The sequence below is a fragment of the Anabrus simplex genome, chromosome 1 (genome assembly GCF_040414725.1).
Source record: "Anabrus simplex isolate iqAnaSimp1 chromosome 1, ASM4041472v1, whole genome shotgun sequence".
Lineage (NCBI taxonomy): Eukaryota > Metazoa > Arthropoda > Insecta > Orthoptera > Tettigoniidae > Anabrus > Anabrus simplex.
Window position 1 is genome coordinate 808,940,315 of NC_090265.1, and position 288,358 is coordinate 809,228,672.

Genomic DNA, 288,358 nt, shown 5'->3' on the forward strand with positions numbered 1-288,358 from the left:
ATTTACCGCCACCACATTTCAAACTAAAGAGGGCAGCACTGTGCTCAAAGATGGCAGATGACAGCTGTCAAAAAAAGCACGTGAGTTTGTTTTCAAACAAGAGCACGTGGAATTTTTCAATTTGCCGCCACCACTTAGAGGGCAGCACGGTTCTCTCTGGATTAAAGATGGCTGCTTGTCGAAAAGCATTTTTCAAATTATCCGCCACCACATTTCAAAGGTAAGTAGCTAAAGAGGGCAGCACTGTGCTCTATAGATTAAAGATGGCGGATGACAGCTATCAAAAAAGCACGTGGTTGTCAAAAAGCACGTGGATTTGTTTATCTCGAGCTAGTGAGGTTAAGTTGGTAGCACTAAGGTTTAGGCCCGTCAAGATGGCAGCACTGCTGATGACAGGTGACGAAAGAGGGCAGCACGGTGCTCTGTAGTTTAAAGATGGCGGATGACAGCTGTCAAAAAAGCACGTGGCTGTCAAAAAGCACGTGGCTTTGTTTATCTCGCGCTAGTTAGGTTAAGTTGGTACTACTGAGGTTTAGGCCCGTCAAGATGGCAGTACTGGGGTTAGCGATGCGTTGTTGTCGATGACAGCTGTCAAAAAGCACGTGGCTTTGTTTACAAATCTGTCGAAAAGCACGTGGCTGTCAAAAAAACACGTGGCTTTGTTTACCTCATGCTAGTTAGGTTAAGTTGGTACCACTAAGGTTTAGGCCCGTCAAGATGGTAGTACTGAGGTTTGCGATGCGTTGTTGTTGATGAGAGCTGTCAAAAAGCACGTGGCTTTGTTTACAAATCTGTCAAAAAGCACGTGGCTGTCAAAAAAAACACGTGGCTTTGTTTACCTCATGCTAGTTAGGTTAAGTTGGCACCACTAAGGTTTAGGCCCGTCAAGATGGTAGTACTGAGGTTTGCGATGCGTTGTTGTTGATGAGAGCTGTCAAAAAGCACGTGGCTTTGTTTACAAATCTGTCAAAAAGCACGTGGCTGTCAAAAAGCACGTGGCTTTGTTTACCACGCGCTAGTTAGGTTAAGTTGGCACTACTGAGGTTTAGGCCCGTCAAGATGGCAGTACTGAGGTTAGCGATGCGTTGTTGTCGATGACAGCTGTCAAAAAGCACGTGGCTTTGTTTACAAATTCAAATTTCCCGCGGGAGGTGGAGGAGACCTCTGGGAGGCCTCTGGCTGAGGTGGAGGTGGAGGAGGCATCTGGGAGGCCTCTGGCTGAGGTGGAGGTGGAGGTGGCCACTGGGAGGCCTCTGGCTGAGGTGGAGGTGGAGGTGGCCTCTGGGAGCCCGAGGTGGAGGTGGCCGCCGAACTGTCCAATTATACTACTGCTGAGTCCTGGGATTGCTTCCACTTAATTTTTCCAGGCTCCTCACTTTCTTCTATCCTACCCGACCTTCCTTGTGCACCGTATCGTGTCACAAATTCGGCTAAGCTCAGGGTATAAGCGCGCGGTATGTCCGGATGTGGACAACAACAAACATCTCTAATTACTAACTTATAATAAAAAGTATATGGACAGGAAATACGGACACATATCTACTGAATGAGAACTCAGGTATACGGATAAGATGGATTTATTAATCTTAAAACATAAATTTGGCTCATACTAATCAAAATAGCGAAACAAACTCAACGTAGAATCGACCTCAAATCGGTCAGAAAAGTGATACGCACATAGACATGTTAGCAAAAGTCATACAAAGAAAAGCAGGCGACGACCTGAAATCGGAACGCGTTACATAAGTTTTGGATGGTGTGACTGCTTCGTTAAATCCCTAAGTCCGTTGCCCGTAGGCTCGATCTAAAACCGTCCATTAGATTCGTCGGTAATAATCGATACACTAGTAAATGGTCTGATTAATACATATACACTCCAAAATACTCGGACACAAAGAAATGGAACACTTGTTCAAGGCTGTCCCTAATCAACCCTTCCAAAATGACACTGGCGCTAATAATATGGGTCCGTAACCATTAGCAAATGAATCAGGACAGAAATGAAATGGCGTATGGCTTTTAGTGCCGGGAGTGTCCGAAGACATGTTCGGCTCGCCAGGTGCAGGTCTTTTGATTTGACTCCCGTGGGCGACCTGCGCGTCATGATGAGGATGAAATGATGATGAAGACAACACACAAACCCAGTCCCCATTTCAGCGAAGTTAACCACTGATTGTTTACATTCCCGACCCTGCCTGGAATCGAACCCAGGACTCTTGTGACCAAAGGCCAGCACGCTAACCATTTAGCCATGGAGCCGAACATCAGGACAGAACCTGCTTCCCTTAAATTAGAGGGCGAGCTATTATATCCCATTACACAACACAGGACAACGTCACAAAACAAACAGTAAAACACAAGACAAAAATAAACAAAACTAGGTCCACATACATAATCACCTGCAAATAAAACACATACAAATATGCACTGAAGTTGATAGAGTCATCGGGATTCGATTCCGACATGTTCAGGCTCCGAAGATTTATGTCTTAACAAGACACAACATCGCAGTCTCTTCCCACATGGCCTGGGCGATCAACTGTACGACAAAAATATGTAAATAACTGGGGCAGTAATGCAGGAGTTCGTGGAAATAATGGACACGCTCGTAAAATACTTTCACTCGTAGAGGGCTCACAGCTTAACAGCTGACAAGGGCTACATACCTGGGAACAGGGCAACACTTTATCTGTGCAGCAAGGCACGAATTCTCTCTGACAACATTTTACGCACAGTCAATGCATTCTCGAGCATAATCACAGGCTGGCTGATTAACACATACAAATCAGAGCTCCGAGTAAACATTACGGCTTTCTCGCCTATCTCGCATTAATTCAGTCCCATCAACATCTCACAACATTTCCAGCCTCTCACATAATATATCCTCGGTTCGATTCCCTTACATTCCTGAGCTCGCCTGCCTTGAATATTAAATATCCTGCTCTATTTTCAACGGTAAATACAACTCTACCGCACAACTGAAAAATTCATGCTTAATGCATATAAATACACCCTAATCTACTGCTGTATCTAATCTCTTCTGTAAATCACGCAACGCTGACGGCGTGCAGCCTATTTAATATTGTAAAGATTCTACCCAACATCTCTATCAAAATGAACTCACAAATGAATAGAACACACTAAGTAAAACAAAATAAATACACCTATAACTAACCTATCTTACCCTTTGTTCCCATCTGATTAAAATATATACAGTTACCTCGGGCTTAAACATGCATTGGAGCCCTGAACGTATTTACTCTTACAAAAACTGAATAAAACAAGTGCCACCCTAGCAAAACATTCAATTAATAATTAATTTACTTGAAAATCCCTATGCTAGTGTTCGACTCACACTCTGCATGTTTAATAGAACTTAGGAACTTAACTTTGCAGCCATCCCTCCACCAGCGAAGAATCACATGACCGCTATGTCATGGTCGCCTAGCCCATCACAACTGTAAACATTACGGGCTGAATGGTCATCCTCTCGAATCCTGGTGACGCCATGGTCGTCGTCTAATGGATCCTGGAATCGTCTGCAATGGTGTTAAATTTCAGTGCATCTGCTTCATCGCTTGGCATGACCGTATACAAGATTTCTCCCTTGGCGATAGACTGTCATTTACTACAGCCTGCGCACAAATAATTACTCCCGATTTGTGCGTCACGAATTTGTGGGAACTAGCCCGGTAGAAATCAGTCTTTCTCAGCGGTAATATCTGTACGGAACGCACACGTTACCATCGCGATCCGCGAACGTGTTTTAAATGATTTTGCTAGTTGATAGCGTTATTAACTCTTGTGAGTTCACTCACAGTTATCGAGTATTAGTCTTACGAAACTCACAATTAAATGTATCTAGCAACATTTTAAATTTCGCCAGGCGGCACTTAGCGTTGCATTATGGTTAACAAAGTCAAGTTAGAAATAACTGTCCCCGAATACTGAGAGTCACAAAGCAATGATAGGTAATTAACAAATTTCTGTAACACGCACACACAATGTGCAGCTGAATTCGAATAACAGAATGAGCATCAATGCGAGAACGAGTAAACTGAGCTTCAATACGAGAATGAGTAAACTCCAGGCAAGCTTATATAGCCTTATAGTGATGCCGCTGCCGAGGTGAATCCCCGGCTAACATTGGCTCTAGCTTCGTAACGGCCGAGTGAGTGTCAACGGCCTCGCCTTTAAATGCGCATTTCTCTCAATAGAGCACAAGTAATCATTATTACCGATTCCTGGTATTTGATAATTCTATTCTTGATTTCCTATCAAGTCGGACCTGTGGAATCTAGCTCATTGGTGGGTATATTGGCTTAAATTCAGATGATTCCAGCCCTGGGAAAGCGAGGTTTGTCAACATGGTACAACTGTTACGTGGATCCCCACGTTCAAATTACCTCCCCTCCAGCTTGTAGCGGATGGATTTGATGCTATAGTAGGGGTCTACATGACTGAATTTACGGCTAACAGCTCAATTCTAACTTGAAGAGTCCGTTCCTGCCGGATCGATACAGGGTTCACATAGCCTAATGGCACGGCCCTCCAGGGTTCCTGCCTTCATTCCCTGCGACTCAATGAGGCTTTAAATAGAATTATGCCATAGTGTTCTGATTAATAAATTGAGGAATATCATGATATGGCTCACTTGGTCAACTCTTGTTCTTTTCCGATCCCGACGCTATTACGTTCTGTGGACTAGGGAGTCTTTCATTTTCATGCCCTTCGTGGCCCTTTCTCGACCGATAACTTCATTTTTGGAAGTGTGGGATCCCTTCTATTTGTTCTCTTTGAATAATGTTACGTAGAGGATGGTCTCCTGGTTGTTCTTACTCAAAATAATAATCATCATCATCACCGGTAGTTTGCTTGGTGAAAACAAGAAGAAAATCTCCATAGAGGCCATGAAGGACCTTGAAGTGGTGAAAAGTAAAAGCTTCTATTGCTTATCTTCGGTACTAAAGACAACCTACGCTACTCTCACTCTCCGATTTTGGTGAAACTTTGCATATCGATTAAACTATTAAAAATGTTCGACATGTATTTTGATACTTCTGAAGGGCCGGAAACTACCCGCTATACGTACGTAGTGTTTGTCGAGCATTACGTATATTATTAGGTAGGTCTACTTGTGATCTACTACTCTACCTTCTCGCCCAACTCAGTTCTGCAATATCTAGAAATAATAATAATTAATGGCGTGTGGCCTCCGGAGAGGTCTGATGCAGGTCTTTTGATTTGACGCGCGTAGGTGACCTGAGCGTTTTGATGAAGATGAAATTATGATGAAGACGGCACATACACCCAGTCCCCGTGGCAGAGGAATTAACCAATTATGATTAAAATTCCCGACCCTGCCGGAAATCGAACCCTGAACTCCTACGATCAAAAGCCAGTACGCTAACCACTTAGCCACGGAGCCGAGCGTCTACAAACGAATGCGGCTGTATGGGAGAGAATATAACATTTCAGATTATGCGGCACCAGGGTGTAGTTTGATGTATGCTGCCACAGGAAAGTCATTAACTAATATTATATATTTGTTTTTAATGTCTCTTCTTAAGCCTGTTGTACACGATACTTTTTTGTCAAATTGAAGACTTCACAAGAATTGTCAATACTTCACAAGTTTACTTGTCAAATTATTTGCAGTACTTGACAAGTCTTGAGGAAAAGTCTTCGCATTAGTGAATTAAAACAGCTATTCGATCAAAGATTTGCCGAATCCTTGACAGAATTGACCAATGGAATTCGAGTATTAACCGTGCACGCTACACCGCTAGGCATGTTGGGAATGCCGGGAATCAAAGCAACGATAATGTCGTCTTCATGACTGAGGGATGTTGTGTGTGTATTAATTGCTACATATGAGACACATCCCTGCCTGTATTCAGTGGACTCTGTAGAGTACCACAATAACATGAATAAAACGGCAGTGTACGAGGAGACTGCAAGGGAAATATCTCAAGGAAGTGGGCAACTTTTATGTTTATTACCTACGGTAATCTATAAATCTGTCAGCAATGACCGATTTATGACGATTTTCGCATGTTATTATCATAACATGTTAGTAAATACAATATAACGTAGGCCTAACCTCTGCAAATCATGTTATGGCAGTAAATACATTGCAAACATTACGTTGAAGGTACATTAATATTTTCCCCATTAGAATGAGTTCTTAGTGCAGGGTACTTACAGGTGTTAGACAAGGCTGATATCTTTCACATTTGTTGCTCATAGTTTACATGGATCATCTGCTGACAGGTATAAAGTGGCAGGGAGGGATTCGGTTAGGTGGAAATGTAGCAAGCAGTCTGGCCTATGCTGACGACTTGGTCTTAATACCTTGGAACTTGATAATAGGTGCAATGAGTATGCTATGAAAATTAGCCTTTCGAAGACTAAATTTATGTCAGTAGGTAAGAAATTCAACAGAAATGAATGTCAGATTGGTGATACAAAGCTGGAACAGGTAGATAATTTCAAGTATTTAGGTTGTGTGTTCTCCTAGGATGGTAATATAGTAAGTGAGATCGAATCAAGGTGCAGTAAAGCTAATGCAGTGAGTTCAGGATTGCGATCAACAGTATTCTGTAAGAAAGAAGTCAGCTCCGGGACGAAACTCTTTACATAGGTCTGTTATCAGACCAACTTGCCTTTACGGGAGTGAAAGCTGGGTGGACTCAGGATATCTTATTCAAAAATTAGAAGTAAGAGACCTGAAAGTAGCGAGAATGATTGCTGGCACAAACAGGTGGGAACAATGGCAGGAGGGTGCATAGGAATAAGGAGACAAAATGCTAAGTTATGCGTGAACACCATGGATGAAGCTGTACGCACAAACCGGCTTCGGTAGTGGGACCATGTGAAGCGAATGGAGGAGGACAGGCTACCTAGGAGACTAATGGACTTAGTTACGTAGGGTAAGAGAAGTAGAGGGAGACCAAGACGACGATGGTTAGACTTTCTTACGATTTAAGGATAAGAAGTATAGAATTAAATAACGCCACAACACTAGTGCAAATAAAGGATTGTGGCTTCAAAACTGAACGCTGAAAGGCGTAACTATCTATAATAATAATGATGTGTGCATGTATGTATATGGTATGTTGCGCGTTTCTTTTCTTTTTCAAGAATGTGCAAGTCCAAGAACCACAACTGTCCGTTTCCCTTTCCTCCATGTTAACACCAAATGCTATCCAACCTTGCCAAATCTTGTCAAACGTTCAGCAATGTTGAACAGTTTTGACAACTTTTTTTAGCGAAGTACAGTCGAACTTTGATACCTCGAACCTCCATTACTCGAATTTTCAGCATCTCGAAGTAACTTAAATCTCCCGGCCATTTGTCCTACCGAGCTCCATAGCTGCAGTTGCTTAAGTGCGGCTAGTATCCAGTAATCGGGAGATAGTGGGTTCGAACCCCACTGTCGGCATCCCTGAAGATGGTTTTCCGTGGTTTCCCACTTTCACACCAGGCAAATGCTGGGGCTGCACCTTAATTAAGGCCACGGCCGCTTCCTTGCCATTTTTAGGCCTTTTCTATCCTATCGTCGCCATAAGACCTATTTGTGTCGGTGCGACATAAAGCAAATAGCAAAAACAATAGCGTTTGTCCTATACCGGGCGAGTTGGCAGTGCGGTTAGAGGCGCGCGGCTATGAGCTTACGTCCCGGAGATAGTGGGTTCGAATCTTAGTGTCGGCAGCCCTGAAGATGGTTTTCCGTGGTTTCCCATTTTCGCACCAGGAAAATGCTGGGACTGTACCTTAAGTAAGGCCACGGCCGCTTCCTTCCAACTCCTAGGCCTTTCGTATCCTATCGTCGCCATAAGACCTATCTGTGTCGGTGCGACGTAAAGTCATTAGCGTTTGACCTAACTTCACGTGTATTTATTTCACTATTACTCAAAATTCGGTTACACGAATTTCTCGATTTCTCGAAGCAAACATTCCCTCCCTTGAAGAAACAAGTAGTCTGTAAGTCGAATTTTGTGCAACATTAACTGTGCAATACGCCATCTGTGGTTTGTGAGGTACAGTTAACAAGTAAAGAAAGGTTTACAGTGATGCTGGGAGCTAATATGACTGGAACCGAAAAACAAACTTCTAATGATCGGAAAATCGGCGAAGCCTCCTCGCTGTTTCTCAGATGTGAATTAATTACCGGTCACGTACGAAAGCAACCCCCGAAAGCGAGGTGGGCAAGCTCCATTTACGAATCTTCAACGTGAAGGGAAGAATTGTTAACCGTAACAAACAGAAGAGACTAACGGATTTTTTTCCAAAGGTGTTAACGGAGTTATGTTTCTTGTTTCACTACTGTATGTGCTGTATCCTGTCTTCTAAAGTTTCTATGATAATTGTTATAATTAAAGTGATGTCGTAAAATATAGTTTGCTTGTAGATATATTTTTAAGTACTGTTAAAAGTAACGTACTCAGTATAAGCCCGTAGATACGTATGATTCAATTATGTGCTATACATGCTCAAAAACGGTACTGTTTATATCTCGAAATAAAATTTAGCTATCGAAGTGATTCGAGATATCGAGGTTCCACTGTATTAAATTGAAAGAAAAATCTGATGATGTAAAACAGGCATTATACAATTTATGTATAGATAGAGTGTAACAGTGAGATGCGGAGAGATTTTCGGGACACATTCCTAGAAGAACAAGAAAATATGTTACATGAACTTGGGCCTGGGAACGCTTTATTTCCGTGTTAGGTCTCATTTTCCACCACTCTACGTAGTATAGTAATCATGAGAAACATACAGGAATAGAACGTACCAGCATACCATATGAATCGCTTTCTTATATGAAATGTTCGGATACTAAGTGACTCTCAGGCTGCGTCGAACACAATCAACAACAAGCACAATATCAGGCCAATAGCTGCTACTTCTTCTTCTTCTTCTTCTTCTTCTTCTTCTCTTTCTACCGCTTTTCCCACACCTGTGGGGTCGCGGGTGCGAACTGTGTCGTACATGGGGATTAGGGCCTGTTTTACGGGCGGATGCCCTTCCTGACGCCAACCCTATATGGAGGGATGTAACCACTATTGCGTGTTTCTGTGCTGGTTGGTAGTGTAGTGTGAATGTGAAGAGGAAAATGTTATGACAAACACAAACACCCAATCCCCGAGCCAGAAGAATTAATCAGAGGCGATTAAAATCCCCGACCCAGCCGGGAATCGAACCCGGGACCCTCTGAACCGAAGGCGTCAACGCTGATCATTCAGCCAATGAGTCGGACACTCCAATAGGTGCTACTATAAGATGTAAAGCACAGCAGTGCCCCCACGTCTGTCTTTCCTGAACACCGGTTCTCCTGGAAATGAAAAGGCAGACACCCTCGCAAAAGCAGCCTCATCATCCAATATAGAAATCACCCACAACAAATTACCCCTAAGCTATGCAAAAGCCAAAATCAAAACACATCTAATAAGACAGTGGAACAACCTTTGGACATCAAGTACAAAAGGGTCTGTCATCAGATATTATTTTTTCCCCACATATATAGCTGACTCCACACCAAAACATTAGGGCCCGAATTCATTCTCCTTCAGTTTCTCTGTGGCCATGGAGAGTTTAAGTGCTGCATTGAACGTTTCAAAATTAACATTGCAGGTGATTACTTGCGCTTGTATAGATCTTCACAAACGGTGGACCATTTGCTGTTCGACTGAGCCATGTTTGGAAGGACAAGACTCGAACTTGAGCGTCACCTAAACAATTGTAATGTAGTCCGGCTCCATGGATAAATGGTTAGCGTGCTGGCCTTTGGCCACAGGGGCCCCCGGTTCGATTCCCGGTAGGATTGGGAATTTTAATCATCATTGGATAATTTCGCTGGCCCGAAGGGCTGGATGTATGTGTCATCTTCATCACAACGCCCAGGTCGCCTACGGGCGTCAAATCAAAAGACCTGCACCTGGCGAGCCGAACATGTCCTCGGACACTCCCGCCACTAAAAGCCATACGCCATTTCATTTCAATTGTAATGTGGAACTTTCAAAGCCATCTGTTCAGGAAATCCTGCTGCTACAAACAGTTCCTTAAGTTCATTCACCACATTTTCAAAAAATGTAGTTTCCTAATTTTGTGTCAAGGACCAATAATTTTCAAAAAAACCTGATCAAAACTATAACCCTAATATACTCACGTTCAGTAGGGTTCAAACTGTCAGGATATTTAAGAAATAAACATATAAAATGTTCAAAATGCCCTCCGTTAGCATTGATACGCGCATCAACCCGCCATCGTCGCACTGAATCCCGAATACGCTGGTGTATCCCTCAATGAAGAGATCTGGCCCAGTGTGCAAAGCAATGGCAAACTACCTCACTCCTCACCTTGCCTTGTATACCTCATACGGCACCGCCTTCGATTTTAGCGGTTTGGCTACTACCGCATAACCTTGGTGTTGTCCGCAGCGTAACTGTTAGCGCTATTAGCTGCCTTCTTCGGAGGCCCGGATTCGATTCCCGGTACTGCAAAAAATGTAAGAATATCAGGAGGCCTGTAGTTAAAATGGTACATACAGTTCACCTCAATTGGGGGTGTGCCTGGAAAAAGCTGCACCACCTCGGAATGATGCCACGAGTTTACTTTTTCGACTTCCCGATGGGGAAGGGATCCCAACTCTACCTCTTCAAGGGCAGTGTCCTGGAGCGTGAGACTTTGGGTCGGGGGATACAACTGGGGAAGACTACCAGTATATCACCCAGGCGTGGCTAAACTTAAGTGGCTATGTAAATAGTGAAAACAATCGCTACTGGTGTGCAGAAAATCCCCATCAGCAACATGTCCGTCCACTTCATGATGTAAAGATAGGAGTTTGGTGCGCAGTAAGTGCTCGCAGAATTACAGGGCCTATATTTTTCCGTGAAACAATAAATGCTGATCGAAATATAGACCTCATTCTCAGACCATTCTTTCAAGAGCTGACGGAAGAAGAAAGGAGTAATGGTTACTTCATGCAAGATACTGCGACGGCACACACTGCTAATCGGTCTATGGAGGTAATAGGGAAGTTTTCGAAGATCGTGGGTTAATTATCCCCCTAAATATCCTAATTTAACAAATATAGTCTTCATTCATAGATAAAATAAATAGCTTTATCACTTTTTATAACCTCACTTTTAAAAACCTCACAAGGTATAGTCATTGAGAAATGTACTAGGATAGGCACCATCACAGAGTTTTGGCCTCATCCGAAAAAAAATAGCTCATCAAGTACATGGAAAACATCCCCTAAATTCATAAATTTATCCCACAATGATTTAATGCTCCCTATATACCTACGAAATCATCACGATGCATTAAGTACACTTGATCTGAATGTGAGTGCATCTGGTGTAATATGAATTACATCCAGGCACATAATACGATCAACACTTCCTAATATATCAAAATAGTTTTAAAACCGAATTTCAATAAGTACATCACTGCACTGACGTTTCTGAATGAAACCAAACCGACAGAAAGGACTAAACTGATGCTTCGCACATGCTCATATTTATATTTGAACAAACCGATCACGGCGCCATTTTAGCTAATATCGATAGCTGCATTAAGGTCTGATCACTGCCTGCTCGATATGCACCCGATGGGTCCGATCCAGACCAAGACCAACTCCAATCCTCAGACCTTAATGCTAATCTCGATCGTTCAGAGATGGCGAATCAAGTAGCCGGATACGTTGGAAAAGTGGGTTTGTTTTGGTTTGTTGTTATCGTATGTAGTTGGTGTAATTTCATGAAAGTTGACGATAAATGTTAGTTTATTTCTTGAATATAAGTGTGTGAGTATATTTATATGAGTCAGTGGACACTGTAATTATACGCACTAATGTGAGAATGTGTTAGTTTTGATCGTGTTGTGAACCAGGTTTAAGTCTAACTACGGCAATGCCTCTCTTACAACTATTCTTAAGTTTTCTACGGAATAAAATATTTAGAGAGAAATGGATTAGGAATATTATTTTGAAGTCGATGACAAAACTGTGGTGTGCATACATTATTTTGAGAATAAATCTGAGGTTAGAGAAGACTTTTTTCTAATTCTAAACGGGGAACCTATTCGTATTTCTAAAAAAAATATGAATTTAGATAGAATATAATCGATATTGTGTTATTCCGCCAGTGTGAATGTGCTTTAAAGTGTCGAGTGATTTAGAAGCAAATGTATGTTACAATAATCTGTGCTTGCCTGTGGAAATGTTTGGCTGGATCTTGGAGTATAAAAAAACTTATGTAAGTGTGACAGATGGAGTGATCTGTATACTGTTACACAGCAGAAATAGTGACTTGGAGGGATTAGCTGGGTTTGTAACGCAAGGGTTTTACACTACCGACACCTTTCGATTCATGCTGTAGTTATCTGTTATCAAGCGGACTACAATGAACTGAAGCTCGTCCATGTGGTTAAATGTGGTTAAATATCAATGTTTAGAGTCAATAGAGATTTTGCCCTCATGTTCTTTAATGTGTTAAAATCTATTATATCTTTAGTGTCTGAACGTTTCATTACTAAGGTTACAATCATTGTGTGAAGTGCTGCTATGCCATATGTTAACATTAATGTTAACATTACCAGGGCCGTCATTGGGTTAAAATAATCATTTCGGGAGTACTTGGGCTGAGTGGCTCAGACGGTTAAGGCGCTGGCCTTCTGACCCCAAGTAGGCAGGTTTGATCTTGGCTCACTTCGGTGATTTTTTTTTTTTTTGCTAATGGTTTTACGTCGCACCGACACAGATAGGTCTTCTGGCGGCGATGGGATAGGAAAGGCCTGGGAGTGGGAAGGAAGCAGCCGTGGCCCTTATTAATGTACAGCCCCAGGATTTGCCTGGTGTGAAAATGGGAAACTACGGAAAACCATCTTCAGAGCTCCTGACAGTGGGATTCGAACCCACTATCTCCCGGATGCAACCGGTGGTATTGAAGGTGCTCATGTACATCAGCCTCGTGTCGTAGATTTACTGGCACGTAAAAGAACTACTGCAGGACTAAATTCCGGCACTTCAGTGTCTCCGAAAACCGTAAAATAGTAGTTAGTGGGACGTAAAGCAAAGAATATTTCGGGCGTACTTCCCTTTCATTGGGCGCTGAATATAAGAAATTGTCCACTTCAAAAGTAAGACAACAAATTAGGTTTCATAGTTCTCATGAGAGCGAATAACTTGAGAAATTTAGCACTTTAAATTCGCTGGGGGTAGCTCTCTATCGCACCGACAAGAAAACCCAGCCCGATGGAGAAGCTGAACTGCGGTAGTGCGAGCGGATTGTGGAGACAGCTGTACTTGGCTTGGCTTAGATGTTCGCAATTTTTTAAACATTCTAAAAAGCGTTCTAAGGATTAATTAGAAAATGTTAATACAAAGTTCTTTGCCCCAGTAGCGCTGGGGTAAATGGGGTTCAGTGTTACATTGTAATCTGAAATTACCAGCCGCCCCAAAATTTTGATCATATTGTTCTTGTTCTGTATTTTAATATAAGATTTTGTAATGTACCGGTACTGCAATCTGAATATCAACAAAATTTACTTTTATCAGTGGCCTTACGACACTCCTGCATGCGCACACCCAACACGCAAAAGCACCTTCATTATTTTCTATCATCATTTTTTAACCATTCCCCCTCCCACCCATCGTCCGATCCTGCCTACACTACTATTTTTAGATAAACATTTCTTGTTGTAAAAAATCTTAATGATGCCATACGCTCTTTCCATCGTGTACCTTTCTCTTGTTATTATTAGTTTGATGTGGGGTAATTTCAAAAAATAATTTCTCTGCCTTCTGGACATCTACAGTTGATTACTGGAAAATGTGTAAGATAAATGTTTTCTTTGGGACCTATACCAAAAGAAACGAGCATTATCGACAAGCTAGTGCTGCCTTCACCACCAAACCACGAGAAGAACAGGGTACGTGTAAACAATATGGCGACTGGGGCAGCCGCAGGCCTGCGTCAAGCTGGGGAGATGAAATCCAAACAGTCTAGCAGATAAAAATATACCACAGTCTCCACAATGTGTTCCATACATGTCAGAGGCATCTTCTTTTAAAAACATCTAAATATTATGGTTCGTGAAAACAAAATATTAGAAAATGGCAAATAGACACAAAGCTCCTGTGTTCATCTGATTTACATAAACGATTTCAACTATTAGCGAGAAATATTTAAATACCTTAAGGCAGACTCCATAATAACAGGAAATAGTCTGCGTTATTTTAAAAGACATCGCGTAGAAGGAACAAACACACTTGTAATTTTTATCACGGCGCCTTATTCACAGAAGAGACACATGACATAGCAGCCCATTAGAGCCTTGGCCTGCCAAGACGACTGCTGCCCAGTCACATGGCCTGCAGGTGCTGGAGTGCCACTTGGTCGCCGTGACGACATCCTCAGCCGTACTACTTGGCTTTGTTGACCGGGTTCGCTCTGCCTCTTATAGGAAACATTTGTTCAGTTGGTCTGACGTGGCTGGGTGAGCCCGTTTAAGATCTCACTCTAGAATTTAAATTAGATTGGCTGGAAGTCGAACCCGAGGCCTTTTAGTTTGAAATGACCTTGGTAACCATGATTTAGTGACACATAAAAGTCATACCTTTATCAAACGTTACCTTTGTTCCTATGACGTTACGCTTCCCTTACACCACGGGACTGGCTTACCTACAGAAGAAGGGCTGTATGTGTTTCCTTAATAATTCACGCATACAGCTGCAACATAAAGCAGAACGTTTGGGTTTTCTGTCTAAGAATAACGTACATTTATTAGTTCTATGCGACCACTCGTCGATGAAATTTGGGATTAGCTATTTAGTAAGGAATTTGTAAGTGGAGAGGTGTAACATTTCAATAGGTGAGGTGTGTTCAATTTTCTATCCATGATCTTCTTTCTCGAATAAAGTTAATAACTTTGTAGGTGCGTAAATTGAAAAACAAGTCTTAAATTAAATGCACATATTTTCACTTTTGTATATGAAAAGGAGGATAATATGACTCTTTTATTTGTTAAGTGATAACCGTCAATACGGAATGAGATTTATAACATGCAAAAGCACATATACTTGAATGTTATGGTGCTATATCAATCAATCAATCAATCAATCAATCAATCAATCAATCAATCAATACTGATCTGCATATAGGGCAGTCGCCCAGGTGGCAGATTCCCTATCTGTTGCTTGCCTAGCCTTTTCCTAAATGATTTCAAAGAAATTGGAAATTTATTGAACGTCTCCCTTGGTAAGTTATTCCAATCCCTAACTCCCCTTCCTATAAATGAATATTTGCCCCAATTTGTCCTCTTCAATTCAAACTTTATCTTCATATTGTGATCTTTCCTACTTTTATAAACGCCATTCAAACTTATTCGTCTAATGTCATTCCACGCCATCTCTCCGCTGACAGCTCGGAACATACCACTTAGTCGAGCAGCTCTTCTTCTTTCTCTCAATTCTTCCCAACCCAAACTTTGCAACATTTTTGTAACGCTGCTCTTTTGTCGGAAATCACTCAGAACAAATCGAGCTGCTTTTCTTTGGATTTTTTCCAGTTCTTGAATCAGGTAATCCTGGTGAGGGTCCCATACACTGGAACCATACTCTAGTTGGGGTCTTACCAGAGACTTATATGCCCTCTCCTTTACATCCTTACTACAACCCCTAAACACACTCATAACCATGTGCAGAGATCTGTACCCTTTATTTACAATCCCATTTATGTGATTATCCCCATGAAGATCTTTCCTTATATTAACACCTAAATACTTACAATGATCCCCAAAAGGAACTTTCACCCCATCAACGCAGTATTTAAAACTGAGAGGACTTTTCCTATTTGTGAAACTCACAACCTGACTTTTAACCCCGTTTATCAACATACCATTGCCTGCTGTCCATCTCACAACATTTTTGAGGTCACGTTGCAGTTGCTCACAATCTTGTACAAGATCATAATTTTAGGCAACAGTTTAAAGCTGGACGTAACGAAAGATTTTAAATATATTAATTCAAAATCCAATTCTGTTGTCTAGGATTACAACTGAGACGCTTTTAAAACCGATTGTAAAGGAAGGTGATAACATTAATGTTTGCCTACCACGAGCAAATACATAGAGTGTAAGTATAATCTCGTAGTTTATTTTTCTTGAACCAGACATAAACTGCTTTATCAATAATATTATCTAGTTCTTGTCTCCTTGCTGTCACCAGGTTCTCTTCCTTGACACATACAGTATGAAATGTGTCAATGGAAAGCTTTATCAAACAATAACCACTGATCTCCATTCAGGGCAGTCGCCCAGGTGGCAGATTCCTTATCAGTTGTTTACCTACCTAGTCTTTTGTTAAATAATTTCAAAGAAGTTGGAACAGTTCAATGCTCTGTGGCGATCCTGCAGCCATCTCGACTTAAAATCCGGTTCACAGTTGAAAATGATTTTTCGATATCATCATTCTAAAATTTGTAATATTTCCTTACAAGCGGTGAAGCACGATGGATTTGCAACATTGTCTAAGACGCATAATACAGACATGAGCGTTAGCAATTCGTCTAGCCGTTTGCCTGTATTGTTTGTACGAGTATCGTATCACTTTGTTTGGGATTTCTTATCAGCCAAGTTATCATGTTCCTGCTTAGTGCTAATATTAAGTCAGCATGAGGCTACGGGACTTAGTGTGTTGTTCAAGAATATTTTTCATTTGATTCAGAAAGTATAGCAATACTTGAATAAGGATGCAATCAACAATTTAGTAATTTTTCAGGAGAGTGGAACATTATTTTTGGGGTTTATTTCATGGTATACACTACTTGAACGAACTGCATATGCAAATGTCCAAATGAATTCACCTACTAAAACCAATATTTTATTGTTATAACTTATGCCTATTGCTCACGGTAAAATGTTTCGTAAAATTTGTTGTACAATTAATTATATAAAAATTTGGTGAAAACAAGTTGTGTTGCTCACGGTAAAATTATTTTATAAAATCCGTGGAAGCATCATGATGGCCATCTCTAAACTCACGTCTGAACTAAGATGTATATGTGCTGCCATCTATCGATAAACTTTAAAACAAAGAATCAGCTGTTCAACTTACAGTGTGTTTCAGAGTATGGTTCCAACAAACAAAGCAAGACTTGCTGCTTTAGCTGAAATTATGTGTTGTACAGTGGTAAAAAGGAAGAAAAGAAAGGCCAGGAAATGCTGGCTTCGGGATTGGATCAAAGGAAGAGAAGAAGGTAGAGGATTGCTGTCCTTGGTCGAAAATTAGTTGAGGTTAGAAGACCAGCATTCATATAGGAATTCGGCGATTGTGTTTTCTGCCTCTCTTCTTGCATTTCTGTTGTGGTAAAGTGGCGTTTTAACTTCGTACAAACAAGGATATTTCTGGTATTCATCCAGTAAAACACTAACAGCTTCCTTAGTCTACCCGGATCCTGCCATTTTAGAAAGAAGTGTTTGTTTACAAGCGAGATTCACAATCTTCTCACGACGTAGCGTCAGCATCATCGTGATGTCAGCTTCGCTGATTGGTTCGTTTCGTAAAATTAATTTTACGGAATAGAACATGTCCTATTTTATGTAAAGTTTTATCAAAGGTTTTATAAAATTTAAATTTGACCGTGAGCAACAGAAATTTTATAAAATTAAATTATTGTACAATAAATTTGACAGAAAATTTTATCGTGAGCAACAGGCATTAGGGTTTTGAAATAATGTATGAATTGGAAATATAATAATAATTTTGTGTGGCTATTTCTAGCTGAGTGCAGCCCTTGTAAGGCAGATCCTCCGATGAGGGTGGGCGGCATCTGCCACGTGTAGGTAACTACGTGTTATCGTGGTGGAGGATAGTGTTATGTGTGGTGTGTGAGTTGCAGGGATATTGCGGACAGCACAAACACCCAGCTCCCGAGCTGAAGGTTAAAATCTCCGACCCGGCTGGGAATAGAACCCGGGACTCTCTGGACCGAAGGCCATTACACTGACCATTCAGCCAACGAGTCGGACAATGGAAAATAATGTGCGAGTCAAAGTCAAAGTCATCTCCGTACAGGCCATGAAGGCCCTGGGAGTGGTGGAAGGTAAGGGCTTCCACCATTGTTAACCGCGGCACGTGATGGGGTAGAGTGGTTAGCTCTACGCCCGGCCGCCTTTGCCCCCAGGAATTAACCTGGTACTCATTTTTGGTGTAGGCTGAGTAAAGGCCATGTGCACCTCCGGAAGTGGAAATCTCATTTCTTAAATTTTACGACTTCCTGACGGGGATTCGAACCCACATCCTTCCGGGCGAACCGAGTACGCCTTTACCGCCTCGGCCAGGCAGCGAATATGTCTTACATTTGTATCTAACAGAAGAGAAATCCTGTACATGCACTTGGAACAAATTATATTTGTGTAATAATAAAAATTACAACAATAACACCGAGCGAGTTTGCCGTGCGGTTAGGCTCGCACAGTTGTGAGATAGTGGGAGATAGTGGGTTCGAACCCCACTGACGTCAGCCCTGAAGATGGATTTCCATGGTTTCCCATTTCCACACCAGGAAAGCACTGGGGCTGTAGCTTAAAAATTTTTTTTTGCTAGGGGCTTTACGTCGCACCGACACAGTTAGGTCTTATGGCGACGATGGGATAGGAAAGGCCTAGGAGTTGGAAGGAAGCGGCCGTGGCCTTAATTAAGGTACAGCCCCAGCATTTGCCTGGTGTGAAAATGGGAAACCACGGAAAACCATTTTCAGGGCTGCCGATAGTGGGATTCGAACCTACTATCTCCCGGATGCAAGCTCACAGCCGCGCGCCTCTACATGCACGGCCAACTCGCCCGGTGTACCTTAAAATTAAGGCCATGGCCGCTTCCTTCCAACTCCTAGCCCTTTCCTATCCCATCGTCGCCGTAAGACCTATGTGCGACGGTGTGAAGTAAAACAACTTGTAAAAAAGTCAAGAAAATATTTCAAAATATACATCTGATTCCGTCTATGGCCTTTATTTAAATGATCTATTACACCAACACAAGCACTGTTCACCATCTTCACTGATGTTCCATCCTTACACCACGGAGGACAAAGTTCTGCTGGCTGTAAACCAGCTTCAAGTTCAAATGTAAGAGATAAGATGGCACCACAGCACAGATGCGTGATGGTACACCCAATTTCTACCGAAATCTCACCTTTCAAAAAATTTGTTGCTTGCGTCTTTATTCCTGGGAGGTCTTCAGTTACTGATATGAAAAGTTTTACTTTCATCTCTTCCGTCTTAATCGGCTTTGCCGTTCATACCTTCCTGTTTTGTTTTGTTTTGTTCTATTTTGAAATGACCTTCGTAAACATGATTTTGTGCCACATGAAAGTCATTCGTTTATCAAATGTTATCTTTGATCCTATGCCATTACCTGTATTTCTTCTTGTTTTCCATTCTCCTTTCTCCACGATGTGTGTGTACTGAGTTACTTCTTCCGTGCTAGGGGAAGACCTGTTCCTAGAGGCATGGCATTTTTGCGTTAATTTATGTGGGAATTCACAAAAGGAAACATTTTTCCACGTTATTTCGCGATTCAGGACTTCCCCATCACTTGAATTTCGCTTTAATAATTTTCTAAAATTATTCATAAAAAGTTTCATTCTTTGATTTGTGAGTTATTTATCTGAAAGCAAAAAAAGCAAAGTCATCTCCGTAGAGTACAGGCCATGAAGACCTTTGGAGGAGTATTAGTATCTATTTATCACAATTTCTGTGCAGATATATGGAAGTGTTCTAGTAGCTCACTTCAGACATTGTGGAGAATATAGTAGTTATATGTACAAGTGAATTAAACTTTGCTAATGGAAAATAATAATAACAATAATAATAAGTGCTTCGTGTAGAATGCTGTATGCAGTAGAATGCCATTTCCAAGTTAATCGTAAATTCGGAATAGATATTTCATGTCACAAGTGCAGTCGTAGAATGCATTATTACTAGTGATATTTCCATTTGAACTGCGATGTGCTAATTGACACTTTATCTCACAAGTGCTTTTGGTAGGTCGCTGCAGACATTCAATTTCGTTACAAATTATAGAGCATTTAGGAATCATTCTAAGTTAAAGTTATTCCATCAGGCAATATATTTTCTGATGTGAATAGGAATAAACTGTGCAGTTATTAGTGCAAACGAACAGTGTTAATTTCCAGTTTGATGGGAATACACCACGCAAGTGAAAAGATTCAAACTTTTTTGTGTGTGTGTGGGGCGGGGGAAACAACCACAATTCTTTCACACAAGTGCAACTTATTGTACCAATGTAACATTCTGGTTCTAAGTCAATAATTAAATATTACCTTACGATTACGAAGTGCTGTGGTTTGCGTTAAATCATTCCAATACTCGGGGGACAGTTAAATGTGGACACTAGCGTAGCATAATCAGTGAGTGTTTACCCCGCGCTGAGACCTTCTAGAACCAACGACGACCATTGCTGCTTAAAACGGATCGTGCTTCCATGTTTCGGCTGCTGCCTATAAGGGATCGTGCTTCCATGTTTCGGCTGCTGCCTATAAGGGATCGTGGTTCCATGGTTCGGTTGCTGAACACGAAGGATCGTGTCTCCATGGTTTTATTGCTGCCTTTAAGGGATCGTGTTTCCATGTTTGGGCTGCTGTTCAACGAGGAGGATCTATGGAGAAATTCACTGTAACCAGCACAATTGTAAGGTGAACCTCACGTGAATAAATTCAGTATCATAAAAATATAGAACTCATTGTAATTAGGACCTCTCTCTGTACCCACCTCCAGGTCTACACCGAGTGTGCCCTGTGATTGAGATATCTTAAACTCTCCGAAATAACTAGTCGTGGCTTATCATTAAATCATTTCCCGGTACAATATATATATACACAATTCTGACATCTTGATTAGGAATACAATATAGCTCTAATCAAGGTTACATAATAAATTACTCTTTCACCCTTCACGCCCATCGCTTTCACCCTATAAGGCAGTACCATAAAGGGATTTTCTAGAATTAAAAAACCATCAGTTATATCTCGAATCGAGAAATCCTTATTCCATCTTCCGTTTTCCTCCATACACATACTGTTGGAATACAATTTGAAACTCGTTATTTTCCATGAATTTCGATGCAGTTTCGTACTTATCGCAAAATAAACAAAATTCGCTAACACTGGCGTTATCGCTTTAATTCGCAAAATCACGCGTCTACCTATCCGTCTTCCTATTAGTGGAAGGAGGGAAGATGTCTGGACCAGGCGGTGAACGAGTGAGCTTGCTATAGTCCTAATAAGCTCACAAGACAAAAAATTAGCCACCCCTGGAGAAATCATTCCAAGCAACATTTAATACCGCGTAACTCCGCCTTTGGACTTGACAACCGCCTGGATTCGGTTAGGAAGTGAGTCCACAAGGTTGTGCAGGAACGTCGCATCCAGGTTACACCATTTGCTGAGGACTTGATCGCGCAGTTCCACCAAATTGCGGGAATGCTGATTTCGGCGTTTTACCCACTGTTCCAACATACCCCACAGATTTTCAATGGGGCTCAAGTCAGTGATTTGCAGGCCAATTAAGATGTAATGCATGTATGCATCCAGCCCGATGAACATTGTTGTTGAAAAATCAGGATAGCAATGGCATACTCATCATGCAGATGTTGACAGAAAGGTGACACCTGATCATCAGAATATTTAAATATACATGCTGGTTGATGTTAGTGCTCACCTCAGTGAGCGGGTCCAATCCATGATACAAAAACACCCCCAAAACATCACAGACCCACCTCCGGCTTGAACCTCACCTTGCGCACGTCCAGGACTGGGATAAAGTGCAAAAAAAAATCTTAAGGGCTGCCAACAGTGTGGTTCGAACCCATTATCTCCAGAATGGAAGCTGGTAGTGTATCTTATACAACAGAACAGAAATGCAATACATACAAGTTAATGTACGTGCAATAAAACGAAAATTTGAGGCTTCATGGTTGCTGTCCATATTCGTTTGTCACTGTGACAAGGAATTCAGTGTTCTCTTAAAAATCGCTTCCTGTGACCACGGAGTATGCACAGCGCATTTCGCCTCCTGTTTCCCATCGTAGTATAGACACGTCGTAATGACCTGTGTTGCCAATCCGTCAATAGTACATGTCATCAATTTTCGTTTTATTGCACGTACATTAACTTGTATGTATTGCATTTCTGTTCTGTTGTATAAGATACACTACCAGCTTCCATTCTGGAGATAATGGGTTCGAACCACACTGTTGGCAGCCCTTAAGATTTTTTTTTTTGCACTTTATCCCAGTCCTGGACGTGCGCAAGGTGAGGTTCAAGCCGGAGGTGGGTCTGTGATGTTTTGGGGGTGTTTTTGTATCATGGATTGGACCCGCTCACTGAGGTGAGCACTAACATCAACCAGCATGTATATTTAAATATTCTGATGATCAGGTGTCACCTTTCTGTCAACATCTGCATGATGAGTATGCCATTGCTATCCTGATTTTTCAACAACAATGTTCATCGGGCTGGATGCATACATGCATTACATCTTAATTGGCCTGCAAATCACTGACTTGAGCCCCATTGAAAATCTGTGGGGTATGTTGGAACAGTGGGTAAAACGCCGAAATCAGCATTCCCGCAATTTGGTGGAACTGCGCGATCAAATCCTCAGCAAATGGTGTAACCTGGATGCGACGTTCCTGCACAACCTTGTGGACTCACTTCCTAACCGAATCCAGGCGGTTGTCAAGTCCAAAGGCGGAGTTACGCGGTATTAAATGTTGCTTGGAATGATTTCTCCAGGGGTGGCTAATTTTTTGTCTTGTGAGCTTATTAGGACTATAGCAAGCTCACTCGTTCACCGCCTGGTCCAGACATCTTCCCTCCTTCCACTAATAGGAAGACGGATAGGTAGACGCGTGATTTTGCAAATTAAAGCGATAACGCCAGTGTTAGCGAATTTTGTTTATTTTGCGATAAGTACGAAACTGCATCGAAATTCATGGAAAATAACGAGTTTCAAATTGTATTCCAACAGTATGTGTATGGAGGAAAACGGAAGATGGAATAAGGATTCCTCGATTCGAGATATAACTGATGGTTTTTTTAATTCTAGAAAATCCCTTTATGGTACTGCCTTATGGGGTGAAAGCGATGGGCGTGAAGGGTGAAAGAGTAATTTATTATGTAACCTTGATTAGAGCTATATTGTATTCCTAATCAAGATGTCAGAATTGTGTATATATATTGTACCGGGAAATGAATTAATGATAAGCCACGACTAGTTATTTCGGAGAGTTTAAGATATCTCAATCACAGGGCACACTCGGTGTAGACCTGGAGCTGGGTACAGAGAGAGGTCCTAACTACACATGCTTCATTTGGCCTTCGGTACACTCGACAGCGTGCGTATGTATTTTTTTAAATATTGAAATTCATTCTACAACCTCCATTACAGCAGTAATATCACATGGAAAGGTATGTCTTTAATCAATGTTTTATAAATAAATGAAATGAAATGAAAATCTACAGCCTGTTTCCAGCCATTTGATCGGGTCAGGAATGAAATGAATGAACCCCCATCTTGCGGCCAGGATAGGAATTGTGCCGGCTGCCGAAGCCTGACGCACTGTTCAGGGCAATTATTAATGACTGACAGATTAAAGCTAATGATATTGGAGAGTGTTGCTGGTATAAAAGATGACAGGGAAAACAGGAGCACCCTGATAAAATCCTGTACCGCCTCCATTTTGTCCATGGAATGATCGGAATTTGAACCATTGAACCCAGAATTGAGAGGCCGCTGCACTGCGCCTAGCCATGGAGGCTCTAATGTTCTATAGATATTGTACTTGTATTTCTTTACATAATTATAATATGGGATATATACTAATAATGCAAAGCTATTATTTAGTTCGATATAATTTTGTGTCCCTTACACTAGCAATGAATTTTTTTTAAATATTTTTATTTAGTTAGAAGTCTATTTTGATTTACTGGCCAGTTTTCTTCCTTCAGTATTACTCCGATTAACATTCCTATTTCTTCATCTATTATTTTACATTCGAAATAAATAAGCTGTATACCGTTCTATAGTTTGCTCACTTGTAGTACAAGTACACATTGGATTGTCTATAATTTTGAACCTGTATAAATACGACTTCATATTACCATGTCCTGTTTGCATAGTATACTAATGTTCTTGAAAAGCAGAACACCTCGAAAGACTAGAAATAGGAACTTCATATTCACAGGATATGTTCATTAGTATGTTCTGCAGAAAGATTAGCATTTCAGTCACCTAGGTTCAGCGTGTGTCCTGTTGCCTAGTAGGCACTGGGTACTCCATGGGCACTGATAAACTTGTTCAATGGGTGATGGTATCGACGCGTATAAGGCGCGAATGGCATCGTGGGTTATTGCCATCCATGCTACATTCGCCTGGTTCCACAGTTCATCTTTGGTGATTGGCACTGGGTTACAGCGCCGCACCCGTCGTTTCAGCATATCAAACACATTTCCGATTGCCGACAAGTCCGGTGATCGGGCAGGCCAGGACAACAGTCTGACATCCTGTGACAAAAAGAAGGCACGTGTTCGTGCAACAACATGTAGTCGCGCATTGTCCTGCTGAAATATGGCGTCTGGGGTGTCGTGCAGGAAGGGTATGGCTACGGGTCGCAGGATGCCATTTACGTAGGTCAAACTGGTCACAGTGCCCTGGACACGCACCAACTGTGATTTGTGGTTGTACCCAATAGCACCCCACACCATAAGGCCTTCAGTTGGCGCTGTATGTCTTGTGCGAATGCAGTCAATGTGATGCCTCTCCGCCTGTGTGCAGCGAAATAAAATGCGGCCATCATTTTTAAACAAACAGAACCTGGATTCGACCGAAATCACTATATGCCGCCATTCCTGTCCCCAGTGACGTCGTTCCATACACCATTCCAGTCTAGCATGTTTATGCGCAGTAATGAAAGGTAGGCGGAGAAGTGGACGACGCTCTGGTAACCCAGACTGTAATAAACGGCGATGGACTGTCACTCCTGATAGTGTACGATATGGTATACTGTTCCACTGTTGCACCAGAGCCGAAGAGAACGCAGATCTGTCCTACAATGCCATTCGGATGAGGTGTCGATCTTCCCGGGGGGTGGTCTGGGTGGTGCGACCAGACTCATCTCGTCGTGATCCACGGCCTTCTGTGAACGATTCTGCACACATCCGTTGCACTGTCGACACACTTCGTCCCATACGAGCAGCAATTTCCCGGGTGGATTCATCAGGTTTTCTCATGCCAATAATGCTCCCGTTTTCAAACTCACTCATTTGATGGCACGGTTCTCGCATACGTCTGCGAGGCATCCTGCACGTCTGCTCAAGTCACACTGATCCATTACCTTCGGTTTTCAGTGACAACGACAGCCGCAGGCATATTTTACCAGTCGGTGGTTGTGCGCCGAGATATCGATGTGGACCTTGAACCCGAGTGCCGACATGGTTCAAATTCTAATAATTTCTTCAGAACATACCAATGCACAGGTCCTGTGAATATGAACTTCCTATCTCTAGTCTTTCAAGGGATCTGGCTTTTATGAACATGAGTGTATGTATGTATTTGTTTACTGTATATTTACAGCATGTCCCATTACATGACAGTAATACTACATGTTTGAGTAATCATATTACAAATGAAAATGTTCTAATTACGTATGATATACATTCTTAATGCGATGGCTTTTTTATGCGCGTAAGTAAAAAATGATATTGTAAACAAAACTATCCTTTTTTTCACAGTTTTTCAAGTACAATTGAGTTCGTGAAAAGTGAGAACTGTTTAAAATAATTTTTCACTAAGCTACTTTTGTTCCCTGGCCATGACTCTGTACCTAAAATATCTTTAATTAAAATGCTTCTTTGTCGCTCAAGTAATTCACAATGAAATAATAAAAGGTCAACAGTTTGATCACTGGCATTACGTGGACATATGGGACTATGTATGTATGTACACGGTCTAGCCTAAGTAAGCAATGGATGCGGACGTGTTGAGTGGCGAGTGCCGAGCAGTATGGTGGGAGTTGAGCAATATCGGGTGGCGATTGGGAGATGGCAGTGGAGAATGAAGAAGAATACTAATAAACGGACGGAGTGCAAGGAAGATTTAGGAAAGATGGGGGAGGCGTTATTGGTGGCTGCGGTGATAACTATGCTACTGGTTATCACGGGCGTGGAATTAAACCCCGCCCCGAATACTAGTGGCAACCTCAGCTGGGGAAATACCGAGAAGATTAGGGAGATGGTGAAGGAAGTTGATAAAAGAATAAATAGAGATGACACAAGAACAAGCCAAGGAATACGGAAACTCGATGAAATGGATACAAGAAAAAACGGAAAAATCAATGACTAAGGTGGGAAGTAATGAGAAATTATGATGTTAAAATAAAAAAAATAAAAATCTGGAAGAGGAGGTGTGTAAACTGAAAAAGGAGGCAGAAACCAACAGTCAGGAACGGATGAAGAAATGTATATTTGTATGCGGTGTGCAGGAAGAAGGGAGAGAGGACAATGTTGATATAATATACAAAGTAGTAGACGTGATCCAAAATAAAATGAAGTGGACATAGGTGACGCGGAAAGGATAGGTAATTGGATAGGACATAGACCAATTAGAGTTAAGATGTTATCTACCTTGATTGCGGAAATAGTGCTAATATGTGCGGATAGTTTACAAGGGGGAAAAATCTGGGTCAGAAGAAACATGGTAAGAGAAGGGAGTGAGAATTTGAGCATTTTAAAGAGACATTTAGTGAGAGCTAGACATCAAGAGCTGAGGGCACACATAAATGCGGAGCGCAATTGACAAGTGAATAACAAAGGTGAAGGTTCTAGGGACGAAATGAAAGGAAGAGAAGCCATGATCAAAGGGAGAAGTCTGAGTTTAAGAGACCAGTGGGGCAAAAAGGTACGGAAGACAAAGATGACAAAGAACACCACAAAATACCAAGAAAAGAGGTAACTGAGGTAGAAGGAGAGAGGGACATAGTAAAAAGAAGCAAAAATAAGGGAGGAAATGGAGACGGGCGGAAGGGCAAGTTATAAGTAGATTAGAAGATACGGTTTGTAAATATTGAAGGATGTTAAGTAAATTAGGTAATAAGAAGGGCAAGGAAGTAAGGGAAAGCTTCGACATCGTGGCACTCATAGAGACATGGTTGGAAATAGGAAAAGAGATAACGTGGGAGGGGTTTGAGATCAAGTTTAAGTCCTAGAAAAAGAGCGCAGTAAGGGGAGAACGCCAGGGGGATAGTGGTGTCAATTAAGGTAGAGATTAGTGAACTAATGGAGAAGATCGAGAACGAGCTGGAAGAAATGGTTTGGCTTAGGTTTAATATGTGAAAGGGAAATGGCAGAGTAAAGAAGGTATGATTGGCTTTTATATATCAATATCAATCAGGACAGTCGCCCACGTGGCAGATTCCCAATCTGTTCTTTACCTAGCCTTTTCTTAAATGATTGCACAGACATTAGATATTTATTGAACATCTCCCTTGGTAAGTTGTTCCAATGCCTAACTCACCTTCCTATAAACGAATATTTGCCCCAATTTGTCCTCTTGAATTCCGGCTTTATAATCATATTGTGATCTTTCCTACTTTTGAAGACACCACTCAAACTTATTCGTCTACTAATGTCATTCTACGCTATCTCTCCACTGACAGCTCGGAACATTTCACTTAGAGGAGCAGCTCGCCTTCTTTCTCTCAAGTTTTCAAAGCCGAAATTTTGCAACATTTTTGTAACGCTACTCTTTTTTCGGAAATCAACCAGAACAAATCGAGCTACTTTTCTTTGAATTTTTCCAGTTCTTGAATCAAGTAATATTGGTGAGAGTCCCATACACTGGAACCATACTTTAGTTGGGGTCTTACCAGAGACTTATATGCCCTCTCCTTTACATCTTCACTACAACCCCTAAATACCCTAATAGCCATGTGCAGAGATCTGTATCCTTTATTTACAATCCCATTTATGTGATTACCCCAATGAAGATCTTTCCTTATATTAACACCTAGATACTTACAGTGATCCCCAAAAGGATTTTTCGTCCCATTAACGCAGTAATTAAAACTGAGAGGAATTATCCTATTTGTGAAACTCACAACCTGACTTTTAACCCCGTTTATCATCTAACCATTGCCTTCTGTCCATTTTACAACATTATACAAGTCATTTTGCAGTTGCTCACAACCTTGTAACTTAAATATTACTCTGTACAGGATAACAACATCTGCGAAGAGCCTAATCTCTGATTCCACTTCTTTACTCACATCATATATATATATATATATATATATAAGAAAATATAAAGGTCCAATAATACTGCCTTGAGGAATTCCTCACTTAATTATGACAGGGTCAGGTAAAGCTTCGCCTACTCTAAGTCTCTGAGATCTATTTTCTATAAATATAGCAACCCATTCAGTCACTCTTTTTTCTAGTCCAATTGCACTAATTTTTGCCAATGGTCTCCCATGATCCACCCTATCAAATGCTTTAGACAGGTCAATCACGATACAGTCCATTTGACCTCCTGAATCCAAGATATATGCTATATCTTGCTGGAATACTACAAGTAGAGCTTCGGTGGAATAACATTTCCTAAACCCGAACTGCCTTCTATCGAATCAGTCATTAATTTCACATACGTCTAATATAATCAGAAAGATGCTTTCCCAAAGCTTATATGCAATGCATGTCAAACTTACTGGCCTGTAATTTTCCGCTGTATGTCTATCACTCTTTCCTTTATACACAGGGGCTACTATAGCAACTCTCCATTCAGCAATAGACAATGTTACGAACTTGTACATATTGTGTATAATATTGTATTCATCATACGCTAAATAAATAAATAAGCATTAGTTACCTCCTCTATCTGGACATTATCCTTGTAACCAACTATCTTTACATACTGCTGACTGAATACTTCTGCCTTTTGAAGAACCTCACATACAGACTCCCCTTGTTCATTAATGATTCCTGGAATTTGTATGACTGCCAATTATGCTTGCCATCATGTTATCCTTAGCTGACTTCGTTGCTAGATTCAGTTTCGTAGCAATTTCCTTCAATTTCCTTACTTCCACAGCCATTTCTAACAATATTTCTTTCCAGTCTGCACCTCCTTCCTAGGCTCTTTATTTCTCTATTAAAATAAGGTGGGCCTTTACCATTCTTTACCACCTTTAAAAGTACAAACCTGTTTTCACATTCCTCAACAACTGCTTTAAACCCATCCTAGAGTCTGTTTACATTTTTATTTACCGTTTTCCACTGACCATACTTACTTTTAAAAAACTCCCTCATGCCTGATTTATCAGCCATATGGTACTGCCTAATAGTTCTACTTTTAAGACCGTCCTTTCTATCACATTTATTTTTAACTACGACATAACAGCTTCATGATCAGTAATACCATCTATTACTTCGGTTTCTCTATAGAGCTCATCTGGTTTTATCAGCACCACGTCCAGGATATTCTTCCCCCTAGTTGGTTCCATCACTTTCGGAATCAGATGCCCTACCCACATTAACTTATTTGCTATTTGTTGGTCATATTCCTGTCATTCGCATTACCTTCCCAATTGATATTTGGTAAATTCAGATCTCCCGCTACAGTCACATTCCTTTCCATGTCGTTTCCCACATAGCTGATTATCTTATCAAATAATTCTGAATCAGCGTCAGCGCTACCCTTTCCCGGTCTGTAGACTCCAAAGACATCAAGTTGAAATGAGCCTTACACCAAGAATTTCATGTTTGTCATCTTTAACTTTTTCGTAGTTTACAAATTCTTCTTGCACCAGAATGAATACTCCCCCTCCTACCATTCCTGTCCTATCTCCACGATATACACTTCAGTTGCACGAGAATATTTCTGCATCCATTATATCATTTCTCAGCCATGATTCAACTCCTCTTGCAATATCTGGCAAGTATTTACCCATTAAATTACTTAGTTCTATTCCTTTCTTTACAGTACTTCTACAGATCAACACTAACATTTTTATGTCATCCCTACTTGACTTCCAGATCCCTGTACCCTTATCACCGCCCTCTAGACCACCACATACTGTCACCTCAAGAGCTCCGTATAGGCGAATATCAAATTCTTAGAGGATTCATTATTGGAAATTATAATAATAAGGGGGAAATTTGAAGAAGATGGAATGTTACTATTCGGTGACTGGAATGCTAGGATTGGGGAGCAGTGCCCGATGTTTAGTAAAGAGGATGAGATAAAAATAAGGGTAGAAAGACGAAATGAAGATAAAGAAGGAAATAGTTACGGAGCAAAACTTTTGAAATTGTGTGAAGCAGGTAAATTCTACATTCTGAACTGTTGTTGGGAGGGGGAAATGGAAGGAAAACTAACATATATTACAGCCCAGGGAGGAAGCGTTATTGATTTAGTAACTACTTTGTATTCCTTCTACCACTTTATATACTGTTTCCACCTTGCTATCGTTGTCTCCTTCCGGCACACCACAAATAAAAAGGTTTATCCTCCTGAGCTCTTGGTTAGTCCTGTTTTCAGACCACTTTACTTTACTCAGTTCCTCCTCTAAATCCCTGACTTTGGTCTTCAGTCGTTCTACTTCCTCCGTGTTATGGGCCACTCTCTCTTTTATCACATTCACCTCCTCTTTAACACACTATTTTAACTCTTGTATTTCCTTATTTATTTACTTAGCTTGTTCTCTAATTGGGTCTCTTGTTTGCTCATCCTGACATGCTTCTTTGATCAGTTCCTTAAACATTTCGAATTCTTCCCATCCGATTACACCAACTGGTCCAGGCCCCGGGTTTAGCTCAACTCCACCAATTTCCAATAAGATTGCTATCACTGTGGCTACCATCGAGGTTGCCAATACACCCATTTGCTGCCCATTTTTCATCTCTCCTATCACTCTTTCACATTTCACTCCTCTATTCCACCTTGCTATAGCTGCCCTGTACTGCACTAATGAATCGCCCATATTCAGCACTCTACTCAGCACATACGTTCACTCCACTGTCTCAATCACGACTGATTTAGTAATTAGCTTGGAAGATATGTTAGTTCAAATTAAAAGGATGGAGGTAGATGATTGGGTTGAATTCCATCATTCACCGGAGTGGGTACTGATAGAAGAAAGTACGGAAGAGGTAAGGAAATGAGAGATGAAGAGGGGAATCGAGGAGGGAAGAAGTTACATTAAATACAAGTGGACAGATAATGCAAAACGAGTATTGGGTGCCATTATAGAAAAACTCATTAGGGGTGGTTGGGAAGTTGCTTTGAGGGAAGACAATATTTAGAGAGCGTTGAATTAATTGAATACCCAATTAAAAGGGTAGCTCAGATAGTCAGAGTCAGGAGAAATAAGAAGAAAAGGGAGGTAGGGTGGTATACCAAGGAGTGTGAGGAATTAAGAAAAATGTTATGAAATCGCTAAAATAATTTAAGAAAAACGGGGGAGTGTGGAAAGAGAAGTTTTTGTAAATTAAGGAAATAATATAAACATAAAATTGTGGTGAGGAAGAAACTATCGATGAAGGAACAAACAGAGTTCATAAATAGGGAGTGTAGGATGAACCAACCCGAGAGAGTATGGCATAGAGTAAATAGGATTAATAAGGGAGAAAAGAGGTTTGATAAACCGAGCATTGAATATGGCCAGTGGGTGACCTACGTCCGCGAATTATTATGAGGGAAGGATAATTGGAATTATAGAAAGGGGAGAGGGTTTTATGGAGAGATATAGAGGTAACGCTATATGAACTCGATAAAGAAATTGCCAAAAGAGGAAGTACTTGAAGTGATAGGTAAACTAAAGGGTAGATAGGTGCGGGGGGAAGGAGCGGTAAAACAACCAGTTTTGGAAAGAGATAGGTATATACGGACAGATGGAAATTTCCAAAAGAGTGGGAAACAAGAATTATATGCCCGATTTACAAGAAGAAAGAATAAAAATCTCCCAAGTAATTATAAGGGATAACTCTATTGGACTCATTAAGCAAGATTTACACAGGTGTATTAGCAAATAGATTAAGGGATTAGGCAGAAGAGAATTCGGTATCGTCAAATTTTCAGGGCGGTTTTAGGAAGAGCAGAAGGAAGTCAAACATAATGACAGTGAAGATGATACTAGAAAAATACCTGAACAGGGAAAGAGACAAATTATACTTAGCTCCCATAGACTTTGAAAACCCGTTTGATACTCTAAGTAGAAAGGCCTGAATAGAAAACGCTCTTTTTTGCTAAAGACTTTACGTCGCATCGACACAGGTAGGTCTTATGGCGACGATGGGATAGGAAAAGCCTAGGAGTTGGAAGGAAGCGGCCGTGGCCTTAATTAAGGTACAGCCCCAGCATTTGCCTGGTGTGAAAATGGGAAACCACGGAGAACCATCATCAGGGCTGCCGATAGTGGGATTCGAACCCACTATCTCCCGGATGCAAGTTCACAGCCGCGCGCCCATAACCGCATGATCAACTCGCCCAGTTATAGAAAAACTATGGGGGTATCAAGGAATATCATCCGGGCAGTTGAAGCGATATATTAAAATGTTTATTGTAGAGGAAAATATAATAATTAGTCCTATAGATTGTATGATGGGATTAAAACAGGGATGTAAATTATTGTCGATTCTACTTCTATTATTCATGAATGATATAGGGCACGGAGGAATTAACTGGGCGGTGCCGGTGGTGGACGGATTACAGATCCCAGGACTGATTTTTGTCGACGACGTGATTCTAATGACTTTAACGGGAGGGGGCTGCAGAGAAGATTGAATAAGATCTCGTAATACTCTAGGAAGTGGTCACTGTAAATTAATGGACAGAAATGTGATAGTAATACAAAAAATAAAGGAAGGAAAAAAGAAAGTAAATGGAGAGTTCAGGAGGAGGGGATTGAACAAATAGATACATTAGAATATTTAGGAGTGATTATAAACATAAGAGGCGGATGGGAAGATCAAATAAAAAGAGTAAAATGGAAGTGGATGCCAGCCCTCTCAGAGTCATAGTTCCCTGGGATAAATGACAAAATACGAATGTTAGTGTTCAGGACATTAGTGTTAAGTAGAGTATTATATGGGGTCGAATTATGGGGTCTTGAGGGAAAGAGAGATATGCTAAACGAAATTATTCGTAAATTTAGTAAGGTGGTAATGGGGCTCCCGCTGTGCACAGCGAATGCCGGAGCGGTATTAATGTGCGGGTAATTTATGGAAATAGAATGTGTTAAGAGAGTAGTCAACTATTGGATGCGTTTGAAAAGTGGGAAGGGGTGAAGTGCTGCAAACGGCTTACCAAAAACAACGGAAAATTATGTAAGCTGAGATCTGGCTTTCAAAAATTAAAAGGTATGTGGAGACGATTGGGATGGGATATATTTGGAAAGAGGTCTGGAACAGGAAGGGCAGTAGAAGACAGAGAGCGATTATAACGAGGATTAAGGTTATACAGAAAGAGAGACAGATAGAAGGAAGCAGAAATAGAGCTTTCCTCAGTGTATTCAATAAGGTAATAACATCGCAGAGATAAATATTAGGAACGGGGATAGAATTATGAGAGGAGGTCTATTGCTTATGGGATTATACAAAATAAAGGGTGGATCAAGAACAAAGATAATGCATTATGTATATTATGAAGGGAAGATTATTAATTACCTACACTTGGTAGGTCAATGCAAAGCAACGGAAAAGCTAAGAGGGATGCTTTTGAGTGCTAGTAATCAAGAGATATTAAAACAAGGAGATGAACAAAAAATTCTAGGGTGGGTGATTAAAGAATTGTACAAGGGTGCAAATTAAATCGGTACTTACGTGCGGTCAAAAGTTTATATGTAAACAAATTAAAAGAAGGAGGAACATAAATTTATAAAGGAACTAATAAAAGTAGAAGAAAAAGCTGTGTGGTCTCATATGTGGATAGAAACTGCTAAGACAGTAATTTGCATTGAGAGAAGAATGAGGTCTTGAATGGTATGCACTCAGTGGCTGATGAAATGTTGTGATTGTTTCAGCAAGTAGTGGTATAATGTAATACTAGATATGCTGACACAATCAGGTCAGAGAAGGCAGGTTTGTTAGCCTCCTTAGGGATGCTGTGTTGACAGTTTTATTCGTGAGCAACCTCACGTCCCCCTGGCTAACGCCAAGAATCTGGTTAACACCAGGCAGCGTCTACATCTCGCAGTTATCACTGCTTGGAGTAACCACTACTCCTATTACTCTTAAATCTATATAATTCTGCTAAGTGCAGCCGAGTTGCTTTGGCTCCTCTTTTCCATGTAGTTGTAGTTTTGATTACTTTTACAAGTCTCATATCGTTTTGTTTTGAGTTGTCTTGGTTACTCTTTTCTTGGTAGATGTAGTTGTGTCAGTTTTTCCTAGTTTTATTTGGTTTTATTCATTCATTTACAGATAACATAAGGTCTATCATGTGGAGGAAAACTCTGTATAGACTTATGACAATAAATAAATTGTATGTATATCACCAAGGCCCCTGTTCAGCATAGCAGGTGAGGCCGCCTGGGCGAGGTACTAGTCATTCTCCCCACTTGTATCCCCGACCTAATGTCTCATGCTCCGGGACACTGCCCTTTGAGGCGGTAGAGGTGGGATCCCTCGCTGAGTCCGAGGGTACCCTGGAGGGTAAGCAGATTGAGAAAGAAAGAGAATGCTAGTTGCTTTACGTCGCACCGACACAGATAGGTCTTATGGCGACGATGGGACAGGGAAGGGCTAGGAGTGGGAAGGAAGCGGCCGTGGCCTTAATTAAGGTACAGCCCCAGCATTTGCCTGGTGTGAAAATGGGAAACCACGGAAAACCATTTTCAGGGCTGCCGACAGTGGGATTCGAACCTACTATCTCCCGAATACTGGATACTGGCCACACTTAAGCGACTGCAGCTATCGAGCTCGTTGAGAAAGAGAATGTATGTATGATATTGTGATCATAGGTAAAGGGGGATGTGTCTGCCCCGAAGGCAGATCCGAACCACCGCAGAGGTGTGCCTGAGCCGGAGTTTACGTACGGTAGGGTGGCCAGTTCACTTTTCGCTCCTCCATTCCCTCCACACCAACAGCGCGTGGAAACCCATCCAAATCTTGACCACGCCCGATGTTGCTTAACTTCGGAGATCTCACGGGATCCGGTGTTTCAACACGGCTACGGCCGTTGGCATCATAGCCAAACAACATCCAGTTTTACGTACAGTACGAACCACGGGAACGTGACTTTTCACTTCAAAAATCCCACATACACTGGCTGGAATTCGAACCGTGCCCTGCATAGTGAGAAGCCCGTGGCGATGCCACTCTTTCAGCATCCAACCAGGCTGCGGGATGATGAATTAACAATTAACTAACCATTTATCTATTTCGTGTTGTATAAAGAGAATTCTAACGGTGTAATAAAATGATTCTTGATGTTGAGCTCAATATTCTTCATTCTTTAGAAAGTAGAAGAGATAGATAAGTCGATATTTTGACAAGCTGGACGAGCTGTCGCTCGAGGCACGATGTGCTAACAAGGCGTAACGGGATCTTCGAAGGAAACATGGCCTTGAGGTTTAATTCTCACCAACACAAAAAAAAACTGTAGGAGAGGAAATTTTCAATTAAGATGATATCCATGTTCCAAGAAAAAGTAAATACGACATAGAAAACCAGTTTATACGATTATTAAATGTAATTAATATGTGGAACATTCTTGTTAGAATCTCGTTAAGTTTTTCAGCGCCTTGGTAACGAGTGGTCAAAAAAGGAACATGCTAAGTTATGTTGTGGCATGAGTCATCAGACCACTCAGAGTTTCCTTGCTGCACACAATTAAAGTACAATGGCTAATTATTATTATTTCGTATATTCTTTTAAACCTTCTGTTATTTTTAATGCATGGCTTACGAACACAGTTGAATCGTTTGTTGCATAAACAACATTAGTCCAAAAAAGATACATTTAACAGGAGAAGTATAAAACAACTTAGCATCAAATTGGTGAGCGTAGGATTATCTTCAGCTAGTTGAATACTAAGCCTCAGTATTCGTTTAGTTTCTGCAAAAATAGATGATACTTTTTTCTGTTGCTGCTCAACAATTTTTAAATTTTATGGACTTCTTCAATTTGCTTTAAGTCGCACCGACACAGATATGTCTTATGGCGACGATGGGATAGGAGAGGCCTAGGAGTGGGAAGGAAGCGACCGTGACCTTAATTAAGGTACAGCCCCAGCATTTGCCTGGTGTAAAAATGGTAAACCACGGAAAACCGTCTTCAGGGCTACCGACAGTGGTGTTCAAACCCACTATCTCCCGGATGCAAGCTAACAGCTGCGCGCCCCTAACCGCACGGCCAACTCGCCTGGTGATTTTGGGGGCTCATGTCTTTATTGCGAGATAGAAATTTCGGTGTTACAGTACTGAACTTTTTTTCTGACGGATGTTCCGCTCAATAAGAATGACACAATTGTCAGGGTAATGAACTGTCTCGTAAGTACCGGACCGAGCTCGATAGCTGCAGTCACTTAAGTGCGGCCAGTATCCAGTATTCGGGAGATAGTAGGTTCGAGTCCCACTGTCGGCAGCCCTGAAGATTATTTTCCGTGGTTTCCCATTTTCACACCAGGCAAATGCTGATGCTGTACATTAATTAAGGCCACGGCTGCTTCCTTCCCACTCCTAGCCCTCTCCTGTCCCATCGTCGCCATAAGACCTATCTGTGTCCGTGCGACGTAAGGCAAATGCGTAAGTGCCGGCTGGTTCAGAGTTGTTTCCAAAACTAGCCTATGCTTTTCTACCAAGTATCTGTACATTTGCTGGTGTCAAAATATTAATGCGATGGAATGATGGAACATACAGTGCGGGTATATCCATTTTAAATAAAAGAACTCGAGTAATCTTTGTGTTAAAACATGCATATGCTATTTAAGAATGCTGCAGTTCCCTTAATTCCGTTTTGACAAAAACTGTACTCGCGTTGCTCATGCCTTTATCGGTTCAGTTATTATCTGTCATGCGGAGATTCTCCTCCTAGCTCTGACATGTAGATGTCGATCACTCATCGTTGCACATTACGTTCGAATCTCGCTTACTGTACTGGACAAATAGGAGTCGGTACGGTATTCTTTTTACAAGTTGCTTTATGTCGCACTGACACAATAGGTCTTACAGGCCCAGCATTTGCCTGGTGTGAAAATGGGAAAACACGGAAAACTATCTCAGGACTGCCAACTATCCCCTGAATGCAAGCTGCCAACTACGTGACGCAAACCACGCAGCACTCGGTAGTTTCTTGTTTATTCAACATTATGCACAGATGAGACGTCCACTTGTCCGCCTCTGTGGTGCAGAGGTTAGTGTGATTAGCTGCCCCCTCCGGAGGCCCGGGTTCGATTCCCGGCTCTGTCACGAAATTTGAAAAGTGATACGAGGGCTGGAACGGGGTCCACTCAGCCTCGGGAGGTCAACTGAGTAGAGGTGGGTTCGATTCTCACCTCAGCCATCCTCGAAGTGGTTTCCCACTTCTCCTCCAGGCAAATGCCGGAATGATACCTAACTTCAGGCCACGGCCGCTTCCTTCCCTCTTCCTTGTCTATCCGTTCCAAACTTCCCATCCCCCCGCAAGGCCCCTGTTCAGCATAGCAGGTGAGGCCACCTGGGCGAGGTACTGGTCATCCTCCCCAATTGTATCCCCGACCCAGAGTCTGAAGTTCCAGGACACTGCCCTTGAGGCGGTGGAGTTGGGATCCCTTGCTGAGTCCAAGGGAAAAATCAACCCCAAAGGGAAAACAGATTAAGGAGAAGTGAACTGAACGTTATAAATGTTTGAACACATACAGTACTACATAATGTCACTGTTTTAATTTCGTGGCAATGGACAATGTTTCTGGCACGAGTATCTATCTGAACTGTGATGACTGATCTTCAGCAGTTGCAATCCCAATCTAAAAACATAAACCGTCTTCAAATACCGCTAGTAAGAGGCGTTCATTAAATTATTATTATTATTATTATTATTATTATTATTATTATTATTATTATTATTATTATTATTATTATTATTATTATTATTATTTACTCAGTGGACCGTCCAGACTTACTTTTTCCCTCGGATTCAGCGAGGGATCCCACCTCTACCGCCTCAAGGGCAGTGTTCTGGAGCGTGAGACTTTTGGTCTGGGATACAACTGGGAAGGAGGGACAGTTCCAGTCCTGGTACCACCTTTAGAATTTTGGTGGTAGAACCGAGAATCGAACCCGGGCCTCTGGGGGTGGCAGCTGATCACACTAACCACTACAACACAGAAACGGACTGATAAATTATTATTATTATTATTATTATTATTGTTATTTCGTGTGACTCTTGCTGGGCTAGTGCAGCCCATATAAGGCTGAGTTTCTATCGGAGGCGGACCACGTCTGTCGTGTATCGAAAACTGGATTTTCCTGTAATATAGTGTGCGGATTGCAGGAATCGCACTCAGGGCTCCGAGAACCATAGGCGAAAACGCTGACCACTCAACCATAACAACAGCAGTAAGTTTAATCTCCATCTAAATACAATTCATCTTGAGAGGCGCCGAGGAGTGAGGAATTTAATCTGATGATTAGTAAGCTGTCAGTAAATGTGCCAACACAGGTCTCACATATTTAAATGTCAATAGCTTGAGGCGAGTTTCGATCCCACACTCTTGAGCATAGAAGGTGCGCTCCAAGCCAACTGAATTAAGCAGCCAACGGGCAAGAGTAACTGGTATTTCCGTCGTCTTGTTAATGAAGTTGAAGGTGGAGTTTAAAGGATAAGGGAAATTGGCATTCGTTAACTTTTCTTCAGAAACTTCAGAGTATCGTGACTTTGTCCTGCAGAAGTTATTTATGGGCGACAGATGTAAAAAAGAAAGTCAAATGCCATCTCCGAACAGGCCATGAAGGCCCTTGGAGGAGTGGAAGGTAACTTCGGCACTTGATGGTGTAGAGTGGTTTGCTTTTCGCCCGGCCACATTTACCCCCAGGAATTAACCTGGTACTAACTTTTTGTGTAGGCTGAGTGAACCTCAGGGCCATATTTATCGACTTCCTGACGGAGAATCGAACCCACGTCCTTCCGGGTGAATCGAGCACGCCTTTACCGTCTCGGCCCGGCAACCCGTATGGCGTCAAAGGAATCGTAAATGCAAAACAGTCCGCCTCAGTGGAGTAGTGATTAGTGTGATTTGCTGCCAGCCCCGGAGGCCTGGGTTCGATTCGCGGCTCTGCCACGAAATTTGGAAAGTGGTACAAGGCCTGGAACGGGATTTACTCAGCATCGGGGGGTCAACTGAATAGAGGGGTGTTCGATTCCCCCCTCAGCCACCCTCGAAATAGTTTTCCGTGGTTTCCCACTTCTCCTCCAGGCAAATGCTGAGTGTTTTTGAAGAGGAAGATCTCATTTGCTTTAAGTATGAACCCTTGACATCTGCTGATGTGGAGAGAAGTTTCTCGATGTTTCTCAACGTGCTGTCTGAAAACCGACGCTTCTTTACACCTAAGAACCTGGAGATGAATATTGTGATATACTGTAAAGCCAAGTGAGGTAAGGTTTCCGAACTCGAATTTCTGTAACCCTAGTGTGGTTAAGCCAAGTGTGATTCCGGTTATACTAATTTCAGTTTCTTTCTCCAGGATGTCCATTGCGGGTTCGTTGAATTCATTCTAGGTGGAAAAAAAAATTCATTCTAAATTCTGCAAGTGCTTACTTTAACACATATTGAATTCCTGTTTAAAAAAATTATGTTAATCTAAAATATATCCTATTGATTGAAAGAAGAAGTAATTCACTCCCGTAATTTTGCACTGTATCTTGCGTTTTAAAATATTATATTCTTTAATTAAATTTGGAGTTAAAACTAAAATTATAAATGAATTTGAATCGCCTTTTTATGTCAATTTTGCCCGTCTTTTTTTTGTCTTTTTGGATATTTTTAAGTCCTTATATAGGTCGTTTTTAAGCAATTATAGGTTTCCAACTTCCAGGCTCTAGTAATAACATATGCGCCTCAGCAGCTTCTTTCTGCTCTCCTGTAAAGTTAGTGAAATGTCACTACTCCTGACGTCCAGAGTGAACGTGTCCGAATAAAACATGTCATTTTCTTTCTTTCTTTCTTTCTTTCTTTCTTTCTTTCTTTCTTTCTTAATCCGCTTACCGTTCAGGGTTGGCCTATTTCTCGGACTCGGCGAGGGATCCCACCTCTACCGCCTCGAGGGCAGTATCCTGGAGCGTCAGACTTTGGGTCGCGGTACACAACTGGGAAGAAAGACCAGTACCTCGCCCAGGCTGCCTCACCTGCTATACTTAACAGGGGCCTTGTGGAAGGTGAGAAGATTGGAAGGGACAGGGAAGAAAGAGGGAAGGAAGCGGCCGTGACCTTCAGTTAGATACTATCCCGGCATTTGCCTAGAGGAGAAGTGGGAAACCACGGAGAAACCCTTCGAGGATGGCTGAGGTGGGAATCGAACCACCATTCCACTCAACTTACCCTCCCGAGGCTGAGTGGATGCCGTTCCAGTTCTCTTACCACTTTTCATATTTCGTGACAGAGCCGGGAATCGAACCCGGGCCTCCAGGGATGGCAGCTAATCACACTAACCACCACGCAACAGAGGTGGACCCTCTTCTTTTCTTCCCATCCAAGCATTATCAGTTTTGTGCGCCTACAGTCTTTCAGTTCATTCTTCAGTGACCGTTCTCTTTTTCCTTCACTCGTTTTTGGAATCCTGGAATCACTGTTCTGCCGGGCTCAGACGGTAGAATGCTGACCTTCTGAGCCGAAGTTCGCGGGTTCGATCCCGTTTCAGTTCACAAGTGGTTCCCGCTGTTGGTAGGGGCAATTATAGTTATATTTCTTTTCTTTGCTACCTTTTGGTTTTTTTCAGATGTTAAATGTTAACAAAACTTCGAAAGCTTAGGTACAAAGTTGAAAAAATCAGAATAATCAACAAATTGCCAATTAACAATCTGAGCTTAGAGCTCCCAAATTACAATTGTGACTTGAGCACTACTGCTCCATTCACTCCATAATCAAGGAGACGGATCTCCCAATTTCTTTTACCCCATAGTAAGAGCCTCCTTGCTCTACAAGTTTGTCTAAGTGACTACTCTCCAAACCTTCTCCAAGCCTTCCAAAGGCACTTTTCAACTTTTACCTTAATAAACAGAGCATTTCTGCTCTATGAAATTTATATTTTGAGAAATGTCCAGGCCTATCAAAGGCACAACTTACATTTTACAATTCAAACAGCATCCACTGTCAGATGCTCAACAGTCTAACATCTTATCATAAAAATAATTAAAAGATTTGACAGGGGTATCGAGTACCCATCCTACCAGGCCTTTGTGAAAAACAACAGGTTCAAGTTATTGGCCAAAAAACAAAATGTTGAGGAGATGGGACACTTGCGCTCCTTGAAATTGGAAATGAATAGCTTAAAACCCTACTTGGGCTTCTGGCCCGAAGTTAGAGAGGCTAAGCCTCTACTGAGGTGACTAGGAGAAAATATTTACGTTGCAGAGGTTACAAACAAAAGACGGATACAAAATCATAGTCACCTCAAAACCAAAATGATAGGGAACACGAAGGGGTATCTCACTCTCTATTCACGGATTTCGGCTGAGTTCTTTTGGCTTGATTGAAATTTACATTTAAGGTCTGAAAGTTATATTTTAGAAAATTAAAGTTACTTTATTAAAAATTGCAAACCTTCTCCTCGAGCTAGCTTTCAAAGACTATCACTTAGCTAAACCAGGACTGCCATTACCTTGAGCTGATGGACTTCTCGACGATGGATAAGGCACCCCCGCCTCCTTTATTAATATGCTCTGTCGACTGGAACGATCAATAAGACAACCTGGTCCGAACCTGTGCCAGCTTTTATACCCGAGAGGAAGATTCCAGGAAACTCTGGGCTAAGGCCCGACACACCCTCAATTTATATCGGGTAATTAAATAGATACAAGACAATGCTCATTGGCTGAAAAATAAATATACAAATTTTTTTACTGGCCAACATCTTAATTTGGCGGGAAAAGGTAGAGGTATTGTAAGCTTTAACATGCCAAAAACAAAGAATTATCACTTCACTTTAGGAAACCTTAGAATACAAAATTACTTTAAAATTTTACTAGTTAATCTTCATACCAGAGGGCATAACATACGTTACAGTAGAGATATCTGTAGAGAAATGTAGAAACTGCTTGAATTAGTTGTTGCAAGTTTTAGATTTATGATGGCATTCTTCAAGGCGCTTCATTTGAATTAACGGGGCGGGTGTACCTACCGGTACACACGTACACCCCCCCACCAAAGAAAAGGACCTTCCTCGCGGTGACAGTTTGAAATTTAGCTTGTTAGAAAATTTTAAGTTGGATTTTACAGATAGAAAATTTCTTGGTGAAAGTTCATTACGTCGAAAACAAGTCTTGAAGTATTCCTGAAGCCGTAGAAATCCGGGATGTTCAGTTCAAGTTTGACGGCAAGAGCGGCCGCCGCAGCCGATACCCGGGTGGGGTCCCTCGGGTACCCCAAGTACCCTTAGATACCCCTCTCCCGCTACCTTGAGAGGGGTAGCCATGATGATGGTCACCACAGATCAGATATCGAGACACTGCTCCCAGATGTGTAGGCGGTTGTGTTACCGCACCTCAGCCCTTGCCGGAAAGATTGTTGCTCCAGCAAGCCGTTATGAAGGAGACTGGGCCAGAGCAGGGTGGGCCCTTACCCCACGCCAGCATTACTCGCCAGATGTTGAGACACGGCCGCAGATGAAAATAGCGGGCACTGAAACAGTCATTTACTTGGTGACAGAGATTGTTTTTATGGAGAGCAAGAGTTTGCTTATTTTTCTGCAGGTTGATATGATGCGGACGGCATTGAGGACTAAGTGTGTGAATTGTAGGCTCGGTTTTGGAGATGGGGAAAAGGTAATGGCAGCCGGGCAACGGATTAAAGGTAAACCTTATTAGAGGGGAGGGTTTGTACACAGGTGGAGCAATAAAAGGTAATACTAGATGTATCAGTGAGGCATAAAGCCTCCATATTTCAATTTACCTAATTAACTTTAAGATTCTAGGCTGTTCAAGAAATAAATATAACCCATTCTTACTGCCAAGACTTAGTGGCCTATACTGCAAAATACAAGATTTCATACCGATTTGACTTGAGATAAATGGACTCTAAAAATCTTCTCATTGGCTGAGTTGCTCACCAAAAGTGTAACCGGTGTTAAGAAATCCAAAATTACACGGCCCGTAAAATCTGGGGGGCAAGCTTGCCTGCAGGTACGAAATTCTCAACCATAACCTGATCTCCGACCTTTAAATTGGTGGGGCTCCGTCCACGATCATATCTCTCTCTAACCTTCTCATGAGAAGCCTTAAGGTTATTTTTAGCCTTCTTCCACAGGCCCCTAATATTATAGGATCCTATTGTCTCTGGCAACATCTCATTGAGGGACCAAAGATTAAAGAATAAACTTGAACATGAGAGAGGCAGGAGTGAACTTGTGGGACTCATGAACGTCTGAATTTAGAGCAAGTAGTATCCCACCTGGAATGATCTTCATGATGAAAAGCTACTAAAGCAGATCGAAGATTACGATTGACCTGCTCAGCCACAGATGGTTGAGAGTAATAAACGGAAGTAGTTACATGGGATACGGACAGATCAAAACAGAATTTTCGGGGTAAGTTAGATGTGAAAGCCTTTGCATTATCGGAAATTATATATATTACAAAGACCAAAAGAAGCAAAGATAGTATTGAAACAAGAAATGGTAGACTGAGCGGTAGCCAGCTTAGTCAGAAATAACCATGAAAATCTAGTGAAGCCATCTACACCTACAAGAATGAACTTATTCCCGTTCCCCTTCGACTGAGGGAAAGGTCCGACGTAGTATATGTACAAACGCTCCATGGGGCGAGATGCTTGATGAGATGACAATAGCCCTAGCCTAGTAGACAAGATGAGCTCACTAAGCAAGCATGATTTATATGCTTTAACCATTTCTCTGACTTCGCTGTCCATACTCTTCCAGATGAACATTTCTGTGATTTTCTCTCTTGTTTTGAAGATGCCTAAGTGCCCCCTAATGGGGTCTCGTGGTAATAATGTATTTGAATATCATGGGCACAAGAACAGCTGGAACAACTACTTTCATCTTCTGATCGTGGATCGAAGGGCAACACAGAACCCCGTTCCTCAACACATAAGGGACAACATCTTCCCCAGAAAAAAGGGTTTCCATTATAGTAACCAGCACTGGATCTTCTCACTGATATTTCTCCATATCATGAAATACCGCAGAGAGAATGTTACCACGCGCGTAAACCACCGTACGGGGAGACCACAGGTGTTTAACTAACATATATCACGTTGCTTCCGCAGAACCATACTGGGCGCTCGACGGTTTACTGTGAGTCAGATCACCGCCCGCTTGAGTGCTAGTAGTCAGGAACCCATTTCTGCGAGGACTGTTAGGAGGCAACTACACCGCATAGGCTTCACCAGCCGACGACCAACTCGTGTCCCTTTGCTGACACCTCGACACAGAGCTCAACGACGTGCATGGACCCGTAAACATCGGCAATGTTCCAGTTGTATCGAGCTGATGGGTGCGTGAGAATGTGGCTTATGCCCCTTGAAGCCATGAATCTTACGTGTCAACAAGGTTGTGTCCAGGCGGGAGGTGGCTCAGTTCTGGTCTGGGCGGCGTTCTCATGGTCGCAATTAGGCCCCATTGTCTGCCTGCAGGGAACGCTGATAGGTGCTCGTGTTGTGGGCATTCTTTCAGACTGTCTGCAGCTCTTTCTGGCCCTTGAGTACCCTGATGGAGATGCCATATTTAACAGGACATTGCGCCATGTCACCGATCTGTAGTGGCACGCAAGTGTTTGGGGGAGCACTCCAGTGAAGTTACGACCATGGATTGGCCCTTCAGATCCCCCGATTTTAGTCCAATCGAGAATTTATGGAATGCTGTGGATGCTGGTGTACGCTCCATAAACCCTGCACCAACTACACAAGACCAGTGCAAGATGCTTGGGTTCAGATTCCTGCAGACAGATTCTAACAACTTGTAGAGGCGATGCCTTGCCGTATTGCTGCCGTTTTGAGGGCTCGCGCAGGAGCAACTCGTTATTAACATTCAGTGTCTTTCCATGACTTTTGGCCATTCAGTATGAACTTCCTCAAAAAATAAGGCAATATTCCTTAGGTCATTAAAAATCATCCAGTTGTTCAGCACACAAGATATACGCTGTAATCGATAATTCATCTTAGGTCTACCTATGTGTTTGGAATTCCAGGTTATGTCCGATCATGGATAAACTGACAGTATCGAAGCTTTAGATAACCTCAAATGTGTTTCAAAATCAGTGTCATCGTAGCCCACAAAGTATGTAGCGCGATCTTTTTATCTGGCTAGGACGTTCTAAAACAAAATCTTGATCATATTCCTCGTAGCTATGATTTTCTCTTTCAGTTATATTCCAGCCGTCCACGAGAAGGCTTCTTGATAGGCTATTATCTTAGATTTCCTATTTTACCGGCCAACCGGTAACATTTTAAACCGAGGTAATACCCATTATCTGAGATTTTATTGTTCGTGAATACAAATTGAACTGTTATCTCGGTGTTCTTAGCTTTAAACCAAGATAAAAGCTTTTAATCGCGTTGGTGAATACGGGCCTTGGCGAGGAACAACAGCTGATCAACTAGGTCCAGAGGAGGAGGAGGTCGTCATGGGTGGGGCACGGACTGCGACATGGCGTCCTGTTGGTCGATGCACTAGAGGAGAAAACCCTCGTTTAAGGTCATGAAACTTACTTATGGCACATGCTCAAAGAACCATGAATATTCTGAAAGGACAAATCGACTTGGAGGGCACTCACCTTACGACTAAACCAGCCGCAATATCTTATTTTCTAAATTACAATCGGCTTTGGGTCGCACTGACGCAGATAGGTCTTATGGCGACGATGGGATTGGAAAGGACTAGGAGTGGGAAGGAAGGGATCGTGGCCTTAATCAAGGTATAGCCCCAGCATTTGCCTGGTGTAAAAACGGGGCCACGGACAACCATCTTCAGAGCTGCCGACACTGGGGATCGAATCCACTGTCTCCCGAATGCAAGCTTAAGCTGTGCGCTCCTAACTACACAATTACTCGCTCGGTAGTCACAAGAACAATTTCATAATTAAGCACAATAATAATGCTTAATGACAGAAATAGATAGAAATTATAAGTACTCTGCATCAGATCTAATGAGAGACAAACGACTCAGAGACCTTTTGAATTCATTCTAGTGAACCTTGCTAAAGGTCATTTAGCGTAAATTTTTCCTGTGAAATTCATTTCTAGCAATCTATCTTAATTTAATATTTCGCGTTTGACGTTACAGTTGACAATCGACTCTATGTACACGTTCTTAACGATGTATTACTATGATATTTTTTCACGAGAGTAGTATAATAGGACAGTTCTGCCGCCACCACCCCCACCGGCTCCCAGAGGCCTCCTCCACCACCACCACAGCCAGAGGCCTCCCAGATGCCTCCTCCACCACCACCACAGCCAGAGGCCTCCCAGAGGCCTCCTCCACCACCACCACAGCCAGAGGCCTCCCAGAGTTCTCCTCCACCACCCGCGGGAAATTTGAATTTGTAAACAAAGCCACGTGCTTTTTGACAGCTATCATCGACAACAACGCATCGCTAACCTCAGTACTGCCATCTTGACGGGCCTAAACCTCAGTAGTACCAACTTAACCTAACTAGCGCGAGGTAAACAAAGCCACGTGTTTTTTGACAGCCACGTGCTTTTTGACAGACAACAACGCATCGCTAACCTCAGTACTGCTATCTTGACGGGCCTAAACCTCAGTAGTACCAACTTAACCTAACTAGCGCGAGATTTGAATAGGTAAACAAATCCACGTGCTTTAATAACAGCTGTCATCCGCCATCTTTAAACCACAGAGCACTGTGCTGCCCTCTTTATCGCAGTAGCTGCAAATTCGTCTCCTGTCATCCGCAGTGCTGCCATCTTAACGGGCCTAAACTTTAGTGCTACCAACTTAACCTCACTAGCGCGAGATTTGAATCGGTAAACAAATCCACGTGCTTTTTTGACAGCTGTCATCCGCCATCTATAATCTATAGAGCACAGTGCTGCCCTCTTTAGCTACTTACCTTTGAAATGTGGTGGCGGATAATTTGAAAAATGCTTTTTGACAGCAGCCATCTTTAATCTAGAGAGCGGGCAATTTCGTCAGCTGTCATCCGCCATCTTTAATCCACAGAACACCGTGCTGCCCTCTGTAGTAGCGGGCAATTTGAAAAGTTCTGTTAGCTATCATCCGCCATCTTTAATCAAGAGAGCACCGTGCTGCCACCTTTAGCTAGATACCTTCGAAATGTGGTGGCGGCAAATTGAAAAATTTCACGTGCTCTTGTTTGGAAACAAACTCACGTGCTTTTTTGACAGCTACCATCCGGCATCTTTAATCAAGAGAGCATCGTACTGCACTCTCTAGCTGAAATGTGGTGGCGGCAATTTGAAAAATTCCACGTGCTCGTGTTTGGAAACAATGCTACATGCTTATTTGACAGCTACCATCCGCCATGTTTAATCAAGAGAGCACCGTGCTGTACTCTCTAATTGAAATGTGGTGGCGGCAATTTGAAAAATTCCACGTGCTCTTGTTTGGAAACAATGCCACATGCTGATTTGACAGCTGTCATCCGCCATCTTTAATGTATAGAGCACAGTGCTGCCCTCTTTAGCTACTTACCTTTGAAATGTGGTGGCGGATAATTTGAAAAATGCTTTTTGACAGCAGCCATCTTTAATCTAGAGAGCACCGTGCTGCCCTCTTTAGCTAGATACCTTTGAATTCCACGTGACAGCAGCCATATTTAATCAAGAGAGCACCGTGCGGCCCTCTTTGTGGCGGTGGCAAATTCCACGTGCTCTTGTTTGGAAACAAACTCACCTGCGTTTTTCTGACAGCTGTCATCCGCCATCTTGCATCACAAACCTCAGTGCTGCACTCTTTAGCTAGATACCTTTGAAATGTGGTGGCGGCAATTTGAAAAATTCTATGTGCTCTTGTTTGTAAACAAAGCCACGTGCTTTTTGACAGCTGTCATCCACCATCTTTAATCAATAGAGCACTGTGCTGCTATCATGCGGGCAATTTCGTCAGCTGTCATCCGCCATATTTAATCCACAGAGCACCGTGCTGCCCTCTTTATGACATGTAGTAGCGGGCAATTTGAAAAGTTCTGTTAGCTGTCATCCGCCATCTTTAATCAAGAGAGCACCGTGCTGCCAATCTTAGCTAGATACCTTTGAAATGTGGTGGCGCCAATTTGAAAAATTCTATGTGCTCTTGTTTAGTAAACAAAGCCACGCGCTTTTTTGACAGCTGTCATCCACCATCTATAATCAAAAGAGCACTGTGCTGCTATCATGCGGGCAATTTCGTCAGCTGCCATCCGCCATCTTTAATCTACAGAGCACCGTGCTGCTCTCTGTAGTAGCGGGCAATTTGAAAAGTTCTGTTAGCTGTCATCCGCCATCTTGAATCAAGAGAGCACCGTGCTGCCATCTTTAGCTAGATACCTTTGAAATGTGGTGGCGGCAAATTGAAAAATTCCACGTGCTCTTGTTTAGTAAACAAACTCACGCGCTTTTTGTCAGCTGTCATCCGCCATCTTACATCGCAAACCTCAGTGCTACACTCTTTAGTTGAAACATGGTGGCGGATAATTTAAAAAGAAAAATTCTACAGCAGCCATCTCTCGACGCTAATTGCACAAGATGGTGGCTATACATGACTCCTTAAAGGTGCTTATGCAAGATGATCGCTATACATAGGTTCTTATGAGACGCCCTTGGGATGCTTGCGCTAGATGGCGGTTATACAAGGCTCCTTATGAGACGCCCTAGAGATGCTTGCGCAAGATGGCGGTTGCTCTTATGAGGCGGCTTAAGGGTCCTTGCACAAGATGACTAGAGACGCCCTAAGGATGCCTGCGCAAGATGGCGGACGCAAGATGGCATCTATACACGACGCCTTAAGGGTGCTTGCGCAAGATGGCTGCTGCTCTTATGAAGAAAGCTAGCTTAGAAGCTAACGTGTCATGCTAGTTCGATTCATTAAATTTGGGGCTTAAATGTTAAATATCTCCAAAACGGTGCATCGTAGAGCGAAACGGACAAAATTTTTCTGCCCAATACCTCGGTTTGCAGAATAAGGAACAAGAAAAACATAGTCTAATTATGAGATCAACGGTTCGGTTCCTACTTAGGCCCTTTGGCATTCGCTCTGTTTTCGCTTGTATTGAAGCAAGTTTTCGTAACATGATCAGATCTAGCTATGGTAGAGAATATAACGTGCCGTGAAGGTTCGATTCATTAAATTTGGGGCTTAAATGCAAAATGTTAAATATTTCGAAAACGGACAAAACATTTTCCACCGAATACCTAGGTTTGCAGTATCAGGAACATGATAGCATAAGAAAAACATAGTCTAATGATGAGATCGACGGTTCGATTCCTACTTGGGCCCTTTGGCATTGGCAGCTATCTAATTCTACAAGATGGCGGCTATACATAGCTTCTTATGAGACAGCTTAAGAGCGCTTGCACAAGATGGCTGCTGCTCTTATGAGACGCCCTAGGGGTGCTTGCGCAAGGTAGCAGCGACAAGACGGTGACTATACACAGCTCCTTATGATACGGCCTAGAGGTGCTCACACAAGATGGTGGCTGCTCTGATGAAGAAAGCTAGCTTTGCATCGTGCAGGTATCTTTACAGCACTAAACCTCATACCTTTGAAATGTGGTGGCGGGTAATTTGAAAAATTCTACATGCTTTTTCTTAACAGCAGCTATCTTTAAACAATAGCGGCTATACATAAGCTGTTAAGGCCTCCTCTTATGTCAAGGCATAGCTCTAACGGGATAGCTAGAGTAAGCACGTGCTGCAGTGATGACGTCATTATGCATGTTTAGACTTGCAAATCACAAAAGAAACGTAACAAGACTAGAATCGAACACTGCACTCTATGCCGTTAACTCTATCGTGTGATCGTAATATTGATTAAAGTGTTTAGAACACTAAATAAGTGATCAAGACTAAAATAGAACACTGTACTCGATACAACATTTGTTTAGAACATGTCAGGGGATACCTTTGTTCTAAGAATATTAGATTACCACACATTCCTTGTAGGGCTAATAGGCTAAAGGGCTAATGGGCAAAAGGGCATAAGGGCCAAAGGGCTAATGTGCTAAAGGGCTAATGGGCTAAAGGGCTAAAGGAGCAACAACCTCATCGACCGCTATAAGCAAGAACGCTTGTACTTTGTTAAGTGTAGAAAATTATTCTTTATTGGTAAATGGTTTTATATTCAGAACAAGGAATGGAACCTTGGGGTTACGTCTTACCTAATAAAATCCCCGAGGTGCGATGAGTTGCGTTTTTCTAACTAGTGTTTGGAACACTGAACTTTTCAAGATGATAGCAGAGAGGTTAGCAATGTTCTGTTGTTGGATTTTAAATCCCGCGCTACAACATGCATAAGGTGGCAGCCTTGAGGTTTACCGCCGTAAAGATGGCAAGAGTGAGGTTAGCAATGTTCTGTTGTTGGATTTAAAATTCCGCGTTATAACATGTATTAGGTGGCAGCCTTGAGGTTTACCGCCGTAAAGAAGGCAGCAGTTAGGTTAGCGACGCTCTATTGTCCTTCAAAGTGAGGTTAGGGTCCGTCAAGAAGACAGCTGTCAAAAAAACACGTGGCTATGTTTACCAAACAAGAGCACGTGGCAGTGACGTCACGGTCACGTAATCAATCCTTAGCTCTACGTCGTTAAGAGCAGCATTAGGATTAGCTATGTTTAAAAATCTTGGGAACAGAGCAGCAGTAGGAATAGCCATGTTTCAAAGCGTGTACACATCACCCATCGATTTTACATGCATCGACCTCGTACTAAACTTCTTCCGCTAGATCGTGCCGCTATCTTAGCATAACTTATACGTATGAACTTACAGTACAAAGAATAGCCATGTTTCAAAGCGTGTACACATCACGTATCGATTTTACATGCATCGACCCTCGTACTAAACTTCTTCCGCTAGATCGTGCTGCTATCTTAGCATAACCTATAAGCATGACCTTAAAGTACAAAGAGTAGCCATGTTTCAAAGCGTGTACACATTACCTATCGATTTTGCATGCATCGAATCTCGTACTAAACTTTTCCCGCTAGATTGTGCTGCTATCTTAGCATAATTTTATACACATGAACTTACAGTACAAAGAATATCCATGTTTCAAAGCGTACACACATTACCTATCGATTTCACATGCATCAAATATCGCACTAAACTTCATCCGCTAGATTCTGCTGCAATCTTAGCATAACTTATACGCATGAACTTAAAGTACAAAGAATAGCCATGTTTCAAAGCGTGTACACATTACTTATTGATTTTGCATGCATCGAATCTCGTACTAAACTTCTTCCGCTAGATTGTGCTGCTATCTTAGCATAACCTATACCCATAAATTTAAAGTGCAAAGAATAGCCATGTTTCAAAGCGTGTACACATCACCTATCGATTTCGCATGCATCGACTCTCGTACTAAAACTTCTTCCGCTAGATTATGCTGCTATCTTAGCATAACCTATGTGCATGAACTTAAAATGCAAAGAATAGCCATGTTTCAAAGCGTGTACACATCACCCTGAACTTCTCCCGCTAGATTGCACTGCTATCTTAGCATAACCTATACGCGCGAACTTGGAGCACAACAAATAACGATGTTTAACAGCGTGTACACATCACCTATTGATTTTGCATGCATCGACTATTTTTTACCGCCAGAGTGTACAACGATCGCATATGTGTATTGCTAACGTATGTGTATAAAGCTAAAGCACAAAGAATAGCTATATTACAAAGCGCGTACACATCACCTATCGATTTTGCATACATCGACTATCGTACTAAACTTCTCCCGCTAGAGTGTACAACGATCGCAATTGTGTGCTGCTACCTATGTGCGTGAATTTAAAGCATAAAGAATAGCGTGTACACATCACGTATTGATGATGCATGCGTCGACTATCGTACTTCCGCTAGAGCATGTAGCAATCACTTTTGTGTATCCCTAACCCATGTGCACGAACTTAGAGCACAAGGAAGAGCTATGTTCCAAAGCGTGTACACATCACCTACCGATGATGTATGCATCGACTATCATACTAAACTTCTTCCACAATAGCGTGCGATCATCGCTTGTGTGTGCTGCAATCTTAACATAACCTATGTGCACGAAGTTAAAGCACAAAGAATACCCAAGTTCAAAGCGTGTACACATCCCTATCGATTTTGCATGCATCGACTTTCCTATTAAACTTCTTCCACTAGAGTGTGCGACAACCTTATAAGTATGCTGCTAACTTAGTATAACTTATACACATGAACTTAAAGCATAAATAATAGTGATGTATAAAAATCTTGTGAACATAGCAGCAGTAGTAAGAATAGCAATGTTTTAAAAGCGTGTACTGCATTGCCTATCGATTGTACATGCATCAACTAGAGTACAAAACTATTCCCGCTAGAGTGTGCTGCTATCTTAGCATAACCTATGTGCACGGATTTAAAGCACGAAGAGCAGTTAAGTTTCAAAGTGTGTACACAACACCTATCGATTTTACATGCATCAACTATCGTACTAAACACATCCCGCTAGAATGTACAACGTTCACATGTGTTTGCGCTGCTACTTTAGCATGACCTAAGCGAACGAACTTAAAGCACAAAGAATAGCGATGTTTAAAAATCTTGCGAACATAGTAGCAGTAAGAATAGCAAGGTTTAAAAGCGTGTACATATTACCTTTTGATAATGCATACATCAACTATCGTACTAAACAACCTCTACGCGAGCGTGCGACCATCGCTTGTACTTGTGCTGCTATCATAACATAAGCAATGTGCAGGAACTTAAAGCATAAAGAATAGTTATGTGTAAAAATCTTGTGAACATAGCAGTGTTAACTACGTAGGTGTAGACATTGAACTTTGCATGCTGAAGCAGCATACTACGTGACCGTGACGTCAGGACCACGTGCTCTTGTTTGGTAAACATAGCCACGTGCTTTTTTGACAGCTGTCTTCTTGACGGACCCTAACCTCACTTTGAAGGACAATAGAGCGTCGCTAACCTAACTGCTGCCATCTTTACGGCGGTAAACCTCAAGGCTGCCACCTTATGCATGTTATAGCGCGGAATTTAGAATCCAACAACAGAACATTGCTAACCTCACTCTTGCCATCTTTACGGCGGTAAACCTCAAGGCTGCCACCTTATGCATGTTGTAGCGCGGGATTTAAAATCCAACAACAGAACATTGCTAACCTCTCTGCTATCATCTTGAAAAGTTCAGTGTTCCAAACACTAGTTAGAAAAACGTAACTCATCGCACCTCGGGGATTTTATTAGGTAAGACGTAACCCCAAGGTTCCATTCCTTGTTCTGAATATAAAACCATTTACCAATAAAGAATAATTTTCTACACTTAACAAAGTACAAGCGTTCTTGCTTATAGCGGTCGATGAGGTTGTTGCTCCTTTAGCCCTTTAGCCCTTATGCCCTTTTGCCCATTAGCCCTTTAGCCTATTAGCCCTACAAGGAATGTGTGGTAATCTAATATTCTTAGAACAAAGGTATCCCCTGACATGTTCTAAACAAATGTTGTATCGAGTACAGTGTTCTATTTTAGTCTTGATCACTTATTTAGTGTTCTAAACACTTCAATCAATGTTCCGATCACATGATAGAGTTAACGGCATAGAGTGCAGTGTTCGATTCTAGTCTTGATACGTTTCTTTTGTGATTTGCAAGTCTAAACATGCATAATGACGGCATCACTGCAGCACGTGCTTACTTTAGCTATCCCGTTAGAGCTATGCCTTGACATAAGAGGAGGCCTTAACAGCTTATGTATAGCCGCTATTGTTTAAAGATAGCTGCTGTTAAGAAAAAGCATGTAGAATTTTTCAAATTACCCGCCACCACATTTCAAAGGTATGAGGTTTAGTGCTGTAAAGATACCTGCACGATGCAAAGCTAGCTTTCTTCATCAGAGCAGCCACCATCTTGTGTGAGCACCTCTAGGCCGTATCATAAGGAGCTGTGTATAGTCACCGTCTTGTCGCTGCTACCTTGCGCAAGCACCCCTAGGGCGTCTCATAAGAGCAGCAGCCATCTTGTGCAAGCGCTCTTAAGCTGTCTCATAAGAAGCTATGTATAGCCGCCATCTTGTAGAATTAGATAGCTGCCAATGCCAAAGGGCCTAAGTAGGAATCGAACCGTCGATCTCATCATTAGACTATGTTTTTCTTATGCTATCATGTTCCTGATACTGCAAACCTAGGTATTCGGTGGAAATTTTTTTGTCCGTTTTCGAAATATTTAACATTTTGCATTTAAGCCCCAAATTTAATGAATCGAACCTTCACGGCACGTTATATTCTCTACCATAGCTAGACCTGATCATGTTACGAAGACTTGCTTCAATACAAGCGAAAACAGAGCGAATGCCAAAGGGCCTAAGTAGGAACCGAACCGTTGATCTCATCATTAGACTATGTTTTTCTTGTTCCTCATTCTGCGAACCGAGGTATTAGGCAGAAAAATTTTGTCCGTTTTGCTCTACGATGCACCGTTTTGGAGATATTTAACATTTAAGCCCCAAATTTAATGAATCGAACTAGCATGACACGTTAGCTTCTAAGCTAGCTTTCTTCATAAGAGCAGCAGCCATCTTGCGCAAGCACCCTTAAGGCGTCGTGTATAGATGCCATCTTGCGTCCGCCATCTTGCGCAGGCATCCTTAGGGCGTCTCTAGCCATCTTGTGCAAGGACCCTTAAGCCGCCTCATAAGAGCAACCGCCATCTTGCGCAAGCATCTCTAGGGCGTCTCATAAGGAGCCTTGTATAACCGCCATCTTGCGCAAGCATCCCAAGGGCGTCTCATAAGAACCTATGTATAGCGATCATCTTGCATAAGCACCTTTAAGGAGTCATGTATAGCCACCATCTTGTGCAATTAGCGTCGAGAGATGGCTGCTGTAGAATTTTTCTTTTTAAATTATCCGCCACCATGTTTCAACTAAAGAGTGTAGCACTGAGGTTTGCGATGTAAGATGGCGGATGACAGCTGACCTTTAAAATGTCCAAACAAGCGTATTTGTCTGTTAATGTAATTCCACACCATCTCTCCACTACCGGCTCAGGCGAGCAAATCGTCTCCTTACTCCCAAGTCTTCCCAGCCCATAGTTTGCAACATTTCCGTAACACTACTCTTTGTCGGAAATCACCAAGAACAAATCGACCGGCAGCGCTGAGTAACATGCTGCGAGTGTGGCACTGTTTCTTATCTCTTCATATTCGGACGTAACCTGCCCGCTGGCAGTAGTTCCCCTGTTAAAATCAGTTGGTAGACACCCCACACATCACTTGTGCATGCGGGACATTTATAAGTAGAAATTACGGCGTCCGTGAGCCACCTGGTATATATTTTCACCCATTTGTTCTCTTGTATTGTAAATTTACCTTCGTATTATGATCTTTCTTACCTTTAAAATGTCCAAACAAGCGTATTCGTCTGTTAATGTAATTCCACACCATCTCTCCACTACCGGCTCAGGCGAGCAAATCGTCTCCTTACTCCCAAGTCTTCCCAGCCCAAAGTTTGCAACATTTCCGTAACACTACTCTTTGTCGGAAATCACCAAGAACAAATCGTGCTGAATTACTTTGGTTCCATTTCTCACATCGTGTAATCGTGGTGTGAGTCCCATACATGGAACCGTACTCACCTCTTACAAGGGAACTGTTCGGGCTGTACCAGCTATATTTCAATAAAATTTTGGTGAATGAATGATTAATTAACATATCCTATATTTAGTAATAATAGTCATGTTGCTGAAAATTCTTCGGCATGTTATAATATTAATTGCTGAAGAATAGCTGGCGGCTCGTAGCTTTTAGCTGTTGACGTAGAATGAGCTTGTGTATGCACAGCAGAAATATACCATTAATTCTATTTTAAAGTTACATAAAATACAGGGGCAGTGCGTGGTATTGTTGCAGTGTTGCACAACTCCCAATAATTTTACACTTCCTTTGTCGTCTTTACTTATAATTTTTCAGTTTAATAAACCTAGCATATATTCTAAAATATGTTAAAATCAATCATCTTTGGTCGTTCGATGTACTCTTGCTTCGTAATGAACCAATAAACGCTGCCGGCTTCGAATCAACTTAGGGGTTTGCTTTCATACAGCTACTTCCAAGCGATAAGTCCAAGCCTGTACGTAGCATCAGGTAGAACGCGCGCCAGTATCCGTCCTTGGGTGTTGCACGAGACCTACAAACCCTCTACCGAGAAACAACTCCAAATGTCCCCGTTAGATTGCACCACTCTGCGGAGAAGGCTTCATACCTGCATCTTTTTTCCTCTCATAACGGTAAGTTCTTTTCCACGCTACTAGGGTACGCCATATCCGTCTACCCACAATATTATCAACATTTTGCATCATTTAAAAACAGGAGGGCAAATTTTCAATTCAAGTTAAGGAAGAATAACGCTGTAGTAATACTGTATAGTTAGTCTCGTATTTCCTATGTTTTAATTGCCGGATGTATTTCAGTACATGGATGCAGAGTGGATCTCGGGCCACAAGTGACCACGGCTGGTCCGTGGTCCGAGAGTTATGCACTCCGACCGACCAACCGAGCAGAGGAAGGGTGGCCACGGCTCTACGCCTCTGTATTTGGGATACGGAAAGAGGCTAGACCCCACCGTTGGCTGTCCTGAGAATGATTTTCTATTCTCCTGCACTAAGGCGAATTCCGGGACAGTTCCAAGTATAGACCACGGCCGCAAACCCCATCACCTTCTCCGGATCACATTTCCCTGGTCTGAGAGACGGCGTTAGCGTCTAGGAGGCCCGCCGTCCCTTCAGGGACGGAATGAAAACGTTTTAGTAGCAGTAGTACTATTTCAGTTTTAATAGGAATGTAACTTAGTTCATTACTTAAGGATAAATAAATAATAATCGTATGGCCTCAGCTACCGTGTGCAGACATTTCGATTTGACGCCATCTGGCTGTCTGCTCGTCAATTTTGACGTTCCGTTTTATTCTAGGTCCGCTAGATGGCAGACAGAGTAAACCGGATCTTTCTTGGGCGTCTATGGCTAGATTTAATTAATTTTGTCGGGTAAATACCAAATGTATCACCAGAGATCTTTTACATGCCGACATCGTACGACATGGAGTGTCGAATGCAATTTCTTCCGCCCTTCAAAAATCCGACTAACTCTGCCGGGTTTGAACCCGCTATCTTGGGACCGGAGGCCGACACTCTACCACGGATCCACAGAGGCAGCTATTACTTAACGATAATAGAGTTTCTTGTTATTTACGCAGCCTTCTCATATAAAAACGTGACATTGAAAATTTTGATGCAACACCCAGCTGCTGATACCACCAGCTGCCAATGATAAAATATGTTATACCGAAAATGAGATTTGACAAGACGAACAAAATTTCGCTCTCCAAACTTTTCTAACAGTTATTAGAATGCGAATATTACGGTTTTAATATTATTCTGAATCGTTTACAATGGAAGCTAAAATATTATGTAGCATGAAATCTTTTGTCATTTATATGGGGGTGCATCATAATTAATAGCGCAAACTGAAACAGCTGTAAATACACGATACTAGAAGCAAAACAGACTTAGTAAACAATGGTCTGCAAACCAGTCGTTTGCGAGATAATTGAGAACTTGTGGTAACCAGCCACCACTGACTTGATTGTGAGGAAACGTTGTCCTGGTTAGGAAAAGGTACCAATACAACAATCAGAAAAGTTATTACTTTGGCAGAAGTGCAGTTGTTTTTAATGAACAAGGAAGCCGTCTTACTTAGTATGTTATATTGCCTGTACAGCGTACTTACTCGCAGTTAAATGCAGTAACTGTAATACAACCTGTGACAATAAAGTTCGGCGAATGAAGTCAGAAGGGTCGATCCGTCAATACTGGCGACACGCAACGCTGCACCTGCGTAGCAGCAGGTTTTGACCACCTGCTCCAAACGTTGTTCAGTTGAGCATTGTGTGTGTGTGCCGTGTAAGACCTGTTTGACACAGTGCGTTTTTAGTGCGTTGGTTCTGAACTGCGAACAGGAACATGAACGACCAAAAGATCAATCTACAGTTTTGTTTTAAGCTTGGCAAGACACCGAAAGAAACGCATGTGATGCTGGTAGCGGTACGTGTTTATGAAGATCAAGCACTGTCCTTGAAGTGTGTGTACTTGTGGTTCGCCCGTTTCCGAGGAGGGCGGGAAAGTGTTTCTGACAACCCCCGCAGCGGAAGACCGGCGACCGCCGTCAGTGACGAAAACATTGAGAAGGTGAGGCCATTAATCACGAACGATCGGCGATTAACTGTGCGCATGATAGCGGATGAACTGCAGATTAACCGTGAATCCGTGCGACAAATCGTTACCCAGAATTTAGAGAAGAGGAAAACGTGTTCTCGTCTTGTGCCACATCACTTGACTGACGATCAGAAGCAGGCACGTTTAGAGGCTTCACAGGTTTTGTCGAAATGGCGGATGCGACACCAAATTTATTGAACTGTCGTCACTGAGGATGAAACGTGGTGTCTCAGGGGGTGGTGCAACTTGAACACCCCCCATACTCGCCAGACCTCAATCCTCCAGACTTTTTCCTATTACCACGACTCAAACTCGCTTTGAAAGGGAAGAGATTTGACGATATTCCTGACATCCAACGAAAAGTGATGAGGCTTTTGAACACCATCCCAAATGAACCCTTCTTGCAAAGTTTCCAGGACATGTATCGCCGATCTCAGCAGTTCATAGTTATGGAAGGGGACTATTTCGAAGGACAGTAAGGTCACTGTCGTGTATTGTTCATCTATGTTGATAGTAAAGGGCTATTCACCGAATTTTTATTGTCACAGGTTGTAAGTACGAGGGCTGATCAACAAAGACTAATTTTTTCCCGTAGCTTCCATGATAGTTTCCTATCTGTAACATAAATATTTGAAAAGAGCGGGTTTTTATGTACCAATGTCCGTTGACGGCAGCACTCTCGTATCGGTAAGTTGGTAGTAATGCTCTATTTTGTAGACGCTACGCGCATTTCGCATACTATACAATGGAGGTGACGCGAAAGGAGCAGTACAGCGCAATCAAATTCTGTTTTCGTTTAAACCACACAGCCACTGAAACTTACGAAAGGCTGAAGCATCATTGTGATCCTGAAGGAAAACAAGCCAGCACAGTGTGGAAATCGCCAAAAATGACAAACGTTGTTCCATTTGCAGGGAAAGTGATGGCGATCACATTTTATTACTGAAATGGAATGATTCATGCTGGCAGTTCCCACTCACACTATCGTTACTACACGTCAGTATTGGCTACACTGAGGAAGCACATTGCAAAGAAACGACCAGAGCTTCTCGGACTGGGTGGCGACTTCATCATGACAATGCACGGCCTCACGTCGCAAATCAAGTCATGCAGTTTCTGGCTCGATTGAATATTACCTGTGTACCGCATCCACCTTATATATCCCTGATCTTGCACCCTGTTAATTTTTTATTCCCATCACTACAGGCAAAGCTTAGGGGAATTCGATCTGAGAACTCTGAAGCAGTGCTCAAGAAAACTGAGGCGATTCTCAAGGATCTGACAAAAAACGGTCTGCAGCATGTGTTCAAGGACTGGCAGAGACGCTATAAAAAGTGTTTCATGTAAACACTGAAATGGAGTTAATAAACATCTGTAAAAAAAATCAGTCTCAGTCTTTGTTGATCAGCCTTCGTACTAAATAAGACTGTTTTCTTGTTCATTAAAAAACACCTGCACTGCTACCAGAGAATCTAATAACTTTTCTTATTGTTGTATTGGTACGGTTTCCTAATTAGGATGATGTTTACACACATTCAAGTCAGTGGTGGTTGGTAACCACAAATTCTAAATTATCTCGCAAACAGTTCGTTTGCGGACCCATGTTTAACTTAAAGCTGTTTCAGTTTGTGCTATTAATTTTTTTTTGCTATGGGCTTTACGTCGCACCGACACAGATAGGTCTTATGGCGACGATGGGATAGGAAACGCCTAGGAGTTGAAAGGAAGCGGCCGTGGCCTTAATTAAGGTACAGCCTCAGCATTTGCCTGGTGTGAAAATGGGAAACCACGGAAAACCATTTTCAGGGCTGCCGATAGTGGGATTCGAACCTACTCTCTCCCGGATGCAAGCTCACAGCCGCACGCCTCTACGCCCGGTGCGCTATTAATCATGATACACCCTGTATACTGGTACAGGCAGGGTCTCCCACCTAACTCTACGGCCTCAAATATTTTCGAAGTGAAACAAAGTGCGGAAAATCTAGTTGCACAGGAATGTACCCATATCAGGGGCTCGAATGAGAAGCTATGCACAATGAATGTACTCATATCAGGGGCTCAGAGGATGAATGATAAGCTATGCACAATTAATGTACCCATATCAGGGGCTCAGAGGATGAATGAGAAGCTATGCACAATGAATGTACCCATATCAGGGGCTCGAATGAGAAGCTATGCACAATGAATGTACCCATATCAGGGGCTCAGAGGATGAATGAGGAGCTATGCACAATGAATGTACCCATATCAGGGGCTCAGAGGATGAATGAGAAGCTATGCATAATGAATGTACCCATATCAGGGGCTCAGAGGATGAATAAGAAGCTATGCACAATAAATGTACCCATATCAGGGGCTCAGAGGATGAATGAGAAGCTATGCACAATTAATGTACCCATATCACGGGCTCAGAGGATGAATGAGAAGCTATGCACAATGAATGTACCCATATCAGGGGCTCAGAGGATGAATGAGAAGCTATGCACAATGAATGTACCCATATCAGGGGCTCGAGTGAGAAGCTATGCACAATGAATGTACCCATATCAGGGGCTCAGAGGATGAATGAGAAGCTATGCACAATTAATGTACCCACATCAGGGGCTCAGAGGATGAATGAGAAGCTATGCACAATGAATGTACCCATATCAGGGGCTCGAATGAGAAGCTATGCACAATGAATGTACCCATATCAGGGGCTCAGAGGATGAATGAGAAGCTATGCACAATGAATGTACCCATATCAGGGGCTCGAATGAGAAGCTATGCACAATGAATGTACCCATATCAGGGGCTCAGAGGATGAATGAGAAGCTATGCACAATAAATGTACCCATATCAGGGGCTCAGAGGATGAATGAGAAGCTATGCACAATTAATGTACCCATATCAGGGGCTCAGAGGATGAATGAGAAGCTATGCACAATGAATGTACCCATATCAGGGGCTCGAATGAGAAGCTATGCACAATGAATGTACCCATATCAGGGGCTCTGAGGATGAATGAGAAGCTATGCACAATGAATGTACCCATATCAGGGGCTCGAATGAGAAGCTATGCACAATGAATGTACCCATATCAGGGGCTCAGAGGATGAATGAGAAGCTATGCACAATAAATGTACCCATATCAGGGGCTCGAATGAGAAGCTATGCACAATGAATGTACCCATATCAGGGGCTCGAATGAGAAGCTATGCACAATGAATGTACCCATATCAGGGGCTCAGAGGATAAATGAGAAGCTATGCACAATGAATGTACCCATATCAGGGGCTCAGAGGATGAATGAGAGGCTATGCACAATGAATGTACTCATATCAGGGGCTCAGAGGATGAATGAGAAGCTATGCACAATTAATGTACCCATATCAGGGGCTCAGAGGATGAATGAGAAGCTATGCACAATGAATGTACCCATATCAGGGGCAGAGGATAAATGAGAAGCTATGCACAATGAATGTACCCATATCAGGGGCTCAGAGGATGAATGAGAAGCTATGCACAATTAATGTACCCATATCAGGGGCTCAGAGGATGAATGAGAAGCTATGCACAATGAATGTACCCATATCAGGGGCTCGAATGAGAAGCTATGCACAATGAATGTACCCATATCAGGGGCTCTGAGGATGAATGAGAAGCTATGCACAATGAATGTACCCATATCAGGGGCTCGAATGAGAAGCTATGCACAATGAATGTACCCATATCAGGGGCTCAGAGGATGAATGAGAAGCTATGCACAATAAATGTACCCATATCAGGGGCTCGAATGAGAAGCTATGCACAATGAATGTACCCATATCAGGGGCTCGAATGAGAAGCTATGCACAATGAATGTACCCATATCAGGGGCTCAGAGGATAAATGAGAAGCTATGCACAATGAATGTACCCATATCAGGGGCTCAGAGGATGAATGAGAGGCTATGCACAATGAATGTACTCATATCAGGGGCTCAGAGGATGAATGAGAAGCTATGCACAATTAATGTACCCATATCAGGGGCTCAGAGGATGAATGAGAAGCTATGCACAATGAATGTACCCATATCAGGGGCAGAGGATAAATGAGAAGTTATGCACAATGAATGTACCCATATCAGGGGCTCAGAGGATGAATGAGAAGCTATGCACAATTAATGTACCCATATCAGGGGCTCAGAGGATGAATGAGAAGCTATGCACAATGAATGTACCCATATCAGGGGCTCAGAGGATGAATGAGAAACTATGCACAATGAATGTACCCATATCAGGGTCTCAGAGGATGAATGAGAGGCTATGCACAATGAATGTACCCATATCAGGGGCTCAGAGGATGAATGAGAGGCTATGCACAATGAATGTACCCATATCAGGGGCTCAGAGGATGAATGAGAAGCTATGTACAATGAATGTACCCATATCAGGGGCTCGAATGAGAAGCTACGAACAATCCATAACGTAAATTTTACGATGCCTTAATCATTCTAGCCAACGGCCGGAGCCGTGTTGAAACACCGGATCTCGTGAGATCTCCGAAGTTAAGGAACATTGGGCGTGGTCAGGAGTTGGATGGGTTGCCACGCGCTGTTGGTGAGGGGTAAGGGAATGGAGGAGCGGAAAGGAACTGGCCACCCTACCGCACGTTAACTCCGGCTCAGGAACACGTCTGTGGCGGTTCGGACCTGCCTTCGGGCAGAATAACCCTTACCTTAACTTTAATCATTCTATCAAGTTTCATTATAATAGGTGTGGTCTAGCCCACACAGTTCTATTGTGAGTTGAACATTCAATCTTATGTCAAGTTCACAGGGTCTGAACAAAATAAACAAACACCTTAATAAACAAGTTCTTTATTGTATATAATTCTGGTGACATAAAACAGCACCTCACTGGCAACGAGTTTCCACAAAAGAAGGCAAACATTTCAGTATTGGGGCATTAACTATGAAAATGATTTTAAATACATTTTTATACATTAAAAATGTAAGCGTAAGTAATAAATGTATATGTACTATTCACTCATGAAAACAAGAATGCAACTTAGATCACTCATGCAATTAAAACCACCACTATGAAAAGGCACTTAATACAATTAATACGCAACTGAAATATTGGCATTATTTTGCAGAAACATTTTTTATAAATTTAAATATATACAAAATATATTACTATATAACATACATTAAAAATACCATAAAAAGAAACGGGGACATGTCGGCATGTGTGCGTTTCTTGCAGTACTTCTCAGGCACGCTGTAGTGCTGCGTCATAAAAGTAACCTTGCACCCAAGATGACACTGTTGACATTATAATAGGGTACATCAGCTGGGTCATCACAAACCTAGCTCACTTATGAACAACGGTTATTGCTGCATACGCACTTAGATGGGCATCATTTTAACGCTGTGAGTCTTTCTTTATTGTCCTCTTAAGACATAATATGTACAAGATAAGAATGTTATTAACATCTCAACAAAGTTACGCTGTTTTAGCAAATGCTGAATATGGCAACTTTAAAACTATCAAACAAGATAATAAAGAATAACAGTCAGCACACAGAGATGAAAGACATACGGCGAATAAAGGCACTCATATTTGGTACATACAGCGCAATATCAGGTGCAGCTGTCAGACATAAGGGCAGATGATTAAGCAAGAGAAACCTATCTCGGATCATGTTTACGGAACGGTCCTCCGGTAAGATTTGGCTGTAAACTCGACTGAGAGAGAATCGACGGCTATTATTAGAAATTATACAAATATTTTATGATTTGATAATTATTTATAGAAATAGGTTACACATTACTTTGCAACAACGCCCTCGTCAATTACTTAAAAGAAAACAGGAGCACTCAAAGCATTCGTCAATAGATACTAAAACATACACACTGAAGCAAAACCAAACGAAGGAGAAGCAAAGAATTTACAAACGGCAAACATATTCTAGTGTAAAAATTCATGGAGCATTTAAGTTAGAAATACAGTACTCTGGAAAGATACCTAACATTCGTACTAGGGTTAAAAATGGGCAATTCCAACGAGTTTCAAACTATTCAACTTGTTCTTCAGACGAAGATAACTTCAAAATACGTGTTGTGAGTGAAGCAGTGTCATACTACCCAAAGCTTTTTACTAGCGTTGGTGAATACGCGCCGTATTGTATCTTTTCGGATGATGTTACCGGCGACTTTGATCCCAAACAATCTGCATCATTGCATCATTACTAGGAATGAACATCATTCCGCAAATGCCAATCCTGAAATTGTAGCCTTCAATGTTCTTAGTTCACTATCCAATTCGCTTGGTGGGTACTATACTAAGGCACGTATTCAATAACGCGAGCAAAAGCTTTGGGCAGTATGACACCACTTCACTCACAACACGGATTTTGGAGTTATCTTCGTCTGAAAATGAAGATAAAATCTGTAAAAAAATATTCTTGCAACTATTCGATGAACTAACGTTATCACTAAGACTGCCTAGCTTAGAAAAAAATTCATATTTAGAAGAGATGAAGTCTTACGTGTACATTAGAAACATAATTTTCTAAAAAATATCAGCGTTCACATTTTCAATTGCTTTTGGTTACACTGTGTAGTTGATACATTAAAGAAATGAAGTACAAAAGTTAGTACTTAGAAGGCAACTTTCTTCGTAAATTACTTCCATTACTACAGGTACAATTTCAATATATGATAATAATGCATCTTCGATATAAGTTCCTGCTAGCCTGTGTAATTGATGTTATTTTAATTAATAAATAAAGCCATAAGCTCTGCATGCCATGGTGCGTCTTTCATTGAACCGAAGAGGTCTGACGGAGAACTGGAACTCAGAAAGAGGGGAGAATTCTCAGGAAGATTTTAGGTCCGGTAAAGGAAGGTGAGGAATTCCGAGCTCTACGAACATAAAGAGAGGCTCTCTGGCTGTGCTAGGAAAAGGAAAGTAGCTTTCTACGGCCATATAGTAAGACTGACCAATCGCCTGTTCATCTTCTGGCAAAACAAGACGATTCGTACCACTTGGCTGACAGAAATTGAGAAGGACATTGAAGAACAAGGAATATAACATCTTCAAGATAGACGGCCTATATGACATGCACTGAAATAAGTCAATGGATTTCAGGAAAATCCCTGGAAGAAAGATAGCCCCTGGACAGATGAGAGAAAGGAGTTACACCGGAAGAAAATGCGAGAATACTGGGCGAAGATCAAAGCCCACCAGTTGAACAAGCGTGGTCCAAGGTAGGCCCATTGGAACCAAGAAGAAGAAGAAGAAGAAATACCAAGCTACTGTGTCTGGCTCCTTGCCTGAATGTCCAGCGTACTGACCTTTGGTTCAGAGGATCTCGGGTTCGATTCCCGGCCTGCGTGTGTTTAGTTCCTCTGGCTTGGGGACCGGCTGCTTGTATTCGTTTTCATATGTACACTCTCTTTATTTACATACAACAAACTACACTGCTAACCACCACAGAAACATTCATCAATGAATACGTCCCTGCACATAGGTTTAGTATCAGGAAGGGCATCATGGCGTAAAACTTGGCTGAATCCACATCAAGTGTCAATACCAAAAACGGAGAAAAGACCAGGAAGAAGAAGACTAATAAGAAATTCCGAACTCCCGCGAGAGTTCATGTGTGTCATTCACGAAATGATACTAGGCACCTGGGACTCGAACAACTCCAAGTCCACTCACTGTCTGGGCATCGCCAAGAGCTACGCTAAAATCATGGCGAACCTCTGTGTCTCGGACACTATTAGATGGTCACGTGACCTCTACGTGGAACACACCTCCGGACACCTCCAATACACCTAGGCGCGAGATTTCTTGAAAATTTGAACATTCTAAATCATTAAATAGAACTGATCGACAAGGAAAGAATGCTTATAAATTTCTAGATCTTTTCTTTCCTTGTAATTACAAAGTAGACTCACTTTTCACGTTTACTAGTTAATTCACGTAGCTTCTGAATGCAACCGAAGTCTTACAGAGATACAATATCAGAATTTCCGTTAAACGACATAGAGAGGGTTCACGTTCACTTACTTAACTGTACTTAAATGGCACATTTAACAAAAACTGAACAGCACTAATCGTTGTAGAACAACGAAATTGATTTCTAGAAATATATCAGTAGGGTCTAGATAACTATTTTATATACGAGCTAATTTGTACTACTATACAAGATGATCAGTCGACTCTTCGGATGATCTTACCAGCGACTTTGATCCCAAACAAACTGCATCATTATTAGGAATGAACATCATTCCGTAAATGCTCAAACCTAAAACTCTACCCTTCAGAGTTCTTAGTTCACTATCGAATTCGCTGTGTGTTTTAAAATTAAGAAAACCAAGATAACAGTTAAATTTGTATTCACCAACAAAAGTATCTCGGATAATGGATATTATCTCGGTTTAAAATTTTACCGGAGGAAGGTTGGCCGGTAAAATAGGAAATCTAAGATAATAGTCTTTCAACATGGTAGCTCGTAGACGACTGGAAAATATTTAACTGAAAGAGAAATCACAGCGACGAGGAAATATGACCAAGATTATGCAATATACAACGTCCTAAGCGGACAAAAGAATGCGCTACATATTTTGCTGATTTTGAAACAAATCTTAGGTTACAAATGGCTACGATAAATTCTCGATTATAGCTTATATCTTGTATGGTGCACTATTGAGTATTATCGTTTTAATGAAGAACTAAAGAATATTACCTTATTTTTTGAGTGAAGTATACAATATGTGGGCTATAATATGTCCTCTTACGGTCTATGACGTTAATGTTTTCTGACACCACATTGAATAACAATTCCTTCTCTTGGAACGTCATTTATTAGGCTTCTTTCTTCGTTTCTGGTCAATAGCGGACATAATTTATGATAAACTATCTGCAAACACCCAACCAATTTAAAATGGCGGCAGTACGTAGTCATTTGTTTTCCGTGCGTCACTACGAAAAGTTTAAGGTTCAAATTTAGATTGAAATGAAAATTTAGGTTTGGTAAATCACGAAAATAAGTTCTGTGGTGAATACAGAAGTGACCGTTATCCGAGATAATGATATCCGAGTTTTGGAAATTGAAGATAACAAGAAAAGTAACTGATATTGGTGAATACAAGCCTAAGTGTATTATTCATCTGTCACAATGCGATCATGGCAAACAAGAAAACAAAATCTGCTGATAATCGTGCATGTGCTGGGAACACGGAGAGATACCGAAAGTGATGTAAACTGTTATTTTTTTGACGGGCAAAAATGTCTGCTGCAAATAATGACGGGAGAGGAAGCGAACTTGCAGGACAAACGGGGTGGGATAAATTCAGAACATACAGCATATAACAGACAGATGGTCTTCTACTTAGTAGTTCCCAGGAAAAATGACAATGAAACATACAGAATAGGGTAGACTGGATCATTCCACATCAAATCAAGCAGTGCTGTCCAGCATGCCACCAATGTTAATGATTTCAATTTTAGTAGACCTATGGTCGTAATACTGAAAGATATTTCTGACAGTTCTTAGAGGAAGGTCCGTTTACTCCCTCCCTGGTTGAGAAGAAGGGAGTAGGGGATGTGGTTGCCATGGAAACGTCGGCATTCCCATTGCGGTTGCCATGGAGATAAGCCTGCTGGCCGGGTTGACTTGCTTGGAGTTGCCAAACCTGTCACTTCTGAGCCGTCTGAACGAACGAACAAGTGAGCCCGCAGCCAGGGAAAAGAGAAAGGAATGCAGGAATGTGGCAACACCGTGCAATGCTCCTCCCTCCAGCCCTAACTGTCAGAATGCTCCTTTAAATAGTGTATCACAAGAGGCTGTCCCGCCGAGGCAGTAAAGGCATGCTCGGTTCACCCGGAGGGGCATGGATTCGACTCCCCGTTGCGAAATCGAAAAATTTAAGAAACGAGATTTCCACGTCTAGAGAGGCACAAGACCTCACAAAAGTTTAAGACCACCAGCGAAAATCATTTAAAAATTCCTGGTCCTATATTTATTGTACGAATTGGTCTACAAATATGTTTTTTGGATTATTCGTGTTGATATACAACTTATAAAAAGGAACTGTTGAAACATCGAATGAGATTTATGACTTATAATTTTCGATTTTTTTTTAGAACCTATAGAAGTACCCCACTTTTGGGTGTAAAGGTCACTCTGTTCACTAAACTATAGCAGGTATTATGGATACTTAATGTTTTCTTAAATACGTATCTAATCGAGTAAATACTGCCATAAAAGCCGAAAGATGAAAGTATCACAGGGTCGTATTTTATGTATTTTTCAGGACACCCACTTCCCAGTTAGGACGGTGACTGTAACCTCAAAGATAAGACGCCAGTCAGTGATAATTCTCCACCTGTAACATGCATCGACCCCTGCGCTCTGTTGAGCGAAGTCTGTACTACGTGAGGAGTGCAAGTTCGGTGACGGCAGCTCATTCCAAAGATTTTTCAAGCATTTCTAAGTACGGTGGTAGATTTTATTATTTAAATACAAAATTTCGAAAAGAACATCTCCAGAAAATAACGACCCTATGATACTTTCATCTTTCAGCTTTTATGCCAACATACAGTCTATTGGATAGTTATTTGGGGAAAAAAAGTAGCCATAAACCTTCAGTAGTTTAGTGAACAGGGTGGTTTTTACACCCAGCAGTTGGGTATTTTTACAGGTTTTCAAATGTTTGAAAAACTGTAACTCTTAAAACTTCATTCGATATATCAACGGTTGTTTTTCATAATCAACACGAATAAGCCACCAAATATTTTGTAGACTAATTCGTACAATAAACGTAGGACCAGGAAGGAGTTCATTAACTGATTTTCATTGGTGATCTTGGCTCCATGACTAAATGGTTAGCGTGCTGACCGACAGGGTCGGGAATTTTAACCATGATTGGTTAATTTAGCTCGCACGGGGGCTGGGTGTATGTGTCGTCGTCATCATCATCATCATTTCATCCTCATCACGACGCGTAGGTCGCCTATAGGCGTCAACTCAAAAGACCTGCATCTGGCGAGTCGAACTTGTCCTCGGACACTACCGGCACTAAAAGGCATACGCCATTTCATTTCATTGGTGGTCTTAAACTTTTGTCAGGTACTGTAGATTCATTCGGTCCGAAAATGAGTACCAGTTTAATTCCTAGGGGTGAAGGTGATCGGACATAGAGTTAACTATTCTCTCCCACTTAGCGTCAAGGTTACAGATAGTGGAAGCCCTCTTCCGAGGGATTTCTTATCCTGTAGTACCTAGTGCCTCTGCTTGGTTTCTGGAAATGTTATCAGTGAAGAGTATAAATATTAGGCATTATTTTATTTGATGAACAAATAAGTCTGTTGGAAATAGTGAAACCAATGTTATGGACTTTGACTTCTTTATAGATAGATCGTACCTGAAAGAAATGAGCGAGGATACCAATGCCATTTTTTCTATTTGAACTTTTTAGCACAAGCGCTGTTCAGACTTATGAGAGGATGGTTGTGTAGTTGCACTTCCTAAAACAGTAATCACCCATCACTTTTCCGGACTGATAACAGCCCGAAAAATTTAACTTTAGCAGACTTCCAAACAAACTACCTACGTCATATAGTTACATAGAAAAGTGCTTCATTTTAAATGCACGACTAATATGAAAGGAACTGACTCAGTATGACATTTCCTTTTATTTTAAAACACTTAATTGCTTCGTATAATCTAGGGAACTTTTTTCTAAAAAATGTAATATATCACTCACACAAAGAATTTCAGCAATCATTCTAGATTCGGCCACTAAAGTTTTGCTTTTCACTCTTTATACTGAACCCGACAGGGGCGTGATCCAAGGACCTTTGGTTGATATTGAACTTCGTAATTACGCACGCAATGCTATTTAAGGGAAACAATGCTGAAACTGATTAATATTCATATCATTAATAGAGGTAATACCGAAACTAATTAATATTCATACCATTGAGATGGATAAATTGTGTATTTTAAAAAAATTATTCTACGAGATTTCTTTGTCTGCGACTTATTGCGCAGTATTATCCTTTGTGTAGCGGGGGCCCGATGAGGAAGCCAAGCCAACTTAGACCCGGGAGGGGTTATGAATGGGGATTCCCCGTGACATCACTCGAGAGAAGACATCCCTCCTCAAGACTCACAGAATGAGGGGAAACCAACTTTTTCGAAACGAAACATAGGAGCCATCTTGGACTCGGACTAGCCAACTTACTTACCTACGATCCAGAAAATTAATGAAACTCAAATTATGGAGTCGTCTCCCGATTTAAAAGGGATAAATGTCACGGGGACATTTATTTAGAGTGTTTAATGTCCCTTTTCTTGATAACTTTCAGAAGAAGAAAGAATACTGTGTGGTTCCTGCGTGGAAAAGTACTGGGCCATCTGGTTAGTCTCATGACACGTCCTCGAAGAAGGGAGTTCACCACGCAAGGAGGGGGAAGCCGGACAGATTTTAATTAATTGAAGGAGATCCACCGAAGGATAATGGAATGGTTATGTCTCAATCGCATCAACTATATATTGGTCACCGATTAGCCGTACTATTATACCTCGAGTATGCCGTGAATAGGCGATACGCAAATTAGTGGAAGGGGTATCGCTCCCTTGTAAAAACAACTGCAGTAAGGGACGAGCGTCATTCGGGGCTAGCAGCTCATCGACGGCGAAGCTATGCTCGGTTAAGCCCTTGTTAGTTCTTTGTTCAAGTGAAGTTAACTCCCATTTTAAGTGAAATAATAGAATTCGCATAAACAGTGTATAGTTTGGTCTCTGTGACGCCAGTGTTAACCTTTTTTATAAAACCGTGATGTGTAAAGTAATATTATTATCATTACTATAGTATAATAATCTTACGTAGCAGCAGACTGAATAGTGGCCGAGAGATAGACGAGATTCGGTACTCAACCGCGGACTACGTAGTAGCTTACGAGATCGTGACCGGACGTTCACATTGAACGCTGTTAACCGGAGTGTGAATTAAACAGTGACGTTGTGTGTGTACAGGATTAACTGCCAGCGGCTCCACCAGCATCGAACAATGGATCTTCAACTTCAAGATGGAATGGAAATGGATGTAGTCATTGCGGTGCCCATGGACCAGGAGTAAGCTCAGGATGGACTTCCTGAGCTGACGAAGGTGTCATCATGTGATAGAGATGAGTACAAAGTTTTAATATCTGGCATGCATAGAGGGGATGGGAATGTTTATTGTAAACTGACGCTATAAGAGATTAAAGATGTAGTCCTGTTGAAATAGAGCGCCAAAATGGGCGCGTAGTTGATAATTCTTAGTTTAGGAAAACGACGACAGGTCTGAGTAATTGATTGTAAATAATTTAGGGAATATAATACTTTAGCTTTGCATGGGGTAGATATTTATTCAATTATTTCTTTCTTGGGAGATTCTGTTTGTTTATTGGCGTCAGAAGACCAGGAGTAATCAGTTTAGGGGAGTGCAGTGAGAGTAGTTATTAATTAGAGTAATCATTAAATTGATAAGTGCATGGCAAGTAAAACGGTAAGTACTACAGTGCGTAGGGCACGTAACTACGAGGCTCAGCGGCCGAACTGACAGCCAAAAACTCCACCCTTTGAAATACTTAGATAGGAAGTGATATGATTTAAATTGATTATGTGATTAAATTGACCAGGAAGTGATCATAATGCGTGTGTCAAATATCAATCCATGTGAATATTAATCAATTAATGAATGTACTGCCGTGTGACGATAAAGCAACCATGTGCTGACCATCGATTAATTAGCAGTCAGTAATCAGATGTTAATTGCCGCGCGGGCACTTAATTGTGTTGTAATTGATGAATAGATTCCGCACGATGACCATGCATAATTAATGTAGCGGGTAAGCCATGTAGGACGGCAGGAATAATAATAATAATAATAATAATAATAATAATAATAATAATAATAATAATAATAATAATAATAGTGATCGGGCAAAGGTTACCATTGTAATACCGGAGTCGCGTTGTGAAAAATGACGTGATACTGTTGGGTAAATATGTGTTGAATTCAAGGTGATTTGTGCGAGTCTTTGAGACCGCAGTTTATTGTAGACGTACTTCCGAGTGAAGTGTTACTGTTTCCTTTGAAAAGGGAATGTCACGCTTGTTATGTGGGCTGTTGACCCTTGGGGTGGCGGACGCGCCCGTCTGACCTTGCCCCAGTTGTGTTTCCTTTTTTTTGTTTTTTTTTGTTTTGTTTGGGTGTCCCGTAAGCTGAGGAAGGAGGGACATTGCTGTTAAAGAGAAGTTGGCTTCTTTGAACGGCAAAATATGTGATTTACCTAACACGCCAGAGCAGTGTAGTAATTAACAAGCGACCCGGCCGATAATGATAATGTTTGCCAATGAATCATTGTTAATTGTTCGAGTATAATATAGATAGGGATTACAGGACCCTGCCTTCATCGCAAGAGGTTGTCAGTTCGATGCTCAACGTAGGCATAGGAGGCCTACAGCGTCAGAAGAAAGATCAAAGTGCCTTTACGTATTTGTTGCATATCATGTATGATTTATGTGTTCTTTATGTCATGTGTGGTTGTAAATAAGGTCAGTGGTGGTTCTGTCCATCAGCTTGGCGATGTCTATAATAGCAAGGGTCGGTTCGAACCCAGGTGTTGTATCATATGTGTGTATTTTCTTTTACGTCATTTAATTGGGGAATCTAGGTCTTCATTAGAATAGGGATTGCTCAGACGTGTTGTCGGGTGCATGTTAGTTTTATGTGTTAGTGATAATATAGCCTCAGTGTTATGATAAAATTACCATTCGCTACATGTCACAATACACCGCTTCGCGATAAACGTACTCATTTCTATCAGGCATAACGGACAGATGTTCACATAACAAGTCACAACAAACATTTATAAAATTTAATGTAATTCATTAGTGTTATTTAATGCGCCATTTCCCATCATCATTAAGGTTGAATAAACCGGTTTGTGAGTTAAATATTTTAATTAGAATGTGTTCTCATTTTAGTTATGTATGCCCCGCTTCTCCTCCCCTGTATGCCTTTAAGTTTATTTTAGTTCAGCGCCTATTTATTTCATTCTTCTTGACCCATGTGCGACCCTGTAGATTCCATGCCGGTGCCATTTAGGGTAGGGGCGGGTGCAATACAGTAATTATTTTAATACTCATCTGTGACTTATTAACTATAACATGCCACATTTTAATCGTCATAGAAGTAATGCAGTACGCTGATTTAAAAAAGAGAATGACCAAGAGGGCATATCTGCACAAATTATGTCGTCGTTGCGCCTCGAAATACCGTTATGTGACAACGTTGAGGGGATAAATACTGACCAGCAGCACATGTATCACAAAGAAAATTTGTTGATATACTGTAGTTCATGCAATACAGAACCTTAGATGACAGAACCTTTCTGGTCAGAGTTCTAAGCTTAAATATTATCACAGTAGCGCTTTTTCTAGGCGCAACTACGAACAGCTCTGATGTCTTTATAAAGGTAAACACGACTTCTGTGTTAAATTTTACAACCATGTCTAAGAAAATAAAGGGATTACGACAAATTGTTAAGAAATACAGTACTTGATTCAATCATTTAAAAATAAATAAATTTTCTTGCAGCATGTCTGAGAATCTAATGAGATTACTGAGTCAATATTTAGTCAGTGCTGTTTGTTGATATTTATAGACCAGAGGTGCTCATGCTGGGTATTCCGTCCCGCGGACGCCCGGCACTGTAAGTGGGCGGGCTGGCAGGCGATGAGCGTAACATGCTATTCAACTACAGTGACGTTGTGCCTACATCACAGGCCGTGAAGGTTGGGCGAAGTTATCGCAGTCACTCTCGATCACTGCGGTGATACCCGCAGAGGCAGAAAATAATGAAAGAAGAGGGCATAAATCCACGTCATTTTCAATTTACGTTGTTACAAATAAGTTATTTAAGTTTACTGCAGTTTATGTATTTTGACCGAACAGAATAAAGAGTTAGGCCCACAACCTCAAATATGTCTATAATATACGTAACGAATTAACATTTTCACTATTACATTTTAAGAGCTGCCTTACAAACAGTTCTAATATAGTATGGAGTTAAGGTGTATAAGCTGTGGCTTGTGGATGTTTGGGTTTAAATTATCTGATAAACTCACCAACAATCCGATCATGCTTACCGGGAATAAAATTAGTGAGGTTATTTATTTGAAGGCATACTATACATCTATCTGGCAGATACATTAACACTGTTTTTGTACTTTAATCTTGGATAGTAAATATCGACGTCCTCACTCGAGATGAAACTCTCTCTCGCCATTTAGAGGCTAGCTATTATCACCGGACGCCTATTAATTTTTAAATACTATTTTCAGAAATTCAGTGAGCAGGCAAAATAAAACTACAACACTGTGCAAAATAATTGTTGCATTATGTAATTATATTGCTTTCTACTTAATGAATAACACGAATTTTACGCTTAAAAAATTGAAATACTGTCATTCATATACAAGGAATTGTAGCTCGTAGCTAGTATGCTTAAACACAAAAATTATAACGTGTCGGTTTTCTTTGAATGAATAAATATAAGAAAACTAGCTGTTACCCGCGGCTTCGCTCGCTTCGATTTCGTAATACGATACAATTAATTGTTCCTTGGTACTGCATTAAGACATTACCTGAAAATACTTAAAGTATAAAAACTAACAGAAAAATTGAGTTTCATTTACCCCAGTACCTCTTTGTAAACCACGTTTGTGGTACTGCCTTTGAGACTAAGATCAGCCTATTGGTACATGGCACTCTGGAATATGCTACATAGAAATGTTATGTGAGAAACAGTCTTCTCTCAAATGGAAAAAAATGTCTCTTTACCCTATCTTTAAAGGAGATTGCAAATACCAATTTTCACGTCTGTAACACCTTCAGTCTTTGAGATATAATTATCCTCATAAAAAGAGTTCAAATCCTCCTTCAATTCTTTTCACCCCCACTCCGCTAAGTAGATTTTTCGAAAACAATATTGTGTGTTTCTTTATTTTTAAAGGAAATTCCAAATACGTATTTTTACGTAACATGTTAAGATTTTGAGATATACTCATTTTAAAAATTTACCCATTTTTCCAAATCTTTTCACCTCCTTAAGTGGATTTTCCAAAAACAAAAAATTACTTTTTTTTTCTTTATTTTTAAAGAAGATTCCAAATACAAATTTTTACGTCTGTAACATCTTCATGTTTTGAGATTTAAGTATCCTCATAAAAAATCAACCACCTTCTCGGTCCTTTTTGCCCCGCCACCGGCCGCTTAAAAGGATCTTTCCAACACAAAAACTACGCATTTCTTTATTTCTAAACGAGACTCCAAATGCCAATATTCACGTCTGTATCATATTCATTTTTTGAGATATAAGTATCGCCATTAAAAGATTCAAATACCGGGAGAGTTGGCCGTGCGCGTAGAGGCGCGCGGCTGTGAGCTTACATCCGGGAGATAGTAGGTTCGAATCCCACTATCGGCAGCCCTGAAAATGGTTTTCCGTGGTTTCCCATTTTCACACCAGGCAAATGCTGGGGCTGTACCTTAATTAAGGCCACGGCCGCTTCCTTCCAACTCCTAGGCCTTTCCTATCCCATCGTCGCCATAAGACCTATCTGTGTCGGTGCGACGTAAAGCCCCTAGCAAAAAAAAAAAAAAGATTAAAATCTTTCTTCAGTCCTTTTCATCCTCACCTGAAGTGGATTTTTCGAAAACAAAAAAAAGTGTTTCTTAATTTCTAGAGGAGGTTCCAAATACCTGCTTTTACGTCTGTAACATGTTAAGATTTTGAGATATACTCATCTTGAGAATTCACCCCTTTTTTAGTTCTTCTAATACACCCTTAAGAGGAATTTTCGAAAACCAAAAATGCGCGTTCTTTATTTTTGAAGAAGATTCCAAATACCAATTTTTATGTTATTAACGTTTTGAGATATACTCATTTTAAAAATTCAACTCAATTTTCACTTCCTTTCACCCCCCGCCCCTTAAGTGGAATTTCGGAAGACACAAACGTACGTGTTTCTTTATTTTTAAAGAAGATTTTCACGTCTGTAAAACCTTCCGTTTTGAGATATTTGTATCCTCATAAAAAGGATTCAACCCACTTTTCACTTATTTTCAACTCCCTTAAGGGGATTTTCAGAAAAAAATGCGTGTTTCCTTATTTTTAAAGGAGATTCCAAATCCCAATTTGCACGTCTTTAACCTGTTCAGTTTATGAGATATAGATAATTTAAAAATTCACCCCCTCCCCCAGCAACGGAATATTAAAAAAAATCCTCCCTTAGTGAGCACTTACACTGTAATATAAATGTATCCCCAAAATTTCATGTCTTTATGTCCAGTAGTTTTGGCTCGGCGATGATGAATCTGTCAGTCAGTCAGGACATGTTACTTTAGGTATATAGACAAACCAGACTGTTTATACTGAGCGCAGTATAAATCTGTTGCGATAAATCATAATAAATAATGTACCGCAATCAACATGTCGCGGAGTAGTGGAGGGGAGCTTCGTAATTACAGCCGAACATCAATGCTCTCTCGCTTCACTGTGACGTATGCTTCCTACGTAAGCTGCCCGCATTTACTTCATGCCAGCCCGGCCGTACTGGGATAGCTTCAACGGGGCGCCCAGCTGAGCACCTCTGTTACAGACTATCGAGGACAATTATTACAGATGATGTGGTGGGAAGTGCGTCTAGATTTGTTTGATTTGATATGGAATGGCCCGACTGGAATTGTACCTCCAGACAGCAAAAGTCTTCCATTTAGATACAACACGGTAAAATTCGCAACCGATATCTATACGGTGGTTTCGCTTCCATGCGGCTGTCTGTACTTGCGATGTTTGTGAGTCCTCTGAAGCGGCTGATGTTTGTGTTGCTGAGGATGCTGGTGGGGAGGGTGTGAGTAGCAGTGGATCGGATAGCACTTCACAGGGGCTGGCTTGTAGGGTCCCAAACGACGGAACAGGCGTCGCCAAGCTCGGAGAGTCTTAGGGGACCATACCCAAAGGGTCGCTGTTACTCCGACCACCAGAGTCATGAAGAGACGCAGCAGGAAGACCCAGAGGCACGGTCTGGGCTGCTGAGCAGGAGTCTGAGCTCGAAGAAGCCAAGTGTCACGCTCCCAGTATTCGTACACTAGGCTGGCGACCACACAGGCTGCGGGCACGGCGAACAGTGCTCCGAAGGCGCCTAGTCGCACCAGCCCACTTCCACTGCCAGAGTCGTCGCGACGACTGCTACAGGCTGCCGAACTTGAGCGGAAGAGAGCCATGAATCCCAGTAGCAAGAGGGACACGCCCAGGACCAAGAAGAGCGCCTGTGGAATGAGGACGAATACTAACAGAGAGCGGGTGCTCTGGTTCCCCACGAAACAGGCTCCTGGAACAGAACAACACAACAGCATTCTTAGATTAGACGTACATAGGAGTGAGCACTATTCTAAAAAGGAGTTTTAGTTGGTGGTAGGCAACAGTATCTAAAATGACAGTAATTTATTAATACAAATGTACCTTCTTGACACAAAATGTTATGTATGATATAACCAAAGGTTATTATTATTATTATTATTATTATTATTATTATTATTGTTATTATTATTGTTATTATTATTATCCCTGTGGGCAATGACAGCTATTTGCAAGGTAATGAACTGATAGTAATTAGTGGTAGGCAGCTTCTGCAGATTGCATATCAACATCAGAGAGACAATATTCAGGGGGAGTACTGGCTAACTAAAGTTAAAAGTATACTAGACAGGTTGGAATTCGGAAATTATTGAGAGAAGGACCTCGAGAGTTTGGAGGTATCGACGTGTAAACTAATTATTAAACGACTTAGGGGTATTCAAAGACAGTGGTTGGTAGGAGCAGGGCAACCCTCTCAGAATTCAATGGAATAAGTCAGGGTATGAGCACAAATATTGTGAATGTAAACAGAAGAGAAACACGAGGTTTGATATGGTGGATGATGGGAAGCTGAAAATGTGTAAAGAAACCCTAGTGGTCAGGAAATTTTTGAATAGCAATGAACGACATATGTTAAGTGAGGATGATAATGGCTGTATGATTATTATCATTATTAGAATGATAAGCAAAGAATGGTATAAGCCTAGTAATCTCAGTAAGTTGTTAACTGTGATTACAAATTTATATAGAAGAAAGTTACAAGATCCTGTAATTCGGGTAGAGCAGATTACGGATGGATGAATAGATGGATGTTTAAGTTATGAATCGGTTAGTCAAGAATCTGTCAACAGTGGTAATTAGTACAGTGAGTATTAGTATTATTATCATTGTATTGCTGTTGTTGTTGTTAGTACTCCACAATGTAATTAACCGTTAAACTGCGTGTAAAGGGTCAGGGTCCAATAGATGGAATGTTTCTTCCTCAGTTGTTTGTGTTCCGTAGCTGTTGGATGAGAACATTCATTCATTCATTCAATAAATTTCCAATTTCTTTGGAATCCCTTAAAAAAAAAGGCTAGGAAAACAACTGATAGAGAATCTGCGACCTGGGCGACTGCCCTAAATGCAGATCAGCAGTGATTCAATGACTGACTGATTGATTGATTGATCCGTGACTGGGAGAGAAGTGGGCAATTAATTAGGCATTCATTCAGCTACTCATTTATTCAATTCATGCATAGTGTCTGTTGAATATGGAGGAGAAGTCTGTACAGACTTTTGACAGATAAATACAAATTTGTAGTAGGCAACAGTATCTAAAATCACATCAATATATTTAGAGTGCTACCAAGATTGTACATGCTGAAAGACATTTCAGCAAATACGATTTAACTTTAAATTATAGGGAAACACCAAAGATGGAACAAAATATTCAGGCATGTTCTCTAATTTCCTTCAGCAGCGTCACTGACCTACGTTAATTTTGTATATTTTCTTGTTATTACTCTGATTTTACATGCTTTAGCGTACATCGTTTGATATAAATGTACAGTTTATTATAATGAATTTTTATTTTACTGTAAGCTCCATTAGCTCTAGGTAGAAGGAACAGACATGAAAGTAGCGAGAATGATTGCTGGTACAAACACATGGGAACAATGGCAGGAGGGTACTAGGAATGAGAAGATACACGCTAAATTAGGAATGAACTCGATGGATGAAGCCGTATTCATCAACCGTCTTCGGTGGTGGGGTCATGTTAGGCGAATGGAAGAGGACAGGTTACTTAAGAGAATAAAGGACTCTGTTATGGAGGGTAAGAGGAGTAGAGGGAGACCAGGACGACGATGGTTAGACTCAGTTTCTAACGATTTAAAGATAAGAGGTACAGAACTAAACGAGGCCACAGAACTACTGTAGTTACAAACAGAGGATTCTGGCGGTGAATAGTAAATTCACAGAGGCTTGCAGACTGAACTCTGAAAGGCATAACAGTCTATAAAGTAGATGTATCATTCAGGTACAGCCCCATTTACCTGGTGTGAAAATGGCAAACCACTAAAAACCATCTTCAGGGCTGCCGACAGGGGGGTTCGAGCCCACAATCTCCCAGATGCAAGCTCACAACTACGCGCCCCTAACCGCACGGCCAACTCGCCCAGTATATGTATGTATGTATGTATGTATGTACAGATACTCCCATAAATATTCGGTCAGTCTGATTTTTCACACGCTTTTATTGGGTGGTTATTCTTACACTATAATGATAACGTATAATACAACGAAACATGTAGGAAAACATTGTAACACGTTCTACAAATATCGTGATGTAATTCAAACTCTTCTGACAGCCATTAGTACGCCCTCTGTCGTACATTAAATAAAAGCAATAAATCCAGTGCCACCTCAAAAATATTCTCCCACTCGCATAATTCACAACACTGTTACACATTCAGTACTTTGTAGGTCCACGTTCATGTTTTAGGACCTATCCCAGTCGATTGGGCATACTGGCGATGACTTTCTTGATATAATCAGAGCTTAATGCCGCCCATTCTTGTAGCAGTCTCCTCTTCAAGTTTCTGAAGGAACTTGGCCGCCGCAATTGCAGCGCTGCCTTCATTCGACTCCATACATTCTCGATGGGGTTCAGGTCGTGTGATTGTGGTGGAGTTTCAAGACCTTCAGGCAGTTGTACAGCAGCCATTCCCTGACAAGTTACGACTTGTGCATGAGGTCGTTATCTTGATAGAATTTGAAAGTACACTGTATACCAAGTTGTCCGGCAAATTGTCACAGATTTTTTTGAGGATAGCCAAATAGCCCTTTTTTTGCCAAAGTATCTTCAATGAAACTCAGTGCACCAATCCAGTTCGATGCTACACATCCCTACACCATTGCACTTCCTCCACCATTTTTTTTACAGTTGCTTGTAAATTGCTTGTTCTCAGTTCATCGTGACGTTTCCGCCACACCAATTACTTTCCATCGGACCCGAAGTTGACTCATTAACGAATAACACCTTCTCCCACGAAGCACTGGGTTTGCGTACGTAGGTTTTTGCGAACTCTAGCCGCTTGTTTTTATTTACTGCATTAATGTATGGTTTCCTACTAGCTCTTCTCCGAAAGAACTCATTCCTTAGCAGTGCTCTTCGCACGGTTTCAGTACCCACTTTCTTTACACACTCCTGTAAAACAGCTGCTGCCAGATTCGGAGCAATAATTTTCGGATTTCGTTTCCCAGTCTGAAGCACAACCGCTCCTATCGTTCTGTTAGGCTTCTTGGTCTGCCTGTCTGGGGAATTGAATCAATTCTGTCTTCATTTTTGAATCGTCTTATCATATCTCCAATTGCTGTTCTGGTTATGTTAAGCATCTGCGAAATCTTTCTATGCGATTTACCTCGAGCATGATGGAATATCACGAGCTGGCGTTCTTCAAACTGGTATTGCGTTATCTTTTGCACCCCATTTGATACCAGTCCGCAACACTGCAGCAAATGATTTCGGCACGACGTGTCTTGCGGCATCGCACTCCTGAACTGAACGTTTTGCAACGGTATCTGCCCTATCGCTGTCAACGAACATAGCGGCAATCCCGGCCTTTCCGGGTGACCGAATATATATTTGAGGCGTATCATTTCACCCATGTGCACAATGTCCTTTCTTTCACAGCATGCTGTACATCAATGCTCCATGATTCCTCATCGGCCTAAGCAACCAAATGTAGTTTCATTACTTGGACACATTTGGATTCACATTCTGCTCATGGGTGCGTTATTGTCATCACTTTTTCGCGGATTTTATCAGTGGCCGAATATTTATGGGAGTGACTGTATGTATGTATGTATGTATGTATGTATGTATGTATGTATGTATGTATGTATGTATGTATGTATGTATGTAGCCGGGCTGAGTGGCTCAGACGATTGAGGCACTGGCCTTCTGACCCCAACTTAGCAGGTTCGATCCTGACTCAGTCCGGTGGTATATATGAAGGTGCTCAAATACGTCAGCCTCTTGTCGGTATTTACTGGTACGTAAAATAACTCCTGCGGGACTAAATTCCGGCACCTCGGCGTCTCCGAAAACCGTAAAAGTACCCAAATGGGACGTAAAGCAAATAACATTATTATTATTATTATTATTATTATTATTATTATTATTATTATTATTATTATTATTATTTACGTATAGCCTATATGTATCTATATTAGTTCTATGAATACGCGATTTTAATTTATCAACAGAAGAGCTTCCGTGGCATAGGCGGCAGCGCGCCGGCCTCTCACCGTTGGGTTCCGTGGTTCACATCCCGGTCACTCCATCATGTGAGATTTGTACTGGACAAAGCGATGGCGGGACAGGTTTTTCTCCGAGTACTCCGGTTTTCCCTGTCGTCTTTCATTCCAGTGACACTCTCCAATATTATTTCATTTCATATGTCGGTCATTAATCACTGCCCCAGAGGCGTGCGACAGGCTTCAGCAGCAGGCACAGTTCCTATCCTCGCCGCTAGGTGGGGGCTTCATTCAGTCCATTCCTGACCCGGTCGAATGACTGGAAACAGGCCGAGGATTTTCATTTTCGTTATCGACATTACCCATTTATCAGAATTAACTCAAATTCTTTTTCTTCAAAATATTATAAAACGCTAAATTAAAAAGTGTAAATGCTACAAAATATCAAAACAAATATCAATACAAATCAAAACGTTAAAAAATTCTCCCCTCCCCTAACCAATGGGGAATGTATCTCTGCCAGGTTAATAGAAAAGCAATTTAAGATTTAAGATGATCGAAAGAAGGACATATCCCGCTCTATAGTCGGGCACACGACCGCAGTCAAGAAGAAACTTAGCTATGGGAGAGGAGAAAGAAGGAGAAATTGCCCGCATGACAGGAGCGGGTGTTAGCTCGCGCATGCGTGGAAATGTGACTGGCATTCAAATTGCCAACTGATTTATGTCGCCTGTCAAGGAACAGCAGGTTGGCGTGTTGACAGGCGAAGAGTGTGCTCCAACCGGCCGTGAACCTCACTAACGTGCACAGCACTTCCAAGCGATATGGGAGGGATGGGTGAGGGAGAGACAGTATTTCCGGGACGTGAGTCCAGGCCACGTGGGCAGCGCATCCTCATTATAGAGACATCCTACTGCATTCCATCTCAGAATGAACTTAGACTAAGGAGTTGGAATATATTTACCAAACCAGTGGCTTAGATAAGACTTTTCCTTCGGAGATATGAATAGTAATAAAAATAATAATAATGTAACGTATTTTAAATGCGCGGTGGTCCATTTAAATGCAATTTGGGTGGGGGTCGGGGGAAGAGGATGAAAAATGAAAATGAAACCCCACAGTCTGCTTCCAGTTTCAATCTAGCGGCGAGGATAGGAATTGGGCCGATTGTCGAAGCCTGTCGCACTCCTCAGGGGGCAATGATTAATGACTGACAGATGACATGAAATGATAATGGAGAGTATTGTTGGAATGAAAGATGATAGGGAAAACTGGAGTAGGGCCTACCCGGAGGAAAACCTGCCTCGCCTCCGATTTGTCCAGCACAAATATCTCATGGAGTGACTGGGATTTGAACCACGGAGCCCAGTGGTGAGAGGCCGGCGCGCTGCTGCCTTAGCTATGTAGGCTCTCACCGCGGGTTATGAATAGTAATAACTAATAATAATATAAATGATAAAACACATTTCAAACGTATTTTTTGCAAATGGATGTTTTAATTGTTCTATTAAGTTTTAGTATCATTTATAATGAGTACAAGCGTCCCATGAGGGAAGGGGAAAGGCTATATCACACACACACACACACACTCTCTCTCTCTCTCTCTCTCTCTCTCTCTCTTATATACGCCACTGTACCAAACGACTGTCTTTTAACGTAACAGTTCGGCAAAAGTTAGAAAATTCAGTAGAACTTGGTTAATTCGAATTTCTCCCGCGGTCCCTTGACAATCCTATACAATACAATTTTAAAAATTCGTAACTATTCCTGTTGTATATTTTGGGATTATGCCGTGTAATGAACTATGTAAACACACTCAACGCGTCTCGAAAGGAAAATCCAAAATATACATCATGAATAGTTACACGGGCCGTGAAAGTCTAAATGACAATATTAAGAATTCGTATCTAATTTCAGTATTATACTGTTTGATTGGAAGTAGTCCGCCGCGCGGTCTAGGGGTAGCGTGTTGCCTCTCACCCGGAAGCCGCGGGTTCGATTCCCGGCCAGGTCAGAGATTTTTACCTAGACCTGAGGTTTGGTTCGAGATCCACTCAGTCTACGCGATACCGAGCGAGTTGCCCGTGCGGAGAGGGGCGCACAGCTGTGAGCTTACATTCCGGAGATAGTGCGTTGGAACTCCACAGTTGGCAACCCTGAATATTGTTTTCCATGGTTTCCCATTTTCACACCAAGCAAATGCCGGGGCTGTACCTTAATTAAGGCCACGGTCGCTTCCTTCCAGCTCCTAGCCCTTTCCTATCTCATCGTCGCTATAAGACCTATCTGTGTCGGTGCGCCTTTGCCCCCAGGAATTAACCTGGTACTCATTTTTGGAGTAGGCTGAGTGAACCTCAGGGCCGGAAGTGAAAATCTCGTTTCTTAAATTTTACGACTTCCTGACGGGGATTCGAACCCACGTCCTTCCGGGCGGACCGAGCACGCCTTTACCGCCTCGGCCAGGCAGCCCCTTATTGGAGAAAACATTACATTATTATTCCATTTTAGGTGGCTGAAACTAGGACTTAATTTAATTATTTAAAAAAGCAATTTGTACAAGTCTTATCAGATAAATCTTTCTTTTATTTTCTTTAATTATCAATAAAATTATTAGCGGGAATACGCACAGAATGTAGTTTGTCGCGGCTAACCGATTTGTATAGCGCCATGCTAAGTAGTGGAGACTGCATGTCCTGTGAGGAAGGGTGGCAGGGGTATATTTTATTGCCAAGGTCATGGACGCTGAGGTATGATTCACTCGCTTGCCGCGCGTTTTCGTCTATCTGGCAATCTCGTTCGTGTGTTAGTTTCGTAGTGTGTAGTCAAATTCTAAACGAATTTTAATTGTATTATCACACAGTACTTCTGTTTAATTTTAGTGCATGTGTAAAATTGTTCCATTGATGAAAGTTTTATTGTATGGTATTGAATAAAAAAAAAACTATTACCGCACTTAAGTTGGTAGTCTGACAATCTTTACCTCTCTGTCGAAATTAGCCTACCACTTTGAGCTTTTTTTAAAAGTTTTGGTGTATATACACACCCCCACGCTATACACCACAAACCCAGGTACGTTTTGTTGTTTGTACATTTAGCCCCCCCCCCCCCTCCCCCCGCCACACGTCCAATACAATCGCCACTACTGTATAAATGTCTAGCGTTATGTCCCAGTATGGACCAGAGTAATAAGAATTTCAGAATCTGCGTCAGCCATTTCACAAAACCAACGATAAATCCTACAAAGCAATGCACTGAACATTTCAATAACAAAGTAAAACAATAAAACACTACGATACCAATACGTATAACTTGTGTCTAGATACCCTCGCGTTATCTCCTCTACAGCTGCTCGAGAGCTGCCGTACGATTAAGAAACCGTGCAGTGTGAAAGCATGCATTTAGCTGCGTGCGCCACTGAGTCAACGGCAGCCGTCCTTTCCAGTGGCAAGACACGGCTGCTACACGGCACGGCCCCGTGCCGTGTAATGTGAAAGGTCTAATGCTCTTCTTCGCGCCACTAAAGGAATGTCGCCGTACGGTTTTTTTGCCGTACGGTCGAAACCGTGTAGTGTGAAAGGAGCCTTACAGCAGTATTTCCTCCATTCAGCCCAGCTTCCTCGAAGACTGGGAAGTTCCTCGAAAACCCTTCTTCCTGTTAAAATATCTCCTACTCTCAGGTTCACCATGTATGGAATCCAAGGCCATGTTATATAGGACAAAAGTTGCCACTATAATAGGCGGAACCAGGAGTAATTTCACTCGAAGACCCACCATCAAGCAGGGAAATCGACTTTTAAACAACCCCAAAAAGTTCTTTCAATTGTGGATCGCGAGGAGAGGGCGAGCCACGGCCACCTTGCTACTATGTCAAGACAATGCAGATAAGCATCACACATAACCTGTACATTCATGGAGAACCATCCATGCCTGTTCCTGAACACTTCAGCGTTGTTACCCCCAGGCGATATGATAGGCACGTGTGTACAGTCTACAGAACCAAGCATTTCTAGGAAATAAGCTATATCACAGACCTGACGCACGATTCTCCCCTTGCTTCTCTCGGGCCAGTCAGCACATAGATAAACAGAAGTGTCAACGCAGCAATTTCTCGCATTAATTTATGGATGACACGACAAACCGTACATTTATCAATTTCGAATAAATCACTAGCTACGATATGAAAACACCCTGTCGCGTAAAACAGCAGAGTCAATAGAATCTAGAACATCGGAGCAAGTGGCTGGTTTCTATTCGATCGTCTCATTAGAGCGTCTCGAAGTCTACCTTCCATATCATCAAAGAGTGTGTTTGGTTAAACGGAATCGCATTTTAAATGCTTTGTCGCTAAGTTCTAGGAATGGGTTTCCTCTTTCTTGGAATACTCGAGGAGATCGCCGAAATTCTTCATTATCGTCATCTGAAGAAAAATCGGAGTGGTCAGACATCTGTAATTCAAAGAAACATACGCGAAAAAAATCCCTTCATCAGATTAAATACCAGTAATAATGCAGAACCTCATTTTTTAAAATTTTCTAATGATTTATTGTTACGCCACTATTTTTCGCTATAAAAGCCTTCTTTTCACGTTGATAAATGTGGCCTACAGTACAAGAACACTATTTGATCCGGATCAACGTTCATACAACACACTCATTCCCAGATCATCTGGCTTAAACTTCTCATTAAATATTAAAACTCATCACGAAGATAGGGGCCGATTACCTCGACGTTTTCAGCCCTTACAGCAACAATCATAACTAATCATAATCAAAATGATTGTAAGAAATTAGCCTAAACTGTGTGAATAACACATTCGCCTTAATATGCTAAAGCAATATACGCTTAGCTATAGTAACGACAATAATAATAATAATAATAATAATAATAATAATAATAATAATAATAATAATAATAATCTGATCAGTAAATTCTGATAAGCAAACTAAGGGGTTTGCCACCGTGACAGCTTCACCGCTGGAAGATGGTTGGTTCGAACGCTACCATCGACTGCGCTGAAAATGATTTTCAGTGGTTACCTCATTTTCACACCACCGAGCGGAGTAGCAGGGCGTGTGAAGGCGCTAGGGATATGAAGCCAAGCTCTGCATTCAGGAGGCGAATGGGTTCGAACTCCACCGTCGGCTGTCCTGAGAACAGTTCTTTGTGGTTTCCCATTTTCACTTGCATCGCCACAGCCCATTCCTTTCATTCACTATCATCATTTCATTTTCATTAGATCCTCAACTGAGGTTGGCGACAGGAAGAGCATGCGGCCGTAAAATATGCCATATAGTTTCATCTCACCTCATCCCCGACCTCGTATCAGGAAACGGGACTTAAGAGGTAGACATACCTCATTTTCACACCTTCATTAGGACCACGAGCACTTCCTACTCAGTCTCTTTCCTGTCTCAACGTCACCAAAATCCTGTGTATATACGACGTTAAATTGCTAAAGAAAGGGAGAAATAAATCCCAAAAAGAAGAAAGCTATAATTCCCGCATTTAACACTTCTCTTTCTGCGGGAAAAACTACAAATTTAAGTATAGATTAATTCGTGACAATTCATAATGTAGTCTAATATGTATGTACAGCACAGTGGTATTCCATTTCCACTGTCATCTGCTGTCAATTGGGTTATGCGCGCTCAGTCGTTATTGGAAGAAAGGAGGAATTCACAGGGCTGACATCAACTGCGCAGCTAATCCACAACACAAAGCTCGGTCTCCACCATTCTGTATTGTCCTATTCATCACTGACTACCAGTAGTGGATGTGACAGTCCTTCAGATTTGTTGAAAGGTTCGCAGCTTCAGGAGCCATCTAGGATCGAATTAAGCAAGACAAGCCCACGTACATGGCGTTCGTAGATCTAGAAATCGCATTCGATAATGTTGATTGGTCCAAGCTATTTGAGTGATCGGGGTCAAATACCGAGAAATAAGAATTATCTACAATCTGTACAATAAACAGCCTGCAATATCAAGCAGGATTCAGAGCATCGAGGTCCTGTGCCGAGCAGATACAAAATCTGAAGACCATCCTTCAATACAGCAAGTCAAGAGCCCGACAATGGGTAGCTATATTTGTCGACTTCCAAAAAGCATACGACTCAGTAGACAGAATTACTCTTTATAAGACATTAAGAGAACTAGGACTTAACGACAACATCAATAAGCTGGTGCAAGCCACCTTGCACAATACCACAGCCAGAGTAAAGTTTAGAGGACAACTCTCGGAGAGTTTCGCCATTAAAACAGGGGTGAGCCAAGGAGATGGCATCTCATGCATATTATTTAATTGCGTTCTGGAAAAGATCATTAGAGAGTGGATGAGATTCCTTCCAGAGAACACTGGATTACGGATGGGGATTAAAGCCGACAACCTAAGGATACCATGCCTAGCCTTTGCAGACGATCTGACTTTATTGGCAAATGACATACAGGAGGCTACTACTCAGCGCCAAACACTGCACTCAATAGCGGCTAAAACGGGTCTTTTGATCAACATAGGAAAGACCGAGTTTGTTACTAACATCAAAGATGCCCCTTGAATGATGAGAGTCAGTGATAATACCTACATCAAGAGAGTCAAAAGTGTAAAGTACCTTGGGGTATGGTTCTCAGAGGACCTCAGCGAAACAATGGCTCTTGAACACAGGAGACTCAACTAGATAAGGCTTACCATACCTGTAGAAAACTATATGCTTCAAAAAATCTGTTGACGAATGTCAAACTAAGACACTACAATGCAGTAATCAGACCTTCAGTCGTCTATGCAGCAGAGTGTCTATATTTAACTAAGAAGATCCCAATAAGAGCCCTCGATGTACAAGAAAGAAAGTTCCTGAGACGGATAGTGGGACCAAGAATTTTACCAGATGGAAGCCGATGGTATCAACCAAATCGTGAGCTATATAAACACCAAGAAAATCTCATAGATGCCATCAGAAGAAGGCGACTGGCTTTTTACGGACACCTATCCAGAATGGACTCAAATAGGTTACCCCATAGGATCTTCAAGGCTGCTAACAAAGGCAAAGCTACTGGATTCGTGTGGATGAAGCAAGTGGTGAAGGACCTTTCAGAACTCCATATAAATCAAAATGACACAGCTAATCGGAGTAACTATCACACAACTCTTAAAACTAAATCCTTTGTAACATCTCTCACAGAAGTTACCCACAGACCAAAAGACGAGACCAGGAAATCGTCTGAGGAACGTAAGATTGAATTTAGCCGGAAAATGAAGGACTACTGGGCCATCACAAAAGCTCGAGGTACCAACAAGAAAACAGCTGCCAAACCAACCGCTAAGAACACCAATTGTGGCAAACAACGACGATAACATCAAAAATTAGCTAAAACACAAGCACCGTGGTCCATATATCGCCCTAACGAAATAGAAAAAAAAACAGTCTGCAATGATAAGAATCGAAGGCTTTGGACAAAGAAGTAGCAATCAGAAAGGTGTGACGCAGCGCTGCACTTTGTCCTCCCTCCTTTCCAATGTTTAAATAGAACAGGAAGTAAAGGAAATCAAAGAGAAATTTGGAAAGGGAATCATAATCCAAGGAGAGGAAATCAAAACCTTGAGATTTGCCGATGATATTGTTGTTTTATCTGAGTTGCAGAAGATATGGTGAAATTGCAGAATGGTAAGGACAGTCTTGGGTAAGGAGTACAAAATTAAAATAAATAAGTCCAAAAGAAAAGCAATGGAGTGCAGTCGAACGGAGTCAGGTGATGCAGGAAATTTTAGATTAGGAAACCAAGTCTTAAAAGAAGTAGATGACTGTTGTTACTTGGGTAGTAAAATAACTAACGACGGCAGAAGTACGGAGGACATAAAATGCAGACTAGCACAAGTAAAGAAATTTGCTCACTTCGAAGAATGATATAGGAATTATAAAGGTGTTATTGGAGTGTGGCCTTGTACGGAAGAGAAACATGGACGATAACTAGCTCATGGGGAACAGACGCCCTTGTAGCCTCCCCTAACATGACACACAAACGCTGCTGATGAATAGTGGGCCCATACTATTCCCTGAGTACTGTGCTCCATCTTCTCCGTTGTAGATTCCGGTGAGGTCTTCAATCTATATAACATGTTTAACGTCTAGGACAAAATAAATTATACAGTTCTTAACAAAATAAGTTAAGCACCCAGAAGAAGTGGTCCAATATTATCCCATTTCAGTATACATGCATACCATTGATGTGTGAGTAAATGATTCGATTTACAAGGATCTGTAATGTGTAGAACGCCCATCGTCCTGTTGTTGATAAGTTGTTACCAGTCAACTGCTGTGAGTCAGACAGTTAAGCAAGACGTGCAGAGAGGACTACGTACAGTTCTAAGCACCCGCGATGCCTTGCAGACGCGTTAGACAGCCTATCCACGAACTGACAGCATTTAACGGAGGCTGCATTGTGGGACTGCATGAGGCTGGTTGGTCGTATCGTGCGATTCCCAGGCATGTGGGCCATTCAGATGTCACAGTGACTCAATGTTTGACTCAACGGGTACATGGAGGCACCAAATCACGTCATGCAGGTTCGGGTCGACCAAGAAACACCACCCCGAGGGAGGGCCGTCATATGGTGCGCCAAGCATTGCGGGATCCCATAACTTCGGCACTCGCCATCCGCGAACATACACTGGAGACTCTACAACATCCTGCGAGTTCCCGCACAGTGTCTCGACGACTCGCATCCGCCGGATTGGGGTCCTACCGCTCCATGCGTCGGTTGTCATTGACACCAGAATACCAACGCCTGCGTTTGAAGTAGTGCCTTGCCCGGGAAGCATGGACAGAGGACGACTGGAGTCGCATCATGTTCAGTGATAAGTCCCGCTTCTCCGTAACCTACGACGACCATCGTGTGTGGGTTTGGCAGCGTTGAGGGAGAGGGCAGATCCTGCCCATATTGTGGAAAGACACACAGGCGTAATCCCTGGCATCATGGTGTGGCGAGCTGAAGGATATGCGTTCAGGCCACCTTTAATAGTGCTTCGGCAGACTTTGACGGCACAGCGATACGTCACAGACATTCTGTGTCCGCGCGCCATTCCCCTTATAGCACAGCACCTTTGGACAGTGTTCCAACAAGATAATGTACTTCCACACACAGCACGCGTGTCTATGGACTGCCTAGAGCATGTAGATCCTCCCGTGGCCAGCAAGATCCCCGGACCTCTCCATCATTGAACACGTGTGGGATGACATTGGAAACGGACTCCGTCCCAGTACCAACCTGCGGAATTTGGAGGGACAGGTGCAACAACTGTGGACGAACTTGACTCAGGAGAGGATCCAAAGGCTGTCTGACACCATTTCAAACCGCATAAGGGCATGCATTGCGGCCAGGGGGTGTGCGACACCCTACTGACCTGCCGCCAACATTCCGCCTGTAACTGCCAATGCCTTGTCTCTTTCATCCCATATTCTAATCAGTTCAATAAAGGCAAATGGTCTTTCAGCATATGTAGTTTCATTCACTTTCAACCACTCCTTCTGGGTGCTTAACTTGTCAGGCAGTGTATTTAGTGTAGTAATAGTCAAATAATTGTAAGAGTATAACGTAATGCATGTATCGAAATGAATTGCAATCAACGAATGCTCTCTCCCCAGTTTCAGGCGATCCGAAACTAGGGGATGGGATATTCTATTTAAAGATGCTCAAATAACCCAGCCGTGTGTCCGTGGGATTATCACCACGTAAACCCACCTGTGGGGCGAAACTTCCTCGCGTAGCCTATCTGCAAACCATAGAAGTAGTTAATGGGATGTAAAAGCGATGCCATTATTATAACTTGTGAGTGGTTCTACCCAGGCGTTTCCCCACACACTCCTTCCATGAGAATGCTGGGATGGTAGGCTATAAATTCCACTTTTTAGTTCAATTAACTATGAAGAACTACTACTACTACTACACACACACACACACACAAGTCCACAGAACATCAAGCAGAAGAAACTGATTCATATTTATTGGAGATGGCCGGTTGTGCAACTAAACGACTCAAATATTTTACAGGAACGAGGCCCGTTAACTGTTTTTTTTTTTTTTTTTTTTTTTTCCAGAATTGCTTCTCTTTCCACTTCTTGTTCCCTCGACTGTTGCAGACAGAACCCTCGAGGCATGCTGTAATAAATTCACATTAATAGTAAACGACCTACCGCGGCTAACCTTGAGTAATGTTAATCTATGCAGTTAGTTTTAACATTATGGATGACCGGCCAGAACGAATGTTTTTAGCTAGAAAGCGTGCAGATGTTTTTTCTTCCCTTAAGTGATGAACGTGTTTTCTTTCATGAATGTGAACGAGATGCAAACAGTTAAATGTGAAGATAATTCCCTATCAAAGTGCCTGATTTATGTAAATGATTACAAGGGCTGAGTAACAGCTATTACAGTTAATATTATTCAGTCAAGTCATGTATATTAATTGCAACATATCGCAAACTTTCTCAACTCATACGCTGGAGGAACAAAACATAAAGTCTGATTAATCGATAGGCAGAGCCGTCTTGACTCTGTAGACTTCTTATATTGTTGAAATTAGTCTCGGGTTCCGAACAAGAACTTGATCTACGTATAAATAAAGTTCGACAAGGTTCTCTGTGGGTAATATATTCTGATACGAAGACCATAAAGAAGAATGATAGTATTCCCCACCGCTGAAATGTATTCAGATAAAACATCAAGTCAAGCTCTTTCAAAGAATCTGTACACTACATCATACCTAGGGAACGGATTTGTATATGCTAAAAAACTTGAAAATACTTTATTTTCTATGGAGTAATATTTTAAATAGGTATTTATACAAATGGAAAAATAAGTAAAAATTTTCAAAAATATTTTGCTTGAATATTGCAAATTTGTAAACAAACCACATTGAGACAGTGGTAGATTAAAAGAGCTCACTATTGTAATAAAGTATGAAATTTGTTTCCAAGCCAGCACGTGCGGTCAAAGTTAGTCACTCACTACGCAACAAGTTTGCGAAATTCATTCGCACTGAGTTTTCATTAATACAAAAATATATAAAATATGAGACTTTTTAAATTTAAACATTAGAACAAAAAATAACAATTTATGTGTTAGAATAAAGAAAAATAACAATGTGGGTGTTTTTGTTTGAAATATTTAAAATATCTATTTACATAAATAAAATTCATATACAGTTTACAATGTTCGAGTTCATAGTTTCTGTCATAGTTAGTCTTGTGTCTGTAAGCAAAAATGTAAAAAAAAAACATATTGATTTACCAGGTGTATGCATACGTTTTTCCGGTTTTTGTGGTTTAAAACAAAGTACTTTTCAAGGGAAAATCATGTTTTGTTTATTCAGAATATTGGCAATCGGCTTCTACACACTTCGCCCATCTTTCAGGTAAGTTCCATACCAGAAAAACTGCTTGTCTTTTGCGGCAAATCATTCGTCGAACCATTTTCCAACTTCATCGAAATTGCTGAAATGCTGCTTTGCGAGCGCGTGCCCCATTCATGTGAAGACGTGATAGATGAAGTCAGGTCGGGACAGCACGGCGGGTGCGGAAGGATGTCCCATCCAAGCGATTTCAAAGTGTCTTTCACTGGTTTTCCTGTGTGAGACGACGCATTGTCGTGTAACAAAATCACTTTGCCTTGTCTTCTGGCCCATTCCGGTCGTCTTTTCGACCAATGCGTGATTTAAATTAATCATTTGTTGGCGATAGCGTTGAGTTTGATTTGGGTCATCATCCAGTAACGCCTGCAATTGCTCGTCTTCGCACGTTTGTGGTCTACCAGAGCGCACTGTTTTTCACATTGAAATCACCACGTTTAAATTGTCGAAACCATGTCTCACGTGTTCAAATCAATGGAGCGTGATCACCATATGTTTCTACCAGCAAACGATGACTTTCCACAGCCTTTTCCTTTTGATTAAATAAGAAAACCAATGCGTGCCGCAAATGTTCTTTTTCAGGCAACAAACGTCGACATGATCACTGAACGATACAGCACAGACGCTAGTGTCTGGCGGACTCAACTTGTGTGTGTTGGTAGGTGAATGTCAGACGAACAAACTGACGTATGTGTCAAATTCATACGCTGCGTACTGTTCGCTGGCGCCATCTCTTAGTGAAACCGGAAAAGATTTATGCATACACATGGTATATAAAAATCCGATGATGATGATGATGATGATGATGATGATGATGATGATGACGCTTGTTGTTTAAAGGGGCCTAATATCTAGGTCATCGGCCCCTAATGGTACGAAATGAGACGAAATGTAATGACAAATTATAAGTCCAAAATCATCCACAGACCAGAATTCAAAACGTGAGGACGAAGAATGAACAGTGCCTCACATTCACAGAAACTGACGTACAATAGTATTACTGACCAAGGATTGCTTCTAAAGCACAATACTGAATCGATGATGCTCGCAGTCTAAAGGAGGGGCTGCCTGGCCGAGGCGGTAAAGACGTGCTCGGTTCGCCCGGAAGGACGTGGGTTCGAATCCCCGAAAGGAAGTCGTAAAATTTAAGAAACGAAATTTCCACTTCCGGAGGTGCACATGACCCTGAGGTTCACTCAGCCTACACCAAAAATGAGTAACAGGCTAATTCCTGGGGGCAAAGGCGGCCGGGCATAGAGCTAACCACTCTACCCCATCACGAGCCGCGGTTAACAATGGTGGAAGCCTTTACCTTCCACTCCTCCAAGGGCCTTCATGGCCTGTACGGAGGTGACTTTGTCTTTGTCTTGCAGTCTAAAGGGGTCCCTAATCCAAGTCACCGGCCCCTCATAATGGTACTTATCACTAATTTGTCATGGTGCTGTACTAATCAAAAGTAGCGTAGACTCGCGGCATTCCACACATTAAGGTACGATTCACAGGTAATGAAATTCGCACATGTAATACAGACCTATGGTGTTTCGCACATTGTAGCGCCAACCCTATGGTGTTCATCACATAAGTGTACTAACCACAGGGACTCGTACTATCCCGTGGGGTTCCTCATATATTGGGTACTAATCATAGGCAAGCCAGAACCATGGTGTCGCTCACCCATGGGGTCACTCATATAGTGGTACTAATCACAGGTACTGTAAAAGCCGACAGTGCACTCTAAGTGGGAGGCTGACCGCACGGTGCTCCTGCGTGCTACTAATCACAAACCTATTCGGTACCTAACATAGTGATATCATGCGCAAGTAAAAGCGACCCATGGTGTTCCCCGCGTGGTGGTATTAATCGCACGTAGTTTCGTGGTTTTAATACAATTATCCCTCGGTCGTCCCTTTTAGTCGCCTCTTACGACAGGCAGGGGATACCGTGGGTGTTTGGTCCGCGAGAGGTATTTTAATTCACTCAAGTCCACCGGCAAGCCGGTTAGGACACCCCTATCTCCCAAATGGGACGCGCCACGTGGGAGTCTCACCTATCCCTCTGCTACGCCAATGTAGTAGGTTCGTGGTATAAAAATCCGTACCCTAGTCATAATACAACTCAAATTTACACACACACACACACACACACAAACGCGCCCGCGAAATTGTGAATTTGGATGGTATAATAATAATAATTTCGTGTGGCTATTACTAGCCGAGTGCAGCCCTTGTAAGGCAGACCCTCCGATGAGGGTGGGCGGCATCTGCCATGTGTAGGTAACTGCGTGTTATTGTGGTGGAGGATAGTGTTATATGTGGTGTGTGAGTTGCAGGGATGTTCGGGACAGCACAAACACCCAGCCCCCGGGCCATTGGAATTAACCAATGAAGGTTAAAATCCCCAACCCGGCCGGGAATCGAACCCGGGACCCTCTGAACCGAAGGCCAGTACGCGGACCATTCAGCCAACGAGTCGGCCAATTTGGATGGTGAAAAAAGTTATTAAAATCGATCCATTAATTGTTACTATATATTTGCCAGTTTATATTAGCAGATAGATTTGGGAACGATTCCCCTTCAGGACACAGAGAAGAAACAAGATTCCCACTTCTGAAGAGGTACATGGTCTGAGGTTCACTCAGCCTACAATAGAAAAAAGTGTCAAGTCGAATCACCGAGATTTCTGTTTTACGTCGCACCAACTCAGAGAGGTCTTATGGCGATGACGGGACAGAGCATGGCTAGGACTGGGAAAGAAGCAACCGTGGTCGTAATTAAGGCAAACCTTGGTGTGAAAATGTGAAACCACAGAAAACTATGTGCCGACAGTGGGGTTCGAACCCACCATTTTCCGAATGCAAGCTAACAGCTACATAACACAAACCGCGTGGCCACAATACTTCAGTATTGGAACGAACACCTGTTAACTGAGGGGCACGATAGCCCAGTTGCATAGACGCTGGCTTCTCCCCCAGTCAGCCTCGGTTAATAATAATGTTATTCGCTTTACGTCCCATTCACTACTTTTACGGTTTTCGGAGACGCTGGGGTGCCGAAATTTAGTCTCGCAGGAGTTATTTTACGTGTCAGTAAATCTACCGACACAAGGCTGACGTATCTGATCACCTTCAAAGACCACCTGGCTGAGCCAGGATCGAATCGGTCAACAGCAGCTAGCACCTCATAAGATAACCTCTGGTGAGAATAATACAGTAATCGGACAGTTTCTACCCACACAAGAGCACGAGATTGACGTAAAAAAGTCTCCGTCCCTAATATGAACTACCACTGGGCTGAGTAGTTCGGGCGGTCGAGCGCCTGGCCTTCTGACTCCAACTTGGCAGGTTCGATCCTAGCTCAGTCCGGTAGTATTTGAAGGTGATGAAATACGTAAGGCTCGTATCGGTAGATTTACTGGTACGTTAAGTAACTCCTGTGGGACAATATTTCGGCAGCTCGGCGTCTCCGAAAACCGTAAAAGTAGTTCTCCCTCTTATCGTTCCCTCAGTTCCGAGGATCGTCATCTCCGAGGAGGCTATTGGTCAGTTGTCCCCATCTCTTGCAGTCCTCGGCCAGACGTGCTGCACCAAAGAGGTTCAACCCAGTTATATTATTATGTTCGACCATCGAGTGGAAACTGGTCCACGATCTCTCTTGCAGGTAACGTTTCCAAGAATGAACAGTTTTTCTATGCTGTCATTTCCACGTCGCACAGTGTGTCCAAATAATTGTACAACTATTTGTTTATATATTGATGATAATCTGATTCTGAGGTTGAGCTGGTTTATAATGGAATCACTGGTGATGTCCAAGGCATGCGAAACATTCTTCGCCAGCACCACATTTCAAAAGAATCGATTATTTTTTCAAGTCTGTAGCACGAAGAGTCCACGTATCTGAAAATATCAGAATGTTACTCTCATTTTCAGTGGTAACGAGATAGAGAGAGCCTTCCATAAATGGGACAAATTCGTCATTACATAGTCTTGGCTATTCTTCCCTTAATCTCAGTTAGTGGGACGTAAAAATCAATATTTTTTTTGATTCGTTATGCTCAACTAAGGAGCACGTGTGAACTTATTTAGCACAACGTTTCTTCTTGTCTTTCTAAAATCTCTTCAACCTTTCGCTGTGCTTCTTTTTGTGTTCTCCCGTCCATCCTGTAGCTTGTCTTTTATGCTGATCAGCATATTTGTGTTTGTTTATGAGATTTCTGATTTTTTCTGTCTTGCAAGATTTCTTCATTTATACCAATATCCTGAAGATCTTTGTTTATTTCTGTAAACCAGTAGTGGTGATTTTTTTTTAGATACTGCGAGATTTAGTACTTTCTTTGTTAGCCTATTGTTATCCATCCTGATCAGGTGACCATAGAATTTTATTCTTTTCTCTGATAGATTTCTTGTGATTTCTTTTTCACCTAAATACCATTTTCGCATTTAGGTCCTAGAATTTTTCTCTCTTGTTTTTCGATGTTTTTTATTTGTGATCTGCCACCAATTATCAGAGTTTCTGATGCACAAAGGGCTTCTGATTTGACACCTGTGTTGTAGTGTCGTAATTTTGCGTTTTGTGATATAGATTTTTTGTTGTATCTGCTCCAGACAATGCTTTTTGTAATTTTGGATGGTTTTTGTAATTTTGGAATTCTTTCTTTGTTTGCTTGCTGATTTATCCCGTTTGGTTGTAAAATTTCGCCTAGGTATTTGAATTATCTACTTGGGAAATTTTCCCATATCTAGCGATTAGAGGATGGTTGTTAAATCCTGATTTTGTACCTTCCATATACTTTGTTTTTTCATATGAAATTTGCAGACCCGTTCTTGCCGCTATTTCATGAAGTTTTTCTTCGGACTGGAGTGCTTCTTGTTTGTTGTTGGAGAGGGAGGATTGCCAAGTCATCTGCAAAGGCGGGGCAATAAAGGCGAATTTTGTTTTTGAGAAGTCTACCAATACTGATACCTTTAGTTTCATTTTTCCATTCTCGAACCACTTTTTCCAGAACTAGATTGAATAGTAGTGGTGATAATCCATCGCCTTGTCTGACCCCTGCTGTAATTTTGAATGGCTCTGAAATTTCTCCTAAAAATTTAACTTTTGCTGTTGTGCCTGTTAGAGTTTGTTTGATCAATTCCCTTGTTTTTCTGTCGACTTGAAATTCCCCAAGTATGTTGAATAGAGTCTGTCGGTCTATTGAATCATAAGCGTTTTTGAACTCAACAAAGGTAATTATTGTTTGTTTTACGAATTTGTAAAAGAGTTTTTAGGTTTAAGATTTGTTCTGGGCATGAACTTCCTTTTCGAAACCCTGCCTGATATTCTCCAATGAGTTGGTCGGTTTGTGTTTCTAATCTATTCAATAGGGCTTTAGAGAAAATTTTGTAGACGGCTGATAGTAAGGAAATCCCTCTGTAATTGTTTATATGTCAGTTGACAAAAATCAATTTTATTATTATTATTATTATTATTATTATTATTATTATTATTATTATTATTATTATTATAACAAATAAATCAGTGCCACCGGAGGTAGCTTATGCTTGACTACCTACTTCGTTCCTAATATTGTGTTCATTTCAGGCTGTAGAACATGTTGGTAGTGTCGCGATAAGCCCACCCTAACAGCAGATTGTGTTTGTTCTGTGATACGAGTGATCATGTTGGCACCCACCACGACAAACATTGGCGATAACACGGCAGGGACAGCTGGCTGTGATGACGACAGAGATCAGCCTTCAAAAAAGTCAGTTCAAATGCAGGCCTATGGCATAGTCGTTGGAAATTAAAGAAATAATAATAATACCGAGCTCGATAGCTGCAGTCGCTTAAGCGCGGCCAGTATCCAGTATTCGGGAGAGAGTGGGTTCGAACCCCACTGTCGGCAGCCCTGAAGATCGTTTTCCGTGGTTTCTCATTTTTACACCAGGCAAATGCTGGGGCTGTACCTTAATTAAGGCCACGGTCGCTTCCTTCCCACTCCTAGCACTTTACTGTCCCATCGTCACCATAAGACCTATCTGTGTCGGTGCGAGGTAAAGCAACTTGTAAAAAAAAAAAAAAAAAAATTAATAATAATAATAATAATAATAATAATAATAATAATAATAATTAGGGCCCGGATGTTGATGACATGTTATATTTTTATTGAATGGTCAGGTGCAATGCTTCAATATACACAAACTCTGTTCATTTTCATTATTTGCATTTTTGTTGTTTTTATATTTTAAGACCATTTTCTTTGATTTTGGAGAATTTTTCGGTCATATTATGGAGATGTCTGTCTCTTTAGGTCATTCTGTCCCTTTTGTCATAGTATATTATTTTATGAAATTACGTCTGCAAGTCTTAATTAGTAGTTGTACAAATATTGAAATAAAACATTTCAATATAATATTGAGTAGTCTTATTCTCGTTCTTTCGAGTCTTCGTTTCTGAATCCTATTTATATTTTGTAGAAATTAATTTCTCAAGTTGTTTCTTATAATTTTTTCATGTTTATGTACTTTTTAATTTCATAAATCGTCTTTTATTATTTCGAGTTATTTTCAAACTGTTTCTTTTTCAACAGATATTAATTGTAGTGTGTATTCTTTGTCGTCGAGCAGCCTATAAATAAAAGGCCTATTTTATGTACTTTGTAAGTTTGTGTCAATTATTTTCTGAAGAGTTTTTAAACATTAATTCTTAACGTCGTTGAATACATTTTATAATGCATTTTATTAAATGTTTAGATCATTTAATAAAGTCATTTTTAACATTTTAAGTGCATTTTTAAATATTCTTTACGTCATCAACATCCCGGGCCTTAATAACACCAACAACAATAACAACAACAGGTGGTGGTAGTGATGTTTGTTTTAAGAGGAAGTAAATAACAACAACAACAACAACAACAACAGCTGCAAAGATAATGAAGAAAGGCTTACATTCAATCAACTACAAATTAAGAGTTGAGACTCCGAACCACCTGATGAAAGATAAAGTCATCATCCAACACCTAATGAGCCATTCTTTTTTAACTGTGTCTTGGAAAAGGTGATGTGAGTATGAGAAGAAAAGCTGAAAGAGGAATTCACCACGAAATAAGGTTAGGGTCGAAATTTAAGGTGGTAAAAGCAAAGCAAAGTCACCTCCGTACAGGCCATGAAGGCTCTTGGAGGAGTGGAAGGTAAAGGCTTCCACCATTGTTAACCTCGGCACGTGATGGGGTGGAGTGGTTGGCTGTTGGCTCTACGCCTGGCAGCCTTTGCCCCCAGGAACTAACCTGGTGCTCATTTTTGGTGTAGGCTGAGTGAACTCAGGGCCATATGCACCTTCAGAAGTGGAAATCTCGTTTCTTAAATTTTACGACTTCCTGACGGGGATTCGAACCTACGTCCTTCCGGGCGAACCGAGCACGCCTTTACCGCCTCGGCCAGGCAGCCCCTTATTTAAGGGGTTAGGTACCGGTATAAATTGGCCTTCGTTGACGATACTGAAATCCTTTCTGAGAATATCCAAACAGCACTCAAGCACGTAAACGTTTTGAAAGAAAGTACAGAGAATTTTGGACTTCAGATATGTTTTGAGAAGAACAAATTAATGACTAACATTGGAAATTCACCTGTAGTGAATTATGGAAAAATCGACAGGGTAGAAATGTTTAAGTACTCGCGGGAAGTAATTCAAATTAATGGTATATACAAAGAAGCAAATAAATCAGGAGCAAAGAAATGGAACAAGTTTACCAACTGATCAAGGACACCTTTAATAAGAAGAGTCTCTCTATCAAAACTAAAATCAGGCACTACAACACGGTAATTAAATCCGTGGCCTATTAAAGACTGCAAATGGGGAGTTCAGACCAGTAAGAATGAAGACCTCTAAAAAAAAAAAAAAAAAAAAACTGAAAGAATGTTTGATACGACCAGGAAGAGAAGAGTTACGCTCTTTGGTCACATAATGAGGATGGATGAAGGCAGACTCACAAAACCAATTTTTAATTATGTTTATAAGAATAAAAAGGCAATCAGTGGATACAAATTATAAAGAGAGATAGGCCTATGGCAAAGATGGGAATAACAGCAGGTATGTTATAATACAGGACAGTACAACTTTTAGGAGAGTGACACAAAACTTTCCAGGCTTTCCAGGAGGAAAAAAAAAAAAAAAAAGGAACGGAGTAATGTCTGGACAGTCCGGTCCCGCGGTGTAGGGGGCAACGAGTCCGCCTGTCACCCGGCGGCCCCGGGTTCGATTACCGGCCGGGTCAGGGGTTTTTAATTGTTAATGATTAATATCCCTGGCCTGGGGACTGGGTGTTTGTGTCGTCCTTTCCTCACATTCAACACTTTACACTTCCACCATCTACATAATACACTCAGGTTCCTCACATATGGTGCAAGTAGGGGCAAAAAATCTTTCTAGGTCGACGCTCCGAACAAATAGCATTAAAAATATCTGGACAGAAGACAGGAGGAAAAAACACACAGGAAAATAATGAAGAACTACTGGAAAGCAGAGTCGTAACGAACATTTCACACACACACACACACACACACACACACACACACACACACACACACACACACACACACACACACACACACACACACACACACACACACACACACACACACACACACACACACACACACACACACACACACACACACACACACACACACACACACACACACACACACACACACACACACACACACACACACAATCTGCACTGCAGCAGATTCAAGTAAAACGTTAATGCGGTCTATATCCCTTTCAAGGTCGCGAGGGAAAGAAAAGAGGCTCAAAATGGTCTGAGTATACGAAATGGAGGCATAGTGAGCAGATGATGGAGTATTAGAGGAGGAAGAAGGAACAACAAAGGATGAAGCATTGAAATTGTCTCGTGGTCGCTAGAAGAACCTAACGGGGAAATAAATAATAATAACCTAAATTCAACTAATATTACCCACCCTAGTCATAATAATAATAATAATAATAATAATAATAATAATAATAATAATAATAATAATAATAATATTCTGGACCGTCGTCAAAATGTGCGGACCGCGCTGGAACGGGACCTGGCCGGGTAATGACTACGAATGCAGTCCAGCCGCGGGTTCAGTACCGCCAAGGCACCCAAAACGACGTCCGGCTCCATGGTTAGCGTGCTGGCCTTTGGCCACAGGGGTCCCGGGTTCGATTCCCGGCAGGGTCGGGAATTTTAACCTTAATTGGTTAATTTCCCTGGCACGGGGACAGGGTGTATGTGTCGTCTTCATCATCATTTCATCCTCATCACGACGCGCAGGTCACCTACGGGTGTCAAATCAAAAGACCTGCATCTGGCGAGCCGAACTTGTCTTCGGACACTCCCGGCACTAAAAGCCATACGCCATTTCATTTCACCCAAAACGACACCACGCCAAGGATTTGATCCATATTAAAAATGCTTACAGAAAAAGATGGTAAAGATTTAGGGACCCAACTGACCGGGCGGAATACCTGGAGCTAGCCCGGAAAGTACGAAATCGAACGCTGGAAAGAATTATTGAAAAATGGGAGGAACTTTGCCGTCAGATCGCGAATTTTGGCGGGTTATACTTTAGGTCTATATAACATGTTAAGCATTCAATTATAAATGTCCGTATAACACCGTAGCTAAGCACGGGTATCTTGCTAGTAATACATAAAACAAACTGGTTGCAAAGTCAAACAAACGGAATCTGTCGCACAAACGCATGCGCGAGGTGCAATCCTCCCCAGTCAAACTTTTACGATATACTCAATCAATCAATCAATCAATCAATCAATCAATCAATCAATACTGATGTAAGGAAAGACTAGGTAAATAGCAGATAGGGAATCTGCCACCTGGGCTACTGTCCTGTGATCTTTCCTATTTTAAAAAACACCACTCAAACTTATTCTTCTACTAATGTCATTCCACGTCATATCTCCACTGACAGCTCGAAAAATACCACTTTGACGAGCAGCTCGTCTCCTTTCTCCCAAGTCTCCCCAGCCCAAACTTTGCAACATTTTCACAACGCTACTTTTTTTTTCTCTCCGAAATCACCCAGAACAAATCGAGCTGCTTTTCTTTGGATTTTTTTTTTTTTTTTTTTTTTTCAGTTCTCGAATCAAGCAATCCTGAATCTTGGTGAGGGTTCCGTACACTGGAAGCATGCTCTAGTTGGGGTCTTACCAGACATTTATATGCCTTCTCCTTTACATCCTTACTGCAACCCCTAAATACCGTCATAACCATGTGCAGAGATCTGTATCCTTTATTTACAATCTCATTTATGTGATTACCCCAATGAAGATATTTCCTTATAGGCCTAATAACACCTCGGTACTTACAGTGATCGCCGTAAATACCTTTCACCCCATCAACGCAGTAATTAAAACTGAGAGGACTTTTCCTATTTGTGAAACTCACAATCTGACTTTTAACCCCATTTATCATCATACCATTACCTGCTGTCCATCTCACAACATTGCCGAGGTCTTTCTGCAGTTGCTCACAATCTTGTAACTTGTTTATTACTCTATACAGAATAACATCATCCGCAAAAAGCCTTATCTCTTATTCCAGTCCTTTACTCCTCCCTTTTATATATAAGAAAACATTAAGGTCCAATAATACTGCATTGAGGAATTCCTCTCTGAACGATTACAGGACCAGATAAAGCTTCACCTACTCTAATTCTCTGAGTTCTATTTTCTAGAAATAAGCCACCTGTTCAGTCACTCTTTTGTCAAGTCCAATTGCAATCATTTTTGCCAGTAGTCGCCCATGAACTATCCTATCAAATGCCTTAGATAGGTCGATCACGATACAGTCCATTTGACCTCCTGAATCCAGTATATCTACTATACCTTTCTGGAATCCTACAAGTTGAGCTTCAGTGGAATAACCTACACTCCTCAACAGTAGCGTAGAAATTGGTGGGTGGAGACGGAAAAGCAACCGTAAATATTTGCCTATTTGAGAACAGAAATCCAATTGCCCGGGGTTGGTTACATCCCCGCGCGTGTGTCAGAAGGTTAAATTATTATGCCTCCGAGCAATATATGACGTCTAGCCTGTCTGTTGTGCTATAGTAACAGGGCTGTATATTCGAGACAACCTTGACTTATCTTTTGCTTGTGATGCAGTATCGTGATTTACGGCTGTCGTTCACAAAAAGGTGAAACTCCTCTGTTCATAAATACCAACCTTTAACGTTAGACAGGGGAAGCTTGTAAATCACCAGTAACCAACAATCACTGGCATGGCCAGTGATTATTATTGAACCTCCCAAGTGTTGGCCAGCTGACATGGCTTCCAGGGGTGCACAAGGACAAAGGAACACCTCCCATGCACCGCCGTTCAAAACTTCGTGAAAGCAGTTAAATAAAAGTGTCCGAACACTGAGGGGTTGCCTTGTCGACTCGATACACGTCCTGCTCGGAAGGACGCGTGTTCGATTCCACGTCCAAAACTTTAGAAAATAGATTTCTACTTCTGGAGGCATTCGGGATTCACTCAACTTACACTAAAAATGAGTATTGAATACCAGTTTATTTCTTGGAAAGCAAAGGCGTTCGGGCATAGAGCTAACGAACCTTTCTCACTAAGTGCCAAGGTTACGGACGTGGAAACTTCACTCCTACTCCTCCAAAGTCCTTCATAGCCTGTATGAAGATACTGGAAGATCTACAGGGATAATATTACGTGTTTACTATTCGAAACACGAGTTCTTTAAAGTGCAGTAAATCGACTGACAAAGGTATCTAACATTAAATGTCAACTGACTGCTCCAAATTACAGTATGGTTCTAATGTATGGGACCTACACAAGGATTACTTGATACGAGAACGGGAAAAGGACCAAAAGAAAGCAGCTCGATTTGCTCTGGATGATTTCCGACAAAAGAGAAGTGTCACGAAAATGTTGCCAACTTTGGGCTGGGAAGACTTGGGGATAAGGAGACGAGCTGCTCGATTAAGCGGTATGTTCTGAGTTGTCAGTGGAGAGATAACGTGGAATGACATTAGTGGACGAATAAGCTTGAGTGAAGCTCTTTAAGATAGACAAAGATCATAATATGAAGGTAAAGCTGGAATTCAAGATGACACATTGGGGACATTCATTTATAGAACGAGGAATTAGGCACTGCTATAATTCATCAAGGGAATAGTTACATAAATTTCCACGTTCTTTGAAATCAATTCAGAAAAGACTAGGTAAACAATAATTGATAGGGAAGCTACCACTTGGGTGACAGCCCTAAATCAATATGATTGATAGATAGATTCATTTCCACACCTCGCAAGCTCGAACAATGTGAGGGCTGAACCAATAGGTTTACAGCCAGTCAACACTAAAGACCGATGACATCTGAAAGAATGTTTAACATATTATTAATATTATTATTATTATTATTATTATTATTATTATTATTATTATTATTCATGCGTTTGACCCTCTAAGGAGCACGTAGAACCATTATTTGGCATTGGTATTCTTGATTTTCTTGTTCTTCTTATCTTCCCAAAACTTCCTCATCCTTTCACTATGGGCCTGTCGTCTTTCTTGTGTCCACGCGTTTGTTTGTTTGTTTTTTTTAATTTCTTGCCATTGGCTTCTTGGGCGCAAACTTGTGGGCGTTGATCGTTCGTCTATATGAGGTCCTTGTGGTTTCCATTGGGTCAATGTCGACCTCTACGGGATTTTTTTGGGAGTCTATTAGCCAGCCCACTTTGGTTTGTCGTGTTCCATTGGTAACGAAGAACATTTTCTTGGTTAATCGTGTCATCCATTCGTGCTAAATGCCCGCAGAATTTCATACGTCTTTTGCGTATAAGTGAAGTGAATCGCTCAGTCAATGAATAGAGTTCCTCCGAGCTTTTTCGAATCCAAATACCATCTTCAAACTTGGGTCCGAATATTTTCCTCAGTGTCTGTCGTCCACTTTCTCAATGTCTCTAATGATGATGTTTCTTTTTTTTTTTTTTAATATTTGCTTTACGTCGCACCGAAACAGATAGGTCTTTTGGCGACGATGGGACAGGAAAGGCCTAGGAATGGGAAGGAAGCGGCCGTGGCCTTAATTAAGGTACAGCCCCAGCATTTGCCTGGTGTGAAAATGGGAAACCACGGAAAACATTCTTCAGGGCTGCCGACAGTGGGATTCGAACCTCCTATCTCCCGGATGCAAGCTCACAGCTGCGCGCTCCTAACCGCACGGCCAACTCGCCCGGTAATGATGATGTTTTAATTGTGTAGAGTGCCTCTGGGAGAACAACAGTGTTGTCATTATTATTATTATTATTATTATTATTATTATGAATGAATGAATGAATCAATCAATCAATCAATCAAATCAAAGAGAAGCATAGAAAAGAGAAAGAGACCCACTCTGTATAACAGGCATTTTAGAACTATATACGGTAATTATAAAAGATATCGAGAGCTTTCTCCTAAAACGTTACAATAAGGTTACCACAATCAATAACACCCATGTTACTGATAACAGTGGAGACTTACAACGTCGGATAATAGTTTCTATTAGCTCAATACAGACTAGTGATGATGAATGCTGTTTCTGAGGCCCAGTATATTTGATTATTATTATTATTATTATTATTATTATTATTATTATTATTATTATTATTATTATTATTATTATTATTAAGAAGCAAATTTTCATTCCTCCCCTGAAGGGGGAGGCGGGCCACCAAGAAGGTGACGCCTTATGTTACCGTCTTTTATAACGTTGATACCTCCAGTTTTGTGCGAGAAGTGGGGATATCACCCAGCTGACACGTCCCAACTGGCGGTATTAATGAGGGATTTAGAACATACAGAAGGAACTTTAAGTGTCGTTTGTTCAAGAGCTTCGCTACGTAACAGGGTTCAGCATGTCAGGATGCTACGTACTCATGAGTGCGCCCGAGATACTTCTCCATTCTATTCGTATCTGCGCGTTCCAGTCACAAGATAATCGTACTTAGTAGTGACAGGCGGAGTCGAAGTACAGTATATACTTGTGCCTGCCCTGTGTTTTCTGTGTATTGTCTGCAGTGAATCTTCCCGAGAAGATCAAGAAAGCTTCTTCTTCCTGGTCTTTTCTCAGTTACCTGGGGTTGGCACTTTGTATGGATTCAGCTCAGTTTTACGGCCGGATGTCTTTCCTGACGTCAACTCTATGTGTAGGGAGAAGACCCCCCAAAAGAGTACGGTTCCAGTGTATGGGTCCCACACCAGAATTACTCGATACAAGAACTGGCAGCACGATTTGTTCTTGGTGATTTCCGGCAAAAGATTATTGTTACAAAACTGCTGCAAACTTTGGGCTAGGAAGACTCGGGAGTAAGGAGACAAGTTGCTCGACTAAGCAGCATGTTCTGAGTTGTCGTGGGACGATGGCGCTGAATGACAGTAGACGAATAAGCTTGAGTGGAGATACCATAGGCCTAATACGAAGAGAAAGGAGGAATTCAAGAGGACTAATTGGGGCAAATCTTCATTTATAGGATGAGAAACAAGGGACTGGAAAAATTTATCAAAGATCCAGGAGAGAGTGGGTTTGAACCCCACTGTCGACAGTCATGAAGATGGTTTTCCGTGGTTTACTATTTTCACACCAGGCTGTACCTTAATTAAGGCTAGGGCCGCTTCTTTCTCACTCCTCGCCCTTTCCTATCCCATCGTCGCCCTAAGATCTGTGTCGGTGCGACGTAAAGCAAAATAGTAAAAAGAAAAAATATCAAGGGAAATGTTTGATAAATGTCCAAATTCTCTGAAAATGTCTAAGGAAGTGCTCATGCATGTAAATGAAGATATGTATAAAGACGAACACCAACACCCAGCCCTCGAGCCAAACAAAATTAATTTCCACGACCCAGCCGTGTATAGAACCCGCGGCCCTCTGAACTGAAGGCCACGACGTTCACCATTCAGCCAACGACCCTGGGGAGAAGATAAAGAACAGCTAATAATTATTTACCACTACGCATTACAAATCGAACATGTTCCAACAATCGAGATTCATAGGGGCTGCCTGGCCGTGGCGGTAAAGGCGTGCTCGGTTCACCCGGAAGGACGCGGATTTGATTCCCCGTCAGGAAGTCGAAAAATTTAAGAAATGAGATTTCCACTTTCGGAGGGGGATATGACCCTGAGGTTCACTCAGTCTACAATAAAATGAATACCAGGTTAATTCCTGGGTACAAAGGTGGCCGGGAGAAGAGCTAACCACTCTATCCTACCAAGTGGCGAGGTTACGCATAGTGGTAGCCTTTACCTAACACCTCTCCAAGAGCCTTCATAGCCTGTACGAAGATGACTCTGCTTTTAATGGAGACTCACAACGTCGCAAGAGGTGACTAAAAGGGGTTCCAGGGGCTCTGTACTTTGAAGCGTGAGTTGGCGACCACGGGGCCCTTAGCTGAGTCCTGGCATTGCTTCAACTTACTTGTGCCAGGCTCCTCACTTTCGTCTATCCTATCCGACGTCCCTTGATCAACACTTGTTCTTTTACAACCCCGACGGTATTAGAGCACTCGAGGCCTAGGGAGCCTTTCATTTTCACGCCCTTTGTGGCCCTTGTCTTCCTTTGGCAGTTGCCTTCATTTTTCGAAGTGTTGGATCCTTTCCATTTTTTCTCTCTGATTAGTGTTTAGTTTTTGGTGATTAGTGTTATATAGTGCCCAGTTGTACTTCCTCTTAAAACAGCAGTCACCTCGAAACCTGAAATCGGGACATTGATACAGGCAGCTGTATTAAACAATTTGGCAATATAAAAACCCAAAATTGAATATTGAGTTAATATGTCACATTTCTGCCTGTCAACCTGAAGTTACAGCTCTATTATTCGAAGTCTAACTGCTATGGTAATTCGAAGCTCTGAGAGTAAATCCAGTCAGCAATTGCGAAAATTCATCCGTCCTATTCAATCAGTGATACTGTAGTAGACACTGGTCCTTATTTGCCCTGTCCAGTATAAGAGCCAAAATGATCAGGTTAATATTTTTTTTAAATGCAGACAGTAGACGATTTCATATTCACAGATCAAGAAAATGACCTTACAGTAAACATCTTAAACCTCGACATCGTTCAATTAAGATATCAGAGATTTGAAAACAAAATCGCCAAAATGGGAATCGTTGTTCGAGAGGATTCTGAGTAAGAAAATGAAGGTAGGAAAAAATGGAGAAGAGACCGTACCTGTGAGTTCGTCTGCGTCCACGTCTCTGAGCACCAGTACGGCGATGGTGAGTGCAGCGGGAAGTCCCCATCCCGCCAGGTGGAATAGCGAGGAGTGTTGTTGGATCCTGTCATGAGTCCAGCGGAGGGCTGCGGCCAAGAACCAGGCTGCCGAAAGGACTACCCACCTGAAACACAGACCACATCCACATAAGCTGTCTATCTTCAAAACTTTAAACAGATTTACTGATCCTGAAAATAGGCTACACTTATTTCAAAACATCCTTCGTCACTTTAAATAGGGTACACCCAGCTGGGATACCAATACTATTACCAATCTCGTCACCAAAAACCTGGGCAATGCTACAAAAGGGGTATTGTAATGACCAAACTTGCCACAACCACAATTTATGTTCACTTTCTTTGTGCAGTACTGTATGTCTATTCTAGGAATCCCACAGATGCATAGTTAGTTTCATCGGTGCCAATATCCACCGTCAACAAATATTTGACAAATGCAACACACGGTATTTTTGGTTTACGTAGCCTCTAAAATCACTGAATGAAATTAGCGGGATGGTCGATGGCTCCATAGCAGAAATAGTGCCTTAATTTAAAATCTCAGGAAAATAATCCCAATGAACACAAACAAATTAGAGTTAAAACGTAGCAGAAGAAGAAGAAGAAGAAGAAGCTATAAAATACAGGATACTTAGCATGCATTCTGCATTGTATGTTATAGACAATTCTCTAAGATTACTGGCACATGCTAGTAATGCAATAGTCCTAACCTCAGGTCTCGACCCTCCCCACCAGAGAATATTTTCTGGCTACAACCGTGTTTAAATAACCTATACGATCTGATGACCATCATACCTTGAGCTCAGTAGCGGTGCTAACAAGCTCGGCCCCCACCCCGCAATAATTGAAAATAGGTCCCTCGTTTCCTGATAAGGAAAGTTACAAGTTTATTTCGTAGTACAAGGTTGTATATTATTACAATGAACGGCAACGACGATAATAATATAAATTTACACAATTTAATTTTCAAATCCGAATGAATAAAAATAATACACGTATATGGTACGAAAACAAACAAACAAACACGCATACACACAAGAATGCATATTCCAATTATAGTAACCAAAACACGCTGACCGTGACAATACTAAGAAATAATCTCATTCCTAGGACCAAATGTTTTACTACTGTTTACAACTTAACCATCCATCGTTGGCCTACTTAGCTACACTGACTGCCGAGAGTTATAAACAGGGTCGAAACTTCATTATTCAGAGTTTGGATAAAAAGAGGCTGTCCTTCTTATCGCTGACTACTGGGTTCTTAGAACTAGCTAATTACTTCAAAAGCCTTGTTGATTGTTGTGAGTGGCTGCAAGGGATGGTTATTATTGGAAAAGTTGGGAAACCCAGATCCTTTCAGAAATAACTACCGTACTCCTATTGAAGAAAGAAGCTCTGCACTACGACGGCCTGAGTTTGGAACGAAAAAGAAAACCTACAACCTGTTTTCCAGTCATTGACCGGGTCAGGGATGGAATGAATCAAGCAGATATAGGCTATTAGTACGATGGAGTCACCACTCCCAAAGTGATTTATTAATGACTGATAGATGCTATGAAATGAGAATGGAGAGTGTTGCTGTGACCAAAGGCCAGCACGCTAACCATTTAGCCATGGAGCCGGACACTCTTCAGCTACTGAATTAAGAAACAGTCATGGGCCCCTCACAAGCCATGGGCCTCCCGGACGCGGGTTCTGCGGGGTCCTTATCGCCGCCACTGTTCGAGCTTCTAAAATAAACAGAGCTTCTGCACGGATAGCGCATAGGTAACGGGAGGTATTATCGATATCCTTGAAGAATCTACTAATAATGATCTCCACAGGCGGGGGACACTGAAATCGACGACCCAACTTACATTCAAAAAATATCATGAAAGGACCCGGAAATCGATCAGATATTCGAATTCCGGCGATTGCCACTGTTGGTGACGAACCTTGTGTTAACATTGATACTTTCACGGCCCGTACTTGAGTTAAGTATTCTTAAATTCAAATCCTCATTATATTATTGTAGAAGACTTCCTCGTGAACAGTCGGGATTGTCTTCTGAAGACAAAAGCAAAGAGTTTCACCTTGTTTTCTTGACACAGCAAACGTCCAAAAGCCCGTATCATGTCTAAAACCTTGCGTTATTTCATCTTCGATTCCCCCCCCATCTCTATAACATTCCACGAAATTAAAGGCAATAAGTAGATATTCAAACAAAACAAAACACAGATTATCAGGAACTATTTGCGGATAAGCTACCGTAATTTTTATATCCCATCAATTGCAACAAGATAACATACACGTTTAATAATAATATTATTTGCTTTACGTCCCACTAACTACTTTTACGGTCTTCGGAGACGCCGAGGTGCCGGAATTTAGTCCCGCAGGAGTTCTTTTACGTGCCAGTAAATCTACCGACACGGGGCTGTCGTATTTGAGCACCTTCAAATACCACCGGACTGAGCCAGGATCGAACCTGCCAAGTTGGGGTTAGAAGGCCAGCGCCTTAACCGTGTGAGCCACTCAGCCCGGCACATACAAGTTTACAAACAATGATAAAATATTTACAACTACAGTCGAACCTCGATATCTCGGATATAGTGCGAAAATTGTTATCTATCTGATGCTGTTACCGTACGGTACCCCTCGTTCTAGGGCAGCTATCCCTTGTGGATTCTCTCTCTCTCTCTTTATTTCGAGTTATCGAAATTTCGAGATATAGACAATACCGTTTTTGAGCATGTATAGGACATAATTGAATCGTATTTATCTAGGGGCTTATACCGAATACATTATTTTTAACAGCATTTAAAAGTATACAAATAAACTCTACGTCATCACTTTAATTATAACCCTTATTACAGTCACGTTTTAGAAGATAGGATATACAGTAGTGAAACAAACATACCTCGGTTGACACCTTCGGAAAAAAAAAATCCGTTAGTCTCTTCTGTTTGTTACTGTTAATCTTCCCTCCCTTGACGTTGAAACTTCTCGTCAATACCACGCAGCTGAGATTCGTAAGTGGAGCTTGTCATCCGCGACTTCAGAGGTTGCTTTCGTACGTGACCGGCAATTAATTCACACCCGAGAAACAGCGAGGCTTCGCCGATTTGCCGATCATTAGAAGTTTTAGTTTTTCGGTTCCCGTCGTATTAGCTCCCAGTATCACTGTAATCCTTTCATTACTTGTTAACTGTTCCTCACAAACAACAAATGCCGTATTGCACAGTTCATGTTGCACAAAATTCGAGTTACAGAGTATTTTTTTGCTTCAAGGGAGGAAATTGAGAAATTCGTGTAACCGAATTTCGAGTAATAAGAGAAATAAATACACGTGAAGAATAGGAAAAACGGCCGGGAAACTTAAGCTACTTCGAGATTCCGAAAATTCGAGTGATGGAGGTTCGACTGTATGTACATCTTTGAGCAGTCTTAAAGACATACCTAATGAGACTTGGATCACGTGATGTAGTGGTTCCAGAGTTGAATGTCCAACATGTTTAATCATTTCACAGCATCAGTGGCCTCATGGATGTGCGTTGTTCCGTTGAACTTCCTGAGTGGGCAATTCATAGCGATATGTTGGAAAGTCTGGAACACGTCGGCACAGTCACAGTAAGCGTTTTCAGTTACCTTCCACTTATGCTTTCAGTATTGACATCTGCCATGTTGGGTTCTTATTCGATTTAATGACGTCCAGATTTTTCTGGGTAGGTTGAAACCAGGAGGACGGTTAACTGTCCGGGTTTGAAGAGGACTACATACTGCGCCATGTTTGATATTCACGTTAAATTCTTCTTGGATCAGTCTTTCACCTAGTACCCATGATGGTATCCTTGAATTTGCAGTTGCTTTACGTTCGTAGGTTTAACCTTAAAGTATTTTATCCTACACGTGACTCCTGGGTGGTGCTAAGAAAGCAACAACATTGGCTGCTGGACCTAAAGCTCTGCTTTTGGATATCCCAGCAATTAGAGGATACACTTTTTATTCGACCTAAGATGATCTTTGGAAATTGCGGAAGTGTTGAATGTGAGGAAAGGAACATTAAGGACGACACAAACACCCAGTCCCCTGACCAGGGATATTAATCGTGTACAATTAAAAAAAAAAGATGGCCTGTTTCAATAACATGCATTATAAAGTGTCAGCCTTGTAAATTTAGGATTAAGACAGGCATTTCCAACATTTTTATTTGAAGTTTATTTTGTAAAAGAAAACAAGGTGTTAAACGGATTGAAGTCTTCGAAATGTGAATTTGGAGAAGGAAGCTAAAAATTAGGTAGACAGTAAAGAAATCAAATGAGGACATTTTGCAGACGATTGTGGAGAAAATGGCCCCAGTGATCAATACTTCAGGGAGGGGGGGGGGGGGGAGTTCACCACATCATCGGCATAAAGGGAAGATCTCGGAATAATAATAATAATAATAATAATAATAATAATAATAATAATAATAATAATATAAATAATTAAATAAATTCAATAAATAATTATAATAAATATAATAATATAATTTATTATTATTATTATTATTATTATTATTATTATTATTATTATTATTATTATTATTATTATTATTATTATTATTATTATTATTATACGATATGCTTTGCGTCGCACCGACACAGGTAGGTCTTCTGGCGAAGATGGGATGGGAAAGGGCTAGCAGTGAGAAGGAAGCGGCCTCAATTACGGTACAGCCTCATCATTTGCCTGGTGTGAACATGGGAAACCATCTTCAGGGCTGCCGAGAGTGGGATTCGATCCCTGTGTCATGAAGTGAACAGTCCCGGCATTTGCCTGGTGTCTAAACGAAAAATCCTGAAGTGAGCAATGAAATAAAATCTTTAGTGAACAATGTATAGTCAAGAAAGTAAAGGAGGACAATGATCACAGGTGTACCAAGCCCCGAATACATACTACCAACAAGAAGGAATGGAGAATTGCTGTGAAGAAATTAATCCCAAGCAAGTTCATGGACCCGAGCCGCTGTTAAAAAGTGAAGTGTTTTGCTGCCCTGGGTGACAGGCGGAGTAAACAAGCCTTGCCTCCAGCTTGTGTAAACAGCTGCCTACATAGCCTACAATTAGCCTGGACAGGTGGCTGGCTCTCATCTCGTGATCCAGCCAGCCATTAACAGTATTGTTGATCACTTTTTATACTGACCACGATTCTAATAAGACAGTTTGAGAACGTTTACCTCAGGATGTTGCACAATCAATGCACAATCAAACATGACAACATTCTCCGAGGCTCACGTCGCCTCAGGGAAAGATTCTAGAGCGATCACAAATACCAACATCAGAGGTATATAATTAACCACGGATACAAAGTATTATCTTACATCCGTGTGCCCTAATAAACTTAAGTTACACCTAAGGGTCACAGCGATTGATTAGTCCTTAAATGCACTCTGCTTATTTGAAGTATTGATTTATTTACTGCGGTTTTAACAGATATAAACCCAATAATTAGAGATACCCCAGAACTCTACCTTCAATAATTAACCAGGGAAGAGTGTCGTGCCTAAGTATTTGACCAATGAACTGAGTTTTCCTCTTCTTGATCGAGACCGGGACATAGTTTTCCTTTGTTATTTGTTCTTGTAATTCTTCAACCACATTTCCGCGGCCTCCAGTCTTGCTTCTTCCAGTTTTCGTAGAGTCCAGGCCGGGCTGAGTGGCTCAGACGGTTGAGACACCGGCCTTCTGGTTCCACCTTGGCAGGTTCGATTCTGGCTTAGTCCGGTGGTATTTGAAGGTGTTCAAATACGACATCCTCGTATCGGTAGATTTACTGGCACGTAAAAGAAATCTTGTGGGACAAAATTCCAGCACCTCGGCTTCTCCGAAAACCGAAAAAGTAGTTGGTGGGACGTAAAAACAATATTATTGTTGTTATTATTATTACTAAAGACCAGGATTCAGCATTACCCCTGTGGGTGGAGGCGGTAGAATACATCCACAGTAATCCCCGTCTGTCGTAAGAGGATACTAAAAGGGGCCCCAGGAGATTTTAACTTGGGAGCGTGGTTTGGCGACCACGGGGCCCTCGGCTGAGCCCTGGCATTCGTTCCGCTTACTTGTGTCAGGCTCCTCACTTTAATCTATCCTGTGCGGCCTTCCTAGGTCACTTCTTGTTATTTTCCGACCCCGACGGTATTAGAGCATTCGACGCCTAGGAAGTCTTTCATTTTTACGCCTTCGTGGGTGTTGTCTTTTTTTTTAGCCGGTTGCTTCATTTTTCGAAGTGTCGATCCCTTCCATTTTTTTCCCTCTGATTAGTGTTAATCAACGAGCTAGAATAACACAGAGAGGCGGGAGCGCTGCCTGGGTGAAGCTAATAGAACGAAAGTCCGCCATGTTTCCTGTGGTCACACAAGCAAGGGGGCATGGCCTTTAAATGACGAAAAGTGTAGAAAATACGCATTTTAGAATCACTGGGGGAGAATTAAAGACCGTTGCCGATAGCTTGAAGCATTAAAGCGAATACCGCCACTTCATCATATTGCGGCACGAGGCCAACATCACGATCAGTTGATTGTAGGGTAGTTCGAAATCATAGCACAGTGACATACGAATAGGCCTCGAAATCGGAACAAGAGCGTTACCCTGCTTGGCTGTTGTGGTTAAGCGTAAATTAGAATAAAAACGATGGACATAAATATTTATGACAGGAAGCCTTAAAATCATAGGGACCTACAATAGGTTACAACCTCATTCTGTTCATATTTTTAAAATTATTGCATCCTCATGTGTACTGTGTTCCTTTCTTAATCTGTTTACCCTCCCGGGTTGGTTTTTCCCACGGACTCAGCGACGGATCCCACCTCTACCACCTCAAGGACAGTGTTCTGGAGCGTGAGACATTGGGTCGGGGTATACAACTGTGAGGGAGGGCTGCCCCTGCTATGCTGAACAGGGGCCTTGTGGGGGGGGGGGAGAAGGAAGCGGCCGTGGCCTTAAGTTAGGTACCATCCCGGCATTTGCCTGGATGAGAAGTGGGAAACCACGGAAAATCACTTCGAGGATGGCTGAGGTGGGAGTCGAACCCACTTCTACTCAGTTGACCTCCCCAGGCTGATAGAATCACGTTCCAGCCCTCGTGCCTCTTTTCAAATTTCGTGGCGGAGCCGGGAATCAAACCCGGGCTTCCACGGGTAACAGCTGCTCACGCTAACCAGTACACCACAGAGGCGGCCCATGAATACTTTACCACAATAATCGTTTAATGTAATTATTTATTATAATATAGGGGGGATATCATGTTTCTCCCGTTACCATATCATACTGGGATTACTAGCTGAAAGGTAAGCTTGAATGTTGTCCATTATGAAGTGTGGCATAGTTTTAAAAACCAAGGCAACAGACATCTACAATAAAGGCTGTATACATTTCAAAAATAGCAGTAAAATACCGTATTTACCATACTTGGTGTACGTATGAACGAAATAAGTGTTTTTTTGTGGTTACATTTTCTTGGTGGTGGGCGCTCCATTTCCTTTATTTGTAAATGTGAATGAAAATTAAATAGGGCTGGAAATGTACAGAGCATAAGCAACTGAATTGAATGGGATACCATTTATCTCTTTTCGCCCTCACAACACATTGTTCCGTTAATTCCTTGTTCTTTAAACGAAATCTGAAACAAAATTCGACAAATAATTACCGTGGCTATCCGTACTTTCGCTAAGTAAACAATAAAATGGATGTAATTACAAACAGAAATTACAAAAAGGAATCTCGGCTATAATTCAGTAATACTTACTTAAAGTACGATATATCCTTGGTTTTATTACTCCGATTAGAACAACCATACGCTGAGCTTACGGCTGGCATTCTTGAAAGCGGGAATCTATGTTTTCACTTCTTAAAACTTACGGAATTGAATTGGCATGCACGATCTCCCTGTCACCTCAACATATGCTCTCGCGCCAATTCGCTTTGTTTTGACAACCGTTAACATGGCTGCCCTTTATCAACTCGCTTCAAGCAGGGAACGCTGATGTCAGGTATACAGCCCCTCTATGTTATTCTAGCTCGTTGGTGTTAATAGAGAATGGTTGTCCAGTTGGTAGTGAAGTTAAACAAGTTCAATGGTATTTCGTCTGAATATGCAGAGGAAAGTGTTGGAACATTTGGAACAAACACCAACACCCAGTTCCTACGCCAGAATAATTAATCAGACACGATTAAAATTCCCGACCCGAACCGGAAATCGAACCCGGGACCCAATGCTGACCGTTCAGCCAAGGAGACAGCTTAGAGTAACTTTAACAGTAATATTACTCAATCCATGCCAGTGCTATACATGAATAGCGAAACCAAATTTAATGATAACGTGTAAAACTTACAATACAACGCTGAGTAAACAGTCTTATGAAACCTATATTTGTAATTCAATTAACAAGCTTGCATGATAATTTAAGACACCGTAATGTGTAGGAAAATGCGTCGGTATCAAATCTCGTTTCTTAAATTTTTCGACATCCTGACGGTGAATCGAATCCACGTCCTTCCGGGTGAACCGGGTATTCCTTTACCGCCTCGAATTTCTTCTCATTTATATAAAATAAGGGCATTGTCTATACATTGCTAAGAATTGAAAAAGAATGGTATTTCTGTATCGGTCGTGTCCACAGTAACAAGGCAAACTACTTACTTTTCCGTAATTTCTGTCTGTCTGTCTGTCTGTCTGTCTGTCTGTCTGTCTGTCTGTCTGTCTGTCTGTCTGTCTGTCTGTCTGTATGTATGTATGTATGTATGTACGTATGTACGCGCATCACGAGAAAACGGCTGAAGAGAATTTAATTAAAATCGGTGCGAAAAGTCGGGGAATGAGCCACTACAATCTTTTTTTTTTTTTTTTTGCTAGGGGCTTTACGTCGCACCGACACAGATAGGTCTTATGGCGACGATGGGATAGGAAAGGCCTAGGAGTTGGAAGGAAGCGGCCGTGGCCTTAATTAAGGTACAGCCCCAGCATTTGCCTGGTGTGAAAATGGGAAACCACGCCACTACAATCTAGGCTATAAATCATTTTATTCGCGCAGAGCGAAATGGTACTTTAGGGGAAGGCCTAAAATGTAATTCTCTCATATTTATGTTATTAGTGGTCCTATCGATAAATACGGCATAACTAAAGTTATATAGAATTAAATTTCCGGTCATTTATGTTTTATACACTTTTACCGTACCGGCTATGATAACAGAGATATTCATGAATTTGTATTTTTGTTGCCAAGTCCATTTCAACGCCGAACGACGAGATAATGGGTAAACAGAATTTAATGGAAATCGGTATATAGAGTCGGGGAATAAGAAACTACAGTATAAGTTATAAACAATTTTATTCACCGTGGATTAAATAGTAGTGTTGGGGAAGGCGCCTAAAATTGAATTCTTAAATACCTGTTATTGGTCCTATCGAAAAGTACTACATAACAGAATTTAAGAGAATACCATTTCCGATCATTTATGTTTTATACAGATTTTTTTTTCTATTTGCTTTACGTCGCACCGACACAGATAGGTCTTACGACGACGATGCGACAGGAAAGGCCTAGGAATGGGAAGGAAGCGGCCGTGGCCTTAATTAAGGTACAGCCCCAGCATTTGCTTGGTGTGAAAAATGGGAAACCACGGAAAACCATCTTCAGGACTGCCGTCAGTGGGGTTCGAACCCACTATCTCCCGGATGCGAGCTCACAGTTGCACGCCCCTAACCTCACGGCCAACTCGCGCGGTTTACACAGTTTTAACGTACCGGCTATGATAAGAGTGGTATTTGAGAGTCGGAAGAAAACTGAATGTGAAAGCCTACAATATCGAAAGCTCATAAAAATGATCAACAATAACATTACATAGACCACTGTTTGTTGTGATGTTCTTTGTCTCTTATGCTGCCACTCATCTCCGATAGATGGGATTACTGCTGTGTACAGAGTATAACAGCCTGCCTGAATATTGGCGGGAAATAGCAGGGGAGTTGGATGACTTTCTTCTCTAGCATACCATTCCTCTGCTTGATACATTTTTTGATACTGCTGGTAGTAACATGCTGGTTCATCATAGTATTCCAGCTATTCGATCCCTACTCTGACGCGCTTATTGGACTGATCAGTGTGCACAATTAACGGAATAATGGCAGAAGCTCACTTATGACCTGGTCTAGAATTACAATTTCGGCCTATTACAAATTACAGCACCACAATTCACTAAATAACTCAAAATTCAACCCTGAAATGAGCCGTTTCTTAAGAAAAGCTTCTTCCTCTTCACTTTTATTAAATTCACATCCATTTTATTCCAAATTAGCAGCCAAGAGGGGGTTTCTCCTCTGGCTTGGAGGAAAAATTTGCCTCCAAGTCAGATAGATTTCCCCCCGCCAGGGTAGTCAATTGAGATTTTCCAACACATCGGGTACTCCTGGGAAACAGAGTAAAAGGGCATAGTTTTTACCCTGGGACTCACCACTCTCCGCCTCCCTCTCCCCCCAAAAATGTAAAAGTGTGTTCACGGCTGACGGCTGTTTGTGGCCTGGTTATTCCAGCTCTGGAACTTCGGATTGTTAGATCAGCAGCGTACTACAGTTCATAAAGGTGAGAAAATGTGTGGTTTTTCATTTGATCGAGTATTTCATATGACAGCATTGCTTTAAATCGCAGCATTAATACTGGCGTCATTGTAGTGACCTATGTTGATTTCAGTTGGTAAAACCACTAAGGCAGTCTTTCTGAGGATGTAAAAAGACAGGTGGATAGTGAGAGTTTGCCATTATAATGAAAATTCCCCAACTTGATTGTGACTGATGGTAGGCAAAACGGGCTAACATTACAATGAAAATTCCCTAACCCAGTTTTCACATAAAAAAGACGTTTGGTGACTTCCCCGTCGCGTTTCTAGGGCAACGTTAAGAGATATGCAATTTATTACAGTCTTACAACGTATACACTACCCAACCTAGAATTCAGTATACAATGTAGAATTCCGTAGCGAAGCACGGGTACATCAGCTAGTTTTTTTATAATCACCTTCGCAATTTGCCTTGTCGGTATGGATGAATGAATACCTTAAGACAACAATGACAAAAACCATAGTCCGTTAACACAACTGAACAATATTTCCATGTTAGCAATGCTCGGCGTTGATATGAACTAAGCAACAAAAGTCTAAATTTATGAATTCTATCATCATAGTCGCTACGGTAAATCTGTTTAAGACATAAATGATCGGAAATTGAATTCTCTTTATTTTGTTACGTAGTATTTTTCGCTAGGACCAGTAATAACGTAGGTATTTAAAAATTAAAATTTAGGCGCCTTCCCCTAACCTACCATTTCAACCAGTGTGAGTAAAATGATTTATACCCTAGACTGCAGTGCCTTATTCCCCAACTTTACATACCGATTTTTATTAAGATCCGTTCACTCATTTTCTCGTGGTTCGACGTTGATATGGACTTAGCAACAAAAACCGAAATTCATGATAGCCGGTACGGTAAAACTGTATAAAACATAAATGTTCGGAAATATAATGTTATATATCTTAGTTCTGTAGTATTTATAGATAGGATCGTTAAGAACACAGATATCTGATAACTTAATTAAATTTTAGGCCTTCCCTAAACTACCATTCCACTCAGCGTTAATAAAATTATGTACAGCCTAGACTGTAGTTCCTCATTACCCGACTTTAGATACCGATTTTCATCAAATTCTTTTCGGCCATTTTCTCGTGATACGCGTACATGCATACGGAGATGACGGAACATTTAAAAAGTGCATGTTACCGTGGACACGGCCGGTACAGAAATACCATTATTTTTAAATTACGATCAATGTACAGACAAAACTTTTATTTTGTATATTTAGATTGGGATAAACTGAAGATACTTCGTATACTTCAAAGTATTATTTTGGTACACGCTGATTATCGTTAATTAACTGTCATTTTGGATAAAGAGTACTGAAATCAGATGTATAGTAAACGGAAGTTCATTAAACTGAAAACTTTTATCAAGGTCGCATTTCTAAAGAAATTGTAACTTTCTTCGCTCTTACTTCACGCAATGGTAAGTGTTGAAAGATTATTTAATGAATAAACAAATCATGGAAGCACATTTTGTAAATAGCAGAGTAACTTGACTGCAATTTCTGAAAAACGTTTTCTTGCTAGAGTTCCCATTTTCTCACGGACCACTTCAGCTAGAACTGAAATTGTTTCACAAGTCATAAAGGCTTTTAAACACTGAGAATGTTTGGTTGACTGAAAACTCGAGTACATCAAAATAATTTGACTTTTATACAGCCATCTAGCTAATACTGTAACGTAAAGCCTCAGTGGAACAAAGAGAGAAGTACGACTACCATACGAAACAAGAGGGTGAGAAGGCAGTTAAAATAAAAAAAAGGAAGTATAAAACCTGTTTAGGGCGTGTATTTTAACACCTAGTTAGTTAAGAGTGTTATGACAAACGTCTATAAAAAATCTCACTTGGAAGCATAGAGAATTGATTCCACAGAGAATAATCCTGTCGCACGCGCACACGATTATAGGCGGCCATGGCTATATGGCTATGTGTGTCAGTCAGCCACAACCTTGTAAGGCAGTGCCATCAATCACGATACGCATCTCTCTCTTCTTCCTTCCTTTTGTTGTGTTTTCGGTTCGGCAGCTATATACAACAATAAGGCATGGCCGACTGGCCATCACAAATCACAGTCGCACCACAGGGAAGCGAGGAGCAAGTTCTTTCTTATATAACAAGCTCCATACCTGGTAGCCTGACTGCATGTGCAGAGAAAAACATTCCAAGATAGCTGGCCACTTTATTACAGAAATAATTAATAACACTCATTTTCTTGTTTGCTGGCTGGATACAATATTGTGTGCCTCGACGACTATATACTATACTTTCTTGACATGCCTAATTATGGTATGTGTGTTTAAGAATTATATTCTGTGAAATCATTATTGGTACTTTCAAGTTTCGTTAATAATCGTTACTATCTACTTTGGAAAGAAAATAAACCACAAGAGCAAATTACAGTTAATTTGATAAACAGCCTGTACCAAAATAATACTTTGAAGTAAGCAGACTGAGTGCATGAACTGCAGAAAGAAGTGGTTCCCTGAACATGAGATAAAGTCACTCACCGTAACATTCTTTTTTAACATGAGCGTGCATGGCTGTGGGGTCTTAATTCTGAAATGTTGTCAAGCCAGTCTAGGGCACGACTTTTACTACTTCTCTGAAAGTCCAGACAATTAACGACTTCATCTGTTACATACTTTTTTGGATAGTTGTAAGAAAATTAAGTACAGCAATTAATTCATAAAACGTAATTGGTGTGGAAGAGCTAGTATTTCTCTTATTTATAAGTTCAAATAATTGCTTTTACAAGCAAACTTGTAAAGCTACTGGATTTATTCATAATCTCTTAAATTTCTGCAGCATCTTTACGAACTACAAAGAGGTATAGAAAGAATTTTACGAAGTTTATTACATTATATATGTAAGTCGGCATTTCAAGGCCGATTAAGTACTTCAAAAACATCATAAATGATGCAAAAGGTTTCCGCATTGTCTTCACCGTTGGCAGGCGGGATCGCTGGTGCCTGAACTGAGAGCTGTGAAATCGGTGTTTCATCAAAGTCTTTTCTCCCGACAAGGGACATTGAAAATGAATACATCAAATTACCGGCATACTAAAAATCTCCTCAAAAGACAGCCAGTGAAGTACGTATTAAGCAGAAGACTGTAGTGGAGCATAGATTCGTAATGCCGCCGGCCCCGTGGTGTAGGGGTAGCGTGCCTGTCTCTCGCCCGGAGGCCCCGGGTTCGATTCCTGGCCAGGTCAGGATTTTTCTCTCTCGACCTGAGAGCTGGTTCGAGGTCCACTCAGCCTGCGTGATTAGAATGAAGGAGCTATATGACGGTGAGATAGCGGCCCCGGTCTCGAAAGCCCAGAATAACGGCCGAGAGGATGCGTCGTGCTGACCACACGAACCCTCGTAATCTGCAGGCCTTCGGGCTGAGCAGCAGTCGCTGGGCAGGCCAAGGCCCTTTCAAGGGCGTTAAGTGCCGTGGGGTTTGTTCTTTTATAGATTCGTAATACGAGGGCTGTAAATAAAGTAGTAACAATATTTATAGAACGCAATATTTAATGAACTAACAAGTACAATTGCATTACATTCCTTCGATGTGGTCACTGGCAAAGTGCCAAACGTCGGGAAGCCGTAGGGGACCGTGGGCATTCTCTGTTGACGACAGCGACGGAGCGCTCTATTGCGCGGAGTACAGATGCCACGTCAAGAAAATCGGAGGCCTCTGTTGGGTTCCTTCAACTTCGGAAACATATCAAGTCACAAGGACTCGTGTCTGGTGAGTACGGAGGGTATTAATTTCGTGTGGCTATTTCCAGCAGGGTACAGCCCTTGTAAAGTAGACCCTCCGATGAGGGTGGGCGGCATCGGCCATGTGTAGGTAACTGCGTGTTAATGAGGTAGAGGATAGTGTTATGTGTGAGTAGCAAGGATGTTGGGGACACCACAAACACCCAGCCTCCAAGCCATTAGAATTAACCAATGAAGGTTAAAATCCCCGACCCGGCCGGAAATCGAACCCGGAACCCTCTGGACCAAAGGCCAGCACGCCAACCATTTAGCCATGGAGCCGGACAGTACGGACGGTGTTCCAAGACCTCCCAAAGCCACCGTTGCAATAAGAGCTTCAACGTGCGTTGTCATGCAACACGATAGGGCGATCGTCTCGCAATAACCGTGAACGTTTGCAACGCATAACCGGACGCAGATGTTGCTCCAGAAATCGGCAATAGTAGTTACCGTTTGTCCCTTAGGCACATAATGCTTAATAATAACACCCCCGTAGTCGTACACCATGATCAGCATATAAGCTTCACTCGATTGGGTTCCTGTCGAAATTTCTGTGGACGTGGCGAACCTGGGTCACGCCATTCATTCGATTCACACTTTAATATTCAGGCTCGTAGGCTCGTGCCCATGTCTCATCAATGGCGACAATACTGTGCAGAAATGCGTCTCCTTCGTTGCGGTATCTGTCCAGCGGATGCCAGCCGGTGCATACAGGTGCCATTTTCGTACGTCGATGAGTTGATGTGGAACCCAACGGGACGCAATTTTCCTCATGTTAAGACATTTCGTCAGTATATGCCACAGCGTTTGATGACTGATAACGGACTGATGACGGATAATTCCCAGACAGTTCATCGATGGTCTGCGGAAATAAGACAACTCACGATGTCAATCTGATCTTGACCTGTGCAGAGCAAATCCGTAGTCTCATTCCCACCTGCACTTAAACGCCTTGATCCACCGTGCAATCATCCTATACGGCAATGCATTCTCGCCATGGGACACCTGGAAACCCTAGTGGTTAATCCTATCACCAAGTGTGTGGATGTAAACTACAATTGGGAACAGAAAAAGCCATATGCATTTTCTTTGTAACTCTCATGGTTCTTCAGGAAATTCGGCTTTTATGAGTCAAAGCACCCACCGGCAGAGCTCTGTTTTGCTGGGTATTTATCCAGTTCTTGGTAGGTCCTGGTGATTCACACAAGTCATCTGAGTGTGCGAAAGTTGCTGAAGGGTAAATGTCAGTGTAAGTGACATCGCTAAATATACATTTGGCTAGTTATATACACACTAATATTTTATACAAATATTCAAAACACGGTGTCGTGGATGTGAATATCAAAGAGTAAGTTATACCAGTAACGGCGATTGGGAATTATAAGGGTGAGGGGTGGGGAGGGGGGCTGCAAAAAATGTGCAGACAACAAAGAGTATCCAGGTTTATAGGATATATCAGCCCGAGAGGTGGGGGGCGGAGGGTGTGTGTATAAACATAAAAACTGAAAACAAAGCTACAAAATGGTAAGTTTTTGATGCTCTCAGAGCGAATTTCGGCTGAAAGGTAAAAGTTGACAGTTTACTTAAGTGCGGTAATAATAGTTTTTTGAGATGTTGATTCAATATTATACAATAAAACTTTCACCAAAAGAATAATATTACACATGTATTACAATTCATTAGAAATACAGCGTAATTTTACAATTAGAAAGTAATTTAGTGTTTGAATACACACTTTTTTCTTTTTTGGTAAGGTAACTGCGTGTTATTGTAGTCTTATGTATGGCGTGTGAGTTGTAGGGATGTCGGGGACAGCACAGACACCCAGCCCCCAAGCCATTGGAATTAACCAATGAAGGTTAAAATCTTCGACCCGGCCGGGAATCGAATCCGGGACTCTCTGAACCGAAGGCCAGTACGCTGACCATTCAGCCAACGAGTCGGACAAACTCGTGTCCTCATCCCGAGGTGGTGCAGCTCTTTTCAGGAACATTCCCATTGGAGGTGCACTGCATGTACCAGTTCAACCACATACCAGCCCTACTGCCATTATCGAACCCAGGCCCCCGAGGACGGCAGCTAATAACACTAACCGTTACGCTACGGAGGCGGACGACTACACACTAATAAAGTAACAGACACTAAAGAGACTGCCAGACTGACGAATGCGCGCGGCAAGCGGATGAATCATAGCTCAGTGTACATGACTTTCGCAAAAAAAATATACCCCTGCTACCTCACAGCACATGCAAAGTCTCCACTACTTGCTGTGACGCTATACAAACGACATTTTGTGCGTATTTTCACTTTAAAAAATTGTTAATAATTAAATTAAAGGAAATAATTAGTTGATAAGACAACAGGGAGACGACAGGTCTTATTTAAATTGCTTTTTTTTAAATGATTCCTATAATTCCTAGTTTCACCTGGCTAAAATGGAATTAAAATGTAATGCTTTCTTCACAAAGTGGGGGGAGGGCGACTGCTCCCCCGCCCACCTTGCGCCCCTAATCGCCGCTACTGGGTTACAAATTACCATAGTCAGTTATTATTTTAGGAACATTAAGTTCAGGTCATGAAAAGACAGTTCAGAGATGGTTTGCAAAATTCTCCAAAGCTCATTTTAGCTTAGTAACGGACGACGATAAAGAAAAGATAGACAAGTAATCCAAAATTAACGACCCTAGAATTAGCAGACTAAAAATTCTTAAAAGCACAGTTCATTAATCTATCATTTAATGAAGTTTAGATTAAATTTTTTTATGATATCCTAATCCCACACAACTTATCAGAGAAAACTACAATGTATTCTAAAAACTTTTTTGAAACGCTCAGTGTCTAGAGATATAAAAAAACTTATATTCTACGACCAGAAAAAACCCACCGAAGTGACATGCTGTTGCAGAAGAAGTTATGTTCCGAGTCTTGTGGAATTCCAAAGATATTCGTTACTACGAGCTTTTCTTGCGCGATCTACAGCAGCCCGCGAGAGAAATCAGAATTGCCTGAATATGAAGTGTAGGCTTAAATAATTCATAATGCACATCCCAATGTTAACCGCAGATAGGCCTACTTTAATTTAAATAAATGGTTATTTTTCTTGTCACTCGACTTGAATTTATAATGCATATTTTTGTAAAATAAAAATCTCGGCAATCGTGCGCTACTGTCCCACGGTTGTTCTGGGTTCGACTACTGAACAAGCCAGATCTACCATTATATCTTCACAGTTATTTTTCTTCAGAAATTTTGAGGAATTCCTCTTGACTCATGAAGAAGCACAGTCCCGACGAGATATACAATTTTGTTTATTTCTCTAACAGGTTTGAAGTCCTTTAAAGGCTATGACCTCAATAACCTTCCTTAGGATATAGAAAAGAACACACACTAACTCCCGCCCAGTATTTAATTTATGATGCATATTTTATGTGGGCTAATACATCTTGTCGTCTTTTTAAAGTTGAAAGCATTTCTTAGCAAAGTAGGGTCCCCATACAACGAAAACCGAGCTCGATAGCTGCAGTCGCTTAAGTGCGGCCAGTATCCAGTATTCGGGAGATAGTAGGTTCGAACCCCACTGTCGGCAGCCCTGAAAATGGTTTTCCCCATTTTCACACCAGGCAAATGCTGGGGCTGTACCTTAATTAAGGCCACGGCCGCTTCCTTCCCACTCCTAGCCCTTCCCTGTCCCATCGTCGCCATAAGACCTATCTGTGTCAGTGCGACGTAAAGCAACTATAATAGCAAAAAAACAAAAAGAACATTAGCGCTCGTAGTGGTAGAAAAAGGTAAACTGCTAATCTAATCGACCGGATAACGATTAAGAAAAGGATTTTATTTTTCTGGAATAAATACTATATTTTCATACTTTATTTACTTAAATTTTGTAGTTCATATCCCTAGGATTGAGTTGCTTGCTTGAAGGGCTAAAACTGTAGATTTGGTTTTCAGAGTTTTTTCTTAGGTCTTCTGCTACATTTTTCTCTTCTGTTCCTTTTTCAAGGCCATATTCCACACACTTTCGGGAAGCAAGTGCAATTTTTGAAGAGTTATCATAAGGATGGATATGCCACAGAATTATGGACAACCTTTGCCTTTAACACATACCAGTCATATTTAGAACCTTTATGGAACATACGAGTTCAAGCCTGATTATCACCTTCTAGTGTAAACTACTGTATAAACACAAATATGAGCATATAAGCAAATAACTGTAAAACGCATAAACAAGGAAACGACCAGGCTGAATCATTCTTTCATTTTTTCTTCTCAAGAAGATATCCAGCTGTCTTGTAAGACTTCCTTGATCTGTAGTTTGTGCACCAAACCACCAGATGGCACAGCAGTAGCAGGCAGGATGCAGTGTTTACTCAGTCGTATTCAAGTCTACAGCAAAAGGAAGGTTAATGCAGAAAAAGAAAGAAGAAAAACTGACTTGGGGAGAAGAGAACAACGCCTGTCTAGCAATACTCTGTCACTTTGGAACATCCTGACAACCGCCTCTAACCAAATAAATTACCTTGTCACTCAACAAAACAAGCAAACATCAGACGTGCATGGCATCGAGATTATGTGTTGTGTTTCGGTTGTAGCCTTTTTTTTTTCCTTCTTCCTGTGGTTTGAGGAGGAGGGTGGAGCAAGCAAGCAGGCAAGCCAGCAGAAAGCGACCACAGAAATAAGGCAGCAGATACTCGAGACGACCTCAAACCTGATTCTATATTCTTGTCGTGACACCGAATCCATACCGATCAGGACTACAATCTACATGGGGGATATAAAGTCGTTAACTCGAACAGGGTATTTCTTAAGGCAGAAGAAACGAAAACATCCAACATTACTTCGATCAGGCTCCCAGTTTTGACATTTAAATACCGGTATTATTTCATGCGATGCTTAATGGCCAATTAAGTTACTCACGAAATGACTACGGATATGAATTAGCTGGACGTTGTTAAAGAAAGACTACTAACATCTGGAAGCAACAGAAATGTGGATTTGGAGAAAAATGACCAGAACTTCGATACAAAGGAAAACGAACGAAAATATCCTAATTGTAGTCAGAGAACGCAGGCATCTAATTAATACAATTCAGAAAACATCACTTGTTGGTAATCTGCTAAGGAACAATGACTTTATCACAAATTGAAGGTAAGATTCTGAGGGAGAAAAAACAAGACGAAGATGAAGGAAAATTTTGGTGGGCCAAATAACACACACACAGCAGGAGGCAAGAACTTTCAAGAACGGAATCAAACAGCACAGAGATGAGAAACGTGGTTGCATTCGACAAGGTATGCCCTTTAGAAGAGGAAGAAAAATAGATGATGACAAAGAAGTAATGAAATGGCGTATGGCTTTTAGTGCCGGGATGTGTCCGAGGACTTCGGCTCGCCAGGTGCAGGTCTTTTGATTTGACGCCCGTAGGCGACCATGACTGAAAACGGCCTGAAGTACTTGAACACTTTCATTTCTTGTTAATACGAGTATATCACAAATGATAATGTTATTTGCAAACGTCTCATCAGTTGCTATAGATTTTAGAACACACCGAGGTGATGGAATTACGTCCTTCAGGAGTTCTTTAAACGTACTGGAAGCCATTGGCGCGGAATAGCCATATTCAAACACCTTAAAATCTACTAACAGCCGGAATTCTGGGAACAGAAATACGACTAATCAATTGCCGGGCAGAGTAGCTCAGACGGTGGAGCACTGGCCTACTAAGGCGACAGGGGCGGCTTTTCAGGTGAAGTAGGTGAAGTGCCACTTCATCACTTACTTTTATCATAATGAATTCCTTAAATTTATTTTTCTTATGACATTTGTTGGTTTTACGGAAAGAAAATGTTTTATTGTACGGCGTTTGGAGCACCTCATCACCTGATGAGAACCAAGGGAACTCACGAAAGCGCCGGCTATCGGCCACAGTACGGCGCGTGAGACTGAGTGAAGACGAGAGATTCCGCAGCTGCCTCTACCTCCCAAGTGCTCCCTCCTAGCGCTTGGCCTTGGCGGTTGCCATGACAACCGTGACGTCACCCGCGTACTTACCACATAGCGGAATGTGCTAGTGAAGTTGTCGGAAGAGCGGAATGTTTCGTCTTCCCTGCGTCATCCTGTGTGAAGTACGAGTACTTACACTTCGTGGTTCATTCGTAGTGTTGTGCTGTTTTATTTAAATATGTATCCTATTTATGATATAGAGTGCATTTTATTATAAACACCATTTTCACGTTGGAGAAACGAAGATCAGAATGTTCTACGTTTTGATCGCCCTAATGAATCACTGCAAATTTGTGCTACAAAAGAAGTGAAACATTCCGGTAAATCTTACAATCTTAGTTTCAAACGATCGTGGTTTAAGGAATTTCCATGGTTGTGCTCCTCTCCAGCTCTACAGAAGTTGTTTTGTTGGGCCTGCTTGCCTTTTATCAATAAAAATAACGTTTGGAATAAAGAAGGACTTTCAGCCCTTTTGAACATAACACGTTTACATAAGCACTCAGACTCTGCAGAACATAAAGTACGGCAGGTAGATTTCAAGACATCGGAAACAAACCAAAATACGATCTCTGATGTCCTGAAGGAAAATGCCAGACTGTATATTGTAATTGTACAGTTCAGTGAAAATGTACATTTAAATAGGCTTTTCCTTCAGTTGGTGATTGATGCAGTGCTCTATTTAAGTAAGCAAGAACTAGCTATTCGTGGTCATGACGAAACATTAAATTCAATAAATCATGGTCACGTGCTGGACCCTCCACCAGTCACAGGTACGAGGTACGAGTACAAAACAACGAAAAACAACACGTAGTTCCTAAATCTTGCCCTCCTCTGTGGTGTAGTGGTTAGTGTGATTAGCTGCCACCCCGGAGGCCCGGGTTCGATTCCCGGCTCTGCCACGAAATTTGAAAAGTGGTACGAGGGCTGGAACGGGGTCCACTCAGCCTTGGGAGATCAACTGAGTAGAGGTGGGCTCGATTCCCACCTCAGCCATCCTGGAAGTGGTTTTCCGTGATTTCCCACTTCTCCTCCAGGCAAATGCGGGATGGTACCTCTTAAGGCCACGGCCGCTTCCTTCCCTCTTCCTTGTCTATCCCTTCCAATCTTCCCATCCCCCACCAAGGCCCCTGTTCAGCATAGCAGGTGAGGCCACCTGGGCGACGTACTGGTCATCCTCCACAGTAGTATCCCCGACCCAGAGTCTGAAGCGGTAGAGGTGGAATCCCTCGCTGAGTCCGAGGGAAAAACCAACCCTGAAGGGTAAGCAGATTAAGAAAGAAAGAAGTTCCTAAATCTGTAGCTCGAAACCGAACGGGTAATAGCTCTTCATCATACTTTACAGCCACGAGCCGCCACTGTAAGGCGGGATCTACAGCAGCTAAGCAGAGGTATTTGAATTTGCTCGAATAAGTCAGACTCATGTCGGTAGATACAGTGATCAGCCAGAAAATTTTGACCACTTACCTACTATCGATATAAACCTGTCCAGGCGATAGCAGCGTCACCTGACGAGGAATGACTGCTAGTCACACACACACGCGCGCGCGCGCGCGCGCGGTGCATGTAGTATCAGTGAGCGTGCTGTCCGTATGTAGAATGGGGAAGGCGCGCGATCTATCTGATTTTGACCGAGGGCAGGTTGTGATGGCCCGCAGGCTCGGCACGAGCATTTCGGAAACTGTACGACTTGTAAGGTGTTCAACGAGTGCTGTGGTGAGTGTTTTCAACAAGTGACGAAACCAAGATGAAACCACATCCAAACGTCGTGAGGTTGGGCGGCCACCCCTCATTACAGATGTTGGCCGTCGTAGGTTGGGCAGACTGGTAAAACAGGACAGGCGACGAACTGTGGCGGAACTAACATAAAACTTTAATGCTGGGTAGAGTACAAATGTGTTTGAACACACAGTGCACCCAACACTCTAGTGATGGGCGATATTTCAAAAACTGTGATTTTTTCACTGATATCAACAAATCACGAGTAACGACTGTTACTTCCTACGCTATCACTGTGATCACAGCCGTGATTTCAAGATTTCGCTTCAAGTGATCATCGTGCGCCCTCTTAACTCCATACACCGAACTAAAATGTTGCTACCTAAACTGTGACTGTGATCGATGTTGTGATCAAACGTGATATCACGACATGTGCTGCCGCAACGGTATCCACGCGAAGCGATGCGTTCAAGGAAGGAGCATCGCCATGATCACCAACCGTCTGGACATTTGTAGAAATCATTTTTTTAAGGACGTCAACATATCGTCAGTATATAAAGTATTTATAGAAAATTAGCACATTCCTCCCGAATATAATAATAACTGAAACCCTGGCAGGCCTCGGCATCGCTTGCAATATCAGTTTTAGGAAAATGTCAAGTTGACTCGTAGTGTGGTATTATTTTTAAGCGCGCGTTCAAATTGCATCGTGGTACACGGGACTCACCTAGAATAGTAACAAACATGTATTTCCCCTGTATTTTGGGAGGTCCAAGGGGTATTTCCCTTTCTTGCCTCTCATATTGCCACTTGAGCTCAGTATTAGGAGGCAAGTTGACCGAAATGGCGTTTTCCAGAAAGAGGAAGAGTCTGTGGCAGTTTTTTTAAAGAAGTGGATGAAAACTTTGCATTATGTAATATGTACAAACAGAAATTATCTTATAGAACAAGTACGGTACTTCAAATCTGAAGAAACATTTGAAATGCAAGCACCCCTCAGTTGCTTTGCCAGAAAGCGGTCAACAATCGGTATGTAGGCCTATCTGATGATATAGACCTGGGATTTTAGGCTCTAAAATTTTTTGTTTTAGGCACCTAAAATAGACTTTTTAAACAAGTAAATAGGTTTTCGAAAGAGAATATAGGCAATTCAAATATGATTTTAAATAGGCAGAAAATTGACTTTAAAATATGACAATATAGACCTACACTTACACTGTAATGTATCTATTTTTCTTTTACTTTAAGTAATGTGGTCTAGGCTACCTATTCTTAACAGAAATAACTGCAAAATTAAGACATAATTATACAGCTATGGTTTAGGTATACAAAAAATCATCTTCAGTACTGTACTAAAACCACTGAACACAATTACAACACTGCAGTACACTAGCCCACCTGTGTTTTATTTTATACCCTACTGTACCCCTAGCACTTTGTATATTATTCTCAGCTTCCTCAATTTCAGAAAATAACTGTTTGAGACGTTTACTTCTTTTTCCATTTTTGTAATGGTGACTGGAAGAAATGAAAAATTTGCCTGAATATACGCAATGTCTTTCTGAACACTGGAATAATCCTTTAGCAGCTCTTTGCCCATACAGCACACATGCAGAGTTGTCTGTTAAAGGCACGTTGTCTATCATAGATGTTCCACATAATACAGGACAGCTTCCATTGAGGAAGCTCAACTGCTGATGATTGGCTGTGGTGGAAAGGAAATAGAGGGGGATATATCTCGGGAGATGGCTATTCTTGCCTTACAGAACACTTTCTTCATTGTTGAAATCAGATTATTTACTGCAGGAAACTTGGCCCTAACTGTTTCTGTGAGTCTATGCAAGGCACAGGCCATGCAAGTAACATGAATATTAAAGAAGGGTAGAAAGTTTTGAGGAGAGGTGGGGTAGTAATCGTGTATTTTTTTAAAAAAATTTTTTGCTAGTTGCTTTACGTCGCACCGACACAGATAGGTCTTATGGCGACGATGGGACAGGAAAGGGCTAGGAATTGGAAGGAAGCGGCCGTGGCCTTAATTAAGGTACAGCCCCAGCATTTTCCTGGTGCGAAAAAGGGAAACCACGGAAAACCATTTTCAGAGCTGCCGATAGTGGGGTTCGAACCTACTATCTCCCGAATACTGGATACTGGCCGCACTTAAAGTAATCGTGTAGGAAACAGCATCGGATACAAGGAGAAGGACTTTATAATCATCAACACTCCCAGGATACAACAATTGCAACCCCTTGTTGATGATGTACACAATGCTCTCTACTTTCTCAAGTTGCTTAGAGCAAAGGTGAGCTGTAGATGCTGATTGGTTTCCAGTTTTCCTACTATATGATTTACAATGTACCTGCGCACAGAGTTGGTGGTTTTGTCTACAAACAACTATGTGCAAGACTCCCAAACATCCTCCCTGACTGACAAAATTACCTCTTTGTAACAAATATCTAACTAGTTTTTCTTTAATGTAGATGTTGAAGGTATGTGATGTTGGTGTATTTCTGTAAACAAATCTCTGAAAACAAGACTATGCACAGCGTTCCAGGGGATATTTGCAGCAACTAGGGCTCTACACATATCAGCATAGAAACCACTAAGGGTTGTAGGAGGTATAGTTTGTGTGAGCAGAGTTGTCTAATGTTACTTTTCATGGCTGATTTTGCTTTGTGACTGGCACTATCTGCATGCTGCTGAAGGAGGCATTTTTTCTCTTGTGAAATCTAAAATAATAATGTGATGAAAATTACAGACTAAGTTGAGGAATAGCAACTGAATAAAAATTGTAATTTTGAATTATTTCATTTAAACCACTGTTACTCTAAAGTTAATTAATAACAAGAACACTCCAGGCCTCGAAAGGTCTTGGCTTTCAATAACAGCTGCTGCCCAGCTCTTGGCGTGCAGATATTGGGTAGCCGTGTGGTCAGCACGTCACATCCCTCAGCTGTATTGCCCTGCCTCTGTGACCTCTGCTCACTGTAGCTTCCCAATTGCCCTCACACCGCCGGGTCAATGCCTTTCCAGACCTCACATCTTTCTAAATTACTGCCGGTACTGGAAATCGACCCGGGCCGCCTGGACGACATCTCTATAATTAATTAGAGGAGCCAATATCAAAACCTTAGTTTCAGATTTAATTAGATTAAATTTAAGACATATGCACGTAACTGTTTATTGCAGAACTGGCAGAAAATAATCTTGCAATCAGAAGTCATCCCTGGAAATTGTATAAGCCACTGTTGTATAAGCGCACTCTTAGATGATACTGGTTTAGGCATGATGAACTACATTCAATTATACCTACAGATATTCTTTCACTGGTGACTTGACACAATATGTCCCTTGTTACTGCCTGCTCCTTGTTATTCTGAGCTAATCCTCCCCCTCCCCCTCAGCATTCCTTTGGCAACGGTTGTCTGCGAAGGTAAAGTTTCTGTGAAAAACCCCTTGTCTGCTGTTCTGCTCTTCATTCAGGGTTATCCATTATATGATTGGAAAAACTGCAGAAGTTGAATTTTATTTTAAATATACAAAATAGGCATTTTAGGTACTAAAATAGTAAAACAGGTTCTAAATGTAAGGGATTTATCATGAATTTTAAACATTTCATGCTATATCTCAAGCAATAAAATAGGCATTTGCCCTTGAAATCCCAGATCTACTGATGAAATAATAATCATCTCTACCATGTCATAAACACTTACTAGCACTAAAACACACCAAAATATGTTTAATAACAGGTACGTCCAGTCATTGTTCAGGAGAAGGAAGATGCCCCCTCCCCCCTCCCCCTGGATCTTCAAATCAACCATCTGTCTCATCTCAGGAGTCCAAATCAATTTCTACCAGAACTTCAGGACAGGCATCTATGCATCAGACTAGTATGACACCATACTCTGGCTTTCGCAAGAGTTGCACCAAATCAAAAGAAAATATAAACAGAAATTTGTTACTCTTGTTTATAAAGGATTTTCAACCATTTTCTATCGTCGAAGATGATGGTTTTAAGAAGTTTGTTTCCGCTTTGAACCGAGTTTATGAATTACCCAACCGACGTACCAAAACACTTTTGCCAGTTCTCTACGAAGAATGTTTATGTGATACAAGGAAACACATTCTGAGTGGAAAATCTTTCTGCATCACCACCGATTCATGGACATCAAACACTACCGTGAACTATATAGCGGTTACTGCCCACTTTTTAGATGAAAGTTTCAAATTTCATTCTATTCTCCTGGAATGTTCAAAACTGAATGCATCTCACAAAGCTGAAGATATAGTAAATGAACTGAAGAGAATCTCTCAACAATGGGGCTTAGAAAATAAAATAATATTGGCAGTGTCAGATAATGCTTCAAACATGCAGAAAGCCGTTCAGCAATTGCTAGAATGGAAGCATTTTGGGTACTTTGCACATACCATAAATTTAATTGTTAAAGATACCCTTAAAACCACAGACATTCAGACCATCATAGAGAAAGTTAAGAAGATAGTAGAACATTTTAGAAGAAGTTGTGTGGCAGCTGAAAAACTGGCCACATATCAAATGACATCACGGGATACCCCTCTAAAACTAATTCAGGAAACACCTACTCGTTGGAACTCAATTTTATATGATTGAAAGATTCATCACTTTGGAAGAAGCTTTAAAGAGCACTCTGGCAGTACTGGAGAAAGATTTACCGAAATTAACGCCTGAGGAATGGAAAATTCTAAAGGAACTGTGCCACATTTTAAAGCCATATGAGAGTGTAACAAAAGCAATAAGTGGAGAAAATTACTGCACAGCTGCACTTGTAATTCCAGTGTGTAATGGTCTACGAAATGTGCATCAAAAACTCAAAAATTCAGTTTTCATGTCCTGTAGTGGAAGTTCTGAAGCACCTTCAAGATGGTTTTGAAAAGCGCCTGGGCAATGTGAAAAACAGCAATACACTGTCACTGGCAACTTTCTTAGACCCTAGATTTAAGCAGATACCGTTTCAGTTTCTTGCAGATGATGTTAAAAAGAGGGTCATCAGTCTGATTGCACAAAAAATATCTGAGGGATCTTCTGAAAAATATGCTGAGTGTCAACAAGAAACTGCAGACGTCCAAGATGAAATGTCTATCTGGGTTGACTTCGACAAAACAGTTGCTTCAACACAGCCACAGGGAACATACAAATCAAGATCAATTATTGAAGCGCAACGATTTTTGGAAGATGATATTCTTCTCAGGAATAAAGATCCACTTCAGTGGTGGCATGAACATAAAATGGTGTATCCAAATATGGCAACGCTTGCACAAGAAAGGTTTTGTGCTCTGGCATCGTCAGTTCCGTGTGAGAGGGTATTCTCAAGGACAGGACTTGTGCTGACAGATAGAAGAAATAGATTAAAGGATAACAAAGTTATTATGTTGTTATTTCTTAATGCTAATTACCACTAAACATTTTACTTATTCTTAATGCCCAATGTCTGTCTGTTAGGTTATCAGCCCAGAGGCTGATTGGATCCTCAAATAGCACCACCAAAGGTTATCCGGTTATAAGGAAACCCCCAAAACCAATGGTAGCACCAAAATGAGGCGTACCAGGCAATGAGGAGTGAGGTAGTTTGCCATTGCTTACATCACTGGGTCAGAAAGTACTATTGCAGCACGACTGACCCTATGAGCAGCACCTTTCATAACACGCAGATGCACTAATATGTCATAAAATCCTTATTTGTGTCTAAGAATTTTATTGCTATGTACAAGGGCAAGGGATAGTTCAGGATTGTGAATTTTCACACTATCTAAGTAGTCTTGGTGTGTAAACTGCCATATGATTTAGTCTCTTCTGAGCCACAGTAGAACAAAAATGCATACACTGAAGTGCTTTTGGTCTGTTTCATTACGCGTTTTATTTCTGTAATTCATCCAAACTACCTTTTTTTGCTAGTTCCTTTACGTCGCACCGATAAAGAAAGGTCTTATGGCGACGATGGGACAGGAAAGGCCTAGGAGTTGGAAGGAAGCGGCCGTGGCCTTAATTAAGGTACAGCCCCAGCATTTGCCTGGTGTGAAAATGGGAAACCACGAAAAACCATCTTCAGGGCTGCCGACAGTGGGATTCGAACCCACTATCTCCCGGATGCAAGCTCACAGCCGCGTGCCCCTGACCGCACAGCCAACTCGCCCAGTCAAACTACATTTAGCATTGTTGCATCCAAACTTCATATAGCATTATAGAAGAAACAAATTAATCAGACGAGACATTATACAAATATTTATTGGGTGAGGCATGTCCCACCCGTGTAACGACGCCATGAAAAGCCGGCAAATGTACCTTGATTCTATTTCCATCAATGATGATTACACCAACCTACTCCAGCGCTACCAGTCTCTTCTGGGTTTCGGTCAGATCGAATTTCTAGACTCTCTAGATGCTTGGTCGTGTCCTGATCTGCTACGTAACAATCTTCGTCCATGTACATTTATGTTCTTCCTGATCAAATTATTGGTGATTATCTTTCGAATGGCTGGGCAATTTAATGGGCCGTACCCATAATGAGGGGTTATCCTTGTTTGTTTTTGGCCGCGCGCACGACCCCCACCTAGCGAGGCGGCCATCTTGTTTGTTTGATTCTCAGTGACAGTATTTACACAAGCTAAACAACCATGACCGCAATTAGACGAGCTTTCATATAATGTATTCAAGCTTGACCCTTTGTTTCTAACCCGTAATTTTAGAGATAGTTACTCTGAACATGGTTCAGATTACTATTTATCTTACAAAATGAGTAATTTATGATAAGTTATGTAGTAATGTATAGTTATAGCCCGCCTGGACTCAGATAGGGCACTTTACGGAAGAGCTATCTACTCGTTTTGACATGAAAATGTCGATAGCTACGTTATGATGTTCCTTGTCTCACAATATTGAAGCAACTCTTTATGGTCCTTTCAGTCATCCCCACTTACATCCTTATGTCGCTCATACTACCCTAATTAATGTCTTCTTCAACATAGATTACTACATAAATGAAAATATATATCTCAAACCATTTCCTCGTGAATGACGGGAAAATTACAAGGAATTCTTAACACGGAGTTTTTCACTGAACATTTTCGTATGTTAAAGCAATACAACCGAGCTCGATAGCTGCAGTCCCTTAAGTGCGGTCAGTATCCAGTATTCGGGAGATAGTGGGTTCAAACCTCGCTGTCAGCAGCTCTGAAGATGGTTTTCCTTAGCTTCTCATTTTCACACCAGGCAAATGCTGGGGCTGTACCTTAATAAAGGCCACGGCCGCTTCCTTCCCACTCCTAGCCCTTTCTTGTCCCATCGTCGCCATAGGACCTACCTGTGTCGGTGCGACGTAAAGCAACTTGTTAAAAAAAAAAAAAAAAAAGCAATACAGAGAGCACAAGGGCACCTGGGCATGAGGAATGTCATCAAAATTCACATTTAGGTGTGTGTGTTTCCAACCCTTGTGCCGTTTCTCTACCGGGTCGGGTATGAAATGAGATGAATCTTCGTAGCGAGTTTTTATGACCGGATGCCCTTCCTGACGTTAACCTTATCAGAGGAGTTAATGAGATGAAATAAATGAAGCAATGTACACATGGTGTAAACGGTATTCGAACACTAACCATTTTTAACAAAAAGACTACATATATTTTTGGCCTTGTATATATTTGTAGCAAATACATAATACAAATATTCCTCTATATGTAAACGTTTTATAATTACAGAAATTAAACTAAATACTTCCACTCGTTGGTGAATGGTCACCGTACTGTCCTTCGGTTCGGAGGGTCCTGGGTTCGATTCCCGGCCGGATCAGGGATTTTAATAGCTTCTGATAATTATTCTGGCTCGGGGACTGGATATCAGTGTATGTCCCAACACTCTCATCTTCATATTCAGAAAAGACACCACACTACTAACCACCACAGAAGTACGCAATAGTGATTACATCCCTCTATATAGGGCTGGCGTCAGGAAGGGCATCAGGGTGTAAAACAGGGCCAAATTCACATGTGCGGCACAGTTCACACCCGCGACCCCACATATGTGGCAAAAGCAGTAGAATAAGAAGAAGAATTAAGTCTCACAAACTAGCCTACTTTTGCGGTTTACGGAGACATATGCCTGCCGTAAGAGAACTACTTTTTTTTATTTTGAACTTGCTTTACGTCGGCACCGACACAGATACGTCTTATGGCGATGATGCGATTCGAATCCACTGTCTCCCGGATGCAAGCTCACGGCTGCGCGCCCCTAACGAACGGGCAACTTGCCCGGTAAAAGAACTTCTATGGGACGAAATCCGGCAGCTCGTGTCTCCGAAAACAGTAAAAGTAGTTAGTCGGACATAAAACCATTATTATTATTATTATTATTATTATTATTATTATTATTATTATTATTATTATTATTATTATTATTGGAGATGAATAAAGGAACAGTCTAAGCAAATAAATCACACACGTACACATCTGACTTTAAAGTTCGAACTCTTATCTATTACTGTCATCATTACGTAACGAGTCCAGGTAAAACTTGAAGGTGATGAGATCAGTCTGTACAACGGATATTTGGTTGACCGGCTTGTATGGTAGTTATAGTGCCATGCCTCGTTGCTTGGCGTTGAAATGTGATCAGATTTTTACGCTCCTGGAACATGGTTGGAATGTTATGTCCAAACATTTTATTGTTCTCTTTGTTTTGTTGTCCCAGTGGTCTCCAATTACCATGAACTGCGACAGTACAGTCAGGTTCAGAGGTAATGAGAAGTACAACAGCAAGAAACATTGCAGACTTTAGGTCTTTACAGTGAGAAATGCCCGTTTAATAACATGTGATTTATTAGTTCGTGTTTTATTGTTGATGATGGTGCAGAACTTAAGGTGTTAGGAATGTCATGGTCAGCAGACCCGTGAACCGAGTATCGCCCTATACGCCCTTCATAGGTCAAATGAAGTTTTGCATCCAGACTGTTACAGGTATTGTTCAGGTCGGATCAGGGTGACCAGATGCAAACAGATACATAAGAGGACAAAACTATTTAAAAAAGGAGAACAATGCAGAAAAAAGGGGACACAAAAATCCTCCACTGAGAGGTTGAATTTATGTTCAGTCCTCAGCCCTAAGGCTGGTTAAATCCCCAACAGCTCTGTCATCGGCTGTCATAGATGGCCTAGGCATTACTGAAGAGGCGTTCTAGGGAAATGAGGAGTGAGGTAGTTTCCCGTTGCTTTCCTCGCTGAGCCAGAAGTCTGCCAAGCCCACTGAAATGCATGCATCAACCGACCCTGTGATAGTACATATATCACACCCCCGAATTATATGTAGAAGTTAGAGATATTATTGTCAGTATTCGATTTATTATTATTATTTTTATCATTATTATTATCAGTATTTCAATTGTATATTTTGCCATTTATATTAGTAAGCTGGAAGATATCCACATATGTAGGTATGAGTAATTTGTTTTGCACGAGTGGGAAAATATTGCTTTAATAACTCTGGTAATTTGGTTGAGTCATGTGGATACCCCAGTGTTTGTTGTGATGTACTTGTGTCGCGATATTCAATGAGTCATGTATATATCCCAGCCTGATGAGATGAGCTTGGTGTGGTATTAGGGAAGTTCGTTGACTGTTGTGGTATTAGGGAAGTTCGTTGACTCATCCGAGGCAAAGCCCAGAGTTTGTTTATCTCTTGGAAGCAAGGTCTTGACAAGAGGTTCACTCATTATTGGCTGGCAAGCACCAATCCAGACGTATCATCTGAGAGGAGGGGGATGTTGATGTCTATAAAGGTTGATCATACGGCGGCAACCGAGGTGATTGTAAAGGAACGAGAAAGAAGATAACTACAACCAGTGAGACTGTATAAGAGAACTACAACTGACGCACTGTACGGGAAGGAAGTGGTGCTGATACACGGTACTGGAGTGACACGGCTGCAATGGACTGGACTTCAAACGTTCGTGGAGCGTAGTCTTGTTATGTTCGTGGAAAGTGGCTGACTGTGGAGAGTGCTTGCGCATTAAGTATTGTATTACTTGTGGCGGCCTAGCATTATATGCTGGTGAAAGCTATCTCAGAATTTCCATAAATTTATGTTGAGGATCGACAGACGTGTGTATATATCTTTACAATAAGTGTTAAAATATGTGAACACAGTAGTACAAGGTACAGTATCTGTGTGATGTGATAACTGCCGATTATGAGAATCGGTAAGTCGAATTGATATAGAGACAGTGAAGGGTATTTATCTTCATACATGTACATTGTTCATCGGACTATCTACAAATGGTAGCTTAGTTCTCGCTTTCGCTTTCCCACGATTTTCATTATTGTTGTTGTTGTAAATATGGAGTCTTCCAGCAATATTTTATGTGTGTATTATATGTATAATGTTGTATGTTGATGAGGTGCTCATGCACGGAATTTATTCAGAATATAGTTAGCTATTTTAGAATCAGTGTTATTGATGAACCTAGGTGTAGTTCCTACCTAATTAATCGTTTTCAGGAAGTTAGGTAAGGCCTGCAGCAGATGTACCAGTAAGCAGCATTATGTACACGCCCTGGGATATAAAGTTTATCATGCTCTTATCTAAATTCGAGGGATCCATTCTGGTGAACTCTGGCACCCATACTACGGACATTTCGGTTAATTATGCTTATTCATTTTATTAAGTTTTTGAGTAATTTTATTTATATATTTTTATTCATGATTTTATTTATCAGTAATCTTCAAATAGTTACAACCCTATGAGCAACATTTTCACACCATTCATAGCAGGGACTGGCTGCATAAGGAATGGCATTACTAGCATCGCTCATACCTCAGTCACTTTCACATTGTCAAAGCCAAGGATAAGACTGAGAGAGATCAATAAAAGTAACAAAATTGCTCTAGGCTATACCAGAAGACATAATGCACTGTAAACACTAGGTCCCGCCAGCACAGGCATTAGACTTTATTCTACGTAATTTTCACACACCTAAACAAAATATATCAATTTACATAACATACAGTAAATTCTTACAAAACTTAAACAATGATGCTAATTTACACGCCTTGCTGGTACTTTTCTGAAGATTCAATTGCCTTCAGGGGTCTGGCGTGTCTAACATACTGTAGACTATATAAAGATACACACGTAAATTCCTTTAGCGCATAGGCCTATTGAAAAATTAAGAGGACATTCACAGAATCTACTATGAAACGGTTCCTATCATCAGTCCATTGTGCTGAGATCAATGAAAATACTCTTCCTACAATTGCATTGCCCTGGTATAGAAAAAAAAAGTATTCTGCAAGTTTTAATAACTCTGAACTACAATCAACTTTGCCCATTTATGAGAACAAGGTATTCATGGTCATTATTAGTCTCATTCAGGAATTGTTTGAAATTGCAGAACTGATTAAAATATTTCACACAATCAATTTAAAAGCCAAATACAAAATATATTTTTCAACATCACAATAATCAATATTACTTTCAGCGCCATCCATTTAAAACAGGCTTCCTCCAAATCCAGATGATTTCCTCTCGCGTGTCACGTTGTCAGCTGTCACACATTAACATGGCAATGTTCTGACGTGTTTCGGAGAGAGAAGAATACAATGTACAGAATGGTAAATAGCGTCTATTACACAATACTAGCTGTATTACCCTGTGCTGCCCGAGCACTTTATTGATTCTTTACTTTCAGGTATTTTATAACCTGTTAATTGTCCGATTCAATGGCTGAATGGTCAGCGTTAAGGCCTTCGGTTCAGAGGGTCCCGGCCGGGTTGGGGATTTTAATCGCCTTCAATTAATTATTCTGACCCGGGGACTGGGTGTTTGTGTTTGTCCCAACACTTTTCTCGTCGTATTCAGACAACACACTACACTACACTACACTACCAACCACCAGAGAAACACGCAATAGTGATTACATTACATAACTGCATATAGGGTTAGCGTCGGGAAGGGCATCCGGCCGTAAAACAGGGCCAAATGAATGAATGAATGAATGAATGAATGAATAAATAAATAAATAAATAAATAAATAAATAAATAAATAAATAAATAAATAAATAAATAAATAAATAAATAAATAAATAAAATATATATGTGTGTGTGTGTGCGCGCGTGCGCGACACAGTTCGCACCCGTGACCCCATAGGCGTGGGAAGAGCGGTAGAAAAAGAAGATGATCACCTGTTAATTATGGGTGAAGTGAATTTTAGTAAATTTCGTTATTGTGACGCTAACTGATATTTTACCCCCTTTCCATTCCCACCCAGAGGGGTGCACACACAAAAATCCATAACCTAGACAATTTTGGACTTTTTTCACACACCCCCATGCCGATGGGGACTTAAACGACATACGGAGTGTCACTGTTCATCTCAGCGACTCCGAAACCTATGGATTCGAGAATATTTTCCATTATTTTTATATGCCACCCCTCCCCACCTCCACCTATAGGGGGTGGCTTACCCCCACAGTGCTTTTTTCCAGACAGTCACATGTGTAGCAGAATTTCTCCTTGGTGTAGCCTATATTTACGCACGTGCCTACTTCGAACCGCAGGCCTGTATTCTACTGCAGAATCCCTGAACTGACGTTGCCATAGTTGCGGTTGGACATTTCTTCATCCGATTCCTAGAGCGAGGTAGTGTGGTGGCAATATCTTAAAACATGATTTTCGGGGCCCCGTAGGGCCTTATCGAGTTTTCTTCGCGTCGTGAGGCTTAAAATGAGCTCTGTCTCGTCCTTGTGCGAGAAATTCATAGTTCGTCTATACTGGCCTACAATGTCTTTTATAGGCATTTTTTTTATATCTTGGGTTAATTTATTTCAATTTTCGTAGGGATCTCTAATTGCTTTGAAAATAAAATACAGCCCATGTTACTCAGTGGTAATGTAGCTTTCCATAGTGAAAGCATTTTTAATATCGGTTCAGTAGTTTCTGAGTTTATCCATTACGAACAAACATGCAAATATTTTAATCTTTATAATATTAGTAAAGACAAGCCACGCATATAATAATCGTATGTACTGTATATCCACAAGCACATTTCTATATATTGATATGATATCGATGATGTCGTCGCGTAATGACGAATACTTGTGAAAGTGAAATACTATAGTAACACAGATTACCCCGAAATAAGCAGATTCACTAAAAAAAATACATTTCGGTTTTTTTATAATCCACCCGGACCCCGGGCAATGGTCTTAAAAAGGAGGACATGTACGGATGAAAGAGGACGTTTTGTCACCCTAGGTCAGGTGGTAGTGGCGGCGGTGGTGGTGATTATTGTTTTAAGAGGAAGTACAACTGAGCAACCATCCTCTATTAACGCTGATCAGAGATAGAAGAGGTGCGGCATTTCGAAAAATGAAGGTCTCGCTAAAAGATAGATTAGGATCACGAAGGGCGTGAAAGTAAGACTCCCTAGGCCTCGAAAACCTGATACCGCCGGGGTCGGAAGAGAACAATGACTGGCCAAGGAAAGCCGGACAGAAAAGGTGAAAGCGAGTGAAAGTAATGCCAGACTCAGCTAGGGGAAGCATGGTCGCCAACCCACGCCCCCAAGCTGCTGCTGCTAATGATGATGATCATCATGCTTGTTGTTTAAAATGGCCCAACATGTAGGTCATCGGCCCCTAATGGTACGAAATGAGACGAAATGGAATGATAATTTAAAAGTCCAAAACTCATCCACTGACCAGAATTCAAAACGTGATGATGAAGAATGAATGGATGAATATGAATTTAAAATAATCAGCGGATCCAACTCGCAATATTGAAAGTTAAAAATAATTCCAAAATTAATCCACTGACTAGAATTTTAAAAAAAGACGAAGAACAATGGTTATGAACTTGAAACAATCAGTGGATCCGACCCGCAATGCCCCACCTTCCCAGAAACTATCTTAAAACAATAGTATTACTGACCAAGGGGCTGCTTCCAAAGCACAATCCTGAATCGATGATGCTTGTTGTCTAAAGGGGTCCAAAGAGCAGGTCAATGGCCCCTCTTAATGGTACTTATCGCTAGTAAAGTAAGAACCATGGCATTTCTCATGTAGCGGTACTAATCATGAGTAACGTAAACTTGCGGTGTTCCACACACTGTGGTACTACTCACAGGTAACGCAGACCTATGATGCTTCTCAATTTACGGCACCACTCATAGGCAACGCAAACCCATGGTGTTCCTCACATAGGTGTACTAATCACAGGGACTAGTACTATCCCGTGGTACTCCTCACATAGTGGGTACTAATCACAGACAACGCAGACCCACAATGTCACTCATATAGAGGTACTAATCACAGGAAACGCCCAGACCCGTGGTGTTTCTCACAATGGCACTAATCACAGGCAACGTAAGCCCGTGGTGTTCCTCATATAGTGGTACTAATCACGGGTACAATAGTTGAACTGTTCCAAACATAGTAGGTTTTGATCTCGGTTGAGGTCGGAAACATTTAAGAGAATTTTACATGCAACATCTTCATGTTGGTAACACGTTACAAAACTGCCAACTATTTTTTTTTTTTTGTTTTGCTTTACGTCGCACCGACGCAGATAGGTCTTATGGCGACGACGGAGCAGGAAGGGGCTAGGAGTGGGAAGGAAGCGGCCGTGGCCTTAATTAAGGTACAGCCCCAGCATTTGCCTGGTGTGAAAATGGGAAACCACGGAAAACCATCTTCAGGGCTGCCGACAGTGGGGTTCGAACCCACGATCTCCCGAATACTGGATACTGGCCGCACTTAAGCGACTGTAGCTATCAAGCTCGGTAAACTGCCAAATAAAATTCCCTTACTGGTACTCTAGCGGGTATTAAGACCGTTAGGGACTAGAATGGGCGTTAAAACAGGTTACATTATCATGTACATAGAACTCACAATTATCATATCTCTTCCTTTTATTTTAAAAGGCATATTCTTATCACTTAGTCATAGATATGCCATCCCCATCGCATACTCTTTGTTTCATGCTACGCAAAGGAACATATTTCCTTTTGCGAACCTTGCAATTTCCTCAAGATTGGATCGAACGATTTTATGCTTCACTGCATCTCCTCACTAACTTCATGAATGTAATCAAAAGAAGGAGAAGTACGCCTGGGAAATATCTCGGGGGTTGGAGGATACAACAGTTCACAGCCAACCGGAGATTACAGCTGAATTCTTATTCCCACGCCTAAAACTAAGGTTTCTTTGAAGAAAATGCAGTAATTCCATTCTTTACTTACAGCCACTTTATCTTCGGCCTTCGGTTCATAGGACACGAAATTCGATTCCCGGTCGAGCGGAGAATTTCAACCGCGTCTGGTTAATTCCTCCTCTGGAACTAAGTATTTGTGATGTGAAAACTTACTCCTGAGAAGGGCAATTCCGTTGTAGAGTATGCGAGCACACTTTTGATCAACAACGTAATTTAGAGAGACATGAGAGTTCACATTCTAGAGAAGTCTTACCACTGTAATGAATGCAATAGCAAATGTATTAAAAAGTCAATTCTGAAAAAGCACGTGGTCTTCACTTTTGTGAGTATCCGTTCTGTTGTTCAGTATGTGACTGCACATTTGGCCAACGACTTAACATAAAACGACACTTGAGAGGCCATACCAATATAATGTGTACATGTTTGCTGACAAGTCGAGTCTGAAAAACCACAAGTTAATTTCACTCTGGTGAAATGCCGCTCGGTTGTACGATCGTAGTTTTGTTCTAAAAAGGACTCTTAAAAGACTTGCTAAGTCACTCCCGATAAAGGCCTACGTTTTCTCAGGAACCGAACCTTAAAACCTATCTGCTAAACATCTCTGGGGTAAGCTTAAGCTGGTGTACTTCGCTCGTACAGGCCCTACAATACAGTGCACCATTCCTCCACGTCGGGTGAGTACTAGGAAGGACATCCGGCCGTAACACTAGGCTTAATCCACATTAATACCGACCCCAAATAATTGATGAATAGGCCAAGAAGAGTATAGATAGATAGATAGATAGATAGATAGATAGATAGATAGATAGATAGATAAATGTCTTTACTGGTGTAGTTAGACCCTTCTCTTACGATAAATCAGGTGGAGGAGGAGGGGCAGGAAGAAAAAGAAATATTCAATCAATCAATCAATCAATCAATCAATCAATCAATCAATCAATCAATCAATCAATCAATCAATCAATCAATCAATCAAACGTGGCAGATTTCCTATCTGTTGTTTTCCTAGCCTTTTCTTAAATGACTGCAAAGAAATTGGAAATTCGGGGCCGATGACCTCGATGTTAGGCTCCTTTAAACAACAAGGATCATCATCATCAAATTGGAGATTTATTGAACATCTCCCTTAGTAAGTTATTCCAATCCTTAACTCCCCTTCCTACAAATGAATATTTGCCCTTTGTCTTCATATTGTGATCTTTCCTACTTTTAAAGACACCACTCAAACTTATTCGTCTACTAATGTCATTCCACGCCATCTCTCCACTGACAGCTCGGAACATACCACTTAGTCGAGCAGCTCGTCTCCTTTCTCCCAATCTTCCCGGCCCAAACTTTGCAACATTTTTATAACGCTACTTTTTTGTCCGAAATCACCCAGAACAAATCGAACTGCTTTTCTTTGGATTTTTTTCCAGTTCTTGAATCAAGTAATCCTGGTGAGGGTCCCATACACTGGAACCATACTCTAGTTGGGGGTCTTACCAGAGACTTACTCCAATGAAGATCTTTCCTTATATTAACGCTAGGTACTTACAATTATCCCCAAAAGTAACTTTCATCCCATCAACGCAGTAATTAAAACTGAAAGGACTTTTCCTATTTGTGAAACTCACAACCTAACTTTTAACCCCGTTTACCATCATACCATTGTCTACTGTCCATCTCAAAACATAATCGAGGTCACGTTGCAGTTGCTCACAATCTTTTAACTTATTTACTACTCTAGACAGTACAACTACATCCGCAAATAGCCTTATCTGTAATTCCAGTTCTTTACTCATATCATGTATATATACAAGAAAACATAAAGGTCCAATAATACTGCCTTGAGTAATTACCCTCTAAATTATTACAGGGTCAGATAAAGCTTCGCCTACTCTAATCTATCTATCTATCGTACGATCGAATATCTTCTAAGTTTAAACGTAGGACAGATATGATAGAGAAGAATCGTTTGCTAGGAAACCACAACTTTCGGTGTTACGTACTGTATTCAGAAACAAATAAACCAACCAACCAAACCAAGGTCTGACTTGGCAGCTCATTAAGGGCGTTGGCGTGCCAAGACGACTGTTGGTCGGGCAGATGGCCTCAAGATATTCGAATACCACGTGAACAGCGTTACGATATATTTACGGTAGCCTATTGCTTGGCTTTCATGACCGGGTCTGCTCCCTCTCATATCAGACAGCTACTCAGCCACACGAGACTGAGTGAACCACGTTCAGGATTAACATCCTTTAATAACATTTATACCGACAGGAATTGTCCGATTCCATGGACGACGTTATGGTGGTGATTATACTCCGCACGGCTATACTTCTGAACACGGGTGGCCCAGATTGGTTGCGCAGTAGATGTTAGTTTTCCCTCGTTCTGCTCGTGACGTCATCACTGTGTAGCATACAACCGCACGTGTATCTCATTTCGTTGTTTATATATTATTGTCTTATAAAGAAATGATTTCCACGTAATAACTATACGTTATTTCTTTCCGTATATTGCTGTTGGTTTATATAGTGGCCTACTGTATTTTGCGTAGTGTGTGTCGTAGTTCGTTTCTGTGAGATCTCTGTTAAGTTGCTGTGTTTCGTGTAGTGAGGTGCACTTATTTTCTTTTCGTTAGTTGCGTGAACAGTGTAACAGTAGCTGGAGTGAAATGTGTTCATAGTACAGTATCGTTGCGATAGAAAACCGTGCCGTTAATGATTCACCGACCGAGCTCGATAGCTGCAGTCACTTAAGTGCCGCCAGTATCCAGTATTCGGGAGATAGTGGGTTCGAACCCTACTGTCGGCAGCCCTGAAGATGGTTTTCCGTGGTTTCCCATTTTCACACCAGGAAAATGCTGGGACTGTACCTTAATTAAGGCCACGGACGCTTCCTTCCCATTCCTAGGCCTTTCCTGTCCCATCGTCGCCATAAGACCTATCTGTGTCGGTGCGACGTAAAGCGAATAGAAAAAAAAAAAGATTCACCGCAATCTACAGCGACACCTGATTGTTCAGCAGAGGGATTTCGGTACCTCGCCGCCTACATCGCCGACCGTGAAAGAAAATATGACAGGTCAATGCGAAGTCCCACTGGGGAAATGCTTTACATTTCTTCTGGTACAGCCCCTGTGGGATGGATAGAAATGTTATCTCGGGGAGGTCTACTCGTTCCATCGTTAGAATGGTAAACCAAATAAAGGAATTTGAGTTAATTTTCAGGGACACTCACGGACGTGCTGAACTGTGACGCATACCTAATATTATACGCAAAGTGTGTCAAATAATTAGCAGTAAATTCCCCGCTTACCACCAGAAATATTGAAAATGTATGTTAGAACGAGAATATTTATAAGCATACGACAAATGAACATTCGGACAAGAACTGAAAAATTCATAACAGCTCATCGGCGAAAGGCACGACAGTGGATTTCATCTTCAAAAGCAATCACTTCATGACATCTAATCTCACAGGTAGGACTGTGTTCTAATGAAATGTTTTTCCTGTTCTTTCTTATTGTTTAATTTTTTTAAAGTAGACTATGCGGAGCCTCCGTGGCTCAGACGGCAGTGCGTCGGCTTCTCACCGCTGGATACCGTGGTTCAAACCCCGGTCACTGCACGTGAGATTTGTACTGGTCAAAGCGGGGGCGGGACAGGTTTTTCTCCGGGTACTCCGGTTTTCCCTGTCATCTTTCATTCGAGCAACATTCTCCATTATCATTTCATATAATTTATCAGTCATTAATAAATCACTTTGGGAGTGGCGACCCCATTGTAATAATAGGCTATATATGGTTCATTCATTAAATCCCTGACCCGGTCAAAGACTGGAAAACAGGTTCAGGTTTTCCAGCACTATCTATGCATGGTTTCGAATATGAACTTACTTCTGCTGCTGTTATAATATGTGTTAAGCTTTAAACTCGATACCTGCGGAAGTGAGTCAGTATATCGTATGTTAACATACGCTAGTTCCATAACAGAATTTCTGCTGTAAAGATTTAATATGACAAACATTTCATATCTCTAAATATTTAGACTATGTTTACAGATTTGAAAGCGCGTAACCTTCCTCAAACTAAACAGAGGAACTTGGAAATGTTAATAAATTTTAAGCGTTGGTCAGTGTGCCGTCACGTTACATTTACGGCTTATTCGTAATGGAAATAATGAAAAGTTACTATGCTGTACTCTTTTTCAATCTTATAACAGCAGTAATCTTTGTCTGGTCTGCAATTAGTTCTGAGAAACTGTAATGTTTGCTGATAATATGAGATTCCTACTGATTTGCGCGCTCTGGGCTCGGCTGCTTTGCTCCTACTGTGACGTCATTTCGTTAACCAATAGCAGCTCGGCTTGCGTTGGGCCCAACCTTTAGTAGTGTTTAAGAACCTTGACTTCTAAATTGACGTTTTGCAAAACAAATGAGCATCGCCTTACCTCTGTTGCCAGCGTGCTACAACTGTCGCGAGAACAGTTGATGCAATACGACAGCGGTAAACATCCCTCGTAAAACGTAATACCGTACTCAGAAAAGCAAATGAATCGGGATTTAAAACAAATTCTCAAAAACTACACCAACCAACAATCTCCGACACTAAAAAAGGAAAATACGTTATTAAGAATAAAAGAGAATGACGAAATAACACCACTCGCAGCTAATGGCTGGCACAGGAAGGAGGTTACGGCCTACAAAGGGAACACTCCACTGATCCAAGTCACTTTCTTGTCACTTGTCTTTCCCAAACTAGTACACTGAAACATGCTAAACACGCACGAACTAAATACACTAACCAATACACGGACGTAAATAAAACTACGGCCATTTTTATACCCTGAACTACTGAACCTTTATTATAATACCTTATGCTATGTTAAACTGAAAACTACACTGTACTGTACTGTACTATACTAGAGAGATAAAGACTAATATGAAAAACACGAATTACTGAAGAAAGATGCAAAAGATCGCAAACCGTACTGAATGCCAAACACGCTGAGCGAGACAGGTTAACCACGTGGTGAATGTAAATACTGTATTAGAGTTGGCAACTAGGTTTCGAGATTGCACTCTGTCGATAGAAATCGATATAAATGGCAGATTGGGATTGACTGGATGTCTATGTTTCAGCGAATAACCACCAGACGAAGCCAAAATCGGCCAAACGTCAATTTAGAAGTAAAGCAGTGCGGAGTATAAGTCCCATTCACAATTACAATTAAACATTAATGTAATAATCATATAACTTGAAAGCAGTCCGGCTCCATGGCTAAATGGTTAGCATGCTGGCCTTTGGTTACAGGGGCCCTGGGTTCGATTCCCGGTAGGGTCGGGAATTTTAACCATAATTGGTTAATTACCCTGGCACGGGGACTGGGTGTATTTGTCGTCTTCATCATCATTTCATCCTCATCACGGTGCGCAGGTCGCCTACGGGTGTCAAATCAAAAGACCTCCACCAGGCCTCTCCGGAGGCCGCACGGCATTACATTACACTTGAAAGCACACAAGTCACTTTTTTTTTCCATTTTCGTATTTTCACGAATTATTATTAACTAGTAAATGTACCCGTGCTTCGCTACGGTACTCTACATTGTATACGAATATCGAAGTAAATTAGTGCACATTAAGTGAATAAGATTTTTAAATTGGGTTTGTCTTGGCTTTATCCGAGAATCAGTATTGTGAAAACCACAGACGTTGTTTGCAATGAAGGTGTGATTTGCGGAATTGCGATGATAACGGCAAGTCCACTTGTTTACTGCAATTCACAACGAAGAAAGTAATTTTCATTTAACGGCAGACCCCATTGCCTAGTGCGCGGCTAAAATCGATTTGGGGAGGTTTCATTACAATGGCAGACCCCAATTCCTACTTTCAGATAGATTACAGTTGAGGAACTTTTATTTTATTTGCAAGGACCTTCCTTACTGGCAGTCAAAAGTGAGTTGCGTTCTTATCTTTATAATGGCAGACGCATTTTCTAATGCCAGTCAGCTTCCTGCCAGTCACACCGAGTGGGTGAGATTCCATTATAATTAGCAGGCCACTATGCCTATCGTCAGTCACATTTTAGACGGGTCAATTTATTTAAAATGGAAGACACGCTCCCTAGAGTTCTGCTAGTCGAATCGAGAAGGGAATTATGCATTAAAATAGTGCACAAGAGATGGAGGACGACCCCATTCTTATTGCCTGTCAAAGTCGATGTAGGGAGGACTGAAAACAATAGCAGAAGTCCTCCTTCTGAGAGTCACTATCGATTTGCAATGTATTTAATACCAATGGCAGACAAACCCTTTCTCGAATGCTACAAATCGACGTCAATGAAAGAATATAGTCGTCATAGGAAGTATAAGGATGTTAACCATCATTTACAGAATAACTGCTGCTAAACGGTACATCAAATCGAAAAACAGATTGTACGATAAGACGAACTTTCTGGCCATATCTTGGGGTCATCAGCTTACCCGTACCAAGTTTCGCATTTCCGAGATTTCTGGAAGTGCCTCATTAATTCACGTCTTTTTTCATTTTTAAATATTTATATATACATCGCTCTAGCCCGACTTGCTTTTATATACAGGGTGTTAGGTGTATACCTGCAGATATTTCTTCTAGCAATAGAGAACGATGTGACGAACCACTATATATCAAACTTTTAGTAATCCTCGGAAGTTATTTTCGAGAGCAAAAAGATACGATGTTTTTAGAATAGGTAGTATGACTTGTTCTTGTGAATGAATAGCTTCGCATTGAGAACAGGCGAGTCACGCGCCATTCGTGCCAAACTGGTTTCTGTTTATGTTTACAAGCAAGTGTGCTACTGTAACAGCTGAACGCTGCCAATGTATTGCACGAGATGTTACGTAACATACTTGTCAAACTGGTTTTATGTTTAAGAGCCACTGAGCTATGATAACAGCTGAAGGTGACTACTACAGTAGTGTATGCCATATTACGTTACATTCTCGCCAGACTGGGTTCGTTGTTGTCAGTATTTAGTTTCCGTCTTAGGGGCTTCAGACAACCCTGGTCATCGGTTTCGGACCCTGAAGATGTACCGAATTCTCAGCGTTAATACTGGTTCATTTGCTGTTTTGTCATTTAGGGGGTTGGGATATCTGTGGTCATCAGCCCCGTGGTCTAGTGAGTATGGAAATGACCTGAAAACCTGTATCGGTGCGGGACCAGTACGACTGATATAATTATTGGTTGGGATAAGCGCGTCAGGACGTGAAATACAGTACGATCCCCGTTGTGCATTGCGCAAAGGTAGAAGAAAGATGGCAGTTCCTTACGCCAACGAAAACAGTCATGGGATGCCCAAATGAGTAGCATCGGAATTGAATTATCGAAACACATCGAACGTTTAGTTTCAAATGAATAATGGACATGTTATACAACTAAATAAATTAAACGTACCTATATTTCGTACCTCCTTCCGGGCTGAGTGGCTCAGACGGTTGAGGTGCAGGCCTTTTGACTCCAACTTCTGGCCCAGTCCGGTGGTATTTGAAGGTGCTCAAATACACGTCAGCCTCGTGTCGGCAGATTTTCTGGTACATAAGAAGAACTCGTGCGGGACTAAATTCGGGCACCTCAGCGTCTCAGAAAACCGTAGAAGTAGTTTTTTGCTATTTTGCTTTACGTTGCACCGACACACATAGGTCTTTTTGCTAGGGGCTTTACGTCGCACCGACACAGATAGGTCTTATGGCGACGATGGGATGGGAAAGGCCTAGGAGTTGGAAGGAAGCGGCCGTGGCCTTAATTAAAGTACAGCCCCAGCATTTGCCTGGTATGAAAATGGGAAACCACGGAAAACCATCTTCAGGGCTGCCGACAGTGGGGCTCGAACCCACTATCTCCCGATTACTGGATACTGGCAACACTTAAGCGACTGCAGCTATCGAGCTCGGTGTAGTTAGTGGGACGTAAAGCAATTATTATTATTATTATTATTATTATTATTATTATTATTATTATTATCAGGTACCGTAATTAAAAGCTGAAATACGTGGAAGAAAATAGTAAAATACGCGTGGTTTAAGAGGAAACAAGATGAAATGTATGTCACGTGAGTTAGCATCGGACGCAGTAGTTACCTACAGATTACTATGCTTAAGACGAGAACCAGGTCAAGCTCGTGGGGATGAGTCAGCTGTAATCTCGTACTGGGTATAAACATCAAACATACACATCAACAAATCTAAGAAACATAATCAAGGTTACGCGTTAGAGAGATGTAGCTATTAACCTGAACGCCAGGCCGACGGTCGCTTTCATGAGTACAGATGAGTTATCAAATTATACACAATCCACAGATATCGAAGGTATCTAAGAAGATTCCGCCACAACTATATTACATTTTACTATGATGGTGCTAATAACAAATCGCAGCAGCTATTGGCTTTACGTCGCACCTACACAGATAGGCCTTATGGCGACGATGGGACTGGAAAGGCTAGGACAGGGAAGGAAGCGGCCGTGGCCTTAATTAAGGTATAGCCCCAGCATTTTCCTGGTGTAAAAATGGGAAACCACGGAAAACCGTCTTCTGGGCTGCCGAGAGAGGGGTTCGAGCCCACTATCTCACGAATAATGGACACTGGCCACGCTGAAATGAAATGTCGTATGGCTTTTAGTGCCGGGAGTGTCCGAGGACAAGTTCGGCTCGCCAGAAGCAGGTCTTTCGATTTGACACGCGTGGGCGACCTGCGTGTCGTAATGAGAATGAATTGATGATGAGACAACACACACACCCAGCCCCCGTGCCGGCAAAATTAACCTATGATGGTTAGAATTCGCGACCCCGCTGCGTATCGAACCCGGGACCCCTGTGATCAAGGACCAGCACGCTAACCATTTAGCCAAGGAGCCGGCCTGAAAGCCGGTGATGTTGTGGTACATAAGCACCTGTATCCACGACCTGCGCGTCGTGATGAGAATGAAATGATGATGAAGATGGCATATACATCCAGTTCCCGTGCCAGCAAAATTAACCAATTAAGGTTAAATTCCCGACCCTGCCGGGAATCGAACCCGGGACCCCTGTGACCAAAGGCCAGCACGCTAACCATTTAGCCATGGAGCCGGACTTCAGCGATTGCAGCTATCGAGCTCGGTAAATCGCAACAGATTACGCTACTGCGTGTTAAGATGATGTCGGTAGAATAAGACATAAGGCTGCAGTAGAAGAAGTGGCAGAAGAAGGTAACGAGAGCCACATGGTCAAGCAGTACAGAGCCGAACAAAGCGCACATTAGTGACACAGACATAAGAGTGGCGTGGTCGTAGGAACTACAGTCGCATGAGTAACACTCTGTTGTAGAAAAATAACTACCATACAGTACGGGCTCCGTAATTCCAGGTGGACGGTAACTAGACTATCTCGAATAGAAAAGTACGGATTTACGAACGTACACGAAAACGCCTGTGAACAACAAAATGTACCTATGTTAAACATTACAGTACAACAGTTTAGAAAACAAAAACATACAGATTGCCTTACACTAAAAGAAATTTTAATTTTTCTTTTGTAAATTAACAAAACACTCTAGGCAACCTTCTTAAGTTAAATGTTAACTTATACTTCCTATTTCAGTAATGATGAATATAAAACAATTATTTTATTGAATATTTATACGTGATGATGATGATGATGACGACGACGACGACGATGATGATGATGATTGCTGTCTTAATGTCATCGGCCCTTAAAATCAAAGTGTCCTCTGTTTTAACTCGTAGTGAATAAAAAACAAAATATAAATTGCTCGAAGCCTTTCCCGATAGATTCATGAAGGGCGACCCGTGTTCTGTTCTGCCACACGATACACTAGCAGCATTCGTGGTATTCATACACTGGCATTATTCAAGTAATACTACTGATTCTACTACTACTACTACGAAGTAACTCGCGTACTAGTACAGACGATAATTCGCATCTCTGACAGCTGTTATTCAGGTCAAGGTCAGACAGACCGGTTTCATGTAGGGGCGGGGAACCCGTCCAGCCACATCCCCTTCCCTAGGTACAGCAGACAACGGAATCGGCACGAGACACGTTTAGTGCTTTTGTCGAACTGCTTACGTGGAATATTTTCCCACAGTGCGATTTCAATATCATGGTCTTTTGGGAGTGCAACTCGCCGTATGCAGAAACATCCCGCGTTGACGTCTATGTAAATAAAGTTTATTACGTCAACGAAAGAATGCATGGGATATGATTTCCAAGTGAGTAGTATCGGAACTGAAATGTCAAAACACATCGAACGTTTTACTTCATACAAGTAAGGGACATGTTATGAACATAAATGAATTAGACGTACCTTCCTTTCGTGCTTCCAACCGAAGAGAACTTTAAATGTAAATGAAAGCCTTCTAGCTTACTGCTGATTTTGCAGTGCCTATTAAACGTATCAAAATAAACGTTGCCAGGCTGAGTGGCTCAGACTGTTCAAGCACTGGTTTCATGAACTTAGCAGGCTCGATCCTGGCTCAGTCCGCTGGTATTTCAAGGTGCTCAAATACGACCGCTTCTGATCGGTAGATTACAGGCACGTTAAAGAATACCTGTGGGCAAAATTCCGACACCGCGCGTCTCCATTGGCACGTAAAGATGTATTATTATTATTATTATTATTATTATTATTATTATTATTATTATTATTATTATTACTGGGCGAGTTGGCCGTGCGATTAGGAGCGCGCAGCTGTCAGCTTGCATCCGTCGAAAAGCCAGTAACAATATTATTATAAAAACTGTGTTAGTCTATTATTACTAACTATTATGAAAATAAAAGTTAATCGCCCCACTCAAACATCGTAGCTCGTAATCTGTCAGAAAACACTAAAGAAAATAGTGAACTTTTAACAGGTCCGAATTATTATTAATATTATAATTGCAGACATGTCTCCGAAATTACCGAAACATGTACTTACAAATTGCTTTACGTCGCACCGACACAAATAGGTCTTACGGCAACGATGGGATAGAAAAGGGATACAAGTGGGAAGGAAGCGTTCGAAGTCTAATAAAGGTACAGTCCCAGCATTTCCCTGATGTGAAAATGGGAAACTACGAAAAACCATCTTCCTGGCTGCCGACAGTGGAGTTCGAACCCACTATCACTAGAATACAAGCTCACAGCTGCGCGCCCCTAACCGCACGATCAACTTACTCTAAGCTCCAATGGCGGTCTGAGTAGCTCGGACGATAGAGCGCTGGTCTTCTGATCCCACCTTGGCAGGTTCGATGGCGGCTCAGTTCGGTGGTATTTGAAGGTGCTGAAATACGCCTGTCTCGTGTCTGTGGATTTACTTGCATTTAAAAAAGTACTGCGGTACAAAATTCTGGCATTTCAGCGTCTCCGAAAACCGTGAAAATTAGTTAGTGAAACGTTAAGATATTAGTAGTAGTAGTAGTAGTAGTAGTAGTAGTAGTAACATTATTATTACGGAAGTTTTAATTAAACGGGTCCGTTACATTACCTATCGGCACTTACTGTCCAGTAATTAGCCTTCTGTCCACCTCTGTGGTATGGTGGTTAGTGTGATTAGTTGCCACCCCCCAGAGGCCCGTGTTCCATTCCCAGCTCCGCCACGAAATTTGAAAAGTGATACGAGGGCTGGAACGGGGTCCATTAAGCCTCGGGAGGTCAAATGAGTAGAGGTGGTTCGATTCCCACCTCAGCCATCCTGAAAGTGGTTTCCCGTAGTTTTCCACTTCTCCAGGCAAATGCCGGGATGGTACCTAACTTAAGGCCACGGCCGCTTCCTTCCCTCTTCCTTGTCTATCCCTTCCAATCTCCCCATTCCCCCGCAAGGCCACTGATCAGCATAGAAGGTGAGGCCGCCTGGACGGGGTACTGGTCATTCTCCCCAGTTGTATCCCCCGACCCAATGTCTCACGCTCCAGGACACTGCCCTTGAGGCGGTAGAGGTGAGTCCGGAAACCAACCCTGGAGGGTAAACAGATTAGGAAAATGTCTCACGCTCCAGGACACTGCCCTTGAGGCGGTAGTGGTGAGTCCGGAAACCAACCCTGGAGGGTAAACAGATTAGGAAAAAGAAGAATAAGCCTTCTATTAGAAATGCCCGGCGGCAATTCCACAGTAGACCGATCTCGATAGCTGCAGTCGCTTAAGTGCGGCCAGTATCCAGTATTCGGTAGATAGCAGGTTCGAACACCACTGTCGGCGGCCCTGAAGATGGTTTTCCGTGGTTTTCCATTTTCACACCAGGCAAATGCTGGGGCTGTACCTTAATTAAGGCCACGGCCGCTTCCTTCCCACTCCTAGCCCTTTCCTGTCCCATCGTCGCCATAAGACCTATCTGTCTCGGTGCGACGTAAAGTAACTAGCAAAGCAAATCCACAGTAGCTATTTTTCCTTCGAGTAATGTTCACGCATATTTGCAGCTACGGTTTTTGAAATCTGTCTCATTAATAACAGTATGACTGAATACTTACAACCTTTTCTTTCAGTGTCCACCGTCCTTTCACTGACCTGAAAAGTTTATGAATAAGCATAGAAAACTCGCATTGTCTATTGTCAGAAATTCATCGTGGACTGTCGCAATAAGAGCACAGAAATGTTGCGCTCATTTTTAATTTACTTATTAACTATTTCCTTTCATTTTGTCAGCTGGGATCACTGAGTAATGCCATTGACGTCTTAAAAATCACACACAACTACACAATACTTGATTCGCATGTATGTGCTGGTACGTATCTTCGAGGTCACTGTAAGAATTCTGTGTACATTTCACACAGAGTACCCTAGACCGCTTTTCGAGTACAGCAAGTGGCTTGGCACGTGAGTCATCCTCTCCTACTTGCCAAGGCTTTAGGGGAAGTGCACAACAACATGCGTTGGCCTGCGATAAGAAACAGGTTCAACAAGCCCTATACTCTGCTACTGTGCTTCCACTACGCGTGGACAGAATGACGTAACCGGCATATCCTGCTACGGCCGTTCAAAACACATTAGGTCCTGAAATATTTGGCTCAGTTATGGGCAAACTAATAGGACAAGGTAAAAAGTACATAGCATATATTGTGAGATGTATTTTTCTTTGCCGTCTAGCTTAATATCTGCACGTATACCCCTAACACCCTGTATATAGATGACGGATAAGCATGAGCACGTTGAAAAGTGCACACTTCCACTTCGAGATTCATATCTCCTAAACGGTTTATGATATTAAGAAACGGTTTGCGCCATCAGACGCCTCATTTATTGCTCTACATGTTCGTTTCTAAACCATATCCTACTATCTCCCATCTTAAGGGGGTAAATTGAGTTCCAATTTTGAATAGGGTGAAATTTGGGTGCATTTTTAACATTTTACATTACTTTTTGCCTACTTATGTATAAGCTAGAATCATGAAATTTGGTACACATATGTCCCTTAATCGTGCCAATGTGCGCACCCAACGTGATGATCCTATCATTCTTATAAGATTGTCAAACAATGAAATATACGTGTAAAAATCACCAAATTTACGAACAATCCAGAAATACGGCCAAATTTAACGTATAAGGGAGAGAGATACGACAAAATGTCACAGGACCAAAGTTGTAGATCACTCCGAATTGAAGGGACGTTGTGCCATCCGTTTTGTGATACGACTTACCGTTTAGCCAAAAAATAGCTCAAAAGGAATGTCTGCACAGTCAATAAAATTGCCTCCATATTTCGATATCTTTGGGGGTAAAAAGTGAAAAATTTGAACATCTTGGAATTTTCCCGTCGGTTAGGGACCAAAAGCTATAATTTCACCAAATTTCAATTGTCTACCTCGTCTGGCAGGTTGTGCCGCCATCTTGATTTGGGGGGATGGGGGATAAAAATGAGGAAATTCCCGAAAATTTTTTAAGCCCACGAAACCTATAGGTTATCGTTTTGGATACACTATACGACTGTGTTCTTATGCTGAGCCTAAAATTTGAGCCCCCCCTGGCGTGCCCCCTTCAGGGAATTTTGAGAATTTCCGATTTTTCTAGGGATCCTGGGGTCATCAGTTTCTCCCGTACCAAGTTTCAAATTTCTGAGATTTCTGGAAGTGCCTCATTAATTCACGTCTTTTTTCATTTTTAAATATTTATATATACATCGCTCTAGCCCGACTTGCTTTTATATATATAGATGACGGATAAGCATGAGCACGTTGAAAAGTGCAGACTTCCACTTCGAGATTCATATCTCCTAAACGGTTTATGATATTAAGAAACGGTTTGCGCCATCAGACGCTTCATTTATTGCTCTACATGTTTGTTTCTAAACCATATCCTCGTATATGACATATTAAGGGGGTAAATTGAGTTCCAATTTTGAATAGGGTGAAATTTGGGTGCATTTTTAATATTTTACATTAATTTTGCCTACTAATGTATAAGCTAGAATCATGAAATTTGGTACACATATGTCCCTTAATCGTGCCAATGTGCGCACCCAACGTGATGATCCTGTCATTCTTATAAGATTGTCAAACAATGAAATATACGTGTAAAAATCACCAAATTTACGAACAATCCAAAAATACGGCCAAATTTAACGTATAAGAGAGAGAGATACGACAAAATGTCACAGGACCAAAGTTGTAGATCACTCCGAATTGAAGGGACGTTGTGCCATCCGTTTTGTGATACGACTTACCGTTTTTTTTTTTTTTGCTAGGGGCTTTACGTCGCGCCGACACAGATAGGTCTTATGGCGACGATGGGATAGGAAAGGCCTAGGAGTTGGAAGGAAGCGACCGTGGCCTTAATTAAGGTACAGCCCCAGCATTTGCCTGGTGTGAAAATGGGAAACCACGGAAAACCATTTTCAGGGCTGCCGATAGTGGGATTCGAACCTACTATCTCCCGGATGCAAGCTCACAGCCGCGCGCCTCTACGCGCACGGCCAACTCGCCCGGTGACTTACCGTTTAGCCACAAAATAGCTCAAAGGAATGTCAGCACAGTCAATAAAATTGCCTCCATATTTCGATATCTTTGGGGGTAAAAAGTGAAAAATTTGAACATCTTGGAATTTTCCCGTCGGTTAGGGACCAAAAGCTATAATTTCACCAAATTTCAATTGTCTACCTCGTCTGGCAGGTTGTGCCGCCATCTTGATTTGGGGGGATGGTGGATAAAAATGAGGAAATTCCCGAAAATTTTTAAGCCCACGAAACCTATAGGTTATCGTTTTGGATATACTATACGACTGTGTTCTTATGCTGAGCCCAAAATTTGAGCCCCCCTGGCGTGCCCCCTTCAGGGAATTTTGAGAATTTCCGATTTTTCTAGGGATCCTGGGGTCATCAGTTTCTCCCGTACCAAGTTTCAAATTTCTGAGATTTCTGGAAGTGCCTCATTAATTCACGTCTTTTTTCATTTTTAAATATTTATATATACATCGCTCCAGCCCGACTTGCTTTTATATATATAGATTTGACCAGGCGTATTGTCCTGTGCCGAAATGAACTCTGCGCGTCGTATTCTAAGGGGAGAAAACTCGTATCAACTTTCATTTTTTTTTTTTTTTTGCTATTTGTTTTACGTCGCACCGACACAGATAGGTCATTGGCGACGATGGGATAGGAAAGGCCTAGGAAGTGGAAGGAAGCGGCCGTGGCTTTAATTAAGGTACAGCCCCGGCATTTGCCTGGTGTGAAAATGGGAAACCACGGAAAACCATCTTCAGGGCTGCCGACAGTGGGGCTCGAACCCACTATCTCCCGATTACTGGATACTGGCCGCACTTAAGCGACTGCAGCTATCGAGCTCGGTGATCATCATTTAGTTCCTTTCTCCACCATAGTGTAGCTACTAAGACTGGCTATGACACTTGGTATTACAAGAAAAATGTTTGTCTACAGCAGTGGCATTCAAACTTTTTGGGTGGCGTACCCCCAAAATCCAATTGTTTTACCTTCGTACCCCCGAATTATACCAGAAATAACAAATGATTGTTGCTGGATGCCAAATAATATTAACTATAATCATCATCTTCCGCACCTTATCCCGGTTGCTCAGGGTTCGACCACGCAATGCGGCATGAAGAGTTGCGGCCGGAGATGAAAGGTCGCATGACCTTCCTGACACCAAGGGATTTTCAACTAAAAATCACACCCCAGCAACACCAGGAATCGAACCACGGTCGCCGGGATGACATGCATGAAACTAAGCCGGTACACCACCCTGTTCCCCAATAATAACAATAGTACTTTTTTTTTGCTAGTGGCTTTACGTCGCACCGACACAGATAGGTCTTATGGCGACGATGGGATAGGAAAGGCCTAGGAATTGGAAGAAAGCTAAATAATAATAATGGTATTTGCTTTACGTCCCACCAACTACTTTTTAGGTCTTCGGAGACGCCGAGGTGCCGGAATTTAGTCCCGCAAGAGTTCTTTTACGCGCCAGTAAATCTACCGACACGGGGCTGTCGTATTTGAGCACCTTCAAATACCACCGGACTGAGCCAGGATCGAACCTGGAAGAAAGCGGCCGTGGCCTTAATTAAAGTACAGCTCCAGCATTTGCCTGGTGTGAAAATGGGAAACCACGGAAAACCATCTTCAGGGCTGCCGACAGTGGGACTCGAATCCACTATCTCCCGGATGCAAGCTCACAGCCGCACGCCTCTAACCGCACGGCCAACTCGCCCGGTAATAGTGCATTTTACAGGCCTATATATCGTCATTTGGATAAGGAAAACTGGTAACTCCTTCGGAGTAAAGTTTACAGAAGAAGTCCAAAACTGAGCGGTGAGCAATGCCCGGAGAACTGTTTCTGGTATTTTCAGTGCTTAATAAATGGAAACGGCGTATGGCTTTTAGTGCCGGGAGTGTCCGAGGACAAGTTCGGCTCGCCAGATGCAGGTCTTTTGAGTGGACGCCCGTAAGCTACCTACTCGTCGGATGAAATGATAATGAAGACAGTGGGACTCGAATCCACTATCTCCCAGATGCAAGCTCACAGCCGCACGCCTCTAACCGCACGGCCAACTCGCCCGGTAATAGTGCATTTTACAGGCCTATATATCGTCATTTGGATAAGGAAAACTGGTAACTCCTTCGGAGTAAAGTTTACAGAAGAAGTCCAAAACCAATTATGGTTAAAATTCCCGACCCTGCCAGGAATCGAACCCGGGACCAAAGGCCAGCACGCTAACCATTTAGCCATGGAGTGGGACAGTACTTAACGATAGCCCAGTTATTCGACCATTAGTCTTTTCTGTTCCCTTCTCAGGCAATAGGGCAAGCCTTCACAAGCCAGATGGAGAAACGTGGTTTTCTCGTGAATGGAATTACGAGGTTTTTCATAATTATCATTTAGACTTTCACGGCATGTGTAACTATTAATGATGTATATTTTGGGTTTATGCCATGTACTGAACTATACAAACACTCTCAACGCGTTTCAAAAGGAACCTTGCCTTTCTTCATCAGGAGAAAACAGAAAAATGAAACATGACACATCAAAGGTTGCTAGGAGAAAGAACGTGACCAGTCGAGATTTTCTTCTGATGACGCAGAGCAAAGTTCTCTGCGAAACGTAAAGAATTTCACCTTATTTTCTTGACACGGCATAAGCCTAGAAGCCTATATCATGTCTATAAGTACGGGCCGTGAAAGCATCAATGGCAACAAAGTTTACAGCTCTCTATCTGTCTGCAAGATCATTAGTGGTGAACAAGAAGAGCCCCGGCAGATATTTCACTCAGCTAGTTTTATCTTATAAAATATGCACCAGTTACCCCCTGCGATGTTGAACAGTCCTTCTCAGCTTACAAGAGAATTTTATCGGACCAGCTCCGAAAAATTACCATGAAAAACATGGATAAGTACGTGGTGACACATTGCGTATCACGATAAAAAGTTACCGAACTATTTGTATTAATTGATGTTGTTGTTTGAGTCATCAGTCCATAGACTGGTTTGATGCAGCTCTCCATAACACTCTATCCTGAGTTAATATTTTCATTTCTACATAACTGCTGCATCTTACATCTGCTCTAATCTGCTTGTCTTATCCATACCTTGGTCTACCCCTAACGCTCTTACCACCTACACTTCCCTAAAAAAACTGAACAAATCCTCGGTGTCTTAAGATGTGTCCTATCATTCTATCTCCTCTTCTCGTCAAATTTAGCCAAATCTATCTCCTCTCACCAATTCGATTCCGTACCTTTTAATTCGTGATTCCATCTATCCACCTCACCTTCAGCATTATTCTGTAACACTACATTTCGAAAGCTTCTATTCTCTTTCTTTCTGAGCTCGTTATCGTCCACTTCCATACAATGACGAAAGTCTTCAAAAACATCTTTCTAATCCCTATATCAATGTTTGAAGCGAGCAAATTTCTTACGAAAGGCCTTTGTTTGCTTGTGCTACCTCCTTACTTCTGCCATCGCTAGTAATTTTTCAGATAAAATATCATCGGCAAATCTCAGAGTTTTGATTTCCTGTCCTTGGATTGTGATTCCCTTTCCAAATTCCTCTTGATTTGGTTTACTGTCTGTTCTATATAAACATTGAAAATCAGGGAGGACAAACTGCAGCCTAGTCTCACTCCTTTCTGGATTGCTGCTTCTTATTCAAAGCCCTCGATTATACAGACTGTAGATAGTTCTCAGTTCTCAGTATTTGATCCCAGTATGCGCCAGGTATATGAAAAGTGCTACGAGACGAATAGGCAGTTGCGTTTATGTTTCGTAGATCTAGAAGAAGCATATGACAGGGAACCGAGGGACAAAATATTCACCATACTGGGGGACTGTGGGATCAAGGGTAGACTATTAAAATAAATCAAAGGTATTTATGTTGACGATTGGGCTGCAATGAGAGTTGATAGTAGAAAGAGTTCTTGGTTCAGGGTACTTACAAGGGTTAGACGAGGCTGTAATCTTTCACCTTTGTTGTTCGTAGTTTACATGGATCATCTGCTAAAAGGTATAAAGTGGCAGGGAGGGATTCAGTTTGTTGGAAATGTAGTAAGCAGTCCGGCCTATGCTGATGACTTGGTCTTAATGGCAGATTGTGCCGAAAGCCTGCAGTCTAATATCTTGGAACTTGAAAATAGGTGTAATGAGTACGGTATGAAAATTAGCCTTTCCCTTTCGAAGACTAAACTGATGTCAGTAGGTAAGAAATTCAATAGAATTGAATGTCAGATCGGTGATACAAAGCTGGAACAGGTAGATAACTTCAAGTATTTAGGATGTGTATTCTCCCAGGTTGGCAATATAGTGAGATTGAATGAAAGTGCAGTAAAGCTAATGCAGTGAGCTCACAGTTGCGATCAACGATATTCTGCAAGAAAGAAGTCAGCTCCCGGACAAAACTCTTTACATCGGTCTGTTTTCAGAGCAACTTAGCTTTACGGAAGTAAAAGCTGGGTGGACTCAGGATGTCTTATTCATAAGTTAAAAGTAACAGACATGAAAGTAGCGAGAATGATTGCTGGTACAAACAGGTGGGAACAATGACAGGAGGGTTGTCGAAATGAGGAGATAAAGACTAAGTTAGGAATGAACTCGCTGGATGAAGCTGTACGCACAAACCGGCTTCGGTGGTGGGGTCATGTGACGTGAATGGAGGAGGATAGGTCACCTAGGAGAATAATGGACTCTGTTATGGAGGGTAAGAGAAGTAAAGGCAGACCAAGACAACGATGGTTAGGCTCAGTTTCTAAAGATTTAAAGATAAGAAGTATAGAACTAAACGAGGCCACAGCACTAGTTGCAAATAGAGAATCGTGGCGACATTTAGTAAATTCACAGAGGCTTGCAGACTGAACGCTGAAAGGCATAACGGTCTATAATGATTATGTACAAGTAAACCCCGTTATACGCGGATTCGTTATCCGCGGTTTCGCATATACGCGATTTTGGTTTTAAGTCTAGTGCTGCCAGCTGTTAACAGTACATGGAAGCTGTAATGCCTTAAGGCGGGTACAGACATGCGTGCCGAACTCTGTAACGTACACTACGTCGCGCGTCAAAGTTAAACGGAGCAAGCGCATGTTCTGTCGTATTTGACGAGACGTGAATCGTCAGTTTCGGTCAGTAGAGCTGTGAAGTTGCACTTGACAGGTTTCCTATTTTAAAACGCCGGGTAAAAGGAAAGAAAGTGTACCTGTCGAAGGAAAGAAACGTGTACCACAGTCGTATTCGTTAGAAACAAAGTTAAAAGTGTTGGATCGCTATGAGAAAGGTCAGCGTATTGTTGATATTCAGCGTGCTTTGGGACTTACTGAATCCACTGTGAGAACTATTCGTGACAATGCGAAATCAATTCGAAAAACTGCTCAATCTTCTATTAACTTAAGTGGATTACAGTGACCAAATCTCGCTCGGAAGCGATGGAAATAATGGATTGGATTGAGCATCACAACCAACCCCAACCAACACATGCCTCTCTATAGAGATGCTATTGAAGCTAAATCCAAAAGCTTGTATGCAGAATTTAGTTTATTATTGTGTTTCAGTGTTAAAAATTTAAGTTTATATAAAATTTGCATTAAAATGCGTTTCAGAAACATGCTGGCTATTTTTTGTGTGAAAATAGTAAGAGTCTCAGCTATTTTAAAGTTAATACGCGAGTAAACAGAAACCTACCCTATATTTTACATATAAAATGGCTCTCGATTTACGCGAATTCGCCATGCGCGGCAATTCCGCGAACATAACTATCGCGTACAACGAGGTCTACCTGTATATGTATGTATGTATGTATGTAGGTAGGTATGTATGTCTTTAATTTGATCATTTAAACTAACCTAACCTAACCCCATGGCACCGCAGCCCTTAAAGGGCCTTGGCCTACCAAGCGACCGCTGTCAGCCCGAAGGCCTGGAGATTACGAGGTGTCGTGTGGTCAGGACGACGAATCCTATCAGCCGTTATTCTTGGCTTTCTAGACCGGGAATTTGATCATGTAATACCTTTAAAATGAGAAAGCAGCACGAGAGACTATATACGGTACGTTATCTAAAGCAACAATGATGTTTTTGTCATAAAATATGGAGGCATTTAATACAATTTTATTGTCTCATATCATAACCGTAAGTCATAATAAAAGGAATACACGAACATTTGTGTAAATGTAATGCATTAATACTATTATATTTTTAAGAATATTACACATTCAATTGTATATTTCACTGATATTTACTACATTACATGTACATATTTTGCTCTTGGATATTACATAAAAACCCGGCCTTTAATCATCATCATTAGGGCCCGGATGTTTATGATATGTCATTTTTAATAAAAGTATTATTTCAATGGAAAATACGGTGACTAAAATTATGCAAATTTTACGGGTCATTTAACGCTCTTTTAACGTTTTTTTTTTTTTTTTTTTTTTTTTTTACACTTTCCGGTAATTTTTCACATTATGGTCATAATTCTCCGTGAAGTATCGTATTTTTGCCATATTTTTATCTTTTTATTCCATGTTCGCATAACTGCTTTCGGTCTCTCAAAGACGAGATTTTTCACATCTCCTAATTGTTGTCTGTAATTCCTTAAAATTATCTTTCTTAGAAATATATATTTATGTGAATTAGGAGGGTAAGCTATGTAGAGAGAGACGGATGCATAGAAAGCCTCAATTGAACTCTAATGATATGACGTATTTCACATATGCCCCAATAACATCTTGCGATGTTGAGCGGTCTTTTCCCCGTTATAAGACAATGTCGTGTGAAAATAGAAGGTCGTTCCCATTTCAAAACTTTAAAATATATGTAATGTAATCTGCTGATCGTCCATCCAAATGTGACATTTATTTCATTCCGTGCAGAGTCGAAAGTTGCCTCTGGATTGAATAATTAAATTCAAAATATAATACTATTAATATTATTTATTATTATTGAATGTTCTTGTTTTTAAAAGTGTATGTTGTGTATTCAGCCCGAAGGCTGGTTTGATCCTCCACAGTTCCGCCGACAACTGTCATAAATAGCCTAGGCGTCACCGAAGAGGCATACTAGGGAAATGAGGAGTGAGGTAGTTTCCCGTTGCTTTCCTTACCGAGTCAGATGTTGCTATTACATATCAGTCTGCCAAGCCCACTGAAATGCATGCACCAACTGACCCTATGAGTGATATTTTCACACTATTCATAACAGGGACTGGTATATTTTCAATATAAATTTAAACAGCGGCAAGATTTTGAAGATTTCGAAAACGTGACCATAATACTTTTAAAATCATATTTATCGTCATTATTCTAGGTCATAAATGTTAGCCTATTTCTAACATTTTAGGTCATAAACATACGGGCCCTAATCATCATCATCATCATTTGGGAAAAACGGGATGACACCAGTATTGGAACAACTCGAGACACTTGCTGCTAGCACGGCCGACTCGCGACTTGTTCGCGAAGCAAAGCAAAGCATATCGAAGGTCAAGTGAGTGTATTTGGGCATCCCTTGCCCCATACAGATGCGACCGCTAAATTCTCGACGTAACACTTAGCCATAAATCTTCTCGCACCACCACCCGCTGGCAAAGTTTAGGAGCGACTTGGCAACATCTTTGGCCTGCCTGCCACTGCCTATGGTCGTCCTATTGCCTGGCCATAAGTTATACACAGGCACAAGTAACGACTTTTGCTCTCCCACGGCGATCTCCTGCACATCGTTGCCACATTCACTCTCCTTGTTTGTATTGCATGCATGAGAAGTAAAAATGTTTTCCGATAAAACTTACTGCTGTTGTAAAAGAAATAATGAGTTTAAAAAAACTGAAGACATGCCAGCATGTATTCATAAGTCATATAACAAAATTACACCAGACCATAAGCAAGCATGTTACCTTGTTCTAATATATTATAAGGTGAACTGGCAGCTTGTTATAAAGTACTCAACAAATACATCAAGCTCTGTACACATTCATCACGTGGCCGGCCGGTGTATTCTGTAATAATTCATGACCCCCCAATTAACGAACACGTAACCAGTAATCATCTATTCAGTAAATCAACTCCTTGATTACACAGAATAGCCTGTGGACTGCTTTAAGTGTTCCAGTCTTCTTTTAAAGAATGAACACACAAGCAATTAAATTATAGTGGAGCCTAATTGGTATCTGGACAGCCCGCCTTAAGGAATAACAACAAACAACAGTCTAAACCTCCTGGAGCCTCTCAATCAAAATAGTTGAAAATATGCTAGATTCAGAAGATTGATTGCCGCATTAATGCAGTTTAGACTGTGACTTTCCCTGATATTCAAATGTTCTTGAATCGTAGAGGATGATAAATATACTCGTCAGAATATATTTGCAGGTTATTCCTCCCAGTGTAAGCTTGTGTAAGTATAAGGTCTCCATCAGCATAAAAATTACTCTTTATTCCACAGATTAAGTATCGAGAAGACAAACCTGTAACGTTCGCCAATAAAGAACTCACTCTAGCTCAGACTGGTAGTTATCAACAAGAAGTAAAAAGAACAAAGACGGATGTGTTTAGCATGAGTTATTTGTTTAAAGATTAGAGTCACTATTATATAGCGATTGAAGCGATAATCATGGAGCCTAAGGGAACCCAAAACAGATTTTCAGACGTTCACTCGCAGGATTATATCTACAAAGGTTTATTTTGGTTCTAACCAGTGGTCAAATAAGACATGAATTACAGCCGGAATGTGCTGTCTTGTCATGTGGTGTTTTGCACATGTTGTATTTCATTTCATTTTAACTATCCGTAACTAACTAAGGCCTGAAGAAGTGAATAAAATAATGAATACATAATAAATGCAAACGTTGAATAGTGAATTTGTTGTTCGAAAGGAAGAAAACCTGTTCGATTAACATACTTAACGCACTGCACTGAAAACTCCGTGACTAACTACAATACTGTAGCTCTAACAACATACCCCACGAATTACTGTGGTTAAATTTTGCTTTGGCCTATAAGCAAGTAATGAATGCTTTGCTACGGAACGAACAAATCATATGGCTAGCAAATATTGGAATGAACATGGTCAACGTAACGAGATCCTCAACCTCGCGACTGCCTTTCATATAAGACAGCCTCTCATGTGCTCTGATGAAGTTGAGTGGACCCCGTTCGAGCACCCAATCAAACTAAAAATCCTTGGACTGGCCGGGAATCGAACCCGGGGCCTCCAGGCAAGAGGCAGACACACTACCTATTTTCTTATTTAATTTATTTTCCGGGTTGAACCGTGTTGTACTTGTACGCATATCACGTACAGTTTGCCGACGTTTCGAATACATTGCAGTATTCATTGTCAAGGCGACTGAAATACCCCTACTCGATCCGAGGTAATCAGTCTAGGGGTATTTCAGTCGCCTTGACAATGAATACTGCAATGTATTCGAAACGTCGGCAAACTGTACGTGATATGCGTACAAGTACAACACGGTTCAACCCGGAAAATAAATTAAATAATTCTTCACACCGTGGAAGCTTCACTTCTAAGATACCTATTTTCTTTCTTTCTTTCCTAGTTCGTTTACCGTCCAGCGTTGGTTTTACCCTCGGACTCGGGGAGAGATCCCACCTCTACCGCCTTAAGGGCAGTGTCCTGGAGTGTGAGACTTTTGGTCGAGGATATAACTGGGAAGGAGGACCAGTACTCGCCCAGGCGACCTCACCTGCTATGCTGAACAGGGGCCTTGTGTGGAGATGGGAAGATTGGAAGGGATAGGCAAGGAAGAGGGAAGGAAGCGGCCGTGGCCTTAAGTTAGGAACCATCCCGGCATTTGCATTGAGAAGAAGCGAGAAACCATGGAAAACCGCTTCGAGGATGGCTGAGGTGGGAATCGAACCCGAGCCTCCGGGAGTGGCAGCTAATCACACTAACCACTACACCACGCTATCACTACCATGCATAAACACGGTACGGCAATAATAGTCCTATGTATTCAGTTACCGTTGGCAGGGATTTTGATGTGACGTCATTTAGGCTACCTATGTAGGTCAATCCGACGTTTCATTTTCCTTTACCAGAAAAAATGGAACTCTATTGGACGACCTACGTAAGAGTTTATGAAATTAAATTTTGTCGGGTAACTATTAAATGTGTCACTAGAGATTAATTACAACCCGGCAATATGCGACAAGGTATGCCGAATGGACTATTTCTTGCCCTCCAAACTTTCGACTACCGTTGCTGGATTTGAACTCGCGATCTTGCGATACAGCGGTCGACACTGCACCACTGATCCACAAAGTAGTAGCAGCAGCCTACCGTTAAATCGTCCAATCTCGAGGCACAGTTTCTCTGTTACCTTACATTCACATTGTTACCGAAAAATCTTGGGTACCTGCGGATATCTTCCCCAATTCTAGAACTAGTGCACACACCTAAATAATTCAGCACATGCTTTTCTAAAGGGAGTCATGACTGAAATTTGGAACTTCTACAATTTACCACCTATCACAAACAAATCTGAAATACATATTTAAATGATACAGCACTACAAAACTTGAAGTTGTTTAGTTAACCTGTTGTGAAGTTACTAGCAAATAATGTTATTTTTATATGTTGCATGGACAATGCTCCTTGCAGCACAGTTTTCATTCACATATTCAATAATAACTCTAGGTTTTTATTAAGGCATAAACTATTGGTGATATAAATTCTTTATCATTCATACAATAGGCAAAACTCTAGTTTGGTGCTATTTTAGAAACAAAAATATAAAGGTGATATTCAACTGATAATAAAATGCAGAACTACTTTTAATTCCTGTACTTACATATTGACACTTTATCAGGAAATTTCAGGTGAATCCTATAAGAACTCTGTGGCAAGGAGAATGTATACATTTCGATGAGCTGATAATATTTTAAGCTATACTTCCGTTTCTATGAGTTTCGACTTGACAGTTAACTGGAACTCAAACACCGGTGCCACAATGTTACGAGTACAAACAGTTGATTCACGACATACAACACGAACGGAAATGTATATACTGGAATATAAGTCCAGAAAAATATTATTATTTGTAGAAACATGCATAACTTACATAAGATTAACAATGAAGCATAACAGATTTAGGATAAGGATATAAGATAAAACAGATCGATGCTCGAACAGATGAAACGCGATACAATGAAATTAAATTTGTACTCGACATCTAGAAGAGCTCGCTTTGCTAATCGATTCCTATGGATAAATCCTACAAAGGGAATACACCACTCATTTCTGAGTCATTATCTGCATTGTCATCGTCTGTAATACTTTCCCTCTCCCAACTTTCACTTATCTCGGATTGTGTCTCACAACCTTGCTCCAGTCTCCCGCACTTCCGAAAGAAGTCTTTCAACTTCCGAAGCTGTGAAGAGTCGGTTATTCACAGCAACACATCCCTTCACTTAGGTCCAAATCACTCCTAAGGATATAAAATGGAAATGGTATGGTGGAAGGCGAACTGCGTTATGCCCATGCCTCCTGGCTATTTCATCCACCACGTAAACTGGGTACTAGGGCTTGTTTTGTTTCAGAAGATGCACGAGAGCCTCCCCTTCCTCGTGTCATCGCGAACCGAAATATTGAGCTCCTTCAACCACTCAAGCAACTCAATATTTCTAGCCGCCATTGTTGGTGCTTTGTTGAGAATGACCGAGTGAACTGACAAAGACCGCGAAAAGAACTGAGCACAATAAAATACACAGCTGATAGTACGTGGTTATAGTAAACACAGATCGACAACACTGGTAACCGGAATTAGAGTCTAACGCGCTCTATAGGAGCGATCGGCTGCCTATAGCCTAATTGGCTGTTTATTAATTCACTTAGCATCCGCTAAAAGGCAGTGCTTAAATGTCAAATCGAAACTCATAAGAAGTGAACTACAGAAAAAATGTATTTGGAGGTTTTAAGAAACATGCTTGCATTATAACTACTCTGGAGTGTAAGTTACTCCCTCAAGAATTCTGCCTCCTCACGCAGAGCCTAGGCCTACTACAAGGTAAATATATTCCAGCGGATTATCGAAATGTTAGTCTGAAAGAACTTTGAAGGCAATATTGTCTGACAACATGAGAGAAAGGGACGTATGCTAGCTCTATATACGTCGCGCCGCTACCCTTTAAATCCGGCATTAGGGCTTTAAAAATAGCGTTAGGGTAAAAGTGATAACGGGATTTTAAAGAGCTAGAATTGGGGGTTACAGTTAAAATTCGATTTTTTTGGTCAAAAATCGTAACATTTCAGTCATGACTCCCCTTGATGCAAGTGTAATGGACTGGTAACTTGGAAACAATTCATTCTCTAACCCATGGGTAAATAATGGAAATATCGAGCTCGATGAAGATTATTATTATTATTATTATTATTATTATTATTATTGTCCGCCTCCGTAGCGTAACGGTTAGTGCTATTAGCTGCCGTCCTCGGAGGCCTGTGTTCGATTCCCGGTACTGCCAGAAATTTAAGAATGGCATGAGGGCTGGTATGTGGTTGAAATGGTACATGCAGCTCACCTCCAATGGGGGTGTGCCTGAAAAGAGCTGCACCACCTCGGGATGAGGACACGAGTTTACCTTTTTATTATTATTATTATTATTATTATTATTATTATTATTATTATTATTATTATTATTATTATTATTATTATTATTTATGTAGACATGTCCGGACTTTATTTGATATAAATCATGATCGTATTATTTGTGAGGTTATGTTATGAAAGATCTGCTGTATGTATATGAATATGAGTTTATTAAATGTAAGAACACGTAATTAATAGCATATAATGTATTATTTACCTGTATATATGATGTATAAATCCAATGCAATGTTGTGCAACACACTGTAATAGTCCAGAACAAAGTATATTTGGACACTAGAAAGTTACAGAAAAATCCATTCATTGTAAATAGGTTATTGGAGATTCTAGAAATTGCTAGAAAACATGTTGTGTCATATACTTCTAGAAGCCTGGCCAGGCAATCTATATAAAGATGCAGTCTTGGGAGTTGAGAGGAGTTGTTTAAGTGTTATGAGTGCAAGTCGTTAAACGAGTATGTGAATTTGTTACGTTGGTAGTTGGTTGACATGCAAGTGTTGTAGTCTCCAAGCTGCTGCTGCTTCTTCGTAGCAGTGTTTTGTTCATGATGGCAGTTTATTAGTGTGTGTGTGTGTGTGTGTGTGTGTGTGTGTGTGTGTGTGTGTGTGTGTGTGTGTGTGTGCGCGCGTGTGTGTGTGTACAATGTGTAAATAATTTGTAAATAAAACAGTGTACACAAGTGACATCATCTCGTGTGTGCGTCTTTGTGGTAACAACACCCTTAAGGCTCAGACCGCATCTCTGTTGGGAGAGTGTTTATGTGACTTTGTCTTAAGGTTAGGGCCAAAGGAATCTCATCACTTTCATCAGCCTCAGTATGATCTTTAGCTTCGACCCAATGAAAGTTACTAAGGTATGAGCATATTAAAAATGCCATTCCTCACAAAGTCAGTCCCTGTAAAGTATGGTGTGAAAGTATGGCTCAGACGGTGACTTGGAACATAAATCTCGCTGGGCTTGGCAGACTAATATGTAGACCTACCTTCTGGACCAGTGAGGAAGCAACGGAAAATCTCACTCATCATTGTCCTAGTACAGCTCTTTCAGTCACACACAGGTTTTCTACGAAACTCATAGTGCAACTGTTGACGATCCAACCAGCCTTCACGCAGAAAGAAGGCTCAACATATAGGCCATGTGAATTACACACGCACTAGGTCACTCATAGGCTCGGATGGTGTGTGCAATTCAGTAGGCTTGGAAAACTGACATGTGATAGCACCTTCTGACTCAGTGAGGCTTAAAGCAACGGTGAACTACCCTATTCCCTAGTACGCTTCTTCAGTCACTGCCAAAGCTATGTGAGCTAATGGTGGAGATGGTAGGGATCCAACCAACCTTCAGGCTGTGGACTCAACGAATTAAACGGAAATGATAATCATGAATGAAGCAACTATGAGTATTAGTTTCTATTACATTCATCGTATTTAAACGACGCAGTTCACGTGATCGTAAAACAATCATCTCCCGTCTCGACAGTTTTTGTATCAGTCTGCCCATATGAGTATGCATGCATCCTAATACTGTACAACATCAAGCAATCTAAGAACTACCATGGTTCAAACATATTCTAGGAGTAACCAGACAACAATAAGGTTTTCACTTGAAATACTGCGTGCAAGCATCGTCTCAAAGGTCAACATTGTTGAAATACTGGAATCACAGAAAGCATTACATTCTACAATCGCGTGAGAATTCCAATGAAGGAAAGTACGTAAAATATTGCGGACAACACAATTAACCATACTATTAAGTTATTTCTCCGAGCTGGGCCGCGTCGTCGCGTGTACCTTATGTATAGGTTGCCGACGTTTCGAATACATTACAGAATTCATTATCAAGGCGACTAATGTGGCCTACAGGGATTCAGATATCACGTCCCATTATCACTGTTACCATTGTTATAGAAAATTTGACAGACTTGTGATGGTAGTGCTGGTAGTGGTGGTGGTTGTGGTGGTATGCGAGTTAAAGGCATGTTGGGAAGCAGCAAAACACCCAGTCGCCGACACAAGGTATTAAACCATTAACGGTTAAAATCCTACAACATGGTTGGGAATCGAACCTGGGGCTCCAAGGAACGACGACCATGGCTGTTCGTAATGATAGTGGACAGCTTTAGTTGATCTTTTTTTTTTTGCTAGGGGCTTTACGTCGCACCGACACAGATAGGTCTTATGGCGACGATGGGATAGGAAAAGGCCTAGGAGTTGGAAGGAAGCGGCCGTGGCCGTAATTAAGGTACAGCCCCAGCATTTGACTGTTTAGTTGATCTAGGAAACATATATTTCTTAAAATAAAGCAAAGGGAAGAACAATATATATATATACGATTTCCCGTAACTGAAGATAATGTTAATAACAAATCAATGGACTAAGTAGCTCATTATACGAAAGCAATCACGCAATATAATGACCAATACCATCACTTTCAACGAATGAGGGCTTCAGGGAATCCCAGGTAAAATTTAATTAATTTCAAGAAAATGAGATTTGATATCGAAATTGTATACGAGATGATGGGTTTTCTCACAACACAGTTACAAAAAATAAAAAATAAAATGCCGAAAATTAAAGCCTTTCTTTAGAGCAAGACTGATCAACATACCGATAGCGATCGACTGGTCCACCATGACATTTTCGTGGATGGTTGAACGTTTTGTTCAATATCCTTTTTTGTTTTCCATCTCAGACAAATACACAAAGAATGTATTGTCGAGAAAATCAGTATGACTTTCCCCGTGGATAATGTATCCCTTGAGAAGAAAATACAGTAATCTCTTCGGTGTGATTTGTTCTTAAAGCCCGGTCATTACAAGAAAAATTTTGGAAATACATTTCCCGGAAAATGCAGCGAAACGTTGCATTCTTGCTTGGGATCAACATACGATATTGTGTGAGTCTGCATTTCCACACATGGAACTAATGAAGATAAAATATCCCTCTAGTTTAATGGATCTGCATTCGGGAAGTTCTTGAGATTGGCACTGTTACAGTATAGTCTACACCAGACTTTGGAGGCCTTAACATGACATTTGATTTTCAATGTGTTACTATTTTAAAATATTTTGTTGTTCTTGTTTGTGGATCTCAATCGCCATTTTGTATTGGTTATTTATCGTCTGGCTGTTACACAAAAATTTATAACTGAGGTCTTCTGTCCACTGAAGTGAGGATGGGGTAGCCATTAAAATGTCATCCATATCTCCGTGTATAAATGTTGAGGCCGTTCACTTACAATCACATTCCGCATTCCGGAGATTGAACTTTGCCCCACTTATGTGCAAGATCGTCACATCTTTCGTAACTGGTCCTCCCTCTACTCAGAGTTGTCAAAGTTCTTCGAGGAAGCTCATATCCAGCGGCTGATTCTCCGTACCCGGGAGGTCTTGGATAACAGTTGTTTCTGTTTTCCAATGGTTGGGCTGTTGCGAGGGAAATATCTTCTCAAATTGAGCCTTCTGTTCCCTCTGGCAGCACGTTGCCTTCGTGTAATGGAAGATTGGCATTGTTATTTATCGTCTTATATTCGCGAACCAAAAGCACCTTAACGGCGAAGATTAGGAAAGGGCTATTGTATTAAATTAAAATGCATGAAAAAATCTGTTGATATAGGCCTAGTATGTAGACATTTTTGTATTTGTGGTACTGAACAGAAGGTTTTAACGGGAAAAGGCAGAGCACGTCATAAACCAAACTGACCAAGCCTGCTTTAAAGAAAAACACCATTACTCCAGAAAAAAATACAGTTCCATGCTGAACCACAGTTGAAGGCTGCTTTCAGTTCTTCAAATAAAAGGCATAGACTTTCTCAGGTACGTATGTACTTTTATTTGCCTCCGGTGGCGCCTAATCTGAATGATCAGATGGTAATCAAATTCCATGGCCTTCACCCTCCAATGGCTGCAGATTTGCATCTTAATCGCGTCTTGAAAGCTTCATGCATCATTTGCTTGTGCTCGTTTTGCACACAATGTTCCATATCTGGATACTCTTCCCACAATAAAACAACATTAAAGTTACAACGTATATTATCTCACAGTATGACAATAAGAGTATAAAATATAACGGAGATATTAAAGGCCCATTTCAAAATATCGAAACGAATAACACAAGTTCACAGAAACAACCAACAATAGCAACACTGGGAAAGCATCAATCTAAACATTGTTTAATGGCACCAGTATGCACTGGCTGGCATTCACCTGGACAGATACCGCAACGAAGGGGATACATTTCTGCAGCATTCTGTCGCCATTGATGAGACGTGGGCAGAAGTTTACGAGCCTGAATTAATCCTTCAGTCGAATGAATAGCGCCACCCAGGTCTGCCATGACCACAGAAATTTCGACAGGAACCCAGTCGGGTGAAGCTTATGCTGATTGTGGCACACCCCTATGAGGGCGTTATTCTTAAGCATGCTGTGCCTAAGAGCAAACCATCCGTCGACAGTGACTACTGTTGCCGATTTCTGGAGCGACATCTGCGTCCTGCTCTGCAGTGCAAACGTTCATGTTTATTGCGGGACGGTCTCCCTATGTTGTTGCATGACAACGCACGTCATGTCGCAAACAATGCCAAGCTCTTACTGCAACGGTGGTAGTGGGATGTCTTGGAACACCCTCCGTACTTACCAGACATGGCTTCAGCCTGCTTCTGAAGTTAAAGGAACACCACAGAGGGCACCGATTTCCTGACGTGGCATCTGTACTCCGCGCAGTAGGCTGTTCCGTCAATGTCATCAACAGAGAACGCCTTGCCACAGGTCCTCAACGGCTTTCCGTCCATTGGCAAAATGCAATAGACTTTGCGGGTGAAACAATGAAGGAATGTATTACAACTGTACTTGTTAAAATAAATATTGCAGTCTATCAATATTGCCACTACTTCATTTACTGCCCTCGTTGTTTCTCCTGTCCCAAGTACTGAATTTCATCTTGGTGGACTGATTGAGTTTATAAGGTAACTAGCTGTAGTACCTGACGTTGACGGGACAATCATACAGCATGTGCAAAGTTATCTAACTCCTCAGCTATCTTCCGCCAATATTTAGGCAGACTGTTTCACTCGGGACGCATCAGTAATCCCATCTACCGGAGATGAGTGGCAGCAGAAGAGACAAATCACATCACAACAATGGTCAATATAATGTTATTGTTGATCAGTTTTATGATCTTTCGATATAGACCTTAGTTTTCTTCCAACTCTGTGATACTAGGGCATCTAATTTAAAGGTTCATGACTCCCTCCTGTCTTATTCTTCAAGCGATCGTTCCTTTTTCTCACTTTTTATAATCATCTTGACAGTTTTCCTTCTCGATACGGACCGATGACCACGCGGTTTTACACCTTAAGAAATGACTAAAACCATCACTAGTTAACACAATTAAACAACATTAGCAATGCTCGGCGTTGATATGGACAAAGCAACAAATTATTGGAACTTATATTCTCTATAACTTTCGTTACGCAATACTTTTCGATAGGACCAATAACAGAGGTATTTAAAAAATAAATTTGAGGCACCTTCCCCTAATCTACCGTTTCATCCAGCGCGAATAAAATTTATTTATAGCCTAAACTGTAGTAACTTATTCCCAGACTTTACATACCGATTTTCATTCAATTCTGTTCATCCATTTTCTCATGGTTCGGCGTTGATGTGGATTTGACAACAAAATCGAAATTCATGAATATCTCTGTTATCATACCTGGTTCGGAAAAAATGTATAAGACATATTGTAAATGATCGGAAATTTAATTCTATATAACTTTAGTTATGTAGTATTTATCGATAGGACTACTAATAACAAATGTTAGAGGATAATATATATATATAATCTGCTTTACGTCGCACCGACACAGATAGGATGGCGACGATAGGAAAGGACAGGGCTAGAAGTGGGAAGCAAGCGACCGTGGCCTTAATTAAGGTACAGCCCCAGCATTTGCCTGATGTGAAAATGGGAAACCACGGAAAACCATCTTCAGGGTTGCCGACAGTGGGGCTCGAACCCACTATCTCCCGGATGCTAGCTTACAGCTGCGCGCCCCTAACCGCACGGCCAACTCACCCGGTGTATAATATTTTAGGCCTTCCCCTAAACTACCATTTCACTCAGCGTGAATAAAATTATTTACAGCCTAGATTGTAGTGCATCATCCCCGACTTTACATACCCATTTTCATTAAATTTTCTTCAGAAATTACGGAAGGAAAAAGTGCATTTCCTTGTTACTGTGGACACGACCGATACAGAAATGCCATTCTTCTTAAATTCTGAGCAATGTAGCCCTACAAACAAAACTCTTATATTATATACTAGCAAGATACCCGTGCTTCGCTACGGTATTATACTGAAATTCATAATTGAATGTTGTTTTTGATATATAATCAGCCGAAATTCGCGATCTGAATCGTTTTCTGCGAGAATCCGCCAAAATTCGCGATCTGACTCGTTTTCTAATAGATTACGGCAAGTTTCCTCCCATTTTTCAGCAATCGATTTCGTACTTCCCGGGTTAGGTCTAGGTATTCCACCCGGTCAGTTGGGTCCCTAAATCCTTGCCATCTTTTCTTCTAAGCATTTTTAATACGGATCAAATCCTTCAGGAGATCCGACGTGGTGTCGTCTTGGGTGCCTTGGCGGTACTGACCCCGCGCCGGACTGCATTCTTAGTCATTACCCGTCCAGGACCCGTTTGCACCGCGGTCCGCACATTTGACGACGGTCGAGAACATTATTATTATTATTATTATTATTATTATTATTATTATTATTATTATTATTATTATTATTATAGATGTTCTGGGCCCCACAGCAAGATGCAAGAGCGTTACCTGGCGGTAAATTAGCCTACATCTGCTGCCATTGTCATTGTTGAGAATGTGACCAGCACCATTGTCGCGCGTAGGCAAGTGTGCGGGATTTCTGGCGATACGAATGACATACTTCCGTGCATTATTGACTTTAATATAGAGGTGAACAATTGGACGGTCAATCTCATTCCTATCGTTTATTTCAAATGTGTTTAAATATTTATTCATATGCCAGGAGAATCTACTGTAATATAAGAACGTTCTCCGAAGGAAAAGATGGCTGTTGAAAACGAACCCAGGAAAGATTAAAAAAGATCGGTTTATGATCAGAATAAGTACATCGAAAATCTACATACTGTTTCCAGTCATTCGACAGGGTCAGGAATGGAATGAATAAAGCCCCATCTAGCGGCGATAGTAGGAATTGTGCCGGCTGCCGAAGCACTCCTCTGGGGCAATGATCGATGAATGACAAATGAAATGAATTATTGGACAGTGTTGCTGGAATGAATAATGATAGGGAAAACCGAAGTATCCGGAGAAAAACCTGTCCCGCCTCCGTTTTGTCCAGCATGAATGTCACATGGAGTGACCGGGATTTGAACCACGGAATCCAGCTGTGAGAGGCCGGCGCGCTGCCGCCTGAGCAACGGAGGCTCTTTATAAGTACATTATGAACAGCAAAATCAATTGGTCTCACCTCCTTTTACACCCCACCGCCGTTAAAATTATTTACCCCCCCCCCCAAAAAAAAATTAAAAGAAGGCGTGTTTCTTTATGTTTGAAGGAGATTCCAAACCCTAATGTTCACGTCTATTACCTTCAGTTTTGAGATATAAGTATCCCCATAAAAATAATTCACTTTTTTTTCACTTCCTTTCACAATTCTCCCCTCCCCCCCTTAAATGAAATTTCCGGCAAAAAATACTTGTTTCTTTAATAGTAAAGGATCTTCTAAATAGCAATTATCACGACTCTAACTTCTTCAGTTTTTGATTTATGTGTCCTCATTAAAGGAATTCAACTCCTTTCCACACCCGCCCCCCAAGATGCTTTCCCCCACAAAACGCGTTGTTCTTTGTTTTTAAAGATCAAAATACCAATTTTCACGTCCGTAACAACTTTAGTTTTTATTAGATGTATGTATTCTTATACAATTAAGTCAATGAATTTTTGAATTCTTTCACCCCCCCCCTTTCATTGGATTTTCCGTGAATACGCGTTTCTTTATTTTTAAAGGAGATCTCATATACAAATTTTCAGTTCTGTAATATATTCAGTTTCTGAGATATATGTATCCTCATTAAAGGCATTCAACCCACTATTCACCCTTTTACACCCGTCATATTGGGATTTACAGAAAACGAAAAAATACGCGTCCTTTATTTTTAAAGGAGATTCTAAATACCAATTTTCACATCTGTAAACTTTTAAAGTTTTAAGATATAGACACACTCATTTTAAAAATTCACCCCCCTTTTCACCCTCCATTATTTGGATTTTCCAAAAACGAAAAAATACGTGTTTCCTTATTTTTAAATTGGATCCCCAATACCAATTTTCAGGTCTGTAATATCTTCAGGTTCTGAAATAAAAGTAGCCTCATTAAAGGCATTCAACCCATTTTTCACCGTTTTCCACCCCTCCTATCGGGATTTTCCGAAAACAAAAAAATTCGTGTTTCTTTACTTTAAAGGAGATTCTAAATACGATATTTTACATCTATAAACTTTAAAAGTTTTGAGATATAGATACACTCATTTTAAAAATTACCCCCCCCCCATTAATTGGATTTTCCAAAAACAAAAAATACGTGTTTCCTTATTTTTAAAGAAGATTCTAAATACCAATTTTTACATCTGTAAACTTTTAAAGTTTTGAGATATAGATACACTCATTTTAAAATTTTACCCCCATTTTTCACCCCCTTAGCGACGGAATATCCAAAAATCCTCTCTTAGCGAGCACCTACATCTTAATATAAATGTATCCCCAAAGTTTCATTTCTTTATGTCCAGTAATTTTGGCTCGGCGATGATGAGTCAGTCAGTCAGTCAGTCAGTCAGTCAGTCAGTCAGTCAGTCAGTCAGTCAGGACAAGTTATTTTATATATATAGATTACTAATTAAATATTCACACGTGAGTGAAGAATTCAAAACTGCTCACGAAGCTTAATACTCATGCAGCACCATATCAATGAATAAAGAATCTTTCAGCTACTAATCCAATTTCTTAAGAATTACAAAAAAGTGATTTTAACTATTCAGATATACTAGCCTACATTGTAATGGCTCGATATTCCATACCTGCCATTATCGTTGTACAGTATATAACATTTAAGCTAAAATCGCATACTGAAAAATTAAAAGGCCACATCTAACAAAAATGGTTTCACTCAAGTACCAACATGGCCATACATGTATATTAACTTTTTTTTCCACCACGACTTTAAAACAGTAGTACATGTAAGAGGAAAACAACGACGACGTCCAAGTTTGCCACTGCTGGAACAGGCCACCAAAAACATCTAAGAGCAAGCGTAAGGACCTCCTCGACTTGTATTCAACAGGTGGTCGGTCGTTCCTAGAGTTCGTAACCAGTTCTTTCATAGCCTACAAACTCAGGATCAAAATGAAGAGGACAAACAAGATGACCTTAATGAAGCTGATGACGAATGTGAGGCGCTGTACATTTATGTTGATAAAATTATTGTACTCTGAATACAACAAAATAGGTTTTGGCTAAGTTAGTATGTAGTAAATGTTATAGTATAAAGTGTGCTTGTATTCATTTATGCATGTTGGTACTCATACTTTCCCTTACACGTTCGAAATAATGTTCGAAATAAGCTTACTGGTATTATAAGGCAACAAGTGCAAATTTTATTACGAAGTAATAGAAATTAGATTATCACACATGCAATTACATAAATCAAAGTGTTCTAATTCCAAAGTAAAAAGTGTATAAACCGAATTAACTTGAATAAACTTTCGCTTTGTTTTATGAATAATCTGATTTTATATACAAAAAACAAACGTTCAAAGCTTTCTCCTGTAAAATTGAGCTTTTTTGAGTTGTGGCTTTGTTATTCTCAGTGTGCGAAATTAAATGGCAAGCTGGTCCAGAGCATCCGCTTTGCAGACGATACTGTGATTTTAGCAAACTCTGAAAGTGAAATAAATAGAACGTTAAGAGCTTTTCACAAATTATTATGGAAATAAGGGCTAAGAATGAATACTCGGAAGACAAATTCATGATTGTCGACAAAAATAAACGATCAACTCAAGCAAACGTAACTTTAAATTGTACCACCATCGAGCAAAGTCACGGAATTCCGCTACTTGGGGTGTATAACTTAACTCTGACAATAGAAGTCTATCAGAAATCAAGAAAAGGGATAGTAATAGCGAAACAAGTCTTTCAGAACACGAATAATTTGTTACCAAATGGACACGTCAGTTTGGGGGCAAGAAAGTTGTTCCTCAAGACCTTTATTTGGAGCGTGCTGACGTACGGATGTGAAACCCGGACTCTAGGGAAACTGGTAGAAACAACACTAGAGGCCGCACAAATGTGGTTCAGTAGAAGAATGAACAGAACAAGCTGGAGTGACAAAGTCAAATGACCTCGTTTTTAAAAAAAATGTCAAAGAACTCTCTCGGCCTCACAAGAGAAGAAATGTTCACCAAGGAAGTTTAGAGAGGAATCTGGCATAAGTAAGTGGAAACAATGTCAGGCTCAGCTAGAGGCCCCGTTGTCACCAACTTACGTACCCACGATAACAGTCCGTTGGGGTTCCACTTGCAGTCGCCTTTAACGGCAGGCACGGGATACGTTGGTTGTATTCTACCACCCCCACCATCAGCGATTATGTGCGAGAAAATGGTGGCCAGCGCCTTTCGTTGCTGACTAAATGAGAGCCTGGAATCGAGCAATTCAATCAATCAATCAATCAATCAATCAATCAATCAATCAATCAATCAATCAATCAATCAATCAATCAATCAATCAATCAATCAATCAATCAATCAATAATTTATTATCGTGTCAGAAACATATACATATGACACAGTTCAAATACAACTTTGCTTCTTCCAGTTCTGCATTTAGGGCTGTCTCCCAGGTACCAGATTCCCTATCAGTTGTTTACCTAGCGTTTTCTTCAACATTTTCAAAGAACTTGGAAATTTATCGAACATTTCCTTTGATAATTTATTCCAATCCCTTACTTCTCGTCCTATAAATGAATATTTGCCCCAACCTGTCCTCTTGAGTTCCAGCTGTATCTTCATAACATTATGATCTTTACTACTTTTAAAAGCTTATTCTTCTACTTATGCCATTCCATGCCAACTCTTCACTCCATTGTTCATTTCGAGATTCATTTGGAAAAAAAAGGCGTAATTATGCTTTTCGTAAGAGTCCATCTATTCGCTTATTTCAATCGATTTTCCATCCGACAAACTTAAAGCGAAAAATTTGTTCATGACGTATCCGATTAATTTTAATTCAGGCGGTGCATCTGGTGGTAGAGCTTTCCACATTTCGTATCATGAAATGCATAATATAGTACGATAATGGGATATTTATGAAGCAAGTTCTTAATTTCTTCACTTGTAATTTTGACAGCTTCGTACATAAAACATTTCTTCAGAATATTTACCGTATTTATGAATCAAGTAATATTTTTCTTTTTACTTGTGAATATTATTGAAAACTCCGTTCATAAGACTCGTTAAAATTGTATTTGAGAAACAAGCTCTATTATGCTTCTGTTTCTTTTTTTCTGTTTCTGAATATTGTTATTATATAGGAATATTTGTAATAATGGCTATTCCTTGTTTCATATGCCTGTGTTCATGTTAATCATGCCCCCACCCCCACCCCAATAATTACCAGAAGTACTTTTCATTCGATTTTTTCGAAAGCATTCACTATTCTGTTTCTCCAATCATTCGGATGGAATTTCAAATGAATAAACCAAGACCAACTACAATTACATCAGACTGTAACCATGAAAAAACATAGCGGACATCGGTGGGCGACACGAGAGGTTAAAGGGAAGATTAATCGTGTTTATTTTGAGACGACTAAAGAATATCACAAGTCGAACGTCATGAAATGCAACTCATTAACGCAAAATATGAATGATTATGCACCAAAAGCGACGTTATCGCGTAATTCTATTGTAAATCCGATTGTTTTTCTGTGGGAAAATAACGAGGGGAGAATATTTTATCAACACAAGGTTGGAACAGACACACACTATAAATATATTTCACATATGAAACTCCGGACAGCAAATAAAATAAATAGATGTCAACGAATAACATTATTAATCTTACATGAAATACCATGCAACATAATTATTAAATACAGCTCATTATGTAAAAGATGCCAACAAATACTTTTCTCGAACAATATTTCAAATCTTCAACATCCACCTGAATTGTTGAGTGGGTACAGTGATATTTGTATGATACTCTTGAACGTCTAAAGCACTAGTCACCTTAAAACTCACCGGTACTGATGGCACATCATCCTCTTTTAATTTGAAATGAAAACCTACAACCTGTTTTCCAGTCAGTGACCGGATCAGGGATGGAATGAATGAAACCCCTATCTTGCGGCAAGGATAGGAATTGTGTCGGCTGCTGAAGCCTGTGGGACAATTATTAATGACTGACAAATGAAATGAAATGAAATGAAATGAAATGATAGTGGAGAGTGTTGCTGGAATGAAATATGACAGGGAAAACCGGAGTACCCGGAGAAAAACCTGTCCCGCCTCCGCTTTGTCCAGCACAAATCTCACATGGAGTGACCGGAATTTGAACCATGGAACTCAGCGGTGAGAGGCCGAAGCACTGCCGCCTGAGCCATGGAGGCTCGCCTCTTAATTTATAAATTAAAAAATAAGGAAATCCTTATTTGAACTCACGAGGAATGGGGTTAGGTTTCATTTTCATACCTCCGGTGCAAAACTAACAATTATTCAATTACATTTTCTTTACCCGTTTAAAATTATTATATCTCAGTCGTAACTTTGAGTCCGGAACTGTTCGAAGAAATAAGTTTTAAATAACAAACAGCCACTTACGGCACTGAAAGAGTCTCTATAACCTTTTTAAGGTTATGAATAAGTATAATTTTCGGTTAATAATATTAAAATTTCCGTAGATATTTGATAACAACACGAATTCCGATATTCAAAACGAACACAAGCTATAAAAAATAGCACTCCAATTGCCGCCATTATGGACAGTTTCGATAGATCGGTTAAGGTCTGAGGTATTGAAGTTAGTCTTGAATAAACGAATGGGAAAATAATCGAATAGTCGAATTAAATGAAATAATCGAATAAGTGATTATTTTGTATTCGATTATCCCATCACTACCAAAGACTAGAAACTCGTGTATTGTGTAAACGACATAAAGTCCAAGAAGACGACTACTGTCGCACATATTAGAGTAATGTAGTGAGAGGAGTAGTCCCCCTGTTTGTGGAAATGGGCCGTGAGCACAGACAGTCCACACCGAGTGCCGGTCTCGTCAGCTGGTGGTGATGAATGTAATGGCCGTTAAATTGCTCATTACGCTGCTGCGAGATGATGGCCAGATAGCACTGGCTCTAGTACATCATTCTACACTACACTGCTATCTTATCTCTTCTGGAATGATAACGTTCTTTCAATTAACGAAATAACGGAGAGTTAAACAATATTATATCATCTATGTCGCTACAGTACGTCAAAACACACTGAAATATGTTATCTATGTTGGCACACTACGTCAAAACATTAACTCAAATATGTTTGCTGTTATAGATCTGGCAGACATAAGTGAAGTGATAAAGATCCGTGTGTAAGAAAACTGGGAGGTTCTTCGTCTCGCTGAAGAGTTGTAAAGATATTACATAACGCAGCCGAACAGTTATGATCGTTGCTTAAGAAGGGATATGAATGTTTCATTTCGAAAATTTCACCGCTCCGAGTGGAAAAAGGGTCAAACAGGCACGTCCCTTAATGTAGGGAATTTGATCTAATTTACACAAATTACATGAGACTTAATTTTCTGTTACGTCGCACCAACACAGATAGCTCTTATGGCGACAATGGGGTAGGAAAGGGCTAGGAGTGGGAAAGAAGCGGCCGTGGTCTTAATTAAGGCACAACTCCAGCATTTGCCCGGTGTGAAAATGGAAAACCACGGAAAGCCATCTTCGGTGCTGCCGACAGTGGGGTTCGAACCCACTATCTTCCCGAATGCGAACTCACCGCTGCGCGCCCCTAACCGCACGGCCAATTCGTTCGGTCACAGAGAATTTAGAAAACCAATTTTCGACAGCCCTGAAGATTGTTTTCCGTAGTTTTCCCTTAGGTAGGCAGGCAAGAAGATTCAGCGCCAAAATCATCCTTAAGCTGTTGGGCAGGAGTGTACCTCCCAATGAATATAAAGGAGAACCGTGTCACACACAGATTAACCCTCATTCCCACTGTCACTTCTGATGATGGATAATTTCTACAGAACCACGGTCAGCTTCAGAACCTCTCATGGTTGCATGGGTCGATGAAACGTTTCCTGATGTCCGGGACAAAGAACGTGCCATGATATTCAATAGATCTTCATCTACGTTCCTGGCTAGATCATCCGGCATTGATCTAATGATACTATTTATTCGCTACGTCTGACAACAAGAAGAGAAAAGCGGTTGAACTCGATTAAATCCATCCTAACAACATATTGTATAACACGATGAAGCTCATATGAAGAGAGGGTTGACCAAAGAAGATGTGAGTAGGTTTGTGTCCACAACTTAACGAGTGTTCTTACATGACTGAATAGTCCAATGTGAGTGTCGCATATTCATCCACAGTGCCTGCAGATATTTCCTAAAAAAACTTATCTTATCAGCTAATACTTTCCTTCAATTATTAAGAAAAGTACTAAATTGTACAGACTACTACTACTAAAACGTTTTCAGCCTCTTAGACGGCGATGTCGTCTCTCAGGCTGGGAGATTTGTTACGGTGAAGGAGATGCTCAGAGAAGGTGAAGGGGTTGGCGGCCATGGCTGGGTTTTTAAATAAATTTTGCCGGCTAATCACCAAATGTGTCACCAGAGATCTCTTACATGCCGACATCGTACGACATGGAGTGTCGGATGGACTTTCTTCCACCCTTCAAAAATCCGACTACCTCTGCCGGGTTTGAATCCGTGGGAAACGGAGGTCGATATTCTACCGCAGAGGCTGGACATTAAAGAGTTAAGTACTATTATTCAACTCACTCTCACAGTTCTGTAGTTTCTATAAGGTTCTTCCAAAATATGATTCTCGTGCTGAAAACATGACACCTCGTAATTTACAGGCCCTCGGGCTGAGCTTGGTAGACCATGGCCCTTCATTCGTGTTTTCAATTATTTTGCCTTGTCAATACAACCACTCTTCTGCTTCTCGTTTCATCTTCGTGTAATTTTCACATCCCACTATCCCGATGTCCCCCAGATACCTTTTCGAAAGCTGACCTCTCTCTTTCTTCCCTAACACTTTACCTTCGAAAAGATCAAATTAAGATGACTTTGTTCAAAGATATGTCCGATACAGTTCACTTTCCTGCTTTCCATTTCATTTAGCAGGTTTGTGTCCTGCTGCCACATCCACACCTCTACTGCTTCAAGGCAGCTCTCCTCCCGTTTTCCTGTCCAGCTTTCACTTCCATAAGGCAGTATGCTCCATACAAATGACATAAAACATACCCTAATGTCTGTGTTAATGTTCTCACTGATCAAAAGATTTGACACAAATGTCTGCTTTGACAGGGCTATTCACTTTCATCATGCAGCTGTTATCTCATGTAACTATGCCTCCCAGTTATCAATACCTTTTCGCCCGATCAATTATCGTGCCATCCGCGTACTGACCTTCGGTTGAGAGGGCTCCGGACGCGCCGGCAATTTTAATCGCGTCTGGTTAATTCCTCTAGCTCGGGGACTGGGTAATTGTGTTCTTCTTAACATGCGCCGTCAGATACATACAACACTCTACCACCATAGAAACACGCAGTAGTGAATACATCCTTCCATATAAGGTTGGCTTCGAATGCCCTCCAGCCGCGAAAGTAGACTAAATCCATTCAAAGTGCCGACCTTAGGTAACTGAGAAAATGCACGGAAGTAGACGAAGAAGAATGTTATTGTTTTACTCCCACTAACTATTTTTGACCGGAATTTTGTCCCGCAGGAGTTCATTTTAGTGCCAGTAAATCTAACGACACGGGGCTGACGTATTTGAGCACCTTCAAATACAACCGGACTGAGCCAGGATCGAATCTGCCAAGTTTGGATCAGAAGGGCAGCGCCTTAACCGTGTGAGCCACTCAGCCCGGCAAGAAGAATGTTCTTTTTTTACAACTGGCTTTACGTCGCATCGACATAGATAGGTCTTACGGCGACCATGGGATAGGAAAGGCTTAGCAGTGGGAAGGAAGCGGCCGTGGCCTTAATTAAGGTACAGCCCCAGCATTTTCCTGGTATAAAAGTCATCTTCAGGGCTAACCGCACGGCCAACTCGTCCGGTAAGAAGAATGTTGGTGTCATCCATCTATATATTGTTTCAATTTCAACGAAGCAAAATGTAAAGAAAGAAAAAATCCTTTTCTGAACTTGCAACAATGTCATCTGCAAATCCTTACAACCATTACCTTGGTGTTATGTTTATTCACTTTCAACTTCCATTCTTTAAGAGAGTGCGATAGCACTTTCTAACCGAGTAAGTGGCTGTGCGGCTTGAGTCTTCGTAGCTATCAGCTTGCATTGGAGAGATAGTGGGTTTGAACCCCACTGTCGACAGCCCAGAAGATGGTTTTCCGTGGTTTCCCATTTTCACACCAGGCTCAAGCTGGGGTTGAACCTTAATTAAGGCCTTTCCACTCCTAGGCTTTTTCTATCCCATCGTCGCTGTAAGACCTAGCTGTGTCGGTGCGACGTAAAGCAAAATGTAAAGAAAGAAAAAATCCTTTTCTGAACTTGCAACAATGTCATCTGCAAATCTGATAGTGTATCCTATCACCATTGACTTTGATACTTTTCATCTTGTTCTTGTGATGTATCCTCTATTTGCTGGGATATACGCTTCCAGGGAGGATACCACGAACGTCATGCGGCAAGTGAAGAGGTAGTGAACTGGCTAAATTCTCTGGACATTAAACTATAAGTTATATTACCATCCATTGATCTTTTATCCGATTGTTGTTCTGTTTTAAGTGTATATAGTTTTTTTTTTTTTTTTTTTTTTTTTTTTGCAAGTTGCTTTACGTCGCACCGACACAGATAGGTCTTATGGCGACGATGGGACAGGGAAGGGCTAGGAGTGGGAAGGAAGCGGCCGTGGCCTTAATTAAGGTACAGCCGCAGCATTTGCCTGGTGTGAAAATGCGAAACCACGGAAAACCATTTTCAGGGCTGCCGCCGCAATTAAGCGACTGCAGCTATCGAGCTCGGTGTATATAGTTTTAAGTATATATATATAGTTTCTCTGTACCCTCTATATGCCATACGAAATGAATAAATAAATCTTGTTCTTGTTTATCCCCGAGCCTACATATTAATGAAGATTTTGATTTTACACCCCGTAGACACTCCTGAAGAGATGTGTAACCTTGTGAACATACAGTCATCCGAAGGAACTGGCTTGAAGTTTTGTGACTTGTGACTCACCGTTGGCTCTCAGTGGGTCAAGAATGTGAAAACATACGGTGAACACATGAACGGAATGTTAATGACGCCTACTTTTTTAGGCGGAGAAGTCTCGTTGGCATGCTTAGGTGATGGCTCCATTACAAATCTATGTGCATTTTCAACAGAAATGTGTGCAGTGGTTTAGCAAAAGACTTTCGTCACTTCCTGGTTTAATTCTCCCTGTCGGTGTTGGAGAGGAGAAAAGAAAATAAAGGCCAGAGTAGAACGATAACTAAAAGTGGACATGGAACACATTCACTCCCCTAAAAATACATACATACATACAAACAAGCCAAACCCCATGGTGTTACATCTCTGTTGGGTTTTCGCCAGGTAATAATAATAATAATAATAATAATAATAATAATAATAATAATAATAATAATAATAATAATAATAATAATAATAATAATAATAATAATAATAATAATAAAGTAAAACCATCTCCGTACAGGCCATGAAGATCTTTGGGGGAGTGGAAAGTACTGTTCGGAATTCACGTATTTGCCAGGGCGGGGTGAAGCGGGAAGCGGGGAGTACGCTCTTGTCTCCACATAGCCTAGCTGGAGTTATAGCAACCTCCTTACTACTAGGTAGCGGAAAATATCGACCAGCTCTTCAGACTTTTCTGAGTGGATTTCTTGGCGTTAATCGGATCTGCGCTTTTATTAAGTCATTATTATCACTCTCTTTCGGTTTTTTAACCTTGTGATTTCCAGAGAACTTTCTTGGAGGTTTCATAGATTTGTGTGACTGGGAGGATACATTTTTTCTGTATTCAGTATGTCTAAAGTTCGCAAAGAAGTGGAAAATAAAATTTGTCAGCGAAGCTAGGCAAATAATAGGGAACATTATTGAACAGGGTGATCAAGAAGCTGAAGAAAGTAAAAATAAAACAGCATAATTAGCTAAGTTATCCTGTTTGATTTTTAAACCATAATTAAATTAATAATAATAATAATAATAATAATAATAATAATAATAATAATAATAATAATAATCTATGGGCTCAGCTACTTTCAGACTTGCCACCATTCACGCGATCATCAATGATAATATAATAGTCCTTAATTGAAAACATCACTGGTAGGTCCAGTTCTCGAATTAGCGTTCTGTGTTCTGGATGTTATGGCACAATTGGGCCGATTGCAGAAACGATAACTAGTTTTAAGCCGTAGAAAACGTCTACTTAAACAACGTCTAAATCGAGCACGATCTTCCATTGCATAAACGATGTTTAGGCGGTGTTTAACTAGACATCGTTTAAAGTTTCAATAGTACACCACGCGTCTCGGAGGATATGTGGGAGAACCCAGTTCCAGTGAGCGATTATAGCCCTTCGGTCTTATCGGCCTTGAGTGCAACTTTCGATAGGATATTGGCTAGACGACATAGATGTTGAAAGTGGTTTTGAAAATGGAGATAGAAGTATCTTTCATGCAACTCTTTTGCTTGTCGCAACCGATGAAATTCGTCGGTGCACGCCCCGAACGTCAGTCAGCTGTTTGTCTTCCTACACATTACTCAAATATGGCTAAGCATGAGCATGACTTGCCCACAGTTAATAATATCGCTTTCGGTGGAAATTAAATCCCATAATATTATCGACACTAAAGCGACACGCCAACGCACGAGGAAGTGGGCTTTGATTATAGCGTTGTTATTGTGAGTGTAATCTAGTCGTAAATACTTCGACGAAGGGAAGATGAAACAATAGTAATGTGTAACCGAATGTGTTGTACAGGTCATATAGATGGAGATCGTAGGTTCGAAACGCATCATCGGGAACCCTGAAGATTGTTTTACGTAGTTTCCCTGTTTTTACACCAGGCAAATATTAGGGCTGCCATTATGGCTACGGCTGTTTTTCCCCAGTCCTCCTCTTTAAACAATAATCACCACCAACACTACCCTTGCCTTTTCCTATCTCACAGTTGCCGAAAACTTATCTGAATTAGTGCGACGATTATATATATAAAACAACATACAACCTACTTTTTAGTTTTCACTGTTATGTATGCTTACTTGGCAGTAAATATAAGTGAATCCCTCGCGGTTGATGTATGTGACAGCCCTCTGATGATTGGGACAAGTAATTCTGACATGCATGTAGTCGAAGTGACCTATAATTCCATGGAAATTACCCCATGTATAATAAAATATATCGGTTGCTAAGAATTGTATTCAAGTTGACAGTTACCGGAGTGAGTCTCGAGAAATAAGTCTCTTGAAAAGCGAAATCTTATTTTAAGCTCTGCCTCCCCGTACATTTCAAATGAATTGCTGCGATTTCGCAGAAGGCCACCCACAGAGTGGCCGTCGGACTAACCTTTCTTCCCAGAATCGTCTCAACATGATAATACAAATTACATGTTTCATGGTACATAGCCTCTGATTGTGATTCACTCCTCTCATTTGAGGTTAAACAGTGTACTCGGTAGTGTTTAAACATGGCTGGTTGAACATCGGTTTTAGATAGTGTCTAAGTGATAAATAACGTTTCTGCGATTCGGCAGCCATACTTAGGCATTATTTAACCGTAGACATCGTCAAAACACCATTTCTGCAATCGGCCGAACTCAGCCGGGACCGAACCAGCCACCTTAGACGTAGAAAGCCAACGTTCTACCGTCTGAGCTACTCATCCCCGCCAATAATAATAATAATAATAATAATAATAATAATAATAATAATAATAATAATAATAATAATAATAATAATAATAATAATAACAGCCCCATAAAGGATATTTCGTAATGTCGAATGGTAGGCTACGCAATTCGAGTCGAGTAGATGATGTCAACTTGCATTCTGGAGATTGTGCGGTCGCATCCCACCGAGGGGCCCTGTAGATAGCTTTCAGTGGTTCCCATTGTCCAGCCAGGAAAATGCTGAGGTTGCACTTTAAGACCTGAAGCACTACTTTCCCAGTCCTGGCACTGTGTGTGCGCTGGTGTGACATTAAACAGCTTCACAATGAATCATTTTATGAAGAAAAATAGTCTGACCAGTCTTTTTTTTTTTTTGTTATTTCCTTTACGTCGCACCAATACAGATAGGTCATATGGCGACGATGGGATAGGAAAGGCTTAGGAATGGGAAGGAAGCGGCCGTGGCCTTACTTAAAGTACAGCCTGGTGTGAAAATGGGAAACCACGGAAAACAATCTTCAGGGCTCCCCGATGTAAAGAGTTTCGTAAAGGAGCTGACTTCCTTCTTACAGAATACTGTTAATCGCAACTGCGAGCTCACTGCATTAGCTTTACTGCACCTTGATTCAATCTCACTTACTATATTACCATCCTGGGAGAACACACATCCTAAATACCTGAAATTATCTACCAGTTCCAACTTTGTATCACCAATATAACATTCAATTCTGTTGAATTTCTTACTTACTGACAACAATTTAGTCTTCGAAAGGCAAATTCTCATACCATACTCATTGCACCTATTTTCAAGTTTGTTTTCGGCACAATCTGCCATTAAGACCAAGTCGTCAGCATAGGCCAGACTGCTTACTACATTTCCACCTAACTGAATCCCTCTCTGCCACTTTATACCTTTCAGCAGATGATCCATGTAAACTACGAACAACAAAGGTGAAAGATACAGCCTTGTCTAACCCCTGTAAGTACCCTGAACCAAGAACTCATTCTACCATCAACTCTCACTGCAACCCAATTGTCAACATAAATGCCTCTGATTGATTTTAATAATCTACCCTTAATCCCATAGTCCCCCAGTATGGTGAACATTTCTCGGTACCCTGTCATATGCTTTCTCTAGATCTACGAAACATCAACACAACTGTCTATTCCTCTCGTAGCATTTTTCAATTACCTGGCGATTACTGAAAATCTGATCCTGACAGCCCCTCTGTGGTCTGAAACCATACTGGTTTTCATTCAACTTCCTCTCAACCACTGATCGCACCCTCCCTTCCAAGATGCCAGTGAATACCTTGCCTGGTTTACTAATCATTGAGATACCTCGATAGTTGTTGCAATCCTTCCTGTTCCCTTGCTTATAGATAGGTGCATTTACTGCTTTTGTCCAATCTGAAGGTACCTTGCCAACACTCCATGTAAGCTACTCTATGAAGCTATTTCATCCTGCCTTCCGTCCGACTTGCTGGCTGAATGGTCAGCGTACTGGCCTTCGGTTCAGAGGGCCGGATCGGAGATTATTAACCTTCAGTGGTTAATTCCAATGGCTCTGGGGCTGGGTGTTCGTGCAGTCCTCAACATCCCTGCAACTCACACATAACACTATCCTCCACCACAATAACACGCAGTTGCCTACATATGGGAGATGCCGCCCACCCTCATCGGAGGGTCTGCCTTACAAGGGCTGCACTCGGATAGAAATAGCCACACGAAATTATTACTATCCTGCCTTCCCACTAACTTCACCATTTCAGGTCTAATTTCATCTATTCCTGCTGCTTTATGACAATGGAGTTTATTTACCATTTTTTCCACTTCCTCAAGCATAATTTCACCAACATAATTTTCCTCCTCCCCACTAGCTCGGTTGTTCGCGACACCACCATGAAGATTTCCTTTTACGTTGAGAAGATTTTCAAAATATTTCCTCCACCTGTCCATTGATTCCCTGGGATCTATGAGTTCAACTGAATTACCCAAAACACTGTTTATTTCCTTTTTCCTTCCCTTCCTTCCTCCACCTGTCCATTGATTCCCTGGGATCTATGAGTTCACCTGAATTACCCAAAACACTGTTTATTTCCTTTTTCCTTCCCTGCCTTCCTAAGATTATTACTGTCCAGAAAGGTTTCCCTGCTGCTTGACACGGCCTTTCCAAGTTATTACCAAAATCTTCCCACGACTTCTTTTTGGATTCAATAACTATTTGCTTCGCTCTGTTTCTTTCATCTACATACAATTCCCTGTCTGCATCAACCCTCGTTTGTAGCCATTTCTGATAAGCCTCTTTTTTGCGTTTACAAGGTGCTCTCGCTTTATCGTTCCACCAAATGTTAGCTTTTTTCCCATCTTACACAGTTGTTCCTAGGCATCCCCTTGCTGTTTTCACTACAGCATCCCTGTATGCCACCCATTCTCTGTCTATATCATGAATCTGCTTACTATCCACTGTTCGGAACTTCTTACTAATTATATCCATGTACTTTTGTCTAGTTTCACCGTCCTGGAGATTTTCTACCCTTATTCGTTTGCAGACAGATTTTACTTTCTCTATCGTAGGCCTAGAGACACTAAGTTCACTACAGATCAGATAGTGGTCTGTATAATCAAAAAATCCCCGAAAACCCCGTACATTCCTAACAGATTTCCTTAATTCGAAATCCGTTAAGATCTAGTCTATTATGGATCTGATATCCCCTGTATTCGTAACTGCTAAACCCATACTAGCACAGAAGTCCAGCAAACGCTTCCCATTCCTATTAGCTTCCATATCTTCCCCAAATTTACCAATCACCCTTTCGTATCCTTCAGTTCTATTTCCAACTCTCGCATTGAAATCGCCCGTTAGCACTATCCTATCGTTGCTGTTCACCCTGTCTACGATGTCACTTAATGCTTCATAAAACTTGTCAACTTCATTCTCATCTCCACCCTCACATGGTGAATACACTGAGCCGCCGTCATTATTGGACATACCGCGGGCGAAGTAGAATTCATTCCTCTGATTCAAATTTTTCCTTCGGATATATCGTTTCAATTTATACGTCTGCAATTCCCTGTTTGTTTGAGTTTCACTCGTCCTAATTCCTCCAGCTGTCAAATCTACCCACATCATCCGCTCATTTACGTGCCTAACATAAACTATGTTGCGTGCAATAGTATTCCTGATAAACAGTCCTACCCCATACTCTGCTCTTCCCTTTTTAACACCCATCTCCTATCTCTTCCCCGTCATCTCTCCTTACCCGAATATCACTTACTCATAGCACATACATAAGCATCCTCTTTGCTGACTCAGCCAGCTCTACTTTATTTCTTCCATAAGCCCCATTAATATTGATAGCTCCACATTGAATTCCATTTCGTTCGCCAAGTTGTTTCCAAGCAGTCCTTTGGCTGTCAAATGGGAGTGGGACTCCGTTACTCCCATAGGTCCGAGGCTTGCTTAAAATGTTCTGAGCTCGGTAAATTCGTGAAGCAGGATGCTACACTACTTACACATAGTCCAAGTGAGGATCTCTCCTCTAACGGGTTAGGGACAATCGGTGGATTGTATAGCCCTAGCCGCCTGAGCACAAGGAGGGCCATGACTCAGAATATGTCCGAGATGCCCACTCCCATTCCGTAGCAACTGGTATCCCGACTCTCAGGAGCACTTACTAGGCCAGTCAGCCGTTGCCCAGGGTTCACGAATTAGGACGTGACTACAGTATCCCACACCATTAATAATAATAATAATAATAATAATAATAATAATAATAATAATAATAATAATATATGAATATTGAATTTTCACGACCGCATTGTAATCGAAACAGACTTTCAACGTATTAGGTCGTGTTACGTACATGTAGTACGTGTTGAAGAGATGTTAAGTACAGAACAAAAATGGCCAGCCGGACACCAGTGGGATCCGAGTTGGCCGTGCGCGTAGAGGCGCGCGGCTGTGAGCTTGCCTCCGGGAGGTTGTGGGTTCGGATCCCACTGGTGTCCGGCTGGCCATTTTTGTTCTGTACTTAACATCTCTTCAACACGTACTACATGTACGTAACACGACCTAATACGTTGAAAGTCTGTTTCGATGATAATAATAATATAGATTGTACATTCCCCTAACTGCTTTTACAGCCTTTTTTTTTGCGAGTTGTTTTACGTCGCACCGACACAGATAGGTCTTATGGCGACGATGGGATAGGAAAGGTCTAGGAGTGGGAAGGAAGTGGCCGTGGCCTTAATTAAGGTACAGCCCCAGCATGTGCCTGGTGTGAAAATGGGAAACCCACGGAAAACCATCTTCAGGGCTGCCGACAGTGGGATTCGAACCCCCTATCTCCCGGAGGCAAGCTCACAGCCGCGCGCCTCTACGCGCACGGCCAACTCGCCCGGTTTTTACAGCTTTCGAAGACGCCGAGATGTCGTAATTTTGTCCCACGGGAATTCTTTTACGTGTCCGTAAGTCTACCGACACGACGCTGCAGAATTATAGCACCTTCAAATGCCACTGGACTGTTAGGATTGAACCCTCCTACTAGAGCTCAGAAAGCTAGCGCTCTTACCTTCAGAGTCACTTAGCCAGGCTAAGATCTAATAGAAAATGTCTAGTACAAAATACATACAGACTTCCCTTATTCTGTTGTGCAATACGTAGAGAAATCCTTGCTAGATACAGTCCCAACGTAGGCCTATTTGAAGGAGCTCAAATACGTCAGTCTCGTGTCCGTAGATTTAACAGCACGTAAAGGAATTCCTGCGGGACAAAATTCTGGCACCTCGGCGTCGTCTCCAAAAACCGAAAAGTAGTAGCCTGTGGGACGTAAAATAAATAACATTATTATTTTAATCCCGCGTCGTGTATATAACTTGTCAAACAAAGATCAGCATCGCGAAATACTGTGAAGTTTATACCTGTACCTGTTCTGCTATAATGTCCGTAGTTGAGACATTTTTTGGTAACTAGTTGATGAGGATATATCGACCACCAAAGCAGGTATAACGACCTTGCTCGCAATCTTGTCACGTCAGTCATTGTGTATACTTTGTACCTGGTTTATCTGGAGGCTATTATCTCAGTTTCAATTGCCAGCTACTTAATTTAAACAGAGAGTAAACTGTCTAATTGCTGCCAGCAGGCGAGGCAGCCCAACCAAGCCAAGCCGGAGCCGGGCTATCATTTGATGCTAATCACGGGACCTGGTCAAACAGCGGTTGGCGATGTTGCCAAGTCACCCTCAACAGGTGGAGCCATGTCGGCATGTCCAATGCATTTGTCTTGTATAGGGCTTGTTAAAAACTTATCTCGCTAATGAGACAGCAGGGCCAAACACTGCACTAAAAATGCAAACACAGTGGCAGTAATTCTCAAAAAACACTCCATAGACCTAAAGATTATATTTAAGGTGTAACCGGTGAAGGTTATGAACCTTCATAGCAGTTAAACGTACTAAATACTTAATTACTTACTATAAGAGCCCACAAGTTTGAGTTCAGAGGAGCTTATTATTATTATTATTATTATTATTATTATTATTATTATTATTATTATTATTATTATTATCTTTAATAATCGGTTTACCCTCCAGGGTTGGTTTTTCTCTCGTACTCAGCGAGGGATTCCACCTCTACCGCCTCAAAGGCAGTGTCCTGGAGCGTGAGACTTTGGGTCGGAGGATACAACTGGAGAGAAGGAGCAGTACCTCTCCCAGGCGGCCTCACCTGCTATGCTGAACAGGGGCCTTGTGAGGGATGGGAAGAACGGAAAGGATAGACAAGGACGAGGGAAGGAAGCGGCCGTGGCCCTAAGTGAGTTACCATCTCGTCATCTGCCTGGAGGAGAAGAGGGAAACCACGGAAAACCACTTCGAGGATGGCTGAGGAGGTCAACTTTGAATTCATTCCAGCCACGTGCTGGTGTTGAAGGTCCAAATGGGGCCGATTATCTAAGATAACTGGCTGATGAGGCCGGTCGCGCACCCCTGAGATAAAGAAAAATGGCATATGGCCTCCAGAGAGGCCTGGTGCGGATCTTTTTTTTCTCGTAGACGGCCTATTAGGCGACCTGCATGTCTGTGAAGATGAGGGCCCTGCCTAGGATGATTTCTAATGCTGAAAACGCCACACACACCCAGCGCCCGAGCCATTGAATTAATCATTTAAGGTTAAAATCCCCGACCCGGCCGGGAATCGAACCCAGGACCCACAGGACCAAGGGCCAGCACGCTAACCATTTAGCCATGGAGCCGGACACCCCTGAGGTAATAACAAACGACTGTTCTTTTCACAACTGGCTTTACGTCGCACCGATACAGATAGGTCTTATGGCGACGAAGGGATAGGAAAGGCCTAGGAGTGGGAAGGAATTGGCCGTGGCCTTAATTAAGGTACACCTGGTGTGACAATGGGAAACCACGGAAAAACTATCTTCAGGGCTGCCGACGGTGGGGTTTGAATCCACTATCTCCCGGATGCGAGCTCACAGCCGCGTGCCCCTAACCGCATGGCCAACTCGACGGTACAAACGAATGTATAGGGGACGATACCACGATGAAATTGACAGGGGAAACCGATGATCTTTGCGTTGTGTTCGCCTCATTCGGCATAAATTTTGCATGGAATAGCTGAGATTTTAACTTCGATACCCTAGCCTAGCGTAAGGCCCGCGGGGTCACGGAGGGATCTCAATGTTTCAGTTCAACTATGTAACCGCGTACACACACAGAAACCTCACAATAGCATCATTCACATATTCGCACACAAAATGACATCTCGAAACTGAAGTAGAAAAAGCAAACTGAGCGAATAGCACAGTTAGCACGCTGTGCTAACTTCATCAAAAACTGAAGCTCAAGTTAACAGGTTTCCAGTTACAGGTAAATTTCGACGGCTGTAGTGACTGGGGCTATTTCCATTCCACAAAACAACTGAAGAATTTTCAGATTAAATTGATGTAAAGTTATTACTTGTCGTGGAACTCGTTCATGAACCACGATTTCCTTTTTACCTTTGCTAAGTCAAAATTATCTCACTTCCCATTTCCCTAGTGCACCTCTTTAGTAATACCTAAGTCATCTGTGACAGGTGGTGGTGATTATTGTTTTAGGAGGAAGTATAACTCGGAAACCATCCTCTATAACACGCAGGTCACGAGCTGACTGACAGCTCTGCGTGCACGAGAAACAGCTGTTACGAGCGCTAGCCCAGGACAATATCAGATAGCGCAAGCCAGGAGGAGTGTACATTACACTTTCATAACTATGGTACTCCAGCAATACATGTACATATTGTATATTCTTCCATATAGGGACATACATAATTAAATGTGTCCAATACGGCGTTTGTGTAAAATGAACGAAACACAATGCTTTGTAAACACTGTGAAAACCTACAACCTGTTTTCCAGTCAATGACCGGGTCAGGGATGTAATGAATGAAGCAGATATAGGCTGTTAGTACGATGGGGTCGCCACTCCCAAAGTGATTTATTAATGACTGATAGATGCTATGAAATGAGAATGGAGAGTGTTGCTGGAATGAAAGATGACAGGGAAAACCGGAGTACCCGGAGAAAAACCTGTCCCGCCTCCGCTTTGTCCAGCACAAATCTCACATGGAGTGACCGGGATTTGAACCACGGTATCCAGCGGTGAGAGGCCGACGCGCTGCCGTCTGAGCCACGGAGGCTTCTTTGTAAACACTGTATACCAGGAAAATAACTAGTTCCTTTAAAGGTTGCCATTAAGTATGAAGTACAAAATAAAAGTTTTTTTTTTTTTTCGTTTTTGGCTCAAAATGTTTAAAGACTTCTATCAACAATTATGAAGCAGAACAAGGCAGAATATTATGCCGCTTCTATATCACTTCTGTGGCTAAACGTCATGTTTTTTATAAACTTAAACAAAAGAAAATAGGCTTCGATAAAAGTAACATCTCCCCACGTAACCGTACTGATACAAAAGTACAAAAACACCGTGTCAGTCCTTATGCCACTGCCTACACACAGTGTGTACCTATTCTATTCGTATGGGCTGATTGCGTTATATCGCAACGCACTGCCAGAAAATAATAAACTGAAAAGGATTTTATTCACTGAACATATATTCAACAAAGCCTTCCGAAAACACACACATATATATACTGTATATACTATATCTCTTTACAACCATGTTTACAAAACATACAGTACCGAGCTCGATAGCTGCAGTCGCTTAAGTGCGGCCAGTATCCAGTATTCGGGAGATAGTAGGTTCGAACCCCACTGTCGGCAGTCCTGAAGATGGTTTTCCGTGGTTTTCCATTTTCACACCAGGCAAATGCTGGGGCTGTACCTTAATTACGGCCACGGCCGCTTTCTTCCCACTCCCAGCCCTTCCCTATCCCATCGTCGCCGTAAGGCCTATCTGTGTCGGTGTGACGTAAAGCAAAAAAAAAAAAACTTACAGCTTCTAATAAAGAAAAGCGCGCCCATAATCTTGCATCTTTCCTATTCGTACAAGCAAACTGAACATTTGAAGTAAACAAAAAATAAAGGTTTCCTGGAACATGTTAGTATCTAATGGAATGTCCCCTAGCCTTTGTAACTGCCTGACATAGAATACACTAATTTCTTGCATATGCCCGGGTTGATTTTCTGCCATTTCTGAAGAATCACACTTAAGTTCCTCCTTCGTACGCACACGTTGCCTACGAATATTCCTCTTCAACGTAGCCCAAATGTGTTCGTTTGGATTTAAATCCGGAGACGGGAGAGGTGTTCTAAGCTGCTTTCGAATGTTCCAGATCAACCATGTCAGCAGTGTGTTTTGGGTCATAATCATGCTGGAACATATAAACTGGTGGCATCCACAATTTTTCGGCACTCTGCTTCACGTTTGCCCTCAGGATTGCATTATAGCCCTCCTTGTTCATTATTCCGTCAATGAAATGTATGTTAACCACACCTCTGGCTGACATACAGCCCAAAAGCATTACAGACCCACCACCGTATTTGCCACATCACTGTCCGTACCAATTTTTCTCATATTCTGTGGATGCCATCTGTCCCGAAAAGCTTATTGTTTCATCAGACCAGATAACATCATTCCGGAATTCGTTCTCCTTATTTGCTCCTTAGCGAAAGTCAGTCTAAGTCGTCTGTTTTTTTCTACTTACGTATGGCCTTTTCCGAGGGATTCTTCCATAGTACCCATGCCGGTACAGGATCCGACGGATGGTGGAGTTGCTGATCTTTCCAGTTCGTTCCTCCGTGCGTTGCCTCAATACTGGTGCATTTAATTTGGAATCTCACTTTATCAGCCGAACAACAAACCGTTCTTCCCTTTCAGTTAATGAAAATCCTTAAAGTGCCAGTTTAAGTACAGTAACTCTGCACTCCTACCCATGCCAAACACAGATATACCAGGAAGAAGATTAATGCACTTGACCAGTCGTACGTCGTCACTGAGACTTTTCCGTGCATCGCAAACAAACAGTGCGCATCATCCTGTCCGTGTGTACGAATACAACTGGTACACCCGTTTGCCGATGCCGGTATATACGTATCAAATCTTCCTGCCAGTTTGTAAATAAGTATGATTTTGACTAACGAATTTTCATTGACAAACCATGTTTTCACCCGTAATGTAACTTACGTTTTATTTCAGTTTTTCAAACGTTAATATATGAGACTTGATAAGAAACTGAAGCCTGTGCGAATAACAGAGCCACATACTGTTAAGTGTTATATTTCAACCATTACGTGCAGACCAAAACAGTTAACTGGAGGTAGGCGTGCACAACTCTCAGTTAGCAACGTGGAGAAGTTTTTTAAAAAAAGTTGTTTTACGTCGCACCGACACAGATAGGTCTTATGACGACGGTGGGACAGGATCGAGCTAGGAGTGGGAAGTAAGCGGCCGTGGCCTTAATTAAGGTACAGCCCCAGCATTTGCTTGGTGTGAAAATGGGGAAACCACGGAAAACTATCTTCAGGGCTGCCGACAGTGGGGTTCGAACCCACTATCTCCCGAATACTGGATGCTGGCCGCACTTAAGCGACTGCAGCTATCGAGGTCGGTACGTGGAGAAGTACAAGCGGACAGAGGGGAAGAGACTTGCGTCCGCGTGCACAAGTATTTCTACCACGGGCGCAGCACTTACGGCGGCAGGGTTTGACATCCGTGCTCTATAAGCACTAATCAGCGCCAAAAGAGGAAGAGTTCCGATCTTTCGAAATATGAAGTGCGTGAAAATGATGAATATTCCCTACGCCTTGCATCCTATCACCGTCGGGGTCAAAGGAACAAAAAAGTTGATCACGAAAGGTCAGATAGGAAAAAAAAGCGAGGAGACTCGCACAAGTAACTGGAAGCAATGCCATACCCAAGGAGAGGCCCGGTGGTCGCCTAATCACGCTCCGTAGTTGAGAGCACCTGGGGGCCCTTTTAGTCGCCTCTTACAACAGGAAGGGGTTACTATGGACGTATTCTACCGACCCCACCCACAGGGGTCCATCTGTTGCTGATGGTGAAATTTTAGGGATCCAATCAGTCTTCAGGCTGAGGACTCGACAATGTAAACCACACCACACAAACTGTAGTAAGAGACAATGATTTGATTTAACTTTCATTCAGAGAAGAGACATTATTGGAGGATTCTCCTATCATTATGGTACATGTTAAGGAATAACAATAAATACTGAATGTCCCTCTGGAGGAGTTTGGAAAGTCACCCTGTATCAACCAGGTAAAAGGAAGGAGGCTTTCTTTTTTTATTATCAAAATTGGCGTCAAACGGATGAAGAAGTACAGTTAGAGCAAGCAAAGCCTGCTGTTGGACTGTAAACAAGCGTGTCGAATGCAAGAATTATGTTAGCTCGCCCCGCCGCCTGCTGGGGAAATGAACAGACCATAAAGGTAATAAAAATAACAAGCGCATAGCTCTAGTCGTTTGTTTTGTGTACCCGACTACGTCTACGGATTAGAATACTTACAAAGCACACCCACCATTGCTAATGAAAGGCACAAACATATGTTTATGAATTTACACAGTAGAATAACACTGCCACGCTCAAAAGATAATTACAGGTAACCTTTTCAAATGCAGTAGCCTATAAGACAAACGTAAAAACAAAATATTTACCATTACATAACGCGGCTACTTTAATAGACATCGCAGCTGATGAAAACAGAATTGGAAAACCAAAATGCACTATACCAGAGTGATTTTAAGATCTAGATGAGCATATCGTACATAATCAACAAAATTGTGTAACTGTTAACGATAGGGGCAGAAGCAGTACTTAAGTGAGAAAGACCCGAGTGAGTAGATTAATCGGTACATTAAAGTACCTTTTGCTGGGGAAAATTCCATTACTCCAGTGTCTCTTAAAGTGTCTCTGTGGTGCAGAAGATGCGCATCTACCTCATAGTCAGAGCCCCCTGTTTCGATTCCCGGCTCGTCCAAGCATATCAATCCTCGATTGTGGGCTGGAAAGGGATTCACTCAGCCTCGTGAGACCGACTGAGAAGTTGTCTGATATGAGGGGCAACGGACCCGATCTAGGTGGGCAAACCAAGGGCATTCGGCTGTAAAATCGGGCAAAATCCACTAAGCAACACAGTTTGCTGCCGAGACCCCACCAGGATATGGGGAAAAGCGGCATAATAATAATAATAATAATAATAATAATAATAATAATAATAATAATAATAATAATAATAATAATAATCTTTGCCTGCTGCTTTTACCCACAGTCGTACCTAAAGCCAACCCTGTGTGGAGGAATGTATTCGCTACTGAGCGTTTCTGTGTAGGTTGGCAATGTGGTGTATTGTGTGCATATGCACAGAAGTGTATTTGGACAAACACCCACTCGCCAGGTCAGAGGAATTAACCAGGCGTGGTTAAAATTCCCGACCCGGTCGGGGATCGAACCCGAGACACTCTGAATCGAAGGCCTCGGTGCGGTCTACTCGGCCAGTGAGCCGGACTAGACAGATTCTTCTTCTTCTTCTTCTTCTTCTTCTTCTTCTTCTTATTATTATTATTATTATTATTATTATTATGTCCGGCTCCATGGCTAAATGGTTAGTGTGCTGGCTTTTGGTCACAAGAGTCCCGGGTTCGATTCCCGGCAAGGTCTGGAATTTTAACCTTCATTGGTTAATTTCGCTGACACGGGGGCTGGGTGTGTGCCGTCTTCATCATTTCATCATCACGACGCGCAGGTCACCTACAGGTGTCAAATCAAAAGACCTGCACCTAGCGAGCCGAAGATGTCCTCCGTCCCTCCCAGCACTAAAAGCCATACGCAATTTCATGTTCATTTCATTATTATTATTATTATTATTATTATTATTATTATTATTATTATTATTATTATTATTCTTGTTTCGTTTCGGCCAACTAAGGACCACGTCATTTCAACTGATTCCCTTGAGCTTTAATGTTGGTCCAGTACTCCTTCATTCGTATACGGTGTTGCTCCTTTCGTTCTTCCGTCCATGCCTTTCCAGTTCTTCGGCTTTGGTAGGAAACTCTGATGTTCTTGGAGTTTTTTCTTAAGTGGGACACGCTCTTGGATATCCTCAAATGAGATCCCAATCTGCTGCAGATCTTTCTGTACCTCACTGAACCATGCCCCGTTTGCCTTTTTCTCTTGGAGGAAAGTGAAAATGCGGTTGGTTAACCGTGTTGAATTCATTCGGGCCATGTGTTCATAAAAAGTAATCCTCCTTTTTCGCATCACATCAGTTATTTTCTCCACATGCGAGTACAACTCCTGGTGGTGCCGTCTCCTAAACTCGCCGTTGTCTTTGACAGGACCTAAGATTTTTCTCAAAATCTTTCTTTCCTTGGCCTCCAATTTCTCCATCATGCCTTTTTTGTTCATGGCGAGACATTCCGCAGCATATAGAGCCTCTGGCCGGATAACAGTGCAATAGTGTTTGATTTTTGCATTCAGAGATATAGATCTTTTGTTATAGACATTTTTACTCAGATGGTAAGCCATTTCCATTTTATTCATATTCATATTATTATTATTATTATTATTATTATTATTATTATTATTAGTAGTAGTAGTAGTAGTAGTAGTAGTAGTAGTAGTTATAGTATAAGAACCAAGGGGTTGCTTACACCCACACACATATAGTAACTAGACAGGCAGCGCCGCATCTCGTAGCAGTGGTGCTAGTGAAGCCGGAAACTTGCGGCCGCCGCCATCTTACGTCACTACATATTCACTGTAAACATGCATGTTACTATGTTACGTGCAGTTTTTAATTTATTTATTTATTCATTTATTTCACATTAATTTTTCGGAAAACTATTGTGGCAGAATGATGAATACCCGTGTAGTGTTTGGGTGTGGTTTTTCCTCTTTACGAAGAAAATATAAAGAAGGAAAAGTAATTTCAATGCACTGGTAAATGGCGTACTTGCTGTCGTGTACACTTCTTGCCTTGCATCAATAAGTACATTTACTGACACGTAAAACTCCCGCGGGAAAAACTTCCGGCATCTCGGCGTCTCCGAAAACCGTAAAATAGTTAGTCGGACGCAAAATAAATAAATAACATTGAACATTATTATTAGAAAATCCTTATCCATTCATCCTTACCACTCTAATTTTAATAGTAATTTTGACATCCTTATATATTTAAAGATTAGCAGAGGCAGAGACCGAGACCGCTGCTATTCAATTACTAACACCAGCAAAACAAATACTTAACTTGTAAACAAATGTTGTAGTAACATTATTATTATTATTACTATTATTATTAGGTCCTAGCCTCCGTGGCTCAGACAGCAGCGCGTCGGCCTCTCACCGCCGGATACCGTGGTTCAAATCCCGGTCACTCCATGTGAGATTTGTGCTGGACAAAGCGGAGGCGGGACAGGTTTTTCTCCGGGTACTCCGGTTATCCCTGTCATCTTTCATTCCAGCAACACTCTCCATTCTCATTTCATAGCATCTAGCAGTCATTAATAAATCACTTTGGGTGTGTCGACCCCATCGTACTAATAGCCTATATCTGCTTGATTCATTCCATCCCTGACCCGGTCAATGACTGGAAAACAGGTTGTAGGTTTTCATTTTTCATTATTAGGTCCTATGCCGCACTCCATCACAAGGGGACCCGACACCAACAAATATACACCGGAAGGAAGTGAATTAGGCATCTTTAGTTGATGATGCTTATTGTTTAAAGGGGCCTAATATCTAAGGTCATCTTTAATCGTAAATTTAATTGCATTCATAAGTACATTTACTGACACGTAAAACTCCTGCGGGACAAAATTCCGCCACCTCGGCGTCTCCGAAAACCGTAAAAGTCGTTAGTGGAACGTAAAATAAATAACATTATAAACATTAGTATTAGAAAATCCTTATCCATTCATTTCTTTCCAGAATAGAGGTAATCTGTATGGTCGTACGAAAGATGTCCATGTGTGTAAACTTACTGAGATGTATTTCGGAGAGAATACATGTAATGGTTTAAGCTCTGTCATGAAAGGGAACATACCAAATGAAATCACAGCTCAGTTGTATGTAACATTTTTTCAAGTTAAAGCTCACATACTTTAGACTTAAACCCAAAGGACACGCACGTTTATCGTCATATTAGTGCAATTTCATCACTGTACCGGAAGATACGTGGGAAAGCCTGCCTGGTGACCGTGATCGTTAAGGCGTTGAAGTCTAAACGGTCTGACACCGTGGTTAACCGGTTTGAGTCCCGCTGGTCGAAAAACGTTTTCACCATCAGAATGTTGCCCGGTAGTGTAGGAGAGGTGGTTGTATACAATTTCCAATCAATAAATTGCGTGACAAAAGCCTGGATTAAATTCCAAACCTCTCCGCAATACTTATATGGAGTGACGGCATATGACGCTGATGATTGTGATCCGTCTGGCGGATGGGGACGTTGAGCCTTGAGCAGATACATTTGTGCTATTCGACAGGAGTAGGCTATGTGCCGGCACCGGGTTTCACCATCTCCCTTCCTAGTATTATATATCACATGATTCGTTTCGCCTCATTAACGCCTCTGACGAGGTTCACGCCAGGAAGGGCATCTGGTCATGAAGGCTCGCCACGGCAGATTCATCTCATCTCATATGCGACCCTGTAGAGAAAAGGGACAAGGATTGACAAACAAACAAACCTGAAAATACGTGTAAGAGAGTTGAATGGAAACAGTTTTGACTTAAGATCGGTCTAAAACAGGTTGGTTATTTTTAAGCATGGGTAAATTGATATACCAGGCTTTCTTTTTTTAACATTAAAATAAAGGACCTAATAGATCTAATTAATCAAGTTATTGTTATTACTTATATATGTTTTCGTTATTTTAATTATCTCCTTCCAATATTCCCGTTTCGGCTACTAATTTACATTAATGCATCGAGGTAGTGTAGTGACGTAAGATGGCGGCGACCGCACGCTTACGGCTTCAGAATCCTGCTGCTCATTGCCAGTCTAAAAAATCTATACGTCTGTGCTTACACCTCATGCCCCTCGTTATCATGGGGGACAACGCGAGCCGGAAACTGACAGCAGATAAACCGTTTATCAGCTGCCAGTGGAAACAAGGACGTGTTTCTGGCGACTTCAGAGAGAGGGACAAGTGTGGACCGAATGAATGAATGATGTGATATATTGCATATGAGAAGCTAAAATCTATAAAAGCTTCGAATTAAATAGTGAAGTACCCGATGTGTAAGTACCATTCAAAGCTCCGGTGATATTCAGACATGTTCATTGCTGAACGTACATGCTTGTAAATGACCACAAAATAACGCACAGGAAAGCTTTTCTTTTTTTTCCTAGTGGCTTTATGTCGCACCGACACAGAGAGGTCTTATGGCGACGATGGGATAGGAAAAGCCTAGGATTTGGAAGAAAGCGGCCGTGGCCTTAATTACGGTACATCGCCAACATTTGCCTGGTGTGAAAATGGGAAACCACGGAAAACCATCTTCAGGGCTGCCGATTCAGGGCTGGGATTCGAACCCACTATCTCCCGGTTGCAAGCTCACAGCCGCGCGCCTCTAACCGCATGGCCAACTCGCCCGGTCGCAGAGGAAAGAAAGACTGCTTAAAAATAAGAAATTAAGCAAATGAATAGCTTAAACTGACAAAATAATGACGCAAAAATGAAAAATTAAATAAATCAAAGAATGAAGAGCGAAGCACTCTCTGTAATCTGGAAATTGATCAGATACAGGTTGGTCGTAATTGACTGAACAAGCATTAAAATAAACGTATTTGAGATAGGGATCAATACATTCTCGCAGCATCTTTCTACCTCGCTTAAATCGGGCACGTACACTGTACGTTCAGAGCTCTGATATAAACTAAGACCGAGCGCACGGTGTTTGTACTCTGCTACGGCAGTTGCCTCAGCCGAACTTAATGTCGCGCGGCCGCCCTGCTTTAAGCGTGTATACTATTCTTCTTCTTGCGTTCCGGCCTTCTAAGGACCACGTTACAATTTCAATTGTTCCTCCTTAGTTGTTCTTTCCTTTTCTTCCAGTATTCTTTCATTGTTTCACTGTGTTTCTTTTTCCTGTCTTCAGTCCACTTTGTGCCTGTTTTCTTTTCCTTCCTCCCTTGGAATCCTTCCATTTGTAAGACTTTCTATACTATGTTATATGAAATCTTACCGTATAAAAGACTAGCAAGATACCCGTGCTTCGCTACGGTATTATACTGAAATTTAGAATTGAATGCTTATTGTTTTATATATAATCCGCCGAAATTCGCGATCTGACTCGTTTTCTGAGAGAATCCCCCAAAATTTGTGATCTGACTCGTTTTCTAATAGATTATGGCAAGTTTCCTCCTATTTTTCAATCTTTCTTTCCAGCAATCGATTTCGTACTTCCCGAGCTAAGTCCAGATATTCCACCCGGTGAATTGGGTCCCTAAATCTTTGCCATCTTTTCCTATAAACATTTTTAATATGGATCAAATCCTTCAGGAGATCCAGCGTGGTGTCGTCTTTGGTGCCTTGGCGATACTGAACCCGCGGCCAGACTGCATTCTTAGTCATTACCCGTCCAGGACCCGTTTCCAGCGCGGTCCGCACATTTGACGACGGTCCAGAACATTATTATTATTATTATTATTATTATTATTATTATTATTATTATTATTATTATTATTATTATTATTATAGATGTTCTGGACCCCACAGCAAGATGCAAGACCGCTACTTGGCGGTAAATTACATCTGCTGTCATTGTCATTGTTGAGAATGTGACCAGCACCATTGTCGCGCGTACGCAAGTGTGCGGGATTTCTGGCCATACGAATGACATACTTCCGTGCATTATTGACCTTATTATGGAGTGAAAAATTGGACGGTCTATCTCATTCCTATCGTTTATTTCAATGTGTTTAAATTTTTATTTATATGACAGGAAAATCTACTGTAATCTAAGAACGTTCTCCTAAGGAAAAGATGGCTCTTGAAACAGAACCCAGGAAAGATTAAAAATGACCGGTTTATGATCAGAATAAGTACATCGAAAATCTACAGCATGTTTCCAATCATACGACAGAGTCAGGAATGGAATGAATAAAGCCCCCATCTAGCGGCGACAATAGGATTTGTGCCGGCAGCCGAAACCTGTCGCACTCCTCTGGGGCAATGATTAATGGATGACAAATGAAATGAAATTATATTTGACAGTTTTGCTGGAATGAATGATGACAGGGAAAAACGGGGTATCCGGAGAAAAACTTGTTCCGCCTCCGTTTTGTCCAGCACGAATGTCACATGGAGAGACCGGGATTTGAACCACGGAACCCAGCTGTGAGAGGCCGGCGCGCTGCCGCCTGAGCAACGGAGGCTCCTTATAAATACATTATGAACAGTAAAATCAATTGGTCTCACCTCCTTTTACACCCTACCGCCGTTAAGTTTATTTACCCAACACCCCCTCCCCCCAAAAAAACTAAAAGAAGGCGTGTTTCTTTATGTTAAAGGAGATTCCAAACACTAATATTCACGTCTATTACCTTCAGTTTTGAGATTAAAATAATTCACTTTTTTTTCACTTTCACCCCCCCACACCTAAGTGAATTTTCCGGCAAAAAATACTTGTTTCTTTAATAGTAAAGGATGTTCTAAATACCAATTATCACGACTCTAACTTCTTCAGTTTCTGATTCATGTGTCCTCATGAAAGGAATTCAACTCCTTTTCACTCCCGCCCCCCAAAATGATTTGCCCCCCAAAACGCGTTTTTCTTTGTTTTTAAAGGAGATCCAAATACCAATTTTCACGCCTGTAACAACTTTAGTTTTTATTATATGTATGTATTCTCATACAATTAAGTCAATATATTTTCAATTCTTTCACCCCCACCCCGCTTCATTGGATTTTCCGAGAATGTGTTTCTTTACTTTTAAAGCAGATTCCAAATATCAAATTTCATGTCTGTAACATCTTCATTTTCGAGATAACAGTAGCCTAATTAAAATAATTCAACACCATTTTCAGTCACTTTTACCCCCCCCCCCCCCCCTCCTCCCAAGTGGTATTTCCGAAAACTAAAAATACACGTTTCTTTAATTTTAATAGAGAAAAAATACCATTTTTCACTTTTGTAACATGTTCAGTTTTTGAGATATACTGTAGAAATTCTCATTTTAAAATTTCACCCCCTTTTTAGTTCCCCTTAAGTGCAGTTTCCAAAAACAAATCACCTATGTTTCTTTACACTTACAGGAGATTCCAAATACCCACTTTTTACGTCTGTAACATTTTACGCTTCTCAGATATTCTGTAGATATAGTCTTTCAAAAAATTTACCCCGTTTTGTCACTCCTGTTTAACCGCCATTAATTGAATTTTCCAAAAGCAAAAATATACGTGTTTCTTTATTTCTATAGGAGATCCCATTTACAAATTTTCAGTTCTGTAATATCTTCAGTTTCTGAGATATATGTATCCTCATTAAAGGCATTCAACCCATTATTCACCCTTTTACACCCCTCCTATTGGGATTTAGAGAAAACAAAGAAATACGTGTTCCTTTATTTTTAAGGGAGATTCTAAACACCAATTTTTACATCTGTAAACGTTTAAAGTTTTAAGATGTAGACACACTCATTTAAAAAATTCACCCCCCTTTTCACCCCCCATTATTTGGATTTTCCAAAAACGAAAAATAACCTATTTCTTTATTTTTAAAGTAGATCCCAAATACCAATTTTCAGGTCTGTAATATCTTCAGGTTCTGAAATATAAGTAGCCTCATTAAAGGCATTCAACTTCTTTTTCACCCTTTTCCACCCTTCCTATTACGATTTTCCGAAAACAAAAAAATACGTGTTTCTTTATTTTTAAAGGAGATTCTAATTACCAAATTTTACATCTATAAACTTTAAAAGTTTTGAGATATAGATACACTCATTTTAAAAACGTCATCCCCCTTTTAACCCCCATTATTTGGATTTTCCCAAAACGAAAAAATACTTGTTTCTTTATTTTTAAAGTAGATCCCAAATACCAATTTTCAGGTCTGTAATATCTTCAGGTTCTGAAATATAAGTAGCCACATTAGAGGCATTCAACCTGTTTTTCACCCTTTTCCACCCTTCGTGTTAGGATTTTCCGAAAACAAAAAAATACGTGTTTCTGTATTTTTAAAGGACATCCTAAATACCAATTTTTACATCTATAAACTTTAAAAGTTTTGAGGTATAGATACACTCATATTAAAAAATCACCCCCCTTTTACCCCCACCATTAATTGGATTTTCTAAGAAAAAAATACGCGTTCCTTCATTTTTAAAGGAGATCCCAAACACCAATTTTCAGGTCTGTAATATCTTCAGTTTCTAAGATATAAGTATTCTCTTTAAAGGCATTCAACCCTTTTTCACCCCTTTTCACCCCTCCTATTGGGATTTTCCGAAAACAAAAGAAATACGTGTTCCTTTATTTTTAATGAATATTCTAAATACCAATTTTTAAATCTCTATCCACTAAAACTTTTGAGATATAGATGCACTCATTTTAAAAATTCACCCCCCTTTTCACCCTCGCATTAATTGGATTTTCCATAAACAAAAAAATAAGTGTTTCTTTATTTTTGAAAGCGATCAAAAGTACCAATTTTGAGGTCTGTAATATCTTCAGTTTCTGAGATATAAGTACCGGTATCCTGATTAAAGGCATTCAACCCCTTTTTCACCCTTTTTCACCCCTCCTATTGGGATTGTCTGAAAACAAAAAAATACGTGTTTCTTTATTTTTAAAGAAGATTCTAAATACCAATTTTCACATCCGTAAACTTTTAAAGTTTAGAGATATAGACACACTCATTTTAAAATCCCACCCCCCTTTTCACCCCCTTAGCGACGGAATATCCAAAAATCCTCTCTTAGCGAGCACCTACATCTTAATATGAATATATCCCCAAAATTTCATTTCTTTATGTCCAGTAGTTTTGGCTCGGCGATGATGAATCAGTCAGTCAGTCAGTCAGTCAGTCAGTCAGTCAGTCAGTCAGGACAAGCTACTTTATATACACTGACTGACAGAGCAAATGCAACACCAAGAAGGAGTGGTCAGAACTTTATGCCAATTGCAGGGTAGACTGACGTCACTGAGGTATGCTCATGATGTGAAATGCGCCGCTGTGCTGCGCACGTAGCGAACGATAAATGGGACACGGCGTTGGCGAATGGCCCACTTCGTACCGTGATTTCTCAGCCGACAGTCATTGTAGAACGTGTTGTCGTGTGCCACAGGACACGTGTATAGCTAAGAATGCCAGGCCGCCGTCAACGGAGGCATTTCCAGCAGACAGACGACTTTACGAGGGGTATGGAGATCGGGCTGAGAAGGGCAGGTTGGTCGCTTCGTCAAATCGCAGCCGATACCCATAGGGATGTGTCCACGGTGCAGCGCCTGTGGCGAAGATGGTTGGCGCAGGGACATGTGGCACGTGCGAGGGGTCCAGGCGCAGCCCGAGTGACGTCAGCACGCGAGGATCGGCGCATCCGCCGCCAAGCGGTGGCAGCCCCGCACGCCACGTCAGCCGCCATTCTTCAGCATGTGCAAGACACCCTGGCTGTTCCAATATCTACCAGAACAATTTCCCGTCGATTGGTTGAAGGAGGCCTGCACTCCCGGCGTCCGCTCAGAAGACTACCATTGACTCCACAGCATAGACGTGCACGCCTGGCATGGTACCGGGCTAGAGCGACTTGGATGAGGGAATGACGGAACGTCGTGTTCTCCGATGAGTCACGCTTCTGTTCTGTCAGTGATAGTCACCGCAGACGAGTGTGGCGTCGGCGTGGAGAAAGGTCAAATCCGGCAGTAACTGTGGAGCGCCCTACCGCTAGACAACGCGGCATCATGGGTTGGGGCGCTATTGCGTATGATTCCACGTCACCTCTAGTGAGTATTCAAGGCACGTTAAATGCCCACCGCTACGTGCAGCATGTGCTGCGGCCGGTGGCACTCCCGTACCTTCAGGGGCTGCCCAATGCTCTGTTTCAGCAGGATAATGCCCGCCCACACACTGCTCGCATCTCCCAACAGGCTCTACGAGGTGTACAGATGCTTCCGTGGCCAGCGTACTCTCCGGATCTCTCACCAATCGAACACGTGTGGGATCTCATTGGACGCCGTTTGCAAACTCTGCCCCAGCCTCGTACGGACGACCAACTGTGGCAAATGGTTGACAGAGAATGGAGAACCATCCCTCAGGATACCATCCGCACTCTTATTGACTCTGTACCTCGACGTGTTTCTGCGTGCATCGCCGCTCGCGGTGGTCCTACATCCTACTGAGTCGATGCCGTGCGCATTGTGTAACCTGCATATCGGTTTGAAATAAACATCAATTATTCGTCCGTGCCGACTCTGTTTTTTCCCCAACTTTCATCCCTTTCGAACCACTCCTTCTTGGTGTTGCATTTGCTCTGTCAGTCAGTGTATATAGATGTTGGAAGTGTCGTCCTTTCTGGGCAATACAGGCAATGTATCTGGTGAACACATTCTGGCTGACACGAGTGAGTTCTGCCACTGTAATGTTTCTGATTTCATTCGTAATGTTTTCTTTCAGTTCCTCCAATGTGTGAGGATTTGTTCGATACACTTTTTCCTTCAGTTTATCCCACAAGTAAAAATCACACACTGTTAGATCTGGAGCACGAGGGGTAAACAGACCAGCACTGATCACGCTGTCTGCAAACACTTCCGTGATGGTAAGGGAATCTTCTGCTGTATGACAGGGGCTGAATCTTCTTGAAACCCCCCACGCGATTTTTCTTCCTCCGTTAACTAATGAAAGAACGGCGTAAAAATGTCATCTTAGTACCTCTCTGCTTTTACTGTCGTCTCGAAAGGAATAGGCATAATTATTCGTATTGCACTAACAGCACACCAATGAGGGAGTTCATAATTATACACCATTAGGATTTTCTGGACACCGAGAGTTATGACTGTTCAGACGACCATTAAAATGAGACCAGAACTTTTACATACGAAAATATGGTTTTGCAGTGATAACTGTCTCACCGTGTTAACAGCTGAGAATAAGACTGGTGACTGATGCTTGCTAAGTCGAACATGTGCAGGCTGCTTGCAACGTCAAGACCTATGCGCGCGCCTCTCATACTGCAGCTTACGCATCGGAGAATAAAAACACCGCTTCGACGGTCTTAGTTTATATGAGAGACCCTGTATTTCCGCCCGCATAGCATGGCAACGCATGACCTCTGCATGAACGTTTCCTTCTACATAAAATGTCATCGTATGTGCTCCATTATAATTATTACCGACAAGTTTTCTTTGCAGTACCTGAGTGTGTGTTGGTGTGCGTATCTGGTCTCAACTCCAATTTTACTTCCCAAGATATTCTCTTTCACATCCTGCCATTCTTGCTCGGTCCATTCCGACCACGTTGTGTACTCTGTCTATCATGCACTTTTTATATCTTTTTTCAGCATATCCCAGTTATTTCTGGGGTCGCTGGAGTCACCCAGGCTCATTTCGGTTTTGGCCGCATTGTTTAAGACCAGCTGCCCTTCCCGACGCCACGTGATTCTTCAGATGAAAATCTTCACCCAGAATCGACCGCCTTCTGGGTACGGAGTCAGCCACTAAGTCACTAAGCTAATCACGCCCCCCTCCACAACTGATGCACGACTTAAAATAAAAGAAATATCGGGCTGGTGTGTAAGGACACCATGCCTGCCACTTACCGGGAGGCCTCGGGTTCGATTTTACGCCAGTCCAAGGATTTTGACGCCTTTTTTAATGCTATTTCAACAACTCACTTCTGCCATGGTTAAAATTATCTATTTAAAGTAGCATTTGCCGATCCTGCATTTCAGATCATTATTCTTCATCTAGCGATTCTACTCTGTGGGTGAATTTTTTTCTCTAAAGTTAATTTAGATGCTATTCCAACTATCTTGTTAATGCATATGTTAAAAGCGTCTTTTTAATTCTTGAAAACAAATGGAATGATGTTTAGCAAGTGTGATAATGTCAAAAATTGAAGTCTCTCTTAATTTTTATTACTCTCAGAAATTTCATGACCGGATTAAGAGAGATTCGGCATTATTGAAAAAGGCTAAAGTGAAGAAAATTACGAGTTTAAAACTTTATATGTAGAAAATGAAACAGCAAAATACTGTAATGAAGTTTGTGCCTACAAAGTTCTTTTTCTTTTTACACTTTGTTTTACGTCGCACAGACGCCATAGGTCTTATGGCGACAATGGGATAGGAAAGGCCTAAGAGTGGGAAGGGAGCGGCCGTGCATTTAATTGAGGCACAACCCCAGCATTTGGCTGGTATGAACATGGGAAACCGCGGAAAACCATCTCCAGGGTTGCTGACAATGGGGTTCGAACCAACTATCTCCCGAATGCAAAGTAATTCTAGTACAATAAATTATATCTCGATGTTTTCTTGAGTAATTGTCGCTATGTCGTGTTGACAAGAACTGTCCTTTATTGGCATTTCAAAAACCTCGCAAGCCTAAGTGAGACCCACTGAGGAGTTTGTTGATATGAGAGGCAGCGGCCTGGTCACAAATCCAAGCAATACTGCTGAGGATGTCGTTGCGCTGACCACGTAACACTCCAAAATATGATGGGCCATCTGGCTGGGTAGGAGTTGTCTTGGCAGGCTACGTCCCTTAATGGCGTGTTTTTCCATGAGTTTGTTGCTTTTGTTTGCCGAGCTGAGAGGCTTTTTTCGATGGTATCTGAAGGTGTTCAAATACGTACTAGGCCCCTAATAATAATAATAACAACAAAAATGTTATTGGCTTTACGTCTCACTAATTACTTTTACGGTTTTCGGAGACGCCGAGGTGCTGGAATTTAGTCCCGCAGGATTTCCTTTACGTGCCAGTAAATCTACCGACACGAGGCAGACGTATCTGAGCACCTTCAAATACCACCGGACTGAACCAGGATCGAACTTGCCAAGATGAGGTCAGAAGGCCAGCGCCTCAACCATATGAGCCTCTCGGCCCGGCCAAATACGTACTGGAAAGCATGAAACATTAAAGAATCAATGCAGGGATAATTAATATTTATAAAGGGAAGTTTTAAGATTTTCACTCTTCTCTTCACATCTTGACCCCTTCGCAATTTTTCGTTTTCTAACTTAGAGCCAGCACACAATGCATAGCAAGTAAGAGAAACAACACACAGGCTCAACAAATTCAAGGTTGAAGAAGAAGTCCTTGAGATACCTGATTGTACCCTACAAAGAACAAGTCTGCCAGATGAGTTTTATTTTAAATCTAGAGTCACATAAATATGTCTAAAATAGGGTATCAGTAATTATTACTGTCGTGTTTAGCGATACCTTTCATGACTTTTATCTAGAAGAAAGATGTTTACAACGATGAGCAGGAAAAATTCCTTCCCGTCCCACCGGACTGTAAATTCCAATCACGGATGCACATACTGTCTTGTTGTCTCCACTGTGCTTTCTATTCCAATCACAAGTTTATTTGAACAATAAATAAAAGTGCTAAATCGTCAACCTGTCAAGTAAAGGTCCATTTAGACGCCTTGACGAATGAACTCTCAATCAAACAACAGCCTATTTACTCAGTTTTATGCAAACCACAGATTATAGCCTAACTTAAAAGTATTCACCTTGGTTACTCACAATAATGGTTGCTCTCATTATGCTTTCTATAATTCGTTTATTCGTGTCAATCAAATCAGCATTAATAATATATCGAATGATGGGACATAAATGAAAATTAAAAAGGTATGAATGGAAGAGGGTTTGAACTCTCACTGCTCCAGGTAGGCAGGTATATTTGTCATACATAATTTCACGCAGCTACTCCAAACGTGCAAATTCAAGCATTATAACTCTGTTTACGAGATGAGCATCGAACAAGCGGGCGTGTGCTTACGGACGCGCAACTATGAGCTTGCATTCGGGAGATAGTGGGTTCGAATCCCACTATCGGCAGCCCGAAAATATAGTTTTCCATGTTTTCCCATTTTCACACCAGGCAAATGCTCGGGCTGTACCTTAAGTAAGGTTACGGCCGCTTCCTTCCCACTCATAGCCTTTTGCTATCCCATCGTCGCCATAAGACATGTCTGTGTAAGTGGGACGTAAAGCAAATTATAAAGAAAGAAAGAACGAGAAGTACGAAAGTTCCCGCTTGGAAAAGTTACTCGTGTGCTACAGCTTTACGGCCCGGCTGTAAGTCGTTATTGAACGTTCTAACGGTAGTAATTACTCGTGTTTTACAGCCTCACGGCCCGGCTGTAAGTCGTTATTGAACGTTCTAACGGTAGTAATTACTCGTGTGCTACAGCCTTACGGCCCGGCTGTAAGTCGTTATTGAACGTTCTAACGGTAGTAATTACTCGTGTGCTACAGCCTTACGGCCCGGCTGTAAGTCGTTATTGAACGTTCTAACGGTAGTAATTACTCGTGTGCTACAGCCTTACGGCCCGGCTGTAAGTCGTTATTGAACGTTCTAACGGTAGTAATTACTTGTGTGCTACAGCCTTACGGCCCGGCTGTAAGTCGTTATTGAACGCTGTAACGGTAGTAATTACTCGTGTGCTACAGCTTTACGGCCCGACTCTAAGTCGTTATTGAACGCTCTAACGGTAGTAATTACTCGTGTGCTACAGCCTTACGGCCCGGCTGTAAGTCGTTATTGAACGTTCTAACGGTAGTAATTACTCGTGTGCTACAGCTTTACGGCCCGGCTCTAAGTCGTTATTGAACGCTCTAACGGTAGTAATTACTCGTGTGCTACAGACTTACGGCCCGGCTTTAAGTCGTTATTGAACGCTCTAACGGTAGTAATTACTCGTGTGCTACAGCCTTACGGCCCGGCTGTAAGTTGTTATTGAACGCTCTAACGGTAGTAATGGCGTAAGCTATTACATCTGCTGAACAGGATTTAGGTGCCACAGATTATAAAATACTGTGTAAAACACGTTTCTATCTATTTCGATATAATGAAACTGTATACAATTGAAATGTCTGTAATAGGTCCTAACCTATTACGTTTTCTATGATAATGCGACCGCCCTTTTCTGTCAGAAGAAAATGGCCTCTTGGACTAAAGAGGTGTGCAATTCCCCACCGACAGCTATAGGGGTGGATATGGTTTGTACAATACAGTAGAATTTCGTAAAACTGATTAGAGAATTGAACTCCGTTCGTACATAAAAGGGTACAGTGTTTTTGAGATGGGCCTCACTTACTGCCTCTTGTATGGTCTTTGCATCGGGGGACGAAGCCTATATATCGGGCTAGGTGTGCTTAAAATTGCTGTACGATGTGACAGAGGATACACATAAGAGACATTTCACTACTAGCAGATTGCATAATGTTGGAAAAAAATAGGCGCAGCTGGACCACTCGATCCACCATTGACTCGCTTGATACAACGGGCCCTTGGTCCTCACTGGGACTCGAATGGAGTAGTGGAAGTTCCAGCAACTGGGTTTTGGCTTATTTTGTTTTCCATTGAAGCCATTTTAGCCGGACTGAGTGGCTCAGACGGTATTGTCCCAGCTGGCGGATTCGATCTTACCTAAATTCGGTGGTATTTGAAAGAGCTCAAATACGTCATCCTAGAGTCAGCAGATTAACCGGTACGAAAAATAACTCCTGCGGGACGAAATTTCGTCACCTCGGCGTATCCGAAAACCGTACTAGTAAATGGCCTCTTGAATAATCAGGTGTGTAATTCTCTACCGACAACTATACAAGTGGATTTTGTTTGTACAGCACAGTAACATTTCGTCAAACGAATAATATGGAAGTAGCAGAATAGTTTCTCACCAAAATCAGCTGCGTAGTGACTTAGCAGTTGTTCTCCAGAACCCAAGATAACGGTTTCGAGCCACGACAAGGGCCAAGGCATTAAAGTGTGTCCAAATGCAACAAAATTCCTACACCTTGGCATTGCTAAACATTAGTAGGAATCGAAGTGATGTTAAATTATCAACACTATTATTGTCCGACTCGTTGGCTGAACGGTCAGCGTACTGGCCTTCGGTTCAGAGGGTCCCAGGTTCGATTTCCGGCCGGGTCAGGGATTTTAACCTTCACTGGTTAATTCCAGTGGCTCGGGGCTGGGTGCTGTCTCCAACATCCCTGCAACTCAAACACCACATTAACACGCAGTTACCTACACATGGCAGATGCCGCCCACCCTTATCGGAAGGTCTGCTGCACTCGGCTAGATAGCCACACGAAATTATTTTATTATTTAACAGCATCATTACACTCCTCCCATACCGTGATGAGTAGCAAGGAATGCAGAAGATGCCCCTACAGTTGCATCTCAGTTTCTTATAGAAGATTCAGCTCAATGGGTCAAAATAAACTGGCAGTATTCTACGATTACCGAGCAAGTGGCAGTGCGGTGTGGATCACGTGGCTATCAGCTTGCATCGGGAGATGGTGGGTTCGAGTCCTACCGTCGGCAGCCCTGAATATGGTTTTCCGTGGTTCACACCAGGCAACTACTAGGACTGTAACTTAATGAAGGCCACGGCCGCTAACTTCCCAATCAGTGGCGGCCGGTAGACTTTCAGGTCTGGGGAGCGGCCACAGTACTTTCTCCAACAAATCTTTCTTTGCTACTGACCAGCACCGCCGCACATATTCAAGTCTTCCGCGCGAAAATCTCATTCACTGCTGGCAACCCTCAGAAAATGCGCGATGCAAGCAAGAGGCCCTATTTCAATCAACATTCCTGGTCTCAAATGTTACATTTCAATATAATTATTTATTATATATCTTCTTAAAATATAAATAATAGGGCAAACAAGGTCGTAAATTATTATTGACTTTTATTGTATGCAACCATGGAGATTTGGCTGGCGCATGCTCGTATAGGGGTTTGTGAGATCATTTTTTATACATTGCTACGGACGCTGCCCAAGTAAAAGCCTCTTCCCGCATCCTTCTCCTTCCTCCCCCCGAAATCGTCCACTAGCGCGCTTCCCCCATTGCATCTCCACCCCCTCACCCACACTCTATCCTCGGACGGAAGCTCGAGAGTCCGTGCCTTATCTTCAGCCTGAAAACATTTACCAGTGAACTGCGCTCTGAAAGTCAGTCACCTAAGTTTGATATTGCCGAACAGTCTTCCTTATTGATGAGAATTTACAGTTTAACAGTGAAATGTTTCTTAGCAATATTCGAGTCTAATATTTGACTTCAAATGTCGAGAGAAAATAGAAGAACCTTTTCGTTCTCTAGGGAGGACACCGTCCGGGAGTTCTTAAGGACCGGCCGGTACAGTTCCCAGTCCTAGCCTTTTCTCATCCTAGCGACGTGTTAGTACGACGTTAAACCACTAGCAAAAAAGAAAAAGAAAGAAAAGAAACGAAAATGAAGTAGCTGATTTAATATAAGTACGGTTGCACTGATGAGCACATCAGAGTAGATAGTTAACCGGTAAAAAATGTGTATCAATAAGAATTCGAAGGGTTGACTGAACTTATGGAGGAAATGCCAGTCTATCAGGAGACCTTATTGAATCGAAGGGAGGGTGTTAAGCGTCTTCCCATCCCTCTGTCGCATAAAATGTAGTATCTATGATGAATTTTCTAGGACGCTCTGAAAATGATCTTCCAAAGGTCGACATTCCAACAGCACAGTGTCTGGTGATGGTTGTATGAATAATGCCTATTCAGGTGACAGAAAATGTAATAGAATATGAATTTTGGACCTGGTTAACAGCATCGAAAGAATAACAAGGTGAAATACAATCGTCTTGGAAGTCTTGTCAGGTTTGTCTGTCCCAAGTAAATATATTGGATCCTTGAAACTTCTTGACAAAGAGACATAGTACGTGTCGGTGCCAGCCAGCTGTAGGTTGTAGCTTCTCAGGAATATAGAATGCTCTTCACAGTACACCTAGCAATACAACAACATGCTACTGATGGGACGGAGTGTTTACTTGTAACAAGTTATGTCAAAAGTCTCTATCCATCTCAGTGATGGTTACAGAGGCAGTTACTTGCCTTAAAGTCTGAACTACATATCTTTATCCTACGAAGAGTGGTGTGTGGGGAACAGCAGAAGCTCGTTGAGTCGGTCCCCTTTAACTCGGATCAGTCAGACCAATTAAGAAGAGCAAAAAAAGTTTAAGAAGCCTTGCACGATAATCGGAGAGAGAGAGTAAAAACTTACAAATAAAAACACGTTTAGTGAGAGAATTACAGGCAGATTTATTACTTTAATTCGTGCGCCTAAACGTACTGTACAGCGAGGAGCTTACTAGTTATTTTATCATGAAGTAGACACGTGTTTGTTTGTTATGTGCGGAAACTAGGACTACGAATTTGATGAAATTTCATTCTTTTTCCGGTTACACAGAAACTTGGTTGCCGCAAAGTCTCAACGAATGTACATTTAAACTAAATGTAGGGATGCGTGATAGCCGAGAGGGTGGGCGGGTGCAGAATGGATCTCGGCCCATAAGTGGCCACGGCTTGTCCGTGGTCCGACAGCTCTGCACTCCGACCAGCCAACCGAGTGCCTTTGTATTCAGGAGATGGAGAGGGGCTGTTCCCCACGGTCGTCTATCTTGAGAATGGTTTTCCGTTGTTTTCCATTCTCCTGCACTAAGGCGAATGCCGGAACAGTTCCTAGTAACATAGGTCACGGCCACCAACTCTGTCACCTACTCCGATACAAATCTCCTGGCCTGAGAGACGGCGTTACCCTCTAGGAGGCCCGCCTTCCCCTTCTGGGGAGGAATGAAAACATTTAGTATTAAAGTAGTAGTAGCAAAGAGTGGCATCGTCACTAGTTTCTCGTGAAGGCGGCCGCTTTATGAAAAATGGACTATTTTAAGCTATATTTGTTATGAATTCTTGTCCATGTTTTCATCATTTTGGGCGAATTTTAGTGGAAGTTTGACCAGGAATTCTCATTAATGTCATGATTTTGTTCTTTTTTAATTTCCATTATAATTCCATATTTGCTCTAAACATTTTTTTCATTAATACCCATGTTTTGAACATTAGTTTTTCTACAAAATCAGTTTCCATTTTAACGTTCAATCCAATCACCCCTTCAATGAGGATTTGCAACAGGATTCGGAAGTTGAAGACCTATACATTGCCGAAAAAGGACCTATAAAAAACTAAAAATATCAAGAAAGGACCTAAAACTGATAAAAAAAAAGCAAAGCAAAGTCACCTCCGTACAGGCCATGAAGGTCCTTGGAGGAGTGGAAGGTAAAGGCTTCCACCATTGTTAACCGCGGCACGTGATGGGGTAGAGTGGTTAGCTCTACGCCCGGCCGCCTTTGCCCACAGGAATTAACCTGGTACTCATTTTTTAGTGGAATTTTGACCAGGAATTCTCATTAATGTCATGATTTTGTTCTTTTTTAATTTCCATTATAATTCCATATTTGCTCTAAACATTTTTTTCATTAATACCCATGTTTTGAACATTAGTTTTTCTACAAAATCAGTTTCCATTTTAACGTTCAATCCAATCAACCCTTCAATGAGGATTTGCAACAGGATTCGGAAGTTGAAGACCTATACATTGCCGAAAAAGGACCTATAAAAAACTAAAAATATCAAAAAAGGACCTAAAACTGATAAAAAAAAGCAAAGCAAAGTCACCTCCGTACAGGCCATGGAGGTCCTTGGAGGAGTGGAAGGTCAAGGCTTCCACCATTGTTAACCGCGGCACGTGATGGGGTAGAGTCGATAGCTCTACGCCCGGCCGCCTTTGGCCACAGGAATTAACCTGGTACTCATTTTTGGTGTAGGCTGAGTGAACCTCAGGGCCATATGCACCTCCGGAAGTGGAAATCTCGTTTCTTAAATTTTACGACTTCCTGGCGGGGATTCGAACCCACGTCCTTCCGGGCGAACCGAGCACGCCTTTACCGCCTCGGCCAGGCAGCCCCCAAAAACTGATAAAAAAGGACGTAAAAATATCCATATTCATTCATAATTTTAGTTTTAATTACATATTTAATGAAGGAATATGATGTTTAAAAATGCAAAATTCTAGTGGTATGCAACATACTGTCCAAAAATATATGAGTAAAATACTTCTTTCAGACAAAATATATTTTTAGATTAACATAATTAAAAAATGAATTCCGTGTTTGTTTAAGAAAAAGTACTTGCAGAATATAGAATGAAATATTTTTTCCACCCAGAGGCTTTGCAAAACATCACAATAATCATGTCCATGTTTTTAGGTGTAAAGGATCGTCAGTTTTCAGATAGCACGAGCAAAACATCGAGAGACACTTCTCTTCACATCATCGGATGATAAGGGTTGATACTTGAAGCAAGTGAAATCATCTTCTTCAAAAACACTCACATCAATATTTTCTCCTTTCAATTATTTCGCTAATTTGATATCCCTGATTTTATTCAAGCACGAGTTTCATGTTTTCTTTTCATTCTCTCTTTTTCAGATTTGGTTCAAACATGTGTATTTACTAAATGAAAGATGTTTAACCCGGCAACGGGCGTGTGGTGAGTTGGAACAGGAGATTTTCTCTCACCCATGAAATGAATGAAGAAAATCATCTTTATAGTGCACTAGTGGACCCGTACGCTGCTCCGCAGCATTCGTTATAAATAGGTCAGATAACTCACCTTGATATGCCTGTCGTAGTTATATTGTTTTTCCTGCCCATTTCAATAATTTTGTGAACATTTGATACCGATAATATAGTAAAATGTGTTTATTTTTACAGAAGATTCCAAATACCAATTTTAACGTCTGTAACATCTTCAGTTGTACGATCCCGCCCGTATGTGTGTCTTAGCCTACAGTTTTCTTTCCCAGACAGTAAGTCATAATATGTTTACCATACCGATTCGGAACGAACTTTGACTTAAACGGCATTCAGAGTGTCACAGTTAATCTCAGCTACCCCAAAGACTATGAATTCGTCATTAATTTGGATTTTTAAGTTTCACTCCCTTCCTTTAGGGGTGCTGGGGGTTCTTTACCCTACAGTAATTTTTCCAGATAAAAGCAGAAATAAGTTTTAAGTAACACATCATAATCTCCATATACTGTTGGGTAGGCAACCCGCTGTTCGGACTTGTCTTGCTGTTTGCTTATCTTCCCCTATTTTATTTTTCACCCCTTAGTGCCGAACTACCAATCAGATTCCGTTCAAACCACTTCATAATCCCTCTCAGATGTAATAAGGACAAACTGTGAAAATTTCAGCGAAATCGGTCCAGTAGTTTTTGAGTCTATTAGCTTCAAACATACCAACATCCAATGTTATTCTTTATAGTGAATATTTCGATTTCATTGGTGATTTAAAGCTTTCTGTAATTATTTTCATAAGAATTATTGTATTTTGCCATATTTTACTTAGATGTAGGATATTCTACCTCGCTTAACAATGACAGCTACACAAACGTAACAAGGCGCAAGGTGAAGGAAAATCTCACTGAACTGCAAAAATGACAACAATGCACTGCAAACGAACCAATTGGAATACCTAGGAGGAGACTCGTGTGCAAAACCATTGCGCAGTGGGATATGACGAAATCAAGGAGTGAGAGATTCCCTCAACACGCGCCCGTTGCCGGTTTAAGAGGTAATGGTTGAACTAATGATGATTCGAATTGAGAATGGGCAGTAAAAATGTAGTCGAAATAAGGTTAAGTTGCAAAAAAGCCGTTTAAGAGCTAAAAAAAGGACCAAAAACCGCCGGAAAAGGCAAGAAACGACAAATAAAGCCCACAATGGCCTACATCCCTACAATGAACATTATGATGTTAGGCCTCGTCTACGGATACTCGAGAAAAGAAAAAAAGGGATTTTTCCTCTACTTCCGAGCCCTCCATATCCAATACAATGATACAATTGCTTCAGTTGAGACAGGAGGGATAATTCATTTTTACGTCATTATTTTGTAATTTTAGAGCATTTTTGAAGAAGTTTCACGTCATGAACGCCTTGTTTATAGAACTTTAAAAAATACATTATAGTCATCAAAATCCTAGCCACCGAGCTCGATAGCTGCAGTCGCTTTAGTGCGGCCAGTGTCCAGTATTCGGGAGATAGTGGGTTCCAACCCTACTGTCGCCAGACCTGAAGATGGTTTAATTAAGGCCACGGCCGCTTCTTTCCCACTCCTAGCCTCTTCCTGTCCCATCGTCGCCATAAGACCTATCTGTGACAGTGCGACGTAAAGCAACTTGCTAAACAAAATATATATCCTAGCCCTAGTGATAACATTTTTGTGATCTATAAATATGTTTCAAACATGTTGTGCTGAATATAAAGGAAGTTTTTTTGACCGAGCGAGCTGGCCGTGCGGTTAGGGACGCACAACTGTGAGCTTGCATTCAGGAGGTAATGGGTTCGAACCCCACTGTCCGCAGCCCTGAAGATGATTTCCGTGATTTCCCATTTTAACGTTAGGCAAATGCTGGGGCTGTACCTTAATTAGGGCCACGGTTGCTTCTTTCCAACTCCTAGCCCTTTCCTGTCCCATCGTCGCCATAAGACCTATCTGTGTCGGTGCGACGTAAAAAAAAGTAGATGCTATCTGATTTTCCCCTCATCATAAGTTTATCCCGGATCGGCTCCGGTCCCAACTGATCCGACTTAACACGGTTTTTCCATACTACCAGTGTGTGTGGATGCTGTAAGAACGGTTACCCAGAAGGTTAGTAGGGCTGCTGTAACTCGATAAGGAATGCCATGCCAACTATCACATTCCACACCTTGCTGAGTAAGCCACTATCTTAGAACCAACCAAGCAGCTTCCGAGCTGATAACAAAACAACTCTCAATATTTAAAGGAACCCAGACTTTGAAAAAGAACGTTCCACTGAGAGATAGATAGAGCCCTGCACGGATGCGGATATCCGCGAAGTTAGTGTCTTGGCGGATGCAAACTGTATGGCAGGGTTCTAGGACATTTCGTACCACCGGACACTTCGTACCACTAAACCGGCTGATTACCTGCGAAGTGTCAGCTAATGACTTTAAAATATTTAGGCGGGGACATTCCGTACCACTTGAAGAAGAGGGAAGTACTGCGAAGCAAAAGCGATATCAGAGACTGTGGCGATATCCTTCGCACGGTGCGGTGGGACCACTACTGACCAGTGTTGCCAACTTATATTTTTAAGATCCGCTAAATACTACTAAAAATCCGCTAAAATTCCGCCAAGAAATCCGATCTCAAATAATGAGCAATAAAATGAGCAATAATAATAATAATAATAATAATAATAATAATAATAATAATAATAATAATAATAAAAGTAAATGTCTGCACTCACCTGATCTGTAAGTTCCACTGGGATTAATCACCTGCCTGCGAGCCGGCGAGCTAAAACTTGTTGGCGTTTTACTGCCGGGTGCAATCTAGGTGAATCCCCTACCTCAAGGGCCAAACACAGAACAGACCAGTTCATTAAACGGACTTCCTTCTTACCATAAATATAAATGCTACTCTCTCACAGTTTCATTATCTGTCGTCATTCGTTAACTAAGAGATAAGTACCCTTTCCCCACGCATTATAAATTTATGATACCATTATCTCATAACAACAAATCCAAAAAACATGTTTTCCTCATGTGACTGCTAGCTCCTAAGAAGAAATACGGAATAGCTCGGAGACAGAATGGAGTACAAATTTTAAAAAACGTAAAATGGATAAAACACTAAATTCCGCTATAATAAATCTAGAATTCCGCCAAAAATCCGCTGTCCGCTAAATGATACATTTCTCCGCCGACCGTCTTGTAATTCCGCCAAATTTAGCGGAAAATCCGCTAAGTTGGCAACACTGCTACTGACGTTAACCTTCCTCCGGGCGCAACTGATCTGATTGGTACACGTGTTAATTCTTATCTCGCATTCGTCATTCGCGGGGACGGTGTCGTCCCATTTGCGATCAGTCCCATTTGCGATCACTCACGTAGAATACAAGACTATTTTATTTTTGACGGGATAAGCATTGTCCCATTTGCGATCACTCTTATCAGTGACATACAAACAGTCAGGTTGCTGTGAGGAAATTCTCTACTGAAGGACTGGTACAGCAAGACAACCCTCAAGTAACTGGCGAAACTACATACTAGGATTTTTACGAATCGTATGTTGAAACTCATTAAATTACTTATATTTACACCGGGCGAGTTGGCCGTGCGGTTAGAGGCGCGCAGCTGTGAGCTTGCATCCGGGAGATAGTGGGTTTCAACCCGACTGTCGGTAGACCTGAAGATGGTTTTCCGTGGTTTCCCATTTTCACACCAGGCAAATTTTGGGGCCATACCTTAGTGAAGGTCACGGCCGCTTCCTTTCCATTCCTAGGCCTTTCCTCTTTCATCGTCACCGTAAGACCTATCTGTGTCCGTGCAATGTAAAAAACCCCTTATATTTACTATTTGAGACTGATGCGTTAATATCGGGACTGACAGAGAATAAACAGGACCCAAATGAACCTTTTATTTAGAGTTACCGGATGGTTGTGGGTGTAAAGGCTGTTCCAAATTCAAAACAAAGGATTTTGCCCTGCCGTAACACTTTGCTTCTTCGGCAGTGCTACCCTTTTTGAAGCGATTGTAGCTCATCTCAAATTTAGCAGTTAACCTACACTTTTTTATACAGTAGGGGACACTATTAAATGTCCGGCTCCATGGCTAAATGGTTAGCGTTCTGGCCTTTAGCCACAGGGGTCCCGGCTTCGATTCCCGGCAGGGTCGGGAAATTTAACCATCATTGGTTAATTTCACTGGCACGGGGGCTGCGTGTGTGTGTTGTCTTATCATCATGTTATCCTCATCACGACGCGCAGGTCGCCTACGGACATCAAATCGAAAGACCTGCACCTGGCGAGCCGAACATGTCCTCGGACACTCCCGGCACTAAAAGCCATACGCCATTTCATTTCACTGTTAAATTACTGCTTAAATAATGCTCAAACTGTTCAAATATTCATACTAACACGTGAAGTAAACAGCTGCTCAAAATGTAATTAGCCTACTTTCATCTATATGTATGTATACTCCTTAGTCTCGTTTCTTGATACCGACTCGGAGATGAGATGAGATTAATTTATATGGCATGTTTCTACGGCCAAATGCCCTTCCTAGCACCAACCTCAGTTGAGAATCTAATGAAGATGAAATGTGTTATGTTGAATAAAATTGGGTAAGGGAGTGGAAGGACCCAGCTCTGGCCTATGGATAGGACCTGTCCCGCCATTTGACTGGAAATGAAAATATTAAACCACAGAAAACTTTCTGAGAACAGCCGACGGAGGGATCGAACCCACGCGTTTCTCGAATGTAGGGCTTGGTTCCATAGACGTAGCGCGTAAACACGCGCGGCCACTCAGTCTACTTTCACCTATATAAATAAAGTGATAATTTTTTGTCTGTACGCTCAGATTAGATTAACAAGATTCCAGAACTTAATGTTAAGAAAATGTTTAGATTAAAATAAGTTGAAGAAATGATAATTCTATAATGATAGCGGGAAATAGTGGGTTCGAACAGCCTTATCGGCAGCCCTAAGGATGGTTTTTCGTGGTTACCTATCGTCACAAAAGGAAAATGCTGGGAGGGTACTTTAATTACGGTCATGGCCGTTTCCTTCCCATTCCTAACCCTTTCCTATCCCATTGTTGCCATAAGGCCTATCTGTGTCGGTGCGACGTAAAGCCAGCGGTAAAAAATACCCATGTCACCAAACATCCCTGACTTTTCCGTAAATTTCTGTACGAGTATCCATTATGCAAAGCACAAGCTTGCCTTTCTTCGTCTCAATGACCTGCATGTCGTAAGTAAGCACGCAGATAACAAGAAAATCTACAGTACAGTACATCAACGATGGATGTCTACAGCTGGAATAATTACAGTATTTTAGAAACTGTAGACTAATATTACCTCAAAAAACGTTCAAGAGAAAGGGGACAGGTTGGGAGAATTCTTACCACGCGATTGTGTGGAGTACGTTGGAAAATCCTGATAGGCTGCTGATAATTGTACAGGGCCGATGACCTTCGATGTTAGGCCCCTTAAAACAAGCAAGCAAGCGATAATTGTACAGTGATCGCAAATGAGACACGAACTGGTCTTTCTTCACATTCTTGTTTCCACTGTAATGGGAGTGATCGCAAATGGGACTGTGCGCAAATGGGACACAACCGCGTGGACTAGGCTACTTCCACTTTTCAGTAGTTTCCTGTTTCCGCGTGACATTCTAGCCCATATTGGCCAGTTCATAAGGATATTTTATTTCACTTACTTGATACTGAAATAATGCAGTAGTTAATAAATATCCATAATAATAGTAATATTATCCATCCTTATGCTCGTCAGGTACATTGTGCGCAAACACGATGTACATTTCTATTGTATTGTTTTGTTCAGGATTTATACTTTTAAAAATCGACTTTCTTATGATACTATGTACATACAAATACGTGATAAGTACAGTTTAAAGGGCAATTATTAAAATAATATAGAAGTTTGCTTCAGCAAATGTTGTAAATTACTTTTGTGTCTACTTTCTAAAGTGTGTCTACCAGGCTAATTACGCCCGCTGGCGTCGAAGTGGAATTCCAATCTGACATTAAGTGGTACGGATTGTCCTGGGGTATATATTTGGAGATTACGGGAAAACCGTTCGCAGGTAGATAACGACCTAGGTGGTATGAAATGTCCTCAACAATCAAATGGTACGGAATGTCCGTGGTACGAAATGTCCGGACACTGTATGGCAGTACGGATAATTTTGCTGACAATTTCTAAATAATGAAGTTTATTGATTTTCATTCGGGTATACTCTTATTCTTGAATACGGTTAGGCGACCCTTGACAGTGATATGGGAGAATTGTGGTACCGGTATATAAAGAGCCTTGAGACCATAAATCCGTAAATCTGACCTAAGCCTACCCGCAGTTAATGGAAGGAAGGAACAAAGATCAATACGTCAGTACTTGTCGTAAGAGAAAACCCCTCATAAACCTGTGACTGTAGGGGTTCTGGTGCCTGGTGTCAGGCCTATTGTATTATGTTAACAGATCGATCCGTTTCAATACCTTGGGTGTACAGTAATATAAAACCAAACCAAAACCAAACCCCATGGCACTACAGCCCTTGAAGAGCCTTGGCCTACCAAGCGACCGCTGCTCAGCCCGAAGGCCTGCAGATTACGAGGTGTCATGTGGTCAGCACGACGAATCCTCTCGGCCGTTATTCTTGGCTTTCTAGACCGGGGCCGCTATCTCACCGTCAGATAGCTCCTCAATTCTAATCACGTAGGCTGAGTGGACCTCGAACCAGCCCTCAGGTCCAGGTAAAAATCCCTGACCTGGCCGGGAATCGAACCCGGGGCCTCCGGGTAAGAGGCAGGGACGCTACCCCTACACCACGGGGGCCGGCGTACAGTAATATACTGTAGTTAAATATTTACAATATCCGCGGATGCGAATGCGGATGAAGGAAGTGCGGATCCGCGCAGGGCCCTAGAGATAGGTAGGTAGTGGGTCCGAGAAACCACACCGGTCCTAGCTAAGGATCTTCTGATGAATATCTATGTAAGAGTCAACCAAGATGAACAATGCGGTGGAGAGAGCACTTTCGGTACCTTGTAACAATAGAAAGCAGTAACTGATGGGTAGCCTCATAAGGACTGACAAGGGGACAAGGGGAGGGAAGAAGTGTCCTTACCCCCTCGTAGTATGTGGGCGGGAAGCATAAACTTGTAAGACGCTCTTGGCCTCGGATACATAAACAACATCGAGCTCGGAAAACGATGAGAGATATGAGAGAAAAAGTAGAAAAGTTTGACGAGAGGGAAAAAACAAAACAATGATGGATGCGACTGAAGTACAAAGGTCGCATTCCAAGTCGAAGACGTCATGAGCCTTAGGCGTAAAAATGATATAGACAAGGGTGACTAGATGTATTGCTTTCCGCCTGTGGTCTATATAAAGAATCCAATATAAATATTCTGGACTATGAGTTCTCTTCTCTATGGTGAAGGTGGAATATGAAGCATTTCCTGTTCTGGTTTCCATTAAACAACCACTTTGCAACCCACTGGAGAGAAGACAGCGATCGTACTATGTCAAAAAGTGTAGGCAAATGCTTTTTTTTTCCTAGTAGCTTTACATCGCATAGACACAGACAGGTCTTATGGCGACGATGGGATAGGAAAGGCCTAAGAGTTGGCAGGAAGCGGCCATGGACTTAATTAAGGTACAGCCCCAGCATTTGCCTGGTGTGAAAATGGGGAAACCACGGAAAACCATCTTCAGGGCTGCCGACAGTGGGATTTGAACCCACTATCTCCCAGATGCAAGCTCAAAGCCACGCGCCTCTAACCGCACGGCCAACTCGCCCGGTTGTAGGCAAATGTGTTCTGAATTATGATAAGTATAATCGGAATTACAACTGTGCTGAATTCTAAGACTTCCTTCTTGGACAACAGCTGTCAGAAATATGACCAACTGGTTCGCTAACTGTCCAAGAATAATCATGCTGTATTGTGCTTTTGTACTGTCATTAAACTAAAATTATAAACACGAATAATAAATATGTATGAATTTACACTTCTTCATAACGAGATGGCATTATTTATTATTAATAGTCAGCCCTATATTACAGTATTTCTTTTGTTACACACAGAAGGTATTTATAGATGTATTTATTGTTTTATGAATAACGACAACGCAAATGGCGAAAACCTAACTCCGCATTTCCTTTGACGACTTTCAGGAATAGATTCTGGTTTCTGTACCGGTATCTGAAATTCCGGTCACCCTAATATAGGATAGATAGTAATATCATTTTTTATGTACTATGTGAAGAACTTTGTTTACATTTCATATGGTGCAAACCTAAATTATTTCGCACATTTGAGTAGTTTAATGAGACGGGAGCACTGACATCACTCGCGACCTTTCCCTATCAAATCTTTCAGTTAATACCTCACGGCACCCAATTTCCACATTTATATCCGAGGTTGTGTGGTTAATTTAAAACACATGTTGCTTGAATCGACTATCGGCTGTTTTGTAACTGAAGGTACCTCTTGGATTCTGAGATGTGCTAGATAAAAATGCGTCCTAAGTTTTTTTTTTTTACAATTGGCTTTACGTCACACCGACACAGATAACTCTTATGGCGACCATTGGATAGGAAAGGCCTAGGAGTGGGAAGGAAGCGGCCTGGTGTGAAAATGGGAAACCACGGAAAACCATATTCAGGCCTGCCGACAGCGGGGTTCAAACCCACTATCTCTCGGAAGCAAGCTCACAGCTGAGCGCCCCTAACCGTACGGCCAACTCAGCCGGTCTATGTTTCTTTTAAATTTAAGGTTGTAAATTCAGGTGAGTGGCGATTTAGCGCATATTACGAGAGTCAAAGCTAAGCGGATTCAGGATATCTTATTCATACTTCGGAAGTTTTCTTTTAGCTACGAGGCCATAAAGTTACTTTACTTGCAAACAGATGATTTTAGAGGTGCCTTGATAATACAGAAAACCTTTCAGAATGATTGATGGAAAGAATAACAGTCTATAATGATGTACGTAGATTATTATTTTCACGTGGTAAATTACAGTTTACCGGTACATCAATGCTATTTCTGGAAAACTGAGGACTGATCCCGAAAGGCCTATTAGGGCTACCCCCAAGACCGAAATTTTAATACGCATGGAATATGATCCGGGGCGGTAATTTTGTTTTTCAAATCAAGATTTTTAATTCCCCATATGGACCTATAAGAAATAGATTTAATAATCGCGCTCATGATACAAGCTTTCATTAAGAGGATTTTTCTTCAAAGGATGGTCACTTACTTAAGTAACGTGCTAACTTTAAATACGTACTGATGTTGGTGTAACACCAAACTAATCGTCCCATCACGCGGGTCGCAGTTTTACGCTTGCAGCTGTCTTACTGTTACGGCCCGGATCATATTACATCAAAGGTAACACCTGTTTTACGGATTTTGATTCTACAGAAGGGATGGAAAAATGTACACCTTATGTGGACATAAGTTTGCGTTAGCAGCTGTGAATCCCTGTATCCAACAGTTCAGCCGAACGTTAACTTACGTCACTGCGACCAATCAAAACATATCTTCGTTCTTCAACTTCTTACACGACGTATCTCTTCTATGCATTAAACTCTTAAAATACATAAACTATGATAATGTGATCGATACTTTTGCCCAATAGAAGTGCGAAGAAAACCTATTCAGCCGTGACCTCGTAAGTGCAACCAACCACACCTTTATTGACTTCTGGAGTGTTATATATTTCTGTGCATTTTTTTTTACTCTTTAATGTTTTTCATTTCTATATTGATTATACATTTCATTGTCTTCCTTTCGATTATTTTGATCACCCCTCACCTCCTACCAACAGTCAGAGATAATAATAATAATAATAATAATAATAATAATAATAATAATAATTTTACGTCCAACCATCTTACGATTTTCAGAGACGCCGAGGTGCCGGAATGTTATCCCGGAGGAGTTCTTTTACGCGCCAATAGATTCACCGCCACCAGGCTGGTGCATTTGAGCACCTTCAAATACCACCGAACTAAATAGGGATCGAACCAGCCAACTTGGGCTCAGAAAGCTCAGCCAGCGCTCTAACGCCTGAGCCTCTCAGCCCGGCGCCAGCAATAATAATAATAATAATAATAATAATAATAATAATAATAATAATAATAATAATAATATCTCAATGACCCTAACTACTGATTAACGCGGTTCTCTCGAACCGTAAACCCCTGATGGGCAACTAACTATTTTTTAAAAATTAAAAATGTTTATGATCGCTTATACTCGATGATCACATCGCGACTTAAATTCAAAATATCAAAACAAGTTACATAAACAAAAGACTTACATTGAACATACAACATGTGAAAAAACATTCTTTATATGTATTTGTTAATATAAAGAAGAATCTTTAAAAGAAAAATTGCAAACGTAGTGAAGCAGAGTTCATTGCCTTTTGGAGCTCATTAGGAATACTGTGGTACTTTCGCCGCTGATTGTACAGTCGACATTCAGTAATTATATGCTTGATTGTAAATGGTGAGTTACTGTACATACATTGCAGATGGGATGTTGCTCTTTTTTTTTTTTAACTGTGGGTTAGCTTTGAGTGCCCTGTCCTGAGTTGTGATATTAAAACCTGATCTTGCCTGCAAATGTTCTTAACTGGGTTGTTATGGAACTGTGGATGTCTCGTTAACCCTCTACTGCATACTGTTGCCATTAGGCAACAAATAACTTTTCACCTGTGTAAATGGATAAATATTATAGACAGAGGTAGTTTTACGGCACACCTTCAACTGTACAGTCAATTAAACACATATCCCAGTGATGCCTTGATTTTTTTTACATAACATAAGACAAAACAGCCCTACAGCCCAAAGGTACTCCTTCCACCCCGTCAACATCCACGCGAACCAACCACCGTTTATTTTACGTGGGCCCTCCCCATCATATTACCACAGGCTTCAGGAGTACCTCTGGCTCAACCTCAAAGACATTACCGACCTACGGTAGTGCAAGTATACTTGTGCCCTGCAATACGTACCCATGGCCAGTAGGCAGTAATGTTCGGTCTTTGAATGTTAAAAGCTTAGCGTAAAATCGTGGAAAATCGTATATATATTCCAATATGGCAATCCACATCACATACGAGTGTTAAGCTATTAGGCCCAGTTAAGAATTGCTGGTATATCTAAGCCACTGAGCGTATAATGAACATTAAAGCCTTAGCCTAGATGTTCCAAATGAAGAAGAAGAAAAAAGACAAAGATAAGATTATGTACTCAATGAGAGAAAAGCTTCATTAACAATATCAATGTTCCATTTATGCATTATCTCATAAAATGGGAGCACAGTAATGACTTGATGAAAGGAATACTCTGAGTGAAATTAATAATGATACACTGGAATCAGTCCCGTCTTCATATATTATAGTATAACAACTTGTGTTCTGATCCTACACTGCCTTTGGAATTATTGTCAGAAGCTTCCAATTTTAAATTCAAGTTACCTAAAAAGGAAAAGAAAGCTCTCACCCGAAAGTGTTAAAAAGTTAATACATAAATAAACAGGACAGGACGGAAAATCCCATCAACTTATCTCACAGACAATACCTTCATCCCTGTGCGACCGTCGTACTGAGATCCAGACCATACACCACAAAGTGAGGTCTTATCAGGGAAATCCTAGAGACGTCTTTGCTGACAAATAGCACTTCACTGATAGAGGGATTGGACGTCAAAGTCTACTATTTTCCAACATATTAATTTGTTGGTTTAAATACGAACATATGCAAATAATTAAGTTTATTATTACATAGGCTACCTCAGCATGTGACAAATAAAATCATTATTATGAAGGTAGATATAACTGGGGCAAGTTAATGGAAATTACTTTACTGTTACAAAATAATCGTGAATTGAAACTCACCACACAGAAGCAGCAATGCCGAAATAGTAGAGCAGGAGAAAGACTACAGCACAGTTAGCGTTCGCCAATCCGTCCTGGGATAACAACAAACGTCCTGGTGCATGTGGGTCTGGGCTGCATGCGACAGCGTTTCTCCCGGCCAGCGCCAAGACGCCCCATCCGACGCTGGCCAGATTATAGCACAGAGCGAGGAAGGCGAGAGGGCGCTCTGGATATCGAAACCTCGCTTGACCTCCTCCCGAGTCCACGAGGAATGTTAATACAGCCAACAATGAGGACACAAAACACATGGCAGCCCAGAGAGAGAGCCACGCCTCTGCGAGTTTCTTGTCTGCCGGTCCAAATAGAACATCGGCATCACAGCGCGGTGCACAACATCCTGAGCGGTTAAGGTACACATACACGTGGGAATGAACATAACGTGAGCAGTGTTCTTGAGACGGTGGTTGAACGGTGATAGGTGACAGCACAGGAGGGGATAGCATAGTCTCTCCGGCTGAGGGTGAGTCTTGTGGTCCCTCCATACACATGTGTTCATGATTATTAACTAGTGGAAACTTGGAGCAGTTCAGAGAAGCCGGCCACAAAAAACCAAAACCATGCAATACAGGAAAACATTTGGCACGAACTGATTCACACAATCCACGGCATGGTCCAATAGGCACATTAATTTTTTCAGTACACATGGGTACGAACACGGAGCACAAAAAGAATTTAAGTTGCGCTGAACAGCCGTACTGTATAAGAGGTTGGAAAGTATTGAGGGTAAATTCAGCGTCACGTTGTAATTCATTGCCGACAAGGTTAGGCATACCAGTAACATTGTAGCCAAGTCCACGGCACGTTTCTACCTGGATAGGTTCACACGCAAAAACACAAGAAATGCTAACTAGCAATAACAAGCCTGTCACAGACAGCGGAGCCATGGTACGGCCCACGACTGACCGGCTCGCTGCTAGCCGCTCAACTGACTGGGCTTGCGCGCGCGCGTCTGGCACTTCCAGGCTTGCCAACACCACCACGATAAACAAACAAAGCAAGGAGGCGAGGGCGTGAATTACTCTTCTTATCCTGAACAATGCACACACGCGAGCTTGCTGCTACGCTGGGGGAACGAACACTTTTAGCTCGATCTGGCCCTTGCCATTCGATTTCACACTTGCAGGCACGGGAGGTGGTTGACCTTGATCTGTATAATCAGGAAATCTCTAATTCGTGCCCTGGTTAGACTATTTATATCAGTTTACCCCTCTGCTCAATCAGCCGTGAGACAGCCATTGAATACAAAGCCAACAAATAAGACGTCAGCGCATAGTGCACTGGACGTTGACGTGTTATACACCAAAGACGTTCCCCATGGATTTCCTACGACAGGGATGGCAAACTTTACCGACCATCGTGTCAATTAAGGTCTTGTTTATTACTTTTTGCTGTCTAGTGCGCTATCGGTTATTTTTTTTAAATCATCCAGACACTCCTCATTTGACTTCATTTCCGTATTGGATTGCATTATATATCACTGTAAATTACATTTCTGAAACAGGTACATTTTAAGAATTCTTTCTTTCTTTCTTTCTTAATCTGCTTATCCTCCAGGGTTGGTTTTTCCCTCGGACTCAGCGAGGGATCCCACCTCTACCGCCTCGTATGTCATGGGTTCGCCATCCATGTCCTACGATATTTGGAGTGTGAGACATTGGGTCGGGGGATACAACGGGGGAGAATGACCAGTACCTCGCCCAGGCGGCCTCACCTGCTATGCTGAACAGGGGCTTCGGTGGCGGTTGGGAAGATTGGAAGGGACAGAAGGAAGAGGAAAGGAATCGGCCGTGGCCTTAAGTTAGGTACCATCCCGCCATTTGCCTGGAGGAGAAGTGGGAAACCACGAAAATCCACTTCGAGGATGGCTGAGGTGGGAATCGAACGTACCTCTACTCAGTTGACCTCCCGAGGCTGAGTGGACCCCGTTCCAGCCATCGTATCACTTTTCGAATTTTGTGGCAGTGCTGGGAATCGAACCCGGGCCTCCGAGGGTGGCAGCTAATCACACTAACCACTACACCACAGAGGCGGACAAATTTTAATAATTAAGGCATATTTTTGCTTTAATTAATAAAATGTGTAAAAAACATTGACCATAGAATTAACTGAGATGTACTTCTTCATTAAAGCGTAATCTTAAAATATGATTTGTAGCTAGATTTTTGGCGAATTTATGATATGTTAGAAACATTAAAATACTGTTAGTGTTATCAGAAGAGCCTCCGTGGCTCAGGCCGCAGCGCACCGGCCTCTCACCGCTGGGTTCAGTGGTTCAAATCCCGGTAACTCCATGTGAGATTTGTGCTGGACAAAGCGGAGGCAGGACAGGTTTTACTCCAGGCACTCCGGTTTTCCCTGTCATATTTCATTCCAGCAACACTATCCAATATCTTTTTATTTCATTAATCATTGCCCCAGAGGAGTGCGACAGGCTTCGGCAGCCTGCACAATTCCTATTCTCGCCGCTAGATTGGGGCTTCATTCATGCCATTCCTGACCCGGTCGGAAGACTGGAACAGGCTGTGGATTTTCAATTTTCAGTGTTTTCAGACGTGCCACAGAAGTCGTGTTCGCGTATCACCTAGTGGCTCGTGTGTCATGGGTTTGCCATCCATGTCCATGTCAAAAAGAAATCTTCAAGATATTTAGCACTTAAAAAGATGTCTCATATCATTAATAGCACTTTCTATAATAGTAAAGTTATATGTTGCCAAAAAGTTCACTGATTATGCCACACAAAGCCCAATAAATGTATCTTGACTAAGTTCAAAAGTAAGTGGCGTTATTTTATAAGTTACTGACTCTAAGTTTCACACGATTTGAGTGGTAATTTGTATATCATTGCACTTCTAATTTTACTTAATTGCACTCCAATCGACTCCTAGAATGGCTAGACGCCAATTTCTCCTCCCTCACCTCTGTAACAGTAAATACTGTACTGTACTGTGTGATTTCCTCTCACCCCCCGGAGGCGTGGGTTCGATTCTCGGCTCTGCCACGAAATTTGAAAAGTGGTACCAAGACTGGAACTGGATCCACTGAGCTCTGGGAGGTCAACTGAGTAGAAGGAGTTCGATTCCCACCTCAGCCATCTTCGAGGTGGTTTTCCGTGATTTCCCACTTCTTCTCCAGGCAAATGCCGGGATGGTACCTAACTTAAGGCCACGACTACTTCCTTACCTATCTTCCAGTCTTCCCATACCCTACAAGGCCCCTGTTCAGCATAGCAGGTAGGGCAACCTGGACAAGGTTCTGGTCCTCCTATCCAGTTGTGTCCCCGACTAAATGTCTCACACTCCAGGACACTGCCCTTGACGCGGTAGAGGTGGGATCCCTCGCTGAGTCCGGGGAAAAAACCAACCCTGGATTGTAAAAGGATTAAATAATAAATAAATTCCCTATATAATTTGCTTCTCAGATGTAATTTCTGCAGCTTTTGTCCTAACAGTCCGGCTCCGTGGCTAAATGGTTAGCGTCCTAGCCTTTGGTCACAGAGGTCCCGGGTTTGATTCCCGGCAGGGTTGGTAATTAACCATCATTGATTAATTTCGCTGGCACGGGGGCTGGGTGTATGTATCGTATTCATCATAATTTTATCCTCATCACGACGCGCAGGTCGCCTACGGGAGTCAAATCAAAAGACCTGCACCTGGCGAGCCGAACATGTCCTCGGACACTCCCGGCACTAAAAGCCATACGCCATTTCACTTTTTTTTTTTTTTTTGTCCTAAAATTAATATTATTCGAAATGGACCGCATAGAACTTAAGGCTTCTTGGTCTTTCTTCTTCTCCCTCAACAAAACCTCTTCATTCTTTCGCTTCTCATCTCCCCCCCTCCCTCTTCAGAAATGATCGCCGGGCTGAGTGGCTCAGACGGTTGAGGCGCTGGCCTTCTGACCTCAACTTGGCAGTTTCGATTTTTGGCTCACTTCGGTGGTATTTGAAGATGCTCAAATACGTCAACCTCGTGTCGGTAGATTTACTGGCACGTAAGAGAACTCCTGCAGGACTTAATTCCGACAACTCGGCGCCTCCTAAAATCGTAAAAGTAGTTGGTGGGGCGTAAAAAAACAATTATTATTGTTGTTATTATTTTTATTATTATGATATAGTGGATGATGATGATGGTAGAATTTATGATATCCGTCAATGAATGCGTGATTTGAAGGGTTGATTTCTTTGGATGTATAGGTGTCTTATAAATACAGTAATTGTGTATGTGCCTACCGGGATGCTTAAGTGGAACAGGAGGGGTAAGCTGCTACTATTTGGTACTTCCTCTCAAAATAACAATCACCACCACCACCACCATCACCTGTTATTATCTGGTGGGTCATATTTGGAATTGCAATGATGTACATCTTCTCACCTCCCATTGAATTTATGTCCACGTGAATGGGATTCTTGGTAGTAATATGTATGAAGTAAGACTTATGAAAAAAAAAAATTACAATTGAGGACCCAAGATGGTCCTAACATTAATATTATTTGAAATGGACAGCATAGAACTTAAGGCTTCTTGGTATTTCTTCTTCTCCCTCAACAAAACCTCTTCATTCTTTCGCTTCTCACCCCCCCCCCTCCCTCTTCAGAAATGATCGCCGGGCTGAGTGGCTCAGACGGTTGAGGCGCTGGCCTTCTGACCCCAACTTGGCAGAACTTGTTAGGACCAAAAAAACATGCCAGAATCATGTTTTCGAGTGAAAATGAAAACCTACAACCTGTTTTCCAGTCATTGACCGGGTCAGGGATGTAATGAATGAAACATATATAGGCTGTTATTACAATGGGGTCGCCACTCCCAAGGTGATTTTTATTAATGAGTGATAAATGCGATGAAATGATAATGGAGAGTGTTGCTGGAATGAAATATGACAGGGAAAACCGGAGTACCCGGAGAAAAACCTGACCTACCTCCGCTTTGTCCACACAAATCTCACATGGTGTCACCGGGATTGAACCACGGTATCCAGCGGTGAGAGGCCGACGCGCTGCCGTCTGCGCCACGGAGGCTCACCATGTTTTCGAGTAAACGCCAATAATAGAGTTCTCGAGCACAGTGGCACTCTCACCCTTCTCTACCAAACGAGACCAGGAATTAATGATTACCTACGGCCTTTGAAATGCAAGTATACTACATCCAATACATTGTATATACTTATATAACAATATTTAACTTCTATAAATTTCAGTTATTTAATTAAATGGCTCAGAAATTAGAAAATGCATGAGTGATAGCACACTGACACAATGGAGAGCACAGAGACGCTGGCACATTTACCCTTCCCCACCAAACTCAGCTGGACACATTGGACTGTGGCTCTACCTGTTGAACTTCCAACCAACTAAACTAATGACCTCAGGTGTATGTTCAAGTTATCAACATATGCGTCATGGCTAATAAATCCCCTTATTTTTTAAAAAAGAGATCATATATCGGCACTTTTACCCTTTTCCATCTTTGGTCCTCAGTTTGCTTTACGTCGCACCGACACAGATAGGTCTTATGGCGACGATGGGATAGGAAACGGCTAGGAGTGGGGAGGAAGCGACGCTGGTCTTAATTAAGATACAGCCCCAGCATTTGCCTGGTGTGAAAATGGGAAACCACGGAAAACCTTCTTCAGGGCTGCCGACAGTGGGTTTCGAGCCCACTATCTCCCGAATGCTAGCTGATAGTTACATGAACCAAACCGCACAACCACTCTGCTCGGTAGTTATGAAAATAAAATGTGCTTTGGAATAACATTAGAATTATCAGTTTCAACTAGCTTTTGATATGAGCTGCTACAATTTTCTGTTCATCCAGAATCCTCTACCTCATCATGTACTGTATATCTGAGACAGGCATCTGCCAGTTTAACTCAAAAATGGGCTATAAGTAGCGGGTCTGTCCTGATATATATTAGAGCACTATTGGTTGTGCAAAACAGGAACATATCCATTAAGGCTAAATCCTCGCAATTCACGAATCTACGAAGACTACACACCTACAAATATAGACAAGACAGCTCTATGAGAATTAGCTCGAATGCCTGCCGGTCCTGAATATCGCGGCGTCAACATGATTAGGGGGAATTTTCCAAATTTCAGAATTACTTACAGACGTAAAACCCGAAGAGAGTGGCAAATGTAAATCTGATGCTTGTTAAAGTAGGAGATTTTAATTCCGATCATGTATTTTATATATGACTGGATACATTTTCTCCCGGAAAGCAAACATCTTTAAGGTCGGCAGAAACTTACTTTACGTATGTTTCTCTCTCCGTAAATTAAAATCATCAGATACATACCATCCGCGAAACTTTTAGTGACACTTCGTTTTACGGGGGTGAGGAGTAAGGAGGGAGCTACAACGCTTCCGGTAATACTGCCAATTGAATGGAAATGAAATCTGAATTGAATCGATAGTATGATCGATCGATATGAATTTTCCTAGATCGTCATTTCCGTGTAGGATTTCTCGGTTGTTTCTGTGATGTAGGCTACTTTGATTTTCCTCACTCATGTTCAAGCTTAACCTATATTTTGACATTGCTGTATAAATAACACCAGAATTTAAAGTGTTGCAATTATACCGCTGGATGTCTCACGGCTATGCATAATCGATTCATATTTTTTTGTGTCAGAAGGTGTCAATAACGAATTTCTACTGATTCAGCACTAGAGAGCCGAAGTATCACTAATAGTTTCGCGGATAGAACACGTAAAGGAACCAGGTTTAGGTTCTGGGACATGCAGCTCTATATGTGAGATACAAAACAAGAAACCACTTTTCCCTTCGCGAAAATCAAATGATCTCTCGGTCATGGCCATTCATCAACGGCTGCTAATTTCAGATGACCACCAGCTTTAAGACATAGCCTGCACGGTTGCCACGTAACATTATCTGGCCATTCATCCATACCTTACACCACAGCTTGTACGGTTGCTAGGGTTACACTTCCGTCACACTAACTTCCGTAACGCAAATTTTCATCTCAATATGTCTTATGGCTGGGGGCATCTAAAAATTTGTGTAACGCGAAAAAAATGTGTGACGAAAGTGACGTCACATTAGTCGTTACCGTAGGCCTTTGTCACCAAAGATGCTGCGTCTGTGGATTTGTATAACAGAGTGCGCTGAAATAGAAAGTGTACCATCATGAACGTCACATTAGTCCTTACCGTAGGCCTTTGTCACCAAAGATGCTGCGTCTGTGGATTTGTATAACAGAGTGCGCTGAAATAGAAAGTGTACCATCATGAACGTCACATTAGTCGTTACCGTAAGCCTTGATCGCCAAAGATGAAAGACATATTCATGATCATTAGTTTTTCTCAAAGGAAAAAGTTTCTTTTTTAATGTCCAAAAGTTTGTATGTAGAACAGGTTGTGAGAGTTTGACGAGCTAAGGTGTAGATGGTACCGAATGACAACGAGTTACATCGACGTGCGGTACGTGGTACATCTTATTTTATTCTCTTTGAGCACATCTCACTCTTCTGTTCAGGCCCTAGTTCAGTTCAAATTGTTGTTTAATTTATGTATCGGCATATAAGTTGTAATTTATCAAAATATATAGACCAAAGGCTTTATGGAATTAATTGTCTGACTCAGGTTATTTATCATGTAGGCTATCCACTTCTCATTCCGTTGTCGCTCTGTTTAAAAGAGAATAAAGCAAGGTTACATGATGTCAAACAAAATGCACGTTTCAATTATGAAGTTTAACGACGAAAATTATGAGGTACGGAAATATGGCTGTGTAATCAATAAAACAGATATTGACATTGCTCATAGAATTCCAACATCAAATAAATCTCTGCCTAGACCTATTGTGGTTAAGTTCGTGAATAGATGGAAGAAGCATGATCTTATAGTTCCAAAGAAAAATGTTAGGCAACATTCATCCACTGCACTTAACATTAATGCCACTAACCATACTATTTAAATGAATGACTACCTCACAGCTAAATCTAAAGGTCTTCTTAAGAGAGCTAAAGAACTTAGAGCAAAAGGCTTCAAGTATGTGTGTTCAAGGGAAGGGAGATTTTTGTAAGGAGAAATTATACTTCTAGCATTATACATATCAGAAACATAGATGAAGTCTTAGTTCCCTCTTCCACTTAGGACTTATGTAGGCTATTGACTTGTAGGTCCATGAATAACCCACGTTATTCTTTATGGAAGGTTCTGAATTCCAACTAAGTGAATTACAGGAGATCACTAACAAAGATGGAATTAGAATTCTATACATCAACTCCCAAAGCATTCGTAATAAGTGGAGTAATTTACTTTATGCAATACAGGAAGCACAACATCCTGAAATCATTGTAATTTTTGAAACATGGGTTTCTCCTGAGGAAGAAAAATATTTTAATCTGAATGGGTCTGATGGTCACTTTCGCTCTAGACCATATGATAGGGGTGGTGGAATTGCCATTTATATAAAGGAACCGTATAAGGCTAATGTATTACTATCTATTAACAGTACAGCTAGTTCATATAGTACTTATTATTAATCGAGGTAAAGGGTTTTGTGAACGACATTCACTTAGTGGCAGTATATAACCCTCATACCAAATTCTCCAAAGATTTTCTAAAATTTGGAAGATATTTGGAATAAAGGTGGTAAAACCTTTTGTATTACTGTTGGTGACTTTAATATAAATAAATTACAACAGAGTCATATATCTACTGGGCTTCATAATCTCTGTGGGTGTTATAATCGGAGTTCATGTAACACTGTCTTTCCTACTAGAATTTCATTGACAACTAGTACACTTATAGATCATTTTTAGGTAAACAGGGTCTGCAAATATAAAATATATAACATAATAAATGATCTGAGTGCAAAAAATTTATTAATCTTGGATATTAATATTACACCCAAAATGAATACACAAAGAATTTATGTAATGCAACTTACAAAATACCATGTTTCATCTATGGAAAATTACATGTCTCAAACACCATTAACTATAAATGATGATGATAGCTCTGATATAAAAACAAATTAATGAATTATTTTAAGGAAAGTACTGCTTTAGTTAAAAATGAAAGTCCAAATCTAAATAAGAAGGTTAGACCCTTTTGCCCATGGTTTACTTAAATTTAATCAGACAAAAATAATTTATATTATAAAGTTAAAAGACAACAGATGAGATTTTGTATGGGATGTGGCTATATTTCACAGCAGTTAATTCAAGACTATAAAGACATACGTAACAGGATTACTAGAATGAAAAGAGATCTAGTATTATATCAATAGGTTAAACAGCACAAATAATCAGTGGAAAGTCATTAATAATATTTTAACAACTAATAACTGTAATAATGAAGAAATACAATTGAATGTAAATGATAAGTTGTTGACTGATTCTAGTCAAATTTCTACTATATTTAATGACTATTTCACTGATATGGGTCTGTCTTTAGCTAAGAACATTCCTCAGCCTAAATACCCTCACCTTGAACCTGGCCCATCTAATTCCTTATTTTTAACCCCTTCTAAAGAGAGTGAAATTGAACAAATAATTAATAATCTTAAAAACAGTTGTAGTGTTAACTGTTTTGGTATTAGTAATTTTCTTATAAAGAGACTATCTTAATTTATTATACATCACATCACAAAATTAGTTAACAAATCTCTATCAGAGGGTAAAGTACCAGCTAAACTTAAAATTTCCAGAGTTGTACCAGTCTATAAACGCATAGATAAATTTAATGTAAGTAATTACAGACCAATCTCGGCATTACCCCATTTATCTAATATTTTAGAACAAGTGGTTAAAAAAAGAATTGTTAAATAATAATTTTATCAATTTCAGTATGGTTTCCTACCTTACTCGAGTACCAGTAATGCTATTGAGGATATTATTATTAAACTACAACAAGCTTTAGACTCAGGTATGTTAGCAGCTGGTTTATTTATATATCTTAAAAAGGCTTTTGACACAGTTGATCATAACATATTGTTACATAAATTAGAAGTAGCAGGGATTAGAGGTATTGCATTGGATTGGTTTGTTGATCACCTCTCTAACAGGGAGCAGTTTGTAAAATGTAATAATACTCTGAGTATTGTAAAGATGATATCAATTGGTGTGGCTCAGGGTTCTGTGCTGGGGCCTTTAATTTCTTACCTTCATTAATGATATTGGTCACCTTAAGTTAAATGGAAGACTATCCATTTTTGCTGGTGACACTAATATTTTTTATGCAGGCTCTAGCAATTATGAACTTGAACAAAATATGCAGCAGGATATTCTATTACTTGAAACATGGCTTAATTCCAACCGATTAACTACAAATCTAACAAAAACAAACTACACAATTTTTCACAAACCTTTATATGTATTATATTTGGACAAAAATTTGCTTTTCTTCAATCATAGAGTAATGAAAGTGTACAGTAATAAATTCTTAGGACTGATTACAGATGAAAATCTGTCGTGGAGTAATCACGTGGAGACTACTTGTAATAAAATGATTCCTGTGATAGGTATCCTCAGTAGATTGAGATATAAATTCTCTCGTGGGTTGTTGAGGTGAAAGCCACATCTCTTATATGATACATGTCTGGGCATGCTGTAATAACGAATTGTTTGGAAAAAGGTCCTTAGGAAGAGAACACTAAAAGTAATTTTCAAACTGCCTATTCTGACACCGACTAAAGATCTGAATAAACATTGTCATATATTATCACTTCCAAATCTCCGTATAAAGGCATCTATAATTATGATCTATAAAATTCAAAACAAATTAGTCCACTCAAACATATCAATAATTACCAATTCACAGATTCATAATATGAAACAAGAATTATTTATAATATTCACTAGAGTCAGATTCATTCTACTAGGTATGGTCAAAATTCTCTTTGGCATTTTTCTATTACTATGTATAACTTACTTCCAAAAAAGTATAAAAATTTTACCAACTTTATCTATTTTCAAGAGTAATGTAACTAACTACTTAAAGTAGTATGGTAATTATGTTTAGGAAGCTTTGTCCTATCTTATATATTACATCATGTTAAATTATATATTGAACCCTTTAGGTCCATATTTAGGGATACCTACCTTTCTTACCTATCAGCAAAGTTCATGAGATCTGTCTCTTGGGTCGTATCGGGTTCTTCGTCACTTGCTGAGGTAAAGGTAGGGTTCAGTAATTCTAATCTATCTACTTTGAATGAAAGATCTGTTTAAAAGATTCCAATTTTATTCAGGAAATTCTGAAGCATTCTGATATATGTCAACGGTATTACTGAAATTACACGTGTCCACTGGACACCACAATCATTATATTACATATAAGGTTAGAACACTGGTGAGCCTTTGGCGTGTCTGCCTGATGGGCATTCTTACTAGAAACCATTGTCTCATTTTTTATTAAAGAAAGGATAGTCTGGAAATCCTTAAATTCGGCTTCCATGTGAGACCACATGTGCCATCATAGTGATTCGTTATGGTCCAGCCCTCGTAACACGAACTCTGGACTCTGGGTATAATTAAGGCCGTCCAATCGGTGTGTGCCACACAGTGGTCGTACGACATGGACCCTTAATTGAATCGATGTGACCTGCGTCTATGTCATGGACCGACATCTAAACTTCTAAGTTACTTTAAAGTCATTGTGGATGATGACCGCAAGGAAAATGATGCTACAGTGGCATATGGCCCTAATCTAAGTCACTGAGGTTGATGACCCCTTGACCATCCAAGTTTCTAAGCTGAAGGCTAAACATAATTAAGTTACATCGGTTGATGACCAAAGTTTCCACTTTACTATCCCCAGCACATTCACTGCTCAATCAATCAAAGTTAAATAATTACAACAATAGCAATGCTCACAAACTCTGTGGCAGTAACATCCATTTCCTTCGGATATGTCCCCTTAATCGTTACTTTACCATTTAAATATTCCCCAGAAAACAAACTAAGATTTCCAGAATGCATCTCCAAGTTATTCGCTTGATTAAAGTTATTTCAAAATGCGGTTTCACTGAATTTAATAATTAAATAAATTTAAATGATTTAATGAAATCTTAAAGAACAACAATTTCTACCTCCGCGGATTCTGGTTTCTTCACAAATTCCTACGCAGCTGTGATGTAAATTCAATCCTGTGATGTTTATCTGGCTGGAAAAGAATTGTTACATAATTCATGTCCAGCGATATATCTTGTCTCATGATCTCACACTTTAAACCTAATCTAATCCTAGCCATTATTAACACTTGGATATCCTAACAATCTACGTGCAAATCAAAAGCAACTCGCCATATAATTGCGAAGTCATATCTCGTCATAACATTTTATAACGTTTGCGCACCCCTCACAGACAATCATCACTACCACCGCTCTATATTATGGACAACCCTGAATTTGGTTACTAGTACTATTTATACTCTAAGTTCGTGGTTTCAAATGTTCATTACGTCCCCAATTAAACAAATTCACAGTATCCAACAACTCGCACGTTATTCCCAGATGGACATTTCAACTAGATTCCATAATTATTTATCTCCGTCGCCACGAATGAAATCTCAATCCTACACGTAAACCACTACATGTCCCGTTACAACCCGTTTCCTTTTCGATCCGCTGGCGGTCTCAGCTACAAACGACCCTTCCCTGTCTGTCAATCTTGATATGGAACATCTGTTCATCATGCCTGACTGACCTCAAAGAATGAAACGTTTAACTTCGCAAAAGACTAATTTCAAAATACGATATTCCTGACCAATAAAATGCACACAGACTGTACTTCAAGACGCCCACAATAATTATACGCGTTGCAAATTAATACCGCTATGGATTTCTATATATTTCTTTCCATTCCCAACATTATAAAAATATTCCTCGGGCTTCCATGTCCCGGCTTCAATGACAGGACTCTAACCTGATTCACAAATCTCATTTCGACTCACACGACAACTAACCTCTGCTTTCCGACTCCACAACTATCACCGACAAAGAACTGGAATAAAATCCTTACTAGAATTCATGACGTCTAATACGCAAATGCATTAATGATGAACAGTTTCGCATAACATGATATCGTATTTTTAATAACTTGATTTTTACGAAAAATGACTGAAAATTTATACTAGATCTTTTTATTGTCAGTCAGACACAGTTTAAAATGGGCCTAGAAAAACGTTTCTCTCCGTGACCAAATTCATCACACTAGATTCTCACCCGATAGCGCGCTTCCACTCGATTGAAAATGAGTAACCATGGATTTCTAAATTATTTACGTCAAAATTACAGACAGAAAAATTTTACGTCGAATTAACATCTTAATTTGACATCACAAAATATAGGCAGTACACACACACGGAAATGGCGATCTACATTGGACATGATATCACTTCGAAACCCTATTCAATAACTTTTTACAACATTATACGGCACTCGCAAGACTTCAAAAATTTATCCAAGTGGAAAATAAAACAAATGACTCTTTTAGTCGTATTCTCACATTTACAAAACTTAATAGGGGTGACCACTGCGTCGTATATCCCCATTCAAATACACTTTTAGAGATCATGAAACAAGATATAATAGGTAGTAAGATGGAAAGTCACATGCCTTATGTAGTCATGCCATTGTTCGTCATAGGGCTCACCTGCGACCCTGGCATTTTTATTTAGCCATTTTTACATTCGTGGCTTTACAGATCATTATTATATTTCTTCAGGTTTCCTGGAAGAGAGCATATAAAAAAAGAAATGCCCTTCACTTTTTTTGATCGCACACGATGGACTGTAATTACTTCCGCACACGAATTACTTGATCACATGAGAATTTATTCAGTACTTTGACCGTCCTATCTGGTACAATTATTTCCACTCAAGAAACTATCTCCACGTGGAGTCAAGACCCCAGCCACAATGGCTAAAATCTGCGGTTGAACTTATTGTACTTTTGTTGTTTGATTTCACAGAGCAGCTTAACACTTTTTTCGTCCGCTTCGTACCATAAATGCCGGAGAAGGAGGCTTCGTCATGGCGTCCCTTCATATTTATACCAGTTACCCCCTCTCTTCGGGCACCTCCCTTTGCCGCCAAGAAAATTTCTATAAATTTTCTGACTTAACTAAACTGTAATTACAAGAGTTTTAAAAGTGACTACATACTTGTTACATTTCTGGCGGTAGTGTTAGTGGACATTTAAAATTTATACGGGTTCGATTTGTGGGATAATTGACCTCCTTTGATAGGCACTATATTTTTTTGACTTGGCTTGGGGCACGCCATGTACACGCGCTTTGAAATAATTCACAAAAATGACTTGAGATTCTTCCGCCGTTGACACGTGCGGCTGACGTCACGTATCCCGGAGCGTGGGACCGAAGGTAATCACCCCCTCGTCACGTGTCAAATCCATGCCATCAAGAATCGAACTTCTAATTAAATTGTCAATTTACGCATAATGTTCTTAGGGCACAAAGGTCATGGGTTCAATATTTACTGTATTTTATTTTGTAATTGCATTGTGAATATAGCCGCCATTGTAATTTATTTGAATTGCACCAAGAAAAGCCTTGACTCAGGTGTCTATATTGAAATGAAATAAATAAATAAGGGTGAGCTCCTGCTGCTAAAAGAACGTATAGGGATGTTGATAACGAATCCGTGGTTTCCCATTTCACACCAGGAAAATGCTGGGACTGTATCTTAATTAAGGCCTCCTCCTTCCAACTCCTAGGCCTTTGCTATTCCATCGTCGCCATGCGATGAAAAAACGTTTACTTTCAGACAGTAAGTTCACAGAAAATAATTTACAGATTAAATTTAAAGGCAAGCATTGTAAAATTATGGAAAGAAATTATACCGTACTTCAGCCATTGCAGTTAAATATTTGAACGATCCCTTGTGGTGTCTCAAGATCATACCGAAAATTCGCAACACACCTGATATTGTCCTCATTCCGTAATTGTAACACTAGATCTAGCACTTCCCTCGCTATTCCCATCAACCACTCTTCAATGTATAAAAGATCCTTCGTTGCGGGTGAGTCACGACTTTGGAATTCACTTCCAGCTGCTGTCAGGAACTCTAAGACCAAACCAAACCAAACCCCACGGCGCAACTGCCCCGATGGGCCATGGCCTACCAAGTGACCGCTGCTGAGCCCAAAGGCCTGCAGAGTACGAGGTGTCGTGTGGTCTGAACGACGAATCCTCTTGGCCGTTATTCTTGGCTTTCTAGACCGGGGCTGCCATCTCACTGTCAGATCGCTCCTCAGTTGCAATCACGTAGGCTGAGCCTCAAATCCAGGGGAAAATCCCTGACCTGGCAGGGGATCGAACCCGGGGCCTCCGGGTAAGAGACAAGCACGCTACACCTACACCGTGCGGCCGGCGTCAGGAACTCTAAGACAATATCCAAATTTAAGACTGGATGCAGAGATTGCCTGTTCAATCCGCTGATGGTTTCATGTGACTGCTATTTTTTTTTTTTTTTTGCTAGTTGCTTTACGTCGCACCGACACAGATAGGTCTTATGGCGATGATGGGTCAAGGAAGGGCTAGGAGTGGGAAGGAAGCGGCCGTGGCCTTAATTAAGGTACAGCCCCAGCATTTGCCTGGTGTGAAAATGGGAAACCACGGAAAACCATTTTCAGGGCTGCCGACAGTGGGGTTTGAACCTACTATCTCCCGAATACTGGATACTGGCCGCACTTAAACGACTGCAGCTATCGAGCTCGGTTTCATGTGACTGATGACGTATGGCAGGTTGTATGATTGTGATATGCAAACTCTTAACTTAGCCCTTTTACTGTACAACTGAAGATCACTGGTGTTCCTTATATTTCATATTGGGTTCATATTATTTTATCATCATAGTGTAAATGGACATATTCGTAGCATTTAGCCCATGTACCTACTGAACCCTTGAACTTACCGTTCCATCGTTGGTCGTCTGCCTCGGCTGCTTCAGTAGATAAATATCGTACTCTTGGATCTTAGGGTCGTTACGAGTTTTTTCCCGTCATTTCATCGACCAAACGATAGGGTTCAGAAGAGAGCATAACTACTCAAATGAGGGGCAAAAATGTGCTTACTAAAATATTTATTCAGTTTAAATCACGATAATGCATTTATTAAATTGGCAAGAAAGTCACTTAAAATGTTCACAACATTTTGACGCAGTCACAATGCATAACGTGATTGGTAAAGTTTTATTGAAATATATATTATTGTCTTTCAAAGAATGAAAACATAGTGAAAATTTTGTGCACAGCAAAAACCATAAAACGAGAATAAAACCTGAAAATCGGGCACCATTGATCCAAACGATAACAGAGAGTTAATCCACACGAAGTGGAAAATCTGACCTTCAGCAAGTAGAATTCCAGATTTATATTTAATTAAGGTTATCCACCAGTCTACTATCCTATCGAATATTGGAACGTCCCCCGAATGGATCCTTAATCGAACCAAATCGACTATCAGTTGCTTTGAATAGCTTGCGAAATATTACTAGAAAGCATGGTGTTCATTACAAGTTAACAGCAATTGTCACCATCAAAGATAAAATTCCACCATGTATTGTCATCTCGTGACACCCTTAATTTACAGAGAAATCCCGATGCTGAAACGTGCATCACCCCAAAAAGATGTTCAGAAGGAACCAACACCACTTGGTCCGAGGAGATCTTACGTTACGTCGTCCTTAAGGAGCAAAATTGCGAAATGCAGGACAACATTAATTCATTATGCATTTAGAAGAAATGCCAAACACTGAATTTAAAGAAAAGCGATAAGTCACTTGAAAATATTCTTATTAAACCAACTTTCAGGTTATAACACAATTACGTCGTTAAATTTGTTAAATTAAAAGTCCACAGTATAACACAAATAAAAGGAAATCTTTCCAATTTTCTATAACTTCAACTACCATTAAAAATCTATCCACCTATACTTGTCCCATTAAACTAAACTACAAGTGAACGGTAGAGCAACGTCTCACATAAATAATGTGAATAACGAAAAATGAAAATAAAATATATTAACAGCTGACGAATCGAAACCGCATTCGTAGTGTAAATCATACATAAATCAACTAAGTGTCAACACACGGCATTATCATAATATATCAGACACCCGAACAATAAATCTTAAAATAACGAAAAGTAAATACATATGAACAAAAGTTCATCGAACTTGAACACGCGCGGCTAAGCAGTAAGGATCAGTCTCCATTAGGCCGGTTTCCACGTGGGACAAGAGAACCCTTACATTCATGCCATTACTGATGCAACGCTATTATGGGAACTCCTTCTGGCTAGTAAGAATTATGCTGAAACATGACCTGAATAGACCTGCTAATATCCTTCACATTCGTATCCACTACTGCAAACACTAACATCGTTCAAGTCGATTCGCAAAAATGACTAACCTATGACTTGATTATGTACAGTCGACATTCTAATCCTGTCGTCGAGCCAACGTTACAGTGTCTACTCATCCTTAAGTTATATAATACACGCAGCATCCTAAATTTATCGTTGAGCCAACGTTATGGCATCTACACATCATTCATTCTGCCAGGCGAAATCGAAACTTGAATACAATGTCCGCATAATAAAATCTGATCCTCGTTGAAACTCTTAACACATTAAGTGAAATTCGCTACAAAAATGAACTCTAACCTGGAAATATTATTGTCTAATTCCTACAATAAAGCGTGAAATCGAACTTGAACAACATGTCCGAATAGTTTAATCTATTCCTCAATACAATCTCAACACATGCAGTGAAGTTCGCTAAATAAAAATAAACTCAACTCCCGTTTAATATTACGCAATATCACTGAAAACAATAATCACTACCATCACGATATTCATGGAACAACTCGAGAGTCAGGCTCCAAACTGACCTTCCATGTTAACACTCCAAACAGGTATCACCGTGAACTGTCCAATGAAGTAACTTTTCACCAGTCTACTCATTCTAATCAAATCATTTTAATAAAATTCATTTTTCACACCCGCAATGTTTCTAGTCAGCGATATTTTCGTCCCGTAAAGATACAGAATAGAATTCAATTTACAATAATTAAGCACTATCTTAACCGTGTGTTAGAATGCATTTTGTTCGTGAGGTCGGCTATCACAAAATGAACTTCGCTGGTATCAAATAGAACCGTCACTTAGACTTAACTGCCGTTACCTACGGTCTTACATAAAATAATAATCATGGGAGAACATCAGCTTGTTTAAAAATAGGCGTTACAACGCGCTCACTTGGATTTGACAATATTTAAATTCATCAAACGTTCTGGATTGCTACAGAACATCGTTCATCTTACACAGCCTGTCTCAGAAATATTACATCTCAACCTATACACCATTCCACAAAAAATCCTCTCCGTCGAAATGCAGGGCCTCTTATCCTCAGCATCCAGCTTATTCTACATCACTCATGAAATACAGGCTTACTCTGTCTTTAATATCTTCCTAACTCTTCTCATAACATTTCATTTTCACTACAATCCATTTCCTTCTTTCTTGAAACTTTTTTAAATACAAGCGATCCCATGATCAAACAACTTTATAATGATCTCACAATTAACTTCTCGAAATTTTCCTGAGCTCAGGTGCAAAATAGCATACCGTGATTTTCTGTTTCACAATTACACGGTGCCACAAAATTTAAGTTTCCCAAAAATGCCAACTTTATCATACTTCACTGGATTTCGATATAAACCGCAAATGTCGTTTGACATTACTGCTGAACACATAATTTATCATCTCAATTTTATCCTAACGTGAATATTATTATTATTGTCATTATTAGTATTTATTATTTATTTTTGGATACATCGTTATTTGACTTCAACGCACTCATAACGCTTATTTTATCGTTATCATTATTGTAAATTTTACCCGCCCGAACATTATTTCTTTGATTTTCATTGCAATATTTAACTTCACTTTGTTAAAGTTTTAAAGAGTTTTAAACACATTTTAAAGTTTTGCGCGCTAACATAAATAATAGACAATTCGCCTCCACACTAGAAAAACGACAAGACACTTCCTCATCATCGCAATATTCTTGATTACACACGCCACGTATACAACGCGACGTTCTGATTGATTAATTAATTAATTAGTTAATTTAAAGGGATAAAACATAATATTTAAATTAGACAGACCTATAATTTTAGTCGTGTGACATGGCATTATCTTGGCTTCATCTTGTGCCAGCCATCTCCAATTTAGCCCTTCAAAATTGCAGGATACATTCTTCACTTAAATATTACCTTATATATACATAGATTTTACACTTGGCTTGAAGCAACACGCGTTACCATAAATTATTCTATACACATATAACAGTTAAACCATCCCGCTTCATATCGAGAACTCAACTAACGCAGTTTGTGGAACCTTCCCAACTCCATTTTATCCAGGTGTTTTACAGTTATGACTGACCGTGTCATACAAAGCTTATCTCCGCCAGACTATCGTCCTCCCTTACCGATTACAAAAAATAACGTCCGCAGTAATTCACAAAAACTATCTATGAATCTGCTGTCTCCCTATGAGAAGTTCAGGAATCCTATAGTTATTAAACTTATAATTGTCTTGCCCGTCAGTGATAGATGTCGTAACTACGATGTTTCATATAGCATATATGCAATGAAAATCAAAGAAATAATGTTCGGGCCGGTAAAATTTACAATAATGATAACGATAAAATAACCGTTATGAGTGCGTTGAAGCCAAATAACGATGTATGTTTCATTTACCACTTGGTAAAATATTCATTCCTCAAGCCAACTGGCTTTAGAGATTCTACAAGTCTATTTCGCCAACTTTAAGTCTCATCTTCTTATGTTGCCTGACGTTGGTTCACACTCTCGGAACATAGAATGACGACCGACGCTCCTGGTTGGGTAGGGAATACTTATGCCTTTTCTAGGAACGCTATGCTTGGCGTTATCTTCTGTGGTGCAATCATTCCGATTGAAGACCACTGGACCGATTTCTTAGAGACTCACTCCAGCGATTCCACCTAATTTTCCCGTTACTTTAACGGGTGTAATTAATTAATTTCGTGCATTAGGGTTGCCGCGCATTTTGTCTGCATGTCCTTGACACGTGTTTCTAATCCGCCAGTATGGATGCCAACTTCTCTCCATGCCTAATTAAATAGCTTTCCACCCTGTGGACTTTAGCTTCATCAGATATATCCCAAAATTCTTAATTACTTATTTCTTTGTTAATGACAGTGCTTAAATCTCTCGCAATGAGGGTTATTATCCAGAATTTCATTATTAATTACCCGAGGTCTGCCGAAATGTTCCGACCTCGTTCGAATTGGTGGGCCGCTCCCTACTGAGTTGTCACGCCACAGAACGCGAGATGAGCTTGCAATAAAAAGTATGTTTGCACTCCATCTTGTAGTTACAATTTTGTTAGCAAGGTAGAATTTTGGGTTAACTACATCACTGTTTATTGCCATACTTGTTTCTTCCGTTACTTAAGTATGTATTGTGTTCTGTTTACGCATTGGATTATATGTTTCAGTTTGTATTTAAATATTTTTCATTATGATTTTTTCCTCTTTATTTTTACTTTTATGGTCCAGATTTCTTTTCTTTTCTTTGTTGAGCTTTGCTTTCTTTCTTCATTATATATTCTTCAAATCTGCTATTTAGTTTAGTTATTTTTGATTTTATAATAGAATGTATATTTCTTTTATATGTGCATTATCATGTAATTTACTCGGTTGTGTAAGAGAGGGCCACGAGCCCTAACTTCGCCCCTGATAAAATTATAACCCAGGTCGATAACTGCAGTCGCTTAAGTGTGGCCAGTATCCAGTATTCGGGAGACAGTGGATTCGAACTTCACTGTCGGCTGCCCCGAAGATGGTTTTCCATGGTTTTCCATTTTCACACCAGACAAATGTACCTTAATTAACGCCACGGCCGATTTCTTTCAATACCTAGCCCTTTCCTGTCCGCCATCGCCATAAGACCTATCTGTGTCAGTGCGACGTAAAGCAACTTGCGATAAATAAATAAATAAATAAATAAATAAATAAATAAATAAATAAATAAATAAATAAATAAATAAATAAATAAATCAATAATAACAAAATTTCCATCCCACGAAATGCAAAAATTCGACATTATCAAACTATAATTAGACCTGAAGCATGATATGCAACAGAATGTTTAACACTTCGAACGCACAGCTTGCTTGAAAAACTGGAAATTAAGAAAAAGAGGATTATCCGAAAAATTCTTAGTCTTAGTCTCAAAGATGGTGTTTACAGACTTCGGAGCAACTTAGAAAAATTCACCCACAATGTAAAGATATCAAGCGTAATCCGGAAAAGAAGGATAAGATTGTACGCTCACCTCTTTAAACTGCCAGCTGAAAGAATCTGCAAATTTTTGTTATCCTACTTCAGAAGTCTCAAAATGATTCCTGCTTGGTTGGTGGAGATCGATAAAGATATTTTAATATAGAGAAGCTCAGAAACAGACATTAAACTCCTAGCACCACTAAAACACAAACTTGGACAGGCTCACCAAGAAGAAGTTCCAACTCAACTGAAGAATGTCCATTCCGATGCATAGAAGAAATCACACTCCGAAAGGATGAAAACCTGGTGGGCCAGCAACAAGACAAAGAGTTGAGATCTCGCGGTCCTTAGTGGCCCTAACGATGAATACATAATAAATAAATGTTTCGGACACCGCCACTTTGAAGGAATTAAGTTGTCGACTAGAATCCAAATCATCCTTTGCGGAATTAGGAGCACCTGTGATGATACGAAAAGCTTTCCCAAATAAGTCTGAAAGCAGAACATTGCCGCTGGATTTTATAGCCTACCCACGGATTTGTGTGAACCAATGAACTGTAGACACCTACGCCAAGCGGAAAGTTTTCGAAAACATCGCATTCTAGACTTTGTTGGAGACAAAAGATGAGTTCATTACGATAAGTTCCAGATTTCAAGTTTATAAGTATTTAAACAGAAATAAACTTAAATGTTTATACATTTCTAAATATTTTATATTTGGTTTAATCTGATGATGTTCTTTCGAGAACGAAACATGACATACTATTTTAATTAAGTTGTTTCTTTTACAGGTAATTTATAGATGTACAAGCTGACCCAAACGGCATCGCAAGTGTGGCCTTACATATTAAATATTTCCCGTATATACTACGGTATGTGATTCTCTACCCAAAATACATTTTCTTTGGAAGTAACACGTGACAGGGCCACAGAGTTTACCAAGAGAAAAACATTCAACGCTCAAGTCTAGACCAGTAATATTTAGAGTTTGGCCCTGTGCTTTATTAATGGTCATACTAAAACATACTGTTACGTGCCAGCCCCGTGGTAGCCCCTTTCGGTACTTCCGGGAGGTGCTGGTGACTCACACGACCTGGGATCTCCCAGTCGGCTTGTAGGGTGGGGCCGGCCTTTCCGAGTATTATTGTCGTCGGCCGGCTTACCTTTGAGTTTCTTGGAGATTCAACGGGAATATTCTGCCTCTAGTGATATCACGAAATTTCTAGCTCAAATCACTCGAGCTAAAAAAAAAGGGAGGCTATCCGCGGACAGTCAGTCAGTCGGTGCTGGACTCGGAGTTAGTGTTGGACTCTGTGGTGAAGTCAGTGAGAGACTCAGTGCGTTAGGGTTCGGTGGCTGGGCTGAGGGCGACAGAAGTATTGGCTGTCGCTGGTGTCCCACCGAGGTCTGAACCAGGAGCGGTTGTTGTGATATCGGAGAGACCAGTGTGTGGGTGGACTGGAGACGACAGAACGGAAGACTGTACTGTGCGTTCGTGTATTTCTGTGGACTGAGGCAGAGCGAGGGAAGCCGCTACCGCGAGTGTGAAGGTAAATGGACCAATGTTAATGTTCGCTGTTGTGAGTATCGTCCTGCTGTTTAATACTGTTTAATTGTTTGGATGTTCACTGCGTGTGACTGTGTGAATGACTGGATTTTCTGTGGAATCGAACCAACGAACAGTCGTCGTGTGTTGAGTGGCCCGTAGCCCTGTGTTCAGATCCAGCGGTCTTCACACAGCTGCTGTATGAGGTGACTTGACTCTGGAAAAGTGAAAGTAAGGTTTAAGCGGCCGCAGGTAGACAAACGGGCTGGACCTCCTGCTACGCCATAAGGAAGAGCAATTTTTTAAATAGACAGTAATTAGTAAGTGTGGCCATTCATAACTGGTGTGTGTGTGGGGGAGTATATATGTGTGTGCATTTATTGGGCCATCCTGAAATAAACTAGAGTAATGAAACAGATGGAGTTGTATTCGTAACAATACCTTGACTGGAAACTGGAGCCTTTTAAACTAAAATGGTAGGTCGGTGGTTACCATTGGTATTCGGGGATCAAAACAGTTTCACCGTCTCCACACCCAGTGAGGATCGTGCACTCAAGTAGAATTTTTTAACGATTTGAATATCAATCTTGTGCCAGTGCATAATTTTGGTGTGTTTATGTTGCGGAGCAATAATATAGGTATCTTTAAAATCAGTTTGTGGAGAATAGTTCCAGAAAGAATCAAACAATTTAAAAATTCAGTTAAATAATGTACCACCTCTTCGATATCCTCGAGGGTATCAACTGAACGGTTAGAATATTCAGCAGTGAATTACTGTTCTACCATAGATTACAACATTATTAGAATTAAGTGTACTAATCACATTATGACATTGTTGTGAATGCCTGGAGCGATCTCTGAACATACGCTGTTCTCTATCAACAGACGTTTCTCTTTCTCTTTGGGACCTATTCTTTCGCAATCTTGAGATAATTGTTTCGTTCCAGGGAAGTTTCCCCATCTCTCCGCAAAGAATGGTTTCCCTTTTAGTCTCTAAACGGTCTTCTCTCTCATCACAACTTTCATTATTGCGTAGAACGCGTAGTCTTTTAGTATTTGTCGTGTTGTATCCTATATTAGCACGTCGTCGAGGCATGATGAAATCGCAAAGGAAACAAAACCAACGACTTATCGCACTCTATCTATATTACTTCTCAGCGCAACCATTCACTGTAAGAGACAAATCTACCTGACTTACTTGACATAAAGCGTGTCATTCAGTCTCTAAACGGTCTCCTCTTTCATCATGACTTTCATTCCTATATCGACATAATTAAAAGGAAAATATCAACGACTTTATCACAATCTACATTATATTGCTCAGTGCGACCATTCACTGCAAGATACAAAACTCATATAATGCGATCTCGTCTTATGCGCAGCACCAGCGGTCAAATTCTAAACTATACGACTTGCCTGCTTGAGATAAACCGTGACTTTCCGTTTTATAGACAGCGCCAGCAAAAGTATCCTAGGGAACGCCATGCAGAAAAAGCACATTGCCCGTCTTAAAGACGACTGACAGTAAGAGCAGGCTCTGTGACCTAGGCAACGCCGTGAATAGAAAGTAGAGTGTACTGTACATCATCTTCGCGGTTTCCATGGTAGAGATGGCAAAACAAAGTGAGTGACCGTATAAATAAATAAATAAATAAATAAATAAATAAATAAATAAATAAATAAATAAATAAATAAATAAATAATAAACAAGTAAATAATTAAATAAAACAAATATTTCCGTTGATTTCAAGAAATGCAAGATTTTTCCTGTACTATTGAGACGATTTGGAAGATTTTGGTACAAACCACATCTTTTAACTCCCTCTGGTTTAAGAGCCTGAGTTTTGTGAAACATACACGTTAGCGTTATATATATATTACTCAAGATTTTTTCGGCAGACAGAAGAACCTAAGTGTTAAAAATTAACTCAGTCGAAACTGAAAAGAGATGGCTTCAGATATTACAAAAAACAAAATAAAAAGAGCAGGAAGTGGTACCATTTATACGATTATTTGATTATTACTTTCATTATACTTATTTTTTAAAGCACAAAAGTGAGATATTATCTCACATTCAAAATGTTATAGAAAATATGAAGACATATTTTGGAGGTAAGGCGAAGATTGTAAGGTCAGACCAAGGAAGAGAATACAGGGATTCAGCACTGCGGGAATATTTCAGGCAAGAAGGACGCACTCACCGCAGAAAAATAAGAAGCTGAGAGAAAAAAACCGATCTTAATGGAAATGGCACGATGCTTGCTATTCGATGCCAGTTCATCAAATAAATATTGACGAGAAGCAGTACAGAGTGGCGCAGGGGAAGGGGAAAGTATGGAGGAACGTAATTTGTACGAATAAACACAGTAAAAAATAGTTTTATTGACGAAAGTACATGTGTACAGTATGTCATTTATGTCTTCATTACAAAATGTCACGAACTGACTCTTAACTTCTTAAAAATGACATCGGTAAGGTGAACTCCAAATCGGCGTTCACATTCTAATAACCTGTTACGAAAACTCTCGAATACTCGCTCTAGCATGTCTTGGGGAATGGCAGTGATTCCGTCTTCAATCTTCTGTTTCAGTTCATGGATAGTTGCAGAACATGAGCGGTACACTTTATTTTCATGATGTCCCCACAGGAAGAAGTCGCAAACACTAATATCAGGTGATCTCGCAGGCCATGGAATGTCGCCGTTACGTGAAATGATGTGCCTTCCAAACAGTTGGCGAACGGCTTCCATCGACTGTCGTGCAATATGTGACGTGGCTCCGTCCTGCAGGAACCACATGTTTTCGATATTCAGAGCGTGCAGTTTCGCACCACTCCAATGCTGCATGATTACTAAATGGCAACGCATCCACATCTTCCTGAAACCTGCCGGCACTACAGTGCTGACAACACTAACGTTCAAAATCAGTCGAGAAGACGACATTCCAGTTGTGGTTTTCAAAGAAACCAGACATAAGTCACTTAGCAGTTTTCGGTAATATTGTGGATGGTCTGGTATGGCGTGGAAAGCAAATTACCCAGCAAGTTAGGGTCACGTAGCTGTGAGCTTACAATCGAGGGATAGTGGATTCCAACCCCACTGTCGGCAGCCCTGAAGATGGCTTTCCGCCGTTTCCCATTTCCACACCAGACAAATGCTGTGTCTGTGCCTTAATTAAAGCCACGGTCGCTTCCTTCCCACTCCTAGCCCTTTTCCTAAGCCATCGTCGCCGTAAGACCTATCTGCGTCGGTGCAACGTAAAGCAAAAAACTGTAAATGTAAAAAATGGTAATGAAATTACCATTGCGAGAGGAGAGAAAGTAGGAATGAAGTAATCTCCGCAGAGTGGCGCAAGGTGTTTCTCGGTAGGGGACTTGCTAATCTCGTGCAACTCCCTGAGACCGATACTGGCGAGCATGCTACCTGATGCTATGCAGGCTTAGACTCGTCCCTGCTGAGGTACATTGCGCTGCGCGGTCTACTATGAAGGGAGTTGCCATAGGAAAGCAAACCCCCTGAGTTTGATTCGAAGCCAGCAGCTTTATTTGTCCGTTACGAAGCATTACTACAGCGAACGACCGAAGATGGTTGATTTGAACATGTTTTTGAATATATGTTAGGTTTATTAAGCTAAAACATTAAAAGAAAAGACGACAAATTAAGTGCAAAATTATTGGGAGTTGTGCAACAATACCACGCACCGCCGCTGCTCTCGAGAACATTTTCTATCATTTTTAAGCCACTTATTGTCCACATACCATATCATTTTACTAAAATAAATCTTTCGCTCTTCTACTCACCGCATTTTTCTAAAATATTCACTACCGAGCTCGATAGCTGCAGTCGCTTAAGTGCGGCCAGTATCCAGTATTCGGGAGATAGTGGGTTCGAACCCCACTGTCGGCAGCCCTGAAGATGGTTTTCCGTGGTTTCCCATTTTCACACCAGGCAAATGCTGTGGCTGTACCTTAATTAAGGCCACGGCAGCTTCCTTCCTATTCCTAGCCCTTTCCTGTCCCATCGTCGCCACAAGACCTATCTGTGTCGGTGCGACGTAAAGCCAATAGCAACAAAAAAATCACAGTGTGAATATTTTTTCTCTATACGTGTAGAACGCGCTAAGAAGAATCGATCGACACCTCACACGACTGGCTACCACGCCGCAGTCTAGAGCTACACCGAATATTCGCCGCGCGGTACGGTCATTTTAGTACCTCAAGATGGCACCCTTATTGCATCAACCAATGACGTCATTTTGCTGGACACATTGAACACTTTTGTCGCACGCGTTGTCTACAAATTTTGTATTCAGTTATTTTAACGTCCAGTGAGGGATCCCACCTCTACCGCCTCAAGAGCAGTGTTCTGGGGCTTGAGATATTTGGTCGGGGTTAAAACTGGGGAGGAGGACCAGTACCTCGTCCAGGTGGCCTCATCTGCTATGCTGAACAGGGGCCATGTGGGGAGATGGGAAGATCAATCAATCAATCAATCAATCAATCAATCAATCAATCAATCAATCAATCAATCAATCAATCAATCAATCAATCAATCAATCAATCAATCAATCAATCAATCAATCAATCAATCAATCAATCAATCAATCAATCAATCAATCAATCAATCAATCAATCATTACTGATCTGCATTTACGGCAGTCATCCAGGTGGCTGATCCCCTATTTGTTGTTCACCGAGCCTTTTCTTAAATAACTGCAAAGAATTTGGAAATTAATTGAACATCTCCCATGGTAAATTATTCCAATCCCTAACTCTTCTTCCTATAAACTAATATTCGCCTCAATTTGTCCTCTTGGATTCCAATTTATCCTCACATTGTGATCTTTCCTACTTTTCAAAACACCACATAAAACTTATTCCTCAACTAATGTCATTCCACGCCATCTCTCCATTGACAGTTTGGAACATACCACTTAGTGGAGGAGCTCGTTGCTCTCAAGTCTTCCCAGCCCTAAGCTTGCAACATTTTCGTAACGCTACTCTTTTGTCGGAAATCACCTGGAACAAATCGAGCTGCTTTTCTTAGGAGTTTTTACAGTTACCGAATCAATTTATCCTAGTGAGGGTCGTATACACTGGAACCATATTCTAGTTGGGGGCTTACCCTATCCTTTCACACCACACAACCCACGGCTTACCAAGCGACCGCTGTTCAACCTGACGGTCTGTAGATTACGAGGTGTCGTGTGGTCAGTACGACTTACATCCTTACTAAAACCTCCTAAACACCCTCATAACAATGTACAGAGATCTGGGCCCTTTTTATACAATCCCGTTTATGTGATTACCCCAATGGAGATCTTTCCTTATATTAAAACCTAGGTACTTACAATAATCCCCATAAAGAACTTTCACCCCCCATCAACGCAGTAATTAAAATGAGAGGACTTTTCCTAATCCTGAAACTCACAACCTGATTTTTAACCCCGTTTATCATCATACCATTGACTTATGTCCATCTCACAGCATTGTTGTGGTCTTTTTTTTTTTTTTTGCTAGTTGTTTTACGTCGCACCGACACAGATAGGTCTTATGGCGACGATGGGACAGGAAAGGGCTAGGAGTGGGAAGGAACTGGCCGTGGCCTTAATTAAGGTACAGCCCCGGCATTTGCCTGGTGAAAGTGGGAAACCACGGAAAACCATTTTCAGGGCTACCGACAGTGGGGTTCGAACCTACTATCTCCCGAATGTTGTGGTCTTTTTGCAGTTGTTCACAATCTTAAGATTGGAAGGGATAGACAAGGAAGAGGGATCGAAGCGACCGTGGCCTTAAGTTAGGAACAATCCCAGCATTTCCCCGGAGAAGAAGTGGGAAACCACGGAAAATCACTTCAAGGATGGCTGAGGTGGGAAGCGAACCCGGGGCTCCGAGGGTGGCAGCTAATCACACTAACCACTACACCACAGAGGCGGAACCTAGACATTATTACGATATTATAATTTTCATAATTGTGTAACGCTTACAGATCCAAGTACGGTTTCGAAACTATTAAACATATTGTATGTCAGAAACAAATGTCCTTAAAAGACTTAAGAGCCACCATCTCGAACTTCTATCAATTTTTCAGTCCAGGACCTTCCTTTTATTTATATTTACGACACAAAAAGCACACTGGTCACTTAGACATTACCATACAAGTTTGATCCATACTGTCTTCGGTTGTCGCTTAAGTGCGGCCAGTATCCAGTATTCGGGAGATAGTAGGTTCGAACCCCACTGTCGGCAGCCCTGAAAATGGTTTTCCGTGGTTTCCCATTTTCACACCAGGTAAATGCTGGGGCTGTACCTTAATTAAGGCCACGGCCGCTTCCTTCCCACTCCTAGGCCTTTCCTGTCCCATCGTCGCCGTAAGACCTATCTGTGTCGGTGCGACGTAAAACAACTAGCAAAATGTCTTCGGTTGCGGTGAAAAGTTTGGCCGCTGTCTTAAGGGCCCCATTCACGTTGGTGATGAAGATATCGATACCAATCAGTAATCACCAACATCTATCTGAGATTTGTATCAAGTATGAGTTCAACATACACACTGAGACTGAATCGTAAGACAACAGTTTAGTTCAAAACGGTAGAATGAAATGTTACGTACCGAGCGAGGTGGCCAAGCGAATAGGATCACGTTGCTGTGAGCTTGCATTCGGGAGATGGTGGGGTCGAATCTCATCGTCGGCATCCTTGAAGTTGATTTTCTGCGGTTTCTGATTTTCAAACGAAACCATACTTTAATTAAGGCCACGTCTGCTACCTTCCCAATTCTAGACCTTTCCCCCATCGCGTGTTATTGCGACTTTAAATCACTGACAACAAAAAGAAAAAGAAAAGAAACGTTGCCTTTCCAAGCAATGTTTATAGCAGTTGCAACATCAATAGAATCTTTAAAAGAAAAATATGGGCAAAGTAATGAAGCTCTAAATAAAGTAGTACCATATGTGGCAGTATAAAGAGAGCAGAGGGAATGGATTGAAATTTCTTATTTTATTGTTAAAAAAAATATTTTTTGTTGTATAAGATTTTGTTGTGTTTGGACCTTTGGACTTGCAAAAATTGTTTCGACCGGGCGAGTTGGCCGTGCGTGTAGAGGCGCGCGGCTGTGAGCTTGCATCCGGGAGATAGTAGGTTCGAATCCCACTATCGGCAGCCCTGAAGATGGTTTTCCGTGGTTTCCCATTTTCACATCAGGCAAATGCTGGGGCTGTACCTTAATTAAGGCCACGGCCGCTTCCTTCCAACTCCTAGGCCTTTCCTATCCCATCGTCGCCATAAGACCTATCTGTGTCGGTGCGACGTAAAGCCCCTAGCAAAAAAAAAAAAAAAAAAAAAATTGTTTCGATTTCATTCAAAAGGTTAGTTTCACTAACGTGCCGCAGCAGCGCGCTGTGTCTCGCAAACGTGGACACAGCAGAGAAAGGGACAGACACTGCCCACACGTCTGTTAGGCAGGTCGCTGTGGTGTCTTGTCTAGTATTGTGTGAATAGCGGCCAAATGTAATGCAATGCAGATCATTTTAAATTCATTTTTAGAAACACTTTATTTATGGGTTGTATAAAAATTATCATTTGTCTGTGAATTTTAATATTTTCGTTTTTCGTCTAAATTTGTTAAACATCCTATACTACACGCGCAGTTCTGGAAGCGCGTTTTCTATTGCGTAAATGAAAACTTTTCTCGAACATTTATTATCACTGTGTCAGCAAGAACGAAGAGACTTTTGATTGGAGAAAATAAGAGTTAATGTAATTGGTGAATGTGAAAGTCGAAGGTAAACACTACGAGGGCAGATCAGAAAATAAGTTGCACTTCCCAGTTACGGACATTTATTACACCACCTATACAACAGCAACACGGCTATAACGACATACACTGTAACGTCACTTTTCCACATAGTTTCCAAGAGACTCCAAACACTTCTGCGAACGCACAACCGACTTGTCGATCCGGATGCATATAAATTTCCTCCAGCGTTCTGCAACCACTCGGAGACAGCGGCCTTCACCTCCTTATCGGTCTGGAAACGTCGACCACCGAGCTCCGTTCTGAGCTTACCGAACAGATGAAAGTCACATGGCGCAAGGTCGGGACTGTAGGCTGGATGTTGCCAGACCTTCCACTTGAAACGCTGCAGCAGTTCTCTCGTTTGGCGGGCCTTGTGAGGTGTTGCGTTATCGTGCAACAAAATCACACCGGCGCTCAATTTCCTCCGGCGCTTCTCTTTAATCGCTTTACGCAACCGGTGCAACGTTTGACAATACGACGCTGCGTTGATCGTCGTTCCTTTCGGCATGAATTCCACGTGCAGCAAACCCTCCATGTCAAAGAACACTGTCGCCATGACCTTACCGGCTGAAGGTTGAACCTTGGCCTTCTTTCGTTGTGGTGATGAGGGGTGCACCCATTCCATTGATGTTCGCTTCGTTTCGGGGGTGAAGTGGTGAACCCACGTTTCGTCACCTGTGACGATTCGCCGCAGAAACCCGTTGCCGTCTGCGACATAGCGTTGCAAAAATGCCAGGGAGGATTGGAAACGTTGTCCCTTGTGCTCATCGGTGAGAAGACGTGGAACCCATCTTTGACACAGCTTACGATATCCAAGGTCCTCGTGAACAATGGCGAACACACTGCCATACGACATGTTCAGCTTGTGGCTACTCCAACCACTACTCTTATACCTTCATATCTTCCACAAAATATAAATAACATTTGTTTGAGCGCCAGTTGCTTTTTTAAGAAAAACAACAAAATTCGGTAGAGCATACCTCTTATATCAATTATCTCAAGGCGTGAGGTGATAAACTCACATATCTGGCAATATACAGGGATATGAATCAGGACAATATTAAATTACTGTTGCATTTCCACAATTGAGGATTGTGCATGGAGCTGGAATCACTTATTATAATTAAAATAAAACTGAGTTTATGACTATAATTTACGTCACAATGAACCATCATTGACGTCTTTTAATTTAACAAAAAATATATATAGTGAGATTTGCGGTACTAATAAAAGGAAAATTTAATCTAAACAAAAAAGCTATTGGCATGAACTTGAAGTGAGATGTGATATCGCCGCTGATTACATTCTTCTTCATGTTATGAATGCATAACATGTCTGATGCTTTAATTACCTGATGTCTGCATACACCGCTGTTGAACTTGAAATTCTTGGGAAAACCTATGAGCTGAAGTCGGGAGCCGTCTGCTATTATCTTCTTATATAACAAGGAGTTGGCCTACATACCATGTACGCGTGTAGAGAGCTCCAATGTAATTACGTCCACTCAATATATTATAAGTAATTGGAAAATATTATTGAAACATCTTGTGAAGTCCATCCTCACAAGATGATGATGTTTCTTTATCAGCATAGTACCCGTCTCTGCTCGGATACAACCACCACTTGTAGACCTCCTCGATTATTACAAGACCTCTTGAAAACACAACTCTTAGCTCTGACCATCACTCTAAGACCACTTCTTCCATTTGATACATCTGACTGATACATATGATCTGATAGATATGATCTGAATCCCTCTCACCACCGTTGCATAGACTTTTATAACCTCGCGATGACGACTCATCTCCCTACTCTCTGTTCATCCCTTCCACTTCAACATACAGTAGCTGGCGAATACTGACTCTTGGTCGCAATCACGTGCCCACGCACTGATGTCATCAGTCAAGTGTTGTCTAAGCGTGCCCAAGCGGATTGCAGATGACTAAGTTTAATGCGTCACCGGGAATTCTACTTGCACACAACATTCTCAGTTAAACATAGCCTCGATTGCAAAATACTATGCCAGCTCATTTAGCCAGAGTTACAAGCCATAGCATGACTATATGAAACCAACAAATCTCACTTACAGCAATACAGAATAATTACAAACAAATTTCACTTAACCTATGATTAAATACAATGATATGCGTGATGCCTAATTATTACAGTCTAAATGATGAGAAACAGAATATCAAATCTAATGAACCGGGTTAATAATAATGATGATAATAATAATAATAATAATAATAATATAAAAAAATACTGAATGGAATCTGTAACCCTGTTGTACGGTTACAGAACGCCTCCCTTATGAAATAATCGATTAAATGAATCGATTGATTCATGAAATATATACATAATCACCTGTTACACATATAAAACATTGATCAATTATCATTTTTAACTTTGATTATACAGTATTATTTACATACAGAGATTACATTACTTTCTCACTTCTGTCGTTTCAAACGTTCATTTAGTGTCCAAAAGTAATTCTCGAAGACATTTCATTATATACACTTTCTCCAAGCACTGGAGTTTATTGCACTGCCGTTCTTCACTTAATGTCACAACACACGCTAATTTCACTGAAGTCCTGTTCGCAATGCCAGCTTCATAAAACATGGTGAATTAACATAATAATGAAAATTAATCAACAAACTCTCATGATATATTTCTTAAGATTTCTTATATTGTATGTGCCTACGATCTTTCCTTCCTTGTCTTCTAATGAATAAGCACATTTCCCAATCCGTTTCACTACGGTGAAGTATCCCTGATATAACAAGAAAAACTTAGAAAATTGACCAGCTTCTGCTGATGACGGGAGTGGCACTCTGAGTAAAACCTTGTCACCAAGTTCAAATTCATCCAATATAATACTACAAAAGTTGAGTTATCAAGAACATTAAATTTATGTTCGTAAAGATGTGTCCTACCAGGCCGATCACTAAGAACATCACAATGTGATATCAACAATTCACACAATTCATCCTTCTGACTTTCCGCTAAATTACATTTCTCCACTGTCTCATACAATTCATCTCTAGAATCTCTCTGTATAGACACATGGCAGACATCAATATTTTTCCTAATATTAGGAATTTCACAAGACCCTTCCGTACTAGAACACACTTTATTCGCACTAATTTCTGACAAAACATCATATGGTAAACTGACTTCCCTGCTACTCTTTCCCCAAATAAGATTGACATTACACAGATCAAAATTTAATTTAGCCTTGTGACACGTTAACCAGTCGGTACCTAAAATAACGCCATAAACTAAATTAGGCACAACTAAGCATGGTTGGAAAATACATTCTCCACTTATGTTAATGGGGACAGCTATTTGTTTATTCACTCTTTGAGACTTGTTTCCAACAGCTGTTACGATGAACGTATTCCTCACTGGAATTTCCGCTACATCATACTTCTCTCTCAAAACTTCCTCATACAGCTTGGAATTTACACATGACTTCTCACTACCAGAGTCCAACAAAATCTTAACTTTACTGCCCCATATCAGCAGTTCAATCGTCGGTGAGAACAGTAACACTACTTAAATTATCCTCATTACATAATATAAGATCACTTAACAAATCTTGCCTTATATCTAAATTTAAATTACACTTATAAAATGTATTGTCTACGATTAAGTCGTCACTTAAAACATTTGAATTATTGCTACTTAGGTCATAATCATGTTCACTTACAACTATAGGCTGGTCGACATTAACATACTTATCTACCTTATACGTGAACTCACCATTTACGGACTGTCTCAGTGACCTGTTTATACAGTCCGTTGCGCGTTTAAATTACTTGGTTCGGTTACGACTTGTTGGTTACACACCTCAGTCGGCCTCCCCTGTTGCCTATTTCCTCTAGCTTCATTATTATTATGGCCTGTATTCTCCCGCCTCCCAGCTTCTGGTTGATTACCATAATCACGCCTCCCAGTCCTGAAATTTTCCGAACTATTTTGATAATTTCTCTCCCTGTGGAAATTATTATTAGGTCTCTCCTGATATTCTCTTCTGTAGTTACGATTATTCATAGGCCTGTCCTGATTATTAGATTGGTCACCCCTTCCTTCTACATTCCTATTTAGTGTCCTACTATTATTCAAGCTACTACCTAAAGCATCAAAACTTTCGAACAAAATCTCCATTTCCTTAATAGTCTCCACTTTTTGCATACAAACAGCTTCTCTTATTCTATCGGGATAGTGCTTAGCCATAAGTCTAACTATATCAGCCTCAGGTCCAATACATTCTAAATTTGTCCACACCAAAACATGAGCCAAAAAATATTCTGTCATTCTAACACCCTCGTTAGAATTATACCTGCCAAACATTACTCTCTCTCTCTCTCTCTACTCTGAACACCTTCACTCCAAAATTTAGCTATGAATTTTTCCTTAAATTCAGTTAGACTAGACATCGAGCTTCTATATACCTGAAACCAAGACTTAGTCTCTCCTACGAAAGCATTAGATAAGATCTCCAATACAGTTTCCCAGCTAATAATATTGTCTCTTAATTGAACAGCAAATTTCTTCTCTACTACTCTCATAAATTCCATCGGGTTAAATTCTTTCCCAGAAAACTTAGGTAAATCATGATCTCTAGTGATTAAACCATTATTTACAATTATTTCACGTACATTTCTACTGTCACGCACTTCTTTCTGGAGTACTCTCTGGCAACTCAGAAATTTTTCTTCCACTGTTTCCTCAGCCTTTTCTTGAATTTTTCTTAATTCCTCCTGCAACTTTTCTTCCGATCCTCTCACCTTCTGTGATAATGATTTTTGTTCACTCTCTAGATCACCTACTTCTCCAAGTTTTCTTTCCACATATTCTACCCTACTAATACATTTCCTAGTTTCTTGCCCCACTGTATTGGTTATCTTTTCAAACCTTTCTTCTACTAACTCATTGATTTCTCCTTTATTAGACTCGATCTTGGTGCCTAATTCATCAATCTTATGCCCTTGTTTGATGCCTGTCTCACTAACTTGCTCGATTTCAGTATGGAGATTGTTCCGACCCAATTCCATCTCAGCTCTGATGTCACTACACTCCCTATTTACCTTAATTTCTAAATTATTAATTTGCTTACTTATTTCTAACACCTTATGATCTATCTTATTACTAACATCATCGATCTTCTTATTAATAGTAATACCCTGAGTTTCAATTTTCTCACTAATGACCGCTTCAATTTTCTCACTCATAATATTATTCTGAGATTCAATTATCTCACTAATGACCGTTTCAATTTTCTCACTCATAATATTATTCTGAGATTCAATTTTCTCACTAATGGCATTATTCTGCTCAGTCATTTTGGACATCAGCAAATTAAATAAACCCAGATCAATCACCCCTTTACTTTGATCTTGCGTGACAGCGTTTTCCTCACTTTCTACTATTTTCTGACTTTCAGCAGGTCCCAACTTAGTCAAAAACTTCCTATTTATGTTACCACCTTGGATTTCCTTGGACACAATAACCTCAGCCTCATCACCTGACTGCATATTGCTATCCTTGTCCATCTTCGGTTTCCTACTAATTTTTCGCGATCTCAAAGCTATTTCCCCTTGCACTTCCTCTGACATTACCCCTTAAATACAAACTTCAACAAAATGACCTTCCTAACGTTACTCGGTGAATTTAACATGTGCGTACTCATTAAAAGAACTGATCCATGTATATTGCCATTCAGAAACACCTTTTCTGAACCTTTCGAGTCCCACGTTGCTGGCGACACGTTGTGGCTACTCCAACCACTACTCTTATACCTTCATATCTTCCACACAATATAAATAACATTTGTTTGAGCGCCAGTTGATTTTTAATAAAAACAACAAAATTCGGTAGAGCATACCTCTTATATCAATTATCTCAAGGCGTGAGGTGATAAACTCACATATCTGGCAATATACAGGGATATGGATCAGGACAATATTAAGTTACTGTTGCATTTCCACAATTGAGGATTGTACACGGAGCTGGAATCACTTATTATAATTAAAATAAAACTGAGTTTATGACTATAATTTACGTCACAATGAACAATCATTGACGTCTTTTAATTTAACAAAAAATATATATAGTGAGATTTGCGGTACTAATAAAAGGAAAATTTAATCTAAACAAAAAAGCTATTGGCATGAACTTGAAGTGAGATGTGATATCGCCGCTGATTACATTCTTCTTCATGTTATGAATGCATAACATGTCTGATGCTTTAATTACCTTTAATAATAATAATAATAATAATAATAAATACTGAATGGAATCTGCAACCCTGTTGTACGGTTACAAGCTGCGTGGTGATTTCTCTCAGTTTAATGCGCCGGTTCTGTCTAATGATCGCATTCACATTGTTGATCTTTGCACGGATCCTGGACGTTGCATGCCTGCCTTCGCGATGGTCGTCCGTGATATCCGTGCGTCCGGCTTCGAATTGCTGACACCACTTTACGATACCTTGCAGAAAAATGGCCCGCTCCTCAAACACAGCACTAATTTCACGACGAATGTCCGTGCAATTCTTCCTTTTGGCCCATAGGAATCGGATTGTCGCACGCACCTCATATTTCGAGTGAACGTCCAGTTGACGCGCCATTGCATTTGGCCGCTATTCCCACAATACTAGACGAGACACCACAGCGACCTGCCTAACAGACGTGTTGGCAGTGTCTGTCCCTTCCTCTGCTGTGCCCACGTTTGCGACACACAGCGCGCTGCTGCGGCGCGTTAGTGAAACTAACCTTTTGAACCACCTACTTATATGAATATTGAATTTTCACGACCGCATTGTAATCGAAACCGACTTTAAACCTACTGCCAGACCTGTAGATTAGATCCTTTGCAACAGAGCAAAGATGGCGTAGACAACCGTAGCTCAATTGGTAGAGCAACAGACGCGAAATCGGAAGGTTGTGGGTTTGGATCACACTGGTGTCCGGTTGACCATTTTTATTCTGTACTTAACATCTCTTCAACAGGTACTAAATGTACGTAACACAACCTAATAGGTTGAAAATCGATTTCGTTATTGGTTCTCTTTGGTGGTTGCACCATTTCCTGTTTCTCGATCCTACCCCGCTCCTTCGGTGGGAGCGAGGTAGGATCTGTATCTTTGATCATCTGACCATCTTAGTGAGCGGACGTGCTACTCGTTTGGGCCCCTCGTGGGAAACCCGGTCTCAGGTTAAGCACTGTTTCTACCTCTGTTTCGTTTTTTAACATCTTTCAAATGTAATCATTCTTTATCTTACGCAGGAGTTTATCCTCAAGTTGTCGAAATGACTTAGCTTTTCAGCTAAGATCATGTACGGTACCTTTTGTTTCGGCGGCAATATCTTTTTTCTTAACTTTGTGATGTAATGATCCCTCGGGTTCCCTCCCGGTATTTCTGAGTAACTTTACATAAGTACAGTAAATCTATGCACGTTACCGGAAGTGATTTAGATAGAGATGCAAGTTTACTGTACCTCTATGTTATTTTTTTATATTTGTGTAGATTGGGATTAGCCCTCATTTTAACCATCATGGTACCGTTGAATAGTTTTCCTTCAATTCAAATCAGTGATTGAATTTCCTTCAACGAAACGCGCATGTGTGCCAGCATGCTTAAAAACACTTAAATTTCCCTTTGCAAATATCTTTCTATTTTAAGTTTTTGATTTGTTTCCTATTTAAAACAAATGTGTGTAATCCATTCCATTACCTCTCAGGGTGCCATGCCGCTTTCCACATTAATTTCACATCTAACCTGTTTGTTTATGTTTTGTGCTGCAAAGTTTTCTTGAACCTTACGTTTTGTTTTACTGTGTTTAAAATGTCATTCTTTATCATTTTTTAAATTTGTTAAATCAAGCCAGACCACAAGTTTGGTTTATACCTTTCATCAGAAGATGCTTCACTTTTCAAAGAAGTTACAGCTTTGTTAAATAAATAAAATAAATAAATAAATAAATAAATAAATGAATAAATAAATAAATAAATAAATAAATAAATAAATAAATAAATAAATAAATAAATACATACATACATTATCATTACAGACCGTCATGCCTTTCAGCGTTCAGTCTGCAAACCTCTGTGAATTTACTAAATGTCGCAACAATCCTCTGTTTGCAACTAGTCCTGTGGCTTCATTTAGTTCTATATCTCTTACCTTTAAATCGTAAGAAACTGAGTCCAACCATCGTCATCTTGGTCTCCCTCTACTTCTCTTACCCTCCATAACAGAGTCCGTTACTCTCCTAGGTAACCTATCCTCTTCCATTCACCCCGCATGACCCCACCACTGAAGCCGGTTTATGCGTACAGCTTCATCCATCGAGTTCATTCCTAACTTAGCCTATATCTCCTCATTCCGAGTACCCCCCTGCCATTGTTGCCACCTGTTTGTATCAGCAATCATTCTCGCTACATACATGTCTGCTACTTCTAACTTATGAATATATGCTGAATCAACCCAGCTTTTGCTCCCGTAAAGCAAAGTTGGTCTGTAAACAGACCGATGTAAGGATAGTTTCGTCCGGAAGTTGACTTCCCTCTTACAGAATAATGTAGATCGCAACTGCGAGCTCACTGCATTAGCTTTACTACACCTTGATTCATTCTCACTTTGTATTACCAATCCTGGGAGAACACGCAACCTAAATACTTGAAATTATCTACCTGTTCTAGCTTTGTATCACCAATCTAACATTCAAATCTGTTGAATTGCTTTCCTACTGACATCAATTTACTCTTAGAAAGGCTAATTTTCATACCGTACTCATTGCACCCATTTTAAAGTTCCAATATATTAGATTGCAGGCTTTCGGCACAATCTGAAACCACACTGGTTTTCATCCAACTTCCTCTCAAACACTGATCAGTGATCACACCCTACTTTCCAAGATGCCAGTGAATACTTTGTCTGGTATACTAATCAATGAGATACGGTACCTCGATAGTTGTTGCGATCTTTCCTGTTCCCTTGCTTATAGATAGGTGCAATTACTGATTTTGTCCAGTCTGAAGGTACCTTAGTAACACTCCATGCTAATCTTACTACACTATGAAGCCATTTCATCCCTGCCTTTCCATTGTACTTCACCATTTGAGGTCTAATTTCATCTCTTACTGCTGCTTTATGAAAATGGAGGTTATTTACCATCCTTTCCACTTCCTCAAGAGTAATTTCATTGGTTAGTTGTTCGCGACACCACCAGGAAGATTTCCTTTTACACTGAGAAGATTTTCAAAATATTCCCTTTTCCTGTCCAGTGATTCCCTGGGATCTACTATGAGCTCACCTGAATGACCAAAAACACTGTTCATTTCCTTCTTACCTCCCTTCCCAAGATTCTTACTTATTGTCCAGAAAGGCTTCCCTGCTGCTTGACCTAGCCTTTCCAGGTTATAACCAAAATCTTCCCACGACTTCTATTTGAATTCAACAACTATTTGTTTCGCTCTGTTTCTTACATCCACGTACAATTCCCTGTCTGCATCGGCCCTTGTTTGGAGCCATTTCTGATAAGCCTTCTTTTTACGTTTACAAGCTTCCCTCACTTCATCATTCCACCAAGATTAAAGTCTTTGCTTTTCCCCATCTTTAAACACAGGTGTTCCTAGGCATTCCCTTGCCGTTTCTACTACAGCATCTCTTTATGCCACCCATTCTCTTTCTATATCCTGAACCTGTTTAGTGTCCTCTGTTAGAAACTTCGAACTAATCATATCCATATACTTGTGTCTAATTTCCTCGTCCTGGAGATTTTCTACCCTTCTTCGTTTGCAGACAGATTTCACTTTCTCTAAGGTCTAGAGATACCTAGATCATATAGTGGCCTGTATCATCGAAAAATCCCCGAAAAACCCGTACATTCCTAACAGATTTCCTGAATTCGAAATCGGTTAAGATATGGTCTATTATGGAATTGGCGTCCCTACCCTTCCATGTGTAGTGGAGAATAGCCTTATGCTTGAAGAATGTATTCGTAACTGCTAAACCCATACTTTTTTACAAAAACTTGCTTTACGTCGCACCGACACAGATAGGTCTTATGGCGGCGATGGGATAGGAAAGGGCTAGGAGTGGGAAGGAAGCGGCCGTGGCCTTAATTAAGTTACAGCCCCAGGATTTGCCTGATGTGAAAATGGGAAACCACAGAAAACCATATTCAGGGCTGCCGACAGTGGGGTTCGAAACCACTATCTCCCGGATGCAAGCTCACAGCTGCGCACCCTTAACTGCATGACCAACTCGCCTGGTAAACCCATACTGACCCAGAAGTCCAGCAAACGCTTCCCATTCCCATTAGCTTCCATATCTTCCCCAAATTTACCAATAACCCTTTCATATCCTTCAGTTCTATTTCCAACTATCGTTTTGAAATCGCCCATTAGCACTACTCTATCCTCGCTGTTGACCATGACTGCAATGTCACTCAATGCTTCATAAAACTTGCCAACTTCAACCTCATCTGCACCCTCACATGGTGAATACACTGAGACAATTCTAGTCCTAATTCTTCCAACTGCCAAATCTGTCCACATCATTCACTCATTTACGTTCTTAACAGAAACTTTGCGTGCAATAGTGTTCCTGATAAACAGCCCTACCCCACATTCTGTCCTTCACTTATTAACACCCGTCAAGTACACTTTATAATCTCCTAACCCTTCCTCGTTCTCTCTCCTTACCCGAATATCACTTACTCCTAGCACATCCCATAAGTGCCCTCGAGCTCGGGTTCTCCAGTTGATTCTTTAAATAAGGTACCGCCCCCGCATTCACCTGGTGTGAAAATGGGAAACCACGGAAAACCATCTTCATGGCTGACGATAGTGGGGCTCGAACCTACTATCCGCCAAATGCAAGCTGATAGCTACGTGGCATAAACCGTGCAGCTACTGGATCGGTATATATTATTTTATTATTCTTGGCGAATTCTCCCAATATTGGAAGACGTTAAGCAAATAACTCAATCAATTCTTCTGCGGGTTCGTCTTGTTCTTTCAATAGGCTTTCATTCTTTCCGAGAAGGTTTGTTTACGTTCTGCCAACCACTTTGGTCTGTAGTGTTTCTGTTTGTGTTTTAGAGGTCCTTCCGAAGTTCGTTAAGCCATGGTGTTGAGTTCTTAAGCGAGGTTACATAATCTATTATCCTTTTCGTCAATCGATTTTCTGGTAATCTAGTGAGATGACCGAAGAATTTCGTTCATCTTTTCCTAATGTCAATTTTGATGTTTGAGAACTTTTGTGTTGTTTTGGTTGATTGTGATTTTTATTATTATTATTATTATTATTATTATTATTATTATTATTATTATTGTGAAAGAAGGTGCCGGAGTGAATGGGTCTAACTGCAAGGCCGAGATGTGAATTAAAATTGCATTATAGGTATATTTTCGAAATAGCAAAACTTAACAATTTTCACATAGAATTTCAAAGTTTAACAAATAACAAGTCAACAAATAACCGACAATCAGGTATAAGACCAGGAAAAGCCAAGATTTAGAGACAATTTAACAATCTGGGCTTCAAGCCCCAAGTTTTACAATTTCTGAGCTCACAAACACATATTTACCACATATTTACCACAGGGCAGAAATCCCCTAATAATATGGAGCACTTGCTCCCACCTAGCAATGTCAAGCCTCCTAGAGGCATATTTCCAATACTTAAAAGAGCTGACCCGCTCTCAGTTTTCCAAGCCTATTAAAGGCAATACCAGGCTTTACACTAAATTGCCATCAAGGCACAACTTACACAACATGAAACGGGGGTATCTTGTACCTAGCCTACTAGGCCTTAGTAGAAAAATAATGGGTTAAGTAAATGGCCCAAAATGCAAAAATGAATGGAGGCGTGAATTTGCACTCCTTTATGAAACTTCTTAAAACCTAAGAGGCACTAGGCCGATGAAACAGGGGCTATCCCCAAACTATGGAGGTGACTCGTATACACAATAAATTTAACACATGAAGGAAGAGTATAAAATCGGTTACGAAAACGTAGTCACCTCAAATCATAATGAAAGGGAGCTCGAGAGGGTAAAGCACTCTCTATCCCCGATTTACAGTTAAAGATATATGAAGTTTTTACATAAACTGGAACATTTACATGTTTATAGAGATAGGTTACATGGTAAAGGTTTCGGACCTTCCCCGCGGGTTAAACTGTTGAGCTAGCAAGAAATAAAGATGTTAAGCGGCCATTACCTTACTGAAGAACTGCTGCTTGAAGAAAGAGGCGCTTCCCGCCTCCTGCTACACGTCCATACACTAAGTTAGATGTTGATGATGTGGCCGAGAGACAAGAAAATCAGCAGTTTTTATACCCTCGGGGAAGATTCGAGACCTTTCATGAATAATTAAGACACACCCACAGGCTTTTATTGGCTACAGTACACAGTTACACACAAAATCGAAGAAGACAGACACGATTGGTCAAACATTAATTACAGAAATTCTGAATTGGCTAAGTTCAAAACTGGCGGAAGGAAAGATTAATATTGCCAACACACAAATGAAAGAACGAAATTTAGTAAGGACAAAAACTTATGAGTACAAAATTTCTTCAAATAAAGTTCCTTCACTTCGCACCAGGGTGCCTGATTATAGTTTTTAGGCAGTGACATCTATGAGAGAATGTCCAAACTTCTTGATAAATAGAAAACAAAAACAACTCGAAAATCACACAGTGACATCTTCAGAGGAAAAGTTTAAGTAGGTCCAGTTTTAAGTTCAGTGTTTCTCCCGTAGAGGAGTACTTTAAGGCGAAAAATTCAAATGTGTGGCGTAGGGGTGTACCAGCCGGTAAAATTATTATTATTATTATTATTATTATTATTATTATTATTATTATTATTATTTAATCCATTTACCATCCAGAGTTGGTTCTTCTCCCGGACTCAGCGAGGGATCCCACCTCTACCGCCTCAAGGGCAGTGTCCTGGAGCGTGAGACTTTAGACGGTGATACAACTAGGATGGAAGACCAGTACCTCACTCAGGCGGCCTCACCTGCTATACTGAACAGGGGCCTTGTGTGGGATGGGAAGATTAGAAGGGGCAGGTAAGGAAGAGGGGTGGAAGCGGCTGTTGCCGTAAGTTAGGTACAAGACCAGGAAAAGCCAAGATTTAGAGACAATTTAACAATCTGGGTTTCATGCCCCAAGTTTTACAATTTCTGAGCTTTCAGCTCACAAACACATATTTACCACAGGGCAGAAATCCCCTAATAATATGGGGAGAAGTGGGAAACCATGGAAAATACTTCGAGGATGGCTAAGGTTGAAATCGAACCCTCCCCCCCCCACACTAATTTGTTGACCTCCCGAGGCTGAGCGGACTCCATTCCAGTCCTCGTACCACTTTTCAAATGTCGTGGCAGAGCCGGGAATCGAACCTGGGCCTCAGGCGGTGGCAGCTAATCACACTAACCACTACACCACAGAGGCGGACATTATTATACAGTGGCATGTGGTCTCCAGAGGGACCTGGTGCAGGTCTTTCGAGTTGACGCTCATGGATAACCTGCACGTTTATGAGAATGAAGCTCTACGTAGGACGATATGTGATGTTCAAAACAGGTAAAGGTCCAGTCCCCGAGCCAGAAGAATTAACCAATGAAAGTTCAAATCCCCGTTTCATGTGAGAATTGAACTCGGGGGTCGGGGCCCCTTGCAACAAAGGCCAGCGTTCTAATCAATTAGGTACGGAGCGAACATTTCATAGCGATAAATTGTATTTGCTAGAATTTGTTACGGTTCATATATATATACAGTGCAATGTACAACGTAATGGCGATCACAACTGAACAATTGATTTATTTAACTAATTGATTGAGTGAATGAGTAAACTTTGAATTGAAGCTTGAGTTATAGAGACCTGAAGACCTCTCCGGAATAAGGATGTAACCAACAAATATTTTAAAATTGATATTTGAGTGGAAATAGGGTGTATCATCACGCTTTTATGCTGTGGTGTCATCTTATGTCTTACATTTGAACGCAGAACTTTGTCCTCCGTGGTGTAAGCATGGAACGTCAGTGCTTGTCTTGGTTCATCAGCAGGTGTAATAGATCATTTTAAAAAAAGGAGATTGGTGAAATTACATACATATTCTGAAATATTTCCTTCACATTTTCATTGTTATTGTTGTTATTTTTATTATTGCGCTAATATTTTTTGCTATAACTTTTGTTTCAAATGCATGTATAAGATTTCTCTTCTGTTATATACAAACCTAAGACACACTTGCAGATTATTCCCGTTGTATCACTTTCAATTCATACATTATTTAAAAAACCTTAAGTTTTAACAATAAAGTATTGTTTTTATTAGATGAACTCATTTGTACGTCCGACTCATTAGGTAAATGGTCAGCATTGAGGACTTTGTTTCAGAGGATCCCGGGTTCGATTCCCGGCCGGGTCGGGGAGTTTAATCGTATTTGATTAATTCTTATGGCCCGGTGACTGGGTGTTTGTGTTTTTCCCAACACGTTCCTGTTCATATTCAGACAATACACTACCAACCACCACAGAAACACGCAGTAGTGATTACATCCCTCCATATAGGGTTGACGTCAGGAAGGGCATCCGACCGTTAAACAGGGCCAAATCCACATGTGCGACACAGTTCGCACCCGCGACCCCACAGGTCTGGGAAAAGCGGCAGGAAAAGAAGAAGAAGAATTCGAATTCGTTTGTACACTTGCATATATAATTGGTTCAGTTGGGAGATAAGCCCGGCACAAGTAAATACAACTAATATCAGATTCACCTGTAGTTTCAAGATCGCAATAATGATCTGACTAATTGTGAGTCACTAAAAAAAAAAAAAAAAAAAAATGCAGTGGAAACAAGTTAACCTGATGACCCACCACCTTGTTCCATTCTGTCATTTCCTTCCCTACAAGGCCATCACAGGACTTGGCCACGGGCGTAAGCACAAATCTCCTTCCTCTTATCACACTAGGACCTAGTGAATTTCTCAACCGAAGATTCCAGGATTCGAATCTGAGACATTCAAGTTGAAAGTCAAGTGGCTAGACTCGACTTCATGCATTCTATAAGCGTTTATAAACCAAATGTATCTGCTTGTTGAACTCGAATATTTCAAGACCGTTATGCGATGGTTTTTCTAGCAATTGAGGAAATTATCTTCATCTTGTCTAAGCGTGAACTCTAAATAATGTTAACAGCTTCTTCTGAGATATATAAACGTATAATCTAGATGAAGAAAGGCACTCAGGTTAATGGAGCATACATAATCGATGTTAGAAATAGCCTCAATAATAATAATAATAATAATAATAATAATAATAATAATAATAATAATAATAATAATAATAATAATAAACTCGTGTTCTCATCCTCAGGTAGTGCAGTTCTTTTCAGGCACTCCAGCGGAGGTGAGCTTCATGTGTCATTCAACCACATACCAGCCCTGCTGCCATCTGCCAGTACCGGGAATCGAACCCGAGCCACTGAGGACAGGAGCGAACGGAGGCGGACATAATAACTATGTTTAAATATACACCGAGAAAGTGGTTGTGCGCTTTTGGTCACGTAGCTATCAGCTTGCATTCGGGAGATAGTGGGTTCGAACCCTACTGTCGACAGCCCTGCAGATAGTTTTCCATGATTTCCCATTTTAAAACCAGTCAAATGCTAGGGTTGTACCTTAATTAAGGCCACGACCACTTCCTTCCACTCCTAGACCTTTCCTATCCCATCGTCGCCACAAGACCTATCTGTGTCGGTGCGACGTACAACAACTTGTAAAAAAAAAAAAAAAAAAAAAAAAAGAATACTATACCAGGCTCATCTCTTCTCTTCTTGTCGGATAGAAGCCTTAAATTAAATATCTAACATCCTTTCCTTATTCTATACAGTTGTAAACATGAACATTTATAACAAAAACTGGAATAAAACGTATTTTATAATATTCGGTCAGTTTCCACTGACTTGCCAGCGTCTGTTTTTCTTCTAGTCACTGAAGAATCATTGAAGACAAATGTCATAAATGGTTAATGCAATTATCAATATTATAATAATGACCTATAACAACTAAAAAAGATCTATTACGAAAGTCCTGTTTAGCATACGAAGAAAGGAAAGAAAACCAACATTAAAGGTGATCGAACAGAATTTTGTAAATAGTTTTTTGTATAAAATATATACTTCAAATGTTATTGTTTTCAGAAACCAATAGTTGTTTGTAGCGAAATATGAATCCTATGAGTCGTTGGCCCCGCGGTGTAAGGGTAGAGTGCCTGACTCTTACCCGGAGCTCCGGGGTTCGTTTCCCGGCCAGGTCAGGGACTTTTACCTGAACCTGAGGGCTGGTTGGAGGTCCACTCAGCCTACGTGATTAGAATTGAGGAGCTATCTGACGGTGAGATAGCGGCCCCGGTCTCGAAAGCCAAGAATAACGGCCGAGAGGATTCGTCGTGCTGACCACACGACACCTCGTAATCTGCAGGCCTTCAGGCTGAGCAGCGGTCACTTTGTAGGCCAAGGCCCTTCAAAGGCTGTAGTGCCATGGGGTTTGGTTTGGTTTGGTTTTATGAGTCGTTAATAAGTTTATTATTGACACAATCTACCTCATAATTTTCGAAATAACGCTTACATTTAGTGAAGGGAATTATTTGTGATAAAAGGCTGATCACGTGCTAAAGAGATACAACTTTCCTCTTATATACAATTAGGAAAGCAAGACATAAAAATATTTTAGAAATGTTAAGGTTTATAGGCCTACTCTTTCTTTCTTTCTTTCTTTCTTTCTTAAACCGTTGGTTTGGTTGGTTTTTTCATTCGGATTGAGCGAGGGATCCCACCTTTGCCGCCTCAAGGGCAGTGGCCTGGAGTGCGAGACTTTGGGTCGGAGCGATACAGCTTGAGAGGAGGAGCAGTACCTCGCCTAGGCGGCGTCACCTACTATGCTGAACAGGGGCCTTGTGGGGGGGGGGGGGGGGTTGAGGGGACGATTGGAAGGGATAGACTAGGAAGAGGGAAGGAAGTGGCCGTGGCCTTAAGTTAGGTACTATTCCGGCATTTGCCTGGAGGAGAAGTGGGAAACTACGGAAAACCACTTCGAGTATGGGTCAGTGGGGATCGAACCCCCCTCACTTAACCTCCGGAGGCTGAGTGGATCCCGTTCCAGCCCTCGTACCACTTCCGAGGGTGGCAGCTAATCACACTAACCACTACACTACAGAGGCGGACAAAGATTATACTCACCGAAGCAAATGACCAAACCTGACTAAAACCTTACGTTTTAGCAATTTCTCGACTAATTAGCGCAGCCTTTGACACGCCTGTTTGAAAAGCAACAAGAACAACTACTCTGCTGAACATGTGTACATAAAAACTGCATCCTGAATTGGTTTGGGCTCTTTTGAAACCAAAGTCTTGTTTGCACCTGCATGCGGACAGAACGAACCTCAAGTGAAGCAAGAAAGGGTCTTTTCTTAACTATAATGTCAAGTTTCGTGTTAAGCAAGCGTGACGTTCGAGGAAAATAATTGCAAACACTTGGCAAAGAAGTTTGTCTTAGCCCATTGTTCTTTTGTTTCTAGTGCCATTGGGACACGCTTCAATGAACTCAATGTCATTTAGAAGTGCGGATATATAGACTGCATTACAAACAACCACACCAAGAGACGTTTAGGTATTTTGTGTGGAGATACAAAAGCAAAATCGATTTATTGATTGCTCCTAGGAAGCGTACTGTAGAATGTTTCTTCTTATTGAAATATCAATATATCTACAGTACATGTAAGAAATGTGCATTATTAAAACAAAAAACCGTGGAAGAGCTTAGGGTGAAAATAGGAGACTAATGCAGACCATCAAATTGACCGATGATCAAGCTATAGTTGCGGGTAGTCCAACTACTTTATCCAAAATGTTGCTAAAAGTTGAATGAAAAAGCTAAGGAATTTGGTATGAAAATAAATATTAATAAAACAAACGTCTTGATGAAATGAAATGAAATGAAATGAAATGGCTTTTCGTGCCGGGAGGTGTCCGTAACTTCGGCTCGCCAGGTGCAGGTCTTTACAATTGACGCTCGTGGGCAACCTGCGCGTCATGATGAGGATGAAATGATGATGAAGACGACACATATACCCAGTCCCCCTGCCAGGGGAATTAACCAATTATGATTAAAATTCCCGACCCTGCCTGGAATCGAACCCGGGACCCCTGTGACCAAAGGCCAGCACGCTAACCATTTAGCCATGGAGCCGGACAACGTCACGATGTTTAGTAGGAATCCACGTCCATTGCACGCGATGATCAGTGGTGAGCCTGTGCCACAATTAGCACAGTTCAAATACCTTGAGCAGATACCATAACAGAAAACCTTCAGTGTTACACTGAAATAAAAACACGAATAGCAATAGCAAATCAGGCCTTCAGAGATAAACAGTCCCTTCAACGTCAAAAAGCAATCTCCCTCACCTTACGTAAAAGAATAACAAAATCTTATGTTTGGTCTGTTACGCTGTATTGAGCTGAGAAATGGGCGTTAACCAAGAG

The 288,358-nt window shown here is 41.2% G+C and overlaps 1 protein-coding gene across 1 annotated transcript; it reads right to left on the reverse strand.

Annotated features, from left to right (window-relative positions):
- Nucleotides 1–77,148: 77,148 nt before the first annotated feature.
- LOC136857048 (frizzled-4) lies at nt 77,149–240,012 on the reverse strand. Its single transcript, XM_067135410.2, has 3 exons — nt 239,087–240,012; nt 109,938–110,104; nt 77,149–78,072 (listed from the first exon to the last, which is right to left on the reverse strand). The coding sequence occupies exons 1-3, from the start codon at nt 240,010–240,012 to the stop codon at nt 77,489–77,491; spliced, it is 1,677 nt and encodes a 558-aa protein (XP_066991511.2). The 3' UTR covers nt 77,149–77,488.
- Nucleotides 240,013–288,358: the final 48,346 nt, after the last annotated feature.

What these genes read in the sequence shown, in the direction of transcription:
- LOC136857048 (XM_067135410.2), bottom strand. Translation starts at nt 240,012, where the DNA reads ATGGCTCCGCTGTCTGTGACAGGCTTGTTATTGCTAGTTAGCATTTCT. An exon ending in GGCATTGCTGCTTCTGTGTG is followed by an intron (nt 110,105 to 239,086) that starts GTGAGTTTCAAT and finishes TCTGTGTTTCAG; the next exon opens with GTGGGTAGTCCTTTCGGCAG. An exon ending in GGACGCAGACGAACTCACAG is followed by an intron (nt 78,073 to 109,937) that starts GTACGGTCTCTT and finishes GTTCTGTTCCAG; the next exon opens with GAGCCTGTTTCGTGGGGAAC.